Source organism: Lampetra planeri, chromosome 1 (assembly GCF_965212315.1).
Source record: "Lampetra planeri chromosome 1, kcLamPlan1.2.h2, whole genome shotgun sequence".
In the NCBI taxonomy this organism is placed as follows: domain Eukaryota; kingdom Metazoa; phylum Chordata; class Hyperoartia; order Petromyzontiformes; family Petromyzontidae; genus Lampetra; species Lampetra planeri.
Window position 1 is genome coordinate 18915336 of NC_136107.1, and position 241474 is coordinate 19156809.

At 46.1% G+C, this 241474-nt stretch overlaps 4 protein-coding genes across 24 annotated transcripts in view; 1 reads left to right on the forward strand and 3 right to left on the reverse strand.

Annotated features, from left to right (window-relative positions):
• The window catches only part of LOC144719525 (poly(rC)-binding protein 3-like), a 22131-nt gene extending 7294 nt beyond the window's left edge, over positions 1-14837 (reverse strand). For 2 of the 7 annotated variants that reach the window (XM_078595565.1, XM_078595546.1), the window contains exons 1-12: positions 14749-14831; positions 6872-6971; positions 6281-6304; positions 5945-5977; positions 5485-5604; positions 4942-5073; positions 4346-4474; positions 3306-3386; positions 2856-2897; positions 1925-2009; positions 1145-1197; positions 33-202 (exon numbers count right to left, since the gene is read on the reverse strand). In XM_078595565.1, the coding sequence (XP_078451691.1) occupies positions 33-202; positions 1145-1197; positions 1925-2009; positions 2856-2897; positions 3306-3386; positions 4346-4474; positions 4942-5073; positions 5485-5604; positions 5945-5977; positions 6281-6304; positions 6872-6946 (944 nt within the window). In that variant the 5' untranslated portion in view covers positions 6947-6971; positions 14749-14831. Of the gene's footprint in view, positions 1-32; positions 203-1144; positions 1198-1924; positions 2010-2855; positions 2898-3281; positions 3387-4345; positions 4475-4941; positions 5074-5484; positions 5605-5944; positions 5978-6280; positions 6305-6871; positions 6972-14620 lie in introns of all 7 variants that reach the window. The other 5 variants (XM_078595537.1, XM_078595581.1, XM_078595556.1 and 2 more) reach the window with 5 other exon arrangements.
• Positions 14838-29720: 14883 nt separating this feature from the next.
• RABAC1 (Rab acceptor 1) lies at positions 29721-40468 on the reverse strand. The gene is made up of 5 exons (XM_078595620.1): positions 40328-40468; positions 34729-34917; positions 33882-33979; positions 33053-33154; positions 29721-31921 (listed from the first exon to the last, which is right to left on the reverse strand). The coding sequence occupies exons 1-5, from the start codon at positions 40399-40401 to the stop codon at positions 31833-31835; spliced, it is 552 nt and encodes a 183-aa protein (XP_078451746.1). The 5' UTR covers positions 40402-40468; the 3' UTR covers positions 29721-31832.
• A 23297-nt stretch (positions 40469-63765) lies between these two features.
• Positions 63766-87039, forward strand: TBCEL (tubulin folding cofactor E like). Of its 5 annotated transcripts, XM_078595636.1 has the most exons (11): positions 64168-64344; positions 69167-69292; positions 70117-70307; positions 73706-73855; positions 77597-77736; positions 78749-78924; positions 79455-79558; positions 79867-80019; positions 80355-80481; positions 82378-82494; positions 83632-87039. In XM_078595636.1, exons 4-11 carry the CDS (start codon positions 73708-73710, stop codon positions 83951-83953), a joined length of 1287 nt encoding a protein of 428 aa, XP_078451762.1. In that variant the 5' UTR covers positions 64168-64344; positions 69167-69292; positions 70117-70307; positions 73706-73707; the 3' UTR covers positions 83954-87039. The 5 variants fall into 5 exon arrangements, with proteins under 5 accessions (XP_078451778.1, XP_078451762.1, XP_078451771.1 ...); XM_078595652.1 differs by lacking the exons at positions 64168-64344; positions 69167-69292 and adding an exon at positions 63766-63868; XM_078595645.1 differs by lacking the exon at positions 69167-69292.
• Positions 87040-88875: 1836 nt separating this feature from the next.
• Positions 88876-205814, reverse strand: LOC144719616 (POU domain, class 2, transcription factor 1-like). 11 transcript variants are annotated; one of them, XM_078595748.1, is made up of 16 exons: positions 205759-205774; positions 173082-173138; positions 144452-144565; positions 132872-132963; positions 116649-116774; positions 115783-116013; positions 113209-113326; positions 113045-113112; positions 112265-112450; positions 112011-112152; positions 106018-106154; positions 105637-105771; positions 105294-105354; positions 105011-105146; positions 100198-100268; positions 88876-98713 (listed from the first exon to the last, which is right to left on the reverse strand). In XM_078595748.1, exons 4-16 carry the CDS (start codon positions 132899-132901, stop codon positions 98538-98540), a joined length of 1617 nt encoding a protein of 538 aa, XP_078451874.1. In that variant the 5' UTR covers positions 132902-132963; positions 144452-144565; positions 173082-173138; positions 205759-205774; the 3' UTR covers positions 88876-98537. The 11 variants fall into 11 exon arrangements, with proteins under 11 accessions (XP_078451874.1, XP_078451850.1, XP_078451839.1 ...); XM_078595724.1 differs by lacking the exon at positions 144452-144565 and having other exon boundaries at positions 132890-132963; positions 205759-205814; XM_078595713.1 differs by lacking the exon at positions 144452-144565 and having other exon boundaries at positions 105637-105768; positions 205759-205814.
• Between the last annotated feature and the right edge of the window lie 35660 nt (positions 205815-241474).

Below are 241474 nucleotides of genomic sequence, written 5' to 3' on the forward strand. Positions count from 1 at the left end.
CCAGGTGCAAGGGGAAATGAACAGCCGCTCACCTGGCATTGATGAGATACTGAGCCAGGCTGATGTTGGCCGGGGAGCCAGTGATGATGACCTGTCGGTCAGTGGCACCGTCAATGGCGCTGGCGATCTTGATTTGTGCACCTGACATTTGCCGGATCTCATTAATCTTGGTGCCCTGCTTGCCGATGATGCAGCCGATGAGCTGTACGCACACACACACACGTATATGTGCATCAGGACCTATCCATGTGTATGGAGCATAGTCTGGCTGTTGCAACGTTGAACAAATGAAAGGTAGAGGTGATAGAAAACTGCTCCTACAAATCAGAATTCCCTTTAGTGTAACCCTGTAGCACTTAAGAAATGCACTAGACACTCAAGTAGCACCATACAATCCCCAGATCCCGATAACTCATTCAGGAACTCTTTTTTTTATGGTGGAAACAATATTAAGAACCATCTAATATCTAAAGCAACACAAAAAGGACGATAAAACTGCTGTAAGTTATTCCATCCAATTGTGTATGGTAAATTTAAAGCTTTCGTGACTGCAGGAATTAATTTTCTTGGTTCTTTCGGTAAAGTCACGTAGAAGGGAAATAATAAAATAAAAAGATAATAAAATAAAATTCTCACGTTTCGGCCACAACGCAAGCAGCCGTCCTCAGGTGAAGAACAGGGCTGTCGGAAAGACAGCATCCCATTCGGACGCTGTCTTTCCGACAGCCCCATTCGGACGCTGTCTTTCCAACAGCCCTATTCTTCACCTGAAGACGGCTGCTTGCATTGTGGCCAAAAGGTCGTGAGAATTTTATTTTGTAAATTTTTATTATTTTATTATTTCCCTTCTACGTGACTTTACCGAAAGAACCAAGATGTGTATGGACGGTTTATGAAACAAGCCACACATTCCACTTCGGTGGTTCTCCAATGGTCCTCAATCGTCAGCCTTCACTTTCCAACTCGAATTTGATGAGCTTTATTGGAAAAAGAAAAGGCTTTAATGAGGAAGGGTGAAAAAGGGCATTGACGATATGAGGAACAGTTATAAATCGGCAACAAAAATCCTAGACTGCCAGTGCAGTTACTTCGCTGGGGGTTCAGTGCTGTGTGTCAGCCAGGCCCATCCAGCATGCCTACTCACATTGTTGGGGATGCTGATCTCGTGGGTGCTCATCTGGGCACTGGCGTCAACACCTTTGTAAAAAAAAGAACAAAGGTGATGATACAGCACACACACACGGGCACGGTCACACAGCCGCATCAAGCTGGCATCCTCACCGCTCATGAACAAGCTTTTTGCTCGACTCTCTCAACAATTAATGATAAAGGCAATAAAGAAGAACCGACACACAAAGTTTCCCCATGTGAAGAAGGTCAATTTTTAAGGAATGTGAAACCGATGCTCGGTTAATGTAGAATAATTATATTCCAAAAGTTTATAATTAAGATAGTTAAAAGTCAAGGTTGATTAATAATTTATCGGTGGTTAATACCTAATTTCCAGTCTGAATCATACTTAGACGAAAAGTACTTTTCCCATCCCTATGCACCATGTATCTCGTCACCTGCCAGTGTCAACTCCACTGGCTTTTGTTTATCGGTTGCTACTTAACGCTTTGCGTAAATGCAAACCATCTGTATAATGCGCCAACTTATGACTGGTCTCCTGCTATGAAGGAAACAAATCTAATCTTAATTATTCAACTTAATCCCAGTTACTGCACGTCATTGCCCGTCTGCAAAATGTCTTCCCATAATCTCTGGCCCAAACAGATGTGTGTATATTGAACTTCTTTCGCACCGGATGTAGCCAACCATGCTAAACACACAGTCATAGCGAAAGAATCATAGAAATCCATGGGCTCCTCTCTAAAATTGCTGCATGAGCAGCAGCCATCTGGCCAGTTTTTGTAAAACTCACCCGGTGTTGTCTGGTAGCCAGAGGATGCCTGGTTGATGGGTGTAAAGGGAGTGTGCTGCATGGCCAGCTGATGCAGCTTCGTCAGCTGTGTACACAAAGCACCACCAACATCATCATCATTTATGTATAGGGCCATGACCGACTAATAAGAGTCTTTTCATGGAATGTGCTTTTTTAAATCCTTTATATTAAGTTCGCGTGCTTGCTTGCTTGCTTAGGACCGTGCAAATCTTTCGGTCGTTTTTTAACCCACTTCCCGTGATCCAATCGAGCTGACATTTTCCACACAGACTCGTTGTGCCAGACAATTATTGTTCTTGAAAAAAAATTCCCAAAATTTTACACTTTTTAGGCAAAAAAAATTGATTTTACATATATTCAAATATAACGCATTCATGGCTTTGGCTGAACGTCAAGAGTGTAAGAGCCCAGAGCGTAACCCCTCCACAGGCCGTGGCGGAGTAGCGCAGTTGGTAGAGCCCTCGCTTCCCATGCCAAAGGTCGCGGGATCGATCCCTGCGTCCTCCACAGGCGAATATATTTTTAAATCCTTTATATTAAGTTCGCTGCCACGCATATAAAGGATTTATAGTGAAAAACTTTGTTTTTACGGGTTATACTTATTTCCTTCATATATTTGTTCGCAGTCCCTTTCAAAAATATATTGTTGTAAGTTAACTAGTGACGAATTGGCATGTTCTGTTTACGTGACAACCCTTACTAGTTGGCTGTGTCGGGTAGCGGGTTTTAACGACACATTTATATATTTACGCGATCTAACCCAAAAACCTCTAATATGGAAGTTAACATTTGTTTTGGTGCAAATTTTCAACTAATCGGCAACAGAAGGACATAATGGACAGTTCAACAAACGTTACAAGTAGCACCATTCAATGCTGATACCAGCAGGAGGTACACGCATGCAACTTACATCAGGGTTGGGGATGGCGTACTGCCCTTGAATGGTGTATGCCTGTTGAAAAAATGCAATGTTTTAGTAAAAGTACATATTTTTTATTTCAACGTTTTAATTGCTTAAGCATTGCATTACGCTTGAATGGGTGAACACATCGTGCATGCCAGGGCATGATATCACTGGCGTCTGCGGGGGCAGCACTCTCTGCATCTCAGTCGACGGCAGTGCACCAAAATCCATTGTTTTATGATATATAGTCCCATATCTATATTCTCCATCTTTACCAACACACACTGGCCATTGTGAGCAAATAATCTCCATGATCTACGTGGCATGGGGAGGCCTTCTTCCATTAGTGAATTGACAAAAGAGCTGCTGCCCCCCCCCCCCCCGTACATTTGGCAAACAATGCATTTGTGAACGAGAAGAGGAATGGCGCACATTGTAGGTGGAGTGGTCCCTGACCTGGCCTCCAGCAAAGATGACAGGGGCGCTGGAAGACACTGGCTTGGGGCGATAAGGGATGGTGGCTCCCTTTGGGGGAGACTGAAGACAAATGCGTCACATCAAACGACATCACCACATATGCAAAGCCAAAGCATCAAGTCCTCAGAACAAACACCACTCTACCCCAAACACTTGCTGTACACAAGCCCCAGTTTTACTTTTCAACAATACAGTGAAACCTTGGATTGCGAGTAACTTGGTCTGCAAGTGTTTTGCAAGACGAGCAAAAAAATTAAATATTCATTTGATAAACGAGCGAGGTCTTGCAATAAGAGTAGTACGTGTCTACGCTTTGTCTGCCGAGCGTCACGTGATCACAACTGATAAACGAGTGGTTTGATATATGAGTGCTATGGATTATAAACACGTTTCCGGAACGAATTATGCTCGCAATCCAAGGTTTTACTGTACTCCAGATTTTATTTTAATGTTTTATTATTTGGTACGTGCAGTGTATTGTTCAAGTCACTTCTTTATGTTGCATGCAGAGCCTATAGGTTTATTATTTCTTAAATGTGTTACCAGTTCAACTCAAGGTTCCACAGGCCTCCTAAAACCTCGAAAATCAATCTTGCTCTTTATAGCAATCTTTAGTTATTTAGATAATTTAACGGATTGCTATGTGCGTATATGCCACGTACATTTAAACCCGACTAATGAAAAATGGTAACAGGGCTTATTCTTTTACGGTCACTGTGTATAAAGAAAAATCAATGCACTGGCCAAACCAGCATGATGATAAAACAGTTTCTATGAAAGTTCAGTACAATGAAGCAAAAGTATAAATATCTGAAACCATCAACTCACTACATAAAGATTTTATTCGAGGAAGCTGACCAAAAGTTAATACATCTTAATAGCCAAGGCACGAAATTGGGAATTAACCTTCTGAGCTATCTAACCGTCATCAATATTTAACATAAACATGGGGTCACACCTCTCCTTATGCAATGGAAAAACAAAGGTAAAACACACATGAACAAAAATCATCAACTCACCTCCATCATGAGCACACAGATCTGTCGCACACATTGGACGATGGCATCTGGCGTGCCGGAAATAGTGACGGCACGCTCAGTGGAGTTAGGCAACAGGTCTCCTGCCACCTGCACCTGTGCCCCAGTCGACTGCACTCAAGTGTGCCAAACACGTGCACAGAGACCAAATGGGCCTTTTGTTAATACAATTATAATCATGTAAAAATTTGAACCTTCTCCAGTAGATTTTTTTAAAGTTTCATGGTCACTATTCAATACAAGAATCGATTAAATATAATTTGGGTCTTTCGGTAAAGCCACGTAGATAGAAAAATACTAAAAATATCACGTCGTTTCGATCGCAACACAAGCAATCGTCATCCGGTGAAACAATATATAGTGAGAGAGCTGCTGAGGCAGGAGACAATACGTATCGTCTCCTGCCTCGTGGCTTTACTGAAAGACCCAAAGAATATGAATACCTGCAGTCACGAAAGCTTTAAGTCAAGATTTACTCGAACGTATTTTAACATTATGCCTAGTGGCTGCAGGGATCACATGAACCAATTACACGATTTACTACTATAACATTTATAATCGACAAACTCGGCACTCACCTCTCGGAGCTCCTGGATCTTGTTTCCGCTTTTGCCGATGAGCGAGCCACACTGGCTGGCCGGCACCACAAGGCGCAGAGTTACAGGTGGGCGGCTCATCATCACACTACCGGACAGGGTGCTGCCCATGTCCTGCATGCATCGCACATTTTAACAGGCCATGACTCTCCAACCAAAACAACCATATTGACAACAAAGAACCCTGCATTTTAAACACTTGTGGAAAACAGAGAAATTGTCAAGTTACAGTCGGCAGACAGCACGAGATCTGCTCATGCCAAACGGCAATTGTAAACAAGGCTGGGTTGTACAGGTACCTCAGATGGCTGGATGGTTAAATGGTAATTTTGTAACTGAAATATAAAGGATTTAATTGAACAATGGTATAAGGACAATTAAAAGTTGGTTCATAAAACTGACAAAACATACTTCGAAAGAATAGGCTCTATTTTAGACAAAAGCTCAAACAGGCTATTCCAGACAAATCTCATACAATGGTTGCACCCTTTGCCCAAGCCCCACAGTTTGGATGCGAGACAGTGCTACCTCTTCAAGCTTGTTAGTGATCAGTGCAAAGGCCAGGAAAATGGACTCCATGGGCCCAGTCACTGTCACAATGCGCTCAGGGCAATTTGCATCCGAGATGTTGATGCGAGCTCCGCTCTGTCAATGGGAGACAAAGGGCGTAAGCTTAATCATTTGTGAAATGTAACAGAAAATTGTGCAATGAGGAAAATGTGGTATTCAAGAGAGTACACACACATTTTATTATTTTATTATGTTTTATTTTTTATTATTTTATTATTTCCCTTCCACATGACTTTACCGAAATAACCAAAAAGATACACACACACTTTCATTCTGGACAGAAGAAAAGTAGAAATTTTCCACCACCCAAATCCCACATTCATAGAGTCCAACTTCAGAATTAAATTCCCCCAGTATGTTAGGCGGGGCGATAATGTTTATGATGACCAAGATGAGTGAGGGGACGAGTGCTTACCTCCTCTCGGACTCGCTTCACAAACTCTCCTTTCTGCACATTCCAAAGAGATGGGGAAGAACTTAATGACAGCAGCACCACTCAATATAAGCCACTCAATTAGACGCTGGTGTTGTAGGCAAGCTTTTATGCAGCCCATTTTTTTTTAAATACGAAAAAATTATGTTTGAACATTCAGTTCAGAAACACTTTAAACACATTCACTTTACTTATTGAAATCTGTATTCACGTTGTGCAGGCGTGGAATATTACATCAAATATTTGCAAAAATTGTTTTTTTTTACATCAGTGCAGTACAAGGCTTTGATTACAATAATAATGATGCGAATGATTCACCTTTCCGATGATGCTTCCAACTTCCTGTGGGCCAGAGATAGATAGCATCATATTACCAACAATTGATTGCATTTCTCAACTGCAAATCACGCGTGACTTCTAATGCACTAAAACTCTTCAAAACAAAGGACGTAATATACAGAGAACTGTACAATATTCACAATTGTTTGTGTGAATAGAGTATCCAATCCAACATGACACTACGGTTGTTATAAATTTAATATGATTTTGTTAAGTTTACAGAATTGCTTATCAAAGTCATGGAATCGAAAACCAAATCCAGTTCAATGTCAGGAACAATTGAGTCGATTGGCACACAGGAAGGTTCAAACGGCATGGCGCTTTCCAATGAGACGTGACAGTCCAAAACATACAAAATAAAAAAAGTACAGCACCGTCAGTCCACTGCTGAATAAAGCCCTCAATGCCATGTGAGGGCTTGTTTGACCATTCTTCATCATGTTGGTCAGTGTGAGATTGTGAAGGTTAATAAAGTGACAATATTTGTTATAGTTTATATTCGAATCATCCATAACAAAAAAAACTACATTACAGCATGAGGCTGCAGAGTGCAAGTGTGTTCATCCTCGCCTTGCTGTGCATCAGTAGACGGATGCTCAGAGTGAAGCTGGGGCCGCCTTCGGCCTGAGTACCTCCGAGACTCATTGTGACAGCAAAGCTTGACCTAACACTAGACACGCGCACACACCGCCATGTCAGTCAAAAGCATTGCAGGCTGTGACACAATACATCTCCTGTAAATAATATCAATGGGGCTGCTCATGTGGGTGTTACTAATTTTGCAGAAATACATTCCCTTGTACAAATAAATCCACATCCTAAGTATTTTTCCTTGTTGTGTTTACTTAGAATAATTATTGCAGCCTCCTGAGTGGAATTCCAGATGAGAGCATCTCATATCCCCTGCAGGCTTCACAGCCCGCCATTTTAGTAATCCTTGATTTAGTGGCAAAACATACACAGTTTAACTCAAAGCACAGTATGGGATTATAACATATGGAATTTATTGGGCATTAGGCCAAAGATGGTGGGAGGCCAGAATGTGAATACACAATGTGCCATTGTAAGGTACGCAGACACAATATGGCACACTGGTAAATGATTTAAAGCCAACAGACAATGTATAGTGCATGTATCAATGCACACATTTCTAGAATTATAATTTGGCAGTTTAACATACAGATAACCACTGCTCATTGGATATATTTTCAACTATCAAATGTTTCGAATCCACAAAATTGCATGAATATTTTTAAAACCTGTTCTAATATAAACTCGGAGGGTAAAGTATATTGTGCCATGTCAACCCTTTCCTCCGGTGTTTTTGTAAATGCACCACTCACTTTCGCGAGTGCCTATCCCCATCCTTCATCCATATTGAGTAATTAACACATTACCACCCTTGTCTAGCCATGCCAGAGGGAGGACGCTTTTAATATCTGTACACGAATGAGATTAAAGGAACGATGGGACTCAATGTCTTTACAACAGTATCAACTGATATAAATACACCCAGTTTACTATGTGATCCCTGTGCAGATTAAAGTAAAACACGTTAATTGAAGGAAAAGCGAAATGACGAATGTGGACAAATTACATTAAATTCACTAAAATTATAGTGGCAATGTATTTCAACAAACAATAACTCATGTGCATAGTACTGTATAGTGCTTACGATAAAGTGTTTCAGTTCACCATTAACCCCTAAAAAGTTAGTTATATCAGCACGCCAGGGGGCCATGTCTTGACAAGTGCAATTGTAGTGACAGCAGTGTCACTTTGAGCCCTGGATAAAAAAAAAGACTACAACATCAAGTCATGGGCTAGATACACGAATAAGTTAAAGATGTCAAATAGGACAAAACATTTATTCAATGCTGACAAAAAAATACATGGTTAAGTCGAACACCTGATTAGCGCTCCCTGTCCAACCAGGTTAAATCAATTAAGTTACATTAATGACAAATTGTATCTACATATAATCACGATAGTGTTCATTGTAGGTACTCACAAAACTCATTCCACTTTGTTGTTAATTTGAATGTTAACTCCACCTCGCAATATCATGCAGATAACCTTGTTTAAAATCCTACACGTGCCAGCTGCACTCCGATCTACAGTAATGTTCGTTTTGAGCCAGCACCATTGTATTTTGGGAACATCACATGAGCAAGACCATTACAAGAAGTGTGACTGAAATTAAAACAGGTGTTATTTAGATGTCATTCCAGAATGTTATGGGAAAACGTGACGTGTTTTAGCGCAAAAGCGATGGCTTCATAAACTCCTGCGTGTCAAAACGCCAAGCTGAGTTTTGATTAATATCAGCACCTTAGCAGTCAAGACAAAACACAACCTTCAGATATAAGGCACTTTTCTCAAGATATTCTTCTCAGGTCTAAAAACCGGAAAAATATGCATTCCAAGCAGCGAAACTCAGTAGACAACCATCCATCATAATTAAATTTAAATTAGGAGTAAACAATGCATTCTGGCGCACATGGAACATGTAATTACTGCCTCAAAGTGTGGGTTTTGATGACAAATCCTGAAATAAAAAACCGGGCATCCAATATTAAAGTGCAATTGGAAGGACAAGGTCACAAATACCAACCCTAAATTATATATATACAAGGATAGGCAACATAAGTATTTATTTCAAAATCTTACCAATTGGTGAGCATTGTTGGAGTAAATAGCACTGCCCTGTGCAATGATGAATCAAGCACACTGCATACACCATGACTAAATTAGCACACAGCAGCTGTGATAAATTATGCAAGACAAAAGCATCCATTTTATAAAAAAAATTGTATGTGGTAAAAATTCAGATGAAATTAAAGGGTTTTTTTCAAACGGTTTGTGTATCTCACATGATTAAAGTGGTAATGCAGAAAGATCGGGATGAAATATCAATCAGACCACAGCCTGGAAACAGTTCCACATTCACATGTTCACTGGACGTGGTACAACTGAAATTGTTATTTTATATTATCTAAAATGTAGATTTTGGAAATATAATTGAAAATGATGGGATCTGCTTTAAAACCATCACTGTGATGTGTGCTCAGTTTTTATTCAAAAGGAATCAAGAACAATCACTGTGACAAAAGTTATTCAGCCCCTTTCACTTAAAAAAAGGCACCGATACAATTGGCAGAGTTAAAATAAATGTTAAAAACACTCTTAATATCCTGCTCAGGCAATACAAGGCTTTGTCCACCCACTACTGCATTACAGAAATAAGAGACTGAATTGACTATCAATACATGACTAGACAATCTGCTTCAGGCTTTATTGTATTTGAGTCCGTGAAGGTTAAGTTAAACCGATGTGTTTACATTGCGCTAAGGTGCACAAACGTATCATTATGAATACCTTTTAATCGGCATTTTAGCCCTATACCAAAACCGTCACTTTCCCATGTCATTAATTTCAACATCAATTTGCCGATAGATATATTTTTTTACTCCATTAAGAAACAGATTCAAATTCTGTAATGTCCATCCCTCCCAGTTAGCAAAACTTGTATTCTTATACTGTACTAGCAGGAAATTAAGTTTAGTCCTAGTCTATATAGATAGAAGACGTGTCCGTCCAGCCATCCAGCAAAACGTGAGTCTAAAATAACAGTTGGCGCGCATTGGTGCGGGATACACGGCCTACGCGGAGGGTGGGGGGGGGGATGCGTGAGGTCCGCAGGCACACTGAGTAACGCTGCCGCATGCGAGTGACATCACAGATGTGACGTCACCGCTCACTTGCCGTGCAATATATTATACCCATTATTTCCCCCCCAAAAAATACAAGTCTATTTTTATACTTTTTACATTGTGTTCAGTATGGAAGCTACACACATGTCAAATTTCAAGTTTGTAGCATGTTGGAAAGTATGCTATTCACAAATTTCCCTTTTATATATAGAGCAATGTCTCTCCACCTTTCTCTCACCTTCTCTGCACATCGCAAATTATTTCGATTTCTCGCCGTCTCTATCTTTTTTTTTATTCCTGCCCCCTCTCTCCCTCTCCTGTATACCATCCGCTTCCCCTATCCGTTTATCTCTCACCTTTCACACGCTCTCCTTATTGTCACCTCTAACCTCCTCTCCCACTGCTCGTCACATTCCCTCGCTGTCCTCTTTCCGTTTTGCTTTCTTTCCTCTCCGTGTGCGGGATACACGTCTATAGTGGAGTGTGGGTGGGGAGAAGTGACGTCTGCACGCAGGAACCCGGTTCAACGGTATGGGATGCAGGTGACGTCATCACGCAGACAAGCGCACAAGCACTTGGGGAGTGTGGCACACGGCCAGACAAAAATCCATCCACATCATCCAGCCAGATAACTATTTCCGAATATAGTATTGAACAAAGCACTTCACAGAAACATGACCGAATACTCTTTAGTTCTGTCAGTAAAGTCACGTAGTTAGAAATAAAATAAAACAAACCACGACGTTTTGATCGCAACACAAGCAATCGTCATCAGGTGGGACAACTACAGCAATAAACAACTGCTGAAGAAGGCGAGAGAGCTGCCGTGGCACGAGGTTATGCTGCTGCATTGGCATTGTTGCAGCATTGGCAACCCCCCACTTCTCTCTCTCCCCCTAGTTCTCAAGTCGCCGCCGCAGATGTTACTCTGCCCCCCCCCCATCTCTAGCCCCGACCTATATAGTCTATATAACCTCGTGCCACGGCAGCTCTCTCGCCTTCTTCAGCAGTTGTTTCTTGCTGTAGTCCCACATGATCATGACCGAATAAAGTTTCATCCCAGCAAAGTTAAAAAGTAACCAGTGTGGTATTAATAATCTCTGCATGAAACCAAGAGGTAATTACTGGAAACGCTAAAAATCTCTTGATGAGCATGTTTAGTAACAGGACAAGAGGCATGGCTATGATCTGGCTCTGGCCTCCGGTATCCAATATCAATCCTAATTTCCTAAGTGCTAGTTTTCACAGAATCAATATAGAGACTCAATGGTGTGGTAGGAAACAATTCAAGTGGAAAAGAAATCTACAACTGTGTGGGGAGAATTGTATTGGTGCATTAGTGCCACTCCTCACATTTTATTCTGCGCCAACATACACTAGCAGGAGAGCCTGTGGTGAGAGGCGGGATGATAATTATCATCCCTATTTATAATTCAACCTCCACATCAAAAGCAACAATTAGCGCAGAACACGTTGGGACATTCGGCAACCTTCTGCTAGAAAATTGATAAGATTTACCGCATTTAGATAAACGATTCACGTCTTCACTTCATGCTTAGATTTACGCAGAAACATACACCTTTGGGTGGCAACAAAACTAATGTCACAATTCTATTCAAAATATATTCTGATTTAAATCTTTCGTGACTGCAGGGATTCATATTATTGTTTTTTTCGGTAAAGCCACGTATAAGGGAAATAATAAGATACAACTATAAAATTCTCACGTTTCGACTGCAGTCGAAACGTCGTGAGAATTTATATTTTTATTATTTCCCTTCTATGTGACTTTACCGAAAGAACCAAGAATACAAAATATATTCGTTTTGTTGCCCGTTTTGCAGTTTCTCTCGTTTATAGTGCCGTCTGTACCACCTACTTTGTACAATCTCACGCAGTGCAACCATTAATTCAAGGGAAAAATGCGTTAAATATGCATGCATGTCAAATTAATCAGTTCGATACACATTAATCAACGAATCAACCTTTAAAAGCCTGCAGATTAGCGCATCAGCTGAAATCCCTCCAGATCGAGTCCAGTTGCACAAAGCGATATCACGCTCTATTTAATTAGCATGGCAAGCATAGCTGGACACAAAGACACGGTGACACTCGGCTAATCCCACTGTACTTTTGCACGCTACAGAAGAAATTGACTTATGTAACGATATTATCCCCTGCACAATTGGAATTTTTTCACAACCGGGTGACAATTGCACCGACAAATGTATTGATATACCAACCCTTGTGGTGTATGTATTTTAATTATCTCGGCTGCGACAGCCAAAATGGGAGGCAATACTTAGTCGCACTCAGCTTCCTCCTCCAGCGACCGTGACGTCCCAGGTACCCATAATTCCACGTGACACGAAGGAATTAAAATGTCATACTCTGTACAGAAAAATGTTCGTACTGTATTGGATTTTTTTTTATAGTTGGTGTAACGATAAAAAACCAGGACTCCGTGGAATTAAAGCGTACCCTTTGCGTGAAACAGAAAATACGTTTAAAAGCTCAAAAGTGGCCAAAGCACAGGTACATGCTTGAAATTAAATAGAGACAGATATATCACGTGAATTAGAGCATTACACAGGTTTGAGACTTTTTTTGCCGGTGTGTTGGCCGGGGGTCAAGAATAACAACAGGGTACACGGTGGAGATGGAACGATGGCATCAACTCGTGTGCAGGTGCTAAGGTGGATTGTTGCACATTCCGGGACCGCGAGCGATGTGACTGCTTGGGGAGACCTTGATTCAGAAATGGATGTATCATGGCTGATGAGGGTAGACTACTTCAGCGTTCGAGATGACGTTGAACAATTTATACGCTTAGAAACATAAGAATCGGGCATAAGAAATAAGATATTACATAACGTTTAGCATTAATGGTTAAAACGGAACAAGCAATATACTAAACGAAGGCCATACCAATGAGTACAAACAATTCTTGAATCTAGATATACAGTACATGAATCGGTATACACATATTCATGACGCATTTATGTACATTGCATCGTTTCAAGAGCGTGTAAATCATTAATTGCCCCATGGACCGACCCCGTCGGTAGTAAACAGGACGCTCATCCAGTCGGCTTATTGACGCGATTGGTGTTGGCAAAAAAAGACAATTCTGTCGACACCTTTCTTACAATTGTTTCTGTAGATTTACTCGAACATTTGCACGCGGTTAAGTACGGCAGATTGGACAATCGCACGTAAAATACTTTCCGGATCAATCATACCAATAAGACATTTGGGGGGTTAGATTTCGTAAATATATACAAATGTGTCTTTAAACCCGCCACCACCCAACACTGCCAATTAGTAAGGTTTGTCACAAACAGAACGTGGCCATTCGTTACTAGTACAGCACACCGGTGTGCTGGAGACCCAAGCCACATTTAAAATCCGAGTACGTTTCGCCAGTAATTACAACTAGCATCATCAAGCGACAGCCAGATTTGTGGAGAAATCCACCTGTTTCGTTCCTTTAAGAGGCGTAGATGTGATGACAACACTTGCGCGAAGTGGGGGGGATTAATGAATAATATCAGTCCCAATGATCAAAAACCACGTTTGTTAAATACAATAAACATGCAATGAAAACATTACAAAAAAACAAACACATCCATGCAATATCTAGTGATATTATGTATGCACACAATTGTGCACAATACATGCATAACATATAATCTGTTGTATGTAAAAGTACGCAGATTTGGCCGTCTGTGAATCAGGACCAGACTGTACCAAGCGACGTCGTTTTAAGAATGTGCAGGAAACCTCAAAAAGCCATCAAAGGAAACACTCCTTTGTGTAAATTTAATCCCGGCCCAGAGTACGTGCTGTACTCTCGAGGTATCCGCACACAGGACCGGCTTCAGTCCGACCAAATTCATCTTCCCCGATGCTGATCTCCCCATATATCCGCCGGCCTTTCCCCTGCTCCATTCTTTCTCTAATCCCGGTCGCTCCCCTTACGCCCAACTTGCTGTCCCTGCAAATCCCGAGTCCACTCGACACTCCACCCCCGCCTTTAATTTTAGCAAATCACCCACTCCGGTGTCCCCCACATCAAACATTTCATCGTCTCACCAGTGTTCTCACGGGGAGAAGATCCCTTCTACCGATTTCCCTCCTTACTCCAGGGCTCATCTGCTCATTGTCCTATCTAACCCCCCTCACCCCCAACGTCGAGTTTGTTCATCCAAGCGGTCAGGTGCATAAAAAGCACCTTCGGTAACTTAATCATTCCTCTCACTTTAAACTACAAACTCGGAAACAAATTGAAATGGGGCCGCCACGGGGACCCCCCCCCCCACCACCTCCACGCGACGCTTTTCGGGCCTCATGTCTCCTCGCCTGACCTAGGCCCAGGCTTCTCACGCAGCTCCGCCGACAACAAAGACCGCGCTCGAGGTCGCACCGCCGCCTCTTTCCCTTGTCAAACGAACGCCTAAACGTCTCCTTGATGCGCTCAGAGGTGTTCGGGAAGCCACCGAGCGTCTCACGGCGTCGGGGTTCTCGCTCCTTAACCGCGCGGCGACGCGGGGGTGGGGCGACGAGGTAGGCCCTAGGCCCAGGCTTCGCAGTCGCGTCCGCTCACCCGCCGCCGCCACCGTCGTCTCTCGTCGCCGCAATCGCCGAGCGGCCGTCAGCGTTTCGCGAGGGACTTCGCGCGCGACGGGGAAGGCGAAATCGGCCACCGGTGCCCGCCAATAACAGCGTCCTCACCGCTTGGGGAAGAGCGAGGAGCGAGGAGGTGCGACCCGGGGATGGACGGGGAAGAGGGAGGGAGGGAAGAAACGAGGGGCGGGGCTGGGAGGGGGTTATGTGGGATCGAGGGGCGGGGTTAAAGGGGGGCGGGGGGGGGGAAGCATCTTCACCCTTGCTTTTTGTAATTCCCAACCCTGATAGGCGCGCCGTTCCGTAACGTCGCACTCCATTGGCTAATATACGCGTGACGTCACTGCAAAACCCAATAGAAAACGACGATACGGACGGCGACGCGCACGCGCTCTGCGAAATCAAACGGTCGGCTCGGGCGTGACGTCGGCGGAGCGTGCGAGTCATCCGCCGCCGCTGCCGCGTTGCCGCCGCCGTGAACGGTGTAAATCGGCTTTTGGCAGTCGACGTCTTCTCGACTTCCGCGCGTCGCAAGTAGTCCGCGCTGAAGGGCGTCGGGGGGTGGGTGGGGGCCGGCGTCGCATATCTCTGGACCACAATGCGCACAGGTAACACGGCAATGCTGTGGTGCTATTTAATTAATTAACAACACCTTAATATAATAATATTTTTATATATAGATAAAAGGGAAATTTGTGAATATGTTTCAGTTTTATTTATTTGGTATAGCCCTTTGAGCCATTCGTCTCTTGAATCGGGTGCAACCGCAACAAACAAAAAACATGAACAAGAAAACATCTTAAAAACTGCAAAGTCTTCCAGAATAAAAGCACCGTACACCAACAATGTGCAAAAATCCCAGTGGGATACAAGTCAAACAACAACTACCACAAGGCAATTTAGATTAAAGCCATCATTCTAACTACGTAACGTAATACAACAAACAAACATGGCCAAACTAAAAAAGTTTTAGAAATCACCAAAAACACATTCCTGCGGAGGGAGCTGGTAGGAACGTTGGGTTGCTCGGTCAATGGCCGAGCAACCCAAGGTAAAAGTTTAAAGGTAAAAACAACGAGCCTACCTTACCACAATACAATCACTCTACCCTACCTTTTACCCTTTAGCAGGTAAGGTAAAAGGTAAAAAGCAACGCGCTTACCTTAACCCTACCTTTTACCCTTACCCCATACAAATTACCCGATTACAGGGTAATTACTGGGGTACTACGACATGAAAAAGGTTTATAACGGTAAATGCTAGGTAGAGCGCTTTATCCATATAGAATACTCTCGATTCCAATTTTACACGCTTTCTTTGAACTCACTCTGTTCTTGTCGTTATTGTTGTTGTTGTCGTCATCACTGTCGTATCAAATCTTGTAACTCAATTTTAACCCACTTCCTATCGACTGCAAACTTGGTATACGTATGTCATAATGGTGACAATACTATATTATATCACTAAAAAAATACATTTTTAAACGATCTTTTTTATATGTTATGTTTTGGCTTGACCCTAATTGTCCACGCTCAACTAACGTCTATAAATCACCACAGCCCTTTACGTTATGGCAAGCTTCGGGGCCACTTCCTGGAGTCGTGGAGTTCTGCCATTACGAGTACATTTCATAAAAGCGTGTTTAAATTTTTTTTTTTAAATATTACTTATTAAATGGAGGCCACGGACTGCGCCACGGAGCTTCTAGCGGTAAACAAGGTACCGTATTTGCCGGGTAATACTTTGCGCTATCTTTACCCTACCAGGTAATTCTTCCGAGCTACCGTTACCCTACCTTTTACCTTACCCCTTGGCATGTCGACACGTTTACCTTTACCCTTTTACCCGGTAAAAAGGGTAATTTACCTTACCTTGCCGAGGCCTAGGCCAGGGTCAACGGCGGCGTGGTGTATTCCGCAAATATGCCCGACTGTGAGGGCGGGCACAAGCCGGCGTGAGTAGGTTAAACGTTGAGTTTTATAAGGGCACCACGGGGTGACCAGCCCCTCCCCACCCAGCCCCTCCCCACCCAGCCCCTCCCCACCCAGCCTCGCCCCACCCTCCCTACCCAGCCCCACCCTCCCCACCCAGCCCCTCCCCTACCTCCCCACCCAGCCCCTCCCTGCACGACGGACGGACACAATAATCCCCTGTGGGCTGGTGTAACCAGGAGGTTCCTACCAGTATAAAGCCATAAGCAATGTAACAGTGATCATAGAAACTGTGACCGAGATTTCACAATAAACAACATAAACAACATGTACCACCAAACCCTGTAGCCATAGCTGGCTGCATAAGTCACTCCACAACAGCAGGAGCATCAGTAGGAGTATTAAAATGTTTCAAATGCACCTTTAAAGATCAGCACACTAAATCAAATCACAAGATCATACGTTGCAGCTAGGCCTCGGCAAGGTAAGGTAAAAGTTAAAAGGTAAAAACAACGAGCCTACATTTACCCTACCTTTTACCTTACCACAACACAATCACTCTACCCTACCTTTTACCCTTTAGCAGGTAAGGCAAACGGTTAAAGGTAAAAAAGCAACGTGCCTACCTTTACCCTACCTTTTACCTTTACCCCATACAAATTACCCGATTACAGGGTAATTACTGGGGTACTACACATGAAAAGGCTTATAACGGTAAACGCTATAGGTAGAGCGCTTTATTCATATAGAATACTCTCGATTATTCCAATTTTACACGCTTTCTTTTAACTCACTCTGTTGTCGTTATTGTTGTTGTTGTATCCTCAAATCTTGTAACTAAATTTTAACCCACTTCCTAATGTGGAGGCAAGACGCCGCCATCTTGGGCGGGGCCGCGGGCGAAGCACGGGAAGCCGCCATCTTGTCACCGCGGGAGGCCGCCATCTTGGCTATGCGGGAGGACTCGGGGTCCCGCAGCCATCGGCTGACGACGCTCAAGGAATTCTCCATTGGCGGCAACTGGAGTGCGCTTACCGGGGTGCCGTCTTGGAATTGGCTATGGCCGCATACCTGGACACGGAGCCTGACTTGCTAGAGCCTTTGATTTTAGGAAAAATGTTGGAACTGTCCAGGGATTTGGGCATACCCATGCCTGTGTGCGGCCACGAACAACTGACCTCCCGGATAGCGGCTAAGTGCCTGGACGCGCAATTCAACCTGCGCCGTTGGAAGCAGGTAACAGCCTAGACAGGGAGCCCCAAGATCGAGGGAGGTGCTGCGGAATGGGACCCGTCCAAGGCCGTGTACGTGCCGGACGAGAGGGGGCCTGCGGAGTTGACGGCAGCCGCGACCCAGCCGCCTAATCGCTGGGGTGCGGAGTTGGGGCTGGGGCCACCGTTACGAGATCGCCAGGACAGGGGGGGCGCCGGACAGCGGCCCGACCTGTTGTGCTTCCGCTGTGGCCGTCTGGGCCATTTCGCCAGGGAATGTTGGGCTCGTCCTCGCTCGCCGCTCCAGCAGGAGGCCCCTGCCAAGGAGGCAACGCGTCAAGAACAACCACGACAGGCAAGTCGGTACGCATCAGACACCCGGCAAGGCCTGTCACCTCATGCATCACTTTCTGAAGGGCCGCGTCGCTCGCTGACGCAGTGGCGTAAATTGGCACGGAGGGTGGTTGCGGCCGCTACCGGGTCGTCCACTGTGCCGGGTTCCATCCAAGGGGTGGACGTGCGTATTTTTGTGGACTCGGGTGCGTCCGCGACCATTATCTCGGATGTTATATTTCACCTCCTGTCCATTCCTCCAGAGCGGGTGCGACCGGTTTACGACTCGTGCATAGCGGCGAATGGGGGAAGTATGGGCATTGTGGGTCAGGTGGACGCCAGCATTGCGGTTGGGGGGGTTTCGGTTTCTGGGACGGTGTTGATCTCTTGGTCCCTCACTGTGCCCTGCTTGTTGGGAACGGATTTCCTGGCGAAAATGCCCATTCAGATTAGGGTGGATCAGAATTGTATCCAATTACCGGGGGGCCGCCAAATTACCTTCTTGCCATCACCCTGGGGCCAGTCCGTTCCTGACCGCCAGGTGCAGGCGCTCTCTGACGTATCGGTTGATGTTCCACCTGGGTCGCAAATGCTTATTCCGCTGCGTTATCGGAAACCGGTGCCGGGAATCGAGGGGGGGGAAGGTGTGCTGTTGTTGTCGTCCAATGCTATAGCGGGGGGTTCGACGCTGGTCGGGGCGCAGACGATTGTTCGGCCGGGTCAACCCCCGTTTTTACAAGTGTTGAATGGGACCACGGATAATGTTAGTGTGTCGGCCGGAACGGTTTTAGCTCATGCTACGACTGCTTTCACGGCCCATGGCGATGGGGGCCCCCGGGGCCTCGTAGGGGGGGTCTCGACCTCCACGGCACAGGACGATCGCTGGATTGCAGAATTGTGCCGGGAGATTGTGTCCTTAACTGGCGACCAACGGGTCCACGCTTCGCACGCTGTTGGGAAAGTATTCCGACGTTTTTAGTTCCGACGATTTTGATCTGGGACGCACTTCTCTGCTCTCCCACCATATTGATACGGGGGATGCCGCTCCGATTCGGATGAACCCTCATCGGTTGAGTCCGTCGGAGCGGGATCATATACAGGGAGCGGTGGAGGATATGCTGGCCGCCGACATTATTTCCCCGTCCAACAGTCCGTGGGGCGCGCCAGTGGTACTTGTGAAGAAAAAGGATGGGAAATTGCGGTTTTGTGTCGATTTTCACAGGTTAAATAACGTGTCGGTTGCGGACGCGTACCCCCTGCCGCGTATGGATTACTCCCTTGATGCCTTGTCTGAGGCAAACATTTTTTCTACTCTCGATCTTTCATCGGGATTTTGGCAACTTCCCCTGGACGAGTCCTCGAGGGAAAAGACGGCTTTCCGTACGCCGCAGGGCTTGTTTCAATTTAATTGTCTCCCCATGGGCTTGAACGCCGCCCCGGCGACGTTCCAGCGATTGATGAAATTTGTGTTGACCGGTCTGCAGTGGGACACGTGTCTGATATATTTGGACGATGTTATCGTCTTCAGCCGCACGTTTGAGGAACATCTGCGGAGATTGGACGCGGTGTTTGCGAGGATGCGCTCCGCTAAATTGAAGTTTAAGCCTAAAAAGTGTCACCTGTTGCAGCGATCCATGCGCTATTTGGGCCACATAGTCAGCTCGGACGGGGTGGCCACTGACCCGGAGAAGACGGCGTGCGTCCGGAACTGGCCGACCCCGGCCACGGTGGGGGACGTGCGTCGGTTCGTCGGGTTCGCTTCTTATTACCGCAGGTTCGTGCCTGACTTTGCCACGATCGCGAGGCCTTTACACCTGACGGCGAAGGGCCGGAGGTTCAGTTGGGGACCGGCGGAGGAGGAGGCATTTCAGAGCCTACGCGATCGGTTGGCATCGGCACCAATGCTGGACTATCCGGAATTTACTCGGCCATTTATCCTGGATACCGACGCGAGTGACACGGGGATTGGGGCCATCCTGTCCCAATCTAGGGACGGCATCGAACGCGTAGTAGCTTATGGAAGCCGCGTACTGTCTCCGGCGGAGACCCGCTACTGCGTTACTCGTCGGGAACTCTTGGCCATAGTACATTTTCTTCGCCAATACCAGCCGTATCTATACGGCCGTACGTTTATTGTGCGTACGGATCATGCTGCTCTGCAATATGCCCTGAGGGTTGATCAACCGTCTGGCCAATTGGCACGATGGTTGGAAACCCTGCAGGAGTTTTCATTTGAAATTCAGTACCGGAAGGGATCGCATCATGCGAACGCGGACGCACTTTCTAGATTGCCGCAGGGGTCCCCGTGCGCTTGTACTTCAGGCACAAATAGGTGCATGCGAGTTCCGCTGCCACCTCGGACGGTTATGTCCGCTGTGGAGGTGCCTGAGGCTCTCACGTGTCCAGAGCCGGTTGATGGGGTTTTGAATTTGCCACGTTCGGTATGGGTTCGTGAACATTTGCTTGATGACTCGCTGGGGGCCTTGCGGGGTCGGGCTGCGAAGGTAAGGGGTGGCCCGCTGTCCAATGGGACGCCGGGAGCTGCTCTCCGGGATGGCTTGCTGATGTGGAGGGAAGGCTTGCACGATCGCTGGCGGCTTGTTGTGCCGGTGTCGCTGCGATATGAATTGATTCAAATTCTGCATTCCGAGAAGTTGTTACATCTCGGAGTGCAGAAAACCTTGTTGACGTTACAGCGGGATTATTTTTGGCACGGCATGATGACTGATGTCGTCGGGCACATTCGGGCGTGCTCCGACTGTGCCCGACGAAAACCACCTAAACACCCATATGTTCCGCCAGTGCAGTCCATACAGGTGTCACGGATTAATGAATTAGTGGCGTTGGATATTTTGGGGCCCTTTCCGCCATCCGCTCAGGGTAACAAATTTTTGTTGGTTGGAGTGGAATATCTTTCCCGCTGGCCGATGGCCTGGCCCTTAGCCGATCAGTCAGCGGCGTCTATCACGGAGGCATTCCTGTTCGGGTATGTAATGGACAAAGGGGCACCGGAAAGGTTGCTTACGGACCAGGGGCCAAATTTTTCTTCTAAATTATTGGCTGAGGTGTGCGCTGCACTGGGGACCAAGAAGTTACGGACGTCTCCCTACCATCCGCAGATGGATGGGATGGTTGAACGTCTTAATAGGACCCTATCGGCGATGCTCTGTCATACGGTTAGCGAAAAGCAGGCTGATTGGGATTTGCATATCCCTGGGGTACTCTCCGCGTACCGGATGACGCCACATGCGTCGACGGGGTACTCGCCTTTCTTTTTGATGTACGGCCGCGAGAACGTGCCGCCGGTGGACGTTGGTACGTGCATACGTCCCGATTGAAACCCTATGTGGCCCCGCGGACGGATGTGTCATCTCCTAATGTTGCCTTGCCGGTGTCTGTCGCGACCGACGCGCCACTGACCTTGCCTGTTCAACCTGCAAGTGCGCCTGTCGTGCCTCCTGTAGACGGACCGGCGGTGATCCTGCCGGACATGCTGATTCCTGCTCCGGGTGGGCCTACCACGGCGACTGGGACACTTGACCCCGCTGCCCCTACAACCCCACCTCGGGCGCAGTTGCGGGAGGGCTCGATGACGGACCTCTTTGGGGAACGGGACGCTGGGAGTGACGGGCCTCCAACAGCGGCGGGCGGTTCCAGTCCCGCCGCTCCTAAAACCCCGTCACGGCCACGGTCCGCACGGGGGGGCACCCCCGTGCAGGACGGCCCGGCGACTCGCACACGTTTGAAATCCCTTCCCTTTCGTTAATTGTTATTGTTCTTCTCTCCGTTGTCTTCTTATGCCGGGGTGTCATGTGTTGCTCGTTGTTCTGTTGCAGCCGAGGTCGGCTGGCTTTTTCATCGGGGGGGGGGGGGGGTAGTGTAATGCGAGCAAGGACAGGGTGGGCGCTGCCTCCGCACCACTCACACGGGCCGGTGTATTGGAGAGGCGGAGCCTGGTCGTCGGGGTGAGTGGGGGCGGAGACAGGGGCAGGATGAGAAGGTGGAGTTTGGGTCACGTGAGAGAGGGGATATTAGGGAGAGACGGAGGAGGAGCTGGGGGGGGGGGAGAAGAGAGTGAACGACAGAGGGGAGCCATGCTGACGGTGAGAGGAGAAGTGGCGCCATTGCCACGTGGTTGGGCCCGATAGGCGGACTGGGGTGAAGTGTGCGCGGGCAGTGGAGCGAGCGGGTGCGCACGGGAGAGAGAGAGCCAGAGCGGGTGTGGGGGACCCGAAGGGCGGTGTGGCCCGAGCGGGTGAGGAAGAGCACGCGGAGGGGCCGGAGGTGACGGCGTGGCGAGAGCTACACGGAGCGTGCGCGAGGCGTACGGCGACGGAGAGAGAGAGAGAGCCACACGGAGCGTGTGCGGGGCGCACGGCGAGGGTCGGTGGAGGAAGAGCGGGTAAAAGGAAAAGAACCCAATAAAGGACCAACGGAGAGCGACAACGTGTGAAGGAGTCCTTTATTACAATTGTTTGGGCCTCCCCCGTAGCAGGCGCCCTAATATCGGCATACCTGGCCACGTGACCATCTCAATCGATATGCATGGTGTTGTATATGCTGGATTATGAAATTTTTATTTAAAAAAATTATAAAAATGTATTAAAATTGAAAAAATGCGTAAATCGCATAAATTATGATAATGTATGTAATTATATTCATAAATTATGATAACCACTGATAGAATTGTATTGATGTATGCAAATGCTTGCGATTATGTTCATGTGTGCAGTTATGATAATTAGGCTTAGCTTCGTTATCCAGAGTTGTATCAATCAGGATAACCGATTATCTTTGATTAAACATTTATTGATAATCTTAGTGTGTTTATGTTATGTTAGGTCTCCAAATTCATATCTCATTGCAGGTTACAGTTCTTATGAATAAGACAGTTTTCCATGGACTGGGAAAGAAGCACTCGAACACTTGGTGTTAAGCAATTTTAATTCTAAATAAACATATGACACTCTAATATGCAAAGGCAAAAGTATACGTCAATAGATTCATTGGTAAGATTGTGCAATTAACGAAAATAAATGACTAAAACATTCCTTATTCATGTAACTCGACGGCAGCAACTGTTTTGCACGATCAGTTGATATTGAACGCACCACCTTGAAATGGCAACCCTTTTGAAACATTAATATTTTAAGCAGAGGCAGGGCGCTGTGTCGGAGCTTGTGGGGTGGGGGAGGATACAACCAGCAGCCAGAGAGGTTCCTCTCGCTTGGGCGTGGCCGCAGCGAGCCCGTGCTGCTCCCTCTCTCCACTGCTGGATTGAGCGGCGTTGGCGCGAGGTTCCTTGAAGAAACTTGCTTGCTTGGCGCTTGATGGTTCCGGGGGCTTGGTGCTGCTCGTGCACTCTCTCTCTCCCCTGCTAGATTGAGCGGCGTTGGCACGACGCTCGCCGACGTGGTGCGCGATGATTCCGTCGTCGCTGCTGGACGTCTTGTCTGTTCTCACTGGGTGTTGGTCGGTGTGTGTGTGTATCAAACACACGGCGCATTCGATGGCGCTCTCTCTCTCTTGGTGGCAGCTCCAGGCTTCTCCACTGCTGGATGATTGTTGAGTCGGCACGATGCTCGCCTTCGGCGGTGCGCGATGATATCGTCGTCGGATAGCGCACAGCTCATCCGCTGCTGGATGACGAGTCGGCACGACACTCGGTGACGTCCGGGTGGTGCTGCTGCTGTCCCTCTCTCCTTGATCGCTGCCAACTTCACACGGACACCCGCCCTTACTTCAGGCTGTGTTGGCTCAGGCTCTGGACGACGCGGCTGTGCGCGCTCACCGGCTTGGAGCGCTCTGGCGATGAACGATGGCTCTTGTTGCTCATCCGCTGCTGCTCGTCCTTTTCGATGCTCGCTTGGTCGACGCTTGGCGATTTCCGCCCTTTCTACAGGTTGATTGCTTGTTGTCACTCGTCACTCTCTCTTCTCCGTGCTTTCCTTTGTTCGTGCAGCTGCCAGCTTCACTCGCACTTAACCACACCTCGCCACTTCGTTCTGCGAGAAGCGACACCTGCCATCGGTATCGGTGTTTGCTCCCTCACGACGCTCCGCCAGCCTGAGCACGGCTGAAACCACCCTCGACCCAGGTTGAACTCAGATTTCTGCGACTCGAACGACCCCTCCTCGTTCCATCTCTCTTCGAGGCACGATGCGCCCCAGCTCCCTTGCGAGCCCCGTCGCAACGCTGCATCGCAAGCCGAGTTGCGAGACTGAGCACGACTCGAACCAGACTGCTCATTCGTGATGTGCGCTTGTGCTTAAACTCAAAAACGTGAACACCCTCTCCTCTCTGCACGTCTCTTGCGAGAGGAAAACAAACAACAAACCGAAAGAGAAAAACCAGACAGCCTCCCGACTCCTCCTCGCGACCCTTTCTAACCCCCTAAAGTATTTATGGTGCCATCTGTTTGTGCCGGACCGTTGAAGACAAAGGTGGCTGAGGAGATTTTTGCAATACATTTATGTGGTCCTGTGTGTTACATTTATTCTTGATATTTCTTATGAGTTCCCTCGGTCTTAGTATATCGTGGTTATTATTCGGTCTATGTTTAATGAATATTCGTAATGATCCTCGTTACATCATTATTTTGAGGGCTTTGCCAAGTTTGGTTATGCGTTTGTTTCCAGGGATTGGTGTTTTATTCTGAGTTATATTTTAATGTCCTGAGGTTAAGTGTAACTAAGTTTCCACTTAAGCTTTCTGGAATTCGTATTCTTTAGTTTTTGGTAAGGTCATGTAGATAGAAACATACAATACAAAATAATATATATGCGGTGAATACGAGTAATATAACGGAATATCTAATAAAAAGCCCCTATTGTAGGCTGGTTGATTCTTTTGTTAAGTTTCTCCTTTTCGTTAAGGAAAACGTTAAAGAAAACGCGAGTTGCAACAGTTGTTTTTCTCTGCTGTGCACGATATCCGTGCATCTCCAGACGTCTTGGGAAGGTTAGGCCATCGACCTTTTGTCCATCTGGATGTCTCTGACCTCTCTGTGCTCTGAAATCTTGCCGTTTAATGGCCCTCCCCGTTTCACAGATTCCTGGTGTGCTTGTGAGGAGTAGGGGCTGTTATTATTATTTAATAAAAAAAATATATATATAGATTTTTAAAAAAACACACTTTTTTTTACCGAATTATTCTTAATATTAATTTTTGGAAAACAGGGCATAGATACAACAATGGTACACATCCATAACCCTAACGCACCGCAAACTGTATCTGATTACAAACGTGAATTCAAATCCTGTCGTGCATTATTGCAAATACTGTATATCTTGGCAGGAACACGTTCATTGTTAGACAGTGCACATATTCCAATAATTAATCGTGTGTATTGTGAGCTGTATCGTCTGTCGACTGCACTCCATGCTGATTACATCACCCATGGTGTTACACAGACATGGTAAATGACGATAAAAGCCCTTACAGGAGCTACATTATGAATGGAAAAGTTGCAAGAGGCAAACTGTCCTTTCTTTGTAACGTAATATACAGATTTACAAAGTTCAACACGTAGGTTTTCGCGACCAATATAATCCATAACATGTTTTTGGGTTAACCGTTCGGATAGCTACCGTCTTAGTGCTGCATGGAAGTGAATCATCAAATAATACATTTGTAATGGTTCGATAGAGGCGCACACACTCGTGTGGAGGCAACACTTTATTTAACACACAATTGTTACACACACTATACATAGGGTGGTGACCACCGTCCTAGTCTCACTAACACTCGGGTACTACTGGGCGTGGCCAAGCCAGGTGGGCTTCTGCTTGGCCATGACGACTTGGGGCTTCAGTCTTCATGAGGCGTCTTCATCCCAGGCACGAACAGCCCCACTCCCTCAGCGGCGCCCGCTTATGAGTTCCCCGGCGTGGCCGGCCACACCCCGGCCACGCCCCCCTTCTCGAACCCTCGAGAAGGCTCCGGACCCCAACCATGTGACCCCAAGGTCCCCCCTGGGCCCCTGGCCCCCACCTTGATCCGGTCATGTGTCCAGCCGGGGTTACTCAGAGTGCCACGGCCTTCCACGACCCCCGTGGCACTCGTCAACGGCCTCCGCACTGCCAGACCCGGCAGTGACGTCATCCGAACCGACCCGGCATGGTAGTGACGCCATGTGTGTACAGACCCGACATGGTAGTGAAGGCATGTGTGTACAGACCCGACATGATAGTGATGTCATATGTCACTACATAACCCCCCCCCCCCCCCCCCGTGTAACATACAGCCATACAGCCGTCCCGGCTGTGACCATACGAAACCAAAACGCGTGTGCCTCCCAACCTCCCAACAAACAGAACGTCAATAAATAACCAGCGACCGACAAATTACGCGAGCAACATATTTACACTGTGGACGAGAGAGAAGAAAAACATCAATAAACATCTCAATTAATGACACAACAACGTGTAAGAACCGGTCAACTCGTCAAAAACCCTCTGTAAAACCACACACGCACAGAACAATAAACTACCAGAGTAACAACCTGAACGCGTAAAGAGTCATTTGAAGCGTGTAGTTTTCGAACGGGTCCGTGTGGCTGGACCCCCAGGTGAGGTGGGCCTAAGCTCCCTGGGAGGTCCTGGGGGAGAGTCAATGCTGTTGGGCGAGTGCGGTCGCTCCGTCAAGCGTGGCGGCGTCGAAGGGGGGCAGTCGGATGCCGGCTGCTCCGCACACAGCGGGCCTTCCAGAAGTGCAGCGGCTGGTGGCGTCCGGGGAATCACGATCTCTGATCCTGCAGGCGGGACCACAGACCCACCCTGAGGGACTACCTCCACAGGTGCACCCCCCAGCTCGCCCGGCACACCCGACACTCCGGGGGTCTGTAGCACGTAGCCGTGCAAGAATGCCTCAGTGATTATAGCAGCCGATTGATTCGGGAGCGGCCAAGCCACGGGCCATCGGGAAAAATAATCAATGCCCACAAGCAAGTACTTATTTCCTCGGGCCGTAGTGTGGAAGGGTCCCAAAATTTCAAGGGCCACAAGCTCGTTGATGCGGGACACCTTAATCGACTGCAAGGGCGAGCAGCTCTTAACAGATGGTGGCTTCCGGCGAGCACATTGCACACAACCCTTCAAAATGTTCTTGACGTCCGCCGCCATGCCGGGCCAAAAATAGTCGAGCCTAAGGGTGGCCAGGGTCTTATGAATCCCTAAATACATTAGCCGCTCAATGGATGGCGACAATCAACCTGCCCCTGAGGCTCATAGGCATCAACAGGCCCCCCTTCAGAATGACCCTGTGTTGGCCCGAGTTGTCACTCAACTCTGGGCTCCGCGGGGGAAGATGTCGATGCCGACACAATGATGGGGGGGGGGGGGGACACGACCACGCCCGGCAATTTGCAGCGGGCCGAACCTGAGAGACACGTGCAATCGCCATCCAGAGGGAGACGAGACAGCGCGTCCACGTTAGCGTGCCGCGTCCCCTTCCGATAAGACACCCGGAACGAGTAATCCTGCAGGATTTCTAATCAGCGTGAGAGCTGGCCCGATGATTGCTCAACGCGCAAGGCGTACTGGAGGGCGGCATGATCGGAATGCACCTCGAACCGCCTGCCATACATATGTAATGTGAGGGTATATCCGGGTGGTTGATTGATCACACCTCGTTATGATGATTGGCTCTACCGGTCCAGGCCCATAACCAATGGAGAGAGGTCTAGGGGCGTGGCCCTGACGTAATGGAAAGGTGACACCTGGAAGGAGATGATTGGATCTGCTGGCTTTAGCCACAGCCAATGGGGGGACGAGTTAAGGGCGTGGTCCTGGGATCGTAGGATGCAATCTGGAAGATTCCATGGAGGTTACCCAGGACTGGTGAAAAGGTACCACGTGACCCAGGTATTAAAAGGGGTGGAGATGGGCAACACGTGGTCAGATCTGGAACGAATGAAGGAGGAGGCCACGCTGGAGCGGGGGTCCAGGCCTGCCACGTGGCAGCAAGAGTCTCTCTCTCTCCCTCTCACGCTGTCTGTCAACAGCGTAAAGGAGTAAGACAGTGATAGAGTTATATGAAGAGAGCTGTGAACGAAAGAGAAATAAAGAACCTGATTCCAGAAGTTGCTTCCACGACTTTTATTACACATATAAGGCTGGTACTGCTGTACAAAGAAACTATAGCGAGTAGTTCTCTGCGCGTTACACAATAACGTTGCTCTGCCGATGAAAGAACTCTACTGCCGTACACCACAACCCTCTCCACCCCGTTCACCAACTGGGATAATACAGCGCGGATACCTGTGTTACGAAGGGCAACAAAATGTCGTCATCCGAACCAACCCGACATGGAAGTGACATCATGTGTGTACAGACCCGACATGGTAGTGACGTGATTTGTCATGACATCCCCCCCCCCCCCCCCCCCGTGTAACATACAGCCGTCCCGGCTGCACGACATATTATTTAAATGCATGCCTACAAAGGGCAGCGTACTTCAATAGGGACAAGTTAAAAGGGCTCGCATAATGCACATGCATAATGTACGTTGCCTCAATAATCCTCCTCCCCCCCCACATTGTGCAAAAGCGCAGAAGGGTGGTCAACACATCTACGCCTCTATATAAGGAACGAAACAGGTGGACTTCTCCACAAATCTGGCTGTCGCCTCATGAAGCTAGTTGTAATTTCTGGCAAAACGTCGTACTCAGTTTATAAATGTTGTGGCTTGGCTCTCCAACACACCGGTGTGCTGTACTAGTAACGAGTTGGCATGTTCTGTTTACGTGACAACCCTTACTTAGTTGGCTGTGTCGGGTGGTGGCGGGTTTTAACGACACATTTATATATTTACGCGATTTAACCCAAAAACCTCTATTATGGAAGATTTACAAAGGTTCATGCTTTTTTGGAATGTAAAAAAAATATATTGTAGAGGCAGTGAAACAAAACCTTCAACTGGCACATTCGTCCGAGCCAGTGGCACACCGAATTAGTAATGCACTTGTAGTGAGTCCAACTGAGTCGCAGACGTTATCTTGGGAGCAACACAATTTATTCCGCATTAACACGTAACACAACACAATCTACACTCGAATGCTCATCTAACCACGCTACGGCTGAACTAGACACGGCTCGCTATCCCGGTCCGAACCACAAGCTGGGTCCCGGACCGCGTGGCTAGAGACTTCTTCTCCCCGATGTGGATCTTCCAACACCAACACTTGAAGAACCCCGAGCTTCTCACGGAGCTCTCATGAAACGCTCCCGGGCTGGCTCCGCCCTTAGCCCCGCCCACCTTCCAGGCTTCTCGAGCTCCTTCTCGAATGTTCCCGAGAGCCCCTCGGGACCACGTGACCGCACCTCGGCCCCCGTCCAGTATCGTCCGGTCACGTGACAACAGGTCAGCCAGTGTCATGCCCCATAGTAACCCTGGCTGGCTGATGCTCCCTCTCGCTCCCTCACTGGGAGCCGGTATCGCACACTGCTCGCGGTGCCTCCTCGCTAACCAGCGCTCACCCAACCACTGCTAGGGTTGGCACTGCAGCCCATAACCTGGCTGCCCGTAATAACATTACCGGCCGGGACTTCAAGCCCCGGCACCATATAGTGACGAGAAACAGTCACTACACACGGAACCACGGGTCTCGTGTTACACAACCTGTTTTATTTTTGAAGCCAACTCGGTTACAGCGATTGTACATTTTCATTTTGTATTGTTTAGCACACAACAGAACCAAAATATAACCAAGCAATTTCATAAACATGCTGCGTTGGGCCAAAATTGGCATGTGATTGGAACCGTTGGACCCACGTTGGCCCAATGTTTCATGTTCAATGGGTTAGAGATAAGCATTGGAATCTGAAGAACCTCACGAGTGAGGTCCTGCATACACGTCACCTTTGGTCGGCAACACCAATTCCCCGCGCCCACCAATTTATTTGCGTTTTATAATTTATCCTCGACACTACATCGCCAGACCCCACTTAAAGGTTCAGTCATCCAGATGAAAACATTGTACCGACATCACTTTAAACAAGGGACACTTGGGAAATAATAGAGGGTGAGGTTATTCTGTAATTGTTGCGAGACATTTTCAATTGTGCTACGAGATACTAGTCCAACATGCGATCTATTTTTGCAAACGAGGTAAGAGGATCTTAAACGTTTGCTCTGCTGCAGTGCACTTTGGTCATATCCCTCATTAATTATGCAGAGTAACTCAGCCATCAACTCATTAACTGGGAGTAACTGAGCCATCAGCTCTGTGCAAACAGGCTGTGGTGACCACACCTGTTTTAAGCCGACCCAGACACGATGCTACCATTTCCCATAACCATCATCGTAGAGATAAATATATCGCAGACATTAGTGTGCTCTGCAATCTTAAAAAGGCAAAAGCTTAAAAATGAACACGTGCATACTCTCATAGTTTTTATTACATTTTGTAAAACTTTTCATTACAGCCGGTGCCCTAAAACTTGTTCTCCACAACTCCATACAATTGCAAGGTGTTACCAACATTTTTAGATCCTCCCACCCCCCCCATCAAAAAGAGCAATATTGATTTGCAGGTATGTATATGCTAAGCCAGACAAGCTGTGGCTAATGACAAATCTATGTGGTGTTAACTCCATGTCACTTGTCTTTTTTATAGACATGCCAGCACAGACCACGACGGCATCAAAGAAACCCAGGGATATGCAGTGGCTACAGGTCCGGTAGGAAGTTCAGATCCACCTCAGGTTTCCAGGAAAAACAACCAAGCTTGGACGTCAGGCTATAGCCCTTCACCCACAGGCATATTATTGTATTCACATTCATATTAATCTGACGTATGTCATCAGCAGCTACAAAACACGAGTTCCCCTATGGCCATCAAAACTGGAGCCAACTCATGTCCCCATTGGACCCCCAGCTAAGAAACCATAACTTTCAGTACCTCAGCAATGGTCAGGTTTCTAAAGAGCAATCTTGAGCCACCTCACCCACGTCAGACAATGAGGGCTACGAGTGACAATCAGAAATTGCGAGTAGTCCATTTCACCTCACAAATGGTTTGTGTACATATCCATTCACTTATGAGGCGGACAAGTAACATTTGTACACTTTGGGAGGTTGTTGAATGTAATCCTATTTCCCAAAACACGTTATTGTATCCCTCAACATATTTTAAAACTAAAGATTATTAATTACAAGCAATCACCACAACAACCAGGGGTATTGAATATGGAAACAGATCAACTGTATGCATGTTATTAAATTGCAATCACAATGTAAAGTGTATTTTAATCATTCTTCTATTGCAAAGCATTTAAATGTTTTACACAGCAATTCCCAAACTCGTACTCACATACCCTGTTCTTGTTTTCCATTTTTACCATTAAATTTGAAAAAAATAACCCTCACCACATGGCAATATATAAGGAATGTAATATGGTATACTATATGTACATATGTACTTTTATAATAACACCTCCAGAACAATCTAAACATAGAAAATATTTTACTTAATCTGAAAAGTCACGTGAAAGCAATAGCAGGAAAGTGCATCACTGACTCATGTCACACAGGAAAGTGCCAAGGTATGTTAGCTTGCTGGTGTGCATCAATACGGCACCACACACACAACCGGTGCTTGGCAAGGACACCGTGATAACAGATATTGGCGGTTGTGTGGGGGGGCATGGCGGCGCGTTCAGCGGTGACTGTGACAGTGCCCCTGTTGGAGGCAACCTCGCCACCACCACGACCACGGTTACACACTCTCCATCTGCAGCTCCTCAAAGTCGTTTTGTTCCAGCTCATGCAGCGAGGCATGGCCGCCGATGACGAACAGAGTCGCACCTGTTGGTACGTGGACAGGTTAGTCTGCCGCTCTCAAGCCTCGGGCATTATTATGCAACCACATAATCATCATAACATTTTGGAACTCAGCATTTGTTTAACAAGCCTGATTCTGCTAATGTGGTACAAAATAAGGTCAAAACCAGTCCAGAGTTTACTTGCTTAAATAAATTATGCTGGAAAACATTGGTCTGGAAAGCAAACAAGCCAATGGACTAATTCAAATTTATTTATATGTGGAAAGAGTTCTGCTTATTTCACCTATCATGCTCCACAACAATGGCTAATGAGTTTGTAAATAATAAGTGGACTTTACTCTGGTTTTTTGAGCTTCCAGAAAAAAAAGAGTGATTTTTTTTTAAGCATGATATTTTAAAGAATAAAAAAATAAAAAAAATGATTTTTTTTATTTTTTTATTCTTTAAAATATCATGGTGCTAGAGTATTTTAAGGTTCAATTCTCGTGTGTAAATTAAGTGGCTCTCTTCTTACGTATTCAGTTTGCAGTATTTATACAGTGTTGTTAGCAAGCATTAATTAATGCCGATTTTACGTCCAAGCGAGTGAAAAATACCTCGTGCCTGGCTGGCTTTGTCTCCCCACTGCTGATGTTCACACAATAATAATTTTAAGATTAAGTCGACTCAGGGGAGACTGAGGACAGGTTTGGATACCACTTGAGACTAAAGTTATCCATGGTTTGGGTTCATAGATCAGTGCATGATCCGCTGCACTTATTCTTCATATATATGCAAAGACAAAGATCCTCCGTCTAGCCTTAACAGACTTTAGGAGCAAGTCCTGTTAGTGAGCACCTATGAAGGCCGGCATGGCACATAAGGGGGTGGGTGGCCAGCACCATGCACGGCCGCCTTTGTCTCCCCAGTGGCGATGTTTACACACCGCACCAGTAATAATTTCAGGCTGAGTCGACCTTGGGGAAGCCCAGGTGTTGGCTGTGAGCAGGAATCGAACTGGGGTTGCCGGGTTTGTAGTGCAGCGCGCTAACTGTTGCACTACCGCTCCCCATAATAAAAATATACACACACACAACAAATATACACACATTCAGAAGGCACACAAGTGTGTGTGTGTTGTTAGGAGTGTGCACACAGTGACCCTGTGCCTCACCAAGAACCCAGAAGACAGCAGAACCAGCGCCAGCCAGCCAGAAAAGTGGAAAGGAGACACCTGCTGCTGCCCCGTACTGTTGTGTCACACTCAGCTCACGACCTGCACACACAACACAATCGCCATTCAACATTCAGAATCTACTAAAGGGCACTTAAGCTGGCAAAGGATATTGACATATTGTGCCTGGCATGTGTTTTAGGTCAGGTAGTACTATGGAAGGCCCAAGCAAAGTTCAAATAGCCATTATATCACCGAGGTGTTATCGAAAGTAAAATCCCGACTTTCTGTTTGTCCGTTTATCCGTCAACTAAATTAAAAGAGCCTTTCAGAAGGCCTGACTCAAAACGTTATGTGGGTGTAAAAAGTTGATCCAACAAGTTTCCAAAAATTGTCAACCCCCACCAAAAAATGTTTCACTCCCCCACCAAATTTTTTTTCACTCCCCCACCTCCTCCAAAAAAAAATAAATGTCTTTTGTAGGCATATATGCCTACACACCCTACATACAATAGAGTCCAGATTTCTTTTGTAGGCAGGAGCTAGAATAAGGTGGCCATAAGCAGCCGAAATTATATTGATATCAAAATGCACTCCCCACAACTTATATAACCAGTTCCACATTTACATGCACTGCACCCACTCACAAAAAAACACTTCAAATGCTGCCTTCCCCAAACAAATGGAAGACCTGTGTTAATGATTTAATTGCCATTTCCTTTCTGTGAGATTTGGCAAACTACATTTTTTTACTTTGATTTAAAATTTAACGCAATCACAAACGGCGCCTTTCAGATTCCCCTGTGGTGTAGGTGCACGGGCAGCGCACCTATAAGTACGAGCTTTGAGGTCTGTGAGCGCAGGCTGATGATGTAGCACGCGCCCAGGAACACGGCGAGGGCAAGCAGCAGCATAGGCGAGGTCATCCTGCACAGCCAAAGTACCACGCCACACATCCACGTAAAACACCACATGGTCAAATAAAATGAGTGCATATATGTATGGGTATTTTGCCTATCAACTTCTGGAAAGCTTTTCTACACTGTGCGGGCCATGGGATTATTTGATAATACTTCACTATATTTGTCTGTGAAGGTACGTATAGGCAGGGAGCATAGACATTGGAACAGTGGCATATGCTGCGCTGCACTCCCCTCTGCTGACAAAGCAGCTCCACAGCACCCTAAAACACCTGTGACATACATAGTGGTCGCCCATCAAATCCCTATCAAGGCTAAACCCTGATTCGATTCCGAGATCTAACAAGACCAGGCACGTTCCAGTTGATATGGTCATAAACCAAATGGAAGACGCATGTCTAAATGCAAAATTCAAATCCAGTCTGTCTCTAAAGCTTAATATCAATGTTTTGAAAAGAGTCCCTGTAATGACATTGTGGTGAAGTATAACAGACATAGAAGTATCATGGTGTTATGGAGTGTCCAGTGTCAGAGTTGTGGGGTTGCTGAGTGTCACATTGTGCTCTACTGTCATGGTGTGCAGCGTCACAATGTCAGTGTCATGGTGGTAGTGTCACATGATCCCCTATTCCCATGATATTATGCAGTCACATTGTTGTGATGTTAAGGAATGTTAAGGTATCACGGAGTGTCGTAATGTTACTGACTGTCGCGGTATCACAGAACCCTGTGGTGTTGCAGGGTGCGACTTCGTACACACAATACACGGCGAGTCCGAGGAACACCATCATGTAGTTGGCCTGGAAGTGCTCGCCATTGCGGACCATGCGCCGACAGAGCTCGCTCAGGTCGCGTGGCCGCGTGAAACGCTTCTGCTCCACAAAGGAGGACCAGGGGCGCAGCAATGTGCGCCGTTGCTGTACCCATGCGTGCACTCGCCCCAGCCTGCAAACACACACCCACACAATAGCAAGCGTTCCGTTGTTAGTCTTATAGGCCGTAGTGCCACGTGTTGTTTAGCAAGCACCTATTAAGGTCAACAGGGTAGGCCAGGCGATGGTGAGGCCAGCAATTGCCTATGTTGATGTAAATAGCCATGAAAGCCGAGTTGACCTATGAATTGCCTATGTTGATGTAAATAACCATGAAAGCCGAGTTGACCTATGGGGGGGGACTGGTTCAGCAATTCGCTACTAAACTTAATTTGAAGCTTTCGTGACTGCAGGAATTACTCTTTGGTTCTTTTCGGTAAAGTCACGTAGAAAGAAAATAAATTAAATAATATTACACGACATTTCGATTGCAACACAAGCAACCGTCATCAGGTAAGAATGAATGAGAAAACAAACCTAGTAAACTTAGAAATATAATGCAATACAAGCCAGAACAGAGTCGGCTAACACAACAGTCAACACCCTACCTGGTTGATTACGTTCTTTCAAAGATTGCTACATTTGAGAGAGACACACACAGAGACACAGAGAAACAACGCCTCGTATTCTATTTTTTAATTAATTTTCTTTCTACGTGACTTTACCGGAAGAACCAAAGATATTCGCTACTGATGTTAACTATGGCCAGAAATAAAATTCACTTCATAACAAAGTGCACAAACAACTATACCAATACACCGACCCATGCATACCACCATTTGTAAAGTTTTGAATGAATAAATTAGCAAAAAGTTTGCTTTATCCAGGGAAGCCTCAACTGAGTTGCAATACTCCAATTACAAGTGTCCTGCTCGGGATGTTTGGCCGATTTCGTAATGAGTATGTTTGTGAAATGGGGGGACACTGGAAGACCCATGGAAAATGCAGACAACCAAAAGGACAGTGAACACACTTAATTATTGCACACACAAAGTCTGTGTGATCTGACATATCCAGGTATTTTCCACCTTGTCTAGCAAGTCAGTCAAATTTTTCAATTCGGGTTTAATTTATTTTCCAGTTATAGCCCTGTTTAGGTTTATGTTTCACTTGCAGACGCAAGGCTAGTTATTACAAAACAAACTGGTGATTGAATAAATGACAAGCAACAGCCTGACCAAGAAAGTATTATTTGAGTAATATAATGAAAAAGTAATTTTATGTCTTTGTAAATTATGAAAATGTGTTAGTTAAGCAGCTTCGTTTAATATCGATAATAACGTATAACTCGTGGTTATACTGGGTGTTTGTTCAAGCAAGGGGACCAACATTTTTCATGGAATTAAACATTAAGAATTAAAATATAACTAGGCGAATATGCACTGCTATATACAGATAAACACTGCATGTACATAATACGTTTACATTCAGGACTGGAAACCTAAGTTTGCACGGTGATTAGCATTTTAAGCTTAAATGGCATACGAAAATTATTTAAGTTGGAGATGAGTCACGGTCATGTGAGAAATATGAACGTGATCTTAAAATAGGAATGCTCCACAGTACACCCATTGGTCACTGCCAAAATGCCAGGGTAAATACTTGCCACGTAGACGTGGAAGGTGGACGGGGGAGTGTTTGGCCGTGCCTTTCTCAAGCGCACGTCATTACTCAAAACGTCATTGCTCTCAACCAGGCTGCAACCGCCAAACAATATTGCTTCTGTGAGGCTTCAGAGTTTCAAGTAATGGCCATGTTAATCGGCATGCTAAAAGCATGTACAGTACTGTCCCCCTTTGAGGTTAACTAAATGTGGACAAAGATCATGTGTCCTGGAAAATATGCATTTGGAACTGTGTACAAATCATGCAATATAGTTATAAAGAAAATTTGTCAAAATAGTGCTGAGGAACCCCACCTAAAATATGTACTTTCCATCCTAATTATTTTTGGGTGTCAACTCATGTATTTGCTATTCCAAACTGCATATTTTTTGTGGGGGAATTTTGAATATTAAGGTTCTTTAGCATGCACAAGGTTTGGGAAACTATATACATACCATACAGTACACTCTTTAAATAGTTCACAAATTATTTTCAGGAAATTAAAAATTAACAACAAAACACATCCACTTCTCACATGTATTAGATGGATCATCTATTCATTATTTCAATATTTAACAGCCTCAAGAAAGCATAATATACAAATCAGAAGAGGTGTCTGGCAAGGAGATATCTGTCTCTCTACGGCTCTCTACAATGACACTCGGAAGATATTTTCTGAAATTCTGTTGGAGAAATAAAGATAAATAGTAAAATTATTAATTCAAATTCATTGACAACACAGTACAGTGATTATAACTAATGTAAATCACAGACATGTTGACTTAAGAAAGGTCGAAGAGCTTGGACAAGACACATTTTGTAGCCAGGAAGACGGTCGATATTGGTGATTTAATGTCAAAGGGGAATTACACGCTGGAGTGCAAGAGGACCGTGGTAGAATGAGACGGCATCGCAGGACCACCAAAGAAAGCGATGAGGTGGGGAGGCCTTCATCAAGCAGTGGATGGAACATGATTAATTAATAGTGTACGTTTAATACTCAGGCTGATATACCAGTGTATGGGGGAAGGGGGCGGTGGTGTTTTGGCAGCATGAAATACAAATTTTAAATGTTACGCAACTTTGTTGTCAAGTCTGTGCTCCCCATCTTCTCCAAACAGTACTGACCAGCGTGGTGAAATCTGATCAGATAACCCCCACGACCAGCACGACTTTCGGGTAGACTTCATTGAGCAGCGATTCGACAAAAGGGGCAGCACATGCAATGTTTCATAAACACATGGAGGGTCGGAACTTGCGTCGTACAGTATAAAATATTGTAACGAAATGCCAAGAACATTCATGAAGATATGATGAAACCTCAGTGGAGAATGCATCAACATTTGTCCGACCGCTCTTTCTGAAGACGTAGCAGACACGTGCGTGTTGGTCGGACACGTCAAATCCTATTTTCTAATATTGTGTGTGTGGTGTACTTCGGGTATTTAACGCACACCGCCACCACCAGGATGTTTACTGGGCGCTGAGTCAATTGTGAGAAATCCGTGTGTACATGTCCAAGGGCAGTACAATGCATACAATCTACGGATAGATGAGAGCCTCCTCATGCCACGGGGGACGTGGCTGTTGTTTGCCCATACTTCACCACGTTGGTCAGTGCCGGTTGGGAATTGTTCGCCCGTGGCTGGGTCTCTGTGTCAGGTTATTAATGCGCTCACCACTACGTCACCGCTTCTGCCTGTACATTATATTGTTGTCCTTCCCCGCATATCCAATAAGCGCGGTTGGCTACGTACAGTGCGAAAGAAGTTCAACATACATACATACACTGTTACTGTAGTCTTCTTCTTCTTTAGTATGGCTGACGTAGATGCAGAACAGGTGGTCAAGCCCAGACAACCGCGTCAGGAGTAGCGAAGTTGTATCTCTGTGATGTCTCCTTCGTAATTGTGAATTGGAACGAAACAGGAGTATTTCTCCACAAATCTGGCTGTTGCCTGATTAAGCTAGTTGTAATTACTGGCTAAACCTCATACTCAGATTTTAAATGTTGTGGATTTGCTCTCCAACACATCGGTGTGCTGTACTCGTGTAATGACAGTAGAGTCTACATGCGGTGCGAGTGGACTAGTGGCCACGGAAGGTAATGACAGGGGAGTCAGCCTACAGTGCGAATGCACTAGTGGCCACAGGAACTAATGACAGGAGTGTCAGCTGTGAGTGCGAAGGGACTGGTGGCTACGGGAATGATCGAAAAGGGAGCGTGGTCAGGTGACGGAAGTGGACGGTAGAATCTGCTGGTGGAGCGAGCGTCCAGAGTAAGCGAGAAGGTTCGAGAAGGGGGGCGTGGCCGCGGTCCGTATATAAGGGAGATGCACGGGAGACTCGGGGCTGTTGCAGTGGGGTCTCCGCCTGTGTCAAGTGAACATGTCTTCAATAAAGTGCCATGTCAAGAGAAGTGTGTCAAGTCGTTGTTACACTAGTAACGAATATGTTCCGTTTACGTGACAAACCTTACTAATTGGCTGTGTCGGGTGGTGGCGGGTTTAAGGGCACATTTATGTTTACGCGATCAAACCCCAAAACATTATATCATGGATGATATTGCTCACGAAAGCCTTCGTGTTAAACTGAATTGGGCATTGCGTCGTTATACGTTGTACGGTCTCTTCTGGATGACCACATTCGCACACTACTGAAGAGTTTTTAAGTTTCCATTCGTGCATCAAGTATCCGCATCTGCTGCCATGGTTTGTGCGGATGCAGTTTTAGATTGGACCATGAGATGTAGTATATACAGTAGCATATACTGCAGTGAGGCTGTATTAATTCGTACGCTGTGATGTACCGTATTGATTAGCAGGCCATGTCTAACGCCGAACTCGCGGTGGCGAGATGTTAACTACCTCGCCTGGCATGCAGGAGGCCGTGGGTTCGATCCCATCCACTACGCCACCTCTTCTCTCTGTACATTATCATACCTGTCAACCCCTTATCAGCGCCCTACATTATATACAGACCAATTCAGGACCTTATTGGTCACCCCGTGCCCTTAAAAATCTCAACGTCCATCCCACAAAGTCTCATCACAAGGGAGAAACGAACAAATAGACAAAACATTTATTTTGCTCGTATTGAAACGGCTGCCTGCCGTATGGGCATGCAAAATCAATTTCCCTGTACAATAATGCGGGGTAAACCGTAATGCTTGACAGGTATGATACTATACACTACACTATACACTACTATATACCACATACTTATATCAGTGCCTACCTTAGTACAGACCAATTCAGACCTTACTCATCACCCCGTGCCCCTTATGAATCTCAACGTTCATCCAACAAAGTTCCACTACAAAGGGATAAACACAAAAAAATAATTCTGTTGCCCTTATTGAAAACCGCTGTACGCTGTATGAACCTGAAAACTCAATTTCCCTGTACAAGAATACGGGGTAAACCCTATGGGTTGACAGCTACGCATTACATAAACCGGTCCTGTAGTATATACCCTACTATACTCTTAGGTTTTTTCGGTAAAGTCACGTAGGTAAAAAATAATAAAAGTAAATAATAAAAATTAGAGAAATAAAATATCAAATATTATTTTATTTCTATAAGAAATAAAATATTTTATTTCTATTATTTATTTTCTTATAATTTTTTCCCTACGTGACTTTACCGAAAAACCCAAGAGTATGAATCCTTGCAGTCACGAAAGCTTCAAATCTAGAATATATACCCTACTGTATACATTCTACACAGTACAGTTGTGCACTGTAGTGAGGCCGTATTGACCAGTACGCTGTAATGTACCGTATTGATTAGCGAGGCCGCACGCGACGCGTTGAATCGGTTAGCGGTGTGCGCCGTGTCGAGTGTGACCCCCATCGTCGTCGTTGTTGTTGTTACTCGCCTGCCCACGAGCCCCACGCCGTCCGTCTTCATGCCGAACTCCGCTGGATCCGTCTCTCCGACCCTGTCCGCCATGCCGCGCCCAATCGATTCGATTTCTCTGTCGGTTGGGGAAAATCGAATCGATTTGTCACGCGAAGGTAGTATTCGTTTCGGATCGATTTGTAAAAAGAGACGGAATCGAAATCGCGGACGACCACGATAGGACGAGGGTCGCGGCCCGAATCGATTCGCTATTGAGTTGAACGCTACCGGGAGGAATCGAATTGACAACGTCAACAACTCCGGACGGGGCGGGGCGGTGGGGGCCGTCACGTGAGCGCACAGGTGGTGGAGAGGGGCCCAGGAGTGGGAGGGGTGAAGTCACGTGCGCGCGATAAGCCACGCCCCCCCCCCCGTTTAAAATGGCCGCGTTTAAAAGGAGGAAGCTTTCGTGACCAATATCATCCATTATCTATTTGCATTTTTGTAATTTTATATTGTACTAGCAGAAGTACCCGGCGTTGCCCGGGTGAAAAATATATTTCTTAATAACCTTACATATATACACAGCTAATAAGGTATTGTCAAAGCCCGGTGGGCTTTGACAATACCTTTCACCACTCACCAATCTCCCTCACCAATCTCCCTCACCCTCACTACTCACCCTCACCACTCACCAATCACCACTAACCATCACCACTAACTCTCACCATTCACCATGACCATTCAGCCTCACCACTCACCACTCACTCTCACCATTCACCCTGACCATTCAGCCTCACCACTCACCACTCACCCTCATCACTCACCCTCTCCCTCACCACTCACGCTTACCACTCACCCTCACCACCACCACTCACCCTCACCACTCACGCTCATCACTCACTCTCTCCCTCTCCACTCACCCTCACCACTCACCCTCACTACTCACTAATCACCCTCACCACTCACCACTCATCATCACTACTTACTAATCACCTTCACCACTCACCTTCACCACTCACCCTCACTACTCACCATCACCACCTACCCTCACCACTCACCATTCACCACTCACCCTCACCACTCACCCTCACCACTCACCTCACTACTCACCATCACCACTTACCCTCACCACTCACCCCCACCACTAATCCTCACCACTCACCATCACCATAAACCCTAACTACTCACCCTCACCACTCACCCTCACCACTAACCCTCACCACTCATCCCCACCACTCACCCCTAACCACTCACCCTCACCACTCACCCTCACCACTCACCCTCACCACTCATCCTCACCACTCACCATCACCATAAACCCTAACCACTCACCCTCACCACTAACCCTCACCACTCACCCTCACCACTTACTCTCACCCTCACCACTCACCCTTACTACTCACCACTCAACGTCACCACTCTTCGTCACCACTCACCCTCACCACTCACCCCTCACCATCACCACTCACCCTCACCACTCACCATCACCACTCACCGTCACTACTCACCATCACCACTCACGCTCACCACTCACCCTCACCACTCACCCTCACCACTCACCCTCACCACCACCAATCACCCCTCACCACTAACCCTCACCACTCACCCTCACCACTCACCCTCACCACTAACCCTGACCCCTCACCACTGACCACTCACCCTCCCCACTCACCCTTCCTACTCACCACTCAACCTCACCACTAACCCTCACCCCTGACCACTCACCCTCCCCACTCACCACTCACCCTTCCTACTCACCACTCAACCTCACCACTGACCACTCACCACTCACCCTTACCCTCACCACTCACTCTCACCACTCACCCTTACTATTCACCACACACCCTCACCACTCACCCTCAACATCAACACTCACCCTCACCACTCACCATCATCACAAATCCTAACCACTCACCCTCACCACTCACCCTCACCACTCACTCTCACCACACCCTCAGCACTCACCCTCCCCACTCACCCTCACCATACACCCTCACCACTTAACCTCACCACTCAACCTCACCCTCACCACTCACCCTCACCATTCACCCTCAACACTCACCCTAACCCCTCTCCCTCACCACTCTCCCTCACCACTCACCGTCACCACTCACCAGAGGTGGGACAAAGTCATTGTTATGCAAGTCCAAGTCGAGTCGCAAGTCATCAAATTCATGACTCGAGTCTGACTCGAGTCCAAGTCACATGACTCGAGTCCACATCTCATAGGTGGGACAAAGTCATTGTTATGCAAGTCCAAGTCGAGTCGCAAGTCATCAAATTCATGACTCGAGTCTGACTCGAGTCCAAGTCACATGACTCGAGTCCACACCTCTGCCACTCACCACTCACCCTCACCACTCACCCCTCACCATCACCACTCACCCTCACCACTAACCCTGACCCCTCACCACTGACCACTCACCACTCACCCTCACCACTAACCCTCACCATCACCACTCACCCTTACTACTCACCACTCAACCTCACCACTCTTCGTCATCACTCACCCTCACCACTCACCCCTCACTCTCACCTTCACCACTTACCCCTCACCATCACCACTCACCCTCACCACTCTCCCTCACCACTCACCACTCACTCTCGCCATTCACCCTCACCACTCACCCTCACCACTTACCCTCACCACTCAACCTCACCACTCAACCTCACCCTCACTACTCACCATTCATCCTGACCAATCACCACTGACCAATCACCACTCACCCCTAACCCTCACCACTCAACCTCACCACTCACCCTCAAAACTAATGACTCTCTCACCACTCACCCTCACCACTCAGCACTCACCCTCACCACTAACCCTCACTACTCAACATCACCACTGACCCTCAAAACTAACGACTCTCTCACCACTCACCCTCACCACTCAGCACTCACCCTCACCACTCACCCTCACCACTCACGCTCACCACTCACCCATCAGCACTCACAACTGCCACTCACCCTCACAACAACCACTCACCCTCACCGCTCACCACTCACCCTCACCACTCACCCTCACCACTCACCCTGACCACTCACCCTCACCACTAACCCTCACCACTCACCCTCACCACTCACCACTCACTCTCACCATTCACCCTCACCATTCAGCCTCACCACTCGCCCTCACCACTCACCCTCACCACTCACCGTCACAACCACCACTCACCCTCACCACTCACCCTCACCACTCAACCTCACCACTCAACCTCACCCTCACTACTCACCATTCATCCTGACCAATTACCACTGACCAATCACCACTCACCACTCTCCACTAACCCTCACCACTCAACCTCACTACTCACCCTCAAAACTAACGACTCTCTCACCACTCACCCTCACCACTCAGCACTCACCCTCACCACTCACCCTCACCACTCACCCTCACCACTCACCATCACCACTCACCCTCACCACTAACCCTGACCCCTCACCACTGACCACTCACCCTCACCACTAACCCTCACCACTCACCCTTACTACTCACCACTAAACCTCACCACTCTTCGTCATCACTCACCCTCACCACTCACCCCTCACCACTCACCCCTCACCCTCACCACTCACCCCTCACCATCATCACTCACCCTCACCACTCTCCCTCACCACTCACTCTCACCATTCACCCTCACCACTCACCCTCACCACTCACCCTCACCACTCAACCTCACCACTCAACCTCACCCTCACTACTCACCATTCATCCTGACCAATCACCACTGACGAATCACCACTCACCACTCTCCACTAACCCTCACCACTCAACCTCACCACTCACCCTCAAAACTAACGAATCTCTCACCACTCACCGTCACCACTCAGCACTCACCCTCACCACTCACCCTCACTACTCACGCTCACCACTCACAACTCACCCATCACCACTCACAACTGCCACTCACCCTCACAACAACCACTCACCCTCACCGCTTACCACTCACCCTCACCACTCACCCTCACCACTCACCCTCACCACTCACCCTCACCACTAACCCTCACCACTAACCCTTACCACTCACCCTCACCACTAACCCTCACCATCACCACTCACCCTTACTACTCACCACTCAACCTCTCCACCCTTCGTCACCACTCACCCTCACCACTCACCCCTCACCGCTCACCCCTCACCCTCACCACTCACCCTCACCACTCACCCCTCACCATCACCACTCACCCTCACCACTCTCCCTCACCACTCACTCTCACCATTCACCCTCACCATTCAGCCTCACCACTCACCCTCACCACTCACCGTCACAACCACCACTCACCCTCACCACTCATCCTCACCACTCAACCTCACCACTCAACCTCACCCTCACTACTCACCATTCATCCTGACCAATCACCACTGACCAATCACCACTCTCCACTAACCCTCACCACTCACCCTTACCACTCACCCTCACCACTAACCCTCACCATCACCACTCACCCTTACTACTCACCACTCAACCTCATCACTCTTCGTCACCACTCACCCTCACCACTCACCCCTCACCACTCACCCCTCACCCTCACCACTCACCCTCACCACTCTCCCTCACCACTCACTCTCACCATTCACCCTCACCATTCAGCCTCACCACTCACCCTCACCACTCACCGTCACAACCACCACTCACCCTCACCACTCATCCTCACCACTCAACCTCACCACTCAACCTCACCCTCACTACTCACCATTCATCCTGACAAATCACCACTGACCAATCACCACTCTCCACTAACCCTCACCACTCACCCTTACCACTCACCCTCACCACTAACCCTCACCATCACCACTCACCCTTACTACTCACCACTCAACCTCATCACTCTTCGTCACCACTCACCCTCACCACTCACCCCTCACCACTCACCCTCACCACTCACCCTCACCACTCACCCCTCACCATCACCACTCACCCTCACCACTCTCCCTCACCACTCACTCTCACCATTCACCCTCACCATTCAGCCTCACCCTCACCACTCACCCCTCACCATCACCACTCACCCTCACCACTCTCCCTCACCACTCACCACTTACTCTCACCATTCACCCTCACCATTCAGCCTCACCACTCACCCTCACCACTCACCCTCACCACTCACCACTCACCGTCACAACCACCACTCACCCTCACCACTCACCCTCACCACTCAACCTCACCACTCAACCTAACCCTCACTACTCACCATTCATCCTGACCAATCACCACTGACCAATCACCACTCACCACTCTCCACTAACACTCACCACTCAACCTCACCACTCACCCTCAAAACTAACGACTCTCTCACCACTCACCCTCACCACTCAGCACTCACCCTGACCACTCACCCTCACCACTCACGCTCACCACTCACCACTCACCCATCACCACTCACAACTGCCACTCACCCTCACCACAACCACTCACCCTCACCGCTCACCACTCACCCTCACCACTCACCCTCACCACTCACCCTGACCAGTAACCCTCACCACTAACCCTCACCACTCACCCTCACCACTAACCCTCACCATCACCACTCACCCTTACTACTCAACACTCAACCTCACCACTCACCCTCACCACTCACCCTCACCATTCACCCTCAACACTCACCCTAACCCCTCTCCCTCACCACTCTCCCTCACCACTCACCGTCACCACTCACCACTCACCCTAACCACTCACCCCTCACCATCACCACTCACCCTCACCACTAACCCTGACCCCTCACCACTGACCACTCACCACTCACCCTCACCACTCACCCTCACCACTCACCCCTCACCATCACCACTCACCCTCACCACTCTCCCTCACCACTCACCACTCACTCTCACCATTCACCCTCACCACTCACCCTCACCACTCAACCTCACCACTCAACCTCACCCTCACTACTCACCATTCATCCTGACCAATCACCACTGACCAATCACCACTCACCACTCTCCACTAACCCTCACCACTCAACCTCACCACTCAGCACTCACCCTCACCACTCACCCTCACCACTCACGCTCACCACTCACCACTCACCCATCACCACTCACAACTGCCACTCACCCTCACAACAACCACTCACCCTCACTGCTCACCACTCACCCTCACCACTCACCCTCACCACTCACCCTGACCACTCACCCTCACCACTAACCCTCACCATTCACCCTTACCACTCACCCTCACCACTAACCCTCACCATCACCACTCACCCTTACTACTCACCACTCAACCTCATTACTCTTCGTCACCACTCACCCTCACCACTCACCACTCACCCTCACCACTCACCCCTCACCATCACCACTCACCCTCACCACTCTCCCTCACCACTCACCACTCACTCTCACTATTCACCCTCACCATTCAGCCTCATCACTCACCCTCACCACTCACCACTGACCGTCACAACCACCACTCACCCTCACCACTCACCCTCACCACTCAACCTCACCACTCAACCTCACCCTCACTACTCACCATTCATCCTGACCAATCACCACTGACCAATCACCACTCACCACTCTCCACTAACCCTCACCACCCAACCTCACCACTCACCCTCAAAACTAACACCTCTCTCACCACTCACCCTCACGACTCAGCACTCACCCTCACCACTCACCCTCACCACTCACGCTCACCACTCACCCATCACCACTCACAACTGCCACTCACCCTCACAACAACCACTCACCCTCACCGCTCACCACTCACCCTCACCACTCACCCTCACCACTCACCCTGACCACTCACCCTCACCACTAACCCTCACCACTCACCCTTACAACTTACCCTCACCACTAACCCTCACCATCACCACTCACCCTTACAACTCACCACTCAACCTCACCACTCTTCGTCACCACTCACCCTCACCACTCACCACTCACCCTCACCATTCAGCCTCATCACTCACCCTCACCACTCACCACTGACCGTCACAACCACCACTCACCCTCACCACTCACCCTCACCACTCAACCTCACCACTCAACCTCACCCTCACTACTCACCATTCATCCTGACCAATCACCACTGACCAATCACCACTCACCACTCTCCACTAACCCTCACCACTCAACCTCACCACTCACCCTCAAAACTAACACCTCTCTCACCACTCACCCTAACGACTCAGCACTCACCCTCACCACTCACCCTCACCACTCACGCTCACCACTCACCACTCACCCATCACCACTCACAACTGCCACTCACCCTCACAACAACCACTCACCCTCACCGCTCACCACTCATCCTCACCACTCAACCTCACCACTCAACCTCACCCTCACTACTCACCATTCATCCTGACCAATCACCACTGACCAATCACCACTCACCACTCTCCACTAACCCTCACCACTCAACCTCACCACTCAGCACTCACCCTCACCACTCACCCTCACCACTCACGCTCACCACTCACCACTCACCCATCACCACTCACAACTGCCACTCACCCTCACAACAACCACTCACCCTCACTGCTCACCACTCACCCTCACCACTCACCCTCACCACTCACCCTGACCACTCACCCTCACCACTAACCCTCACCATTCACCCTTACCACTCACCCTCACCACTAACCCTCACCATCACCACTCACCCTTACTACTCACCACTCAACCTCATTACTCTTCGTCACCACTCACCCTCACCACTCACCACTCACCCTCACCACTCACCCCTCACCATCACCACTCACCCTCACCACTCTCCCTCACCACTCACCACTCACTCTCACCATTCACCCTCACCATTCAGCCTCATCACTCACCCTCACCACTCACCACTGACCGTCACAACCACCACTCACCCTCACCACACCACTCACCCTCACCACTCAACCTCACCACTCAACCTCACCCTCACTACTCACCATTCATCCTGACCAATCACCACTGACCAATCACCACTCACCACTCTCCACTAACCCTCACCACTCAACCTCACCACTCACCCTCAAAACTAACACCTCTCTCACCACTCACCCTCACGACTCAGCACTCACCCTCACCACTCACCCTCACCACTCAACCTCACCCTCACTACTCACCATTCATCCTGACCAATCACCACTGACCAATCACCACTCTCCACTAACCCTCACCACTCACCCTTACCACTCACCCTCACCACTAACCCTCACCATCACCACTCACCCTTACTACTCACCACTCAACCTCATCACTCTTCGTCACCACTCACCCTCACCACTCACCCCTCACCACTCACCCCTCACCCTCACCACTCACCCTCACCACTCACCCCTCACCATCACCACTCACCCTCACCACTCTCCCTCACCACTCACTCTCACCATTCACCCTCACCATTCAGCCTCACCCTCACCACTCACCCCTCACCATCACCACTCACCCTCACCACTCTCCCTCACCACTCACCACTTACTCTCACCATTCACCCTCACCATTCAGCCTCACCACTCACCCTCACCACTCACCCTCACCACTCACCACTCACCGTCACAACCACCACTCACCCTCACCACTCACCCTCACCACTCAACCTCACCACTCAACCTCACCCTCACTACTCACCATTCATCCTGACCAATCACCACTGACCAATCACCACTCACCACTCTCCACTAACCCTCACCACTCAACCTCACCACTCACCCTCAAAACTAACGACTCTCTCACCACTCACCCTCACCACTCAGCACTCACCCTGACCACTCACCCTCACCACTCACGCTCACCACTCACCACTCACCCATCACCACTCACAACTGCCACTCACCCTCACCACAACCACTCACCCTCACCGCTCACCACTCACCCTCACCACTCACCCTCACCACTCACCCTGACCAGTAACCCTCACCACTAACCCTCACCACTCACCCTCACCACTAACCCTCACCATCACCACTCACCCTTACTACTCAATACTCAACCTCACCACTCACCCTCACCACTCACCCTCACCATTCACCCTCAACACTCACCCTAACCCCTCTCCCTCACCACTCTCCCTCACCACTCACCGTCACCACTCACCACTCACCCTAACCACTCACCCCTCACCATCACCACTCACCCTCACCACTAACCCTGACCCCTCACCACTGACCACTCACCACTCACCCTCACCACTCACCCTCACCACTCACCCCTCACCATCACCACTCACCCTCACCACTCTCCCTCACCACTCACCACTCACTCTCACCATTCACCCTCACCACTCACCCTCACCACTCAACCTCACCACTCAACCTCACCCTCACTACTCACCATTCATCCTGACCAATCACCACTGACCAATCACCACTCACCACTCTCCACTAACCCTCACCACTCAACCTCACCACTCAGCACTCACCCTCACCACTCACCCTCACCACTCACCCTGACCACTCACCCTCACCACTAACCCTCACCATTCACCCTTACCACTCACCCTCACCACTAACCCTCACCATCACCACTCACCCTTACTACTCACCACTCAACCTCATTACTCTTCGTCACCACTCACCCTCACCACTCACCACTCACCCTCACCACTCACCCCTCACCATCACCACTCACCCTCACCACTCTCCCTCACCACTCACCACTCACTCTCACCATTCACCCTCACCATTCAGCCTCATCACTCACCCTCACCACTCACCACTGACCGTCACAACCACCACTCACCCTCACCACTCACCCTCACCACTCAACCTCACCACTCACCCTCACTACTCACCATTCATCCTGACCAATCACCACTGACCAATCACCACTCACCACTCTCCACTAACCCTCACCACTCAACCTCACCACTCACCCTCAAAACTAACACCTCTCTCACCACTCACCCTCACGACTCAGCACTCACCCTCACCACTCACCCTCACCACTCACGCTCACCACTCACCACTCACCCATCACCACTCACAACTGCCACTCACCCTCACAACAACCACTCACCCTCACCGCTCACCACTCACCCTCACCACTCACCCTCACCACTCACCCTGACCACTCACCCTCACCACTAACCCTCACCACTCACCCTTACAACTTACCCTCACCACTAACCCTCACCATCACCACTCACCCTTACAACTCACCACTCAACCTCACCACTCTTCGTCACCACTCACCCTCACCACTCACCACTCACCCTCACCATTCAGCCTCATCACTCACCCTCACCACTCACCACTGACCGTCACAACCACCACTCACCCTCACCACTCACCCTCACCACTCAACCTCACCACTCAACCTCACCCTCACTACTCACCATTCATCCTGACCAATCACCACTGACCAATCACCACTCACCACTCTCCACTAACCCTCACCACTCAACCTCACCACTCACCCTCAAAACTAACACCTCTCTCACCACTCACCCTCACGACTCAGCACTCACCCTCACCACTCACCCTCAACACTCACGCTCACCACTCACCACTCACCCATCACCACTCACAACTGCCACTCACCCTCACAACAACCACTCACCCTCACCGCTCACCACTCACCCTCACCACTCAACCTCACCCTCACTACTCACCATTCATCCTGACCAATCACCACTGACCAATCACCACTCACCACTCTCCACTAACCCTCACCACTCAACCTCACCACTCAGCACTCACCCTCACCACTCACCCTCACCACTCACGCTCACCACTCACCACTCACCCATCACCACTCACAACTGCCACTCACCCTCACAACAACCACTCACCCTCACTGCTCACCACTCACCCTCACCCTCACCACTCACCCTGACCACTCACCACTAACCCTCACCATTCACCCTTACCACTCACCCTCACCACTAACCCTCACCACTCACCACTTACTCTCACCATTCACTCTCACCATTCAGCCTCACCACTCACCCTCACCACTCACCCTCACCACTCACCACTCACCGTCACAACCACCACTCACCCTCACCACTCACCCTCACCACTCAACCTCACCACTCAACCTCACCCTCACTACTCACCATTCATCCTGACCAATCACCACTGACCAATCACCACTCACCACTCTCCACTAACCCTCACCACTCAACCTCACCACTCACCCTCAAAACTAACGACTCTCTCACCACTCACCCTCACCACTCAGCACTCACCCTGACCACTCACCCTCACCACTCACGCTCACCACTCACCACTCACCCATCACCACTCACAACTGCCACTCACCCTCACCACAACCACTCACCCTCACCGCTCACCACTCACCCTCACCACTCACCCTCACCACTCACCCTGACCAGTAACCCTCACCACTAACCCTCACCACTCACCCTCACCACTAACCCTCACCATCACCACTCACCCTTACTACTCAATACTCAACCTCACCACTCACCCTCACCACTCACCCTCACCATTCACCCTCAACACTCACCCTAACCCCTCTCCCTCACCACTCTCCCTCACCACTCACCGTCACCACTCACCACTCACCCTAACCACTCACCCCTCACCATCACCACTCACCCTCACCACTAACCCTGACCCCTCACCACTGACCACTCACCACTCACCCTCACCACTCACCCTCACCACTCACCCCTCACCATCACCACTCACCCTCACCACTCTCCCTCACCACTCACCACTCACTCTCACCATTCACCCTCACCACTCACCCTCACCACTCAACCTCACCACTCAACCTCACCCTCACTACTCACCATTCATCCTGACCAATCACCACTGACCAATCACCACTCACCACTCTCCACTAACCCTCACCACTCAACCTCACCACTCAGCACTCACCCTCACCACTCACCCTCACCACTCACGCTCACCACTCACCACTCACCCATCACCACTCACAACTGCCACTCACCCTCACAACAACCACTCACCCTCACTGCTCACCACTCACCCTCACCACTCACCCTCACCACTCACCCTGACCACTCACCCTCACCACTAACCCTCACCATTCACCCTTACCACTCACCCTCACCACTAACCCTCACCATCACCACTCACCCTTACTACTCACCACTCAACCTCATTACTCTTCGTCACCACTCACCCTCACCACTCACCACTCACCCTCACCACTCACCCCTCACCATCACCACTCACCCTCACCACTCTCCCTCACCACTCACCACTCACTCTCACCATTCACCCTCACCATTCAGCCTCATCACTCACCCTCACCACTCACCACTGACCGTCACAACCACCACTCACCCTCACCACTCACCCTCACCACTCAACCTCACCACTCAACCTCACCCTCACTACTCACCATTCATCCTGACCAATCACCACTGACCAATCACCACTCACCACTCTCCACTAACCCTCACCACTCAACCTCACCACTCACCCTCAAAACTAACACCTCTCTCACCACTCACCCTCACGACTCAGCACTTACCCTCACCACTCACCCTCACCACTCACGCTCACCACTCACCACTCACCCATCACCACTCACAACTGCCACTCACCCTCACAACAACCACTCACCCTCACCGCTCACCACTCACCCTCACCACTCACCCTCACCACTCACCCTGACCACTCACCCTCACCACTAACCCTCACCACTCACCCTTACAACTTACCCTCACCACTAACCCTCACCATCACCACTCACCCTTACAACTCACCACTCAACCTCACCACTCTTCGTCACCACTCACCCTCACCACTCACCACTCACCCTCACCATTCAGCCTCATCACTCACCCTCACCACTCACCACTGACCGTCACAACCACCACTCACCCTCACCACTCACCCTCACCACTCAACCTCACCACTCAACCTCACCCTCACTACTCACCATTCATCCTGACCAATCACCACTGACCAATCACCACTCACCACTCTCCACTAACCCTCACCACTCAACCTCACCACTCACCCTCAAAACTAACACCTCTCTCACCACTCACCCTCACGACTCAGCACTCACCCTCACCACTCACCCTCACCACTCACGCTCACCACTCACCACTCACCCATCACCACTCACAACTGCCACTCACCCTCACAACAACCACTCACCCTCACCGCTCACCACTCACCCTCACCACTCAACCTCACCACTCAACCTCACCCTCACTACTCACCATTCATCCTGACCAATCACCACTGACCAATCACCACTCACCACTCTCCACTAACCCTCACCACTCAACCTCACCACTCAGCACTCACCCTCACCACTCACCCTCACCACTCACGCTCACCACTCACCACTCACCCATCACCACTCACAACTGCCACTCACCCTCACAACAACCACTCACCCTCACTGCTCACCACTCACCCTCACCACTCACCCTCACCACTCACCCTGACCACTCACCCTCACCACTAACCCTCACCATTCACCCTTACCACTCACCCTCACCACTAACCCTCACCATCACCACTCACCCTTACTACTCACCACTCAACCTCATTACTCTTCGTCACCACTCACCCTCACCACTCACCACTCACCCTCACCACTCACCCCTCACCATCACCACTCACCCTCACCACTCTCCCTCACCACTCACCACTCACTCTCACCATTCACCCTCACCATTCAGCCTCATCACTCACCCTCACCACTCACCACTGACCGTCACAACCACCACTCACCCTCACCACTCACCCTCACCACTCAACCTCACCACTCAACCTCACCCTCACTACTCACCATTCATCCTGACCAATCACCACTGACCAATCACCACTCACCACTCTCCACTAACCCTCACCACTCAACCTCACCACTCACCCTCAAAACTAACACCTCTCTCACCACTCACCCTCACGACTCAGCACTCACCCTCACCACTCACCCTCACCACTCACGCTCACCACTCACCACTCACCCATCACCACTCACAACTGCCACTCACCCTCACAACAACCACTCACCCTCACCGCTCACCACTCACCCTCACCACTCACCCTCACCACTCACCCTGACCACTCACCCTCACCACTAACCCTCACCACTCACCCTTACAACTTACCCTCACCACTAACCCTCACCATCACCACTCACCCTTACAACTCACCACTCAACCTCACCACTCTTCGTCACCACTCACCCTCACCACTCACCACTCACTCTCACCATTCATCCTCACCATTCAGCCTCACCACTCACCCTCACGACTCACCCTCACCACTCACCACTCACCATCACAACCACCACTCACCCTCACCACTCACCCTCACCACTCAACCTCACCCTCACTACTCACCATTCATCCTGAGCAATCACCACTGACCAATCACCACTCACCACTAACCCTCACCACTCACCCTCACCACTCAGCACTCACCCTCACCACTCACCCTCACCACTCACCCTCACCACTCACGCTCACCACTCTCCTTCACCACTCACCCTCACGACTCACCCTCACCACTCTCCTTCACCACTCACCCTCATGACTCACCCTCACCACTCCCCACTCTCCCTCACCACTCACTCTCACCATTCAACTCACCATTCAGCCTCACCACTCACCGTCACAACCACCACTCACCCTCACCACTCACCCGCACTACTCACCACTCATCCTCACCAATCACCACTGACCAATCACCACTCACCACTCACCCTCACCACTCACTAATCACCACTCACAATCGCCACTCACAACCGCGACTCACCCTCACCACTCACCCTCACCATTCACCCTCACTACTCATCCTCACCAATCACACCCTCACCATTATATTTTTGCCCCAGTCAACGCCGGATATTTCCCATTCGTAGCAGTTCATATCAACTCTATAACCAACTTATATTAAACGGGAACAGCGCGATCCTAAAGTAATCTACAACCTTCGATTAGTCCTTTGTGCGATTCAAAGAATCGATTCCTGGCATGTTGGGGGTTTACATTTTGAATGACAGAGTTTTATTTTCATTGGTATGTTATGTTTTAATGTTTTCAGGAGTTTTTAATTACATTTTTGCCACGGTCAACGCCGGATATTTCCCGTTCGTAGCAGTTTATATCGACTATAACCAACTTATAGTAAACGGGAATCGTCCGATTCTAAAGGAATCTACAACCTTCGATTCCTTTGCGCGATTCAGAGAATCGATTCTTGGCGCGTCGGGTTTAAAAGTAATTACACAGTTGCATTTTCATTGGTATGTAATGTTTTAAAGTTTTCAGAAGATTTTAAATGTATTTTTCCCCCGGGCAACGCTGGGTATATCGAGTTTACACCACAAATTCGTCGCTTGACACGTGTGGGGTGTCGAGGCCTAGTACCGTGCAGAGCCTCCGGCCTCGCCTAGATTGCCCAACCGTCTGAGGCTGGGTACTGGGGCCGTTACCCACCCCCCCCGCGCTACAATAATACTGCCTAATCGCTATAATTTTATTATCTACCGACCCTATAATAGTAATTGCACACATTAGGGTGGGGGGGGAGTGAAGAGGACGTGAAACTTTGATGAATTTACCTCAGAGTCGCGTGTTAATGCGTGCGCATATTTTTAACGGGAATTAAAAATGGCGTCCACCCCGCAGTGAAGGCGTTGCTACCCGTTGCCAGGGGCAACCGCCGTGGTCCGCGCGGGTCGGCAATCTAACCTATATAATTCATTTTTTGTCTGTCTGTCCGTCCGTCTGTCCGTCTGCGTACGCTTTCTTGCGGGGGATGTAGCTCTCGGACCGTGGGGTTCGCCGAGATTAAATTTTGCAGGTGGGCACACCCCCGGCCCCGCGGTAAACTTCGGCATTTCCGATTTTTCGTCTCTGATTGGTCAGTGGTGATTGGTCAGGATGAATGGTGAGTAGTGAGGGTGAGGTTGAGTGGTGAGGTTGAGTGGTGAGGGTGAGTGGTGAGGGTGAGTGGTGGTTGTGATGGTGAGTGGTGAGTGGTGAGGGTGAGTTGTGAGGGTGAGTGGTGAGGCTGAATGGTGAGGGTGAATGGTGAGAGTGAGTGGTGAGTGGTGAGGGAGAGTGGTGAGGGTGAGTGGTGATGGTGAGGGGTGAGTGGTGAGGGTGAGTGGTGAGGGTGAGGGGTGAGTGGTGAGGGGTGAGTGGTGAGGGTGAGTGGTGTCGAAAAGTGGTGAGGTTGAGTGGTGAGTAGTAAGGGTGAGTGGTGATGGTGAGGGTTAGTGGTGAGGGTGAGTGGTGAGGGTGAGTAGTTAGGGTTTATGGTGATGGTGAGTGGTGAGGATGAGTGGTGAGGGTAAGTGGTGATGGTGAGTAGTGAGGGTGAGTGGTGAGGGTGAGTGGTGAGGGTGAGTGGTGAATGGTGAGTGGTGAGGGTAAGTGGTGATGGTGAGTAGTGAGGGTGAGTGGTTAGGGGTGAGTGGTGAAGATGAGTGGTGAGGGTGAGTGGTGAGGGTCAGTGGTGAAGGTGAGTGGTGAAGGTGAGTAGTAAGTAGTGAGGATGAGTGGTGAGTGGTGAGGGTGATTAGTGAGTAGTGAGGGTGAGTGGTGAGGGTGAGTGGAGAGGGAGAGAGTGAGTGGTGAGCGTGAGTGGTGAGGGTGAGTGGTGAGGGTTAGTGGAGAGTGGTGAGTGGTGATTGGTCAGTGGTGATTGGTCAGGATGAATGGTGAGTAGTGAGGGTGAGGTTGAGTGGTGAGGTTGAGTGGTGAGGGTGAGTGGTGAGGGTGAGTGGTGGTTGTGACGGTGAGTGGTGAGTGGTGAGGGTGAGTTGTGAGGGTGAGTGGTGAGGCTGAATGGTGAGGGTGAATGGTGAGAGTGAGTGGTGAGTGGGGAGGGAGAGTGGTGAGGGTGAGTGGTGATGGTGAGGGGTGAGTGGTGAGGGTGAGTGGTGAGGGTGAGGGGTGAGTGGTGAGGGGTGAGTGGTGAGGGTGAGTGGTGACGAAAAGTGGTGAGGTTGAGTGGTGAGTAGTAAGGGTGAGTGGTGATGGTGAGGGTTAGTGGTGAGGGTGAGTGGTAAGGGTGAGTGGTGAGCGTTAGTGGTGAGGGTGAGTGGTCAGGGTGAGTGGTGAGGGTGAGTGGTGAGGGTGAATGGTGAGCGGTGAGGGTGAGTGGTTGTTGTGAGGGTGAGTGGCAGTTGTGAGTGCTGATGGGTGAGTGGTGAGCGTGAGTGGTGAGGGTTACTGGTGAGGGTGAGTGCTGAGTGGTGAGGGTGAGTGGTGAGAGAGTCGTTAGTTTTGAGGGTGAGTAGTGAGGTTGAGTGGTGAGGGTTAGTGGTGAAGGTGAGTGGTGGTTGGGACGGTGAGTGGTGAGGGTGAGTGGTGAGGCTGAATGGTGAGAGTGAGTGGTGGGTGGTGAGGGAGAGTGGTGAGGGTGAGTGGTGATGGTGAGGGGTGAGTGGTGAGGGTGAGTGGTGAGGGTGAGGGGTGAGTGGTGAGGGGTGAGTGGTGATTGGTCAGTGGTGATTGGTCAGGTTGAATGGTGAGTAGTGAGGGTGAGGTTGAGTCGTGAGGTTGAGTGGTGAGTGGTGGTTGTGATGGTGAGTGGTGAGGGTGAGTGGTGAGGCTGAATGGTGAAGGTGAATGGTGAGAGTGAGTGGTGAGGGAGAGTGGTGAGGGTGAGTGGTGATGGTGAGGGGTGAGTGGTGAGGGTGAGTGGTGAGGGGTGAGTGGTGAGGGGTGAGTGGTGAGGGTGAGTGGTGACGAAGAGTGGTGAGGTTGAATGGTGAGTAGTAAGGGTGAGTGGTGATGGTGAGGGTTAGTGGTGTGGGTGAGTGGTAAGGGTGAGTGGGGAGGGTTAGTGGTGAGGGTGAGTGGTCAAGGTGAGTGGTGAGGGTGAGTGGTGAGGGTGAGTGGTGAGCGGTGAGGATGAGTGGTTGTTGTGAGGGTGAGTGGCAGTTGTGAGTGGTGATGGGTGAGTGGTGAGTGGTGAGCGTGAGTGGTGAGGGTGAGTGGTGAGGGTGAGTGCTGAGTGGTGAGGGTGAGTGCTGAGTGGTGAGGGTGAGTGCTGAGTGGTGAGGGTGAGTGGTGAGAGATTCGTTAGTTTTGAGGGTGAGTGGTGAGGTTGAGTGGTGAGGGTTAGTGGAGAGTGGTGAGTGGTGATTGGTCAGTGGTGATTGGTCAGGATGAATGGTGAGTAGTGAGGGTGAGGTTGAGTGGTGAGGTTGAGTGGTGAGGGTGAGTGGTGAGGGTGAGTGGTGAGGGTGAATGGTGAGAGTGAGTGGTGAGTGGTGAGGGAGAGTGGTGAGGGTGAGTGGTGAGGGGTGAGTGGTGAGGGTGAGTGGTGAGGGTGAGGGGTGAGTGGTGAGGAGTGAGTGGTGAGGGTGAGTGATGACGAAGAGTGGTGAGGTTGAGTGGTGAGTAGTAAGGGTGAGTGGTGATGGTGAGGGTTAGTGGTGAGGGTGAGTGGTCAGTGGTCAGTGGTGAGGGGTCAGGGTTAGTGGTGAGGGTGAGTGGTGATGGTGAGGGGTGAGTGGTGAGTGGTGAAGGTGAGTGGTGACGGTGAGTGGTGAGGGAGAGTGGTGAGGGAGAGGGGTTAGGGTGAGTGTTGAGGGTGAGTGGTGAGGGTGAGTGGTGAGGGTGAGTGGTGAGGTTGAGTGGTGAGGTTAAGTGGTGAGGGTGTGTGGTGTGGGTGAGTGGGGAGGGTGAGTGCTGAGGGTTGGTGAGAGTGAGTGGTGAGGGTGAGTGGTGAGGGTGAGTGGTTAGGATTTGTGATGATGGTGAGTGGTGAGGGTGAGTGTTGATGTTGAGGGTGAGTGGTGAGGGTGTGTGGTGAATAGTTAGGGTGAGTGGTGAGAGTGAGTGGTGAGGGTAAGGGTGAGTGGTGAGTGGTCAGTGGTGAGGTTGAGTGGTCAGTGGTGAGGTTGAGTGGTGAGTAGGAAGGGTGAGTGGTGAGTGGGGAGGGTGAGTGGTCAGGGGTGAGGGTTAGTGGTGAGGTTGAGTGGTGAGTAGGAAGGGTGAGTGGGGAGGGTGAGTGGTCAGTGGTGAGTGGTCAGGGTTAGTGGTGAGGGTGAGTGGTGAGGGTGAGTGGTGAGGGTGAGTGGTGATGGTGAGTAGTGACGGTGAGTGGTGATGGTGAGGGGTGAGTGGTGAGGGTGAGTGGTGACGAAGAGTGGTGACGTTGAGTGGTGAGTAGTAAGGGTGAGTGGTGAGGGTAAGTGGTGAGGGTGAGTGGTGAGGGTGAGTGGTTAGGGGTGAGTGGTGGGGATGAGTGGTGAGGGTTAGTGGTGAGGGTGAGTGGTGAGGGTGAGTAGCTAGGGTTTATGGTGATGGTGAGTGGTGAGGATGAGTGGTGAGTGGTGAGGGTAAGTGGTGATGGTGAGTAGTGAGGGTGAGTGGTGAGGGTGAGTGGTGAGGGTGAGTGGTGAATGGTGAGTGGTGAGGGTAAGTGGTGATGGTGAGTAGTGAGGGTGAGTGGTTAGGGGTGAGTGGTGGGGATGAGTGGTGAGGGTGAGTGGTGAGGGTCAGTGGTGAAGGTGAGTGGTGAAGGTGAGTAGTAAGTAGTGAGGATGAGTGGTGAGGGTGATTAGTGAGTAGTGAGGGTGAGTGGTGAGGGTGAGTGGAGAGGGAGAGAGTGAGTGGTGAGCGTGAGTGGTGAGGGTGAGTGGTGGTGGTCAGGGTGAGTTGTAAGCGTGAGTGGTGAGGGAGAGGGTGAGTGGTGAGGGTGAGTGGTCAGGGTGAATGGTGAGAGTGAGTGGTGAGGCTGAATGGTCATGGTGAATGGTGAGAGTGAGTGGTGAGGGTTAGTGGTGATTGGTGATTGGTGAGTGGTGAGGGTGAGTGGTAAGGGTGAGTGGTGAGGGTGAGGGAGATTGGTGAGGAGTTTGGTGAGTGGTGAGTTGTGATGGTACATGGTGAGGGTGAGTAGTGAGTGGGAGTGGTGAGGATGAGTGGTGAGGGTGAGTTGTGAGTGGTGAAAGGTATTGTCAAAGCCCACCGGGCTTTGACAATACCTTAGTATCTGTGTATATATGTAAGGTTATTAAGAAATATATTTTTCACCCGGGCAACGCCGGGTACTTCTGCTAGTAGTAAATAAATAAATAAATAATTAAATAAATAACTAAAGAGAAATCGCACTAAATCGATAATCGGTCCGATTTAAAGTTTAGAGACGAAAAATCGGAAATGCCTAAGTTTACCGAGGGGCCGGGAGCGTGCCCACCTGCAAAATTTAATCTCGCCGAACCCCGCGGTCCGAGAGCTACATCCCCCGCAAGGGTGCGTACGCAGACGGACGGACAAACAGACAGACAAAAAATGAATTATATAGGTTAGATATATAAGCTATTGTATATTTCAGATTTATTTTATTCCATTTTTACATACTTTAGCTCCTTAGCATTAGTTAGACTTTGTAACTTCAGTATAGTTAGACTTGTACACCACTTATTTAAGATTTAAGATTCCTATATGTTGAATGTATGCACCTTCTTGCCAAAGTAAATTCCTTGTCCGTGCGAACTTTCATGGTGAATAAAACCCTTTCTGATTCTGATTCTAAAGTCGCGTAGGTAAAAAATAAATAATAAAATACATTTCTAATAAATGAAAATAACTAGTGATTTAATTTAGTTATTTTCATTTATTATTCTTATTTTTACCTACGTGACTTTACCGAAAACCCCTAACAGTATGAATGCTTGCAGTCACGGAAGCTTCAAATCTAGAAAGAATATCCAAAATATAGATGTTTTTTTTGGTTAGATTGCGTACATATAAATGTGTCATCTTTCCCTCTATGTAAGGAACCAAACATAATTTCTACACAAATCTGGCTGTCCGCCTGATGCTTGTTGTGATGAATGGTGAAACGTCGTACTAAGATTGTAAATTTTGATTTAAAGCTTTTGTGACTGCAGGTATTCATATTCTTGGTTCTGTCAGTAAAGTCACGTAGAATGGAAACAATAAAATAATACAAATAAAATAATTATTGTTTTATGTACAATAAATTATTGTCACGTAGAAGGGAAACAATAAAATAATACAATTCTCACGACGTTTCGACTGCAACACAAGCAATCATCATCAGGTGTGAAAAACACAGCAATAATTTTTTGCCTTGCGTGAGAATTTTATTGTTTTATATTTTTATTATTTTATTGTTTCCCTTCTACGTGACTTTACCGAAAGAACCAAGAATAAGATTGTAAATGTTGTGGCTTTACTCTCCAAGACACCGGTGTTGCTGTCTAAGTAACCAATTGGTATGTTATATTTACGTGACAAACTTTACTATTTGGTGGTGGCGGGTTTAACGACATTTACGTGATCTAACCCAAAAAAAACCCAATATTATGGAGTTTTTACGGACGCGGAAAGTTCACTGCTAACCGCAGGCAGAATCCCGATGAGCTATTAAGAAAAAAAAATTGACAAGGCTAACAACAAATTAAATTCAGCATTCACAAATGAAATAACTTTTCAGTTCATATTTGAAGGCCATCCAGCTGGCAGAGGCCCCTGGGCTTGCAGCCCCTAAAAGCCCCCGTGCCTTAATCCGGCCCTGTCCATACTGGATGTCTTTTAAAAAGAGTTTCATAGCTCATCGGATTCCTCGAGTCCAAATAAAGAATCTGATGTTTACAAGTACACTTCTTATTCTTGGTTCTTTCGGTAAAGTCACGTAGAAGGGAAATAAAAAAATAAAAATAAAAATTGCTTTATATTTTTTTATTAAAAGTCACGGAGAAGGGAAATAATGAAATAAAAAGATGAAACTATCTTTTTAATCTTGTTATTATTTTATTATTTCCCTTCTACGTGACTTTACCGAAAGAACCAAGAATATGAATCCCTGCAGTCACAAAAGCTTTAAATCAAAAGTACACTTCTGTTGAATATATTAACCAAGTTGCGTCTATACTGTATTCATGTATGTTATATGAAATTGAATTAACCAAATGTTGATTAGCCACATGTTGCACATACAACTTGCCCCCTTGACCCTACGGGGCTGTCTGCATGGAGAACGTTGGGAAAACGTTGCGTGTTTACTGAGATAGCTAATTACTCCAATGGGATTACACACAGTAGCATCGCATCCTACTTAGCAGGACATTATTTGGTGATGCTGCGTTGCCAATTGTACAGAATTAACAAAACAAAAACACTGCCTTACATGCGACGTTTTGGGGAATCACCCTTCACAGCGTATGCCCCTTTAATTGCCCGAAAACGTCGCCTATTATATATTTTGTAAGGCAGTGTCACTGACGAATGCCTTAAGTTTATTCAATACAAATAAAGTCTTATCCATAATAGACGTTTTTGGATAATACTTTATTTATATTTAATTCACTCAAGGGTGGTGGCAGGTTTAACAACACATTTACATGTTTATATTTATAGGGTTCTAACCCTAAAAGCTCCTCTTGTGGATAATATTGGTTGCGAAAGCCTACATGTTTAGACTAAATAAAGTCCTAATTTTGATTTAAAGCTTTCGTGACTGCAGGGATTCATATTCTTGGTTCTTTCGGTAAAGTCACGTAGAAGGGAAAGAATAAAATAATAAAAATATAAAACAATAAAAATTCTCACGACGTTTCGACTGCAACACAAGCAATCAGCATCAGGTGTGAAATCCACTTTTCATCGTTTTATATTTGTATTATTTTATTCTTTCCCTTCTACGTGAATTTACCGAAAGAACCAAGAATATTAATCTCCGCAGTCACGAAAACTTTACATCAAAATCTTAACACCTGTTTTATTGCCAGAAAGAATAAAACCAATTTTTACATTATTTGACGTCGTTTGCTAAACAACTGATTGTTTGGGGGGGGGGTGCTGTGGCATGTAGCCATTCTGAAGGAGTTGACAAATAAAGTTTGGTTTCCGTAAAAAATAACTATTTGGTTAAATCTTCTTGGTTCTTTCGGTAAAGTCACGTAGAAGGGAAATAATAAAATAATAAAAATAAAAGATATCTTCTTGGTTCTTTCGGTAAAGTCACATAGAAGGGAAGTAATAAAATAATACAAATAAAACATAATAAAATAATTCTCACGACGTATCGGCCACAACACAAGCAGCCATCCTCGTTTGTGTTGTGGCCGAAACGTCGTGAGAATTATTTTATTATGTTTCATTTTTTATTATTTTATTACTTCCCTTCTACGTGACTTTACCGAAAGAACCAAGAAGATAAATCCCTGCAGTCACGAAAGCTTTAAATCGAAATAAAAGATATATTTAATTTTTATTTAAAAAATGAAATAGATGTTTTATATTTTTATTATTAAAAGGAAAATATAAGTTTTATATTTTTATTGTTTTATTATTTCCCTTCTACGTGACTTTACCGAAAGAACCAAGAATATAAAGTCCTAATTGCAACAACAACATGACAAGCACTTATTTTTAAACAGCTGTGTTGTGGTCGCGAGGGGGTCATGGCAACAGTGGGGGGGGGGGGGGCGTGTTCACGAGATCTGATTGGCTGGCCGACGGGGGCAGTGGGCGGGGCTTGGTCACGTGGGCGGGTGCGAGGTCAACGAAGCGAGGAGGACGACGGGGGTCATTGTTGTTGTTGTTGGTGGCGGCGGCGGCGGCGGTGGTGGTCAACCGCAGGACCCGGGTTGGGTCTCTCCTTGCTCCGCGCTGCTCGGACTCGCGCAAGGGCCACGACGGGGACGGGTGGGGGGGGGCGACCGACCAATCCTCGCACTGCCACGGTAACTCGCCGCCCTCTGGCGTGACGGCAAAATCTGTCGCGTGACAGTCGATGCACCGAGTGTAGCGTTCATGTAAATTAACTGACACTAAACAACAAAATAAGCGTTAACGTTGCAAGTTAACGCTCATTTAATACGGTCCAATAACGACGGCCGTAAAATCTCCCTTGCTATTGTGGGGATATCGCGTCGTGACGTCACGCGCCGCGCGCGGTGTGTCGGAAGTCGAAGCCGCAGTAAATGACGTCATCACGTCGTTTAACGCCATGGCGTCACCCGCTCCATTTGGCCTCCGGGCCGCTGTGCAAATGACGCAATCGCGTATCGAGGGGTGAGGCGAGGCCCGGCGTCTTAACGCCCCGTCCTTGCGAGGTGACGTCACGATCCTGTGTTTACGAGGTGACGTCACCGCCCATCGTTCTGCAGCGCTCTGCGTCGCGACCTGGACCCAGCGGCGGCTCCCTCCGCGTCTCCAGGTGCGAGTCCCCGGGACCCCACGGGTAGCGGGGACCTGGAGGGGTAGCGGGGACATGGAGGGGTAGCGGGGACCTGGAGGGGCGTCCGGGAAGGGACGGGAAACCCAGGGTCCTCCGGGAGGAGATGGGGGGGGGGGCAGAGTCTCCCCCCAGATGGTGACAGGGACCCAGGGAAATGATGGGCGTCCAGTGGGGTGGGCTCGCTATCTTGGTGGGAATCGAGGAGTTCGGGGACTGTGGTGAGGCGCCCCTCGGCAGACTGATGGGGTGATGGGGACGAGGAGTATCGGGGGTTCGAGGGGGTTGACACTGCGGCCTGTGTGTATGTCAGTGTTTATTTAGGGGATGTCATTGCGTGTAAAGTATATGGGTGCAGCAAAGCGTATGATGTAGGTGCTCTCTATAGAGTGTACGGGGAATATTTGTGTGCGTCAATATTATTGCATTGTGTTTGTATGTCGGTAAGGGTTTGGGTGTGTCAATATGTATGTCAGTGTGTATGTTGGTGTGTCAACACTTTGTTGGTGTGTGCCAATGTGTATATGCCAGTGTGTGTTGGAGTAGCATTGTGTAGCTATTTTGGTGTATGTCAATATCCCTGTGGGGAGAGGTAGTGCAGTGGTTAACGCTACGAATCCAACGACCCGAGTTCAATTCCCAAGGTCGACGAAGCCTTAAACGAGAACCTGGTGTGTGTAAACATCAGCAGTGGGGAGACAAAGGCGGTCGGGCGTGGTGTTGGCCACCCACCCCCTCGTGTGCCGTGCCGGCCGGCCTTCATGGGTATTCGCTAACAGCCCCAACAGTCTTTGAAAGGCTATAAGAGGGATCTTTGTCTTCGTTTGGGCCGTGTCAGTATGTGTGCGTTCGGTTTTCGTGTCCTGCAAAGGCAATTATGTAGTGTGCATGGGTGTATGTCACTCTCGGGTCACATGGATGTTTCTTTTCTGAACGGGTCGGCACCCATCCATTCTGGCATTGTCTGTTATTGTGTGTGTGTATGGCCTCAAAGTGCACCTAGCCTGGGACGGGCAAGCGGTGGTGACGTTACCACCAATTCGTGGCGAACGACGGTTGTTTTTGTATCTCAGCATGTCATTCTGTGGACGTCAATAAATACAGTATATGCCTGGCATGGTTTGGAAACATCCATGCGTTGGGGCATGGAATTGGTCACACCACGCCTCGTGCGTTAGGTCGGTTTGAATGTCCTCGCTAACAGCATTTACCCCCAAACGTCCACTTCACCTACACGGAGGAGCTTTGTCTTTCTCTGTCAGTATGTCTTTGTCGGGAACATGCTATGGCTCCAGGTCAGGCAGACAGCGAGAACCATTCCAGGTATTCCAGCCAATAAATTATTGCAACTTGCAGGACGGTACGTCTGACGATGACCCAACAGCGCCCACTGTGGGGGATTGCACGTTGCGTCTGCTCATTGATATGTCACCTGCAATTCGAAAACCAAATGTGGAGTTCACCGCCACATGTGCCTGGTCTGTGTGTATGTATGTACTTCAGTGCGTGCCTTCGTGTGTCTCTCAGTGTCTCGACTTGTGTGGCTCCAGCTCACTCGCAACCCAGATGGGTCACATGAGTGTTGAATGGTTGGCACCCATGCATTGCGATCATGTTTTTCTTAATTAGTACAACATTTCTTAGCAAAGTGAAGCAGTGACGCTGAAGTTCTATGAACCCCTTCTATCCTGGGTTCAATACTCACCCATGGATAACATCAGAAGCAAGTGGTATCTGAGACTGTCCTGATCCTCCCCTTGGTCAATTTAGCCTTAAATGAGTGTGAACATCAACACTGGGGCAAAGGTGGCTAATGTGTTAGCTATACATAACACAACATCACGTTGTCTTGTCGATCCAGGCAGGTGTTTGCTAACAGCACATATCCTGTAAAAGATGGGTGTATATTTGTTTTAGTATGTATGTGGCCTTGGCCTACTTTGTGGACAGCAGAGGAGCAAAATAGGGTGTTGTACTATACTTCTGTTCTGATATCTATGATCCCTGAATTAACCAGCATGGTGCAGCATGAGCAAATAATGCCTGATTATTATGTACAGAATTGGGAGGCCCTCATCCAGCGGTGAATTTAAGACGGACCGTACATGTACAAAGTAGGTGTATGTGTGCACGGGTGTGTGCTGGCCACCCACCCCCTCGTGTGCCATTCCAGCCTTCATAGGTGCTACTCGCTAATAGCACTTACCATAACAGTCTGTTCAGGCAAGATGGCAGTTCTTTGTATTTGTGCACTACTGCACCCCACTTCATGCACCCTCCTGTGCTGCTGCACGTGTCCAGCAAATGCCAGCCGCCGTCCAAGCCAGGAAATAGATACACCAAGCCCAAGCCCTTGGTGACGTGTGGAGCTGTCGCTGAGCATGAGCTTCTGCCAACTCTAATGAGTCTCATTCCAGGAATATCGCTGTGCCGCTTCCTTGAGCTGCGTCCGTTCCACCCCACTATTATATTAGTGCATTGCTCTTAGGGTATTGCTCTGCTGGCTCATCGCCAGTGTCAAGCCGCTGTGGTTTGTGGTGCAGACGCCCTGCATGTTGTGTTTAGCAGAGTTTTCATTTCTCACTGAATATTTTTATGGATTGCTGGTAGACTGCAGGACAGACGTGCACACACAGAGACAACAACACAATGGATTGTGCGAAAGGTAACAACGGTGGTGCTTGTGCCACTCCTGGCAGAAGGACCTTCACTGCATTGATCTCAAGAGAACTCCAAGACTGTATTTTGGCCTACTTTTTCAAACTGGTGGTGGGAGTACCCACACTTTATCCCTCTGCCCGCCACCTGCACAATTATGCTGCTGGGTGCACAGAGGCAGGGGATGGATATAAGAAACGTGCCCATTGTTTCAATTTCCACAATTGGGAGATGGAACTAGCAGCATCAGCCACTGGAGGTAGTCACAGCCATCGCGAGAGATATACTGGATGTAGTGTGTTGGATGTGGACATTTTTTCTGGATTGCTGACCCAGAGAGACTCTGATTAAATTAAGCCTTGGCGTTTAGACTTGAATATTTAGACAATTTAGACAAGTGCTTTGCGAACCCAAAGTCGTTCCTTGGGTTCGTCTGAGTGCTCTTAGTAGGCTAGGTATCATGCACGTTCACAGAATGTAGATAGGACTGCACTCACAAAAAACCAGTCGCTTTGGTAATCGTTAACACTGTCTTATACAAGAGACAAAGTAGGCTAATGCTTCAGGTATTTTCCCTTCAGATACCATATACTGCTTTGTTGACAATAGCCATGATGCGAGTTGAGTCAGTATTGGGGAGGGTAGGTGTTGTAGAGGGTAGGTAATAATTATAGAAAGTACTTTTTTTTTACATAGGTTAGGTAGGATTGACAATAGATAGGGTAGGTACTAGTTCTGGTAGGTAAGTACTAGATATAATAGGTTGGACAAGCACTAGTAATAGGTGTGTAAGTTATTTAGGTACTAGTTCGGCTAGGTAGTGGGTAAGGTAGGTACTGAATAAGATGTGTAGGATAAGAAATGAGTAGGGTAACTAGTTAATTACTCGTTAGGCGAGGGAGTGGGTATGGTTATGTGCCAGTGTTTCAACGTGACCGTGATCGCTCTGCACACTGAGGAGTCGGTGAACGTGCCAGGACTGTTTAACATCATTACGCAATGCACAGGGGGGGGAACCTGATGATGGCACATAGTATGCTAAAGTGTATGTTCCCACATAAATGTTACATTTCATCATAATATATTCTTCTTATGGATAGATACTTTTTGGTGTTTCCTTGTTTGGATCCTGTATATTATCACAGCTCTCCGCTGCAATGGAGTAGGGATGGTAATTACTAATCTTGGTTGCCGTTTGATGCCATGCCATATCTTAAACACAAATTTTATTTTTTGTCATTGTGGTGCATGTATAATCTCTCTTGGCTTTCGTGTAAAGCAATATAATATCATGCATGAATTTATGCAAGTATCATGGGCGTAGGAATCGATTTTAATAGATAAACCATTACATCCCTTTGTTTTTTTGTCCCAATGGGCTCTCATGTGCTTTTAAATAGAGTTCATTGATTGTTGCTTTCATGAGCACATGGAATCTAAAATATGAATTAAGGAGCTTGGGTTACCGGATAGAAGCCAGCTCCGCAACTCACCATTTATTCCCCGTCCTCGCTGCCATGCTGTATTGTTTAATTTTATTATTAAAAACCATTTAAAAGCCACCGGTGGTGAGATGCATCCCCCGGTGGGGTACTGGCGTCCAGACTTGCCTCCACCAGCCCTTACTGCAATGTCACCACATCAGCATCAATACTTTCACCACAACATTCACCATTACCACCGTCACCACCACATGCAGCATCAGCACTATCACCACAACATTAAACACCATCACATCACCGTCGCCATGATCACGGTCGCAATAATCTTCACCTCCTTCAATGTAATCACTACCTCCATCACGACCACCACGATCACAAGCTATTATTACCAGGCTCGCTAATCACCACCTCTTTATAGCTCATCAGATTCATCCAGTATAAATATTCTGATTGTTGCACCATTACCTTCACCACCTTCATCAACATCATCATCACGTTTGTCACTAGATACCCATCCACATCGCCTATTTCCATCACCACCTTCACGATCACCTTCATCGAAGGTCATGCTTGGCACTGCTGGAGCTGCCCCCGCCGCTGCTGCTCGTATTGAATAATAAATGATGATGGAGCTCCTGCACGGGGATGGAAGCGGCAGTGCCATCACCGCGTGCACTAAGCGGTTCATGCCCTGAGCCACGCAGGCACCTGCTGGCTCCCATGCGGGCGCCTGGAAGATGAACACTCGCGTTCCCGCCTGGATGCGTGCTCCTGCTTCAGCTGCAGATGTGTGGACGTGATGCCCCTTCCTTCATGTTTCAATCAGGCGGGTGTGTTTCTTGTGATAATTAACCCGGGTTCACGAACACTGGAAAAGTAACTTATTTTCTCACTCTAAGCTTTTGCTGAGCGCGCTTCTCATGCCACCGTGGTCGTGGTGCGTAGATAACGCATAATCTGAAGGTTACAAATTCAAGTTCTGGCCAGAGTGGTGGTGGAGTCGTGGGGGGACATTGTGGCCTGTAATTTCCCCAGGGTTTATGAGTATTATACTGCTATGGTCGCTTTATAGAGAGGTCAGCATTTCAAGCAATAGGTCAGTAGTCCATGAGCCCAGGGCAGATATTTTACTTGTTGGAATCACTTGAGGGAGAACGATTTCAGTGGTTCCAATTATATTGTGGCCAATAACAGTGAATCACGTGGTAACCATTTCAAATCAGTGTATCAACAAAAAGTGCACTCTCATCCATATAGGTAAATCAGTACTATTAAGATTTTACTACCTTAGGTGGTTCCAGTTTCTGCTCTGACCTATTGACTAAGATGGCTGTCAATAGAAATGGGTGATGCCTCCACCACAGTGCATACAATACAAATTTACGTGAAATATTTGTTTTATTTATATAAATATTTGTGGTTAAACTATCGCCCTGCTATATACACCGGGGTCTTCTTGCAAGCCCTGTCTGCAGTAAGCCCCAACTTCACAGCTAAGGAAACCTAACACTGCATCATGTGATGCTCTTCTCGATGGTCCAAAAGGGATTACACATCGGCCTCATGTTAAGTATGCACTCCAGTGCCTGTGTTGTATTTGGCATGCAAAGACGATAACAAGCCACTGTTTTTCATGTGCCCCCCTCCTCGTCAGTCTGTTGACCGAGTGGCGCATGACGGGACCTTTTTAACGGACAGCACACGCGAGGAGTCGATAAGATCGTGTCACAGTTGGACCTTGCTCCTCACACATCGCGGGCAGCTCGACAGGTGCTACGGCAGCGCAGCTCGGGGGCACAGCAGCAGCAGCAGTGGTGGCACAACTCTGAAGCAGGACCGACGCAGGTGAGCCGACTCCCTGCGATATACACCTAGGCTTTTCTGCGTCTTCCAATGTGAGCTGCGTTTAGACGCTACGTAAAATATAGTGAACAGCAGAGGGCAGCAGTGCAGCAAAATCCAATGTTTTACAGTATGCCTATGTTCCTACTTCTATGCTCCCAGTCGTTGCCAACCCCTCACTGAAATGTGTTTGACTAACCCCCCACCCATGACCCGCACGGCGTGGAAAGGCCCTCATCCCGCAGGTGATTGATGCATGGCCTGTGGATGTACATAAATCCACGTGTTATTGCGTTGTGCTTTTCTACCCTTGAAGAGTTTTGTGATATTGCGGTCAGCACGTGTCTTGGTGCTCCTCCGCACCACAGTGGGATCGAACCAATGTGGGATGTTCAATTCCTTTGTGCTCAAGCGGCTGATAGGGTTGTAGAGGCGCGCCCGATGGCTGCTCTGCCATGCCGCTGTCGTCCACACAAGCCCTCGTGATGTGTCAGGGGACTCGGGTGGCAATGGCGTAGAGGCACAGTCCGAAAATACTTCACCACTGTCATCATTCACGGGCACTGCCTTACAACTCGTAAACACAACAAGCCAACGTTTCAAGATGCTGACATTTTGCAGATGGTGATGAAGCATCCTCTTAGCCTCTAGCACATTTTACATGACCGGTTCAGCAAGACATTATCTCTCAAAACAGTTAAAAATAACAAACCACAGTGCTGGCAGTGGATGTTTTGTGTGCAACATTTTAAGAGAGAGAAGTAGTTTTATATAGTCTAGTTGAATACAAATTGTCTGAGCAAATTGTTATTCTAAACTGGTTTATGTTTCAATCTAGATTTGAAGTTTTCGTGACTGCAGGGATCCATATTCTTTGGTTCTTTCCGTAAAGTCACGTAGGTATAAAATAAAATACATTTAATCACGACGTTTCGATCGCAACACAAGCGACCGTCATCAGGCGGAACCGATACAGCGGGACAACTGCTGGTAAGATGGTAAAACCGTTTAGTGGACAAAACTGTAAAAAAAACACTTCATATTTGTGTCTTACCATGTGTTTTTTTGCTTTGCTGAATATTCAACTCACCAGTGCCGTGGCAGGCCGACTTGGTCGCTGAGTATTTGCAGGTTTATTTTAGCATTTTGCTACGCACGTTAACATTTTGTTTCGTAAAAAACACGAGCAGAGTAAAGCTGAACCGTTTCCTGTTTTGTACAGTTCCTGGTTTATGGACAGTAATAGCAAGGCTTCATACTCTTATGTTTTTTCGGTAAAGTCACGTAGGTAAAAATAAAAATAATAATAGAAATAAAATAAAATAAAAAATTTACCTACGTGACTTTACCGAAAAAACCTAAGAGTATGAATCCTTGCAGTCACGAAAGCTTCAAATCTAGAAATAGCAAGGCTGTTTGTTTTTGTCACTGTCTGAAAACAATGAGAAAGTAATATATATGCTTCTCCCAAGGATACATCGGCCATGATTTTGTAGCGTGTGTATGTTGAACTACTTTCGCACCATACATAGCCAACCATGTTAATCAGAGGTGTGGAGGCAGGACAACAAACTAAACACAAAAAGCAGCTATAAAAGAAATTAGTTTTCAATCTCCTTGTAAAAAAAGGTGTCAGTTTTGTTGCCAGATAAAAGGGTAAAAAAAACAATAATATTTTGCTACTGGCAAAGGAGGTTCCAATGGTGTAAATGCTTACCCCGATTTCTCATACTCTGATGGTGCATTGTCTTTGAGTTGTGCGCCTTTTGGCGTCATCTGGTTCAACACCATGTGAGACTAGGCTCTAAGGAAAGCTTTTCTTGGGTGTGGACCAATCAATTTCAAGGACAGTGCATACATTATCAGAGTTGTGTTTTTTGTTTGCATTCCGACCGCAGGTATTGTGGTCAATGCAAACATGACTCCTTGTAAAAAAGGTGTCAGTTTTGTTGCCAGATAAAAGGGTAAAAAAAATTATCATATTTTGCTAATGGCAAAGGAGGTTCCAATGGTGAGTTTTCAATCTAGTTGATTTAAAAATTATCTTCCTAATATCGGAAGGAAGAGCATTTCAGACGACTGCAGAAGCACATCTGAACGCGCGCAAAGCAGTGACCTCAAGTTCTCTAAGGATGATGTCTTTAGCCTGAATATATAGCTTCAAGGGCTTTGCTTAAGGTTTTATGCCACGTATTGCGGTGTCGCATTGTCCCCTCCCATGTGTCCTTGCCCCCGACACTTCCCCCTCCCCTGCTGTTGTCCCTCATTTCCGTAAACCATCTTGAGATGCAGTTGCATGTAGTCGCTATACCAATAATAATTGTTACAGGGCGTTGACAAAATTTGGCACTCTTTTTTTTCCCTTACACTTCCCGATTCAAACATTAAAACCGCTGCTTTTGTATTTAATTGCAGCAAATGTTATTTAACGAGGCTTGTGACAAGATAAAATAAACATCCTTTTTTTGTTAGTCAGGGCTTGGCTGTTCTGTCACACCTGGTTGACAAAAGCGTGGGAGATGGGGGTTCAGAATAGGCAGATTTGAATTTAAATTGGTATTCTGCTCAGACGACTAAAGACCGTTTAACAAAGACATGTGTTATAATTGGTCCGTTGGATTAGAGCCTGAACGCTATATAGGACCGCAGTACGGTGAAATATAGCGGAGGCCACTGAAACCAATTAAGCACATAGCAACTCCCCCTTCGTCCATTTCACAAATACGGAGCTGCCCACTACCCCCGCCCACTAACCCCCCTCCCCCCAACTGCGTTAAACTTGGCTTGTGCAAGCGAATGATATCACCTCCATGGCCAACAATGTTTAAACATCTCCCACGTATGGAGACGTTACATCATCCTCCATATTCACGTAAACCAAAAGACATCCCCTGTCCAGCTCTCGTCTTACACAAATAACCAAGTGCAGTGCAGCATAGTAAGTGCAGCACATCTATTGCGTCATGGTACAGCCAAGGTCATTCCTCAAACCAATTGACACGTTATTTAAATGATCAGAAAATTGCCTGCAGGCTGAAAACAAATAGGAGTCGCGATAACTGCACGCAAAATTGACATCCATTGGGCATTGTGTGCATGTGTAATGTAAACAGCCTAGTTCTAGGCTACCAATTCACAAGGTTCAAAGTTGTGACACGCAAGGCGTGTTGGTATGACTGATACTACGGTTATACAATCATGCCTTTTACGTGTATTATTACTCTTGGATCACACCTCTTATCGCACACTATGGCACTTTCCAGCCCAAAGCGAATGGGGCAAATCAAATTTTTCAATATACTTTCAACATCCCAATCAAACCAACCGCTTGTGGAATGTCGATGGCTTGCGGGACACGCATGGTCGTGCACGCTCAATAGCAAAGGTTTTCCTCTGTGCAGCAATGTTACAGGCCTGCTGGTGCACGGGCGTCAACATGAGCTGCGAGCATGGGCGCAGCCTGGTGGACATCATACGGGAGAAGTACAACCCCGACAACTATCCAGTGCGGCGCATCATCCTCAACACCCCGCCGCAGATAACGCCACGTGGTGTGTGTATGGTTGTTTTAAAACGGGACGTTAAAATTGGTGTGTGTGTGCACATAGCCTGGGACAAGCGCCGTGGTGATGTCACTGCCACTTCGTGGCGAATGGCGGTTGTTGTTTAGAAAAGAAGAATCACTCCATTGTGGCTTTTGCAGGCCAAAAGACTGTAGTTGAGGTTACACTACGGAGGCTGAAGAGCACGATCGCTACTCTTTAAAATCCGTTTTGGTAATTTTTGCCGACTCGGATAGCACAGTTTGACAGAGCGCGACACCGCAGTACGTGGCATAAAACCTTCAGCAGAGCCCTGTAAGCTATGTAATCAGGCTAAAGACAATCTTTCGATAACTTGGGGTCACTGCATTGTGCGCATTTGGATGCGCTTCTGCGGCTGTCTGGAACGCTCTTCCGATATTAGGAAGCTGCTGGAACTGTGCACTTTTAAATCCAGATTGAAAACTAATTTCTTTAGAACTGTTTTTTGTGTTTAGCTTGTTGTCCTTCCCCCACACATCCAGTTAGCACCGTTGGCTACGTCGGCGGCTCTGAGACAGATTCTCCACTCGAATCAAAACTGGATACAACTAACCAGGCTAGTCCACACCAACAGAAATTCCTATCAATTTTGTCAGCAATGACAACCTTGGTGTCGCAGTATGCCCCTATAGTCAATGGCCCCAAGACGTTGTTTGTGAGATTTCCGGTGAGACGCGTCGTGTTTCGGTGGCTGGGGTGGCTCAGAGGTTAGAGCGCTGAGCTTGGCGCTGCTTCGATCCTGTATTTGTATCCAGGCAGCCAACCTAAAATTAAACCGGATTCTCAAGTGAAATGAGTTAATGGTCTGACTGCACACCAATGGTGTTACCAATGATTGCACAAAAAACATCACTGTAGTTCTGGTTCAGAACTAATTTTGTTTAAATTCCAGCTCAGAGTACTTAAAGTATTGGTGTTTCCACCCAACCGTGAATATCACTGTCGGAAGCTGGACATATGGGAAAGTGCTGCCCCCTGCTTTGCAAACCAGACATCCCTTGAATGAATACACTACGTAACACAATTATGTTCCTGGGTAGTAAGTGTTATTTCGTAAATGCTTATGCCTAAAAGGTATAGAAAATGGTTATTATTCCCCACAAACTTTGCGTTTGTGACCAGGACAGTGATATTTTGAAATTTACATATTTTCAATGAGAAAACAGACGAATTTGTGTCTTTTCGTTAACATGAAGTCAGAAGAAAAAAAACATTAATAAAAATGTACATGTATTTATACTAAAGTAATACAATAATGACTACAAAAGATTTAGAAGTGAGTAGTTTTTCCAGATTTACGATTATACTTTAAATCACTTTCACGAATCAGCCCCCAAATGCAGTCTCCCATCATGTTCTCGTTATACTGTCCTTGGTAGCGGCGTTCAAAGTCCAGTATATCCTGGTGGAAGTGCTCGCCTTGCTCTTCCGAGTACGCTCCCATGTTCTTGAATTTATCAAGATGAGCATCAAGGAAATGGACTTTGAGGGACATCCTACAGCCCATTGTGCCGTAGTTCTTCAACAGAGTCTCAACCAGATCCACATAGTTTTTGACCTTGTGATTGTCCAGGAAGCCACGAACCACTGCGACAAAGCTGTTCCAAGCCGCTTTCTCCTTACTAGTGAGCTTCTTGGGGAATTAATTACACTCCAGGATCTTCTTTATCTGTGGTCCGACGAAGACACTGGCTTTGACCTTTGCCTCAGACAGCTTGGGGAAGAAGTCTTGAAAGTACTTGAAGGCTGCCGACTCCTTATCTACAACTATGACAAATTGTTTCATAAAGCCCAATTTGATGTGCAGTGGTGGCATCAGCACCTTCCGGGGGTCCACCAGTGGCTCCCACTTGACATTGTTCCACCCCATAGAGAACTCAGTCCGCTGTGGCCAGTTCCACCTGTGGTAGTACACCTTGGTGTCCCTGCTGTCCCAAAGGCAAAGATAGTAGGGAAACTTGGTAAAACTGCCTTGGAGACCCATCAGGAATGCCACCATTTTGACATCTCCGATGACCTCCCAGCCTTACTCGTCATACTTCAAGGCGTCCAGCAAGGTCTTGATGCTGTTGTAATCCTATTTGAGGTGCACCGAGGGAGGCAGGGGAAAAGACGGTTACTTGTTACCATTAAGGAGCAGCACGGCTTTGAGGCTCCTGGATGAGCTGTCAATGAAGAGGCGCCACCCATTCTGGTTACAGGCGATTTTGATTGCCTCGAACAGACTTGTCACATTGTGACAGAAGCAGAGCCCATCTTGACAGGTGAAGAAGCTGCAAAAAGGTTGGTGACGCCTCCTCTGATCTGCGACTTTTGCACACTTTTATCCACCAAGTTCCACTGCTTGAGCCCAGACGTCAAAAGCTTGGCATTGGACTTGGTGAGACCAAGATCTCTGATCAAGTCGTTGAGGTCTCTTTGGTTGGGGTAGTATGGGTTTCTCTCCTCAGCTCCACCTCTAAAATTGTCACCTGGATCTACAATGTCTTCCTCGCTCTCTGATTTGCTGCTCTCTTCTAAAGGCAGCTGCTCTCTCCGGAGGAGTGGGTACGGGAAGCTCATGGCAGTGTGGCACTGGCGCTATGGTTGAAGGAAGGTCCGGATACGTGATAGTAGGTGCATTCTTGCCAGTCCAACGTTTGAAAGGGTCCACCATGCAGTAGTAGCAGTTGCTTGAGTGGTCAGTGGGTTCCCACAAAATTATTGGGATGGCGAACTTCATGGCTCTCTTTTCCCCTCTGTTATCTTGGGAGCAACACTATTTATTCACATTAACACGCAATACAACACGATCTACACTCGGGTCTCGAATGCCCATCTAGCCACGCTACGGCAGAACTAGACACGGTTCGCTATCCCGGTCCGGACCACAAACGGGCTGGGGCTGGCTCCGCCCTCAGCCCCGCCCACCTTCCAGGTCTCTAGAGCTCCTTCTCGAAGGTTCTCGAGAGCTCCTTTGGACCACGTGACCGCTCCACGGCCCCCGTCCACCGGTAGCCCCCCTTCAATATCATCCGGTCACGTGACAGCGGGTCAACCAGCGTATCATGCCCCAAGGTAACTTTGGCTGGCTGAAGCTCCCTCTCGCTCCCTCACCGGGAGCCCGCACCGCACACTGCTCACGGTGCCTCCGCGCTAACCAGCGCTCACCCAAGCCCTGCTAGGGCTGGTACAAACCCCGTAACCCGGGCTGCCCATAATGACAACACATTACCGGCCGTGGCTTCGCAAGCCCTGGCACCATAAAGTGACAAGCACAGTCACTACATCTGTATCCACTTAGGCAGCTGGAACTAAGTGAACTGGTGGGCTTAAGGCCACTGGAAAGTTCTATAATGTTCTAGAAGTTACTCCAAGTTTACTCAGCACTGGAATTTTATAAAAATATCACTGTCCTGGTCACAAAAGCAAAATATGTGGGGAATAATAGCCATTTTCTGTACTTTTGAGGCATAAGCAATTAGGAATTAACACTTACTACCCAGGAACAAAAAAAATTGTTACACAGTGATATCAGAGGTAGCTCTGTGACATCCACTTCTGCAGGTAGTTCTCTTCACAGAGAGGCCTGCACTGCTCTGTGAGAGATCATAATGGTAGCTTTGTCTCGTGACATGATGTTGATAGCACAATTATGGGAAAAAAATATATATTTTTTAAAAGTAAAGGCCGGTTGTACATGCGGTGGCTGTGTGCATTCGCGAGTAGATTATCTCAACGTGCCTCCCATCCTGGTGCTCAACATGTGCGACATCGCAGCTGCCGGCGACGAGTCACAAATCTTGGAGCTGTGCAGTCACGTGACCGAGCTCGACCTATCACACAACAGCTTCAAGGACTGGGAAGAGGTGAGGCGGCTGGCAGCCAGGACTGCGTGCCGTGCTACAGAAAGTAATTATGAGCGTATTATTCACTCTCATACACAACAGTCTTGACAGTACAGTGGTATGTCAACGATCAGACGTGTGTTTTTACCACCATAGCAGAGGTCGCAAACGGGTTTTGATTCCTTACCCGTACCCGTACCCGGCCGCACCAGGGTCGCAAACGGGTACCCGTACCCGGCCGGATACGGGTAGCCGGGTATCGGGTAGGGTACGGGTATCGGGTACCCGTTTGCGACCTCTGCGCCATAGCTATGCAGCAGGTTTTCGGACTTTTTTATGTAGTGTAAGTCATTTATAGACTTATCAATGAAACATACTAATGCCATCATAACTGATTTCATCATAAGCCATCATCATTAGCAGCCCTGATGTGTCCACTGCTGTACGAAGGCCTCTAATACAGTAATTCTTAACCTGGGGTTCACGCACCTCCTGGGGGTGCGAGATGCCCTTTCTGGTGGTGCGAGACAGAAGGTAAATCATTAAAACAAATTAAGCACGGGCACATGAGTAGAACGACTTTGTTTCATCAAACCATTTTTTTACGATTGAGAACCAAAGGGGTGCAAGGCTGCAATAAAGCTGAAGAAGCACCGCTCTAATACATTTCTGTCTCTCACAAATCTAGCAATACACAAAAATAAACCCCAGATTTTTTGTAACATTCGGTCAATATCCATTGTTTCTGATCCATATTTCACAGCAGCTAACAACTAGAGGCATATTTTTACGTCGATTTCCATTATTAGGCCATACGTCTAATATTGTCTCATGAAATGTATTGATGTCAAAACCTCAATATTCAGGATTTGCAGCTGAACAAGGTGAAACTCACAAGGCTTTACCGTGAGCATTGGACTCTCTTGTCCGAGGTGATGTGCAGAGATTTGGCCCTCGCTTTAAAGCTGTGGCTGGTTTGGTCGTAAGCAAGATGTGGGGATTGAGGGAGTCACTGCCGAGTGCGTCTCTGCAGATCGGCAAGATTGTTGGGCAGATGCCGAGGATGCAGTTTCTCAACCTGAGCGCCAACCCTTTGGGGGCGTGCCCCTCGCCACCCAGCCTGCGCCTGCCGTCCCTGCGCAAGCTGGTACTCAACAACACCAAGACGTCCTGGGAAACGGTTCACACCCTCTTGAGAAATATGCCACAGTAAGCAGAGGCAGCCTGGAGTGCGCCAATACACGATCGCTTTCGTACACGCTTTTTTTGAGTGCAGACCCACGCCTTCATGCACGCTTTATGTGTGGCTCCAGGCCTGACTGCTTTTTGTTTTAAATTCCCCTAATTTTATATCCTTCTTGTGCTATCGATGTCGTGTCATGAGACAAAGTATCCATTTTATTCTCTTGCAGAGCAGTGCAATTTATCATGTTAGAGAATGGCCCATGGAAGCGGATAACATCGAGCTACATCTGAGATCCCTTCTGAAGTGCACACAATATAGGAGGGGGGGGCAACACTTGCTCCGCCACTAAGTTATGTTCATCAGATGACAGTCAAACTGATCTTTTTGTAATTCTCAGAGCTAGAATTTAGACAAATTAAGTATGGGACCAAATTTTATGCGGTGGGTTTTTTTGGGCTGCCCATTGGTGAGGCCATGAACTCGCACTGCACTTGAGTGATCACAGGCGGTCGATGGATTTTTTCTTGACGTGTGGCGCTTGTATCTCCCACAGGCTGGAGGAGTTGTTCCTGTGCCTCAACGACTATACAACGGTGGTGGTGTCGCCCGACGTCTACCACAACATGAAGCTGCTGCACATCACCGACAACCAGCTACGTGAGGCTCTAACCTTTAAACATGGTGCACCATGCGTGCAGAGTTCCCACGAGTGGTGGAGATGCCTCTGGAAGTGCAGCAAGTACAGTGCTCGCCTTTAAAACCCAGTGTCTGTGTCGAGAAAGCGACGTGTGGTATTTGCAAATGCAAGTGGTGTCCATAATGCATGCAGAGCCCTTTCGTGCGGTGCTGATCATGGAGACCATACTTCACCGCGCGTTGCTGAAAGCAGGAAGCGTAGACGTAGTTTAGCATCGTGGTACGGCGTAGAATTGCAGAGTGTGCGTGGTGGCATTGTGTGCGCACAGGCGAGTGGCAGGATGTGCTCATGCTGGGCCTCATCTTCCCATCTCTGGAAACCATGGTTCTGTCCAACAACCGTGTGGGCAGCCTGAGCTCTGAGCCGGCAGAGCTCACTCAAGCCTTCACCAACCTGAAACACCTCAACCTGCACAACTGGGGTAAGCCTGCTCTTCCCACCTGTTGTGCAGCAGGCATTCATTCGGCAACTCGTGTATCATTATGAGTCGCTTTGCCTAAAAACTCTGCCGTTTTCCTCTTTCCTTGCCACACTTGTAAATGCAACCACGCGGTCTGCAGCATTCAGTTTCAGCCGACTGTTTGCATCTGTAATTTCCAGAAGTAATCTGCAGGATTAAAGTTACCAATTCACCAGCACTAGAATGCACTGCATCAATCAATAACTGTCCCTATATAATTGTAGTTTGCAGAAATTATGGACCCAAATTAGATGTTATTGTTGCGGTCGCCTCACGTGCACGTGTGCATCGTTCAGGCCTGTCAGACTGGTCCGATGTGGAGAAGTTGAATCACTTTCCGTCGCTGGAAGAGCTGCGTCTCCTGGGCATCCCCCTGCTGGCCGAGTACAACGATGAGCAGAGGCGCAAACTCACCGTCGCCAGGTGAGAGTCCATGGGGGCATGTAGGCACCACGCACGCAGGCAAAGGCACGCACTCACACAGACCACAGCAGCAACATCACAGCCGCCATTCGCCACTCAGTGGTGGCAATGTCACCGCAGCACTTGTGCCAAGCTACAAGCGAAATTTGAGGCCACGCAAACTGTGGAATGTGACCAATATCCATAACAAAGTTTTTTTGTGTCAAGAAGTCACGTGAAGACTTCTTCACAATTCTGGCTAAGCACCTGATGAAGCTGGTTGTAATCAGCAGCGAAACGTTGTACTCGAATTGTAAATGTTGTGGGTTTACTCTCCAACACACTGGTGCGCTGAAGTAGTAACTAACTGGCACAGTTTGTTTGTGACAAACCTTACTAATTAGCTGTCAGATGGTGGCCGGTTTAACGACACATTTATATTTACGCGATCTAACCCAAAAAACCTTTATTATGGAAAACTGTGGAATGCTCACTGTCAGGAGGTCACGCGACAGACTCGGGTGTTATGGGTGAACAGAGATGACTGGCAGACACATATACATACTTACCAATGCGACCGATATATGCGGTAGGCTGCCAATTTTTTAAGGCCGTTTACCGTATACCAATTTTAAAAGTCAATCATGCTGCTTCATAAAGATTTTTTATCCTTTGATTTCAATTCTTGGTTTTATAATTGGTGTGCGTTAAAATGAGTTTAGAATTGTCGGCGTAAATTTAACAGAGGCTTTTGCGACCAATATTATTCATGTTATGAATTGTCAGCGTGTTCCTTAATCTTTTTAAATCCTTTATATTAAGTTAGCTTGCTTGCTTGCGTGCTTGCTTGCTTGCTTACGTCCGTGCAAATCTTTCGGTCGTTTTTTAACCCACTTCCCGTGATCCAATCGAGCTGACATTTTCCACACAGACTCGTTGTGCGAGACAATTAATGTTCGTGAAAAAATTTTCAAAAATTTTACACTTTTTAGGCAAAAAAAAATTATTTTACATTTATTCAAATAGAACTCATTTATGGCTTTGGCTGAACGTCACAGTGTAGGAGCCCAGAGCATAACCCATCCACAGGCCGTGGCGGAGTAGCGCAGTTGGTAGCGCCCTCACTTCCCATGCCAAAGGTCGCGGGATCGATCCCCGCGTCCTCCACAGGCGAATATATTTTTAAATCCTTTATATTAAGTTCACTTGCTTGCTTAGGACCGTGCAAATCTTTCGCTCGTTTTTTAACCCACTTCCCGTGATTCAATCGAGCTGACATTTTCCACACAGACTCGTTGTGTGTGACAATTAATTTTCGTGAAAAAAATTTAAAATTTTTTACACTATTTAGGGAAAACAAATTAAATATTTAATTACCAATTGCTTAATACTGGCAGACAATCATCTGACCCATAGGTGGCAGCCATCTCAAGCCAGAGGACGAGAAGACTCTAGCTGCCACGCATATAAAGGATTTATAGTGAAAAACTTTGTTTTTACGGGTTTACTTGTTACTTGTATAAAGACATGCACCCTAGCACATTTACAAGGACCCACTTCAAAACATGTGCACATGTTCACAGACTTGCGCAGTCGCACATACCCACACACACCCAAGACGTACGCTGCAGATTGCTGTTCAAGGTCCACCTATTTGAGCCGGGTTTGAGATTTGGGGCAAGCGTTGCTCGCGCACAAATACTGCGTATGTGTGCACACGTTTCCAGTCCCGCTTGCGGCAAACCCGCCGCCCCAGCACCGAGTTGGCCTGACGCCGCATGTTTGGCGCAACGTGGCATGTCACCGTCGTCACGCAATCGCGGGGTCAACCCGCTAGGCCGCGCAGCATTAGGCGGCGCAGCGTCACGTTCTCCCTGCGCGCCAAGCGTGCCGAGCACTGTCGGGCCTCTCCTGCAGGCTCCCCTCGGTGCAGGTGCTCAACGGAAGCTGGGTGAGCGATAGCGAGCGGGAAGACGCCGAGAGGTTCTTCATCCGGTACTACATGGACTTCCCCACCAATCAGCAGCCTTCCCGGTGAGGGCTCCTCTGTGAGCTATGATAGTAGTTGTAATAACAATGTAGGTTTTTCTTATCAAGGAAAGCCTCACTCAACATCGAGACTCTTTTTCAGGAGCGTTTTGCATTCGGATGTTTGCCCGATTCTTTTTCCAAAAGTAGTCTTTTTCACGTGGAGGGAAGAGGAATAACCGAAGAAAACTTGCGTGTGCACAGCAGGTGACTCTCAAAGGTCCACAGAGATGGGTTGTGAACGTATTTGCTCAACTGAGGTATCCTGACCGTCTTGCATCCCAGCGGGTTTGAATGTTTCACAAATACGTAATCCACCAATTCCTGTGTCCACTGCATTGGCTTACCCAAAGTTTACTGTATGTAACCAACAGGCAACTGCTTGAGGGGGAAGAGAGAGAGAGGGAGGCTTTGAGGATTTGAGGCGCCACACTCTTGCACATTGGCCAAGCAGCCATTGTGCTCACAGGCTATACATCCACTTTCCTGATGGCAGATTCGCCCACTACCTTCACAAGTGGAAGTTAAAAAAAATCCCGGCTGCGTTTGTGGAAACACTGACCAGACCACCGATCCTACAGTAGAGAATGCCTGTTAACTCCTAAACTTCAGTGGGGTCATTGAAGCAATCCACAGCACATCAAATGAAGACATTTCCTGGCTAATTAATCAAATCCAAATCATGCGTGCATTTGGTATTCGCAACATTCTCATAGTGCAAGGCTATGGCGAATGCACTTCTTTTACAGATGAATATCGTCTGCAGTAGTTTCACAGTAGGGAGTGATGTTCTGTGGTTTTAAACAAATAGGTACCTTGCGAGTAATTTAATCATTTTGGGAATTTGGACCATGACACTTGCACTCATTTCCTACTATTTTTTTCATTAAATTCCCATGTGAAGCAGTCCGCATGTATTCTATGTAAATACACCTGCAGTATTAACCAGGGCAGCCGCAGGGCGCGAAGCTCGAACCTCTGGAAGAAGCGCCATGTGGGCTACTACCCGGCCTTATCATCCGTAGACTGACTGAATGACTTTTCTCTGGCATGCTTCCACTATTCCTGCAATATTCTCCCTCCTACCCACCCCCTCGCCTTGCACCCCCTCACCCCTCACCCCCCATCACCACCACAAACCAGGCTGGCGGAGCTCCAGGAGCGGCACGGGCAGCTGGAGCCGCTGGCCGAAGTGGACCTGACGCCGCAGGATGTCGCGCAAGTGCAGGTACATTTCGACGGCTGCTGCAGGGCGCTGGCGATCCGTCTGGACCAGACGGTGGCGCAGCTGAAGCGGGAGCTGCGCGAGGCGCTGGAGTCACGGGAGGGCACGTGCCGCATCCGCATCTTCCACGTGGCCGAGAACATGGGCGCCCATATTGTCGAGGAGATGCGCTTTCCGCGACGCAACGTGCACACGTACGGCGTGCGGGACGGCGACGAGATCCACGTCATGCGCAAGTGACGCGCCGCCCTCGCTCCCTTGCCCTCCCTCGCGCCAGCCTTTTACGACTGGCACGCCAGTTTGGCATGAGTGCCACAGCCCAGTGGGAAATAATTTAAAATTAAAAGGTGAAAAATGCGTGTATTTGCATTTTAATTGGAAGAACCAAAGTGGAAGTGAAGGCAGTCTTACAGCTTAAAAGTGGCATTTAATTTCAATCTGAATACACCATATGTATAGTATATACATAACTATACAGGTAAAATACGTGCCATAACCTGTCGACAATTATTGACGTTAAATGCACGTGACAGTTTTGAAATGTTTGGTTGTAAATTTGAATGCTTTAAAAACACTTAATATTGAATCAGCTGTTGCCCAGAATAAATGTATTTCACTCTGGTGCCCGATTGTTTTAGACAAATGGAATGTTCAAACTAAATGTATAAAAAGAACGTATCCAAACATTTGGTTGTAGTGTCACGAATACTGTAAATTAAAAAATTCAATCATCGAGATCATTACTTTCAGTACAGGTCTGTAAAACCAACAGCACCTGTCCCCAAATTATTTTTACAAAAGGCCGTAGAAATAGCCTCCAGGTTGGGTATTAGGATACACATTTGTACCAAACTCTTAAGCTGTAACTAAACAGGAAACGTTTTGCACAAAGTCCCAGCGTTCAGCACTTGTGCCTACCCTGGGTCTGTCTGATGATACGGGGGGCCCTGCAGGAACGGTGGTGCCTGGCAACCAGGTGCACGCGCGCACAGATGGTGCCAGGCAACCAGGTGCACACGCGCACAGATGGTGCCTGGCAACTAGGTCCATGCACACACAGATAGTGCCGCATGTCCACGGTACACGTACCGGCACTTGCTATCAGGCTGTGTGCTCCGTGAGCTGGGGGAGCTTGGTGGGTACACGAAAGAAGCAGTCAACATGATGTCATGCCCAGGGTCAATCAATGTGGGACTCTGAATGAATATCAGGGGTGCGTGCAAGTGGAAAAAAAAAAGTCTTTGCGGATGGAGGTATTTGTACATAGGCAATGATATCATGGTTATCGTTAGGTAACAAACTAGGGTTTACTGCATTGCAAATCAACAGGTTAGTAGTAAAGTCATTAGGAAGAACAATTAGTGGGTTGTAATGACTGGTAAGTTAGGATGAGTTCTTTAACGATTCTCCTCCCCTCGATTCGATGAACCATCACAATTTGCATTGTGGCGATTGTAGCACCTCTAATTTTTGCAGAGGTAATGTAAACCAATTATACACAATGCGTAGCAATACAACGTAATGCATGTATCATGAGAATAATCTTTAATTGACGAATAATGACATGCCTTAGTAGGGTAGTGTAAAAGTAGGTTAGAACATCAGGCGTTAGGAATAATCTCAACTTCATATCACGATATTTGCGGGTGTTAATGTTGGTTCGGGGTAAATGAAATAGGGGTGGAGGGTAGAATTGAACGAGTTAAAGTTTGATCAGAGGCCATGCCACTTTGCGAGCATTCACAACCAGCCGGCCAGGTGCCCCGCGGCCTGCATCTTTCCAATTGGTGCAAGCCAATTGGAAAGATGCATACGAATGTAAAAAAAGTTATGTATAGTGTTGCACTTAATCTTTTGCCCATGTATTATTGTGTAATGTAATAATGCAGTGAATGATGTAGTTTTCCAAGCTTTTATTTGATTATTTAATTTTAGTTTATCTGGGCTCTGTTCATTTCATTGCCATGTCAGCTAATGCAGGTGTCTTGGTATATCTGAAACAGACGATAGTCTGTTTTTTTTATAACTTTTCGCATTTCCACCAATCTCCACCAGGCATGCATGTATATATGCAGGTGTATGTAAGAGCTTTCAGCTGTGGTGTCTGCATTGTGGAACTGTGTTTCAGAGCAGACACCAACCCCAGAATGGCAATCTTACAAAAACCCTGACCGGTAAACTTTTTATTTTCCCCAATTGTTTAAACAGATGAGTTAAAATAGATGAGTTAAAACAGCGATAACCGACAGTGGCTCGCCAAATCACCATATGACTTAGTGTTACTCAATTTTATATATCAGTTTTAAAATAAAGATTTTTCTTGAGTCTTGTGGTACCATCCACCACACATTTTCTATTTTACACCAGACGTGTATTACGCAGCTATATGCAAAAGATTTTAAAAAATCGTGTCAATTCTCTCTCTTGCATGGCCACAAGAGGCCTCGGATATGTAAAGAGCGTGGCGGACCGTTCATCCCAGACCTCGCGCCATCGCCCGTGAGTCCACACGGGATTGTATTGGGGCAGTTGCTCCTCTAAACCCCGTGTGTTGGGGGCACTGCCAGTGTTTGTCTGTTTTTATACAGAAAACGTCATCGGATCATGACACCGTCTCATTTGTCCAAGTTGGTTGGTTTGGGGTTTGACAGCCACGCTCGAACAAATGGCATCATCTCCAAGCCTTCTTCCTCACACATAGCATGTGCACTTTTGTCAACAAAATGAAGTGCAGTTTTACATGATAGATGCCAAAGTGGTATTACTCAATTAAGAAAAAGTAATTTTCTCCCGTTGCTGCCCCGAAATGAATCTTTTAGAAATGCACAGATCATTAACATCCATCTGTAAATACCGATAGGTGCCGTCCCTGCCAATAATGCACCTACATTAGATTTATACCGCCAATGGTAAAACGTGTGTTGTTTACTACTTGTGTATTCATTGTAAGTTTGGTATATTCTTTGTTTGCCAAGTGACTTATGTGAAAAAGTGGCATAACAGCATGATCAATATCTTGTGTGGACAGATGAACCGTTTGCTTCAAAAACTCACCACTTTGGTGGGGATTGAGGCTGGAGTGGCAGATGTACAATTTCTAAACCGTGTTCCTGCTCTCCAGCAATACATCCCGTGTAGAATTGTCAAATAAAATCACCATCAGTCAAGTGACGAGGGATTGGATAATGGCCGTGCTCATTTAATAGAAACAAGCATTTCCATGTTCTGAATTACTTTTATTGGTTATTGGAATGTTAATAATTTTGTACTGTATACGTCTGTCGACCATATTTTGTGTTTTCTTTGCAAATAAACGGCGAAATATTTGTTGGCGCTTGTTTGGCCTTGATGGCAGAAGAGCTTGCAGCAAACGTCTTCACCCACATCGCCTGGATATAATAAACACATTCCTGCGGAGGGAGCTGGTAGGAACGTTGGGTTGCTCGGTCAATGGCCAGGGTCAACGGCGGCGTGGTGTATTCCACAAATATGGCCGACGGTGAGGGCGGGCACAAGCCGGCGTGAGTAGGTTAAACGTTGAGTTTTTTAAGGGCACCACGGGGTGAGCAGCCCCTCCCCACCCAGCCCCACCCCACCCACCCCACCCTCCCCTCTCCACCCAGCCCAATCCCTCCCATTTTTTGGATGCACGACGGGCGGACACAATAATCCCATGTGGGCTGGTGTAATCAGGTTCCTACCAGTATGAATCACAGTTCTCATTTACATCAAGGTAATGCATATGCTTCAGTATGGTCAAGACTCGCTGTCAACCAGAACATCATACTTTCATATTCATAAACAAAGTATGGGTGTAATGAAAGACCGTACTTTCACTTTTGAATGATCTTTCATTACACCCGTACTTTGTTTTGGCGCTTGTCGACTCTTGAGCCTTCTGGTTGCCCAGTGGTTGAGATTCCACCATTGTCAATTCTAATGGGTGTACTGTTGAGATGTTAGACACAAAACAGGCCTCTGCCAAGTATTAGTCGTGTACTCAGTGCAGTTTACTCAATGCACTGCATAACATGGGTTAGGTGACTATACAGTAAGACACGGGGGGGGGGGGGGGAGTTATGTCGTTTTTCTATCACGTAATAACCCGTTTACCACACGTGTCAATGCCACCATTGCCAATGTAATGCTATAACTATACCGCTTGGGAAGTGCCACCAACCAGCTTTTGCCAACCAAAAATACCCTTCTAAATACGTGCACACCCTACCCGAGGTACCTGCGCTGGAGTTAACGAAATTGTACAATCCCCCAAAATATCAAACCCCTCCGACTCCGTGGGACTTGGTACAGACTGAGACAACAACAAATCCCTTCCATAACTGGAACGGAGTCAGTCACCAACAGCCAAGCACCACCTGGGGAGATCCACCCACGAAGGGCCCCCTGCAGTTCCCACCTTCCACACGGGACTCCTTGGGGCACGGGTCCAGACGCGGGCAGAAGAATCTTCCCGTGGAGGTGGGCGGGATGCAACCGTGGCAGTGAAACGAGTTTTGACGATGTATGCGAATGAAAATTACTTTTCCAACGGTGCCGCCACCACCATCGCTTGCGATGAGAGCGAAAATCCATGCGAACTGCAAGGCATCCAGCAGGCCTCCCTCCCTAAAGCCCCCCCCCCCTCTACAGATGCCAGAGGATTCGGGCCATAACCACTTGTGAATGGGGCTGTCCAGTCACTGCCACTTAATCCCAGTTGACACGCAAGCATAGTTATCACAGACTGAGTTTGAGTGGGCCATGATCCTCCGAAGAGGAGCTTGCAGGTGGAGATGTATCTTTTCAACCATAGCTCTAACCTTTTCTCAGAGGCAAGTAAAACCACGACAGGTTCTGTAACTGGGACAAATAACTCGGCGAGGTAGGTCTAACAAGGCATGGGAGCATAGATGTGTATATTTAGCAGGAAACAAAAAATAGTTGCAACACTGAAGGTAGAAATGTTAATTGAATTGTAGGTGGTTCACGTTTTGACTGAACAAAATTGTCCACAGCTGGAAGAACCATCGTCCTGACAAATCTTAAATAGTGAAGTCAACTTGGATCTAGATAAATTCCCCCGAGGTAATCGATGTGTGGAAAGGGTACCAACAGAAGCACCTGGCAATACGCACTCATGGAAGGCAGTCAGAACGCAAGGCCACTCTTACTAGATACCTTTAATACTTAAAATACAGGAGTACCAAAATCTCAAACATACATTATTTAAGAAAACCCAATATATTAAGGTTGTATTAGAACATAACAGTGATAGTCAAAGGGTGAAGGGAGCTGCTGCACGATGGACCAGATGAACAGGGCCAGCTTTGCCTCGTGCGATCGCTTGACCCCATGTGCATTTGCAGGGTCAGATGTAACTTCACACTAGCCAAGATCTCCTTAAACTTCATGTCGTATGCCATGCATGCTCCCCTCCCCCCTCCGTGGTCCAACTTTTGTGTTCGTTAGCCAAAAGGTGCGCTCGGTGGACCCTAATAACCAATCTGCGGATGAATGTGCAGGAAACTGATCGTACAATAAAACCGGACCACGGATCAGGCATGTATGAGTAAGTTTAGAGAAATTATCCTCGATACTTTTTAAGCAAACCCCAAAAAAACTACATAACTTAAAATTCAATGGACATTCTACATTAGAGAAATTCCCAAACCACTGGCACTGCGCCAGCGATTGAGCATGTATAATATAATTAATAACTGTATTCCATTTTCTCTGTGAACGTTCCTTTACACGGATATATTCAAAGCCATGCCTAAGTGAAGGGCAAGGCTTTAAAAGTTCATCATGGCAGATCGAGGGCCCTCCATTCACCCCCTGGAAAGCAATGCAGCGCTCGCCAGGCGGGACAATTACGTGAAGTAGTCATTGATTTAAGTGTTCAGTATTCTTCGACTGCTTCCGCACACCACACGTTATAAGAGCACAAAAACCAGGGATGGGGGGGGGCAAATCCCACCAATGCAGGAGTTACCACGAGCATCGACGTACGGGGCCGGATCCGCTGAAGCGTTTTAATGGCACTGTACGATAAAGCAAGGCGACACAGGGTCAGTTTGTACAAGTCGTATGTGCACACATTCACACGGACAGCACAGTACAGCATTCAGTTTTGGTTTTAGTTAAAATTTTCAGTGAAAAAAAACCACAATTATTATTCAGGCACCCAGGCGGACACCCCCCCCCCCCCCCGAGCTGGGGATCCCTTCCGGGCAAAGAATGCTTCTCTTTGGTTTCAAAACGAATCAAACAAAGCACACATTTCGCTCGTCTCGTTACAGTTCACAATCGGAGTTGCACGTAGCACTTGAGATGAACGTCACATTCTGCTCGAGACGCTACAACCACCGGGCATCGTAGGAACTCGCGCAGCTCACGCGGACGGCGAACGCGTAACGCCACTTGTTTGCGGAAAGCACGCATACAAACAACGCTTTGCGTACAGACGCGGGTCGTCGCATCATCCAGGTCAAGAGGCTCGAACCCGCCAGCTGCAGTAGGACTTAAGGTGGCACCTTGCCGGCAGCAGCAGCAGCAGACACCGCCCGTCGCTGCATTTGCAGGTTGAGCCTCGAGTCCTCGGGCTACGCAGGCAAGCGGGTGTTGGGGTGAACGAGGCCTCCCTCGTGAAACGTAACAGTGATGGGCAGCTCTCCAGACCAACGCTGGGCACGGCCGGAGGAGCTAACACTGACCCACAGTGAAAACTCAAGCATTTTAATGGCAGACACCAGACGTTGCCTCAGGCGTTGTCTCATGTCCCAGTCCTTAAGACTCCCCCCCCCCCACCCCCGTCCATTACCACTCCTCCAGATGCAATGTAAATTAGTCAGATATGAAAATGGCAGGTGTGTCTCGGACAGAATGTAAACCACAAGTGTCGATGCAGCGCGTGTGCTCAACAATTGTCCTGCTAAATGTATTCAATCCACCTGGGAAATGGACGTGAACCGTGGATTATTTATTTCAGCCGATTCAGACACTAAACAATTAACCCACAGAATGCAACAATGAGATAAAAACGAATGACATTTCATACGAAACCAATGGTTATGGAACGACAACCCTCGCGTAACTCACACAGCCCACCTGCCAGTCCAGCTTCTTCACCAACCAATGGACAACGCGTGCCACTGATTATCCAATTTCCAATTCAGTTGGTGAACATGACAAAACATGGGGAAAGCTGAACTGAAGATGCACCGCGGGGAGGGGTCGAGCGGACTGGAGTGTCACAACTGCTACGCTTATTATTCGTACAATGCAGGCGTGCACCTCACCTATGCATCACATTCAAGAGGCACCCACAGAGGAAATTATGTGACGGGGGTGTGGGGGGGGAACAATCGTCAAAGCAGCAGGGCAGATCCTGCACATCGGAACTGGACATCCGGTGGCAGGAACGTCACGTCACCCCGACGCGAAATGGAACGGTCCGAAGCGAGGGAGCACAACGCACATCCAAGTGCCGTGCAGCAACTTTAACCTGAACCCCATGCACGTTCATCATCGCGGTCCCGTCTCTAGGTTCGCCCATCACACATCCTAATCAGCAAACTGAGCTCGTCATCGATCACGATTTGAAGCAGTGCTGCGCGTGAACGCACAAAGCCACTAAACAATGCAACTCCCAACTGTGCAACTAGGGCAAGCTCGACATTTGGTTTCTAGACAGATGAGGTATTTAAGTAAATGGTGCACTCCTCCAACATCCACAGCCACTCTTCTCTGTACCCGTTCATCCCAGGGGAGGTGCGAGCACGAGGGTCATGGGTCCGAGTGTTCGAGGGGTCAAGATCGTAGGCGCACGCGCCACGCGTACCTACGGCACTCGGGCGCGCACGCACACGAGCACAAACCCGAACCGTACGAGCTACTGTTACAGTAAGCGAAAGTCTGTCTTGCCGACGGTACAAAAATAGTTTTCTTATTTGCATCGTCATGGCCTATGTGTATTCACGTGAGGTTAACTTTCGTGACGTATGTGGCACTGGGTTAACCGTATGCATTAGCCCTTTTTACATGAAAGAAATTGGTTTCAGCGAAACAGAAAGCTACTCGTAAAACACTTTTAATGAACTCAGTTTTGAATAAATCTTTTTTTATTATTAAAATTTTTTTTCCCAATGCTTCAATGTGTACTATATTCTTTATTGTCTCATTGTAAAATAATGGTTTGGTCAAAATGGTTGCACTGAACTGGTTTTTAATTTGTCTAACTGCTCATGCTAAATACAAAATCGCACTGTGCAACGTAAAGTGGACATTAAACACCCTGTGACACAATTCGCAAGAGTAGATGCCCCGTATCTGCGTCATTGCCAATATCATGTGAAAATTACCTCCAAAAAAAAATCGGAGCATTTTTAACTACTCGATTCCTTTACAACAACAGTTATGTCATGCAGACAGCCTCTGCATAAGAGATGATTAATCTCATCACGTCACAGCTTAGTTAATCGGTGGCTATAAATTCATAATTTTAGACCGGGTTAAGATAAAACTAGATTTTAGTACTCGGGCTAAATCTGGTTTTCATAGGTGGTCAACGACACGCTCCTAGTCGCAGCGTGTCGGTAACCGCCATATGAGCAACTCACATTACCACGTGAAACCAATCATTTATTATTTCCTACTCGAGCAGGGGGGGCGTGTGGCTTAATTTCAGTGGGAGGCGCTTACCCAGTCCGACCCCGTAATGAGTTAGTGAGGGGCGCCAGATACACAGAAAGTCGTGAACTCAATACTGCAAACTTGTTAGGGAGCCCTTGCACAAAAAACCGACGCCGTAATAACAGCAGCGCCTAAGCCTATTTTTTGTCAACAAAATGCGCATTTAACCAATAAAGGACGATATTCTGTCACACGTTTTTTGCTGTTTGTTAAATGGGACACTGCCGTTGGGAATTTGTACCATTATATTGGCCACCTCGAACATCAAAAGTCTTCGTCGGCTGAACGCACTGTTCATTCGCGTGCACTGCTGGTATGGACAGCGCTCGCAGAATTAAGCAAAATACCGCTGGAACCAATCCGCAATCGGTGAGGACTTAGAATGACTCGGTGATAAACAAGTAGGGTCGGCGATGGACACTGGCTTCCAACGCGATTTTTTAGGGCATCGGTATCTGCCACACAATAAGCACCGACAATTCTTTCTGTTTTATGTATAAGTTCGGATGTACAGTGACTTCTGTGACGCCAGTCCGAAAGCTCACCGTGGGGGTTTCTAATCACCGTCGAAGTGTGCCCTTTAACAGGGAGGCTTTCGCGACCAACTGCATCGCCTTAGGAAGAAAGTGTCGACCCAGATAAATGGAAATGAAGCATTGTAACTAGATAGAAGTCAGCGCTTAAGACTTTAAGGGGACGCACATACAGGTTTACGTACATCTGCACATGCGCACAAATCTATTCACAGGCTGTCATTGAACCTTAAAAAAAGAATTATATCTCTATATGTACAGGACATAACACAAATATAAAAAAAAGAATGTACATGTTAAAATCATGTTTTAGAATCCACTGGCTCCCAACACCACTTTACCTGCAAATAAAATTAAATATTTCGAATGAAAAATGAACGTTTGAGGGGCCCACCCTGAAGATGCCCAACGCGGATATCCAGGGCCCCGAATCGTGGATCTTGGCACCCAGGTTGCGAGCCAATGGTGTTTATCAATCAATATACTCTTGTTAAAAACATCACAATGTAATAATTCATTGGAATACTACCACTGCTATATAGTATATACAAAAAAGACCATAAAAACGTGTTAAATCAAACTAAACAATATTTTAAGCATTATTTCACCTGGAACAACCCGTAACCTCTGAAAACTACAAAACCCCAAGATACGATTAAATTAAATTACAATGTCGCCGTGTTTGTTTCCCCCTGCTTCATCATCCGACTGCGTGCGCAATGCGTGGCGCACAGCACACGCCGCCGCACTCAAAATTTAAACACAGAAGCTATCTTAATGGGGACGGGGGAAGGGACATCTGTGCGCCGAGTCGCGCTGAAACGAAGGCAGCGAGGATAACGGATGAGAGCCACGTCGAGCGCCGGACGGGGCAAATATATTGGTGGTCAGAACTAACTCAGAAGGGGTTCACACACTTGCTGAACATCTATTTATCCAGGAAAGTCCCCGTTGAGTCACAGGACACTTTTTTTCACGATGCGGTTGTTGGGGGGGGGGGGGTCCTGCCAACATTCCCAGGAGGGGGATATGATGCTAAGTATTTTGAGGTCCGGAGAAACGCCGATCTCGCACACAGCATCTCTACAGAGCTACGTGCAAACTGTTTAAAGACTCAGAGCTACAAGGAAGGCAAATGAAGAGCATTTAAGCTGCGGCCGACTCGAGGCCGAAAGCGTAAATCTCGAGACATTTCGAACGCTGTGCAGCAATGTGCGCACATGGTGCCACGAACTGTAACATCACTCCAACAGGAGCTCCAGCTGACGCTGCAATGAATAGGAAAAAGCGCTTCCAGGGGTCCCAGGTTCCCTCTAAGAGTATCGTTCCAACCACAGGTCGCCCTCGGAACGGGGTGGTAACTTGTGTAAGACCAAGCACAGAAAAAACGGGTTTTTGCAACGCGTACTGGATCTGCATCGAATGCATTCCCACTCACCGTTCTGCCATTCATTTGGACTGCATTGCTATAAAAAAAAAGATCTCTTAAGAGTCCGTAAGTGCTGTGACTGCAGTGCCCAATGTAATCAGAGCCCAAAAAGACAAAGTCCCCCATATAGCCTTAAGAGACTGTTGGGGCAGGCGCTGTTAGCGAGCACCTATTAAGGCCGGCACGGCACGAGGGATTGCCAGTACCACGCTAGGCCGCCTTTGTCTCCGTAGTGGCAATGTTTACACACCGCACCAGGTATTGATTTGAGGAGTTGATCTAGGGGCAGGGGTGGGGAACCTTGCTTCTGCCAAGGGCCATTGGGATATTTATAACATCATTCGCGGATCAAACAAAAATGATCAACTTAAAAATTTGCCTGTTATAATTGGTCAAACATTTAATGAACTCACCCCTGTGATGGCCGGAACTGCTTCTCATTGGCGAGGCGTGTGATGTTAGCTGCTATTGATGATGTTGCTACTCGCAACTGCTTTTACAGGTTTGCTCCTAGATTTATTGAATTTCGAGTCTCGCCTGCGGTTGCCTTGGCAGGGCCACATCAAATGATTTCGTGGGCCTCACACGGCCCGCGGGCCGGACGTTCCCCACCCCTGATCTAGGGGATACCCAGGACCGGATCAAATAATTGTCAGTGGTGTTGGCCGTGAACGGGAATCGAACTCGGGACGCCGGGTTCGTAGTGCAGCTCGCCAACCGCTCCACTACCAGTCCCCACAATTCAATAGAGCCCCAACACATGCAGGCACAAGTACACATTACGTCCTCGACCTCTAGGTTTCGATCTCATTTACATGACCAGCTGCACACCAAAAGGGGCTCCTGGTGTGGCTTCAAGAGATAAATGAATGCCCTCAACGAAGGGAGTAAAAACTCAATCTCCAATAGAAGTTACCACTCGACGCTGCTGAATGTGCCACGTGAATCGATGTTGAAACACAAACGACCGTCGTTATTTCGATCCAGTTCTCTATTTTTACCCAACTTATTCAGCTGCGAGAAGCGCAGCCAATTTCTAATCGGCTGTTACTCCCGTGCGATGCAGAAATTAATCCTGAGCAGAGGAAGCTAAGTCGCCAAAATTCAGCACTTCCACATGAAAGCCGGCAGGCGGCAGACGAGTGACAAGGTAAGGACGTGTGTTCAGCTTCTTTCATATTTTGTCGAAGTCGCAAGACGACGAATCAGAAATCTGCGCGAGTAGCATCAACAACACGTGACAAAGAGCTTCATGGCTCGTCGGATTCCTCCAGGATAAATATTCTCATTCTTACAATGAACACCTCCTGTAATGCTGCCTCATTTGACGAGGAGGACTTGCCCCGAGCGACATAACTTACTCAATTCAGAACCTTACCGAACCCTCATCAAAACATTATTCTTGGCATGCAGTCACATCTCACGTTAAAATATGTTCAACTCGATGAATTGACCCTGGCTATCAAGTTCATAGATTCTATTTTTTTTGCATGAACACAGAGCACCGTATCCCCGTGCCAGCTGAAAGCAGTTAAAGCTCACCAAACGTGCATTTATATGTTTTGTTTAAAGCTGCGCACATGGAAGATTTCCTGTTTACAAACGGCATGCAGTGGTGGGGGGGGGGGTGACGGACAGCTCTCTTCGATTTGCACTTTGTCTCACTCCAAGCACTCTCAACAACCGGGCTCAAGTGATGAGCAGGAATACATTGACCCACAAGCACATTGCTTAATGTAACCAGACCAACATGCCCGAATGTTAGACTCATGTGCAAATGTGAAAAAAGAAAACAAATCCGACATCGGAGCAATGAGAACTGTGATGAGAAAGCAGCAGTGTATGCACGAAAGAAAATGGGACTATTGTAGCCTGCACTAATCTTAATTTACCTAACAATGTCTTATTATTATTCACAAAATAACATGAGCACGCACCACTAATTTACTCTTAGAAGTATGAAGTAACATCACAAAGATGACAATGGATTTGTTGGACACGAGAAGAGAGTGATTGATAGTCTTCAACTCAATGTGGCTGGAACTGTCCGGCTGCATTTCCCTTGGCAAATTAAACACACCCTTCACACTGACCACCCGCCTACAATGCCCAACCGATTGAGGACCAGGCTTACTCGATTACATTAAACGGTGCTGGCGATTCCCCACGCACCTCTCCCAACTGCCCCTGCCTGTTCCAAGTGGCAGCTCGACGAATACTGGGTGAGAAAGCACATCGAGCCATCCAGCGGGCGGACTCTATTGCTCGGGCGGCAGGAGACAGAAGGCAGTGATGGTGCACACATTTGCAATCTTGTGACCTAAAGGCAGAAAGTTAAACCTGAAGGTTTAAAAGCAGGCTGCTCTCTGAACTGACTTAGTTTGTTATCCTTCCCTCGCACCTCCGATTAGCACAATTAGCTACGTAGGGTGCGAAAGAAGTTCAACATCAATAAGAGGTTTTTTTAGTTAGATCGTGTAAATGTGTCGTTAAAACCCGCCACCACCCGACACAGCCAACTAGTAAGGGTTGTCACGTAAACAGAACATGCCAATTCTGGCTGTTGCCTGATGAAGCTAGTTGTAATTACTGGCGAAACGTCGTACTCGGATTGTAAATGCTGTGGCTTGGCACTCCAACACACCGGTGTGCTGTACTAGTGACGAATTGGCACTTTCCGTTAACATGACAACCCTTACTAGTTGGCTGTGTCGGGTGGTGCCGGGTTTTAATGACACATTTATATATTTACGTGATCTAACCCAAAAACCTCTATTATGGATGATATTGGTCACGAAAGCCTACGTGTTAAAAAGTTCAACATACAATACGTACAAAGGGGCGTGACTACACATATTTGGCAATGGAAAACAGCCTCATAATGCAGCATGTACCATTTACAATGTAAAATCCAACTTCAGCTTCTCATCCTCCTTGTGCAAATGAAAACCATGTCTCCCTCACTGTGGAACAAGCATTTAAAAACAAGAGCTGTGTGCGAAACGGACAGCATCGGCAAAAACTAGTTGTGCACTTCAATAGTTGCTTGCGTCTCGCTCGTCACCACGTCTGCAACAACCAGACGCATCACGACGGGTGGAGAAAGAAAACAGAAATTACTCAATTCAATCTCAGCTGGACGCACAAGTCTCCTGACCGCACATGTATCACAAACACACACACAGAGCACACAGAGATAATCTTTGGATAATCTGCAAAGTTTTCATACGGATACTTGCCAAAAAGCTCCGTGACCTCCAAGGGTGTGCGTTCAGATGCATCACAAGAGTGTTCAGGGTAGGCTATAAAATGTTGTACCATAGGGCTTCATCCGAATACACTCTGATACAGTTGATCTCTTTATCACTTCAGTAGAAGTACACACTGGCAGATTAACAACTTGAGGGCACCGGTGGGTTGAAGAGAATCCACACTCAGGTCCAGAGCAACGGCTCATCTTGTCGGGGTGGAGAAAAATGGCCTCTCCACTTCACGATGCTCTGCCCAAAACCTAAATAGCGCACCATGGCAATGCCACAAATATTTCTGAAAACGCATGTAAGTAGCGGCGGCGTTAACACGAGAAGCATGGTTATGCTGGGGTCAGCACTGCCCTGCGGTTCCCATGGGCGGAGGGTGTGACTGCCATGTGGGTGTGCGACACTGTTGAGGAACGTTGGCTGGCTGGCGTGCTTGCCGCTCGCACTCTGGCGGTGCGTTTTGAACGACAGCCTGATCCACCACCTGGTAATAACTGGCCAACGGCTGCCGTGTTTACAGTCTCGGGGTCCCGAGATTGGTGCGGCAGCAGCTGAAGTCCCTCTGCCCCTCACATCAAGTCTCATGGTGGGCTGCACTCACCCGGCTCCTGTGGTGGCAGTAGTTAGGCAGTCGGTTTTTGCAGAGGCTGTGGCAATGATGGGGCAGACTAAGCAAATGCCGTGGTGATGAAGTAAGGGAAACAAACACAAGTTTCTACTGTCAGCAACGACGACCGCTGTTTCTCCTCGAGTCTCCCACCAATGTTGTTTTTTTGACATTGTTCTCATTACACAGACGTCGCACCCTCAACATCCATCGCCACGGCCCGGTCGGCAGCCAGCGTGGTGCTGGCAAGGCCTGGCTGCGGCTGTTGAGGGCGAGGCAGAGGCCACGCGCGTCACCGCGGCGGCTACTGCACGCGCGCCGTGGCGTCGGAGGTCGCGCTGGTGCCGGCGGGCGTGGTGACCACGGTGCTGACGAGTGGGATCCCCGCCGCGCTGATGAACAGCGGGGTGGAGCCCGCGGCACCCGCAGAGCTGCCGATCAGGAGGCTCCCGTCAATCAGGGTCCCCCCACTCTGCAGCGCTGTACGGGGCGGAGAGGCAGTGGAAGGGGGGGGTCGGCATCACTGTCGTCGTCGTGATGTAATATTTCGATTGTGTGCGTCACTCATCCTGCCTAAAATAATGGACGCATGTCAAATCGTAAGAACTGAAGAGGTAGTGGTTTAATTTGAAATGTTCGTTTGTTGAGCGATTTTTCAAAAGCCCATGACAACGGCACACGGTTGGCCTGCTCTTATGAAAGGTGTCACAGGAGTGATATCCATGTTAAGGCAGACGCTGTAAATACGGTGCGAGCACCACATTACCATGTTGTTAGGTTTTTTCGGTAAAGTCACGTGAAATCGCTGCCAGGAAATGAGTCTTTGTTGTGTAGAATGGTTGACTGAGCCTATTGTTATGTAGAGGTGGTGCGGCTGAAATCGCTGCCAGGAATGCTCCAAATATGTGTAGTTAAATCTTTTTTGCATGGTTAATAAAATCTTTCCAATGATTACTAACTTAGTAAGTTAGTAATTACTAACTTAGTAATCATTGGAAAGATGTTATTAACCATGCAAAATTACTAACTTAGTAATCATTGGAAAGATGTTATTAACCATGCAAAAAAGATTTAACTACACATATTTGGAGCATTCCTGGCAGCAATTTCAGCCGCACCATCTCTACATAACAATAGACTAAGTCAACCATTCTACACAACAAAAACTCATTTCCTGGCAGCGATTTCAGTCGCATCACCTCGACATAACTAAAGGCGCAGTCCCATTTACACGCACCTTTACATCATCCGCACCTAGTTTTCACAACAAAGGCTCATTCCTAACAGCGTGCTTCAGCCGCACCGAACCTCACAAAAATAATATTCAGGGCCTACCTTGGCTCCTCCCACCCTCAACCAGTATATATACAAGGACTGTTTTCTTGGAATCTCTCTCACTTGATACAGCTATCGTGCTGTGACGGTTCCACCTGAAGACGGAAGCTTGTGTTGCCTCCGAAACGTCGTGATTTTTATTTTATTTTTATTAATTTTAATTTTTTACCTAATGACTTTACCGAAAAAACCTAAGAATATGAATCCTTGCAGTCACGAAAGCTTCAAATCTAGAATCACCACATTACCGTCGGTCAATGTAAAAAAATACTAACAGACCTGTGCCGGGATCAGGTGGTGGAATCAATAGCACGCACTGGTGTGCATTACATTTTTGACACATTCATTGACAATCTCTATTGGTAGCAGCTTAATTAAGAGACAACCCCAAAAGCTTAAAGAGATATTTGAATTACTTTTGATAACAGACATTCAAACATTTTGCATTGTAATATGCTAATTTTGGAATATGTATATATTTTTAAAATCTCGACGAACAAAACCTCACGGGGCAAAACGGTCTCAGGACACAATGGTCAGAAGGTTCTCAACTTAGATTTGGTGCATAAGTTGGGTTCAGCATCGGCCGAACGTGTGCGGGGCGAGTGCGCGGGGTGCTGCCGCCATACTCTGGATGGTGGCAAAGGTGGGGGCCGAGGACGATGCCAGTGGCGCCGGCGTGAAGCTGACGACAGTGCCCCTGAACGACGAAAACAACACAGACAATTACAAAGATCCCCCGTGTAGCCTTAACAACTCTTAGGGAAAGTGCTGTTAGAGAGCACCTATGAAGGCCGGCACGGCACATGACGGGGTGGGGGGGTGCCAGCACCACGCCCAGGACCAGATCAGATAAATCGTCGCTGGTTTTGGCCGTGAGCAGGAATCAAACTCGTGTCACCGGGTTAGTAGCGCAGTGCACTAATCGCTGCGCTACCGCTTGCCACAAACAACACCACCACGGCCACCACGGCGCGGAGCAGGCAGAGTTACCCACACAACCGCCACGCAGATGATCACGCGGAACCAGTAGTCGCACATGTAGAGGTATGAATTTCACGCGGGGAGCAAGTTGAGTGGGCACGGTGGGGTTAGGGGGTATAGGGTGAACAACAAGAACTGACAGGGGAAAAAGAGATTAGAATACAAACACATGACTCAACAAGACAAGGTCAGGATTGGTTCAAAATGCTGCAGCCACTGTGCTTACTTAAATCAACACACAAGCTTTCTGTTAAATTCAGGATGGATTGTAGATTTTCAAATACTACTTATGAGGTCCTTCAGTCTCGGGCCTTCATATTTATTGGAACATCCAACACCTTTTACCTAGAAGTCAGTTCCTAGAAGTTATCGAACATGTATTGATTGGACACTGGGTTTGAGTTATATTTCCAGAAGCATCTTGGGATAGCAATCCACTAATAGTTCATTTGATATATATTTTTATATATCACAGTTGCCGACTACAGATTCAAAGGCCAAAGTGCCAAGCAGCGAGCAACAAAACAGCACTATTTATGAGGGGGAATAGAAAATAATTAAGAGACTTATTTAACTGAGAAAATTTAAAATAACTTGGGGGAAAAGGACATTGGGGATGGACAAAAAACAACCTGTGCTGTATTCATATTCTTAGGTTTTTTCGGTAAAGTCACGTAGGTAAAACATCAAAATGAATAAAAATTAAATAAAATAAAGATCACGACGTTTCGGAGGCAACACAAGTCTCCGTCATCAGGTGGGACCGTCACAGCCAGATTAGCTGCATCAAGTGAGGCAATGATTCAAGATGTAATCCCTTAAAAGCAAGTTGAGGGGGGAGGAGAGGGGGGGGCTCATCAGAATGTGGTAGCCAATGAATGGAACGTATCGGGAGGGAGGGGGGCGGGGCTCAAAGACGGCACGGAGTGCCACGTACAACGCATCGGGAGGGGGAGGGGGGGCGGGGCTAAAAGGATGGACGACGGCGTGGACGCGGTTGTGCGCAAGCAACTACTGCTGCACAAGCCAACGCATTGGACAGAGAGGGGGGAGGGGAGGCCTGATACACATGATAGAAAAGAACGAAAATGCCCATGTTTATACCAATGCTGGCTGAACAATGAAGAGAGTACTGTTAAACACTGGGGATGTTAACACTCGGTAAAGCAAAGTAAAATAGTGCCTGTCAGATAAGATGGTCCAAAAAGGTGTAATTAAGTCTTTTTTGCGTGGTTGATAACATCTTTCCAATGATTACTAAGTTTGTACCCATCATCACGGTTGAAATTATGTCTGTATTTGTATATTTGTATGGCTTCGTGTACAAACCTTTGATGGTAGCCAGGAGGTTTGCAGAGAACCTTGGTCTCGGAAAAAAACAATTTCATGAGAGCCCACCGAGTTGTAGCAATGATCGGCAACGGCCGAAGAATCAGTTCTGCCGTGTTTCAGATCTGACTTGTGCTCGCGGACACGATCAGAAACATGACGTTTCGTTTCTCCAATGTAGCAATCACCACAAATGCAACTCAATTTGTAGACTCCAGGATACTGTAAGTCAGGAACGACATCCTTCACAGATGGAATCAGATCACGGATTTTATGCACTGTACTGAATCGGACTTGGAACTTATGTTTGTTTAGAATTTTGGAGATCTTTTTGGTCACGCCTGCTATGTATGGTAACGTGATAGTTTTGGTCGGAGTTTCATGTGGCTGTTTCTGTGTGGTGGGAGAGACAGCTTGGCGGATAGTACGGTCAGAGTATCCGTTCATCCTGAGGGCCCGATGTACATGTCTTAATTCACCGGTCAGGTGGTGTTGGTCAGAAATGCCATGGGCTCTGTGGTATAGCGTTTTGATGAGAGAATTCTTTTGAGATGGGTGGTGGTGGGAATCCGGTTTCAAGTAGGAATCTGTGTGGGTGGCTTTCCTGTAGACAGAATGTCCCAAGGATCCGTCAGGCCTCCTCTCAAACAGAATATCCAAGAATGGTAGTTTACCGTCTTTCTCCACTTCCATGGTGAATCTGATGGATGGGTGTCTAGAATTGATGTGGTCCAAGAAGTGGTTCAATGCTGGGAGGCCATGTGGCCAGATGACGAAAGTGTCATCCACATACCTCTTCCACAAGGAAGGACGCAGGGTGGATGTCTGGATGGCGTCTGATTCAAACTTTTCCATGAACATGTTGGCTATAACTGGTGACAAGGGGGAGCCCATAGGGGTACCCTCATTCTGTTTGTAGAAGGTGCCATTCCAGGTAAAATAGGTGTTGGTGAGGCAATGCCTAACCAGCGCAGGTACATCAGAATTCAATCCATGTTGGACTAAGTCCTCAATTATTGTTAGGGTGTCCGGTACTGGGACTTTGGTAAACAAAGATACTACATCAAAGCTGACAAGGATGTTTGAGAGGAGGCCTGACGGATCCTTGGGACATTCTGTCTACAGGAAAGCCACCCACACAGATTCCTACTTGAAACCGGATTCCCACCACCACCCATCTCAAAATAATTCTCTCATCAAAACGCTATACCACAGAGCCCATGGCATTTCTGACCAACACCACCTGACCGGTGAATTAAGACATGTACATCGGGCTCTCAGGATGAACGGATACTCTGACCGTACTATCCGCCAAGCTGTCTCTCCCACCACACAGAAACAGCCACATGAAACTCCGACCAAAGCTATAACGTTACCATACATAGCAGGCGTGACCAAAAAGATCTCCAAAATTCTAAACAAACATAAGATCCAAGTCCGATTCAGTACAGTGCATAAAATCCGTGATCTGATTCCATCTGTGAAGGATGTCGTTCCTGACTTACAGTATCCTGGACTCTACAAATTGAGTTGCATTTGTGGTGATTGCTACATTGGAGAAACGAAACGTCGTGTTTCTGATCGTGTCCGCGAGCACAAGTCAGATCTGAAACACGGCAGAACTGATTCTTCGGCCGTTGCCGATCATTGCTACAACTCGGTGGGCTCTCATGAAATTGTCTTTTCCGAGACCAAGGTTCTCTGCAAACCTCCTGGCTACCATCAAAGGTTTGTACACGAAGCCATACAAATATACAAACACAGACATAATTTCAACCGTGATGATGGGTACAAACTTAGTAATCATTGGAAAGATGTTATCAACCACGCAAAAAAGACTTAATTACACTTTTTTGGACCATCTTATCTGACAGGCACTATTTTACTTTACTTTACCGAGTGTTAACATCCCCAGTGTTTAACAGTACTCTCTTCATTGTTCAGCCAGCATTGGTATAAACATGGGCATTTTCGTTCTTTTCTATCATGTGTATCAGGCCTCCCCTCCCCCTCTCTGTCCAATGCGTTGGCGTGTGCAGCAGTAGTTGCTTGCGCACAACCGCGTCCACGCCGTCGTCCATCCTTTTAGCCCCGCCCCCCCTCCCCCTCCCGATGCGTTGTACGTGGCACTCCGTGCCATCTTTGAGCCCCGCCCCCCTCCCTCCCGATATGTTCCATTCATTGGCTACCACATTCTGATGAGCTCCCCCCCCCCTCTCCTCCCCCCTCAACTTGCTTTTAAGGGATTACATCTTGAATCATTGCCTCACTTGATGCAGCTAATCTGGCTGTGACGGTCCCACCTGATGACGGAGACTTGTGTTGCCTCCGAAACGTCGTGATCTTTATTTTATTTTATTTTTATTAATTTTGATGTTTTACCTACGTGACTTTACCGAAAAAACCTAAGAATATGAATCCTTGCAGTCACGAAAGCTTCAAATCTAGAACTGTGCTGTATTATCGTGATAGTCTAAGTGTGTGGGTGTTCATGGTGCAGCGTGCTAGTCGAGATTGTGTGGACCACACCATGAACACAATCGGATAAGCTAAATGTGTGTTTTATAATTTGTCTCAAATTTGTAACCGTGTACGCTTTTTATTGTTTTGTGTAACTCATATTGTTCATAATAAAGGATTTTGGGTTTGATCGCGTAAGTATGTGTCGTAGCCCTCCACCACCCGACACAGCCAGTAAGGTTTGTCACAAACAACGCGCCAATTAGTTACTACTTCAGCCCACCGGTGTGTTGGAGAGTAAATCCACAACGTTTACAATTTGAGTAGTACGACGCTTCTCTGGTAATTACATCCAGCAACATCGGGCGATATTCTGGCAACGTAGTAACTAATTGGCACGGTTTCTTTACGTGACAAACCTTACTGGCTGTGGCGGGTGGTGGAGGGTTACGACACATTTCTACTTACGCAATTGAACCCAAAAACCTTTATTATTAACTCATATGTATTGACGTAATATTAACGTTCACTTGCGAAGCGCTCCATGATAATTTCATTGCGAAGGGCACATAGCAATAAAAAAAAATCTAGTTGAATGAATCGATTGATAAATTGACAGGGCAAGAAGTTAAGGGCTGAGCAAGGCTGCTCTCGCAGCAGTGGACCCACCCCGCCAGCTGCGCCATCTGCCCGCTGGAGAGCGAGTGCTGCCGTGGAGACGTCAGCATCTCGCAGCCGGTGGCAGGGATGGGTGTGGAGGGCAGTGCCGCCGTGGTGACCACTGTGCTGTTGCCCAGCGACGTGCCTGCACGGCCACGCAAAACCGAGGGGTTCTCAGAAAGGAGGTGCCATTGTGCGGGCACACGATGGCGCTCATAAGCGGGGGAACAACGGAAAGGACCGCCCCTGACTTGACAAAAACCCGACGGAGGATTACGTGATGGAGCTGTACCTGAGTGGGGCATCATTGCGGTGTTGAAGCTCACGACCGCATTAGAGTTGGTGCTTTCTACCTGTCATGCACACATACATATGCGTCCGGCATGTTATCAGTGGCCAACGCCTCTCTAAAGGCCAAGGATAATCTGCATTTAAAAAAGCCTCAACGTCCGTTATTTGCACTCAGCGTTACATATATACCAAACACGACACAAGCACACAGGTTCAAGTCTTTGTACGCGTATGTAGCCCCAACATCAATCCAAAAAACCTTTTCCAAAGTTAGCCCCACACCCACAGCACTCCCTCTGTATTACTACAGCCTGTGCCGAAGCCCTTAACCAGTCGGCACGCACCAGGGTGTTGGCAGGTGGGTTAATGCGTTTCTCCTTCTGTCGGCGGTTACAGAACCACACCCGCACCACCTCCTTCTCCATGTGCAGCTGCTCCGCTATCATGCTCAACTCCTCCGATGTCGGTTTGCAGTTCTGCTACGACACGCACACACGCACGGACAGAGACACGCGCGCGCACGCACACACAGCCACGCGTATACCACAAGCGCGCGCACACACACACACAGCTCCTTGAGTTTCATACACAAAAACACATTCTCTACACTCGGAGATGTTTATTAGTTAAAGTAATTGTCGTTGTTGTTGTTTAAACATTCCATGCTGCAAGCTCTGGGGTTATTCACTTATGTGAGCAGGATACCATTGTTCATTGGGCCTCACCTCCAGGAAGCTCTTCTCCAGAGCCACGCGCACGTGCGTGTCAATGCTCGTACGCTTCTTTCGCCGCCGCCCCAAGCCCTCCAAACCCGAGGGGGAGGCGTTTTGATTTCCGGGTGAGGTGTCAGCCGGAATGTGCTCTGGATGCACCCGGTGGGGACAGGGGGATGGAGGGGAAGCCAGGTGAGAACAGCCAGGGAAAAAACGCACACGGAATTACGATTGCGAATGGTGATGACGACACTCAAATCCTACAGAAGGCGCCCGGCTGGTGGGGTCCCTCGTGAACCCCTGACATGTGCTCGCGAGACCACTAACAATGCAACTACGATTATTCTTTGGTTCTTTCGGTAAAGTCACGTAGATAGAAAAATAATAACAAAGTGAATAAAAATGATTAAAAAATTATAAAAATAATAAACAGAAAACCACTAATGTAGATTGTAGCCTGGTTATTAAGTTTGGTGAGTGTACTGGCAGGCTATAATGTAGACTGTAGACTTGTTTTAAAGCTGATGAGCATATTGGCAGTCTATAATGTATACTTTTCTTGGTTCTTTCAGTAATTAAAATATAATAAAACTACATTTTTAAAAAATAGATATAAATAAAAACCATGATGTTTCGATTGCAACACAAGCGGTCGTCATCAGGAAAAGGGGGGTTAGCCTCTAAAGGCAAACTGTTTTTAAAGGTTTAGAGATGGGCGTAGCCCAAGTGTGCCAGCACCATGGGCGGGGCAGCTAATGTTAATGTAGGAGAAAGCAACGCCAACGCAGTGGGTCTACACCAATCAAAAGGGCCACCGGGCAATCATTTGCACCTCGCTCCACATACCCACACTGCTGATGGTGGAGGTTGACAAGAATACACAAATCAAGTCATGACCCAAAGTGGTTGATGACATCTTTCCAATGATTGCTGAGTTTATAACCATCTTATACTCATTGGTTCTTTCGGTAAAGTCACATATGTAGAAATAAAATTAAATAGAGCACGACGTTTCAAAAGCAAAACAAACAAGCGCTAGTCCTCAGGTGAAAATGGCGTAAACCACACGGCGAGGGAACACACAGAGGGACATCACACACAGAGCACACAGAGAACGGCAAACTGCACGGAGGCAAATACAGCAAGAAGATGGGAGAAGTGAACTCAGCAAACCTTATTGTGTTGTCTTCTCTGTGTATGTATCTCTACTTGTTGTAATTTGGCTTCGTTTTGGTTTACCGTGGTTGGTGTCTTCGTTTTCCCATGTGTTTCCCCCGATTTGTTTCCTGCATTGGTATTTGCATGTCCATGCAGGGTTACCCTTCCCTTCCCCCACCTCTACAGCCTATATAAGTTCCTGTACGTTATCCCTCCGGGCGTCTTTCTGCGTGTGCCTCTCCATGTGTGTATGTCTCTTGGTGTGGTGTTGCTCGCTGTGTCCCTCTGTACTGCCCAAAACACCTTTCCCTCTGTGTGTCTTCTCTGTGTATGTATCTCTGCGACCTTGTACCGCGTGTCTGTTCATGAGTCCTTATCCTCTGTTAGCGTTGGTGTGTTCAACCTAGAAAATTGACACATGATTTAGCAGTCTTTTGAAATACGTGGTCAACCGGGTTTAGTGTCTAACTGTGTTGTTGGCCGACTGGGTTGCATCGCATTATATTTCTAAGGTTTGCTAAGTTCGCATCTCCCATCTTCTTGCTGTATTTGCCTCCGTGCAGTTTGCCGTTCTCGGTGTGCTCTGTGTGTTCCCTCGCTGTGTGGTTTACGCCATTTTCACCTGAGGACGAGCGCTTGTGTTGCGTTCGAAACGTCGTGATCGATTTTTATTAAATTTTTATTTTATTTCTACATACGTGACTTTATTGAAAGAACCAATGTGTATAGTACTTCCTGCAGTCACGAAAGCTTCAATCCTAGATTATAACTATCATCTCGGTTGAAATCGTGTCTGTATATATGGATGGCTTCATGAACAAATCTTTCTTGATAGCCAGTAGGCTTCCAAAGTACCATCGTCTTAAAGAAATCTATTTCGTGTGGACCAGCTGCGTTAAAATAATGATCAGCCACAGCAAAAGTATTGGTCCTACTGTGTTTCAAATCTGCCTTATGCTCATAAATACGGTCCGATACATGTCGCTTAGTTTCCCCAATGTAACTGCTGCCGCAGATACAGCTGAGTTGGGATACGCCCATCTCTAAACCTTTATAAACAGTTTGCCTTTAGAGGCTAACCTCTCATTTCCTGATGACGAACGCTTATCTTGCCATCGAATTGTCGTGGTTTTATTTTTTTTAATCATATTTAAATTACTGAAAGAACCAAGAAAAAGTCTACATCATAGACTGCCAATACGCTCACCAGCTTAAAAACCAGGCTACAGTCTACATTATAGACTGCCAGTACACTCACCGAGGTTAAGAACAAGGCAACAGTCTACATCAGGGGTCCTCAAACTTTTTAAACAGGGGGCCAGTTCACTGTCCCTCAGATCGTTGGAGGGCCAGACTATAGTTAAAAAAAACTATGAACAAATTCCTATGCACACTGCATATATCTTATTTTGAAGTGAAGAAACAAAACGGAAACAAATACAATATTTAAATGAAGAACAAGTAAAGTTAAATCAACAAACTTGCCATTATTTCAATGGGAACTATGGGCCTGCTTTTGGCTAATGAGATGGTCAATGTCCGGTTCCATATTTGTCACTGCTAGTCGTAACAAGTGATGCAAGTGTGCATCCGTTAGTCTAGATCTGGTTGGAGATTTCAAATGTTTAATTCTGGAAAAAGTCTGTTCACAGACATAAGTGCTGCCAAAGATGGTTGCCATTTTGAGTGCATGGTTCCTGAGATGAGGATATGTCTCAGAGGGGAGAGATGCATAGAAATTATGAAGGCTGCTTGACTTCAATGCGTCTTTCAGAGTCACAATTCTGCAGTTCAGCCAGTTCCATTTGGTAAATTGTATCCACATTTTCAATGTCAATAGAAAATGGGTTACGGAAAAGCTGTATGTCCTGTTCATGGAGATGAAGCTCTTTAAATCTAAATTGGAACTCCTTTTGCAATTTTTCCAGTGAATCCACACGTTTTGTTTGGGAATGCAACCAATGGTTTTTCCGCTAACAGATTTTGAGTTGTGGGGAGATGGCAGAAGTTTTCCTCCTTCACTTGTTTGATGAGGAGGCCTAATTTTACTTCAAATGCTTTGACATGTGATTGCATATCACAGATGAGCTTCCCCTTTCCTTGAAGTTGCACATTGAAACTGTTGAGTAGCTCTGTTACATCTGTCAGAAAGGCAAGGTGCCATTTCCATTCTGCATCATTGAGCTCTGGTACTTTTGTTTTTTGAAAGCAGAAAAGCTGTAATCTGTGGAAGTAAGTCATAGAAACGTTTCAAAACTCTCCCTCGACTCAGCCAACGGACTTCTGTGTGGTACAGAACATCTTCATAGTCAACATTTAGCTCAGACAGAAATACCTGAAATTGTCTGTGGTTTAGTGCATGAGCTCTAATGAAGTTAACACAAGATACCACAATTTTCATAACAGAGTCCCACTTCAGTGATTTACTACACAGCGCTTGTTGGTGGATGAGGCAGTGTATGGCTATTGGATGAGAATGGTTATGTTTGTCCATCTCTTGGTTAATGCGAGCAATTACTCCTTTCTTAGACCCCACCATGCTAGGAGCACCATCAGTTGTCACACTGGATAGTTTAGCCCAGTTCAGCTCCAAACCATTCAGTTTGGCAAACCTTTTCATAGATATCCTCTCCTGTAGTTGTTCCTTTGATGCTTTACAGTGCAGCAAGTTCTTCTGTGACTTCGAAATAGTCATTCGTCCCACGAATAAAAATTAGAAGTTGTGCAGAATCACGAACATCATTGCTTTAGTCGAGTGCCAAGGAAAAATAGGAAAGTTTTTTGTGGAGTTTTGCAAATGCTGATGCAAATTGTCTCCCATTTCTTCAATCCTCCGTGTAATTGTAGGTCCTGAAAGACTCACTGTACTAAATAAATCTCTTTGGCAACAGAAAGAAGGCATTCTTTAACAAATTCTCCCTCCACGAATGGTCTGCCAGTGCACGCTATTAGCTTGGCAACTTGAAAACTTGCTCGCAGTGATGAAATATTTAGCTGCTTCTGCTTCACAAAAGTATTTTGCTGAGTTGTTAATGTATTTTTCAGTTTTAATATTTTATCTTTTCTCACTTCTCCGACCAAACAATCATATTTATCTTTATGTTGAGTTTCATAGTGTCGACATAAATTGTATTCTTTGAACACAGACACTATATTCTGGCATATCAGACACACAGCTCTTTCCTTGTACTGCATGAAAAAGTAATCATAAGTCCACTGTTCTTTGAATATCCTACACTCCGAGTCAATTTTTCTCTTTCTTGACATCATTGTTTCCTAGGGAGTCAAAATTGCTATTAGTAAAATACCAATATATATACAGCGCTACAAAAACAATATACCAGCAATAACTTTGCCCACACAGAGACCTACAGGCTGCACTGCCCATCAATGCAGTCTGATTGGGGGAACTCCGCTTTTACCCCAGGCTCACACTGGTGCGGGTGCCATTAAAAAGTGAATTACACCTGCAGTTTTGTTCACAGATCGCAGTGCGATCTGCGAACTCGCATAGGAATCTGATCGCATGGGGGAGAAGACCCATGCGATCCGATTCCACTGCAGGAAAAAAGAAGGCACATGTGCCTGTTTTCTTCCGAATCTAATGCAAGTTCAGCCATACAAGCATATGGCTGAACTCGCACTGCTCAGAGATCGCAACAGTATGAACCGGGGCTTACACAACATACAACATATAACCTCATACAACTGAATAGCAATCAGAATATGAATGCACTTACTGTCATTTAAATTGGGTTTCCTACTCCTCGGCTGTCTGTCACTGACCAGCACGGGAAAACAGCAGGCAGCCCCTCCAGAGATCAGAGATCACTCTGTTATTACCCCTCTATCATTTACCCAGCGGTGCGTGTACTGGGGATCTACATCCCCAGCACACAGGAATATCACTGGGAGTGGAGCCGAGGGGCAAGTGAGGGAGCTGAGGGAGGGAGAGCCAGTCAAGCGCAGCCAGGGGAGGGCTGGCAGCCTTAGGCCTGGGGGGCAAGTCCAGTCAATTGGCCCATTGAACCATTCACCAGCGCAGCCCAATCAGTGCCCACCGCCGCAGCTCAATCAGTGCTCACCAGCGCAGCCAAATCAGTGCTCGCCACCGCAGCCCAATCAGTGCCCAACACCGCAGCCCAATGAGTGCTCACCAGCGCAGCCCAATGAGTGCTCACCAGCGCAGCCCAATTAGTGCTCACAAGCGCAGCCCAATTAGTGCTCACAAGCGCAGCCCAATTAGTGCTCACAAGCGCAGCCCAATTAGTGACCATGGGCCGGATAAATGTCCTCGGCGGGCCGCATGTGGCCCGCGGGCCGTAGTTTGAGGACCCCTGGTCTACATTATAGACTGCCAGTATACTAACCCAGTTTAATAACCATTGCTACAGTGTACATTATAGACTGCCAGTACACTCACTCAGATTAAAAACCAGGCTACAGTCTACATTCGTGGTTTTTTGTTGTTTATTATTTTTATTCACTTTATTTTAGTTATTATTCTTTTTCTTCTATCCATGTGACTTTACCGAAAGAACCAAAGAATATGAATTCCTGCAGTTAAGTCAAAATTTAACTACAATTTTTTTTATCTCATCAAATGGATAAGGGACTCCGCTCACCGTGAGGGTAGCGGGGGATTATGGACCGTACTTCACCCCGCTGGCTAGCAACAGGTTGGCCGAAGAAGGGGAGCATAGACGTGGGGGACAGGGAAGCACAGAATAATAATGGATGTTGCCGCACTACCCTCTGCTGCCCACCACGTAGCCCCGTAGTCGACAACCACTGGCTGTGCGCAGTGGTTGCCTGTCCACCCGCTATCCACTCACGCACGTGCACACCTGTGTCATTGAGCCACTTCTCCAGCAGGGGCTTGAGCTTGCACATGTTCTTGAAGCTAAGGTTGAGTGCCTCGAAACGGGAGATGGTCGTCTGACTGAAGTCATTGCCATACAGCTTGCCCATCGCCAGGCCTACATCTCCCTGCGAAGAATTACAAAAAACTAAACAGACGGACGAACTGGCGCGTACAATACGTGAAACAAAACGCGATGCGTGTCGACGTGGGAGCCCCCTCCAGCTCACGCTCTACTACCTGTGTGAAGCCCAGCTTGATGCGCCGCTGCTTGAACATTTTTGCAAACAGCTCCAGCTCCTCCAGGTCTCTGGGGTCCTCGGGTTGGATGCCTGGGCTGGCGGCGCCGCCAGACCCACCCGTGCCGACGCCCATGCCCGCGGCCACGTCGCCCACGGGCACCGTCGCTCTACTGGGCAGGGTAAACTACACAAAGACAACGCACGCACGCGCGGGTAAGCCGCTCAGCGGGCTGCGAAAGCAGGCCGTCACTGGGCCGAGTTGACCATCTGGGCCTTTTTATCAGGATCGCCTAATGAGCATTGGGAAGTCCTTAACGACACTGACACATGCGACTTCGGTGAAACACAAGACCATGGGGCATCTATCGGTCTGTCGGCTCCTAGTGGAACCGTTGATTTTGGAGGACTTCGCCAGGGCTAAAGACCGGGCCATGTCGTCATCATCATGTGCCCAATACTGGATACACATAATTGGTGGCAGGAGACGAGAAGATGAGACAATCAAACCAGCAGTTGATTGATAAAAGCTGATGATGCCGATGAACCATTTAACATCATCAATGACACGGCATCATTAAAACCAAGGGCACACGGCACCTATACACAAGGTTTGAGATAAATGTCTTGGAAAGTTTATTCCCATACAAGTGATGGCCAGTGCACGAAGTATAAATTGCCTCGTTCGTAAGCATATGATGAGTAACCACCCGAACAGCTCTCGCCCCAACAGTGCAATGTCGGCTACATGGGGGAAATCATTGTCTCTGCGTGCACTCACCGGAGCTGCGACGCTGCGCTGCGTCACTTGAGGCAACTGCTGCAGGACGTTCTGTGCTTGCGCGAGTCCTGCGAGGACATCGAGGGAGCGTGAGCCATGGCGGCAACGTCGAAGACGGCGGTGCATGACCCGAGCCACCTTCCCACCCCCGGTCCTCCCCTCACCTGGCCTGGTGTGGCCTGCTTGAGGCAGGATGACTTGAGCCTGCTGCAGCCCGGTGGCTAGCCCAGTGGCGGGCTGCAGGAGGAAGAGCTGGTGAAGAGGCAGCCCAGTCTGGAGGTCCTGACCACCGGCACGCGACGCGGCAGAGGGGTTCCGTCAGCGAGCAATACGCACTGGGGCTTTGTGTCATAATCACTTTGCGAGCCTCTGCATGAGCTGCCGAGGATTCCAATTAGTATGCAAACGTGCACGTGTGGCCATGCGTAACAGGAATTTAACAAATTCACCACCTTGCCCCCATTGTAATTGATAAATTGTCACGATTATGGGTCATGATTCGATTCAAGAATCTATACATTCTTGCCATTGTGGTGAAAGTAAAGCTTGCAGGGTTAATAGAAAGCCAATTACGTAAAACATCTGATTAAAAAAAGATATCAATTTTTACGCACATAAATGCGTGCGCTGCGAGCATAATAAACTTTTTTAATAGATGAGCCAATGCATCGTTACATAAGGTTGTTTTTTATTTGTTATGCAATCTGGATTTTGATTGTTGTTGTTGGCAGCGTCCACAGGACACCCACTTGATGGGCGCCGAGAGCAATTGCGACTGGAAATAATACGTCTGTGGACGCCAGAAACGATGACCGACATAAGCCTAAAGCTTACAGAAGGAAAGTGTTACATGCATTTATAAGACAGTCAAGCATCGAATTACACAAACCATGCAGCGATATCCAATGAATGCAAAGCGGGATGCATGTATATGCCTGATGTTTACAAGTATCGACATAATTGTACATCAACAGATGAAGCTCAATAGGTTTTAATTAACACCCAAAAAATGTATTTTATATATATACTGCCCAAGTTGTATTACGGATGCATACATTTCCACGACTGGAATGTACCGCACAACATGCAAACAACGGGTGTAATCGGAGGACCCAATCACCCTTCATCCATGTTTATTTTAATGCATATTACAGCTGCAACTGTCGATTGGTCTGTTCATTTTTTACTCCGACAACAAAAAAATGGTCAATTTAGTTTTCTGTATTCAAGAAACCAGTTTCCATCCTAACTCTCATCCAAAACCACCATCCACATTGAATACCCGCTCAATGTACATGTTTTAATCTACCAAATACAAAAAACCATGGCCTCATCAGTGTTCCTGTTTTAGCCCAATGTGCACAAATTCAATTTAATTATATATATTTTTCAAACTACAACCGTTCAAATGAATATACCCATCCAAATCATAAAATAATATAAAATGCGTATTCACGATATATAAAACAGTATATGATTGTTGTCCTGAGCTTTCACCCGGTTCACCTAAATAGGCATACAATAAATTTTGCATCGTAACTAATCAACTGTTGATTACACATTTAGTCAGTTGTTGCAGCAAATATATATCATCATTTTTTTGTGTTTACTTTGTTGTCCTTCCGCCGCACCTCTGATTAAGCACGGTTGGCTACGTACGGTGCGAAAGAAGTTCAACATACATATGTACATTAATTCAAAGTATACTTACATATTTAAATCCATTTTTATACATAAAAACGGTCGTAAAAATCACTACACATCCACTTATTTGCACACACTTGACAGCAGGTAATGGTGGAAGTTAAGGGATTCACGACGAACATTAGGGCTGGTCATGCAATGGTCTTCGAGCAGGGGATCATGCAATGGTTTGAGACGTGGTAGAATGTCACAGGACTATTAACACTCACACCACAGCGGTACAGAGATTCCCAACAAGGTCCATTTCGGCACACATGGTACTCAAGAAGGCCAACTGCACGGCACCTTTCCTGGACAACCAGTGTTGTCGAACGAGGCTGTCCGTATTGCAATCAAATGACCACTTTTCCCAGGCTCACATTAAAAGCTGCATCACACTCCATTCCACCCCTAAAAAAAAGAGGAACTCGATGGTGTTACCAGAAACACCGTCAATGGACAGTGCTCGCCGCTAACTCACGAGAAGGAGTGCGGCTTCGTTCATGAGCTGGTGAAACGGAGTTTCCAATGTCGCAGCTACGGTGAGAGGAGAAGCTCGTGCAAGCTTCGTGATAGAGCCCAGGGGAGAGGGGTCAAGGGCGAGGAAAATGGCCAATTAGAGAGCCCTGTGGAGACGACACGAGGTCACTAAAACTGCATTGCACAAAAGAGTCTCACTAGCGTTTAAGTTGAATTTCTCAATGTCATATTTGTTTACATGAACGAGAGTACGCTTTCAACGTAGTGAAACTAAACAAACTCTCATCCAACAATTTAAAAGAAATGTTATATTTTATCATTAAATGTAACATCACAATTTTTATTAACAAAAGATGTCTCATTTATCAACTGCACAGGGCTCTGTGTATGGAATGACGATGATGAAGCCAGGGTTGGGGGTCTGTAGCCGGTTGTTTAAAACATATAAAGTGGACCTTGCTCTTACGACTGTCTTAAAGCAGTGCCAGTGAAGGAATAACAAGGTCACTTGAAGTGTTTTATGCAAATGGCCACAGGAGTCATGCTGACAGAGGTGGGTGATCATGGGGTCACACCTGCGTTGCAATTTGTATAGGCTGAGCCAGGGATATCTGTCCCTGTAGTTGACTTAGTGAAATCTGTCCTGTGGACTGGTTTATGGTGAAGTGGGCAGTTGTCTGCCCAGCTGTTGCAGCCTGTTGCTGCTGCTGCTGTTGCTGTTGTTGATGTTGCTGTGTGGCTGAAGTGATGAGCTGAGCCTGCGCCTGCTGTATCAGCAGGTGCTGCTGTACACCAGCCAGCGTCAACTTGCAGGAAAAAGAAACACAGACCTAAGTGCCGTGCAACCGGTGGTAACCACACAACTCGGTGGCCGAGTGGTTTGGTAGTTTTCGGTGAGCTGAACCAATTGTGCCACAGCAACCATAACACAACACAAATTAAAGGATGCATCTCGACCGCAGTTGCGTGTCGTGGAACACACCATACATAAGTGTCAATATTTACCATTTAAAGTTTTCCTCTCGGCAACAGAGCACAAAAAGAAAATCAAGCTTCACTTTCCTAGCACCTTGTCTTACCAAATGGAAAGTTACATCAAAGTACAATCTTCAGTATTTTATACTGCAAATAAAAACAATTTACTGCATTGACAGTCTTCCCACGAATGCCGACATAACTAGACTCTCTCTGTTTTTGCAGCTGTGTGTAGCTGAGAGACCACATCGTTAAATTATCAAAACGTTCATCCCGCAATGGGATGAGATGAGCCAATAACACAAAAATGCAAAAAAACACTTTTTACCCCATCTTACGTGTGTGCTCTCCGGATAAAACAAAAGGAACGCACACCACAGCCTTTAGTCAGTTGTGGCTGAGCTCGCACAGTAACCTTCGCTTTTGTAATGTAGATGAGCTGTTTAAAATGTTAAGAGGTCATTACCCCAGCGATCTGGCCACCTGCAAACAGCAGCTGTGCCTGTGGAAGAGCTGCCATGGTGATGGAGGGCTGGCTGGTAACCTGAGACATTTGTGCAGGTGCCTGGGCCAGACTAGCTTCGGCCTTAACCTGTGAAACACACGTCGATACGAGAGTGCACAAACCCACACACAAGACACAACTACGTTAACGTGCAGTCTGCACCACAGGCGGGAGGGCGATTACATTCACGGCAAAGCACAACAGCGCAGCCTTACAGTAACATAAGGCAAAACTATTTCTTGGCTAATGTGAAGTTCTGACAAGGCCATTAGGACGAACCGAGGGGATATAGTCAACACTGCCCTTTCCCCCTTGAGATTACCGTGAAGGAATGGTTAACCACCAAGGTGTGCAAGATCACTAATCCTCCCTGCCAAATTTGTAGCGATCAGGAACTAAGTTTTCAAGTCAACAGACACTCCAAACAGGTAGCTAAAAGCTTAAAAGAAATCCCAAACAACAAGTTCAGCACCAGATGTAGGTTTCAGGGTGCCATATGGGACCTGAGTTGTGGCCTTTACTGTTTCATCGCCTAAAAGAGCCTGGTTAATGTTTTAAATGAGCCCATGGGCAACCCATTTTCACCTCCTTGTGAAAGGCCGAGATGGTCGAGAACTTGACCTTCTTTAAGGCCACTAAAGACAGGCCCACAACAGAATCCCATTGAAAAGTATTTGCTACGCAAGAAGAGACCAACCACACGAGACTGGGTGCATGCTCTCTCTTGACCACACCATGTACAGTCTCCGGGTGGAGGGGTCTTCTGGACTTTTACAGAAATTCCTGAACGTCGGGGTCTCGGCCCCAATTTTTAAACCTGGCTCTTTCAATGTCCAGGCCATTACGAGTAGGGCTACGAGGCCCTGGTATTAGTGTATATCAAGCTTGTCCTTCCATTGCACCTTTCTTTAGCACGGCTGGCTATGTACGGTTGGCTACGTACGGTGCGAAAGAAGTTCAACACAAATATCAATTAAAAGTATAAGTATAGGTTTTACCCTTTCTGGCAATAAAACAGGTGTTAAGATATTATTGGTTATTTCGGTAAAGTCACGTAGAAGGGGAATAATAAAATACCTAAAGAACCAAGAATATGAATCCCTGCAGTCACGAAAGCTTTAAATCAAAATGTAGGTGTTAAGATGTTAAAACACCAAACTGAAACCTTGCAAGGAATCATGTGTGCATTAACCATATATACGTGTGGTGAACATGCAAACAAAAAACATGCTCTGGTAGTAATTCATCAATTAAAAGTGTCTGCCATGGGGCTGGAATTTAACACTGACCAAACAATTTTTTGTTCAGTACTAAAACTGAGGACTATTGGAAATTAATAACTTCACATTTTCCGATGGTAAATAAGCAAAAGCTTCAGTTACGTGCCACACAGCGACACTTACAACAGTGCAAAGAGGGGGGGGGGGGGGATGCCATCATCATATTGTTTTGTGGGCAAAACCACAGATGATGCACACAATGAAAAATAACATCAGGGCAGATGCCAAGGAGAGGACCGGTAAAGTGGCAGTGCCGTGGAGCCACTTGAGGGAGCCATCGCCTCTAACGTACCACCAACCGGTACAGTGCAAGGAAATTAGGTCAACTTATGCACCGCTCATAACAAAACAGTTGCTCACGTAGCTAACACCGGTGCATGTAGCGTTAATGCCACAGGAAATATAAATAATGAAGGCGGCAGTGAATAAGGTAACAGCAAGGAGTGAAATTGGTCCTCTTGCCTGTGTAGAGCCGTTGTAGCCGTTGTAGACGGCCTGATTTAGACTTGCCGCGGGTGGCAAACAAACACAATGGGCGTGGCTACGTCGGTACGCGGAGCAGGTGCTCGCAGCGACGTCCTCGCCGTACGCTGGGATCCCCCACAGTCCCTCCCCTCGGGGGGAGATGGCTATTTAAGGCGGTGAGCCGAAGGGCTCTGGGTCTAGTATTAAGCTGTAACCAGTGAAGAAAGAAGACCAGCTAGACCGGCCCTGGAACTCTCTGGGATCGCTGTCCTTTAAAGGACCGACCAGGCAAGCCAGCGGCGTGGCCCCCAGAGCCCAGAACCGACGCTCTTCTAAGAGCGGGGTCTGGGTATTCGGGGTGCCGTAACCTAGGTGTAAGCTAGCTGTGAGCTAGGCTGTTGTGTTCCGTAGCTAGACGGGTGAAGGGGCCGATACCCCTTCAGTTACTGTAAGCTTCCGAGTTACGTGCTGGTGTTAATAAATAAGCGTGTGCCTCCAACTATGTGTCAAGTCTCCCTGGAACCATACTACACCTGCAACTCTGGGGTAGGAGATTAAAGTGGGATTAACTGTGGTTAAACCTCCCCTTACCAGCAAGTACGAAAATGAGACGGAGCAAATTTTTCGGGCAGTGCACAATGAGACGTAGGTGGCATCAGATCTAGGTATGTCCGTTAATTGAACTTCTTTCGTGTCGTACGTAGCCAACCGTGCTAATCGGAGGCGCAAATCAGAGATGACGCTAACCGCGGAAAGGGCGTCAACGACCAATCATCTCGTTAAACGTTTGCGGGACCTGCAAGGATGACGCAGAACTGCTGGAACTATGCGGTGCAGCATCATCATTATTCACCGCTATGGGGGGGAGGGGGGGAGGAGCGGGGTAATTTTTCAGTGCCGAATTTTCGGTGCCAATTAAATCTTTCTAATCTGGGTCCACGTAGAATTGAAGTAATTGAAATGCCGTTTTTTGCGGTTTTCACAATAGGGTGGGGGGGGGGGGGTACGCCGGTATCTGAGAGGTGGTGCACAAGCTTCAAGAAATAAAGCGTGGCATCACAAAGTATGTAAGTCAATCAATAAACATTTTTTCGTAAAAATTCGCCCCCACTAAAGAGAGCATCGCAATACTTTACAGTCTAAATTAAACTAAGGTAGTCCGACCTATAAACTCAAAACGCATATGAAAATAAAAATAAATGAGCAGACACACTCAGGGCAAAGCAAAAAAGAAGGAAATGCAAGTGTACACGTTTTGCTAAAACGAGCACATTTTATGTTTTATTTTTCTAAGTACACGGTTAAAGTTTCCAAATGATTGGCAATCACAATGCACGACTGTACCATACTGACGTGCGTCATTCAAAAACCAAATCCAGATTGCCAATGATGAACAAAAGAATGAAACTGAACTTTTATGTTACTAAGTGACAAAGCATTAAAATGCAAGTGACCTTGACATGATTTGAGAAAATGGGCCGTTTCTATGCGACACAGGCAAGATGCCTAAACAAAAAGCAAACGTACGCGTACAGGACGTCAGAAAGTTTGGCTGCTGCAGCTCCTTACTATTAAAATTCCATCCCTTTATTACTGCTAATCCTACTTCCTCCCTTTATTACTGCTAATCCTACATAATACACGAGCATAATATGACTTTGAGACCCCCCCCCACCACCTACACATTCCACAAGTAGTGACTAATCCCATATCTGCATTTTCCATAAATATGTTAAATTGATCTGTTGATATGCAAATTCATTTGTCAAGGCGCCCTCCTCCTCTAACCCAGCTTAAATATACGCTGGTGGGTAATTCTAGATTTGAAGCTTACGTGACTGCAAGTGTAATGTAGTAACTCGGCGGGAGACGACTTCACGGGTAGCACACTCTTTTATTCACCAACTTCGTTACACAGGTGACTAACACCCACTGTAGTTACTCGGGTGACTAACACCCACTTGGTTACTCGGGTGACTAACACCCACTTGGTTACTCGGGTGACTAACACCCACTTGGTTACTCGGGTGACTAACACCCACTTGGTTACTCGGGTGACTAACACCCACTTGGTTACTCGGGTGACTAACACCCACTTGGTTACTCGGGTGACTAACCCCCACTTAGTTACTCGGGTGACTAACACCCACTTAGCTACTCGGGCGACTAACACCCACTTAGCTACTCGGGTGACTAACACCCACTTAGCTACACGGGTGGCTAACACCAGCCTACCCCACACGGTTCTCCTGGCTACACCAACACGGGCTCTTACGCCCCGTAGCCTCTCGGAACACACCCAGCTGGGGTGTCCCTCTCGACTCTGAGTCCCACAGTCCCGACCCACATGGGCGTCGGACCACGGGTCCCACAGTCTCGCCTCCGAGCCACACAGGGCCCCGGTCCCAACAAGGACAGCGGGACTAGGGGTCTCAGGGCACTACCTCTTCACTCCGTCTTCGATCTTCAACTGGTTAACAACAACCCCGAGTGCTCTCGCGCGTCCCCCTTTATACACCTCCTGTGGACGTCGTTGAGAGCACCCATCCCATTTGACCAATCACTGGGCGCTGGCTACGATCCTCTTTTCCCACAGTGTCAGCGCGCCTCACCACTCACGCCGCGCCGCCCCGTGATCTCTCACTCCCGGCGCGCGCGTCCACACCACGCCCACAACGCGTGCCCAACCCCGCACCCCGTGCCGCCCCGTGATCCGTCACTGTCGGCGCACGTCAACACCACCACTACATCACCCCCTACCACATAGCTCGCAGCCGACCCGGCTGCTATAAAAATATACAACATCCCCTACCCCCCCCATGTGTGCCCCGTAACACAACAACAACATAACAACATAACACAACACGAACACCGCCATTCGCAAAAATCAGCAAATGCCACCACAACAACAGAACAATATGTACAATCCGGCGAGTGACAACAATAAATGTGTATACCAAAAAAAATATTTTTTTTTCTTTCTTCTGACTCGTGCAGCGTCCCATTCTTCCCGAGCGTCCCTTGAACGGGACATTACCCCGGCAGAGGGGGAACACGGCGGTGAGCCCGGGTTTAAAAATGTTATTATATTTTTTTTCTTCTCATGAAAAGTGTTGTGTCCTAGCCCGAGTCCGCCTTGCCGGTCCGTCGTACGGCACCCGACGCGGTTGACCGTCCGGAGGTGCCGGCAGTTCAGGAAGGCACGGGCCAGGCATCGGGGATCCGCGCGTGCCGCGGGGTTCCGGTTCCCGACGGTCAACCGCCGTCAGGCCCGAGACACCTGGGGGTGGGTCAGGTGGAGACACGTGAGGATCAGCCTGCGACACATCCCTCCCCGAGTCGACGGTCACATCACACGCTCGGTCGTTACGGCACAAAACGGGGTCACGCGGTGCCGCGTAGGGTTTCAGTCGGGAGGGGTGCACGTACCAACGGCGTTTTTCCCATTTAATCTGTATACTCTGGGGTCGTGCAACTCGCACAATTTCCACCGGTCCCCTCCATGGTCTCAACAACTTGGGGGACGTAGCCAACGGTGCATGTGGACAATGCAGCCAGGCCTTATCGCCTGGTTTCCAATCGTGCGTATGCACCCTCCGTCCATGCAATCTCTCGTTCGCGATCTGCCGAGACTGCGAATTCAATCTCGCAGCCTCTAGCGCTTCAGCCAATTTGGCGATATTAAACTTGATGTGGTCTGCCAATTTAGATTTTGCACGTGGCTGGGAAATCCCCAGTTGGACGTCCATGGCCGGATCGGCCTCCCGCCCATACATAAGAAAAAATGGGGAAAACCCCGTCGCCGCATGAGGGGCCATTCGATAGGCCGCGAGCACCTGTTGTATCCTAAGCCTTCTTCCAAACTTGATATTTTTATATATTATCTTTTTACTTGATATATAATGAATGAAAACACCCCAAAAAGCAGCAGGCTGCAAAAACCAGGTGTTGTTAAGTAATGAACTGGAGGAGGGCTAGGATGACAGAATTTGCAACCTTGCTTCAAGGAAGGAGGGTGCCTGATGAACGGGCATATGTCACCCGTGCAGGCGGCAGAGACAGTGGGAGAGTCAGCCAGACATAATTAAGGCAAAAAGCCAACCATCCTGCATGGTTTTAAGGAATTAAATTATTAAATCCAGGGTGAGTGGTCAAATGAAGTGGGTCAGCAACGCTGTGTGCACAGGGGAGGGAGCTGATTAACAACCCTGCGCGTCTGAACGTGAGGGGGCCTTTGACCTGAAATTAAGAATAACACTCCCAGAGCAGAAGGTTGGATGACCACAGTGAGACGAATAAGAGCGTTGTATATCAAGGATGCAGACTCAGCTGAATAACAAGGCTGCGGAGGTCACCAAAAGTTCGCGTTCGCCTAGTTAAGTCGAAAAGCTCAATTATTCTGTATTGCTATTAAAGTAACGTTAAAGTCAGAATTTAACAACAGGGTAGGCTAAAGTTATTGATATTCACACCCACTCCAATTAAACCAGGCCACAAGTTACGCCTACTGAACCATCACCATCATTAAGTCAATATGAAATGTTATTTCCATACTTTAAAATACAACTCGACCCAAAGCATATGACAATCAGAACCTTCCTAAGTCAAAATTGAATCGCACCCAGACAGGAGCGAATAGTCGATATAAGGTTGAAGAGGGAAGGAAATTAAGAGCACGGCGAACTGCAAACGTAAGCAAAAAGCCGGGAACAACACACCAGTCGGGCTTCGACAGGCCATAAAAGTAGGAATGATAACTCCCGGGGTCAGGGGACATCAGAAAAAGCAAGCAGACAAAAACCAGAACTGACTCCAAGGTTCAACCGCCCTCACCTACAAGGAGTGACGGAAATTAATGAGGCCTTGAGTTAACGGCGTCAGCTGGACAGCAACAACAACGGCGAGCAGAGACAGAGTGAGGCAAAAACCTGCGAGGCTATGAAATGCAACTTCATGTCAGTGAAGCCTGACCAACAAGTTAAGTTAATGACATCACAATACATAATATCGTACATAACATCAATGTTAACGCTATTCACCGTCAACTATATTCCGCTTATATAACCATGCAGACACCAAGGAATACGAATTCCTAGGATCAAGAAACTTACCCCTTAACCTAAGATATCGGAAATAAATTAATAATAATAAGCCTATGCATGAAAGACAAAAGTAAAACTTATGAAAAGCCAGGATAGCGGGATAAATCACCACCAGGTCGAAATAAAATACATAATAAAAGAGCGATGTTAAACCCAGGGTCGGAGAGAAAGGGAGATCCCGGCCGTCTTTGTATCCCCGCAGCGCGGGATGGGAGTGTGTATGTGCTCGGGGAGGCACCTCCACTTGGGTCAAGCACCACGATGGGAAACGACACACCTTAGGCTACATACAGAATCATAACTGGGAAATGGTAAGGGACAAATGTTAATTTAAAACTTTTTAACCATGTCTGTGTGCGTCTGTGAGGGTCGGAGGGAGTGTGCCCCTCCCTCCAGGTCGTGCACCCAGACAGAGAGACGACTTCGAGGCAATTTGTAACATCTGATTGTTTGCTCATGGATTTTATGGAGGGAGTATGACAACGGAAAATACCATGGGTGATGCACACAAGGACACACGGACGTACGGACACACACATGAACACACCTACACACGGACAAATCCTGACACAGTAAATCAAAAGAAAACCCCGCCTTGTGGGCAGGACCCAAAGGGATTTTTCGGCATAAAAGAAAGGACCCTGAGCATTGGAAACCAGTTCGACCAGGGGAGTCAACTCATCACGAGTTCGACCAGCGGGTCGGCTCCGGAGCGAGCTCAACCGAGCGGGTCGGCTCGACTCATCTTCAGCTCGACCGAGCGGGTCGGCTCAAGGGCGAGCTGCGACTAACGGGTCGGCTCGACTCTTCAGCTTCTGGGACTCAGCCGAGTTCAGACGGCTCTCGGGGCTCAAGCGGCTCCCCGTCTCCTCTGCAGGCGGGCAAGACCCGCTTGACAGCTCAACTCGGCCGCGACAGGCCAACCTCTGCCGAGTCGGTTTCCCTGCTGCCGCGAGAATCGCGGTTTGGCGACGACGCTGCGAGCGAGCTGTGGGCGCCACCTACCGACCGGGTTCCGAACTACGACAGCGTATCAACAGGCATCCAACCAATTCACCACGGTGACAGAGGAGCGACTAATACGTATGACGCGCACCGCCCCCTCACCACACGAACCCCAGGCGTCTGTTTGACATAAAGAACCGACTCCGAACATTGACTATTCAAGACCACTCTTACCACTCAAACACACTCGAACCCATAAGCCGTCCGTGGCTGTGAAGGCATCCCAACGACCGAGTGATGGCCATCCGTCATTTATAAGAGTATTCGTAATTTTTATCTTTAATATTTAGTGGGCTGTACTCTTAATCGCATAAATTCCCAACAGATCCATCAATACGAATTGATTCTTGGCACCTCCTTCCGCCGAGCAACGCTCACGTGGGGAGTGGTGGCCCACCAGATCCTTATCAGGTGATCTGGTCCCCAATTAGTAAACTCTGTATAAGATAACGATCTTCGGAAAAGGAGCGCCGTCGCAGGTCCTTACTCCGAGCCATTCTGTTGTCAGATAACCTGCCGATGTATCTGTTGAGATTGGTGCCTTTAAGAATAATAACTGTTTTTGATTGTGTTTTTATCGCCGTATAATCTTTCAAGTATAATCATTCATTAACGTTAAGGTTTTCTTAGCATAGTATTTGCATGTTTTAACGACTCTCTCTCACTAACAACCATCGCGTTACGCGGGATCCATGTGCCGTTGTCAAGTGAAATCAGACAATCATTGATGATACTGTATTGATGCCGTGTTGACGTTCCGGGATTGAGAGTTCGCATACTATATCATAGTTAAGGTTGAATTAGTAATAAATTGATTAATACAGAAGTGGTTGTGTGATTCTTTCCTGAAGTCTATGCATAAGATCTGCTTCTGCGTTGAGATCTGAACTTGGTGACCTTAATAAACACACTAACACATACTCAATAAATGTTAAAGCGATAACGGGGTGAACCGGGGACCTAAAGATAAGCGAGAATAAGACGAACCTAGACAACGATGCCGAGTTAATCTAAGTTAATCTTGTATACTTACACCACACCTGCATAACTGCATACGATTAATTGCCTTATTCCGATCGATAACCCACCCTCGTCACCGAGGCGGGGTCTGGTTATCATAACGACTTGCATTATCATAATTACACCCACTCGCATAATTACTACGATTACCTCTCGAATTGGCATAATTAAATGTGCATAATTACATAAATTAATATATTTCCGGATAATTACACATTTGGCCAAATTTCATTTGATTATTATTATTTTCACTGAATATTCATAACCCACATATACAACATAATAATTTCACCCACGCACGCATACAACATATCAAAATTTTCACACCCAACATATACAACACACCCCCGGTACCTGTAAGTCCCAATCAACCTGATCGTCGCAGACCTGTTGGCACAGCATAGACGTAATCGTCCTGTTCAGACGTTCAACCATTCCGTCAGTCTGCGGGTGGTACGGGGAGGTACGCACTTTCTTTGTACCCAACAGGTCGCACACCTCGCGCAACAAAACGCTCGAAAAATTCTTCCCTTGGTCCGTCAGCAAGCGTTCAGGGGCGCCCTTGTCCAAAACATAACCTTGGACAAAGGCGTCCGCCACTGCCGCAGCCGACTGGTTGGCGAGTGGCCACGCCATGGGCCAGCGGGTGAAGTACTCTACGCCAACCAGCAGGAACTTATTTCCCCTAGGTGTAGCGGGAAAGGGCCCCAAGATGTCTAACGCAACCAATTCGTTTGTGCGCGAAACCTGAATGAATTGCAGCGGTGGATTAGCCGCTACTGGTGGCGGCTTCCTTTGGGCGCACCTCACACATCCCTTAAGAATGTTCGCCACGTCGTTGCCCATCCCCGGCCAATAATAGTCTCGCTGGATTAGGGCGAGCGTTTTGTGAAAACCCAGATGCATGAGTCGTTCATGAGCAGCCAGAACGACCCTACCCCTCATAGCAAATGGCACAACGAGCGCGTGACGTCGGGACATGTTGTCCCACTTCATCAAGAGGCCCTGTCTGCACACCCAGGAACCGACCCGCGCTTCCCCACCCTCGGGAGCGTCAACCTTCCGACGTAGCGTGAGTAGGGAGTTGTCGGCCATTTGGAGACGGCCCCACTCGATGAGAGGCAACGCTAACAGCGAGTCCCTCCCCGTGGGAGCGTCGACCCCCGTAGTATCAGTGGCGGTGAGCACAACTTCCGCGGGGACGGCGACAGGGGGTTTACACCGCGCCGATCCCAGCAGACATGCGCATTCCGTGCGCGGCGGCAACCGCGACAAGGCATCCGCGTTCGAGTGGCGCAATCCCTTGCGGTAAATCGTCATGAATTGGTAGTCCTGAAGGACCTCCAACCATCGGGACAATTGGCCGGATGGCTACGCCACCCGCATAGCGTACTGGAGAGCCGCATGGTCCGTACGAACCGTAAAATGACGGCCGTAAAGATACGGCCTGAATTGCTGTATAAAAAACACAATCGCCAGCAATTCACGACGTGTCACACAGTAGCGTTGTTCCGCAGGGGACAGAACCCTGCTACCGTAGGCGACCACCCGTTCGACCCCCCCGACCACCTGTGAGAGCACTCCCCCGATACCCGTGTTACTGGCATCCGTGTCGAGCAAAAACGGTTGCGTGAAATCGGGGTAACACAAGGGGGGAGCCTGCACCAAGGCGTCACGAAGGGAGCAGAACGCAGCCTCCTCTTCCGGCCCCCAGTGAAACCGCACACCTTTAGCCGTCAAAGCGTGCAGGGGCCTGGCTATGGTGGCAAACTGCTTGACAAAACGACGGTAATAGGAGGCGAATCCTATGAAGCTGCGGACTTCAGTGACCGAGGTTGGCGTTGGCCATGAGCTGACGCAGTGCGTCTTAGCAGGGTCTGTCGAGATCCCTGAACGACTAACGATATGGCCCAAGTACCTGACCGATTCCCGAAGCAGAAAACATTTAGCCGGTTTAAATTTAAGCTTAGCGGAACGCATCCCGAGGAACACCGCTCTCAGACGCTGGAGGTGCTCCTCAAAAGTCCGGCTGAAAACGATGATATCATCGAGGTAAATCAAACAGGTGTCCCATTGGAGGCCCGACAAAACCAATTCCATGAGCCTCTGGAACGTGGCGGGAGCGGAATGTAAGCCCATGGGCAATCGGTTGAATTCAAATAGGCCTCCCGGCGTCCGGAAAGCGGTTTTAGGTTTTGATTCGTTATCGAGGGGCAATTGCCAAAATCCCGACAGCAGATCGAGCGTCGAAAAAAACTGTGCTCCCGCCAAGGCATCCAGCGACTCATCCATCCTGGGGAGCGGATACGCATCGGCCATAGAGATTTTGTTTAGGCGGCGGAAATCGACACAGAACCGCAAGGACCCGTCCTGTATTTTAACTAGGACGATAGGAGCACCCCACGGACTGGAAGAGGGCGAAATGATGTCGGCCGCCAACATGTCATTAACCGCCGACTGCACATGCTCCTTCTCGGCTGGGCTGAGCCGGAAGGGATTCTGTCGAATAGGAGCCGCGTCCCCCGTAGCTATGTGGTGGCGCAACAGGTCTGTGCAGCCAATATCGTACTTGTGACTGCTAAACACGTCAGCAAACTCGAGTAGCAAGCCCCTCAATGCTCCCAACTGCACACTGGACAGGTTACTAGACCCGGCACACAACGAGTCCACCCACTCTGTCCCCTCCTTACTTTGAGGATGCGTATCGGCACTCAATCCCGCGTGAGCAACGAGCTGTTCCTCGACGGGTAGCGGCACGGCGTGATCCAGCACCGTTCCCTGTGTAATTACGGCCGGCCGCGACCCCGTATTCAGGACCATAACGAACGGCTCACTGTCTCCACTCACCATGGTCTGAGCTACCGCTAAGTCGAGGCCCCCTTTGGCTCTGTTAGACGGCCCCAACAGAACTCCCTGTGCCCCCGCATCCACCCCGAGGGGTTTTCTCAACCGAAGGGGTACCAACATTTGCGATCCCGGGGGCACCCGTACAGTCTGAGTTGCCAGCGCCTGCACCGTCGCACAAACCGTGCGTATTTTAGTAGGGCTCGTCAAAAACGCAACCCGCCGTCCCGATGGAAGCTCAATGCAGGCTTGATCTATGAGAATTTTGATGGGCATTTTGGACAGAAAGTCCGTACCTAGTAAACAAGGAACGGCCAGCGATGATGATACAAAAATAGGACCCACCAATTTGATATCGCCAATACAAATAGTCGCCCGAATCTGGCCGATGATTCCCAGGGATCCCCCGTTCGCCGCGTAAAATGGTACGTCCACCGGCAGAAGGGGTCGACATTGGACGGGAAGAATGTTATAAATAAGGTCCGAAATGATAGTGGCCGACGCACCCGTGTCCACAAGCACCCGGACCTCAACCCCGTCAATAAACCCCGTTACCACGGACGACCCGGCCGACGCAGCCACCATCCTGTGGGCCAATTCGGACCATTCGACTGCTTTCGGGCCGTGTACGAACCCCCCTCGCCGAACCGAACCCCCGGTACCCTTATGCGGTCCCCGCACCGCCAAGCGGCGACCCGAACGTGCCGTGTATGGGGACCGAGCGTGTGAGGTGCCGCGACTTGCCGGGTTTAGTTGCGATGACTTGTGGCCCCGGTTGTCGTCCGGACGTGGTCCCGTGGCGCGCTGACGCGGAGCCCGGCACCCGGCTGCGACGTGACCCCGAAGGCCGCAGTTGTAGCAGACGACGAGGGACGTCGTAGGTTTCGGTTGCTCCAGCTTGCGGGATGAACGTGTGGGCGAACGACCTCCCGTTCTCCACTCCCCCGGTCTCGATACAGTGAAGGCCTCCTCCCGAGCCGCAGCAGGCTGAGGCTCGGCGACCGTGGCAGCCACTGCCGCGTTCCCCGCCGATGCGCAGATGACCGTCGGCTTGCGCTTGAGGACCTCGTATGCATGAATACTCGTGGCAATCCCCAGGGAGCAGATGTCCATTTCGTCCGCCGTATTGATAGGGACTCCCAAGCCGTGAGCCAACGCCAACAGCTGCTCCGTCACCATGGCGTCCTTCCCCTCCTTGTCCATGCGGGGAAAAGCTGCGTCCGCCAGGGCGAGCAGCGCCGTGCGATAGGCGAGCGTTGTTTCTCCAACCACCTTTCGCCGATCGTAGAACTGGTGGCGACAGGTCGAGGGCGGCCCGAACACTTTAGCCATTAGGTGTAGCGCGGCCTGGAGCGTTGAGCGGGACGACCTAGGGGCCGATGTGAAGGCTGCAAGCGCGTCGTCGTCGAGCATCGCTGGCAGCGCGCGCAGGGCAGTGGTGTCGGACCACCCCGACATTTCTTGATGTGCGAGGAACCTTCGTTGGAAGGCTCCCCAGTCGCCCCCGTCTGCCTTGAACGCCGACAGCGCGGGCAATCGTTGCTGGAGGACCCGGTCGTCGTCGTCGTCGAAACGATTTTCCCGCGCGCCGCTGTGGTTGTAGAAAATGTCGGCTCCGTCTGCAGGCGCATAATGGAGAGCTCCGGCGCGCGCCGATGACGCGGGCCGCTCTGAGTGGAGCTCTCCGCCCACGTGGTGTCCGCGCTTCCCGCCAATTAATGGCGGACCCTCAAAAACGGGGCCAACTTCAAAACTTTTGGCGCGAAGCGCCTTCTGGCGGGATCCCTCCAGCCGCGCCGCCTCCTCCAACCCCGCAGCCGTCCCTCCGCCCGCTGGAACGGAGATCTCCGCCAAAACTGCAGCGGCGGCGAGCAGCAACTCCGCCAGGCGGGAGTGTGCGTCCTGTAGGCTGGTGTCGGAGGCGAGCGGAGCGTCGGCCATCGCCGCGAAGTGCTGCATCGGCGGCAACTCTTCGTCCTCTCCTCCCGAGGTTGGTGTCTCCGGTACGCCGTCGTCTTCCCGATCTCGCTCGTGGGTACGGGTAGTCTTCCTAGTATCCATTCTTCTTGAAGACAGGTTTACTTCTGACGCCAGTTGTAATGTAGTAACTCGGCGGGAGACGACTTCACGGGTAGCACACTCTTTTATTCACCAACTTCGTTACACAGGTGACTAACACCCACTTGGTTACTCGGGTGACTAACACCCACTTGGTTACTCGGGTGACTAACACCCACTTGGTTACTCGGGTGACTAACACCCACTTGGTTACTCGGGTGACTAACACCCACTTAGCTACTCGGGTGACTAACACCCACTTAGCTACACGGGTGGCTAACACCAGCCTACCCCACACGGTTCTCCTGGCTACACCAACACGGGCTCTTACGCCCCGTAGCCTCTCGGAACACACCCAGCCGGGGTGTCCCTCTCGACTCTGTGTCCCACAGTCCCGACCCACATGGGCGTCGGACCACGGGTCCCACAGTCTCGCCTCCGAGCCACACAGGGCCCCGGTCCCAACAAGGACAGCGGGACTAGGGGTCTCAGGGCACTACCTCTTCACTCCGTCTTCGATCTTCAGCTGGTTAACAACAACCCCGAGTGCTCTCGCGCGTCCCCCTTTATACACCTCCTGCGGACGTCGTTGAGAGCACCCATCCCATTTGACCAATCACTGGGCGCTGGCTACGATCCTCTTTTCCCACAGTGTCAGCGCGCCTCACCACTCACGCCGCGCCGCCCCGTGATCTCTCACTCCCGGCGCGCGCGTCCACACCACGCCCACAACGCGTGCCCAACCCCGCACCCCGTGCCGCCCCGTGATCCGTCACTGTCGGCGCACGTCAACACCACCACTACACAAGGATTAATACTCTTAGGTTTTTTCGGTAAAGTCACGTAGGTAAAAAATAAAATTAATCAAAGTAAAATAAAAATTCACGATGTTTCGGAGGCAACACAAGCTTCCGTCTTCAGGTGGAACCGTCACAGCACGATTGCTGTATTTTTTTTTTTACTTGATACAGCACTTGACTTGACACTTTACTTGATACTGCAATCGTGCTGTGAGGGTTCCACCGGAAGACGGAAGCATGTGTTGCCTCCGAAACGTCGTGATTTTTTATTTTACTTTTATTAATTTTAATTTTATTTTTTACCTACGTGACTTTACCGAAAAAAACCTAAGAGTATACGCTGGTGGTGTTCATTCAGACGCTGTCTTTCGACAGCCCTGTTCTTCACCTGAGGACGGGTGCTTGCGTTGTGGCCGAAACGTCGTGAGAATTGTATTTTATTATGTTTTATTTTTATTCTTTTATTATTTCCCTTCTACGTGACTTTACCGAAAGAACCAAGAAGACGTCAGAACGGCTAAGGCTGTTCCAAGTGCTGCAAGATTAGCCCCACTGAGCCACAGCGTGCAATATGCAGCTCATCATTCCACTCCCTACAAATGCCGTAACGCCATTACAAAAAATCTACAACTCTTTTTACCGAAAGATACAAAGAATATGAATTCCTGCAGTCACGAAAGCTTTAAGTCAAGATTTTTTTGTCGCACTTTTGCATGGTCTCCGAGTCTTGCACGATCCTGCCTTACGTGTTCCATAAACCCAAAGGTACAAATTTAACATTTGATTTGAATGCTATTTGCATTAACTATAAATAATTCGATCTTAAAAGCATGATTTAATTAATGTATTGTGACCACAATTATGAATTTCAATACAAAAAGTTGATGAATGATTATAATCCCTGTATATTCCAAGAACAAAAAACCTTACTCATGTAAATAATTAAGAGACAAAGCAAAAACAAACATATATAAACAATTTAGCTAAAATGATCAGTTGAAGCCTAAACCTGTTAAGGCATGGCTCGTTCCTGCGGACAGTTACCAAACATCTGCAGATGTAAATTTAAATAACGGAGTGGTGCTCTTCCCCCAGCTGATCACCAACACGGATGTGACGTCCAGTGGTCACTCGTTGGCAGCACTACATGGCCCGAGTTTCTTCTATCGTCTAGCAAGGGGGCACAACTGGCCCACACGTGGTTACGTCACAGCATCAGCCAGCCGCAGGGAGCTCTGGCCTATTTATAGTCGGATGCCCAATATTTTTTAAGCTGACGTTTTGATGTTTTTTTTTTACGTACGATTGAGTTTTTTTGCTATTCAAGCGCAGTATAATACCATAGCATCCCATTCCCAAAGACGAGGCAAGCACCTATTTCTGGCATCGACATTCACAGATAAAGATCTGTGAATATGGCAAGGGAGTCCCCTCACTTGCCTTTTTAAAGTCTGAACGCACCGATAATTAATTATATATACATATCTCTGTTGAGTGGGGATTTTACTAAAATTTAGGGGGTTTCCCTTCAATCGTATCATGTTTTTTTTTCCTGATGTGGAAACACTGGTGACTGAACGTGTGGAGGGAGCTGAATCGTGCAGCCTTACCCAGAGTTCCTTGCTCACCTGTCCCAGCATGCTTAGCGGGAGACCATCGTGGGCGGAGATGATGTGATAGTCCACTCCATTCACCTTCGGTCCTGCAGGCATCAAATGACAATGCTGGGATTCAAGGTGCCAGGACGACCCCAGCTAAAGGCTTCAAAAATTGTACAATTCAGATTTCATAAGCTCTTTGTACATATGTTGAACTCGACTTACAAAAATGTAATCCCTGTTGTAATGTGAGAGGTAAAGTGCAAAGAGTGAAAGAAATCTCCTTTGGACGCCGCAAAAACGAGTACAGCAATGCGTCATGTTGGGAAACAATCCAGGGAAGCGATAACAATTAAATACTCTAAGTTCATTTAAAAATGTGTCATGACCAGAAATCAGAACAGGGTACTCCTCTCAAGCGATGTGGTGACTATTCATCAATATACAGTATAATAAGCCCTGAGAATGGACATTAATTGAATTGCAAAACCAAATTATGAATGTGATGTTTACAGTGACTGGCAACAATGACGAGAAATCAGTCTAATTACAAGTGAGAATCTGTTTCACTCCGAGTGGTTGAACGGGGGGGGGGGGGGGGGGGGTGAGCCTATGATTGAAACACTTTTGATGCTGTGGCTCTGACAGTCCGCCGGTGGATCCAGGTGCATTTGATCTTCTACCTTGCAGGCATTCGCAGAGCTATTATAGGCTGTAAGCGCTGGAGCACACCTAACTCTGCTGAGAATTATGTGTACTCCGGTAATATACATGCTCCAGCCTCCTGCTCAAAAGGCATGGCATTGTGATGCTTTGTTTTATGATCTTTATATTTGAAGTAATTGGGATGGCAAGGGTATAGGAAATATGGGAACTTGTTAAAAGCGTGCGTATGTATCCATAACACAAGTGTTTTGGGTTAGATCGCTTAAATATAAATGCGTCGTTAAATATGCTACCACCCAACACAGCCAATTAGTAAGGTTTGTCACGTAAACAGAACGTGGCAATTCGTTACTAATACTGCACACCGGTGTGTTGGACGGCATATCCACAACATTTACAATCTGAGTACGACATTTCGCCAGCAATTACAACTAGCATCAAGTGAAGGCCATATTTGTAGAGAAATCCTGTTTTGTTCCATAAAGAGGGATAGATGTGATGAAAAAAATATCTGACTAGTTTATCGGTTACTCCCGCAATGTACCGTATTTTTATACTTCAATTACTTGGTCAGTTTCAACGCTCGTGTTATTTGATTTGGTTTTGGCATTCAGTTGATTTGTGCATCATTGTAACTGTTAAATTGCAGCGCTTCTTCAACTATCACCATCTGACAATGTATGAATATCTTAATAACTAGCTTGTTAGCCCGTCCAAGGACGGAAGTTGTAATATTAAAGATGTAAATTCAAGTTTTATTACGTGATTGTTTATTTTATTAGAAAATGTAGCACAAAGAAAATTGTATTAACTTATTAAATTAAATTAAGGACTTGGAAGATTTCTCAGTACATGATATTTTGTGTGAATCTCTTATCACTGTTCAAAAGGTTTCCCTGCAGTTGGCTATCCTTGATGAACACATTGATCCGCTCAGGATATTTAGATCTAGACAGGGCATTTTAGACACTGTATAGGGGCATTGTGATCTGCAGAGGGGCCAAATCCAGCTAGCATAGCGGCAAAAGAAGCATTAAAATTGTTAAATTTTTTGACCAGGCTCTCTTCGGTATCTTACACAATAGGCAAAGGCGAACAATCTCTGTGGCTGTATAATTTGTAAAAACTCGTAACTTCACTTTAGCACTGTTTTCAAATCACCTGAAGCTGTTAACTGACAAATTAATCTTGACAGATGGACGCTTCATAGCGCAGAGTGAAGAAAGTAGAGTGCTGACACTGTCTGAAGTAACTTAACAAATAACGAACACCAAAGAAGAAGCATGAAAGTTATGAATAAATTGATCAAAGTATAATTTTATCTTGTCTAAATGTAATGAAGGGAATATTTAAAGAAAGAATGTCATAAAACACTTCACTGCATTTCACTGTAGCACTGTAATAACGGCAGTGAATGTTACACAAAAGGAATTGATAAAACACCTCACAGTATTTGACCGCATCACTGCATTAATGGCAGTGGTTGTTGCACGCAACAATGTCAAAAACACCTGACGTAATGTCACAGTAGCGCTGTATTTAACGGATGTTCAATTACTTGCAACTCACTGCTCTGATACTGACTTATCTTCCGCTTTCGCTCGCTGGGGTTAAAAACAATTGGAATTCGATACAATGTCTGCAAAGTAGCAGATGTTTATTGTAGCATAATTTGGAAGCGTAAAGTAGAGACTTACCTTTTGTTGGACGTGCCGAAGAAATAAATAAAGCCACAAAATGCACTGTGATGCGGCGTATAATTATTTATTGCCTTCACTTTCTATGAAGATACTAAAATAAAGCGAATTTGCATTAAAAATTATCATAGCCGCTCGACCTTCTTCTGCGTTAGTCAATGTGGAGTGACGTCACGCGCGTTACACACAGACATTCTTGGCTCATTATATTAGTGATAAAGGTTTTTAGGTTAGATCGTGTAAGTACAAATGTGTCGTAACTCTCCACCACCCGACACAGCCAATTAGTAAGGGATTTGTTACGTAAACAAAATGCCAATTAGTTACAACTTCAGCCCACCGGTGTGTTGGCGAGTAAATCCAAAACATAAAAAATTTGAGAATGACGTTTCGCTGGAAATTACATCCAGCATCATCGGGCGATTTGCCAGAATAGTGAAGCAATCCACCTGCTTCCGGACGACGTCATCACTGAACCCATAATGTGCAAAGATCAGAGGAGGTTATTGTAAGTATATAATAGATTAGTAATCTAATATTGATTTGAAGGTTTTGTGACTGCAGGAAAAGTCACGTCGGTAGAAAAAGAATAGATCACGACGTTTCGATCGCAACACAAGCAATCGTCATCAGGTGGGACAACTACAGCAAGAAAAAACTGCTGAAGTAGGCGAGAGATATGCCGTGGCACGAGGTTATAAAGGCCTCAGCAGTAGGGGGGGAGAGAGAAGGGGGGGGAAGGAGGCAGGGCAGAAAGTGGACCCCGCGGCAGCACCCGGGTCACTGGAGTAGAGAGACGCATGGAGTCGTAAATAACAGCTGACATAGGCAGGCAGGATGGAAACATCACAGTCAGCTAATACTTTACCTGGTTGATAACGTCCTTCTAATGATTGCTCAAGTTTGTACCCATCTTCTCGGTTGAAGTTGTGTCTGTGTTTATATATCTGGATGGCTTTATGAACAAATTTTTGTTGATAGCCAGTGGGTTTGCAAAGTACCTTCATCTTAGAGAAATCAATTTCGAGTGAGCCAACCGCATTAAAACAATGATCAGCAATGGCAGAGGTATTGGTCCTACAAGTGTTTCGAATCTGCCTTGTGTTCGCGAACGCGGTCCGAGACATGTTGTTTCGTTTCCCCAATGTAACTGCTGCCGCAGCCACAACTCAGTTTGTAGACACCCGGTATTGCATATCAGGAATCACATCCTTTACAGATGTGATCAAATCACGGATTTTGTGTACTGTGTTGAAACGAACCTGGATCTTGTGTTTGTTTAAAAATTTTGGAAATATTTTTGGTAACTCCTGTTATATTTCGATTTAAAGCTTTCGTGACTGCAGGGATTCATCTTCTTGGTTCTTTCGGTAAAGTCACGTAGAAGGGAAGTAATAAAATAATAAAAATAAAACATAATAAAACAATTCTCACGACGTTTCGGCCACAACGCAAGCAGCCGTCCTCAGGCGAAGAATGAGACATTATCAAGCTAGGAGCTTATATAGGTGTAGCGAGGAGGAGCGCCTTAACAAAAGAATGTGCATATGAAGAGGAATTTAGCATACCAATGGGCAATGCGTAGGAGGTGGGCGGAGGGGTTTCAAAGTCCCATTATGCCCATGCATTATGCAGGATCAACAGCACCACGGGGGGGCGCAAGGAACAGCGTTAATAAAGGAAAGGAATGTTAATGATATGTAGCTGCATTTACCAAACAACCATGTAGAAAACCAAGTAAAAAACTACATAAAAAACTAAAATATAAACTGATACTTACTATACTCTACAATAAGCTGAGTTACTAACAACAAATAATAAATTACAATTCTACGTCGTAAGAAGTATATAATATACTTCCATCTAAACTTTATTCTCTTAGCATATACAGTACTATATACTGCCATAGATACCCCCAACATTAAATTATATACTGTATTGCTGTAAACCACCCTATACTTTATACATTTTAATATAACACTATGTATTATTCAACTCACCCTAATGTGTATCGAAATGGTTTATAACGTCCTTCCAATGATTGCTAAGCCTGAATCCATCTTCTCGGTTAAAATTGTCTCTGTGTTTGTATATGTGGATCGCCTCATGAACGAATCTCTCATGATAGCCAGATGGCTTGCAGAGAACCTCCGTCTTGGAGAAGTCAATGTCATGTGAGCCCACTGAGTTGTAACAGTGGTCTGCCACGGCTGAGGTGTTTGTCCTACCGTGTTTTTGATCAGCTTTATGTTCACGAATGCGGTCTGAGACGTGTCGTTTGGTTTCCCCAATGTAACTGCTACCACAGAGGCAACTTAGTTTGTAGACGCCAGGGTACTGTATGTCTGGAATCACATCTTTTACAGACGGTACCAGATCACGGATTTTATGTACTGTGTTGAATCGGACCTGGATCTTGTGTTTAATCAGGATTTTGGAGATCTTTTTTGTGACCCCAGCAATGTAGGGTAAGGTGATGGTCTTGAAAGGCTCCTCAACAGGATCCTTCTTGATGGTTGGAGTGATGGCTTTGCGGATTGTGTAGTCGGAGTAACCATTAGCCTTAAGAGCTTGGCGTACGTGTTTGAGTTCACTGGAAATGTGTTCATGGTCGGAGATGCATTGGGCTCTATGATATAGAGTCTTGATGAGGGAATTCTTCTGGGATGGATGGTGGTGGGAATCCGGTTTTAGATAAGCATCCGTGTGGGTGGCTTTCCTGTAGACAGAGTGGCTCATTGAACCATCAGGTCTCCTTTTGATTAGGACATCCAAAAAGGGTAGCTTGCCATCATTTTCGACTTCCATGGTGAATCTGATGGCTGGGTGTATGGAATTGATGTGGTCGAGAAATTGGTCTAGAGCAGGCCGGCCATGTGGCCAGATGACAAAAGTGTCGTCTACGTACCTCTTCCATAAGGTCGGGCGTAGAGTGGCAGTCTGGATGGCGTCCGTCTCAAATTTCTCCATGAAGATGTTGGCTACAACCGGAGATAGGGGGGAGCCCATTGGGGTGCCCTCAATTTGCTTGTAGAAGGTTCCATTCCAGGTGAAGTATGTATTGGTTAAGCAGTGTCTCACCAGGGGGGGTACCCCAGCATTTAGTCCTTGATGAACCAAGTCTTCAATGATTGCGATGGTGTCAGGCACAGGCACCTTGGTGAACAAGGAAACCACATCAAAACTGACAAGCAGGTCGTCTGGGGACAGGGCAATCCCCTTGATTGTCGATACCAGGTCAGTAGAGTTTAGTACTGCAGAGGTGGTTTTTCCAGTGAAAGGCCATAGGATTTCGGACAAAAAACGAGCCAGTTTGTAAGTGGGGGAGTTGATAGTAGAGACAATGGGACGAAGAGGTGTATCTTCTTTATGTATCTTTGGCAAGCCGTACAATCTTGGTGGCCTGGCTGCAGAAGGTTTCAACGAGAACTGTTTGGTCTGATCAATTAATGCGGTTGAAGCAGAAATGTTGTTGGTTTTGGAGACGAGGCTGTTGGTGGGGTCTCTTTTTATTTTTGTATAGCTGCCATCGTTGAGTAGTTCTTGAATTTTGTTGTTGTATACTATTTTGTCCATGATGACAGTGGCATTGCCTTTGTCGGCTGAGAGGATGACAATGTCATCCCTCTTTTTTAATTGAGCTAATTCAAAACGCTCATCTTTGCTGATGTTGCTAGCTGGCATCTTAGCGTTTTTGAGGGTTACAGAGATTTCAGATCAACAATGTCCACATCGGATTGGGAACACGTGGAAAAAATGACTGCCTCTTCAGCTGCCGCTATGTCGACTAAATGTAAGGACAACTTGATTTCCAAATTCAACCGCCTCTCAAACAAGAAACCGGACCCACACATTGAAAAGCTAGATGTTAACAAAGTCGTAATTAATCGCAGTAACAGTCCTATTTCTGAAGGTTTGAAATCCGTTTTAGCTAAAGGACTAAACTTTGCAGTCACACCTAGACACATACCAGTTAATGATATAATTGCTCGAGTAGATGTAGCTCTCAAGGGCTTGAGTCACATCGCTGCAGACGTAGCAAGATCTGAAATCTCTGTAACCCTCAAAAACGCTAAGATGCCAGCTAGCAACATCAGCAAAGATGAGCGTTTTGAATTAGCTCAATTAAAAAAGAGGGATGACATTGTCATCCTCTCAGCCGACAAAGGCAATGCCACTGTCATCATGGACAAAATAGAATACAACAACAAAATTCAAGAACTACTCAACGATGGCAGCTATACAAAAATAAAAAGAGACCCCACCAACAGCCTCGTCTCCAAAACCAACAACATCATTTCTGCTTCAACCGCATTAATTGATCAGACCAAACAGTTCTCGTTGAAACCTTCTGCAGCCAGGCCACCAAGATTGAACGGCTTGCCAAAGATACATAAAGAAGATACACCTCTTCGTCCCATTGTCTCTACTATCAACTCCCCCACTTACAAACTGGCTCGTTTTTTGTCCGAAATCCTATGGCCTTTCACTGGAAAAACCACCTCTGCAGTACTAAACTCTACTGACCTGGTATCGACAATCAAGGGGATTGCCCTGTCCCCAGACGACCTGCTTGTCAGTTTTGATGTGGTTTCCTTGTTCACCAAGGTGCCTGTGCCTGACACCATCGCAATCATTGAAGACTTGGTTCATCAAGGACTAAATGCTGGGGTACCCCCCCTGGTGAGACACTGCTTAACCAATACATACTTCACCTGGAATGGAACCTTCTACAAGCAAATTGAGGGCACCCCAATGGGCTCCCCCCTATCTCCGGTTGTAGCCAACATCTTCATGGAGAAATTTGAGACGGACGCCATCCAGACTGCCACTCTACGCCCAACCTTATGGAAGAGGTACGTAGACGACACTTTTGTCATCTGGCCACATGGCCGGCCTGCTCTAGACCAATTTCTCGACCACATCAATTCCATACACCCAGCCATCAGATTCACCATGCAAGTCGAAAATGATGGCAAGCTACCCTTTTTGGATGTCCTAATCAAAAGGAGACCTGATGGTTCAATGAGCCACTCTGTCTACAGGATAGCCACCCACACGGATGCTTATCTAAAACCGGATTCCCACCACCATCCATCCCAGAAGAATTCCCTCATCAAGACTCTATATCATAGAGCCCAATGCATCTCCGACCATGAACACATTTCCAGTGAACTCAAACACGTACGCCAAGCTCTTAAGGCTAATGGTTACTCCGACTACACAATCCGCAAAGCCATCACTCCAACCATCAAGAAGGATCCCGTTGAGGAGCCTTTCAAGACCATCACCTTACCCTACATTGCTGGGGTCACAAAAAAGATCTCCAAAATCCTGATTAAACACAAGATCCAGGTCCGATTCAACACAGTACATAAAATCCGTGATCTGGTACCGTCTGTAAAAGATGTGATTCCAGACATACAGTACCCTGGCGTCTACAAACTAAGTTGCCTCTGTGGTAGCAGTTACATTGGGGAAACCAAACGACACGTCTCAGACCGCATTCGTGAACATAAAGCTGATCTAAAACACGGTAGGACAAACACCTCAGCCGTGGCAGACCACTGTTACAACTCAGTGGGCTCACATGACATTGACTTCTCCAAGACGGAGGTTCTCTGCAAGCCATCTGGCTATCATGAGAGATTCGTTCATGAGGCGATCCACATATACAAACACAGAGACAATTTTAACCGAGAAGATGGATTCAGGCTTAGCAATCATTGGAAGGACGTTATAAACCATTTCGATACACATTAGGGTGAGTTGAATAATACATAGTGTTATATTAAAATGTATAAAGTATAGGGTGGTTTACAGCAATATAGTATATAATTTAATGTTGGGTTTATCTATGGCAGTATATAGTACTGTATATGCTAAGAGAATAAAGTTTAGATGGAAGTATATTATATACTTCTTACGACGTAGAATTGTAATTTATTATTTGTTGTTAGTAACTCAGCTTATTGTAGAGTATAGTAAGTATCAGTTTATATTTTAGTTTTTTATGTAGTTTTTTACTTTGGTTTTCTACATGGTTGTTTGGTAAATGCAGCTACATATCATTAACATTCCTTTCCTTTATTAACGCTGTTCCTTGCGCCCCCCCGTGGTGCTGTTGATCCTGCATAATGCATGGGCATAATGGGACTTTGAAACCCCTCGGCCCACCTCCTACGCATTGCCCATTGGTATGCTAAATTCCTCTTCATATGCACATTCTTTTGTTAAGGCGCTCCTCCTCGCTACACCTATATAAGCTCCTAGCTTGATAATGTCTCATTCTTCGCCTGAGGACGGCTGCTTGCGTTGTGGCCGAAACGTCGTGAGAATTGTTTTATTATGTTTTATTTTTATTATTTTATTACTTCCCTTCTACGTGACTTTACCGAAAGAACCAAGAAGATGAACTCCTGTTATGTATGGTAAAGTCATGGTATTGGTTGGATTCTCGGATGGTTGTCTCCCCATGGATGGGGAGGCAGCTTTGCGGATTGTACGGTCAGAATATCCGTTCATCCTGAGGGCTTGGTGTACGTGCTCCAGCTCACTGGGTAGGTGGTGCTGGTCGGAGATGCAACGGGCCCTGGATGGTGGTGGGAGTCAGGCTTTAGATAGGCATCCGTGTGGGTGGCTTTCCTGTAGACAGTGTCCCAACGAGCCATTATGTCTCCTCTCGATCAAAACATCCAGGAATGGTAGCTTGCCATCCTTTTCCACCTCCATGATGAACTTGATAGATGGGTGTATGAAATTGAGGTGGTTGAGAAATTGGTTCAGTGCTGGCAGGCCATGTGGCCAGATGATGAACGTGTAATCTACGTATCTCTTCCACAAGTACGTAGGGTGGATGTCTGGATGGCATCTGTCTCAAATTCCTCCATGAAAACATTCGCTACCACTGGTGATAAGGGAGAACTCATTGGGGTACCCTCATTTTGTTTGTAGAATGTACCATTCCAGCTGAAGTAAGTGTTGGTAAGGCAGTGCCTTACCAAAGTCGGTACATCTGGATTCAGTCCCTGTTGGAGCAAGTCTTCAATGATTGCAATGGTATCAGGTACAGGTACCTTGGTGAACAGGGAGACTACATCGAAACTGGCAAGTAAATCATCTGGAGACAGTGAGTAGTCCTTGATTAGACAAACCAAGTGAGCTGAGTTAAGTACAGCTTCAGTTTCATTTATTTGGTATAGCCCTGTGAGCCATTCGGCTCTTGAATCGGGTGCAACCGCAACAAACAAAAACAAAAAACATGAACAAGAAAACACCTTCAAGTGACTATGCGCAAACAGAAAAATCCAGGAAAAAACTGCAAAAAAATCTTCCAGAAAAAAGCACCATACACCCCCACCCCTTACACCCAGCTGCTTTGCCACATTAAAGCAACTAGAGGGAGGAGGTTATAAAGAGCCATTGAATAATAAACTCCGGGGCAAAGGGAAGTTACTGACAATCTGGGAAATCTCCAGATTGTCAAAGGACCATATGACACGACCTCCACGGACGTTTTGGACAGTTTCACAAACAAATCTCCAGACTCACTGGTACGGACGCAGAGCACAGGGCGTTTTTTTAACGGCAAAAGTTCGAAACTTAGCGACAAGAATAAATCGACATTATAGACTGCCAGTACACTCTCAGATTAAGAACCAGACTGCAGTCTACATTAGTGGCTTTTATTATTACTTACCTTATTTTACTCTTATTCACCGCATATATTGGTTGTTATTGTATCTTTCTATCTACGTAACTTTACCAAAAGAACCAAAAAATATGAGTTCCGGTAGTCACGAAAGTCTAAGTCAAAACTTAGCCATATCTTGAAACCTCAGGATATCAAAATACAACTCGAGAATAAAAAACACGAATCACTGGATAGACAGGGAACAAAGGTTAATAAAACCCTCGGAATACATGTGGTAACAACTATGGTAGATCACGAATCTTGGTTAAACATAAACCAAATAATAATCATGAAGTATTAGACATTGGGTAAGTCAAAAGAGATACAAGGTGAAATAGATAAATCACACACAACCAAGATAATATGTATTCCATAGGACCAGAGCCCCAAACTGCCTTTGTCTTCTCACAATTTGACACAACACATGGTAGCAATAAAATACGTATGAAGGGAGGGTGCCTCCCCTTGAGATAGCAAACACCACCAATGAGGACATCTCCAGGAGTAATGTGTTGATATTCCTAGCATAAGAGTTGGCATATTAGAGTGTTGTGTTTTTTTTATTTATATTAAAGTTGCTTAACACAGAAGAGTCTGAGTGGTGCAGTGAGATCTGAATTTTGAGACCTGACAAACACACTAAGACATAATCAGTAAAAGCTCAAGCGAGAATCATTGTATTATCCCGATTGATAATACAACCCTCTACAACGAAGCCAAGCCTAACTAGCATAAATAAATAAATTAGCATCCTTACATACACTTAAGCAATATTCAATTACTCCTTCGCAAATTAGCATAACTATTTAACACGTAGGCTTTCGCGACCAATATTGTTCCTAATCAACGATTTTTGGGTTTAGATCGCGTTATTTATAAATGTGTCGTAACCCTCCACCACCCGACACGGCCAATCAGTAAAAAAAGTGTCACGTTGACAAAAGACAAATAGTTCACTGCTTTAGCCCACCGGTGTGTTGAAGCATGAAACCACAACATTTACAATTTGAGTACGACGTTTCGCTGGTAATTGCATCCAGCATCATCGGGCAATTCGCCAGAATGGGCAATTCGCCAGAATTCACCATTCTGGCGAATTGCCCGATGATGCTGGATGCAATTACCAGCGAAACGTCGTACTCAAATTGTAAATGTTGTGGTTTCATGCTTCAACACACCGGTGGGCTAAAGCAGTGAACTATTTGTCTTTTGTCAACGTGACACTTTTTTTACTGATTGGCCGTGTCGGGTGGTGGAGGGTTACGACACATTTATAAATAACGCGATCTAAACCCAAAACTCGTTGATTAGCATAACTATATTCGCATAATTACATAAATTAGCATACATTTGTTTTATTTTAATTAAATTTCAAGACCCAATATATACAACAGAATGGGGTTGCTCATCCAGGATCTCTCGCAGACAGTTTATGCATGAATTAAGGAATGATTCACTGTTGTGTTAACCAGAGTATTGTGAACTAACATTGCCTTGTGATTGTAAACGGGCGTAAAACAAACCAAAAAAACTCACTTTTTCCGCCTGAGGACGATCGCTTGTTTTGCGATCGAAACGTCGTGATATATTGTTTTTGTTTTCTTTTTCTACCGACGTGACTTTACCGAAAGAACCAAAGAGTATGGATTCCTGCAGTCACGAAAGTTATAAGTCAAGATTTATTACATCTTTTATTCTAACAAGGTTACAGGTAAAACATTGAGTTAGTTGTAGCAAATATTCAGTTTACATGCACACGTGTGGTAATATTTAAAACTAGCCTATAGCCCATCCAGGACGGGTGTATTGTAGTAAATCTGACATATTCAAGCGAAAAGCAGACAGTAAAACCATATTCAGTGCATCCATTGGTGTGCCATTTGTAAGGCTGGTAACAGAGACGTCTCAATCGGGTTACAGAGTTCGCGTGGTATGAGGGTTCTGGCTTTTTAATGAGGGTTCAGTTTTTGGTGAGAAGGCCCCCCCCCCTCCCATGTGGAGTGACGTCAACCGCTCATGATTATTAATGACAGCGTTACGGAGTGAGCGTGACATCAAGGCTCTGGCTTTTTATATATTAATGATTTCTTTATTCCCTTAACTTTCCATAAAGGTCAAAATGAAAGCTAATTTGCGTAAACAAATTTTTGTTTCCGCTCCACCTTTTTCATGCGGAGTGACGTCACCCGTTCATGATTATTAATGACGGGGGGGGGGGGTCCATGTGGAGGACTCCACCTGTTCATGATTATTAATGAGGGGGGTGGGTCAACGTGCAGTGACGTCACGAGCCCTTTTTTACTTCTATGTCTCAACAGCGTTACGGAGATCGCGTGACGTGAGGGTTCTGCCTTTGCAGTGAGGGTTGTGAGTTGACGCTGAGGAGGGGGGAGGAGGCGCCTCGCCCCCCATGTGGAGTGACGTCACCCGCTCATGATTATTAATGATGGACGAGTCCATGTGGAGGACGTAACCTGTTCATGATTATTAATGAGGGGGGCTGGTCGACGTGGAGTGACGTCACGCGCCTTACACACTGACATTCTTGGGTAAATACAGTAGTAAATACGTTACTTACTAAGGGTGGAACAAATGAGGTGTGGGGCCGTGCCGAATATATGGAGGGGGGGGACTGCATTTCAAACACAGTTACCATGGTGGTGGTGCTGTGCTAGGTCATGCGGATTTTTCTAAACAAAACAATATTAATTTGTTTTTGAAAACCTTGGTGACAAAAACGTATTTAATTATTACCCAGGAGATATATTTACGTGGGCATTATTTGTCCTATTTAATATTAATTTGCAGGGCTTTTATTTTTTTTTTGCTTTATGGCTGGCACACTTTTATCCCTGGTTAATTACTATCACTCTTTTTCAGTGGACAAGATAGCAGCTTTTAATTGGGTATGCATACCCCGTGCAGTATGCACAAACTCTAAAATGTGACGTGATTTGCTGCGGTGTGTGCAACGACTGATTAAATCCCCCATTACGCAGCCGATCTCATCAGACCTCGGACGCGAAAGCACAGTTGGGGGTCTCTGGACGATGCTTGGATGGGTGACCACCCTCCAAAACAAGTCGGGGTCGTGGGCAGTAGGGGACTGTGCCGCAAAATCCAGTTTTTTGCACTCAACCCTAGCTTCACCTTCAATAGTGCTTCACCAAACCCCCAGTGAACCTGCGTGGTGAGGTATGGTCAAATAAGCCTGCCTACAGGGTGCAGTGAGGCTCTTAATCCTGCAGTATACCAACAAACAGGCCATACATCTACGTGAAGAAAGCCCATTCATCCAAGCGGTCACTCATATACAGGTGCACTGTATTTGGTTAAAACAAACTGGTTGCGAAAGCAACAATTAGAGGTGCAATTGTCAACCCAATAAGCTAACTTATTTGAGAGGTGCGGTCATTTTTACGGTGCTACACTGATTAGTGTAGATGGTTTTGATGCCAAAATAATAATGGCAATAATTGACTTATTTCAACATTGTTTCTTATTGTAGCACCGATGAAATGTGGTAGACTACCTTGTATTTCTGGATGAAAAATATTATTCAGTTCTATTAAGTGAAGAGAAAGTGTGTTTATAATATGTTCTTAACACGAGTACTCATTATGTTTTGATGTATACAACTTCAGACTTAGGATGCCTTCCCCGTGACATTGCTAAGTAAAGCTGCCATAATGTGCACAGCTTGCCAGCTGCCTGTGAACATCACTTGCCACTTGGCAAGTGATGTTCACATGGCCACCTCCAGCCATGTTTTGCCCGGCGTCGCAATGCTATGTTGGTGCAAACAGCAGCACGATCCCAAGATCCATTCACACCACCATCTTCATTATCGTCACCATGTTATCCTTCATCCCCAAAGGTTTACCTTTCAGTACCTACTCTAATATTAATACTTTATTCCACGAAGTGCAACACATCACATTATACACCGTGAACGTGACCCCCCCTTCCCCCCCCCCCCCAAAAGAACACCAATTATATTAGGCACTCACCTAGTTCCCAGATTGGGCTATCGCTGAGAGAACGGAGAACACGAAGTGGGCAGCCACCAGACATGGCTGTAAGCAGGTGACCAAAATCACATGGAAAGCAGCCGATCATAGAAGCAGGGTTTTGATTTGGCAAGAAGCACAATTTTCATACGCGACATGCTTAATTTCGATTTTGGTTTTCGAATAGCCCACTGAAGCAGGTACGCTTCAGACATCCGCCCAAAGAGACATTACCAACAACCAAAACAGGGCTCAGAGAACTACCGTTAAGAGGTGTCAATGCTTACAAAATGTGCTCATATAGTGCTGCCATTGCAGGATGACAACCGGTTACAATGTAAGCATTGCGTAATGATAATTTCATCAATTAACGTTCATGGCTAGGGACTCCAGACACATGTAACCTTTCTAGTAATGGATTTACGAGTCACGAAAACAAAAGAAAACGTGTGGTGAGGATGGCCCCCGAGATTGGCCAATGACAGCCTCCTCTTGTCCACGTGTGATCATTGACCGTTTGGTGCACCGAGCAATTACACTTGCACATGGGAGGTGTCGTAGCCAGAGTTGCAAAGCATACCACACTTTATTTGTATGCACGCGGCACTTCCTTCGCACCTTCGCACCGTACGTAGCCAACCATGCTAATTAGTGATACGGGTTAAGGGCAAACAAACTAGGTCAGTTCGGAGAGCAGCCGGCTTTTAAACCTTCAGGTTTAACTTGCTACCTTTAGGTCATAAGTTTACAAATGTGTGCACCATCACTGCCTTCTGCATCCTGCGGCCCGAGCAATAGCTTCCACCCGATGGCTCGATGTGATTTCTCACCCAGTATTGTCGAGCTGCCACTTGGAACAGGCAGGGGCAGTTGGGACAGGTGCGTGGGAAATCGCCAGCACCGTTTAATGTAATAGAATAGGCCTGGTCCTCAATCGGTAGGCGCATGGTCAGTGTGAAGGGTGTGTAGTAGGGAGATGCAGCCGGGCAGTTCCAGCCACATTGAGTTGAAGACTATTAATCACTCTCTTCTCGTGTCCAACAAATCCATTGTCATCTGTGTGATGTTACTTCATACTTCCAAGAGTAAATTAGTGCAGGCTGCAAGTCTGATTTTCTCCAGAAGAGTTTTTTTTTGGGTTAGATCCCGTAAATTAATAAAATTTGTCCTTAAAACCAGCCACCATTTTCAACAATGTCTCATTTGTAACCGCTAATTGGTGTATGTACACAAATTCAGAAGTCCCATTTCCTACAATGGGGCCTACTTCTGAAACGAAAAAATGTAATTTACATTGTAAGAAAGAGTATTTGTAAGGCATGACAGATACGTTGGATCGACTGCCAGTTACATATGCAGACACAACTGAACCGTAACTAATGGGACCTAAAGCCTTTGTGGAGGCTACTTAACAACAACAACGATGAGGGTCACACTTGGAAAGGTCCATTGCAAATTACAACCCAGTTATACAAATGGTACTCTGTGTGAATGAGTACAAATTTCAGGTTGGATGTCATCCTGCAATGGCAGCACTATATGAGCACATTTTGAAAGCACTGACACCTCTTAACGGAGTTCTCTGAGCCCTGTTTTGGTTGTTGGTAATGTCTCCTTGGACGGATGTCTGAAGCGTACCTGCTTCAGTGGGCTATTCGAAAACCAAAATCGAAATTAAGCATGTCGTGTGTGAAAATTGTGCTTCTTGCCAAATCAAAACCCTGCTTCTATGATCGGCTGCTTTCCATGTGATTTTGGTCACCTGCTTACAGCCATGTCTGGTGGCTGCCCACTTCGTGTTCTCCGTTCTCTCAGCGATAGCCCAATCTGGGAACTAGGTGAGTGCCTAATATAATTGGTGTTCTTTTGGGGGGGGGGGGGAAGGGGGGGTCACGTTCACGGTGTATAATGTGATGTGTTGCACTTCGTGGAATAAAGTATTAATATTAGAGTAGGTACTGAAAGGTAAACCTTTGGAGATGAAGGATAAAATGGTGACGATAATGAAGACGGTGGTGTGAATGGATCTTGGGATCGTGCTGCTCTTTGCACCAACATAGCATTGCGACGCCGGGCAAAACATGGCTGGAGGTGGCCATGTGAACATCCCTTGCCAAGTGGCAAGTGATGTTCACAGGCAGCTGGCAAGCTGTGCACATTATGGCAGCTTTACTTAGCAATGTCACGGGGAAGGCATCCTAAGTCTGAAGTTGTATACATCAAAACATAATGAGTACTCGTGTTAAGAACATATTATAAACACAATTTCTCTTCACTTAATAGAACTGAATAATATTTTTTCATCCAGAAATACAAGGTAGTCGACCACATTTCATCAGTGCTACAATAAGAAACAAGAACAACACTCAGACATTAATAAACAAAGGAGTGTCTGGACGACACCATACACCTTGATCTCATTAATCGACACAAACCCCCATTTGGGAACGAATACTTCCCCAAACACAACGATCATATTTTGCAAAGACATCCTACAATGTTTCGGTGGCAAATCTTTACACACGCGTATACAAACAACAACAATACTTACTTAACAAGTGATAATCAAATAATAGCATTGTTTTTTTCTTCCAAAAAGACACCCGTACCGCAAGTGTCAGAGTTTATGGCGATGAATGTTAGCATCGCAATTTTCACATCATCACAACACAACTTCTGTTTCATGCTCCCAGAAGAGGAGATGAGGAAAAAAAACTGTCATATACAACCTCCCACCCCCCCCCCCCACTCGATTTGCATAGTTACAAAAGGCGGATTTCGATACCTTGCCACCATCAACCATGATGAACACCGCTTAGGAGTTAGCATACTGAAAATAATTCAGCAGAAGGCATTTCTCGATCCACGTCACCCTTACCACTATCCTATAGCAAATGGTACACACTCCACATGTGGCAACATCAGCGTAACCAAATACACATATATAATAGCCCAGATCTGTCCTTCTGTCATTCTGTGACTGTGATTAACGCCCCCAGATTGGTTGAAGTGCATCACGTGACCGCGAGCAAGCAGCCAACCAGAGGTGCGCCCCTCCCAAACATGTACGCCCCCGGATTGGTTGAAGTGCGTCACGTGACCGCGAGCTGCCCACTTCGTGTTGTGGTGCGTCCCGCACCTCGGAGGCTCGAGAAGCAGCAACATCACGGCCACAGCGCCGGAGACGCAGCCACAGAAAGCTGACGGTCGATCCACTCACACACGGCTCACTCATACACACAGCTCACTCACACTTACTCACACACAATTGCATGCAGCTCAGAGGAGACGGGTGAGTGAGAGTGAGGAGACGGGGGAGTGAAAGTGAGGAGACGGGTGAGTGAGAGTGAGGCAGAGCCGTGCTCCGTCGACTGCTGCCCTGAGGGACCCCCGTGCTCTCCACTGCTGGCTTGAGGGAGAGCCGTGCTCTGTCCACTGCTGCCCTGAGGGAGAGCCATGCTCTGTACATTACATTAGTACTCGAGTTTTTTTGGTGCTTAAATCCACTGCTGGATGAAGGCCCACCGCACGCTGTGCGAGTGGATCGTAAGGATTTACTTGACCAGTCTATTGGGGGCCGCCGCACGCTGTGATTGTTGGGGGGTGCCGCAGGCTGTGGTTGTGCGGGGGCGCCTATGGGGCCCCCCAACAACCTAGTTAAAGAATACAAGTAGTAAAACACGCTTGTTTGGAGCTGGGTGCAAGGCACTTTTTTTGTTGTTGCCAGGAACATGTGATTGAATTGAGAGGGTAGGCATGTGTAAGGAGGGGGGGGGGGCTGGGCTTCGGTGTTTTAGTAAGAAGGGGACCTTTTTTTGTTAAAGACCTCACACAATGCTTCATTCAATAATTCTTAGGGGGCTGCGAAGGACTGAATAATAATGTCGGCTTAAATGGAAAAAAGCGCCGATGCCCCACTTGATGACAGGTCTGCTGCATGCTACACTTGGAGCCCTCACACCGAACAGGAACAGACAAAGATCATGACGACTGCATTGCAATGCTACGTTTACAAAGTGTAAGCGTCTCCGTGTTCAAATGAACATTGTGCAGCGCTCGTCGATGCTGGATTTTGGTCTCGAGAGCGTAATGGATAATTCCGAGTCTCACGGTGGCAATTTGTCTCTCTCGACTCACAAACCATTCCAGACTTCCCACAAGAGCCATATTAATTTCATCAAACTGAAAAGAATGATGGGTTGACTTGACCCCCTGTTTGGAATTTAAACTTGTGCACTTGCAATCGTTAGACACTGCTACAGTGCCAGCTGGCAGGATAAAAAATTATAATGACCAGATAATCTAGATAACTGTTATAAAACCTAAATTAATTTGTGGACTGGTGTTAAAGTGAAGATTCATACCAGGTTGTAATACTCAATGGCAGATCTTACCATTTCAAACATTATGATGAACAAAGGATCTTCAAATTACGAAGTTAAACAACCAACATCATCAAATGTTGTCATAAAACTAATGGCCTGTCATGACTTGCAGTGTCTCCCAATGCAAACTAATGAAGCTCAATGCTATGACTATTTTGTTGTGAACAAAGGCCAACAATCTACATTGGAAAGCCTAAGGACGCAGCAACACTCGATGTATCCTCGGCAGCATCCATTTGAATTTACTTGCAATGCGTTTATGCAACCATTTCACAGTAAAACGAACATTAATTTTGAAAAGAAGCCGTTTCTTTGAACCAGTGGAAGCAACGTCACTCTCTCAGGGGACCCCACACAAGCCGTATAATGAAGGCCATAATGATGACCATAATGGAGGAAGAATACAAATAAAAAGCATGCGTGTGGGTGGGTGTGAATGCCAGGGCCGGCGTACAATGAAAGTGAGCAATGAGCGATTCCATCAATTGTGGGTTAAACACACAGAGTTTTGTTTGTAACCGCAACTAGGCAAAAAATAAGTTGACTACACATGTCAACACACTTCCAATTAGCACAGTTGGTTGCCTACGGTGCAAAAGAATTTAAACATACATACACATGTTATCATACATTGCTTGCAAGTTTTGTAATCCTATAAATTCGGTAGTAAGTGTTGTTTCCTAATTGCTGATGCCTAAAAAGTATAAAAAATGGCTATTATTCCCCACAAACTTTGCTTTTGTGACCAGGACCGTGATATTTTAAATTGACCTATTTTCGATGAGAAAACGGGCGAATTTGTGTCTTTTCATTCACATGAAGTCAGAAAAAAAACATATGAATCAAAATTAACATAGATTTATGCTAAAGTAATGCAAAAATTACTACAAAGGATTTAGAAGCGAGTCGTTTTTTGAGATTTACGATTAAACTGTAAATCACTTTCACAAATCAGCCCCCAAATGTAGTCGCTCCCATCATGTTCTCGTTATACTGTCCTTGGTAGTGGCGTTCAAAGTCCAGTATATATCCTTGCTGCTCCGAGTATGCTCCCATGTTCTCCTTGAATTTATAAAGATGAGCATCAAGGATATGGACTTTGAGGGACATCCTACAGCCCATTGTGCCGTAGTTCTTCACCAGTCTCAACCAGCTCCACATATTTTTCGATCTTGTGATTGCCCAGGAAGCCACGAACCACTAACAAAGCTGTTCCAAGCCGTTTTCTCCTTACTAGTGAGCTTCTTGGGGAAGTCAATGCACTCCAGGATCTTCTTTATCTGTGGTCCGACGATGACCTTTGCCTCAAACAGCTCTGACAAATTGTTTCATAAGGCCTAATTTGATGTGCAGTGGTGGCATCAGCACCTTCCGGGGGTCCACCAGTGGCTCCCACTTGACGTTGTTCCTCCCCACAGAGAACTCGGTCCACTGTGGCCAGTCCCGCCTGTGATAGTGCACCTTGGTATCCCTGCTGTCCCAAAGGCAAAGATAGCAGGGATACTTGGTATATCCGCCTTGGAGACCCATCAGGAATGCTACCATTTAAGTCTCCAATGACCTCCCAGCCATACTCATCATACTTCAAGGCGTCCAGCAAGGTCTTAATGCTGTTGTAATCCTCTTTGAGGTGCACCGAGTCAGCCAGGGGAAGAGACGGGTACTTGTTACCATGATGGAGCAGCACGGCTTTGAGGCTCCTGGATGAGCTGTCAATGAAGAGGCGCCACTCATTCTGGTTACAGGCGATTCCGGTTGCCTCAAACAGACTGGTCACATTATGGCAGAAGCAGAGCCCATCTTGACGGGTGAAGAAGCTGCAAAAAGGTTGGTGATGCTTCCTCTGATCTGCGACTTGCACACCTTCATACAACAAGTTCCACTTCTTGAGCCTTGATGTCAAAAGCTCGGCATTGGACTTGTTGAAACCAAGATCTCTTATCAAGTCGTTGAGGTCTTTTTGGTTGGGGTAGTATGGGTTTCTCTCCTCAGCTCCACCTCTGAAATTGTTATCTGGATCTACAACGTCTTCCTTGCTCTCCGACTTGCTGCTCTATTCTAAAGATGGCTGCTCTTTCTTCGGAGGAATGGGTACGGGAGCTCATGGCCGTGTGGCACCGGGGCGATGGATGAAGGAAGGTCTGGATACGTGATAGCAGGTGCATTCTTGCCAGTCCGATGTCACCCATGACTAATGTGTAAGAGATTAAATCTTGACTTGAAGCTTTCGTGACTGCAGGAATTCATATTATTTGGGTCTTTCGATAAAGTTACGTAGATAGTTTAAAATAAATAAACAAAACCAAATAAACAATAAACTACGACGTTGATCACAACACAAGCGATCATCATCAGGTGGGAAAAAGGGGAGGTAACCCACTGAAGGCAAGCTGTTTTAAAGGTTTAAAATGGGCGTAGCCCAAGCATCCTGGTATCAGAACAAAGTGGAAGGGATACAAGTGCCCTGGAACCAGCACAAGAGGAGATGGTTATGTAAATGTGAGATCGGAGAGCAAGAAAAGGGTAGACGCATGAGCCGTGGAGAAATTAACAACTTGTGGTACGCTGAACAGAGGGGCAACACCGCAGGGACTGCAATTGCTTGTCCCATTTTTAGTAAAATAAAACGAACATCGGAAGGTGACAAGATGGAAACATCCCAGCCAGTTATCACTTAAACTGGTTGATGACGTCCTTCCAATGATTGCTGAGTTTGTACCCATCCTCTTGGTTGAAATTGTGTCTGTATATATGGATGGCTTCATGAACAAATCTTTGTTGATAGCCAGTGGGCTTGCAAAGTCTTAGAGAAATCAATTTCGCGTGGAGCCAACTGCATTAAAACAATGATCAGCCACGACTGAAGTGTTTGTCCTCCCGTGTTTAAAATCTGCCTTATGCTCACGAACACGGTAATCATTCGAACGACGTCATCAACCAGTTCAAGTCATAACTGGCTGTGATGTTTCCACCTTTGTAGTCATTGTATTGCTTTAGTATAAATACATGTTAATTTTTATTCATAGGTTGTTGTTTTTCTGACTTTCTGTGAACGCAAAGACACAAATACGCCCGTTTTCTCATTGAAAATAGGTGAATTTCTAAAAATCACTGTCCTGGTCTCAAAAGCAAAGTTTGTGGGGAATAATAGCAATTAGGAAATAACACTTAATACCCAGGAACAAAAAAGAATTGTCACTGTTATAGGCCCTTAAAACTTAGAAAATTCAATCAAACTTATTACAAATTCAAGCCATCTCCTTACAACACCACTTCTGAGGACCAGCAGGTAGGTATGGTGACAGCGATCCTTTACATGAAAGATTTGGCAGCCCATGAGGAAGCCATACATGCAGCGCGAACCACCATCCCACCTCCTAAGTCAATCAAATTTACCTCACACTGGGCTAGGCTGTTACAAAGTGTAAATTTTGACCTTTGCCTGCTTCAGAGAACATTTCGAGCCACGGCTGAATTCTCAAACAGTGATTGGCGGGCAAGACAGCAGCAGCCAAATAATGTCACGAACCCACGAGCAATGCTTATAGAAACTCCTAACTCGTAGACCATGGGCTCAGTTCGAGGTGGAATACTTGGTTGTGTTTTATGAACATTTTGATTAGAGATATAAAACGTAACTCTAAACACAACAGCCTTACTGGTAAGTATTCCCAGTGCCTGTTGCACTCATGACTCAATGTGGGAGGACAAGGTGAAAGAAGACCAGCTGAACCTAAATATTTAAAGGAGATATTGCTGATAAAAGCACATCTTATTAAAACTGTTAAACAACTCAAGCCCGTGTTTTAAATATAGAACAATGCAGCTGTTATCACCCTGAAAAGACGCAGGTCGTGCTTCCCTAACCAGCACAAAATCTTACATGACGCGCAAATGAAATGTTTCAAATTCAAAATGCGAAATTTATTCTGACATATCTGCACGAATAATTATGTTTGCGGCTACATGTTTGACAACACAAACATCCCACTACACACATTGTACATGGTACCTTTCAAGCAATGATTTCACAAGCGTGTTGTATTCCAATGCCGATTGCCACTTGTGTATGCAAAGCTTATTACTTAGCATGAAATACAAATGTACCGACAAAAAATATTTTGCAAAGTTCTTCGTCAGCTTGCTTGGTGAACCCTGAGATATGCATACTTAGATGAATGTGCTGATTTTGGCTAATAATCAGTTCAAATGTAACTAATTGACATACAAAGAAAACATTTGCCAAGTTGGAAAAAGCAAAAACAGGTCAATTAATCTGTTAAAAGTGTTTTTGGAAGTGACTTCTTGGTAGAAAATCTAAAACTTTTAAAGTTAGTTTCCACTTGGAACTAACACATTGCCAACACCTCGGCGCTGTGTGCTTCGTCCGTCGCACGATGGAGGGTTCCGCATTAGAAACGCGGGTTCATATTTCAAGCACTTTAATACAGAAACGGACAGACCTGATCATTTTGGAGTGTCAGCAGAGCAGCATTATCTTATTTAACTCCGATTGATTGTTCCAGTGAGGTCATGGCATGTACTTAAGAAGTCAAGCCAGGTGCTACTGTTATTCTGAATTCCTGGATTTTATTCTCACCGTCCTGTAGATGCTAATGTCGAGGAAACAGATTGTATTTTAGCCTAAAAAACTAAGTGTGCATCCTTTCAGTCCCATATGTCAGACAAGGGGCTAGTTTGGCTAGCACTACAAGTAGTCACATTTGTCTTTACTGGTGTTGATCTTGATCCACCATATTTGATTCTTAATTTAGAATCAGTGAATCCAGGGGGAGTTACAGATGTTATTGTCAGTGTGTATAGTCAATAATCGTACCCAAGTGGCCAGACAAGAAACCCTTTGCTAACCCTCTAAACACCACCACGTCCTTCATTTCTATTAAGCCTGGAATGATTGATCAATTTAAACCTATTCTTATACTAATGACATCTGCATTGAAGAATGGGCAAAAATCAATTATGTATTCTATTGATATGCAAATTACACCTTTAATGCTACCTATGTGACTTTCCCGTAAGAACCAAAGAGTATAAAATAAATGATGCGGACCCAAAACAGATAAAACCGACAGTAAAAAATTCGACAAGAATAACACATTCTTGAATTTAATACTGACACTAATCATGGGGGGGGGGGGAAGGGCTAATGGAACCGTGTTCGCCACTTATGGCAAATGTTTGTGATTCAAATCCAGCGGCCTCCCTGAAACTGTGGGTATATTAATCGGAACAGTCATCACTTTTGCCATGTCACAGATTCTATGCCGGAATTCCCAAGAGGAGGGTACAAAAATCCAAGCAGTGTCATGAACAGATTTCTAACATTTTTGAAATGATGGAAAAAAATCTGATTTCTTGAATGCTGTACAAACCTCTTTATAGAGCGAATATGCAATACAATGTGAATGCATTACATGCATGATGTACCCCACTTGAGGTTCCATGGATTAAATAAAATAAGCGTCAATAAATTATGGTTACCGAATATTATGTCAGCCTTTTACAAACACCACCTAGAGAGTTTCATGCAGATATGTTTAAATGCATAACAATAATAAAATAGAGGTTAAAAATATTCATCATAACATATCACATTTGAAATAATGACTTGAACATTTTTTTTATCAAACACCCATCACTTCCAATCACACTGCAATGGATTCTAAAGTGGATACCAGAAATAATGGATGTTGACATGCACACGTATATTTTTCATAAAAGCAATTTTCATTTCATGCCACTGCCCTCGGTGGCTCAACACCAAAATGCAATAAAGTTAATCCAAGATTACTTAATGTTATTCTTACATTAAATATTTCAATAATTAGTTAGTCATTCCTGCGAGAACCTTTTAATGTAGTACTGTATAATAACACTATTTATCCTGATAAAAATCTGATGATCTATGAAGCTCTTTTTCACAGGTGTCTAGTAGGGGTGGGGTCAGAAAGTTACAGTATATGTATCGAATCATGCATATGAGAATCGATTATTTACAATTTAAAAACGAAAAAGAACACGTGCATTCCCCCTTGGTCAATCCACTGATGGAAAAGGGAGGCCCTCTACACGCCATGTGGGCCACGGTGGTTATTTGACCATACTTCACCGGACTAATTAATGCGGTTTGTGAATGTGGCGGAACATACGTGTTGGCGCGTGTGAAGTAGAACAATAGATTTGCTGCATTGCCCTTTGCCGACACCATATGCAAATGAACACGTGCGCAAAAAACCTATATAATAAACAGGATGATAAAATATGCGTTGAGTTTGAGACTCAACAGGGGCATTGTGCACACATCAACACACTTCAGGAAACATCACAGAAACGCACGCTCGTGCTTCAACGGCATCCAAAAAAATGTATCAACAGAACAAGACTAAATTAAGCAGCTAATTAACTTACCTTTCCAATTAGCAACTGTCTTATACTGACAAAATAGATTGCAGCATGTGACAAACACGCTCAATGATGCGCACCTGGGTCTAAGCTGCGAATATAACGGCAAAAGCTTGTGCAATCACTAATTGAATTAAAGCTTTCGTGACTGCAGGAATTTGTATTCTTTGGGTTTTTCGGTAAAGCCACGTAGATAGAAAAAAATAATAAAAAAAATAACAATATCACGACGTTTCGATTGCAACACAAGCAATCGTCATCAGGTGAAAAATAAAGCGGGAGCGCTGCTAAGGCAGGGAGTTATAAAGATTTGAGATGGGTGTAGCCCAAGGGTCAGTGGGCGGGGCTAGAGATGAAATTTGCATGTAAATGTAAGATCGGGTAAATCTTGACAAACGAAGCTGTGGGGGTGGCCATTGTATTGTGAGAGATTAGCATGTCAATGTAAGAAATTTGCTTGTAAATGTAAGCTAGAGAGAGCTCGGAAAGGAACATCGCTCACATAGGTAGGTAGGAAGGGAATAACACAGCCAGTTATGACCTAAACTGGTTAATAACGCCCTTCCAATGATTGCTCAGTTTGTACCATCTCGGTTGAAATTGTGTCCGTGTTTATATATCTGGATGGCTTCAGAATAACAATCACTAATTTATTTTAAATTAGATGGCATTTGCATGTCCTTCACAGGTGCCACCTGTATGAAAACCTACACTGCGGTCACATGAGTAACAAGTCCTCTTTTTACATATCATCTCTATCGGACACAATTTCACTTCAGAGGAAAGCAATTTAACATGTAGGCTTTCACGACCAACATCATCCATAAAAACGCAATATAACCCAAAAGAACCAGTATTATGGATGTCTCCCATTATTTAGTAATTTAATAAGTACAAGGTCATGCGTTGTTTTTCATAAATGTAAAAAAATACGATTTATTAATTAACTTACACTTTCATATTTTATACCCATGGTGCTCTCAGCTGGTTCTAATTGAGACTTCTTACCAAACCTGTCACTTTTTAAAGAACCAAACACTGAAAGGTTTACGAAGGTGTTGGTAGCTGTTCACGATGCTATTGCCGCCTGTTATAAGTTGATTTATGAAGAGAAGAGAACAACTGTGCAGACATCTCTTGGTAAGCTTTTCAAGAGAATGGAGAGGAAACACGAGCGCCAAAGGGAATTAGAATCTACATCTGGAGAACATCAGAACCAGTGGCATCTACATCTGCAGGATACTTTACAACTTTTAAAGCTATTCCCCGGGTTTAGTATAAATACCATAGAACATGTTGGAATGGATAGGAGCAAAGCGACGTCCAAACAGACCTCTGGAACCTAACTCGTTCGTAAGTAGAGGAGTCCCAGTAGATGCAACGTTACGTGCCAAATAAATAATGAAGCTAAAATGCAGTTGCAGTTTTCACAGAATAAAAATAAGTTAATTCCATTCACTGAACACCATGACTATTCAGAGCAGTAATTAAGTGACTATGTCAGAATACATTTTCCACTTTCAAACAGGAAAAAATTGCATTTGACTAAAAGGAAATGTGTGCAGTTGTAAGCTCTCACGAACCTAAATTAAAACATATTTAGAAACAAAAATCGTTCACAAATACAAAACAGTGACATTGAGATTGCATAGAGAAAGTACCAACATGCAAATAAAGAGTCAAACAAGAAGGGCTATCGCCAACATTATTGACAGCAACATGAGAAGTAGTTTTCATTAAATTGGATTCAAGAAACAAAGGTATAATATTCATAAGGAAAACATTACCGTACTATGATTGTCATAATAATGAATAGGAATGCACTATAAATAAATTATATACAAACTTAATATAGAAGGATGCAAAGTGGGGCTCAATATAAATATAAGCAAAACAAAAGTCGTGTATAACAAGTTTGCTATATAAATTAAGATATGTCAGGAGATTCAACGGGAAAACACATACGATTATGTAATACCCAGAAGGTGTTTATCGGATTAATTTCTCTTGCAGAACACGCGTGCCAACAAGGACACTCAATTGACTTTGATAATGTTGAAGTTATGTGCAAAACTAGTTACTACTGGCCAAGAATTATTAGAGAATCTGTCGAAATTGAGAAATAAAATTTTTATTTTAACCATTCAGATAGCTACAGGCTTAGTGCTGCTTGCAAGCGAATTATCAAATAATACATCGCTTAAATGCATGTCTATACAGGTCACCATACATTAATTGGGATTACCTGTACGCAAACAGTAACAGGTACTGCTATTTTAGTGCACGCAAACGACAGAAGGTACTAGAACAATGTGCATGAATAATGTGCATGCATAATGTGGATGCATAATGTGCGCTGATTACCATATGAATAACCCAACTGGCAATGGATATTCATCGTCATCTGTATGCATTCATTAATCCCCCCCCCCACCCCTTCGGACGTAAAGGGCTCACAAATGACGCCATCACATCTATTCTTCTATTTAAGGAACGAAACAGGAGGATTTCTCCAGAAATCTGGCTGTCCAACTGATTATGCTAGTTGTAATTACTGGCGAAACGTCGCACTCAAATTGTGACTGTTGTGGATTTGCTCTCCAACACACCTGTGTGCTGTGCGCTGCGCCACTGTCCGAGTAGTGCTAAACTTTCAAAGCCCGGGTGAACATCTGACTCCAATGCATTTAATGAATGAGCATGAATGAACATCAATGCGTTTCAACGAGTTTCAATGTCTTTCAACGAGGTAAACTGATGGAAAACACAAAATACAGCATCCATTGATACTTGCAATATCAATACAATAAATTTAACACTGCAGCATCATAACATTGTCTTAGATAACACGAATCTCAACGATAGGTCCTGGATGGACCAGGCACCTACATTAGCACTGAATAGCTATACAAGACAATAAGCTACTGTGTTAAATAAGGTCACTCTATGTAATCACAATACTGAAGCCGAAATGTACAGTGCTGCATATAAAACTGAACTGTGGATGAGATACTTCTTCATCCTTGCTCTCAACAGCATATAAAAGTTACATGGGCACAAGTCTGGCTTGACTTATACAACTACAAATAACATTCACAATCATGAAAGTTGAAGGCGTCGTTGTTAACTCGGCCCCATGTTCATCATAACACTATAACAGCATTCCCAGTATTATAAAAAAAACACAAACGAACTTACAGACAATGCTTCTTAAAGTCCTGCAATGAATAGATGCACCCGTCTTCATTGAGACACGATTTGTGCCTCCATATTGTACTCTGTAATGGCCGACACCCCCACCTGGCCTCGTGGCTTAAATACCTTTTAACATGGAACTTCCTGGTCACGTGACCAAACTCAGCACCCTCATATCAGGAAGTTCCTGTATCAACACACCCCCACATCTGCCGTGGGACAGAACAAGCTGTGTAGGGTGTTGACGGGTTTAACGACACATTTATATATTTACGCGATCTAACCCAAAAACCCTGTATTTTATATGGGTATCCATTACCAGTTGAGTTATTCATATGGTAATCAACGTAGGTTATGCATGCACATTGTTATTGTACCTCCTGTCGCTTGTGAGTACTAAAATAGCAGTACCTGATGTCTGTTTACAAGTAATTCCCATTGACCTGTACAGGCATGCATTTAAACAATGTATTACTTGATGATTTGCTTCCAAGCAGCACTAAGCCTGGTTACAATTATTTTCATTTCTCTCAATTTCAATAGATTCTCTAATTAATCTTGGCCAGTAGTAACTGGTTTTGCACAGAAATTTCAGCCGCACCACCTCTACATAACAATAGGCTCAGTCAGCCATTCTACACAAATCGCTGCCAGGAATGCTCCAAATATGTGGAGCATTCCTGGCAGCGATTTCAGCCGCACTACCTCTACATAACAATAGGCTCAGTCAACCATTCTACACAACAAAGACTAATTTCCTGGCAGCGATTTTAGCCGCATCATCTCTACATAACAAAAAGGCTCAGTCCCTTTTACACGCACCTTTACATCAGCCGCACCTAGTTTACACAACAAAGGCTCATTTCTAACAGCGTGCTTCAGCCGCACCGAACCTCACAAAAATAATATTCAGGGCCTACCTTGGCTCCTCCCACCCTCAACCAGTATATATACAAGGACTGTTTCCTTAAAATTTCTCTCACTTGATACAGCTATCGTGCTGTGACGGTTCCACCTGAAGACGGAAGCTTGTGTTGCCTCCGAAACGTCGTGATTTTTATTTTATTTTACTTTTATTAATTTTAATATTTTACCTACGTGACTTTACCGAAAAAACCTAAGAATACTGAATCCGTAATTGCGGTGCAGGGTGCATTTCAACGGCGCTTTGGCATTGATCCGCCAATGTCAAAGAGCATTTGTCGTTGGTACTGACAATTTGAGGAAGCAGACTGCTGTTTATGTAAGGGGAAGAGCACAGGGCGACCACGCACCTCAAGAGGAAAATGTGAGAAGAGAGGCATTGGGGACGAATTCAACCATTATCTCGATGTTGTCTGTAAAGCAGGTGGAGGGCACAGAGCATTTATAAAATGGTTAGCAAAACTTGATAACTCATTGAACCGTTTGTAACTTTCTGTGTAATGTTGCCATCGTGAAATATACTGCTTTGAAATTGGGTCCATCCTTTTGAGACACCCTGTATATACGTGTTCTTTGGGTCTTTCGGTCAAGCCACGTAGATAGAAAAATAATAAAAATATCACGACGTTTCGATCGCAAAACAAGCAATCGTCATCAGGTGAAAAAATATAGCGGGAGAGCTACTGAGGCAGGAAAATATATACTGGGAGAGCTGCTGAGGCAGGATGTTATAAAGGTTTGATGGGTGTAGCCCAAGGGTCATAAGCTTAGTGGGCGGGGCTAGAGATTAAATTTGCATGTAAATGTAAGATTGGAGAGCTGAGCCACCTCCACGACGACGAAGCAGTAGAGGTGGCCATTGTATTGAGAGAGATTAGCATGTCAATAGAATAAACACGAAAACCACCGCCACATCGAGGAAAACAAGCAACGGTGGCTGTGTTAGTGAGACATTTAGCCTGTTAATGTAAAGACATTTTACCTGGTAATGTAACTCAGTCAAAAATAATTGTGAACATCGGCAGGTAGGATGGAAACAACACAGCCAGTTATGACTTAAACTGTTTAATAACGTCCTTCCAATGATTGCTCAGTTTGTACCCATTTTCTCGGTTGAAATTGTGTCCGTGTTTATATATCTGGATGGCTTCATGAACGAATGCTGGCTGATAGCCAGTGGGTTTGCAGTATATACGTGCACACACAAATACATATATCCCCCATTTAATCATGTAATAACACCATCAAGGAATGTGCTGATACAAGTACTTGTTTAGGCCATGACAGCACAGGATCGGGGTGGTATCACAAAGGGATTGTATCACAACCTCACCACCTCTGTCGTTCCAAAACCAATGTTGACAGCCCACACCAGCTATAGAAGACGCAATCAGCAGATTCAGATACCAATTATTACTATAGTTGTGAACGACTGGGCATTGAACCATCTGTGGTGGTCAGGATTGAAATGCAGTCAGCAAACAACTGCAACTGGCTCATCATTAATTTACATTCAATCCACAATTAGCATTTCTATAATATAAAAATATTAATTTCTTAAAAAATCTTCATGTTTTTTAGAAGCAATTACAGTACATAACAGCAAGCCCAGAGAATATTCTAATTAGCATATTAATGAAAATTACCATAGACATTCAATTATTATAAAATGCAAAATAGACACACACCCACTGTATGTTTCATACAGTATTCTGTAAGCATCAGCACTTGAAGCCAAAGTCTTGGACATTGCACTAAACTTGCATTCGCATAGCCTCAAAACCAACAGAAAGTAACATTTAAGTGACCGAAAAATAACACAGATTGTTGCCTTTGCTATGCAAATCACTTGGGCTAATATTGACTATTATTTACCATTCAGCCAATATCAGCCGACATAAAAAAAAACGCTGGAGAAAATTTATGGATACAAATGTATCTTACAAATTCAGTTGCGGGTTTTGCGCCATTAGAGAAACAGACCCCCGTGTAGCATGTGACACACTGTTGAGGCAAGTGCTGTTAGCAAGCACCTATGAAGGCCGGGATGGCACACGAGGAGGTGGGTGGGTGGCCAGCACCACGCCTGGGCGTCTTTGTCTCCCCAGTGGCGATGATTTTACACCCCGCACTAGGTACTAGGGGAGGCCCAGGACCGGTTCAGGTAATCGTCACTGGTGTTGGCCATGAGCGGGAATCTAACTCAATGACAGAGTCATGAACCAAAGTTAACATATGCAAATCGTGACCACACAAGCAGCACACAGCAAACAACACCGCACACAACTGAATGGTCCTGATCCATCACATTTACTTGTGAATAAAAAAAAAATCACCTCTCACAATGACATGCATTAAACAATAACATCCAATAGGCACATTGATTCATCTGCTGTCGATTTGATGGAAGGATATTCTTGTTTCTTTCGGTAAAGTCGAGTAGATAGAAAATAAATACAAATAATAAAATTAAATTAAAAGGAGTCACACATTTGAAGATGCATCTCCTTTTGTTCTGCTCTTCGTTGGAATTCAAGTTACATTTGCCAACATTGTACTTCGTATATAATTTTGCAAACATTGTACATTCTTACATGCCTTAGTCAATGCATGTGTAGTGACAGGGTGCCATCTGTTGACCATGAAGGATAACTACGGGTATGGGTGCGCCATATAACAGCCAACCATAAGAGGGGCGTAACTGGGCCAAGGGTCAGAGGCGGGGATCTGTCGGGAAGCTCCTGGAACCTGCATGAGAGTTATAGAAGGGGGGGCGTGGCCAGAGGCGGGGCTTGGCCACGCCGAGGAGTATATAAGAGGGAGGTAACCGGAGGTTCGGGGCTGCCGTCGCTGTATTCGCCGTCATCTCTTGTTCATCGTCCGGCCGTGTGGCCGATCCACTGTACGGTCCCCATCGTCGTCGTCGCTGTATTAGTCAGCCAGCTATATAGTTAGATGCCGGCGATGTGGCTGTATGAGTGGGTCAGCTATATGTAGCCCAGTGTATATGTCGCTCAGTGATTCTGCCTGTGAAGTGTGAGAAATAAACAAGGAGCCCTCTACACGTCGTGTCTTGGAAGTTGCTCACTACACATGAACCTTATGGCGGGACCTCGGGGTCCCATAAGCCCCCAGCTCTCTTATAAACTGCGTTGCGACGTCATTTTATGTCCGTTGAAGGCGAACGATACGGCAATATATTCCTCTCGACGAGCTCTACACCATGCGCTAGTCAAAGTTTAAAAGTTTTGTTTCTTCTGTGCATTCGTCCTCGCTGCGCTTGGACGACAACAGAATAATACGCGCTAGGTGGGTCGCGGCGTTCATGTGCACGGTGGGACGGAGTTGCCAAAAATAAATAAATGACGATTTTGACTTCCGTTTATTTGGGGACCCGGGGTCCCGCCATAAGGTTCACATGGACAAGAATGCATTTTTTACATTCACAAATGAATGCAATATCATAATGCCCAAGTGTAGTCCATTGGCCTTGGACACATTTTCACCGTTTTTTTTAAGCAGGACAATTTTAAAACCTATTAAACTTTGAGCCTCATCGGGAAGGTCAGAGCTGTTAAATAAATGCTGTTGGGTGGGTTTGCCCGATGTTATAGACAAGAGCCATTCACCAACACTAAGGGAAACTTCTCCGGGGGGGGGGGGTGGGGGGAAGAATAATATCGTCATCTACACGGTAGCTGACACTGACAAATAGAAAATACTCCTGCTCATATACATGCTATTACCCACAATCTTCCATAATATGATTCTTCAAATTTTCTGCTGAAGGGTTGGATGCTCTTAAGTAAATTGACTTGCAAAGTGTTTGCCAGAATAGGATATTGAGCAGGCGGCATCCCATGTGGCAGCGCTGATGGCATGACACAGGGAGCATTGCTCAGTGAACGCTGCTCCGCCTTCCGACTGGCCAGGCAATATCACGTGGTATCATCCCTTAAAGTACCGTCACATGAATACATTTCCGTTGAGAGTGATCCTAGTCAATTGTTTTTTACGTACATTGTAAAACGCTTGATCCAAATTCAGATTTTTTTTTGTAAACAACAAATGGAAAGAGCAGAAAAGAAAAGAAAAATATCCTTCAAATAAAGTTAAAAACAAATTTTGTTCTATTCTATTCCTACGTATGACAATATGTTCAGGAGCTAAATGCAAATGGGAAAGTGTTCTATGAGTGCAGACAGTGGATTAGTCTAAAGTCCGTTTGGGTTGAATTGCAACAAATGTTGAACAGCACTGGTTCACACTTCACTTGGTTTGAGGCAAAGGGAGCCATCCAAATTGCACGCACAGCATTACACCACATGACGTTCTGCTTGGCAGATAAGGTATACATCATTACTATTGTTATAATAAAATTACTTGGATGCAATGTATCTTAAAAACGTGATAAACTCATAGATATGTTTTTTTTTTGCCGAAATAAATAAAAAGGAAAATATATACGTTCTAAACTTTTTACTTTTCGGTTTGGCAGGCAGTAAAATGTTTGTATTGTAGAATGTAACCACAATTATGTAATATCCTACAAGATCATATAGTTTATCAGCAGTACATCGAGCAACTCTGAATGATGAGGGTTAAAATCCTGACTCAGCCCATCATCCCTCCGGGATATCAATTAAAAAAAAGGGAAATTTGTGAATGTGTATCTGTTCGAAATGTTTAGCATACTTCCCGACATGCAACAAACTTGAAATTTGGCATGTGGGTAGCTTCCAGACTGTAAACAATGCAAAAAGTATAAAAATACACTTTTGTATTTTGAGGGGCGGGGGGGGGGCAATAATGGATATATTTTGCACAGCTAGTGAGCGGTGACGTCACATCTGTGATTTCATCCGCATGCGGCAGCGTCACGCAGTGTGCCTGCTGACGTCACACATCCCCCCCCTCCCACTCTCCGCATAGGTCGTGTATTAATCCAAGACAAGAATCCAAGTCTCTGGCATTGACTATATATCTTTTGTATTCTCCTCAAGGAATGGAGTCTTTGCTCTGCTGCAAGTCTCCTTTCACCACTCTCCCATTGACATATTTCGTTGCTTCCTCTTAGTTCCTTTCATGCGACGGTCAATGGTATAGTGTACAGCAGATTGTATAATGATAAATAGTATAAAAATGTAATGTTTAATAAACCAAATCACCCAGAAGACATTGTATACAGTGCAAAAATGAAAACCCATGTTTGAACAAGCACTGCAGCAATGTAATACTGGCTCATGTTAGATCACTAAAACACACACACAACTACTCACACATAACCCGGATAAAAAAAAAAACGGAGCAATCAGTTCAAGCACAGTGGATTCACAGTCCAGAGCACCTGATCGACAGCTGGAAGGGGAGTGTGGCGAGACTTATGATACCATCGCAGTGAGTGAGGCTGCAGCTCCACTCACACACACCCCCACCAATAAAACTTCTCAAAAGTATTTAACATTCATTTCAAATAAGATGTTTGTTCTTTTCTAAGTCCGCTTGTCCTGGCGAGGGTCGTGGCAACAACATGTTGAGTTTGGCGGTCCAGACCTCCCTTTCCCTGGCGACAGACTCTAGCTCTTCCTAGGGAATTCCCAGGTGTTCTCAGGCCAGCTGAGCATGTCCTGGACCAGCCCCAGTCTTCACCCAGTGGGACATGCCCGGTAGCGTTCCAGGGGGAGTCTACCGGGGGGGCATCCTTACCAGGTGCCCGAACCACCTTAGCTGGCTCCTCTCAATCCAGAGGAGCAGTGGCTTGACTCGGAGGCTCTCCCGGATTACCGGGAGACTGAGCCCGGCAACCCTGTGGAGAAACCTCATTCTGGCCCCTTGTACCCATGATCTCATCCTTTCGGTCATTACCCAAAAACTCATAACCATAGGTGAGGGTGGGAACGTAGATCGACCTGTAAACTGAGAGCTTTGTTCAAGAACTCAGCTCCCGCTTCACTACCACGAAATGGCCCAGTGCCCATAACATTGCGGACACCGCACCGATCCCGAGCTACCTCTTACCATCACTCGCAAAAGAGACCGAGGTACTTAAACTCCTCCACAAAGGGCAACTGCTCCCCCCTCACCTGGAGAGAAAAATCCACCATCTCCCAGGAGTAAACCATGACTTCAGATTTGGAGGTGCTGATCCTCATCCCAGCCGTTTCACACTTGGCATCAAATCGTTCAAGTGTATGCTGGAGATCACAAACTGATAAAGCAAAGAGGACAACGTCATCTGCAAAAGCAGCGACGTCACCTCCATGCCCCGTACTGGATACTCTCCATACCTCAGCTGCGCCTTGATATCCCGTCCATGAAAATCACAAACAGGAGTGGAGACAAGACACACCCTTGGCCGAGTTCAACACCCACAGTGAACGACTTTTATTTATACTCTCTGGTTCTTTCGGTAAAGTCACGTAGATAAAAAAAAACGTTTCGGTCGCAACACAAGCGTCCGTCATCAGGTGAGAAAGAATGATCTGCTGTTGTGGCTTTATATAGGCACGCGAGGGGGGGGAAGGGGGGGTTTGTAGAGTCGTGGCTGCAGGAGTTCACGAGGGGGAAGAGGGGAAAGGGTTTGTAGTGTGCAGGGACGGGTGGGGGCTGGATAAATGAGCATGTCAATGAGCTTGAATTAGTAAACGAAAGCAGCACGGGTGGGTGAGTGAAAATCACAGCATTTAAAACTTGATGTGGTTCATTGTTCCACGACCATGACCGAATCCACATTTTCCTCCTGAATCTGAGGCTCTACCACCGGGCAGGGCCTCCTCTCCAGCAGTCTGGCATAGGCTTTACCTGGGACGCTGAGGAGTGCGATTCCTATGTAGTTGGAGCACACCCTCTGGTCCCCTATTTAAAAAATGGTAATAACGACCTCAGTTTGCCAATCCCGAGGTACTGTACCCACCTTCCATGCAACATTGAAGAGGCGTTTAAACCACGACACTCCTACACTATTCAGCGCATTCAACTCTGGGCGAATCTCGTCCACTCCAGCAGCTTTGCCGCTACGAAGGCCCTCAATCGCCACAGCAGCTTCGGTAGTCGTGATGGATCAAACCCCCCCCCCCCCCCCCAGCTGTTTCCAGGGCTGCCTCCTGAGAGGAGGGCATGTCTACCGGGTTGAAGAGCTCCTTAGAGACTATCCCTTTTAGTCGAGGTCAATGTTACGCCACCATTAATGAAAACAGCCTGGGCCATGTCCCATCGACCTCTCCTAAGGCGTCGGATGGTTTGCCAGAACATCTTTGAGGTAGCCCGGTAGTCCCTCTCCATGGCCTCTCCAAACTGCTCCCACGCCAAGGCTTTTGCTTCTACGACTGCTGCAGCTGCAGCAGTCGGAATACTTTTTTTCCCGAGCATAGCTCGGAGGAAAGCCATCTGCAACTTGACAGCTTCCCTCACCACTCGTGTCCACCAGTGGGTCCTAGGGTTGTCACCATGACAGGCACCAACTGCTTTCAAGCCACAGCTTTTCGCAGCTGGATCCACAATCGAGGTCCTGAACATCGTCCACTCTGACTCCATGTCCACAACCTCCCCTGGAGTGCAGGAGAAGTATTCCCGTAGGTGAAAGTTGAAATATTTCTGCAACTGGGTTTTCTGCCAGACGTTCCCAGAAAACCCGTACTATTCGTTTGGGCCTTCCACATCTATCTGGTCGGTGTCTCAAGAGTCGGATCCAACTACTACCAGGTGGTGATCTGTTGACAGCTCTGCCCCTCTCTTCACCCGAGTGTCCAGAACATATGGCCTTAGGTCCGATGATACAACTAAAATGGGAATCATTGACCTTCAGCTCAAGGTGCTCTGGCTACCAAGTACACTTATGAGCATCCTTGTGTTCAAACATGGTGTTAGTTCTTGACATTCTGTGACTAGCGCAGAATTCCAATAACATCTCACCATTCGGGTTCAGATCCTCCCAATCACGCCTCTCCAGGTAACTCCATCGTTTCCCACGTGAGTAGGCGGCACTCTGCCGAGCACTGCACCCACGGTCTCCAAGAAGGCCAAATACTCTGAACTGCTGTTTGGCGCATAAGCACAGGCAACAGTCAGAGTTTTCCATTCCGCGACCTGAAGTCTCATTGAGGCGACCCTCTCATCCACTGGGACAAACTTCCACTGAACAGCACCCAGCTGGGGACTTGTGACATCCCCACACCCGCCCCAGGGCTACTCACCATGGGTTACTCCGGAATAGGGAATAGAAGAGAGACCACCCCCGATCGAGAAGTTTGATTTCAGTGCCAATGCTGTGTGTGGAGACGAGACCGACTATATCTAGTTGGTACCTTTCCACCTCCTCCACCAGCTCTGGCTTCATCAGGTCCAGTCAGTGTGAGACCATCCCTCTCCCTGCCATACTGGCATCGCATCTGCCCTTCGTCTTGCGCATGGTGGGCCCACACGACGGCGCCACGTAGCCATTTTGGGGCTGGGCCCGACCAGGTTACGTGGGTCACCAGGCCACCAGGCGCTTGCCGGCGAACACCACCCCGAGGCCTGGCTCCAGGGGTGTGTCCCGGTATCAATGAAGATGTATATTACATTATTATTCCCTTCTTGAGATCTAGCTAGCACTGTGGATTGGATCCGTGGAGCCTATAGTCATATATTTTAGAATGGGAATGAAGGCTGTGGTGAGGCAGGAAATACTCAGCCAACTTAATCCACACTCTTTGGTTTTTTCGGTAAAGTCACGTAGGTAAAAAATAAAAGAAAACAAATTAATAAAATCACGACGTTTCGGGCACAACACAAGCGTCCTTCTTCAGGTGGGGACAACGTAGCGAAAGCACAAACGCTTAAGTGTGTCTCAGAGATGGCTGTGACGAGGGATTATATAGTCGCGGGGCCTGGAGGGAGGGGGGGGGCATGGTAAGTGTGGGGGCGGGGTGTGGGCTGGGAGGTGCTTGTGTTGCGCCCGAAACGTCGTGATTTACTTGATTTTTTTCTTTTATTTTTTACCTACGTGACTTTACCGAAAAAAACTAAAAGTATGGATCCTTGCAGTCACGAAAACTTCAAATCTAGAACTTAATCCACCTGCTGCAGCTATGCATGCCGACTCGGCAAAGGATTCTCAAGGATGTAGTATGACCCACACTTCCATAGCACACATTGCCATAAGACACAATGTTCGATTCCCATATTTTATGCAAGACCCCTTGTATGATGTATGAAAAGCAACAATTCAACTTCCCTGAACAACGTGCAGATTTGTACTTTTACAGTCAAGAGGGACTAAAATTAGGAAATGAAAATATGGAATGCTGGCCATAGCAGAACTTGTTAAGCCCACCACTTTTCCAAGTGTCTAATGCCACAAAACCCCTGCATTGAAAAAAACTGCATTTTCACGTGACAAACATGTATTGCATGTAATCTGGACCTTGTTTAACCTATTTTTACTTAGAAGGCATCAACATTCACACAACACATTATTGCACAAAATAGGAGTTGTACATTACTCCAAAAAACCTTGCTAATAATTAAATGGGGCAAATCATGAACATATTTTATTATCCAAAACCATGTGTTTTTCATCAATGTTGGCAGCCGCACATTCTGTAATCCTCTAGCATTTTAAACACAGTCCAGGTGATTAACCAGCCAGGACAGAAAGATTCATGTAGAAAGGGTTTTAAATTGTGCACCAACACATGAAAGTTGACACTTGTGAAACTGTGGCTGACCTTTATTGTCAACAGTTTTTATTGGTCTACATTGGCGGTCAAGCATGGATGTTAAGTCTGTGCAAGTCGACATAGAGCACTACGAATCTAGTGCTCTCACATCAAGATCTAAGACAATTTAGATGTGTTGAGAGATTGTCAGTGGTTAGACAATAAGCTAAACAAATAGTTATTTTATTAAAATTTCCTGGAGAAATTAAAGATTTATGAATGCATGTATTCTCTTTGGTTCTTTTGGTAAAGTCACGTAGGTAGAAAAATAATAAATCACGACGATTCGATCGCAACACAAGCAATCGTCATCAGGTGGGACAACCACAACACCCCTTGTATGATGGATTCCTGCAGTCACGAAAGCTTCAAATCAATGCATGTATTATTACGTTTGACATATTTTGGCTATTTTTCCCCAACGGCATCCCAACTATGCTAAAAGCATCGTGTCATGAGGCGAGGTATCCATCCGGATCGCTCGGTAGAGCTGGAGTTTATTTAACATGAAAATGTTTCTGTGGAGTCATTAATGACCGGCCTGAGACCATCAACAATCTATAGTTGAGGACCCAGAATCAAAGACGGCCACTGATTCGAACCCAGAATTTCAGTGGTGGCAACTTGGTGCTCTCACCTCTGAGTCAACCAGCCACCTCTTTCTTTTTTTACAGCGCCATGGGGTGGCATGTTAACCTGTACATGTTCGCAGGGGCACTGATGTAACCCCAGAGACACCCAAGAGCCACAAATTCACCACTTTGAACAAGAATGAGACGGAAAATAAATTAAATTAAGGATTGCACAATGCTCAGTAAAACATAATCCGCACCTTTGAGAGAAGTCACTCAATTTCCCCATTAACGTCCACCTCTAGACGATATTGACATGAAAACTCGACACCAATGCACTAATTGATTTGCATTCAACACTTTCAAAATACTTTCTTACCATCCAACAATACACCACACAATGCGCGATTAATGCTGTTCTGAGTATAATGCATGTGGTGTGTGGACAGAATCGATAATGCCTTTGCATCGGCGTGGTTCCATTGAATCCATGGCTTCAGGAACTGGTACATACAGGCCTGTCAAGCACTTGTGTGCTCGTGGCATTCCCACTCATGTGTTTTGCTTCGAAAGCAAACTGTCTACAAAGCTTTATACGAATACAATCCATGGTGGCACCAGGGTGCACTTTGCCAATGCACACTCTAGCAAAGGCCAACGTGCCAATTTTATTGTAAAAAAGATCAACTTTTGCCGACACTAAAGCATGCAGATTGTCATTGAGGGAGACATTTAAATGGTGTTATTTACAATGCAATTTTTATTGTTTATTTTGGAAAAAACACCTTTTAAGCTTGCTTCACATTTACTTTTTGTAAGCCAACAAGGTGGAGAAGACATTGGAGGTCCCACAACATTTCTGTAATCTGATCAGGATGAGATCGCAAATCAGTAATGAGTGGAATAAAATAATCAATGAAAAAAGACAAACCGTGTGAATGATCACACAATCGACTCACCTGAAGGATCACCCTGCCCATTCTCACTCATCCCTTCTCTTCCAGCCATGCCGTTTTCTGCAAAATGACAACATTACCGTGAGATTTCAAATGAAACCGACTTAATACCTCAGGAACCTCAACAAAAACAAGTTCATTTTAACAAGGAGAAAAGGAAAAGACTCATTTTAAAAACCTAAATTCTCTGCTAACCTGCTTCCATGTCCAAAGGGACTGGGGAAGGGACGCAACGGTGAGAAATATTTTAGCCCGCAAGCAAGTCGAAAGTGAGAGAGCACACAACAGAGCCACGGCGTAGCAGCGCGCGCCTTGGCTGCAGACGCCGCTGCTGCGAGCGGCAGCGCACGTCTCCCGGCTCTGTCTCAAGGGTCAGCATGACCGCGCAAGCATGCAAATCACGGCGAATTAAATTAACCACTCTTTTAGACGTGTTTAATGTATGCAAAAGCAACGCCCACCCCCGGCGCCACCGCCACCATCATCAGCGAGGCACGGCAGATGCCCGACCAGAAAGCGGGCCCGCGAGCTGCCCACCAACAAAAACTCGCTTAACCCTTCCAAGGCGAATTGTGAAGCTGGGTTATGCACGATTGATAATCATGGAAGGAAAAACAAATAATGTTTTAAATTAAATCGGCAAAATAAAAACTCATATCAATAGCTCCATATCTGAGAGCCAATTCATGTGATGGTGAAAAACAGGGCTTTGGCTATTTTTTTAAAGAAAAATATACAAATTGTGAAGAGATAAATCAGTAATAATGTTGTATTTCTACCAATTATTGTTATAAACTGCCTTTAAATCTTGACTATAAGCATTCGTGATTGCAGGAATTTATATTCTTTGGGTCTTTCGGTAAAGCCACGTAGATAGAAAAATAATAATATCATTGATCCGCCAATGTCAAAGAGCATTCGTCATTGGTCCCGACAATTTGAGGAAACAGGCTGTTTATGTAAGGGGAAGAGCACAGGGCGACCACGCACCTCAGAGGAAAACGTGAGAAGAGAGGTGTTTGGAACGAATTCAACTATCATCTCGATGTTGTCCGTACAACAGGTGGAGGGCACAGAGCATTTATAAAATGGTTAGTAAAACTTGATAACTCATTGAACCGTTTGTAACTTTTTGTGCAATTGTAACATGTTGCCATCGTAAAATATACTGCTTTGAAATTGGGTCCATCCTTTTGAAACACCCTGTATATACGTGTTCTTTGGGTCTTTCGGTAAAGCCACGTGAATATAAAATAATAAAAATAATCACGACGTTTCGATCGCAACACAAGCAATCCTCATCAGGTGAAAAATATAGCGGAAGAGCTGCTGAGGCAGGGAGTTATAAATATTTGAGATGGGTGTAGCCCAAGGGTCAGTGGGCGGGGCTCGAGATGAAATTTGAATGTAAATGTAAGATCGGGTAAATCTTGACAAACGAAGCTGTGGGGGTGGCCATTGTATTGTGAGAGATTAGCATGTCAATGTAAGAAATTTGCTTGTAAATGTAAGCTCGGAGAGAGCTCGGAAAGAGCCATCGCCACATGGAGGTGGAAAAGGATGGCAAGCCGCCATTTACTAACACAGCTAACGGTGGCTGTGTTAGTGAATGTGACTCAGAGAGTCGAAAATAACTGCTCACATAGTTATGACCTAAGCTGGTTAATAAAGTCCTTCCAATGATTGCTCAGTTTGTACCCATCTTCTCAGTTGAAATTGTGTCTGTGTTTATATATCTGGATGGCTTCATGAACGAATGTTGGCTGATAGCCAGTGGGTTTGCAGAGTATCTTCGTCTTGGCAAAATAAATTTCGTGTTTGCCCACTGCGTTAAAATAATGATCAGCCATGGCTGAGGTATTAATCCTACCGTATTTCAGATCTGCCTTATGTTCACGAACCCGGTCCGAGACATGTCGCTGAGTTTACCCAATGTAACTGCTGCCCCAGACACAGCAGAGTTTGTAGACACTGGGGTATTGCACGTCAGGGATCACAGATGGGATAAAATCACGAATTGTATGTACTGTGTTGAATCGTACCTGGATCTTGTGTTTGCTCATGATTTTGGAAATCTTTTTAGTGACCCCTGCTATGTATGGCAAGGTGATGGTTTTGATTGGGTTCTCAGATGGTTCTTTCCCAACGGTTGGGGTGATAGCTTTACGGATTGTGTAGTCTGAATAGCCATTCTTCTTCAGGGCTTGGTGTACGCGCTCCAGCTCACGGGCTAGGTGGTGATGGTCGGAAATGCAACGAGCTCTATGGTATAAAGTTTTGATGAGGGAATTCTTCTGGGATGGATGGTGGTGGAAGTCAAGTTTTAGGTAGGCATCCGTATGGGCGGCTTTCCTGGAGACAGTGTCCCATTGAGCCATCAGGTCTCTTTTCGATTAAAACATCTAAGAATTGTAACTTGCCATCCCTTTTCCACCTCCATGATGAATTCGATGGCTGGGTGTATGGAATTGATGTGGTTGAAGAAATGATCCAGAGCTGGTAGACCATGTGGCCAGATGGCGAACGTATCATCTACGTATCTCTTCCACAAGGAAGGATGTAGGGTGGATGCCTGGATGGCATCTGTCTCAAATTTCTTCATGAAAACATTGGCTACAACTGCAGATAAGGGGGAGAACCCATTGGGGCACCTTCAACTTGTTTGTAGAATGTTCCATTCCAGGTGAAATAAGTGTTGGTGAGGCAGTGTCTAACCAGGGCCGGTACATCAGCATTCATTCCTTGTTGGACCAAATCTTCAATGATTGCAATGGTGTCAGGCACATGAACTTTGGTAAACAATGATACATCGAAACTAACGAGCAAATCACCTGGAGATAGTGAGATGTCCCTAATTGAAGATATCAAGTGAGCTGAGTTAAGTACAGCTGAGGTGGTCTTACCAGTGAATGGTTGCAAGGTCTCAGACAGAAATAGGGTCAGTTTATAGGTGGGCGAGCTAATGGTGGAGACGATATAATGGAGTGGTCTACCTTCTTGATTGATTTTTGGTAAGCCATAAAATCAGGGTGGTCTAGCAGCAGAGGGTTTTAAGGAAAGCCGCTTGGTTGGTTCGATCAAAGATGTCGAATCAGTGATGTTGGTTTTCGTAACCAGGCGGTTGGTTTGGATCTTTCTTGATTTTGGTATAGCTGCCATCATTAAGTAGGTCCTGAATTTTGTGTTTGTATGTGGTTTTGTCCATGATGACAGTGGCATTGCCCTTGTCGGCTGAGAGGATGACTACGTCATCTCTCTTTTTTAGTTGCGAAAGCTCAAGGCGCTCATCCTTGCTGATGTTGCAGTAGGTATCTTAGCGTTTTTGAGGATTGCAACGATTTCTGATCTTGCCACGTCTGCAGGAATGTGTCCCAAACCCTGAAGGGCTACGTCGACCTAGGCAATGATATCATCAACTGGGATGTGTTTAAGGGTGACTGCGAAATTCAACCATTTAGCTAGAACCGATTTTAGGCTGTCGGAAATTGGGCTGTAGCTCTGATTGATAACAAGCTTGTCGCCATCTAACTTTTTAATGTATGGATCTGACTTCTTTTTGGAAATGAGGTTGAACAGGTACATTCAAACAACACGCCAACATGTGTGAAAAGAACACTTCCTTTATGGATATGCAATTACCATTAGCATTCCCTACATTACTGGAATGAGGTCCCTTTTCTTGTCACCACCAAAATAAATGTGGGCAAATATGGCTGACAGCAATAATGCACTTTTCAGGATGTGATGATGGTTAGAGCATATGCACAAAGGTTTAGTTGCTTTTTACATATTTGTGCACAAAAGCCATTTCAACAACCTCCACTTCAACATCCGACCCATTTGCCTGGCTCCTAATGCGGGTTCAAACACTCGGCATATGTTTCATTCGCTCTGTTCATTCCACTCTGAATCTATGGAACTCTTGCCTTGTATATGCTTAACGTTAAACTTCTAACCTGCTATAACTTCACAAGTTATGTATTAACCACCTGAAATGTGTATAAGTTTAAATGCTATATCTGGAAACCATTGGATAACAAGACAGGCAAGCCTCAGATTTGGTGATTCGACAAATAGATTCACAGAAGACAGACTTGACTCTGGAGGAATGTTCAGACGAGAGACTCAGAGTGGTGTTGATTACATTCTTTAAAACAATATAATACTTTGAGACCTTTGCAACATTTTTTACAACCCATTCTATATGAAACTGGCTCATTGATAAGTTGAATGTAATAGCAAAATAAAATAAAAACAACATTGATTGATGTACTTGAAACTGCAGTAGCAAGTGAAAGCAACTGCCAAAGAAACCCTCCCTATTCCTTAACAAAACACTTGTGAAGAGAGGACGATTCAGTTTGGGTCACAGAATGCTCAATGTTACTGAAACAGCGGGAAATAGCATTCATATATACGATCATTGACAGTAATCACTTATCAATTTATTATAGAATACAACTGAGCTTTAAGTGGATTACAAGATTACACTTTTGGTTGCTGGTAATGTGGGGTAATGTGAGTATGGCTGCCTGTTGCCTAAGGAGACTATACTTTAATTCGCAAAATCGGATAGGTTGAATTTGTTCTCTGAAAATCTAAAAGTAAAATGCAACAAACACAGTAGAACCCCTCTTAACGACCACCCCTGTTAACGACTAATCGCTTAACGACGGGCCACCATAGAGCCCAATGTGTTCGCTTACCATCCATTCCCCTGTTAACGATGGGCTGTTGTAGGTCCAGTAAATATAAATTAATGCATTGATTAACCATATTTATTTTAATACTATGCGTTTATAATGTTGTTAGTATCTTTCGACAGTACTAACCAAAACCAAAGCCTGCAAATCATGAGTTGCTAACCTGTGAAAGGGTTAAGTTAATTTCCATATCCTGGACGCAAGTCAAGCTTTCTGCTGGATGATGTGATAAATACTTGCCAACAGTGCCACAACAGAGCAACAGCACAGCCTTTTCCCAATACTCTAATCTTCGTTGACGGTCTCCTCTTATGTGCACTCGAAAAGTGCCCTAGCAATATGAAACAGCAATATGTGCATTCCATGTTCCCTTTGCCTTACCTGGAGTCTGTATTTCATGTAATGAAATGGGTAGACTTGTTAATAAAATATTGTTTAATTAATATAGCGTCGTCGTAGTAATTTCCATCTCATAACCACCAAGGAACGGCAACCAGGCAGTGAGCCGGTGCCAACAATTACCCAAGATCTGCAGTCCTCTATATATGTGTTTATACATGCGGGAGGAATCCAGAGCACCCAGCAAAAACCCATGCATATGAAGGGGAAACATTATCCTAAAGAGAAGGGACATTATGCTGGTTCGCACAACGCTGTACTCCCTTCTTCTCGAAAGCCAGGGCGTGTGGCACCTCGATGCCCACGGGAAGGGAGTTTCGCAACATTTGTGCAGTGATCCACCAACTCGCTGCCTCCACAGTGCTGGATTCGAGGAGGGCGCGAATGCCGATCCATATTTATTGTAGGGTTCAGCAACGTGGTAGTTTTACGCCAAAATTCTTGTCATTAATTTACTGATCAAACTCTTAAACACAAGATCCAGGTTCGTTTCAACACAGTACACAAAATCTGTGATTTGATCCCATCTGCAAAGGATGTGATTCCTGATATGCAATACCCGGGTGTCTACAAACTGAGTTGTGGCTGCGGCAGCAGTGACATTGGGGAAACGAAACGACATGTCTCGGACCGCGTTCGCGAACACAAGGCAAATCTGAAACACAAAACCTCTGCCGTTGCTGATCATTGTTTTAACGCAGTGGGCTCACACGAAATTGACTTTTCTAAGACGAAGGTACTCTGCAAACCCACTGGCTATTATCAGAGATGTGTTCATGAAGCCATCCAGATATTTAAACACAGACACAAACTGAGCAATTATTGGAAGGACGTTATTAACCAGGTAAAGTCTTAACTGACTGCGATGTTTCCATCCTACCTGCCAATGTCAGCTGTTATTTCTGACTCTCTGTGTCTTTCTCCCTCTCTCTGTGCATCTCTCTCCGATCTCAACTCCAGTGATCCGGGTGCTGCCGCGGGGTCCACTTTCTGCCTCGCCTCCTCCCCCCTTCTCTCTCCCCCCCTACTGCTGAGGCCCACTATACACTACACTATACACTACACTATACACTACACTATACACTACACTATACACTACCATACACTACCATACACTACCATACACTACCATACACTACACTATACACTACATAACCTCGTGCCACGGCAGATCTCTCGCCTACCTCAGCAGTTTTTTCTTGCTGTGGTGGTTATCCCACCTGATGACGATTGCTTGTGTTGCGATCAAAACGTCGTGATCTATTATTTTTCTACCTACGTGACTTTACCGAGAGAACCAAAGAGTATGGATTCATGCACTCACGAAAGCTTCCAATCAAGATTGAGAAACTATAACTTTAAAAAATCTAGTGACGTCTACGTAGTGTCACTCATGATGTGAAATACAAGGACACTGCAGTGATATCAATGTAGCAATCGTTTTAATGAAAGCAATATATCACTAATAAAACCACAAACTTTAAAATCATGTTAGTTAGCATTGGACAGTCTTGGTATAAACCTACAAGAGATATCCGTTTTATGTAATGCATTTTAATTTAAACTATTGGCTTTGCAATACTGATGGGGCGATACACCAAGATCAAATGTCCTGACAAAAGAACTGCTGGTTGCATCTCACTAAAGCAAATAAGTAAAGCTGTGGCCCTGACTTGGAAAAAAAGTGTTCAGTTTTTCCTACACTTGAGCCAAATAAGGTTAATGAAAAAAACAGTCAAAAGAATCAGCCACACTCTAACGTACCAATGAGAATGCACCTCGCCTCGGTTTTTACTGCAGAAGGAAATGGAATGTGGTGCCGAGTCTGTCAGAAGCCGGCAACATCTTTTGCAGCAAGCTGATATTTGCAACGTAAAACAAAAACACTCACCATGTGTACTGCTCACTCACTGTCAATGGACAGTCATGGTGAACTTAATGGGTATGGTATATCAATCGTTTCAAGAGATAAAAAAAACTATTTGCAGTAAAGTAAATTAAATCTCCATTGTGAACGGTTTTTTAAATGTTATCTTTTTCCCAATTTCACACAATTATGCTATTGGTGCCATATCATGTTCCTAAATATACATTTGGATTTATTGGCAGAAACACTTTGTTCTAAATAACAGCCCATGGAAACCGTATCACAAAGTTACCACTCAGTCTTCGATCTCGACAAGTAACCAATGGGTCCACACAGAGTATGAGGCAGCACTTTCCCACTCACCCTGCCACCGAGTAATGCTTGTCACATGACAGTCAAACCAATATATTTCAACATCTCAAAGCTATAAATTCGAAACATCACGTGCAGAACCAAATTCAATGTGACGTTTCTTTGGTTAGCCCCTGGTGATCCAGCTGCGACCATCAGCTCGCTACACTTGAGAACTTCATTTAATCAGTTGGCTTGCCTGGATTCAACCTCAGGATCACGGTAGTGATTTACCCTCGGAGTCACGCAGCCGCCTCCAATCTCAATATTAAGCATACAATTCCTCGTCAGAATACGAGTCGGTTTTAGCAAAAAATTACGAAATTAATATGATGAGACGAGATGTTACGAACCTTTCAGAGAAAAAAAAGTCATCAAAAATTCCACTGTCATTTCATGTTGCAATGTTCACGTAAAAAAAAGAAACCCGTGAAAAGCTAGGGGACGTAGCAAAAGGTGGTGGGGGGCCTTGTGCGTTAGGGCAGGTACTAACGTGAAGCTTTGACTGGAAGCACACACGTGTGGGTTGAGACTGGGCTCCAAAGCAACTCCACGGGATGACGAAGGGGTTAACCTCTGGCACTGGCTGGGTACTTTTACATAATTGCATAAGCGCCTCCCTAACGACCTGAATATTAACCAGGTCATTTGCATAATCCAACCACCGAATTCACTCCCTGAAGGTCGTTAGTCAAAGTGAACATTTGCATATATGCAAATTCGCCCATCTGCTGCTTTGTGGCGTAAAAAACTAACTTTCAACATAACTTGTTATTTTATTTCAAGGTGAAGTTTTCAGCAACGTTTATTGCTCATGCATGTATAGCAATGCATATTTTAGCAACGAAAAAAATGATTTTGCGATACAAATGTATAAATGAAGTCTCGTGTGCTGTGCCATTATCAGCATTTCATAACATTAAAAAAATAACCAAGTGAAGCAGCAAATCACAAGGAAAATATGAAAGCCACAGCCAGTGTTTGACCAATGCGTTTCATCAATACTCGGCTTTAATCTGAATACATTTGGATCAGCATTGCTTTTAGTGTCTGTTCTAAATTTTCTTGCCAAATGTTTCCGTCAACCATTTTTCTCATGCTCAACACAAAGAACGGCAATGTCGTAATTGCACTAAAAAAAAATACGCGAAAATGTTTTATTTTGAATCACTTCCGATTCCCCATTTCCTCCATGTCCACTCCCTCATGGAGTATTCTCAGCTCGCTTCATTAGCGGATATGCAAATGACAGTACATCTGCTACTGATTAGACAGGGCCTTCTGCAAGTAATTACCATACATCGACTCATTCATATGCAAATTGTGATGCATATTAAGCAGGGACAAAATTAGGAACCTATTTGAATATGTAAATCAAACATAACTCATGAATATTAATTAGGCAAGGGAGGAATGAGGGTGATTTATCTTCGGAGCACTTAATTACTTGCACCGATACGAAAACAAACTCCCTTAATTACATGCTTTGAATATGTAAATTATGTTTATGCTAATCAAACCCTAGGAGAGAGGCTGACTTCATGAAGGTCCTTGCAACGGAACAAAGTGGCGAGTTTAAAAACGTACACGTGCAGTTTTGTATCGCTAATTTATGTACATATAGATGCAGTGCAGTAATTACAATAAAACCACCGGCTCGCTTGTGTGCAAATGTATGCTTACGGCATGGGCCCACAATGATGAGGCACAAGCGCTCAGGGGTGTTTTGGTTGACTAACAAGAGCGGCTACGGCAGTGGCCGTGAGGCACAGAGAGTGAAAAAAACATATTTTATTCCCCACCCTTGACTGTGTGTGAAGCTACATGTCATGGAGTATTTAAACAGAAAAGCTTTTAGTTACATTTACTAATCCATGCACGTTAGCAAGACACGAGCACGCCACCACTCACTGTAAACACCGTAACCTGGCACTTCGTGTCGAAATCACCAAAGGATTCACAAAATGTACAATGCCCAGTTTTACATGGATAATATATCACCACCCCCCGATTGACCGGCATGGTTAAGCACAAGTTTCAATCCCAACCATTACGGATTCAGCCCATCGTTCTATTGGGGTGAGCTAGATAAGTACAGCTTCACAAGGCTGTAAAAATATGTCTAGTTCAATCGTTCGGTATAACCTTGCTATGGACATGTAGAATTTCTCAGGACAAACAACAGAGCTGTACATCATGCTTGCTGGAGCACAGCAATATAAATGTATTTTTTTCCTGACGGAAGATTCATGAATACATAGTGGTTGCATTCTGGCAAAGGATACAGACTGCAGTGTTCGAAAACTGGGGCCACCTTCGCATACGATTGCAATCTGGGTGCGTGGTGTTACCGTGAAGACATGCTTTGTTTGCGCGCATTTGTCTAAAATTAAGTCAAACCAGAGTTGTTAAACGCACAATTACATGGTCACAGCATTCTCAGCACACGGTACTAAGCAATGGCGAAAAAAGTTAAATTTTGTTTTTAATGCATTTACATAGGTGTGTATGCTTCATTTCTTTCGCACCGTATATAGCTAATCATGTTACACTCAAATACGCCACACTTTTAATTTAAAAAAATGGCCTAGGTTCCTTCATCTTAATTTTTAATGCATTTAAGGAATTGTACGACATGCACAGTCGGTCACACGGAAAGCACAGCACCTCCAGTCACTGGCGGAACGATAGCTCTGACGTTTGAAATATTCGTCTGTACGATATAAAATCATCCGTCCTGGATGATTTTATATCATCAAAATGACCTCATTTCTAAACATAAACTAAAGCAAACGATGGCAATTAATTACACATTTCACGTGTGCATGTTAAAGTCTGGTAAATGTCACATGACTACCGGATGGCACATTCGCAAAGACACTCAAACAACTTTCACATTCGAATCGTGACAAATTTCTGTTATCACGGCAAATCAATGGTAAGGATAATGTTCACCAAAGCTAGCGGAGGTGTCTTAAAATAGTGATGGTGCATAATGACCCATTTACCTTAAGAAAATAACACCATCCAATGCCAAATTGCACCACTGACAAACAATGAGAATGAAACTAAAACGGTGGAATACAAAACACAACTGGAACACTTTTGGCTAAACCTGTGGTTTCTGTCATAATTTGCTCCGAGGCCACCCTGTCTTATTAAAAGAGCCAAATCTGGCAGTTCAAAGTAGACCTCTACACTGCTTAACCAGCACATTGCATAATTAGCATGATAGCAGAACAAATAAAGAAAGACGAGGCAAAATCTCTGGTCACAAATGCACTATGTTATGATGCGAGATTTTGAAATAAAGTTGTCAAATAAATGTCAGTATTATAAATATGTAAGGAATGCAGTTTAATATGTGAATGCTTAAAAGTAGAAAAAAAATATTAAATGTGCTCGCTCCGTCAGGTAAATGTTGAAAGAAAAGCTGCAGTACGCCAAATGTAAAAAGGGTGATTTTCCCAACAATGTAACAAAATGATAGACGAAATGTAATGAGCCGTAGCAAAAAAAGTCCAACGTATTTAGCAATATAACATAAAAATCAGCATCGCAGTACTACATATCAGTAAATAGCGTGACGTGAGCAAACGAAACAATAGAAATGCATTGAATAAATAATCTAGAATAAGTCTACATTATACAGCAGCAGTACGCACACTTAAGTTAAGCAGGCTACAGTCTAGATTATAGACTGCCAGTACGCTGACTCAATTACATAAGCATTGCTGCAGTCGACATGACAAGCTGGCATAAGGGTCAGCAGCTTAAAAAGCAGGCTCCAGTCTACATGAAAGACTGGCAGGACACTGACCGAGGTAAAGAGGCAGGCAACAGTCCACATAATAGACTGACATACACTCAGCGTGCCTAATCTATATATATAAAATCGCAAATCTGTCTGTCTGTGTGTGTGTCTGTGTGTCGCCGGACCATACGCAGTTTCATTGGACGGCGGTTGCCCCTGGCAACGGGTAGCGACGCCTTCGCCGCTTTCATTGGACGGCGGTTGCCTCTGGCAACGGGTAGCGACGCCTTCGCCGCGGGGTGGACGCCATTTTTAATTCCCGTTAAAAATAGGCGCACGCATTAACACGCGACTCTGAGGTAAATTCATCAAAGTTTCACGTCCTCTTCACTCCCCCCCCACCACAATGTGTGCAATTACTATTATAGGGTCGGTAGATTATAAAATTATAGCGATTAGACAGTATTATTGTAGCGCGGGGGGGGGGAACGGCACCCGTACCCAGCCTCAGCCGGGTGGGAAAATCAGGCGAGGCCGGAGGCTCTGCACGGTGCGAGGCCTCGACACCCACCACGCGACTCTGAGGTAAATTCATCAAAGTTTCACGTCCTCTACAGAGTGGTGAGGGAGGGAGAGTCGTGAGGGAGGGAGAGTGGTGAGGGAGGGAGACTGGTGAGGGAGGGACAGTGGTGAGGGAGGGAGACTGGTGAGGGAGGGACAGTGGTGAGGGAGGGAGAGTGGTGAGGGAGGGAGAGTGGTGAGGGAGGGACTCAGCCTCAAAACGAGTAACTGGTGTGGCGTATTAACATTGCCACTGGGGAGACAAAGGCGGCCGGGCGTGGTGGATACAAGTCCCGGGCGAAGTCGGGTAGTACAGCTAGTATCAAAATATTTAGCGTGTAGATAATAGATTGGCAGTGCACTGACTTGTTATTAATAAGCAGGCAACAGTGTAGATAAGTGGAAGTGTTGCACTTTAAAAGTGTAATAGTATTTGTATTAATTTATTTTGTAGTAACATTAAATTTGTAATGGCAATTGGTCTGTGTATGACAGTAACAAAAGAAGCAATGTGTGTGACGTTAGGGAAAGTTGGAAATAAGTTAAATGAATTTCGATTTAAAGCTTTCATGACTGCTTTCTTTTTTATTAGGACATCTAAAAAGGGTAGCTTGCCATATTTTTCGACTTCCATGCTATTCCTACATAATACACTAGCATAATATGACTGAGACCCCACACCGCCTACACATTCCACAAGGAGTGACTAACCCCATATCTGCATTTGTCATCAATATGCTAAATTCCTCTGTTGATATGTAAATTCCTTTGTCAAGGTGCTCTCCTCCTCTCACCCAGCTTAAAAATACGCTGCCAAGCTTGGTGGTGTTCATTAGGACGCTGTCTTTCCGACAGCTCTGTTCTTCACCTGAGGACGGCTGCTTGCGTTGTGGCCGAAACGTCGTGAGAATTTTGTTTTATTATGTTTTATTTTTATTATTTTATTATTTCCCTTCTACGTGACTTTACCAAAAGATGTTCTTAAGAATCAGGATACACTGTGTTTTCATTATTTTAATGCACCTCTTGTCTAAATTTGCAATACAGAATGAACGTTTGGCTGATGGCCCAAAATCTTACTATTTTTTGGTGGCTTATTGCATGTCCATTATTTAATACATTTTCCACAATCCACCAAGAGCGTAATAATGGTGTTGGCATTGTCTGAAACTTCATAATACTCAATGAAAGTCTTTGCGTTTGCGAGATTAACTCTACAAGAATACACCGTTTGTTTCAACATTCTCCCCATACAACACCGGATAAAACGCATCAATGACTAACGAACACACACATAAAAAAACACAAAAAAACAAGAGCCAATAGATTAATCTTATTAAAACAATAATTTATGTAAGCCACATTAATACAAATTGCTCATTTCAACATTTGTATGACATCAATAGAAAACACAGGAAAAAAGACCTCATTAGGATACCAATTAAATTAAAAAAAATTACAGGATATAGGAAGAATTTTCCATGACAAATACATTAAAGTACCTAATCTACATTACATATATAAATACAGGCAATGTTAGTTTAAGAGAATAGCTGAATTTAGCGATCATGGTTATCCAAAACTCACAGCAGCAATGATAACGACCTTCATGACGGGCAGGAAAACTGCTTTTAAGCAGCACAGGAATAGCTAATGTCAAAATTCGGATACACCAAAACACCATCACCCCAGGCAAGTAAGAGTAAAACCGGCTGTTATCATTAGCCTCTCACCTGATCCTGCTTGACTGATACTGGAAAAGCATAGGTCCTTACTATACCACTCGGGTTGTTCGGGGGCGCCTGCGGCGCTCCTCAACCATTTATGGCCTTTGGCCAGGAAATTCACAAAAATGATGCATTCACGCAAGCACCCGATGCTCCGTTTTGAAGTTTTAAAATGAAACATCTTTGAATTGTATTATGTTTTGAATTAGATAATTTTATTTCTTCATTAAAAGCTTATATAATTTTACATCTGGAAGACTTAATTGAAAACGACATTGTGCGAATTTTCTCTCGTTAAGTAAAATGGCCTTCACCATTGGAACCTCCTTTGCCAGTAGCAAAATATGATAATTGTTTTTTTACCCTTTTATCTGGCAACAAAATTGTGAGACTAGGCTCTAAGAAAAGCTGTCTCGGGTGTGGTCCAATCAATTTCAAGGACAGTGCATACATTATCAGAGTGTGTTTTTTTTGTTTGCATTCCGACCACAAGTATTGTGGTCAATGCAAACATGACTCCTTGTAAAAAAGGTGTCATTTTGTTTCCAGATAAAAGGGTACAAAAAACGGGGGGCGCGTGTGGGGCGAGCGGTACTGTAGTGGTTAGTGCGCTGCGCTATGAACTCGGCGACCCGAGTTCGATTCCCACTTACTACCACCACCTGTGACGATCATTTGAACCGGTCCTGGGCCTCCCCTAGGTCGACTCAGCCTCAAACGAGTAACCGTGGTGTGAACATCGCCACTGGGGAGACAAAGACGGCCGGCCGTCGAGAATCCAAGTCCCGGGCGAAGCCGGGTAGTAAAGCTAGTAAACTCTATAGTAGTAGCTACTGACTCGATAGTAGTAACTCTAGAGTAGTACCTAATGACTATAGTATCTACTGATTCTATTTAACTCTATAGTAGTGTAGTGGCATAGCGCTGACAAGCATTGTGGTTAATGCAGACATGATTCCTTGTAAAAGGTTTCAGTTTGGTGTTTTAACATCTTAACACCTGTTTTGTTGCCAGAAAAAAGGGGCAAAATCCATTATCATATTTTGGTACTGGCAAAGGAGACCCCATGATGAAGGTGAGAAAGCTTGAAACGTCAATTGGGAATTATTGCATTTAACATACGTACCATAAAATAAGCCTTGATTTGGCAGTATCTGAGTTTTCACTCACATTGAACGTGCAAAGTGGCTCATACTCCCTGGCTATGAAAGGAATTATATACATTGTATATTATTCAGTGAATCCAAGAAGCCCATAAATGTGCAGCAAAATATTTTTATAATTATTTAAGTTATCCTAATTATTTATTATATAACGCTATGTACATTTTTATCGATAGATTGTATTGCGTCTACGTTGCCAGGAGGGGGCACTGCTCCAACACTGTATATCTGCCATCCTTCAACTTGCACAGACCAGCAATATTTAAGTATGGTCAAAAATCCATCTTCATCCACAGTGTGGAGAAGCCCTCATACAGCAGTGGATTGATACACTGGTTGTCCATGTACACCTACACAGTAGTAGTATCATACTTGACTCATATATAATTATATATTTTTTAAGTTTTCCCCAAGCAGACAATGGCGCAGTGGTGACGTCACAATGCACATGTGCGTTAGCATGGTACAGGGTTGAGCTGTGTTCATACATGTTGACGTCACACCTCCCCACCACCCACCTTCCACCCCAGCCATGTATCCCGTACAAATGCGCAGGCAGTGCTAACTATTGTATATTAAGGAAAAGTTTATATCTAGAGTTCTCGTTAATATTCATCCGATTTGTGCGGATACAACTTGAATATTGATGGTACGCGTGCACACTAACGGTCTTCCTCCACACCCCTTCGCCTCGCGAGTGACGTCTGTCTCTTGCTGGTCTGGTCACCACCGCCCACCAGGCGAGAAAGGCAGGCGTGCATTCATGAATAATTCACAAGCGTGCGACTTAATTCATCATTTACACGTCCCGCTGAGCCATTCCATATTGATTGCCCGGCACATTAATAGAGATCACTTAAAATAAATAATAATAAAAAATACTAAGTCAGAATGTTAAGTTAGGAATTGCCATAAAAAAAGTCTGGACTGTACCCAATTATCTGCACTTTCTTGGTTCTTTCGGTAAAGTCACGTAGAAGGGAAGTAATAAATAATAAAAATAAAACAATAAAATTATTCTCACGACGTTTCGGCCACAACGCAAGCAGCCGTCCTCAGGTGAAAACCAGGTCCGTCGAGGCGACAGAGTCTGAATGAAACAGCACACGAGCTTGGCGCATATATATAAGCTGGGCGCCTTGACAAAGGAATTTGCATATCAAGAGGAATTTAGCATATTTATGGGAAATGCAGGAATGTGATTAGTACTACATATGCATGTGCATTATGCAGGATTAACAGCATCAAAGGGAGCTGCAGTTGCTGCTGCTGCTGCAGTTGCTGCTGCTGCTGCAGTTTCTGCTGCTGCTGCAGTTTCTGCTGCTGCTGCAGTTACTGCCTTATCCATTTTAATATAACACTATGTATTATTCTACCCACCCTAATGTGTATCACACTGCTATATATTTACTATACAATTACGACACCATACATTACTCTGCACACTGCACCATGCCAGTGAGTGGAACGCGGTCTGAAAGTCACCGTAAACGTGAACACAATCAGTTAAGATCCGAAATGGTTTATCACGTCCTTCCAATGATTGCTAAGCCAGAATCCATCTTCTCGGTTGAAATTGTCTCTGTGTTTGTATATGTGGATCGCCTCATGAACGAATCTCTCATGATAGCCAGATGGCTTGCAGAGAACCTCTGTCTTGGAAAAGTCTATGTCATGTGAGCCCACTGAATTGTAACAGTGATCTGCCACGGCTGAGGTGTTTGTCCTACCGTGTTTCAGGTCTGCTTTATGTTCACGGATGCGGTCCGAGACATGTCGTTTGATTTCTCCAATGTAACTGCTACCACAGAGGCAACTTAGTTTGTAGACGCCAGGGTACTGTATGTCTGGATCCACATCTTTTACAGACGGGACCAGATCACGGATTTTATGTACTGTGTTGAATCGGACCTGGATCTTGTGTTTAATCAGGATTTTGGAGATCTTTTTTGTGACCCCAGCAATGTAGGGTAAGGTGATGGTCTTGAAAGGCTCCTCAACAGGATCCTTCTTGATGGTTGGAGTGATGGCCTTGCGGATTGTGTAGTCGGAGTAACCATTAGCCTTAAGAGCTTGGCGTACATGTTTGAGTTCACTGCCAATGTGTTCCTGGTCGGAAATGCATTGGGCTCTATGGTATAGAGTCTTGATGAGGGAATTCTTCTGGGATGGATGGTGGTGGGAATCCGGTTTTAGGTAAGCATCCGTATGGGTGGCTTTCCTGTAGACAGAGTGGCTCATTGAACCATCAGGTCTCCTTTTAATTAGGACATCCAAAAAGGGTAGCTTGCCATCTTTTTCGACTTCCATGGTGAATCTGATGGCTGGGTGTATGGAATTGATGTGGTCGAGAAATTGGTCTAGAGCAGGCCGGCCATGTGGCCAGATGACAAAAGTGTCATCTACGTACCTCTTCCATAAGGTCGGGCGTAGAGTGGCAGTCTTGATGGCGTCAGTCTCAAATTTCTCCATGAAGATGTTGGCTACAACCGGAGATAGGGGGGAGCCCATTGGGGTGCCCTCAGTGTGCTTGTAGAAAGTTCCATTCCAGGTGAAGTATGTATTGGTTAAGCAGTGTCTCACCAGGGGGGGTACCCCAGCATTCAGTCCTTGATGAACCAAGTCTTCAATGATTGCGATGGTGTCAGGTACAGGAACTTTGGTGAATAAGGAAACCACATCAAAACTGACAAGCAGGTCGTCTGGGGACAGGGCAATCCCCTTGATTGTCGATACCAGGTCAGTAGAGTTTAGTACCGCAGAGGTGGTTTTTCCAGTGAAGGGCCGTAGGATTTCAGACAAAAAACAAGCCAGTTTATAGGTGGGGGAATTGATAGTAGAGACAATGGGACGCAGAGGTGTATCTTCTTTATGTATCTTTGGCAAGCCGTATAATCTTGGTGGCCTGGCTGCAGAAGGTTTCAACGAGAACTGTTTGGTCTGATCGACCACATCAATTCCATACACCCAGCCATCAGATTCACCATGGAAGTCGAAAAAGATGGCAAGCTACCCTTTTTGGATGTCCTAATGAAAAGGAGACCTGATGGTTCAATGAGCCACTCTGTCTACAGGAAAGCCACCCATACGGATGCTTACCTAAAACCGGATTCCCACCACCATCCATCCCAGAAGAATTCCCTCATCAAGACTCTATACCATAGAGCCCAATGCATTTCCGACCAGGAACACATTGGCAGTGAACTCAAACACGTACGCCAAGCTCTTAAGGCTAATGGTTACTCCGACTACACAATCCGCAAGGCCATCACTCCAACCATCAAGAAGGATCCTGTTGAGGAGCCTTTCAAGACCATCACCTTACCCTACATTGCTGGGGTCACAAAAAAGATCTCCAAAATCCTGATTAAACACAAGATCCAGGTCCGATTCAACACAGTACATAAAATCCGTGATCTGGTCCCGTCTGTAAAAGATATGGTTCCAGACATACAGTACCCTGGCGTCTACAAACTAAGTTGCCTCTATGGTAGCAGTTACATTGGAGAAACCAACGACATGTCTCGGACCGCATCCGTGAACATAAAGCAGACCTGAAACACGGTAGGACAAACACCTCAGCCGTGGCAGATCACTGTTACAATTCAGTGGGCTCACATGACATTGACTTCTCCAAGACAGAGGTTCTCTGCAAGCCATCTGGCTATTATGAGAGATTCGTTCATGAGGCGATCCACATATACAAACACAGACAATTTCAACCGAGAAGATGGATTCTGGCTTAGCAATCATTGGAAGGACGTAATAAACCATTTCGGATCTTAACTGATTGTGTTCAGGTTTACGGTGACTTTCAGACCGTGTTCCACTCACTGGCATGGTGCAGTGTGCAGAGTAATGTATGGTGTCGTAATTGTATAGTAAATATATAGCAGTGTGATACACATTAGGGTGGGTAGAATAATACATAGTGTTATATTAAAATGGATAAGGCAGCAACTGCAGCAGCAGCAGCAGCAACTGCAGCAGCAGCAGCAACTGCAGCAGCAGCAGCAACTGCAGCAGCAGCAGCAACTGCAGCAGCAGCAGCAACTGCAGCAGCAGCAGCAACTGCAGCAGCAGCAGCAGAAACTGCAGCAGCAGCAGCAGAAACTGCAGCAGCAGCAGCAGAAACTGCAGCAGCAGCAGCAGAAACTGCAGCAGCAGCAGCAGAAACTGCAGCAGCAGCAGCAGAAACTGCAGCAGCAGCAGCAGAAACTGCAGCAGCAGCAGAAACTGCAGCAGCAGCAGAAACTGCAGCAGCAGCAGAAACTGCAGCAGCAGCAGAAACTGCAGCAGCAGCAGAAACTGCAGCAGCAGCAGAAACTGCAGCAGCAGCAGAAACTGCAGCAGCAGCAGAAACTGCAGCAGCAGCAGAAACTGCAGCAGCAGCAGAAACTGCAGCAGCAGCAGAAACTGCAGCAGCAGCAGAAACTGCAGCAGCAGCAGAAACTGCAGCAGCAGCAGAAACTGCAGCAGCAGCAGAAACTGCAGCAGCAGCAGCAACTGCAGCAGCAGCAGCAACTGCAGCAGCAGCAGCAACTGCAGCAGCAGCAGCAACTGCAGCAGCAGCAGCAACTGCAGCAGCAGCAGCAACTGCAGCAGCTGCAGCAACTGCAGCAGCTGCAGCAACTGCAGCAACTGCAGCAACTGCAGCAACTGCAGCAGCAGCAACTGCAGCAACTGCAGCAGCAGCAACTGCAGCAGCAGCAACTGCAGCAGCAGCAACTGCAGCAGCAGCAACTGCAGCAGCAGCAACTGCAGCAGCAGCAACTGCAGCAGCAGCAACTGCAGCAGCAGCAACTGCAGCAGCAGCAACTGCAGCAGCAGCAACTGCAGCAGCAGCAACTGCAGCAGCAGCAACTGCAGCAGCAGCAACTGCAGCAGCAGCAACTGCAGCAGCAGCAACTGCAGCAGCAGCAACTGCAGCAGCAGCAACTGCAGCAGCAGCAACTGCAGCAGCAGCAACTGCAGCAGCAGCAACTGCAGCTCCCTTTGATGCTGTTAATCCTGCATAATGCACATGCATATGTAGTACTAATCACATTCCTGCATTTCCCATAAATATGCTAAATTCCTCTTGATATGCAAATTACTTTGTCAAGGTGCCCAGCTTATATATATGCTCCAAGCTCGTGTGCTGTTTCATTCAGACTCTGTCGCCTCGACGGACCTGGTTTTCACCTGAGGACGGCTGCTTGCGTTGTGGCCGAAACGTCGTGAGAATTATTTTATTATGTTTTATTTTTATTATTTTATTACTTCCCTTCTACGTGACTTTACCGAAAGAACCAAGAATATGAATCCCTGCAGTCACGAAAGCTTTAAATCAAAATTTATCTGCACTTTCATTCCACTCATCATAATTAACTTGTCTGAAGTACAATGTAGTCTTAAATTAGTTCGATAACTTCTCTGTTTGGTCATTAGTTTAACTATTATATATTATTAGTCTTTTGTCCGTCCAAAGACGGGTGTATTGCAGTAAATCTGAAACTTGCAAGCGAAAAGCAGACCGCAACGTGATAATCATTGCATTAATTCGTGTGCAATTTGTAAGGACGGGGTGACAGAGACCTATTTCATTTTAAGGATATAATCCCTTGTTCATCATGACGTCCTTTTTACTTTGATGTCTCAACAGCGTTCCGGAGATCGCGTGACGTGAGGGTTCTGCCTTTGCAGTGAGCGTTGTAAGTTGACGCTGCGGAGGGGGAAGGAGGTGCCTCGGCCCCCCATATGGAGTGATGTCAACCACTAATTATTATGAATGGGGGGGGGGGTGTCCATTTGGAGGATGTCACCTGCTCATGATTATTAACGAGAAGGGGGGTCCATGTGGAGGACATAACCTGTTCATGATTATTAATGAGGGGGGCTGGTCGATGTGGAGTGACGTCACGAGCATTAAGGACAGACATTCCTGGGTGATTATAGTATGTATAGGAGCCCACATCTTTTACTTGCAGCCATCAGGTGTCCCTCCATGCTAAAAAGGTTGAGAACATGTGGCGCACAATACACAAGTCTTAGGATTTCACCACTTTACATTGCCGTGTTGTTAACTAACTTTGGAAGCTTGTGTCATAGAATATCCAAGGAAACTGGTACCTATTTGAAATTACAAAAACTGCACCTCGTCATTTAAGTTCTACTTAATACAAGACAAGTGAATGTACATTCAAAAGTAAAAAAAAATATGTAAATACGCTTGAAAATATTATGCTCGAAGCCCAATCATATTTTATGCAGTGATAACAACTGTGCCAACAATGAACTGGCTAGATTTAACAACACACAAAGACGTGCATCTATTTGTTTTCCAGCCTGCACGAATGTTTGCTGATATGTTTACGCGTCACTTACAGATTTAAATGAGTTAACTGGCCGAACTTGGGTGTACAAAAGGCATATTTCATCTTCCTGGGCATTCATCTGATTTTTTAAAATAACTGCTTTGCACTCGAAATGTATTACTACAGAAGAAGGATACTTTATCTAAACTGGACCCAAGGAATGACCAACGTAGAAGTAAGAAAAATGTTGCACATAGAAGACATGATGATGCAGGCACTGATAAGAAGGAAACTGGCACCATTTGGACACATATGAAGGATGGACAACAGGAAAATTAAAAGTGTGTCGTTCTGAAAGAGAGGAAGACCTAACAGAGAATGGCTTGACGATGACATAAGAGATTGTGGCCAGAAAGATGCGGCACTACTTGAACATATTGGCACAAGACAGAGGAAAGCGGGAAACAAATAACGCAATGTGCAATGGACACTTACAGGCCATCTGCCCATGGATCGTGATGATGCTTTGCACTTTATGCATCGCAGGTGATAGGCATTGACTAGAGATTGCCTACTTGAGTAAAGTGCCGTAATGAACGTGTTCTAAATTGCCAGATGTTAAATATCGCACAGTACATTATTCAGAAAAGCGTCCCAATAGCCTCAAATTGAGTAGTTTTGTTCCTGCTCTTTGAACTGATATTTATCAAGCACACATTTCAAGAGTATTTAAACTAAACCCCACACAAATCAAGATTATCCAGAAGTACAATTAACATCTAGACACATTGATACAACTTTTTAGTGTTTCTCTCACATTCTTAAGTCTGATACATTACACTAACCTTTTTTTTCTCCTGGGTAGTAAAGTGATATTTCCTAATTGCTAATGCCTCAAAAGTAGAGAAAATGGCTATTATTCTCCACAAACTTTGCTTTTGTGACCAAGACAGTGATATTTAGAAATTTACCTATTTTCAATGAGAAAAACAGGCAAATGTGTATTTTCGTTCACAAAGTCAGAAAATAACAACATATGAATCAAAATAAACATGTATTTATACTACATACAAAAATTACTACGAAATATTTAGACACCAAGGTGCACTACCACAGGCGGGACTGGCCACAGCGGACCGAGTTCTCTGTGGGGAAGAACAACGTCAAGTGGGAGCCACTGGTGGACCCCGGAAGGTGCCGATGCCACCACTCCACATCAAATTGGGACTTAAGAAACAATTTGTCAGAGCTGTAGATAAAGTCGGCAGCCTTCAAGTCTTCTTCCCTAAGCTGTCTGAGGCAAAGGTCAAAGCCGGTGTCATCGTCAGACCAAAGATAAAGAAGATCCTGGAGTGCAATGAATTCCCCAAGAAGCTCACTAGTAATAGCTGTCGCAGTGGTTCGTGGCTTCCTGGGCAATCACAAGGTCGAAAACTATGTGAAGCTGGTTGAGACTGGTGAAAAACTAAGGCACAATGGGCTGTAGGATGTCCCTCAAAGTCCATATCCTTGATGCTCATCTTGATAAATTCAAGGAGAACATGGGAGCGTACTCGGAGGAGCAAGGAGAGTACTTCCACCAGGATATACTGGACTTTGAACGCCGTTACCAAGGACAGTATAACGAGAACATGATGAGAGACTACATTTGGGGGCGGATTCGTGAAAGAGATTTACAGTATAATTGTAAATCTCGAAAAACTACTCACGTCTAAATCTTTTGTAGTCATTGTATTACTTTAGTATAAATACGTGTTAATTTTGATTCATGTTGTTTTTTTCTGACTTTATGTGAACGAAAAGACACAAATTTGCTCGTTTTCTCATTGAAAATAGGTAAATTTCAAAATATCACTGTGCTGGTCACAAAAGCAAAGTTTGTGGGGAATAGCCATTTTCTATACTTTTTAGGCATAAGCAATTAGGAAATAACACTTACCCAGGAACAAAAATGGTGTTACATAGTGTTATCACTGTCCACATTGTATAATCGAGTTTACTATTCACTGTGATCAAAATTAACCATTCATGTTTAGATGTCAGCTGAGTATGAATTAATATTCACAAAATGAATTTCCATTTAAAGCTTTTGTTACTGCAGGGATTCATCTTATTGGTTCTTTCGGTAAAGTCACGTAGAAGGGATATAACAAAATAATAAAAATAAAACATAATCAAATACAATTTTCACGACGTTTCGGCCACAACGCAAGCAGCCGTCCTCAGGTGAAGAACAGGTCTGTCGGAAAGACAGCGTCTGAATGAACACCGCCAAGCTTGGCAGCGTATATTTAAGCTGGGTTAGGGGGGGAAGAGCACCTTGACAAAGCAATTTGCATATCAACAAAGGAATTTTGCATATTATGGAAAATTGTGTATAGCAGATAGTATAATAATAAATAGTATAAGTGTAATGTTTAATATAATGTATAAGGTAATATATAGTATTGTAATTGTATAGTGAATATACAGCAGTGTGGTATACAGTAGGGTGGGTAGAATAATACATAGTGTAATACATAGTGTAATATTACAATGTATAGTCTAAGGTGGTGTATAGTAATGCAATATATAATTTGATGTTGGATTTGTCTATGGCAGTATATAGTACGGGGTAGATCCGTGTGATGTAAGGAAAAAGTTTAGCTGGAGGCATATATTTTTTGCGACATAGAATTGTAATGTATGACTTTCTGTTAATAGCTCAGCTTATTGGAGAGTATATTTAGTATATTGATGATATTTGATGTAGTTTATATTTTAGTTTTTTACGTGGTGGTTTGGCTGCTACAGCTCCTTACTATTAAAATTCCTTCCCTTTATTACCTACCTCCTCCCTTTGTTGTTGCTAATCCTACATAATGCACGGGCATAATATGACTTTGAGACCCCCCCCTCCTACGCATTCCACAAGTAGTGACTAATCCCATATCTGCATTTCCCATAAATATGCTAAATTCCTCTGTTGATATGCAAATTCCTTTGTCAAGGCGCTCTTCCCCCCCTAACCCAGCTTAAATATACGCTGCCAAGCTTGGCGGTGTTCATTCAGACGCTGTCTTTCCGACAGACCCGTTCTTCACCTGAGGACGGCTGCTTGCGTTGTGGCCGAAACGTCGTGAGAATTGTATTATTTTATTATGTTTTATTTTTATTATTTTATTATCTCCCTTCTACGTGACTTTACCGAAAGAACCAAGAAGATTCACAAAATGGTCCTATGCTCTTTGGCAGACTGGTCATGGTCATAAAAAAAAACTTTTAACAAGTCTCTTGTCTTACAAACTCATGAAAACACACTACAGTAAGGTCGACTACACATTCGTAATTCTTCAGCTAATAATCATAAGCAGTTTCTAATGCCACCTTTACATTTATGTATACATCCAATCGACCATGACAAGTGCAATGTAGCTGGCACACGCTTATTCAATTAGACGAGATATTCAAATGTTCCATCACTACTATCACTACTTTTATAAAATATTTCAACAATGCATTTACCAAAAAAAATTGTAGAAAATATGCTAATTCGGGCCCTCGATAAACCAAATCAGCGTGTTGCGGTACACCGATAACAGTAGGAAAGGCCAGATTATAATGCGAGACAGTGGTGGCAGCAACGAAAAACACTTGCACTGCGGTAAAAAGGAAAAACCAAATTCGTGCTCGCAGGCTCCGTTACCACCGCCACAGCTGGAATGACTTACTTGTGCGGCGTGGGCCGCGTTTTGCCAACTGGAACAGCACGTGCAGTCGACAATGCCTGCTATGTACTGCACGCTAAATGGAAATTCCACGATGACCTCACTTGTGATACAATCAGTACCTCCTGCTCAATGTATACTTTGTTTTTTTGTAGGATTTGCAGTGTTGAGAGAGATGCATATAGAGCTCTCTAAATTATAAATGTAAATGCATATACCACTGCAATGGTCCGAGTAATTCTTTGAAAGTAAATGTAATGCTATTTGAGCAATATAGCTTTTTCAGAAGCGACCTGGCCACAAATATGATAGCTCAACGAAGTGGCTTATCACGTGCAAATTTATAGCAGCCAGATACTCTAAACGCATGTTTCTAAATGTGGAGGGGAAACTGGGGAGAACATACAAACTCTAAATATAAAGGCTTCAAGGTCGAGATGGAACGCACTATCTTCTGTCTACCAGGTGAGGTAGCTAACATTTTGCCACCGCGGCACCCCTATAAGTGTGCTTTGTAAATGTGGGAAGATTGGCAGACACGACAGTACTCTCACTCAGGCATTAAAGCACATGTAATGTTACATTTACAGGCTTCAAGTAAATGGACTGTGGTTTTCTGTTACGGTACTTTTAAAGACCACATTACAGTAAAAATGACAATTCTAAAAACACAGTTTGAGAAGAAAAAATTAGCTTTAAAAGAATTATGCTTTGTATTACCCAAAAGTCTAATTACCAAAAGTATGCTTATCAAAGCCATAAGAAAAACAGTTACAGTGAACACTAAAGTACATTGGGTTTAAAAAAAAGTTAAAAACCCTACTCTTTGGTTCGTCATGTACGTGACTTTACCGAAAGAACCATTTCAATATTATTTAAACTACTGTATTACGATGCGAATCTGCACTTTATCTGAAACCAACAAGTTATATATTGCTCTTAATGCTGCTAAAACAAATAGAATTGCAAATTTCACACCGCCCGCCACACTGACCCACTGCAGAATGTCATGTTTTAGGTTGGTGAACAAAACACGCTTGGCTATGCCACTGTTTGAAGCACGTTAAAAAAACAACGGAACAGCCTCCTTCATAAAAACTGTGACATTGCCAAGTGAACCCAGATGCGCCTGTAACAATACCGAGCAGACTTCTGCGTACCAGTGTCAACCAATGAGTCCAAACGTCGCCCGAGGTCTGCGGAGCATGGTGAACCTGCCTATTCCTCTGGATAAAATTATGCTTGGGTCACCACACCTTTGCCTGGAGCAGTGTGCCACTTCATGTTTGAGCGGCGCGTACACGTAGCGGCTCCTCTCTCTCCCATCAGATCGGTGTTTTTATGTTTTTTGTGTTATCCATCTACGTGCATTTGTTCGTCATCATCACGTCGATTAAACGTAAGGCGCACATACTCTCGCGAATTTCTGCTCGCCATCGGCAGAACCACACTCATGGATATGAACCCAGCAGACGCGGAAGAGCTACGCGACTGCGGTCTGCTCCAGAGGCCTGCTCTACCACCGACCCCCACTACTGCAACCAGCCTACAGTGGAAGCGCCACAGGCGGTGTATGAGGAAGCAGAAGAGGGGAAAGCGCGGAGGTATCGAGGCTAGACGAGCGGCTAGCCCTCACCGGCCGGCTATCCCTACCATCACACTGGCCAACGTACGCTCGCTGGAAAACAAACTGGACTATATCCGCCTTCTTCGTACAACTTCCAGGACTGTGAGTGAGTGCTGTGTCCTTGTGTTTGTGGAAACATGGCTTAACGATAACGTCCCGGACCATGCCATTCAGCTAGCCGGGCTAACATGTTACCGGGCGGACAGAGCGCTCGTCGAGGGGGGGAAGACTCGCGACGGGGGACTGTGTTTACATCACCAATGCCTGGTGCCGCGACGCTGTTGTGGTCTGCCAACACTGCTCATCATTGGTGGAGTTTATGGTAATTAAATGCCGGCCATTCTACCTGCCGAGGGAATTTAGTGCCATATTGCTGGTGGCACTATACATCCCCCCTGGCTCCGAAAACAACAGGAACGAGGCACTGTATGAACTCCATCAGCACATCGGTGACCAGCAGACAGCCCACCCAGATGCCTTCCTCATTCTGGCTGGGGATTTCAACCATGCCAACCCCAAGAGTGTGTTTCCACAACTCCAGGGACACATCAACTTTCCCACACGAGGAAACAATATCCTGGACATTGTCTACACTACACACAAAGGTGCCTACAAAGCCCGTCCCCTCCCCCACCTTGGGGCCTCAGATCACACCACTGTTCTGCTAACGTCAGCATACAGGCCGCTGGTTAAAGTCACCAAACCAGTTATAAAGCGGATCTGCGTGTGGCCTGAGGGGTCTTCAGAGGCACTCCAGGACTGCTTCTCCACCACCGACTGGAACATGTTCAGAAAGGCAGCCACCTACAACAACACCGTAGACCTCCAGGAGTACACGGAGACCGTCACTTCCTACATGAGGAAGTGCATGGAGGATGTCACGGTCACCAGAACCATCTCCATTCGGGCCAACCAGAAGCCATGGCTGACAGGGGAAGTCCATAGGCTCCTGAGGGCTCGGAACGCCGCCTTCAAAGCTGGCGAGGAGATGGGCCTGAAGACAGCCAGGGCCAACCTGTCGCGAGGCATCAGATTGGCCAAGAGGCAGTACTCCAGGAGGATCGCCGACCGCTTCAATGACAGCAGAGACACCCGGAACCTGTGGCGAGGGATGCAGACCATCACGGACTATAAACCCTCTCCGCAGACCTGTGACAGCTCCACCTCTCTGCTGAACCAGCTGAAGGATTTCTTCGCTCGCTTTGAGGCAGACAACAGCACCCCAGCACAGAAGACTCCACCACCTCCCGGCGACCAGGTGCTGACGCTATCCCCAGATAGCGTGAGGGGATCCCTCAGAAGGACGAACCCAAGGAAAGCCCAGGGCCCTGACAACATTCCGGGTCGTGTCCTGAGAGACTGTGCGGAGGAGCTCACAGATGTCTTCACCGACATCTTTAACACCTCGCTGAGACAGGCTGTTGTACCTACGTGCCTCAAAACTACCACCATCATCCCGGTCCCGAAGAAGTCATCACCCTCCTGCAACAATGACTACCGCCCGGTCGCACTCACTCCAATCCTTATGAAGTGCTTCGAGCGGCTAGTCCTACAACACATCAAGTCTGTCCTTCCCCCTGCCCTAGACCCTTTCCAGTTTGCGTATCGGTCTAACCGCTCGACCGATGACGCCATCTCCGCTACCCTCCACTCAGCTCTCACCCATCTGGAGACTAAAGACTCCTACGTCAGAATGCTGTTCATCGACTTTAGCTCAGCATTCAACACAATCATCCCCCAGCAGCTCATCCACAAACTAGACCACCTGGGGCTCAACACCTCCCTGTGCAACTGGCTGTTGGACTTCCTGACAGGGAGACCACAGGCAGTTCGAGTTGGCAGCAACACCTCCGGCACCATCACACTGAACACAGGGGTCCCCCAAGGATGTGTGCTGAGCCCCCTCCTCTTCACTTTGCTGACCCACGACTGCACACCATCATTCAGCTCCAACCTCTTCATTAAGTTTGCGGATGACACAACTGTGGTGGGTGCCATCAAAAACGGGGATGAGACAAACTACAGGAGGTGAGCAGGCTGGCCACGTGGTGCAAGGACAACAATCTCCACTTGAATGTTGAGAAGACGAAGGAGATTGTTGTGGACTTCAGGAGAGTGCACACCCAGCATACTCCGCTAACCATCAACGGTGCTGCAGTGGAGAGGGTGAGATGCACCAAGTTCCTGGGTGTGCACATCTCTGAAGACCTGTCGTGGAGTCACACAACTGCATCACTGGCCAAAAAAGCCCAACAGCGCCTGTACTTTCCCCGCAAACTGAGAAGAGCAGGAGCCCCGCCCCCCATCATGCACACCTTCTACAGAGGCACCGTTGAGAGCATCTTGACGAGCTGCATCACCGTGTGGTACGGCACCTGCACCGTGTCCTGCCGCAAGACTCTGCAGCGCATAGTGAGAGCAGCTGAGAGGTTCATTGGTGTCTCTCTCCCCCCTCTTCTGGACATTTATAACACCCGCATCACCAGCAAAGCAATCAAGATTGCAGGTGATCCCACCCACCCATCTCACAGCCTCTTCAGCCTGCTGCCGTCAGGGAGGAGATTGCGGAGTCTTCGGGCCAAGACCAGCAGGCTCAAAGACAGTTTCTTTCCCCAGGCTGTCAGGAGACTCTACTCCCTCCCTGCTCTACCATCACTCCCCCCCCCCTCTGCCCACCCTCCCCCCTTTGCCCCCTGACCCCAACCCCCACACACACATTCACTCGTACATCCTGATCTCTGGACTGCACATTGCACTACATCGCACTACCACACCGGTTTAAATATCTTATTTCTTTAAATATTTTATTTAAATAATATTTTACATTTTATAATTCTTGACTGTTGTTTATTTTAAGTCTATTACATTTTTGATTATTTATCTTGTGTTGATCGCCGATTGTTTATTGTTTATTTATGTCTGTTAATTGTGATTCATTTTTTAATTGCTTGGTTGCACCGTGGGACCAAGAGAGAGGACTGTAATTTCATCTGTGTTGTATGTCATGCATGTAACACACTTGACAATAAAGTGATTTTTGACTTTGACTTTGATTCAAAACAACCTACCTGCTAAAGAGCCACAGCTGACACGACATGTTTAATGTTTTTTTTTCAGTTGTTCGGTGCTCTTGTAATGACTTGGAATTCTACGGCGATTTATAAATTGTTGTTACAGGCATTATCATGAGTAAAGTAAAAAAAAACAATGCCAAACTAATCGGTCTCTAATTTGTTGGTCATAATTATCCAAATAAAATAGTGCTGCATCTATGTAGTACACATTTTAAACGTTTAACGTTGATGAAGACGTCTCACAAATAAGACAGTGGCAACACATGCCACTTAAATAATTAAGTCATGGACTATAAATTCCCTCTATGGGGCATACCATGCACTGTACTGTAACTTCACACCAGAGCACGGCAAAATGCAAAAATTTTCACTGCAAGACCGTGAATCTTTTTTTTCATCCTTTATATTAAGTTCACTTGCTTGCTTACGACCGTGCAAATCTTTCGGTCGTTTTTTAACCCACTTCCCGTGATCCAATCGAGCTGACATTTTCCACACAGACTCGTTGTGCGTGACAATTAATTTTCGTGAACATTTTTTTCCAAAATTTTACACTCTTTAGGGAAAACAATTTTAATATTTAATTACCAATTGCTTAATGCTGGCAGACAATCATCTGACCCATAGGTGGCAGCCATCTCAAGCCAGAGGACGAGAGGATTCTAGCCGCCACGCATATAAAGGATTTAAAGTGAAAAACTTTGTTTTTACGGGTTGATTTTTTCCATTCTGCCTCGCAAAAAACAATGTTACAAACGCACGTGGATCGTACTGTTTACAGATGCTCATGCTATCACACGCAATAGCAAGCTTACCCGGCCTTCAATTGCTGTAGCAATACCAGCATTTAATACGTGTATTTGTATTTTTATTCTGAGATTTCCTTTGGCATTTTTCCAAAAAAATCGATAATCGATACTATCATGATATATGCGGATTTTTTTTTATTTAAATCTGATACGGATCAAACTGCTTTATTTAGCGGGTTGCAGTGCTTTGAAAGGCCACTGCACAGGTTTTTTATTCCGTTACATAATTTAAAGTCAGGCTACATTAGAATCAGTACGGCAGTTCAAAGACGGTGTTTGCCGCCTAAATCAGACGCATGACACAGTAAAGTGGTACTCTGCTTGGCCCCAGAAGGATAATGATTTGACTGCGTAACATCCCCGAGAAGCAATTCAACTTGAAGCCAGATGTCAGTTACTATGCTATAACTACAGCACCTCCAACACGTTGTGATATGCCAATGGGAGTTTACACGAATGGCTCAGGACCAGAAACTTTGGGTGGACAAAGAGCAAAGTGACAAGCAAAGTCAATAACAGCAGTAGCAGCAATGACATCGGAAACAAGAAGTGGCACCATCGTTGCTCCGAACTTCCCGCGTGAGCAGCCAACAACTTCGTGGGGCTCATTCCCCCCCCCCCTTCCAAGTCAAACGCACGAGCACAATTGGCGACGCTATTATAACAACCAAAATTAACAACAAGAGATGTAAAATGTTCGATTTAAAGCTTTCGTGACTGCAGGGATTCATCTTCTTGGTTCTTTCGGTAAAGTCACGTAGAAGGGAAATAATAATATAATAAACATATTAAACAATTAATGTATCACGACGATTCGATTGCAACACATCATCACCAGGTGTGAAAACCACACCGCCACTTTTTTAAAAAATTCTTGCTGTGGTTTTCACACCTGATATGATGATTTGCTTGTGTTGCAATCGAAACGTCGTGAGAATTTTATTGCTTTATTTCTAATTATTTTATTATTTCCCTTCTACGTGACTTTGCCGAAAGAACCAAGAATCACAAGAGATGTATTCAGGACAACTTCTAAAAACAACCCTTCCGAAGCCAGTCGTGCAAGTGAATGCTTGATCGATTCCATTAATAAAGTGTATGGCAAGGTTCTTCCGACACATGCCACTGACATTAATCAGGTTCGGTCACAACATTGCGATCTGCCCATCACACATCGCTTTACAGTACAAGCTCAAGGGGAGACATAAAAGAACACGGCTCTAATGTTCTAGATACAGCAAACACCTTGTCCGTGTGTCCCGGTACGTCACAGGTGAATTTAAAACTTCGTTTGAGAGAGAAAACGTATAACTTTACAATGTTAGTCTTAAGCATTACAGTTAAGTTATTACAAAAAAGTGCAAAAGTTGATGCGACTTCTCTCGCATGATTTTCACTTCACTTTATCAACAAAGCATTTGATAACGCAAAAAATTGTTATTTTATTTCTATTATCATTTTTATTATTCATTTTTATTTTTACCTACGTGATTTTACCGAAAAAAACCTAAGAGTATGAATCCTTGCGGTCACGAAAGCTTCACATCTACAATTAATACCCTCTACGGGGAGTTTTTAACAGACGAGACAATAATTTTTCGATTTAAAGCTTTCGTGACTGCAGGGATTCATCTTCTTGGTTCTTTCGGTAGTCACGTAGAAGGAAAATAATAAAAATAATAAAACATAATAAAATACTATTCTCACGTTTCGGCCACAACGTTAGACGCTGTCTTTCCGACAGACCTGTTCTTCACCTGAGGACGGCTGCTTGCTTTGTGGCCGAAACGTCGTGAGAATTGTATTTTATTATGGTTTATTATTTTTATTATTTTATTATTTCCCTTCTACGTGACTTTACCGAAAGAACCAAGAAGAACGAGACAAGAAGTCACAGCTTCAATTTAGCTGTGACGGTTCCACCTGATGACGTCGTGATTTATTATTTTATTTCTATTATTTTTTATTTTTTATTTTTACCTACGTTACTCATTTCTATTATTTTATTATTATTTTTACCTACGCGACTTTACCGAAACAAACCTAAGAGTATGAAAGCTTCAAAACTCACGCGATGAAACGCCACCGGATCAGCTGACCGACCACCACCACCACCGCATCTCTCAATGATTCGCTCCACTCTTATTCAACCACGGTCGTTTCGGCGACAAACACACAAGAAAACAACTTGCAGCAAACGCCAAATATCCGACACACTCATATGACGGAACCAATGATAACAAATAAACATTTTACTTAAACACCAACCACAGCGCATCACAACATCGGCAGCAACAGCATAACGCAACGCTCAGACACGAGACAAACCCCGCCTCGCCTTACTTTGCTTAACAACTACACAGATAACCTTAGATCGCTGGAAACGTAACACTCGCACGATGGTAATAATACAAAATAAGCATCGAAGACATACAAACAACACGACACACAACACGACACACAACCAACACAATCGCGACGACGACGATGATGCTGCTCATAGCGTGGAGCACATGTTAGTTGGTGTGGACAGCGAGTGGTGGTTGTTGTGGTTGTTGTAGTATTAGTAGTTAATAGTAATTGTAGGCGGGAGAGGCGACGATGAATATGCAGCAGGAGCAGCAGCAAAATGAGCCGCGTACCTGGTGGAGTGGCGCGTGTGGCCGCCCCGTCCGCCATTTTGAATATCAATCGCGCTCCAACAATGCACCGCGCGCGCGCCCCCCCCCCCAAGCAGCGAGGCCGCCATCACCCCCCCCCCCGATCACCCCTCCCCCCCCCCTACAAACTCCCCCACCCCCACTCACTCCCCACCCCCACTAACCCACCATCAACTCCCCACCCCCACTAACCCCCCTACAAACTCCCCCACCCCCACTCACTCCCCACCCCCACTAACCCACCATCAACTCCCCACCCCCACTAACCCCCCCCCCTACAAACTCCCCCACCCCCACTCACTCCCCACCCCCACTAACCCACCATCAACTCCCCACCCCCACTAACCCCCCCCTACAAACTCCCCCACCCCCACTCACTCCCCACCCCCACTAACCCACCATCAACTCCCCACTAACCCCCCCCACTACAAACTCCACCACCCCCACTCACTCCCCACCAACCCCCCACCAACTCCCCCCACACCAACCCCCACCAACCCCCCCACATCACCCCCCCATCAACGCCCCCACCACCCCCCCCCCACCAACTCCCCTCCCACCAACCCCTCACACCAACCCCCCCATCAACGCCCCCACCAACTCCCACTAACCTCCCCTACCCCCCGCCACCAACTCCCCCCACACCAATCCCCCACCAACCCCCCACCAAGCCCCCCCACCAACCCTCCTACCACTAATCCCCCCCAAACTCCCCACCAACTCCCCCCCACTAACCTCCCCTACCCCCCCCCCACCAACTCCCCCCACACCAATCCCCCACCAACCCTCCCCCCACCAAGCCCCCCCAACCCTAATCCCCCCCCCCACCAACCTCCCCCCTCACCAACCCTCCCCCTACCAACCCCCCCCCCACCAACCTCCACCCTACCACCGCCCCCTCCACCAACCCACACGAACACCCCACCTCGAATCGAATCCTCGATCGACCTATTTAACGATTCGATTCCTACGCGACGTGGATATAACAAAAAAACAGAATCGAATCGTCAACGTTGGCGAAGTGCTTCGGAATGTTTTCGATTCCTGCCCGTAGGTGACCGTCTTGTCCATATTAGAAGGTAGTAGAGTTCAAGGGTGCAGCCCCTGCAATTGCCTGATCACGCCACTGCTGGCAGAAGGGTCACCTTTAGAGGGGGCTATAGACACAGCCCCTTCTATAGACAGCCCCCTTGAATGGAGTATAGAGATGCAGCCCCTGCAATTTGCCTGGCTATCGACAGCCCCCTCTGTGGAGTAAAAAAGTAAAGGTGCAGCTCCTAAAATGTGCATCAGGCCACTGCTGGCCAAAGGGTCTCCACTAGAGGGGGCTACAGACATTCCCCTCTGTGGAGTATAAAGGTAAAAGTGCAGCCACTGAAAAGCAATTTAGCCCCGCCAATGATGTTTGTGCAGTTTTCTGGATGTCTTCTGTGAACTCGGTTGTTTTTTTTCTCAAATTTCGCTTTGGTTGTTTTTGGTTTGACTTCTCTAAGTTAACACCTGGTTAAACAAACTAAACTTGAAAACTAAATGAGGCTGGACAATGTAGCAATAAAAGTACGAAACTGGTGCAGAATTTGTCCCTTTTGTTTCTAGTTTTGTATTGTCAACATGTAAAAGGAATTGGTATCATCAGCCATGATCAATCCACTGCTTGATAAAGGCCTCCTCAAGCTGCCGACACCCTCTTCACGATCCTGCGATGCAACAATCCACAACAAACCGATTTCATCGCTCCATCTCCCAGGTGTCCGTCCTCTCGGATGCGTTCCATTCTCGTGGACATATGTGAAAAAGATCTTTAAAGCTCATCGGATTCCTCCAGTATAAACAAAGATTCTGACCTTATTCCTTGGCTGTCACTCTGTGTATTTATTATTCAAGACCATCGTCCATCATCCCGTAACGTTTCATCTGTATACTTTTTCACGAATTTGCGATTTTTCAAAACGCGATTCTTCGATGCGTGAGCGTTTGAAAGGCACGAAGGCTTGTGTCGAAACGTCAAATTGTAACGACATAAGTGCACGGGATCGGTACGCTTCCGTAAGATTATAACTTGACGTACTCGTAGGTTTTTTTTCGGCAAAGTCACGTAGGTTAAAAATAATATTATTTTATCTCTATTATTATTTCTATTATTGTATATTTATTTTATTATTTATTTTTATTTTTTACCTGCGTGACTTTACCGAAAAAAACCTAAGAGTTTGAATCCTTGCAGTCACGACAGCTTCAAATCTATAACTTGACGATTCATGCAAATTGTATGCAAATTAGTTCCTTTGTGCTGTAGCTTTGGGGAAGGGAACTGGAAATACAGTGGCCACGTGCGGGGAAAACGTGCTGGGACGTACTGCGCGTTGATTACCACGTGCGACGCAGTTACACGGGCAGCACACACACGAACATGTGCGGAGGAGACATCACAGGCAGACAGACGACACAGCGAAGCACAACCGTGGCAGTGGACAGCATAAAGCGCAAATACAAACAATACAAACGAGACTAAAATCAAGACAGCGCGTGCAGTGCACATGAGACGGTACGGCGCAGAGTGCAGATGCCACAGTAATTGAGACAAATATGTTATTCAATGGAATCGTGTTCGACTTGTGAAAATGCACAGGTATATAAAGGGAAATTAGTGAATATGTGTGTCTGTTCAAATGTTTAGCATACTTCCCAACATGCGAAAAACTTGAAATTTGCCATGTGGGTAGCTTCTAGACTGTACACAATGCAAACAATATAAAAATAGACTTGTGTATTTTTTTTTGGGGGGGGGCGCAATAATGGATATAATATCGTGCACGGCAACACCACAAGACACCCATCACAATGTACTCTAAATACAAACACGTAGAGTACTGGAGACATCGTAAATATAGTCAATAAAGATGTATTCGGACTTGTGTAGTAGGTTCAAATTAGGTGCACACACACGCAGCCTGGAGGCAACACTATTTATTAAACGGTAAGTAATATAACACTGTACATAAGGTGGTGACCACCTTCCTCAACTCACTAACACTCTGGAACACGACACAGACTGGACCAGGCAGGCAACGGCCTGCCTGGCCCAGGACGACGACTCGGGACTTGACGACCGATGATGTCTTCACTTTGGAGTACAGTACAACAGCAGCCTCGCTCTGCGTTCACACCACGCTTATATTTGGTTTGGCGTGGCTGGCTCCGCCCGGCGTGGCTGGCTCTCTTCAGGCCACGCCTCCCTTCCCAGGACACGCCTCACTTCCCCCACCTCTGGGAGGGTCCGGATCCCTCCACCACGCGACCCCCCAGGCACCCCCTTGGGGCCCCCAGCCTTCGTACGGGCCGACACAGTAGTGACCTTTCTCTGTCACTACATCACCCCCTCCTGTATAAACACACAGCCGTCCCCGGCTGTAACACAACTGTGAAACATCGAAAAGGTGTGCCTCCGAACCAACAACATCAATAAATGACCGGCGACCGATAAGAAATACAATCACGTAATATATACAGAATCGACGAGGGTAAAAGGGAACCGCATAGAAAACGGGGAATTAACAACAATTATACATGAAAACTGGCTAACCCACTTACGCTCCAGCACAGCCCCCCCACCCGTTAGAATCACGCATGCAATGACAGTCACCCATTAGCACCCCCCCGCCTTTCCGACGTGGCGTCACAACCAGTAGCACGCGTCGGCCATATCGGGGGGGAATTTCCATGTTACCACCCCACCGCCTTTCCGGCGCGGCCTCACAACCAGTAGCACGCGTCGGCCATATCGGGGGGGGAATTTCCATGTTACCACCCCACCGCCTTTCCGACGCGGCGTCACAACCAGTAGCACGCGTCGGCCATATCGGGGGGGGAATTTCCATGTTACCACCCCACCGCCTTTCCGACGCGGCGTCACAACTAGTAGCACGCGTCGGCCATATCGGGGGGGGATTTTAACCCAGTCTCTCTCCAAGACTCGCATCGCAGCATATAGCTGTACCGACCAAGCCGAGACGACCCATCGTTCACTCACTGCACAACATGCACCCTAACAACTGAGGGATACAGTCTCAACGTAACAGGACAACTCCACCTGAACCTTACGAATCTCCAGCCCACTGTTTCAACGCACCTCGGAGTGTCTCACTCTCCGGGCCGTCAGGTCAAGCCATCAGACACAGCATGATGGGACCACACTCTCTGAGCCATGTGAGCGCACAGCCCACTTGGCTAGACAAGCCACGGAGTGTCTCGATCTCCGGGCTGTCAGGTCAAGCTGTCAGACAGCATGACGGGACCACAACGTTCATGTTAGACACGCAACACTCACTGGGCCATCCTGGTCAGGACCTGCGCCCCAAGATAGGTGACAGCCAGCAGCACAATTCCAAATCCCTGGCCGCATGTCACCATCACAATTTAACACCATCACAACACATACAATTTGAATTATGATCCCCCACAGAACTGATCCAATGCCGAACAGGTACGCACAATTTGTGACGATCCCGAATATTCAATGGGTCACAACAATACACCTCACATCCCGTATCCGTACACATCATCTCCGAGACTCGCATTGCAGCATGCAGCTGTACCAACCGAGTGGAGAGCAACGCAATTTGACGGCAATTAACGGAAACGGACCCCCGATCCATGTAGAACACAAGGAGCATTCTCGCACAAAAGACATCATCTGTGCAACAACGGACAGGAACCAACCAGTGAGTTTGAAACGAATCGAACCTGTCATTTCAAAATCTCCTTCAACATTAACCATGGGACTCAGGGCATTCGAATTTTGAGAGCAAACAAACTATACACAAACCCCAAGAATCGCCAAATTGATTAATACAGTATATGCAGTATATGAAATTCGTACAGTGAATCATTTGGCGCAATGCTCCATCCAGTCCCCACATGGCAACACACACAATCAATACTCCAGACAATCCGTATATAGTAAATAATCACAAGCAAGTACCCAACATTCCATACACTGTTAACAATTCCAAGCAAAGCTCCATACGGTCTGTACCTTGGCAACAATGACGATCAAAGTTTCTTACAGTTACACGTGGCAATCACGAGCGAAACTCCATACAGTATACACAATAACAACGGCGATTTCGCAACAAAACGATGTAACAACACGAGTCATTAACACGGCAACATACAGGATATCAACGGAGCTCGGGACACCAACACGAATTAATCATTAACTACACCCCGAAGATACCGATCTCGACGCCGTAATTAACAGCAACACTTGTTACAAGCAGAAACCCGCATGGTCGCCGCGTCACTTTATCACGCACACAACCGGACGAACACGCTCCGCAAACCAGCGAGTTAAAAAAAACACACGCGATCGCAACCCGGCGCACGTAAGATGGGTGAAGATTATTATTATTTTTCTTGGGGCCGGGTGCTTGTCATGTCACGACTCGCCTGGCAAACTGTGAATAGCGGAGGGCGGCAAGGTGGAGCACTGGAACGGCCCGAAGAATCTTTCATGGTGAACACGGCCTGCTCTTGCGAACCCATCCACCTCTCGCGCTCGAGCAGAAGGCTGGAACTCCCCCTCTGCAGGCGTTGATGTCGGCGGGAGCGGCATTTCGGCAGCAGGAGCGGCGTTTTGGCGGGAACCGCGCCCCGACCAGCCCTCGAGTTGGCGGGAACCGCGCCCCGACCAGCCCTCGAGTTGGCGGGAGCGGCGTTTTGGCGGGAACCGCGCCCCGACCAGCCCTCGAGTTGGCGGGAGCGGCGTTTTGGCGGGAACCGCGCCCCGACCAGCCCTCGAGTTGGCGGGAGCGGCGTTTTGGCGGGAACCGCGCCACGATCAGCCACCGAGTTGGCGGCCCCACCGCGTGGCCCGCATGCCTGGGCCTCCCCCCGCCAGCCCCCGCAGAGACGACGGTGTCCTCTCCCCGCGGCTCCATCGCTCCGTTCCCGATGGCGGCGAAGCAGCGGTGCGATGACAGTCCCGCCGCTCCGCGTGCAGCGCCATCTCTCTCCCTCTGTCACCGGGGCTGCCATCCCCGGGGCTGTCCGAAGGATGGTCGTCACACCATCCCCGTCGTACGAAGGCGTCCAGATGAGTTTTGTCTTTGTTTTTCGTGTGCCCATTTTACTTCCCTAGGATAACACCTAGCAATATTTATATTTCCACAACTTCTGACGCCAAATGTAGTAGTTTCAAATTAGGTGCACACACACGCAGCCTGGAGGCAACACTATTTATTAAACGGTAAGTAATATAACACTGTACATAAGGTGGTGACCACCTTCCTCAACTCACTAACACTCTGGAACACGACACAGACTGGACCAGGCAGGCAACGGCCTGCCTGGCCCAGGACGACGACTCGGGACTTGACGACCGATGATGTCTTCACTTTGGAGTACAGTACAACAGCAGCCTCGCTCTGCGTTCACACCACGCTTATATTTGGTTTGGCGTGGCTGGCTCCGCCCCGGCGTGGCTGGCTCTCTTCAGGCCACGCCTCCCTTCCCAGGACACGCCTCACTTCCCCCACCTCTGGGAGGGTCCGGATCTTTCCACCACGCGACCCCCCAGGCACCCCCTTGGGGCCCCCAGCCTTCGTACGGGCCGACACAGTAGTGACCTTTCTCTGTCACTACACTTGCACCCGTCATGGGAACGTGGAATTTATTTTCACCACTGGCTGGAGATGAGTACCGCCCTAATGATAACTTGACAGGAAAATTACGTTTGCGACTCATGTATTTTTTTTGGGTTAGGTCACGTAATAGGTCAGGACATTGCCTAATCCAAAATATCTATTGAGTCATAACTGCGAAATGTTTTACTTGATTCTTAAAAGTATCATTCAATATACTGTCCATATCGTGAACGTAATAATCGACTAAAGTCGATCAATCATTGTCAGAATGGAACGTTGGTGCCTTTGACCACATCATTCGCAATGTATCAGATCTCATTCTGGTGTGATCTTCATGAAGGGTGATCTTCATGAAGTCGTTATTAGCTGCGAGGCGACGTTATTTCGACAGCAGAGGGCAGCGCAGTAAAATCCATCCTTGTGCTGTGCTCATATGCCCCGCGTAATTTGCTCTGGTTGACCACCAACCCGCACTGACAAGCGTGGTGAAGTATGGCCAATGTAGCCTGCACGGGGAGGCCCTCATCCAGCAGTTGATTGACATAATAGGCTTGACATGCATACATATGATGGCGTGGTGATGGCCACGGCATAACAATACGTATTTGACGAATTGGATAATGGATAAATGTCGCTGCAGCACTATATTTTTCACCAACGTTTAAATGCAGCACTATCGCAGTGAAATGAGATTAATGTCTTTGTTCAGATGTCAATAACTATATTTCTGTATTTGAGATACATGTGTAGTGAGTTCCAGGGAGGCTGACGACGGAGTCGAGGCACACTCTTTTATTAAACTCAAGGACAGTACAATACTTGAAGGGGTAGCGGCCCCTTCACCCGTACTAGATGGGAAAACACCCCTAGCACTAATTCCCCTGTCCTGTTCCCAGTCCTCCTCTAATAGTGCTACGGGAGGCTGTCTGATCCGGCCCTGGTAAAGCACGGATCCCGGCACCCAGCTAAGCCGGCCTTGCTCTTACAAGAGCAGAGGTCCGGAAGCTCTTGGGGCCACGCCGCTGGCTTGCCCAGCTCGGCCCTGACAAGGGCAGCGAGACAGGGGAGTCCCAGGGCCTATTCTGCCGGTCTTCAGACTTCACTGGTAAGCTTCTTCCACACTGGCCCCGAGCTCTCTGGCTCTCCGCCTTTTATAGGAATTCCCTCCGAGGGGCGGGGTTATGGTTAACGGATGCGGACGTGGATGTAGACACCCGTGTGTGGGTGCAGACACCCTGTGTTTTCTGTCCGCCCTTCTCTCCGTAATAACCCCTACACATGTGATTATTATTACATCACATGATTTTGAAAGGTACTGGTGGCTTGGGGAGGCCTTCATCCAGCAGTGGATTGATCATGGCCGAGGATATACAGTAAATTAATGTATTGAGTGAAGTCAGGCTGGTATTGTAACCCCCTAATCATGCACTGGGGGACTCGTGATGCTACATTTACCGTGAAATAAACATCAATCACCACTGCTGTAAGAAAATGAGAAAAACCATTAAAATACTGCAGTGAATATCTAAATATAATTGTTTAAACACAGTACATGTAAACCTTGTTGAAAGAAAATACCCGTACTGCCAGGAGCACTATTTTTGAGAGATTAAGTGGTCAAATTTTGACTTGAAACTTTCGTGACTGCAGCAATTCATATTCTTGGTTCTTTCGGTAAAGTCACGTAGATAGAAAATACAAATCTAAATAAAAAGCGCTTCAATTTAATGTTTTGTTTTCTAATCTACGTGACTTTACCGAAAGAACCAAGAATATAAGATTAAGTGGTCGTTGAATTTGGTGGTCCTGTGATTGACATAGCAACGGAGAGTTTGCACTCCTGCAGGTCCACAGTAAAATGAGCAGCACTCACCCCATGCACGGTTGAACAGAGACAAACATTTTTTTTTGCTCACGCGAGATGAATGCACGGCCCGTTAAACAATTGATAAACGTATTGCAATCCACTGCTGAACGACGGCTTACCAACGCCATTGGTATGGACACATCCCGGTTGGATTGGCTACTCGCACGAAACACGTTATCGTATCGTGCAGGCGAGAACCCTCATTGAAGTTGTACGCAAATGAGATGCAAATTTTTTATGCAAACGTTACCTTAAAGCTCAAGGAATCAACGAGGCCGAATATATGAGATTGGTCATGCGAGACATAAAAAAAAACAAGACAAAAATAATCGATTTTATTTTTTTCCTGCGAATAGGAATAGTTAATCGAATCGCTGGGGGTGGGCCTATACTAATTATGGCTTATTACATGTGTGTCAAATACAAATAATGTGACATCGAATTCCGTGGCAGGAGAAAAGAGCAAAGAATAACATGAGAATGGATTCGAATAATGATACACTATTAATGTCATGCGCTCTTGAATTTACAGCATTCACGTCTTAAAAGACATGATTCTGCCATAAAAGCAAGTGTGCTGCTTTAGAACTACCGCGTTGTGTCAACTCTAACATGTATACACACGCATGGAAATGCAGCTGTTCAGATATGTATATAGTTTAATTAATGCTATTAAAATACAAGACCTAAATTTACGTCTGTGAGGGTGAATAATGTATTATAAGGGAAGTTTAAGTCACTAATTTAACGTAACATCAATTAATGTACTTTTCATAAATATATTGGTTTATAAATATGGTTAAAAATATAAAAATGTTCACACAGGTTAATTATCAATTACAAGGAACTATTTGAGTCACTAGTGTAACAACAAAGTAATTACTGTATATACAGTATTATATTAATATATGCTTAAAATACAAGGCATATGGAATATTCACAAGGGGAAATTATCTCTTACAGTACAGAGTGGTCCAGATGTCTTGTGACCCCAATTTAATTATTTAAAACGTCATATTTTGCATCGCAATGGGTGTGTAATGTAAGCATTATAAAATAAAACAATGTTACAGGTCAATTAATTTGGGGTCACAAGACATCTGGACCACCCTGTACAATTGATTTTTTTTGTTACAAGTGTAAGAACCACAGGAGGACGCCTTAAATAGATAAACTAAGAGGAGTAGAATGCCACAGATATGGGAAGTGGAACATGGGAATGACCAAATGTTCAAGTCGCGAAAGAAGGCTGGAAAACGGTTAGAGGCGGTTAAGGAAGAAAATACCGTAAGTAGAGAAGGACGAATCGACAGAGGACCTTCTGGAAGGTTTGATAAGAAACGGATGGAGAGATGATAATCATGAGGAGCGTAGTGAGAACACGGGGTCTTTGGCAGTGCGTGTGTGGTCCGGGCAAAAATAAAAAAGAGCCTTACCCAAAAGATGACTCGTGTGCATTTCCCTTTCGCAAGCGTAACAACACAGGAATTACTTTATACTATACATTGAACGTGACTAATATGAACACTAATACGATAAACAGCTGTCACATGACGACGTCCCAGCAAAGGGAGGACCTTTCCAACAAAAGCGATGGAAAGAGGCATTTAAGTGTGCAATCACGCGATAATCTCTTGAGCCGTGTAAAATCTGTAAAATGTATTTACAGCCAATCTCTTCGTGAATCTCTACGGTTGTTTTTCGGTGCTCTGGTCAATGGGTTCGGTAACCACCTATTCGCCTCCAAATACCTGCCTGCCAGATGTGAAAATCCGTGTGCAACTACGTCAGTTGCAACCATCTGCGTGCAGTCTGCATGATCTGAAATCAGGTTGATAATATCCATATATCTAAAAGGCAAAGTTGTGAATATGTGTGTCTGTTAAAAATGTTTAGCGTACTTCCCGACATGCAACAAACTGGAAATTTGCCATGTGGGTACTTTCCAGACTGTACACCATGCAAACATTATAAAAATACACTTTTTTGTGTGGGGGGGGGGGCTCAATAATGCATTTATTTTTTGCACGGCAAGTGAGCTGTGACGTCAAATCTGTCACGTGACCCGCGCACGTGGAAGCGTCACGCATTGTAGTGTAGCAGTTAGCGCGCCGCGCTACGAACCCGGCCACCCGAGTTCGATTCATGCTCACGGCCACCACCGGTAACGATTATTTCAACTGCTCCTGGGTCCTCCCCTAGGTCGACTCAGCCTCAAACGAGTAACTGGTGTGGTGTGTGAACATCGCCACTGGGGAGACAAAGGCGGCCGGGCGTGGTGAATTAAGTCCCGGGCGAAGCCGGGTAGTAAAGCTAGTATGCAACAATACAGGTTTTTTTTGGGTTAAATCGCATAGATATGTGTCGTTAAATCCGCCACCACCCGAGACAGACAATTAGTAAGGGTTTTCACGTAAACAGAACATACTAATTTGTCATTAGTACAGCAATCTGAGTACGACGTTTTGCCAGTAATTACAACTAGCTTCATCAGGCGACAGCCATATTTGTGGAGAAGTCCACCTGTTTCGTTCCTTATATAGAGGCATAGATGTGATAACAACACTTGTGTGCTATCCTTGCGCAAAGTGAGGGGGGGGGGGTCAATGAATCAACGTACATTATGCATGCACATTATGCGAGCCCATTGATCTTGTACCTACTGTCCATTGTGTGTACTAAAATAGCTGTACAAACGGTAATCCCTATAGAAGTATGGTGGCCTGTATAGGCATGCATTTAAACAATGTATTATTTGACGATTCGCTTCCAAGCAGCACTAAGTCGGTAGCTATCCAAACAGTAATTTTTTTTTTCAATTTTGATAGATTCTCTAAATAGTCTTGGCCAGTAGTCGCTTGTTTTTTCACAGAACTTCAACACTATCAAAAATTAATTGAGGGTCCTTGTTGGCACGCGTGTTCTGCTACTGCTGACAGTTGTAATTGGGAGTATTTAATATTTATTTGGTGTTATTTTAGTCTCGTGCTGATCATTCGTCCTGTTTGCCAAATATGGCATTACCTCCCGTGGCCATTAGTGCTCTACTGTCATTACACATGTGTAATGTAGCTCTCAGAGACACCGTCTTGTCTTTCCGTATATTTATTATGAAAAGTCCACTGACAACTCAATGAGTGACCGCGAGTGACTATATACACTTGGGTAGTTAGACAACTCTATTTTGAGACAACATAACTTCTAGTCTCAAGACAACTCGAAGACAATGGAGACGATCCCTTCCAAGGCGACGACGACGATTCCCCACACCAACAGCCCCCAGGTCCGGTTCGCGCTGGCTCTTATGCCTTGCCCGATCCGGCCACGCCCCTATTCTCGAATTCTCCTCGCAGCACGTGGCTCTGTCAATCTCCGCCCTTAATACACTTCCCTGCCATTGGATCCCGTGCTCCCCCTCATGTGACCCTGTCAACGCTCGTCTCATCAATCATCATTAGCACGTCCATTAGTAAACCATGGTCCCGGGGAACCATACCGTCCCTCTATCGCTCTGTACTGTCCTTACATATGTATTACTAAACTAGATTGCTTCTGATATCTCAAGTGACATCTATTATCCACACTAGAGGGCGCTGCTTTTTATGTCACTTTTATACCTCAGGACTGGCATTTTGGCAAGTAGCAGGAAGGGAAACCTCATTTTTTATGATTCTTGTTTTGAGCTGAGACCATCAACTCACAACACTTGACAACCTGATTTAATGACGGATGGCTTCCCAGATTTTAAGCCAGTATCTCGGTGAATGTAGCTACAGTAACTTCTGTGCAACCTGGTTACTTCTCCATAGACACTTGTAAATGGCCAGGAATATTCCTGTGCTGAAGCACGAGGCTGTGGTTTCCACAAATTAGAATAGCACAGCTGGCATGAATCTTTATAAGTGTGCTGGGCCTACACATGGTAAGCTCGGCCTGGTTCTGGCCTAGTTCATCCATAGCAATGATCCAAAGCATTTTCAGCATTTCAGCTTTTAAACAAAGATATGACTGAATATATAAACCCCTTGATACAATTGCAGCTTATTTTGTTAAAATTATTGGCTGACTACCCAAAGGCAGAATCAAGAAAATCGAGGTTAATTTACAATATTCAAATATTCAGTGAGCTTCTATTAGCCAGGAATTAATTCTTTTAGTTCCTTAATAATTCAAGTTAAGATGTAATTATTAGTCATCTCTGATTTAATATTATTTACATTTTGGAATTAATTGTGTATTTTTATCTCAAATTATTCATGAGGAAGGACGTTCGTAATCTCCAGGAATACCATACAAACCTCAAATGTACGAAGTAAACCCCACTTTAGAGACCGTAGGACCACTTAGAGTTACAGTATTTATTTACGTTTCAACATTTACAATTGACTGTGCTTTTTATTTTAAAGTTAATCCCTATATACAGTGTCTATCTCAGCAGGTGGAGGCCCATATAATTAAATCAACAATTAAACCAATGTTCATGCTGGTCAAGGGGGGTTAGAAAAAGTGGTTATTGGAGATCCACATTTTATCTCACCGCAAGAACTGCACCACTTGCTGTCGTGCAACTATTTATATAACTGCGTGGACAAAGGCAATTTCGAAACGTATTAACACCTACAGAACATTGCACACGTCAAGCGAAATGAACCAATTACTTTGGAAACAAATTAAAGAAAGTAAATTGAGAATGTGATGAACCAACTCCCAATTTTCACGAATGTAATTTTCAATTAGTGGTAATTGGGATATGCGGAAGGGAGTCTAATTTGCGTGACACCAATGTAAAGCATGTGTGAAATAAACTCCTTTAAAAACTTTTTTAAAACAACGGTTTTATTTTAAAGTGCACTAAAAAGTAAATAACTCGATTGGATAACGGGAAGTGGACGACATTTTGATGTTGTCCAGAGACACGCGGCGCCTGCTTTTTGTGCGAGCCGATTCCACAGTTGAGGGACCGCGGCGTTTTTGACCTACACAAATATATATAAATAATAAGGCATCCATACAAAATGTAAATTGCTTTAAAGTAGCGAATTAATTGATGAATTGATGCCGATTTTGATAGAGGCATGCATTGTCACCGGATCTGAGTACGTGTACAAAATGTAGAATTGATTGGACAACGGGAAGTGGACGAAAGTTTGATTACAAGATTTGACCACGACAAATAGAGGAATCAAGTTAAGTAAAACCGTTGAAAAATACTTATTTGGCATCGTGCATCTTTTATGATACTTAATAAATTTCAGCCACTATATCTTGTGGTGGAACATTTTAAATGTGTCGTAATATAGAAGCCCATTGTTGATAAACTTAAAGGGAAATTGATGCACAAAAACCCAAAAAAGTATTGGCTTCCGGTTTTGTCATCGTTGCTTATAGTATCAGACATGGGCAAGATACATTTTAACGGGGTTTAACCCACATTGATCATCGTGCTGCAGTATTGCCAAACAACCCCCGTGGTCAGGGATCAGTAACCAAAATAAAAAAATCTAATTCGGTAAAAAAAAAAATCTATATTTCAAGAGCCGTCATACATGGGAATACGAGACGGTCCTAAATAAATAATGTCATGAAGACAAAGTCTTTAAAGAGCGGCATGCTGCTCTGGAGTCGCAGGTTGCTGACTCCTGCCCATGACCAACACGACATGGAGAGACTTTCATCCCGCAATGGATTGACAAAGGGCTCTAAAATAATAACTTTTAATTGGGAACTAACTGGCACTGATACATTTCAAGGTTTATCCCTTCCAATTTGGTCTGTCACGACCCAAAAGGAGCATCGTTGTAAGTGTGGGTTACACATTCTCGACTTAAACATTGCAGGGAAAAACTAAAGTGAACAATACTCTGTAGTCAATCATAAGAAAATACAGAATAACGTGTCTGCAAAATCAAGATACTGTACAGTATATTAAACGATACAACGAAGCATTTCTAAACATAAACGTTACAACTGTTATCTGGGGACACAAAAATGGGGTTGTAAATATAGGCTGTTGCAACGTAGAGACGATATTTTAATGAACGTACAAATAATTACGTACATAAATATAATGGTAATCTGCCAGCGCAAAAGCAGCTGCATTTCCCATATTTGCTGTGGAAAATTGGTTGAGATGGGGTACGTGGCCCTCACCATGGTCAACTCAATGTCTCATTCCACAGTTCTGAGTATCACGAGGTCATTTGACCAGACTTTTCCACGCTGGTCAGTATGGGTCGGTGATGACGGGGACTTCGCTGCACTGTCCTCTGCTGGTCAACACGTAGGAAAACCTAGCAGCCACCAATGACAGCCTGTCTTATGCATTATCATCACCCATACAAGCAATGTCTAGGCTCACACTTGCTTAGCATCTGAGGTCTGATTATGTCGGCCGAATTCCAGATCTTTTGATCATAGTAATGTAAAGTATCAATACATAATTTAAAATATTATGCACAATTAGATGCTACCAACTTCGAGTGTGCTGATCTATGGGCAAATCTTTATAAGGAGGGATTCCACGTGGATGATTTAACTGCACAAGTTTAAATATTATGTATGGGGGGTGGTGAGACATGCATTCTTTTATGGGGGGTTTTGACCAGTTTACACAGATGTTGCTGTCGACTAGATTGAATATATAGGACGTGTATAAATCTCAATACCCCTTAACCTCTAGGAGTGTAGTCGCTATTAAGATAGGGGTATAGGGACTTTATGCATACCCTGCATAATCAATCATTGTTAAACCATTATCTATCCACTGCTGAAAGGCCTCCTAAAGTTGCTGCCATCCCTCACGGTCCTGTGATGGACGTATGTATGTTAAACTTATTTAGCACTGTACATAGCCAACCGTGCTAATCGGAGGTGCGGGGGAAGGACAACAAACTCAACACGAAAATAAGTTCTAAAGAAATTAGTTTTTGATAGAAATGTAAAAGTGCATAACTCCAGTGGCTTCCTAATGTCGGAAGGAAGAGCGTTCCAGACGGCCAAAGAAGCGCATCTGAAAGCACGCGATGCAGTGACCGTCTTTGTTCGATGGTCAGCCAAAAGCCGTTGTAAAGATGACCGGAGTTTGCGTGGTGGTTTATGCTCCTTGATCTTTAAATTCCACAATTCATCTCGTTCCTGCACATGAGTAAAATGCCAGATAGGGCCAGATAGGGCTTCGCAATCATTAAGCAATTTTAAGTTAAATAAAAAAAACTTTTTTCAACTTGCTTTTACTTTAGATTTTTTATAGTGTTATTTTTTTTAATATGCCTTTGCTAGCAATTTATTACAATGCGATTTTGTTTTGTCTGGAAATTGCTTTTATTGTTCTTACGATTTCGTCTTTAACAATGTTTTATTTTACCTGTATAGCACTTTAAATTTCATCTTTGCACGAAATAGTGTAAAATAAACAAATACTTGATTGATTGATTGAAACACTTGATGAGTTGATCTCATCGCTCCATCTCCCGAGTGGTTTCCCTCTTGGGGCTTTTCCTGCCTTTGGCTGCTGATGGACAGTATGTGGTCAAAGGAAGTCAAACATTTGATCAAACCAGCTTGCTCATGTAGCTGCTTGGTCTCTTTCAGTTCTAGATTAAACGTCGTCAACAATGATATAATGGATATATGCTGACGGGTCACTAATTATTCATATAATTTTCCTGTCTCATTTTGCATCTAAGAATCATTCAGGCAAACTATCATCCAACAGCTGGCTCCACTAATTTGATGGTGTCCACAGTTATTCTATCATACCAGCCAAATGTTTTGGGAATAGTCCATTTAGCTAAGAACCGTGTGGCAGTCAGAGCGATAGTTTTGGGGGCAGGGTGTCTCTTGATTGAGGAGGAGCGAGGGACGCGGGGGGGTTGTGCGAAAGTGGTTGCAGGTGTGTGTGGGATTAGATCAGCCCGGGAGCACGAGGGATTGGACTCATGAGCACACCGTGCTAATTTATTTGGAAAAAACCAAGGGTGTGACTCAATAAAAGGCCCCGCCGCGGGGAACGGGTTGGGATTCCATTCTGCTCGGTGCGGCAGCTGTGCTGGTCGGAGTCCTGCCCATGATTGAGATAAGAATTTGTTTAAATAGGCAGCTGTGCTGGTAGGCCTGGGGCTGTGCTGTGCCGTGTCCACGGGGAGACCCCTACTCGTCCACGGCCCGAGAGCCAGCCGTGTTGGTGGGTCAACACTGCAACCATCGCCTTGGAGTCCAGCCTGGGAGTGATCGCCACTTGCTGGCCAGTGGGCGTGATTGACTGAGGTTCTGCAGTGGATGGCTGGTCCCCATGGGTCGTTTCTGGAGCCATGGGTGGGGTCACACGGGGAAACCACACGCAGCTGCCGTGAAGGGGACTCCTCGTGAGGACTGTGGGGCGTTGACAGCTGGGACATGTGAGGGGAGGAAGGGAGGTGATCCTCTGAGGTGGTGCTTGGAACGTTTTTGTTTGGTCCGTTCCAGAGCCGGGTGATATTTCGTGCGTGCCTTTTGGGGGTTGCTCGGCAGCTTTCTCCCACCAGCGTTTGTGGTGAAGGAAATCTGAAGCCGTGGTCGTCGGGTTGTTTGACTGTGCTGTTACAAGGGCCATTTGGGTTGATATAATCGTTTGTGTGCGCTCCTCCGGAGAAGTAGCAGGCCTGTTATCATTTGGCAATTAAAACATCGATAAAATTTAAATTCTAAGTAAACACTAAATCTGCAGTATACCGGCAGTCGTCTTTGTTATATTTCGCACACGGTCGTTTGGGGCGTCGCGTGAAACAGGGGCTCCACCATAATCTAAACCACAGCGATGCTAGCTAGGGTTTTGGGTAGAGACCAAAACCCTCTGAAGCATGTCCTAAATGGGTGCACTGTTGCAAACCGTTTTTCTATGAAAAGCAGTGGTTACTGTTGAAGGTGTGACGCATGGAATACACTTTACCAAAATATTGTTTTCCTCAGATGACTAAATTGAGTCGCTGCCCCAATTATTTTTTTCTAAATTGTCTGCAGTTATGCAACCCACAACCTCCGTTTTAGGCTGCAGGTGGCACTATTCTGAATTCCATATGGGGTACAAGACAATTAAATGTGCTGTCTTTTTGGATGCAACAATACAGTATTCTTAGGTTTTTTCGGTAAAGTCACGTAGGTAAAACATTAAAATTAATAAAAGTAAAATAAAATAAAAATCACGACGTTTCGGAGGCAACACAAGCCTCCGTCTACGTGACTTACAGAAACAACCTAAGAATATGAATCCTTGCAGTCACGAAAGCTTCAAATATAGAAACAATACAGTACTTTACAATCTGAACGTATTGGGTATAGGAAGGAAACATTGTAAAACCTCACTTCTTTCTCAAGTATCCTAGCACTGACTGCGCGTAAAGACTGCGTTCAATGTAACGAGGCTACTGCAAGACGAGAATTTCTCGATCATCGGCTATGATCAACCCACTGCCAGATGAAGGCTTCAAACTGTTGCATTTTCTCACGGTCCCGCGATCCAACAATCCACCTAGCACCTGCACACACGCGAATGTCTCTGCGCCATCTGAGCTTCAAACTCTCGTGCGTGTTTCTGTTAACTACTCCGTTCACTTTCAACAACAAAAAATGTTAAATGCCAGATAGGTCTATCAGCCTATGGACATTGTGGACCAACGATTTTCAGCAGCATTTGTTTAAGTCTCTACTTTCTGATTATCATTAGCAACATGTGGCCTGTCAACTGTGGCTTGTATTATTGAAAAGATCCCTGTAGGCAAGACATTTCTTTTGAATTAATGACGCATAGGAACCCGTGCATGCGGTGAATACATGGCACCACAGCTACCTGCACTGAAAAGTTCTGCTTCACTACCATTAATCTGCAGTGAGCAATTTCAAATTAAAACAAGACCTAACTGGCATTTATTATCCGATGCGTCACCGTCGGCCAGTTCTGCACGTTAACTCGAAACTCCTTTCGTGGTAGAACGATTAAAATATATCTAAATCAGCTCAAGCCTCCTGCAAATCACCTGACTTCCGTGTGGCCACATCCCCTGAATCCCTCCATTTGCCATGCTGCCCCCTGTCAAAACAGACGCTGCTCCGTGCCCCTCGTTTGTTCCTTCACTCTCCCCGTCTTCCCTCCCCTCATCACCCTTTCATCCCCGATATCTTGACCTGGTCATTACTTCTCCCCCACCTTCCCTTCCTGCACCCACCACTCATTCTTTATTCCAGCTGCTCGCCTTGAGCCCGTGCCCTGTATGTGTCTGTCTTGATTCCCCTTCCCTTGGTGTGCCACGTGACCAAGTTGTATTTCAACTAAATATATATTTTTAAATGACTCGTTTGGGAGGTGGCATTTAAAGTAAAACCGTAACATTTCCAACATTGCTGTAAGTGTAAAATGTAACGTCATAGCGTTATAATTTTGAAAAGTCCTGAGCTAGACAGTGCTCTCGTGATTAAAAAAAAGTATATATAATGCTATGTTGCAAATACCGTATCGTTTTGCTTTGCATATCCTTGCTGGCGACAAACTCTCAAACAGTCACTCACCTCTGTCATTCGTCCTTCGAATACAAAACTTTAAGTGATCCTCACGTCTCGGATTTTCCTTTATACTTTCACATTAAATGAACATTATGACGTCATGTGTTTTACTCTCCTTTAATTTCTTAATACATTTAATCAACTTCATAAATCTTGACTTAAAGCTTTCGTGACTGCAGGAATTCATTATCTGGGTCTTTCGGTAAAGTCACGTAGGTTTAAAGAAAATAACAAAAAACTACGACGTTTTGACTGCTTGTGTTGCGATCGAAATGTCGTAGTTTTTTGTTATTTTCTTTGAACCTATCTACGTGACTTTACCGAAAGACCCAAAGAATACAACTTATTCATCTTTGTTGCTTGTTGTTGCAGCATATACTTCACAATTGTTTTACTTGTAGTGCCTTGACAGTTTTGATGTCAGCTGGAAATCTCTATCCAACGTTCTTTTGAAATCTAAATGCTTTTTTGATTCCCGCTCATCTTATTTCACGCACAGTGTACTTGGGGATATCCTGCACGCCAAACTGTGCGTTCGTATTAAATGTATCTGGTTATTAGATTGAATGTGCTTATAATGACCGTTGCCCAAAACGTTGTCTGTTATAGTTTCCTTTAAGGCCTCTTTTATTGACGAATACGTTGCGGCGTTTTGTTAATTGTGCTCGTGCATCACTGCCAAAACGGCAACATAACTGAAGAATTTGGTTCTTAGAATGGGAGTTTTATGGCCATATGAGGCCATTCTAAACTCCTACATTTTAAACAAACCGTTAGATTATTACAGAATACAGTATATCTTTAAGTAATACATCTTAAGATTATTCTTACACAACGCAGCAGCCGCACGACCATCTAGGAGAACATAAATCAGCAACATTGATTCAAGACAAGTTTGCTTGTGCGGCTGATGGGTTGTTTAAGAGAATTTGTTTTTCTTCATGCGAAGATATGGATATTAGAAGGAGACATTGTCTGGCGTTTGTCATCAATATTTACTCACACCTCTATTATTGTGGCGTCTGGTGATATCTTAATTATAATGATGTTGTATCCTAAGCCTTCTTCCAAACTTGATATTTTTATATATTATCTTTTTACTTGATATATAATGAATGAAAACACCCCAAAAAGCAGCAGGCTGCAAAAACCAGGTGTTGTTAAGTAATGGACTGGAGGAGGGCTAGGATGACAGAATTTGCAACCTTGCTTCAAGGAAGGAGGGGGCCTGATGAACGGGCATATGTCACCCGTGCAGGCGGCAGAGACAGTGGGAGAGTCAGCCAGACATAATTAAGGCAAAAAGCCAACCATCCTGCATGGTTTTAAGGAATTAAATTATTAAATCCAGGGTGAGTGGTCAAATGAAGTGGGTCAGCAACGCTGTGTGCACAGGGGAGGGAGCTGATTAACAACCCTGCCCGGCTGAACCGTGAGGGGGCCTTTGACCTGAAATTAAGAATAACACTCCCAGAGCAGAAGGTTGGATGACCACAGTGAGACGAATAAGAGCGTTGTATATCAAGGATGCAGACTCAGCTGAATAACAAGGCTGCGGAGGTCACCAAAAGTTCGTGTTCGCCTAGTTAAGTCGAAAAGCTCAATTATTCTGTATTGCTATTAAAGCAACGTTAAAATCAGAATTTAACAACAGGGTAGGCTAAAGTTATTGATATTCACACCCACTCCAATTAAACCAGGCCACAAGTTACGCCTACTGAACCATCACCATCATTAAGTCAATATGAAATGTTATTTCCATACTTTAATATACAACTCGACCCGAAGCATATGACAATCAGAACCTTCCTAAGTCAAAATTGAATCGCACCCAGATAGGAGCGAATAGTCGATATAAGGTTGAAGAGGGAAGGAAATTAAGAGCACGGCGAACTGCAAACGTAAGCAAAAAGCCGGGAACAACACACCAAGCCAACAACAGCGAGTCGGGCTTCGACAGGCCATAAAGTAGGAATGATAACTCCCGGGGTCAGGGGACATCAGAAAAAGCAAGCAGACAAAAACCAGAACTGACTCCAAGGTTCAACCGCCCTCACCTACAAGGAGTGACGGAAATTAATGAGGCCTTGAGTTAACGGCGTCAGCTGGACAGCAACAACACCGGCGAGCAGAGACAGAGTGAGGCAAAGACTGCCAGGCTATGAAATACAACTTCATGTCAGTGAAGCCTGACCAACAAGTTAAGTTAATGACATCACAATACATAATATCGTACATAACATCAATGTTAACGCTATTCACCGTCAACTATATTCCGCTTATATAACCATGCAGACACCAAGGAATACGAATTCCTAGGATCAAGAAACTTACCCCTTAACCTAAGATATCGGGAATAATTAATAATAATAAGCCTATGCATGAAAGACAAAAGTAAAACTTATGAAAAGCCAGGATAGCGGGATAAATCACCACCAGGTCGAAATAAAATACATAATAAAAGAGCGATGTTAAACCCAGGGTCGGAGAGAAAGGGAGATCCCGGCCGTCTTTGTATCCCCGCAGCACGGGATGGGAGTGTGTATGTGCTCGGGGAGGCACCTCCACTTGAGTCAAGCACCACGATGGGAAACGACACACCTGAGGTTACATACAGAATCATAACTGGGAAATGGTAAGGGACAAATGTTAATTTAAAACTTTTTAACCATGTCTTTGTGTGCTGTGAGGATCGGAGGGAGTGTGCCCCTCCCTCCAGGTCGTGCAACACGAACAGAGGTGCCTATGAGACGATTTGTAACGTCTGTGTTTTGGTTCATGAAGGAGGCCAGACAGAGAGACGACTTCGAGGCAATTTGTAACATCTGATTGTTTGCTCATGGATTTTATGGAGGGAGTATGACAACGGAAGATGCCGTGGGTGATGCACACAAGCACACGGACGTACGGACACACACATGAACACACCTACACACGGACAGATCCTGACACAGTAAATCAAAAGAAAACCCCGCCTTGTGGGCAGGACCCAAAGGGATTTTTCGGCATAAAAGAAAGGACTCTGAGCATTGGAAACCAGTTCGACCAGGAGTCAACTCATCACGAGTTCGACCAGTGGGTCGGCTCCGGAGCGAGCTCGACCGAGCGGGTCGGCTCGACTCATCTTCAGCTCGACCGAGCGGGTCGACTCAAGGGCGAGCTGCGACTAACGGGTCGGCTCGACTCTTCAGCTTCTGGGACTCAGCCGAGTTCAGACGGCTCTCGGGGCTCGACTCAAGCGGCTCCCCATCTCCTCTGCAGGCGGGCAAGACCCGCTTGACAGCTCAACTCGGCCGCGACAGCCAACCTCTGCCGAGTCGGCGGTTTCCCTGCTGCCGCGAGAATCGCGGTTTGGCGACGACGCTGCGAGCGAGCTGTGGGCGCCACCTACCGACCGGGTTCCGAATTACGACAGCGTGTCAACGGACATCCGAACCAAATTCACCACGGCGACAGAGGAGCGACTAATACGTATGACGCGCACCGCCCCCTCACCACACGACCACCTGGCGTCTGTTTGACATAAAGAACCGACTCCGAACACTGACTATTGAAGACAACTCTTACCACTCAAACCCACTCGAACCCATAAGCCATCCGTGGCTGTGAAGAAAAACTCGAGACCGAGTGATGGCCATCCGTCATTTGTAAGAGTATTATCTTTAATATTTAGTGGACTGTACTCTTAATCGCTTAAATTCCCAGCAGATCTTCGGAAAAGGAGCGCCGTTGCAGGCCTTTACTCCGAGCATTCTGTTGTCAGATAACCTGCCGATGTATCTGTTGAGATTGGTGCCTTTAAGAATAATAACTGTTTTTGATTGTGTTTTATCGCCGTATAATCTTTCAAGTATAATCATTCATTAACGTTAAGGTTTTCTTAGCATAGTATTTGCATGTTTTAACGACTCTCTCTCACTAACAACCATCGCGTTACGCGGGATCCATGTGCCGTTGTCAAGTGAAATCAGACAATCATTGATGATACTGTATTGATGCCGTGTTGACGTTCCGGGATTGAGAGTTCGCATACTATATCATAGTTGAGGTTGAATTAGTAATAAATTGATTAATACAGAAGTGGTTGTGTGATTCTTTCCTGAACTATGCATAAGATCTGCTTCTGCGTTGAGATCTGAACTTGGTGACCTTAATAAACACACTAACACATACTCAGTAAATGTTAAAGCGATAACGGGGCGAACCGGGGACCTAAATAAGCGAGAATGAGACGAACCTAGACAACGAGGCCGAGTTAATCTAAGTTAATCTTGTATACTTACACCACACCTGCATAACTGCATACGATTAATTGCCTTATTCCGATCGATAACCCACCCTCGTCACCGAGGCGGAGTCTGGTTATCATAACGACTTGCATTATCATAATTACACCCACTCGCATAATTACTACAATTACCTCTCGAATTGGCATAATTAAATGTGCGTAATTACATGGATTAAAGTATTTCCGGATAATTACACCTTTGGCCAAATTTCGATTGATTATTATTATTTTCACTGAATATTCATAACCCACATATACAACATAATAATTTCACCCACGCACGCATACAACACATCAAAATTTTCACACCCAACATATACAACATAATGGGGGCTCGGGTCCGGGATTTCTCGCAGACAGTTTATGCATGAATTCAGGAACGAATCACTGTTGTGTTAATCAAAGTGTTGTGAACTGACGTTGCCTTGTGATTGTAAACGGGCGTAAAACAAAACAAAACGCGCTCTGAAGGGAAATACCAGAGTAGCAGAGTATAACAAAGACAGCTGGGCTGAAATTATTTGCTCGAGTTGAACTGACGCATCCTGTGATACAATTGTGTATAAGTACTCTGAAAAGGAATGTCAAAGTAACTCCTGCCACTTGAGATGATAGGATTAAGAATAATTTTTGAATGGGTGACGGGGTATGGGGAACTTGTGTTAAAACGTAACGACCAATCTGTTACAAAGCAGTACAGTCAGAGAGACATATGGGGAGGGAGCTGTATCGATAACACGAACACACCTCGGGGGAAACTAATTGACTGGATAAAATGTAACAGAGGCGAACACGATGCAAAAGCTGCAGAGAAGGCAGGACAGGACTCATTCCTCCTCACACAGGCATACAGTCAGGGATGGTGGAATAAAGGAAAATTTGGAAAGGAAACAGGAGAGAAATCGTCTCTGATAAACGAGGGAAAATGTCCTCACACCATCGTAAGGGAGGAGAAATCAGGGCTCGCGACACCAGCGAAACTCACAGACGTGTATCCACAGAATAAATATGGAAGTAACATTAAATCACACTCATTCGAGAGAAGGGAGGGAGAGATACATATGCAAACAAAAACATGTGAGATTGACAACTTCACAGATAGAGGGAAGCAAAATGTTAAAGTAAAGTTGACAGGACGGGCTCCGCTAAGGGCAGAGGCAAAAACTGAAGGGAAATGGCAACACGAGCGACACAGCATTGGGCGTGCACACAGAAAATGCACACCGCTTAATCACGCCCCACGCAGAACATATAAAAGTGACAGATTGCCTGATGATAACTTGTTTGATGATGACGCTGACGGCGATCAACTTTCGGAATACTTTTTCAACAGTAAAACCCTTAAATTGATGGACAAGGCTCTAGTCAGAATTCCCGATTTTGACCCCCACAATAAGACTATGGATATCCACACACATATCGCGACAGTGGAAGAGGAGGCAATGATTAGAGGGTTGATGAGACGGGATGAAAAAGCGAGTTTGTTGAAACGGACCTTAAATAAAGATTCTATCCCATGGGTAAAGTCACTACCACACAAGGTTAGAAATGATTTTAAACAACTGAGCCTGGCAGTGATTCGGAAGTTTGGAGAATATTCGACACTCACTGAGGGGTTTTATGCTGTAAAATCGATGACCCAGGGCATGGACCAAGATCCACGTGACTACCTCGTGCAATTTAAAAGAGCGTATTACGCAGGCGATGTGAATCAATACCACGAAGGAGATAAAATGTTCAAAATTATGTTTTTTGAATCCTTGAGCCCAGAGATTACCGAAAGGGTGAGAATGGTTGTGAATCCAGAAACCGCATCCTTACGCCGCATAGAGAGCAAGGCGTACATGGCATGGTTATACAGAGCTAAGAATCATAATTCGGATCCAGAACACAGGGAGAGGGATAAAGAACCCAGCCTCTCAGAGAGGAATAAAAATCACCGAGCAGTCCCACAATGCAGGGCGGAGCAAACACGCACGCACACATGGCAAAATAACCCAGAGAGAGGTTGGCACGAGAATGAGAGCGGCATAAAGCCGAACATGCAGGAGAATCGTAGGGGGGGGAGGTTCAGAACAGAACCATATCAACACCCCATGCCACGACACACACGAGGCCAAAATTACGCACAGAGATGGCGAGATAACCATCCAGCGGGAAGGGGTTACACAGACCGCGGAGGTATGGATGCGAACATTCAGAGGAATCGCAGGATGGGAGGTCAAACACAATTGATCCAATTCCGACCAATTCCTCCACCGGCTATACCAGGAGGGAATAGAGGAATAACACAGGATGCGGTCCAAAGACATGATAAACGACCCACAGTGAGCGCGAGCGAGCGGTCAACACGCGCCCCACCTGTCGAGGTATTAAACCCGAAGCTCAATGAGGAATACAGGCAGGCAGCAAGTCACAGGGCGGGCAGAAACGTGGACAGTACTCCCGTAAATGACGCGCGGATCGAATACAAGGACAGGGTTGCATTGAAGCGTGATCGGACAGTACAAAAACCGACAGCAGGGACACGCCCTGAGGAGCGCAGGCATGAGCCTTTGAATGGAAAATATCCAAGGGAAACCAAAATTTATGTGGATCGGAGTGCTAAAATGGAGACGAATGTCCATGACGTATCGGGAATGGTGTTGGAATCCAACACACTCGTAAAAACAAAGAGGGCAACATTACGAGGGACAGAATTAAACCGACACACTGACTCGGCAAATGTGCATGTAATCGCAGAGAGAGCGAATGCCAGTGATAACGGAGTACCGAAGTTGGTTGTGTGCGCGAATTCCGATTATGTGCAGCACAATTTTACACCCCACACTCCCACGACGCGAGAGAGTGAGAGGGGAAATTACAAAAACGAACCGGAAAACCGTGATCGAATGATCAAAGTGATAAGTGGTAAACCAGACACTCAGAACTTGGTAAAAAGATTGCCAGGATGTAACAGGAGGGAAATAACGCAAAAATGCGTTCGAAACCGCTACATAGCGTTTCCCAGGATTTAACAAAAACAGGGAAAAATTAATATCCGTCGGAGTTATGAGGGATGAGAACCATGTAACTGGTGATATCGATGTTCAAGTTTTGTGGTATTTTTTTTTTGATATTTCAAATGTAATCTTGTTAAGATTGTGATACATGCGCGCTTTGGAAGGAATGCGTTATGGATTAGTACCGATGTTTAACGTGGTGTTTTATTTATTTTTTTGCTTATTTCAAAGTAACCATGTTACGATGGTGATACATATGCGCGCGTCGTAAGAATAACCGCCGAGAGTGAGGGCGGCTTATAGATTCATAACACAAAAAAGGGGCATTTACTTGGTTTGGAAATTCGCCAGTGGCCAAGTCGACCCCTGATAATTATTCAAACGGCCGGATTGTTGTGTCTATTTTTTTTTTTAATTAAGAACAATTCAAAAAAATATGTAATAATTCTTTTAATTTATATATATACCTTGTTTTAATTAATTAATTAATGAAAACAACTCACTTCTCCTCACAAGAACACCAGGAATCCATGAAACATGGAGGGCGGTTAAAGTGTTGAGAGTTCAGTCACAAAGAGGTCATGGACATCCAAATGGACAAAAGATGTATGGACTAGCCTCCCAAGACATCTAGAGATACAGATAAGGGCAGAATAAATAACGGTTGAAACTTCGCGTTTTCTTAACGTTTTCCGTACCGAAAAGTAGAAACTTAACAAAGATAATTAACCAACAAACAATACTTTTTATTATTATATGTTTCCTACCTACACGACCTTCCAAAAAAAATAAAAACTAAAGAATACGAATTCCAGGAAGCTTAAGTGCATAGTACACTTAACCTTAGGACATAAAAAATTAACTCAGAATAAAACACCAATCTCTGGGGAACTAAACTAATGGGCATATCACACTACGATAATATGTAACATGTTTTCCAGGAAATGGCAGCCCTCCTGCTCACGCTCCTGCTAACGTACCTTGCCAAGCTAGAAGGGAGCCAAGGCCTGATGATGCCACCCAAGAATAACCGTAGAAACTATCTTTTTAACGATATCTCCTATAACACGTAGTCAATAGAATAATTTCTCCCTTCCTTATCGTTTTACCTTCCTTTAGGAAAAAAATTTTCCTCTCTTGTCACATATAACCATGTAAGTTGTGACACGTACGCGCGCGTTGTAAGGAAATAGCAGCAAAACTTGAGGACAATCGATGGTTCATGATGGAAGAAGGGTATACATTTTTTTAAAAATAACCCGTGGCCATTTGACCACTGGCCATTTTTAAAAGGGCGGAATGTTGTATCCTAAGCCTTCTTCCAAACTTGATATTTTTATATATTATCTTTTTACTTGATATATAATGAATGAAAACACCCCAAAAAGCAGCAGGCTGCAAAAACCAGGTGTTGTTAAGTAATGGACTGGAGGAGGGCTAGGATGACAGAATTTGCAACCTTGCTTCAAGGAAGGAGGGGGCCTGATGAACGGGCATATGTCACCCGTGCAGGCGGCAGAGACAGTGGGAGAGTCAGCCAGACATAATTAAGGCAAAAAGCCAACCATCCTGCATGGTTTTAAGGAATTAAATTATTAAATCCAGGGTGAGTGGTCAAATGAAGTGGGTCAGCAACGCTGTGTGCACAGGGGAGGGAGCTGATTAACAACCCTGCCCGGCTGAACCGTGAGGGGGCCTTTGACCTGAAATTAAGAATAACACTCCCAGAGCAGAAGGTTGGATGACCACAGTGAGACGAATAAGAGCGTTGTATATCAAGGATGCAGACTCAGCTGAATAACAAGGCTGCGGAGGTCACCAAAAGTTCGTGTTCGCCTAGTTAAGTCGAAAAGCTCAATTATTCTGTATTGCTATTAAAGCAACGTTAAAATCAGAATTTAACAACAGGGTAGGCTAAAGTTATTGATATTCACACCCACTCCAATTAAACCAGGCCACAAGTTACGCCTACTGAACCATCACCATCATTAAGTCAATATGAAATGTTATTTCCATACTTTAATATACAACTCGACCCGAAGCATATGACAATCAGAACCTTCCTAAGTCAAAATTGAATCGCACCCAGATAGGAGCGAATAGTCGATATAAGGTTGAAGAGGGAAGGAAATTAAGAGCACGGCGAACTGCAAACGTAAGCAAAAAGCCGGGAACAACACACCAAGCCAACAACAGCGAGTCGGGCTTCGACAGGCCATAAAGTAGGAATGATAACTCCCGGGGTCAGGGGACATCAGAAAAAGCAAGCAGACAAAAACCAGAACTGACTCCAAGGTTCAACCGCCCTCACCTACAAGGAGTGACGGAAATTAATGAGGCCTTGAGTTAACGGCGTCAGCTGGACAGCAACAACACCGGCGAGCAGAGACAGAGTGAGGCAAAGACTGCCAGGCTATGAAATACAACTTCATGTCAGTGAAGCCTGACCAACAAGTTAAGTTAATGACATCACAATACATAATATCGTACATAACATCAATGTTAACGCTATTCACCGTCAACTATATTCCGCTTATATAACCATGCAGACACCAAGGAATACGAATTCCTAGGATCAAGAAACTTACCCCTTAACCTAAGATATCGGGAATAATTAATAATAATAAGCCTATGCATGAAAGACAAAAGTAAAACTTATGAAAAGCCAGGATAGCGGGATAAATCACCACCAGGTCGAAATAAAATACATAATAAAAGAGCGATGTTAAACCCAGGGTCGGAGAGAAAGGGAGATCCCGGCCGTCTTTGTATCCCCGCAGCACGGGATGGGAGTGTGTATGTGCTCGGGGAGGCACCTCCACTTGAGTCAAGCACCACGATGGGAAACGACACACCTGAGGTTACATACAGAATCATAACTGGGAAATGGTAAGGGACAAATGTTAATTTAAAACTTTTTAACCATGTCTTTGTGTGCTGTGAGGATCGGAGGGAGTGTGCCCCTCCCTCCAGGTCGTGCAACACGAACAGAGGTGCCTATGAGACGATTTGTAACGTCTGTGTTTTGGTTCATGAAGGAGGCCAGACAGAGAGACGACTTCGAGGCAATTTGTAACATCTGATTGTTTGCTCATGGATTTTATGGAGGGAGTATGACAACGGAAGATGCCGTGGGTGATGCACACAAGCACACGGACGTACGGACACACACATGAACACACCTACACACGGACAGATCCTGACACAGTAAATCAAAAGAAAACCCCGCCTTGTGGGCAGGACCCAAAGGGATTTTTCGGCATAAAAGAAAGGACTCTGAGCATTGGAAACCAGTTCGACCAGGAGTCAACTCATCACGAGTTCGACCAGTGGGTCGGCTCCGGAGCGAGCTCGACCGAGCGGGTCGGCTCGACTCATCTTCAGCTCGACCGAGCGGGTCGACTCAAGGGCGAGCTGCGACTAACGGGTCGGCTCGACTCTTCAGCTTCTGGGACTCAGCCGAGTTCAGACGGCTCTCGGGGCTCGACTCAAGCGGCTCCCCATCTCCTCTGCAGGCGGGCAAGACCCGCTTGACAGCTCAACTCGGCCGCGACAGCCAACCTCTGCCGAGTCGGCGGTTTCCCTGCTGCCGCGAGAATCGCGGTTTGGCGACGACGCTGCGAGCGAGCTGTGGGCGCCACCTACCGACCGGGTTCCGAATTACGACAGCGTGTCAACGGACATCCGAACCAAATTCACCACGGCGACAGAGGAGCGACTAATACGTATGACGCGCACCGCCCCCTCACCACACGACCACCTGGCGTCTGTTTGACATAAAGAACCGACTCCGAACACTGACTATTGAAGACAACTCTTACCACTCAAACCCACTCGAACCCATAAGCCATCCGTGGCTGTGAAGAAAAACTCGAGACCGAGTGATGGCCATCCGTCATTTGTAAGAGTATTATCTTTAATATTTAGTGGACTGTACTCTTAATCGCTTAAATTCCCAGCAGATCTTCGGAAAAGGAGCGCCGTTGCAGGCCTTTACTCCGAGCATTCTGTTGTCAGATAACCTGCCGATGTATCTGTTGAGATTGGTGCCTTTAAGAATAATAACTGTTTTTGATTGTGTTTTATCGCCGTATAATCTTTCAAGTATAATCATTCATTAACGTTAAGGTTTTCTTAGCATAGTATTTGCATGTTTTAACGACTCTCTCTCACTAACAACCATCGCGTTACGCGGGATCCATGTGCCGTTGTCAAGTGAAATCAGACAATCATTGATGATACTGTATTGATGCCGTGTTGACGTTCCGGGATTGAGAGTTCGCATACTATATCATAGTTGAGGTTGAATTAGTAATAAATTGATTAATACAGAAGTGGTTGTGTGATTCTTTCCTGAACTATGCATAAGATCTGCTTCTGCGTTGAGATCTGAACTTGGTGACCTTAATAAACACACTAACACATACTCAGTAAATGTTAAAGCGATAACGGGGCGAACCGGGGACCTAAATAAGCGAGAATGAGACGAACCTAGACAACGAGGCCGAGTTAATCTAAGTTAATCTTGTATACTTACACCACACCTGCATAACTGCATACGATTAATTGCCTTATTCCGATCGATAACCCACCCTCGTCACCGAGGCGGAGTCTGGTTATCATAACGACTTGCATTATCATAATTACACCCACTCGCATAATTACTACAATTACCTCTCGAATTGGCATAATTAAATGTGCGTAATTACATGGATTAAAGTATTTCCGGATAATTACACCTTTGGCCAAATTTCGATTGATTATTATTATTTTCACTGAATATTCATAACCCACATATACAACATAATAATTTCACCCACGCACGCATACAACACATCAAAATTTTCACACCCAACATATACAACAATGATCACAATCCCCTCTGTTCCTCGTTTTGACAGAACGCGTGTTCCAATTGTAAAACAGTCATAAAGTGGTTCATCTTCTTGGTTATTTCGGTAAAGTCACGTAGAATGGAAATAATAAAATAATAAAAATAAAACATAATAAAATAATTATTATGTTATTATGTGAGAATTATTTTATTATGTTTTATTTTTATTACTTTATTATTTCCATTCTACGTGACTTTACCGAAAGAACCAAGAAGATGAATCCCTGCAGTCACGAAAGCTTTAAATCGAAACATAAAGTGGTTGTTAACCACAACAAATTATTTGCGATTGTCACTTGCCTTCCACTGCATGTTTTTAGTTATATTTCTGGAAAAGGCACTAGTACTGCAGAGCGATAATGGCTGCTGGTTGAAAATAAATGCAAGACAACCAAGACTGAGAGCACGGCCGACGCGGAGATGTAGCAATTCAATCGGCGAATAAGTGAGATGCATTGCTGCATCGCGAAACGGTGTGTTGACAACGGCTTGGGAAAGGTCTTCATTCAGCTGTAGATAGACCATGGTTGATGATGAGTACAATTGTATTGTCTGCACAACACTGGCTGAAGTAAACCCTTCCAACAACATCCGTATTAATACTCTGGGTCTTTCAGTAAAGTCACGTAGATAGAAAAAAAATCACCTTTCGATCGCAACACAAGCAATCGTCTTCAGGTGAGAAAATACAGCAGGTGGACTGCTGAGGCAGGAATAAATGTAGCGAGAGAGCTACTGCAGCCAAAGGTTATATAGGTTTTAGATGGGTACAACCCAAGGGTAAGTGGGCGGGGCTAGAGATGGAATTTGCAAGTAAATGTAAGATCGCAGAGCTCGGCAAACCTCGGCTAATCCGAGGGGGGGAGGGTTGTATTGTCTTGGTGTGGTCTGGGACTGATTTTTTTTTGCTGACTTGCCCAACATTGCATTTGTTTAAAAATTAACAATTTATACTTTATTCGTTTGTATTTATTTATAGTGACTTGCTTAGCGTTCTTCTATTTTGCACTCCTATCGGTTTTTTGTATTGTAACTTGCTGACCCCCGCTATACCTCGGCTATTGTATTGCTAGAGATTAGCATGTCAATGTGAGACGGCTCCAGCAGCAGCGGCTGTGTTAATGAGAGACATTCAGCCGATTAAACAATGTTAATGAGAGACATTCAGCCTATTACTGGTAGAAACCTCCTGGTTACACCAGCCCACAGGGGATTATTGTGTCCGTCCGTCGTGCATCCAAAAATGGGAGGGGTGGGGCTGGGTGGGGAAGGGCTGGGTGGGGAGGGGCGGGGTAGGGAGGGGCTGGGTGGTGAGGGAGGGGTGGGGAGGGAGGGAGGGGTGGGGTGGGGAGGGAGGGGTGGGGTGGGGAGGGAGGGGTGGGGTGGGGAGGGAGGGGTGGGGAGGGAGGGGAGGGGCTGGGTGGGGAGGGAGGGGAGGGGCTGAGTGGGAGGGTGGGGCTGGGTGGGGGTGGGAGGGGTGGGGCTGGGTGGGGAGGGGCTGGTCACCCCGTGGTGCCCTTATAAAACCCAACGTTTAACCTACTCACGCCGGCTTGTGCCCGCCCTCAGTCGGGCATATTTGCGGAATACACCACGCCGCTGTTGACCGTGGCCATTGACCGAGCAACCCAACGTTCCTACCAGCTCCCTCCGCAGGAATGTGTGTAACAACAAGCACCACCGCCACATCGAGGAAAAGGGAGCAGCTATGTTCGTGAGACATTTAGCCTGTAAATGTAAAGACATGCATGAAATTGATTTCTCCATGACCTATAACAGGACCCTGCGGGGTGGGCTGGTAGGAACGAATAACCAAAGAATATAAACATAATGTATTATTACACTTGTTTAGCCAGGAAAGCCTCACTGAGTCTAAAGGTTTGTGTAGGGTCCTGCCAAGTGTTTGCAGTAGGGGGCGATGTTGCTACACGCGGGGGTACGATACGAAGGGAGAGTTTGAGGCCTAGGTCTAGGCTTTAGGCCTAGCTGTAGGCCTTAGGCCGCCGTGAGTTAATTGTTAATATAAATATTTTAATTATTTATATAAAAGCTTTAAATGTAAATGTTGCTATTTAAAAACATCAGGGAATGTAACATTGTTAAACATTAACTCCCTTTCACACACGCGGGGGTACGATATGAAGGGAGAGTTTGAGGCCTAAGTCTAGGCTTTAGGCCTAGCTGTGGGCCTTAGGCCGCCGTGAGTTAATTGTTAATATAAATGTTTTAATTATTTATGTAAAAGCTTTAAATGTAAATGTTGCTATTGAAAAACATCAGGGAATGTAACATTGTTAAACATTAACTCCCTTTCACACACGCGGGGGTACGATATGAAGGGAGAGTTTGAGGCCTAGGTCTAGGCTTTAGGCCTAGCTGTAGGCCTTAGGCTGCCGTGAGTTAATTGTTAATATAAATGTTTTAATTATTTATGTAAAAGCATTAAATGTAAATGTTTCTATTTAAAAACATCAGGGAATGTAACATTGTTAAACATTAACTCCCTTTCACACACGCGGGGGTACGATATGAAGGGAGAGTTTCAGGCCTAGGTCTCGGTTTTTGTAGGGTCATGCCAAGTGTTTGCAGTAGGGGGCTACACGGACGGACGGACGGACAAACGGACGGACGATATAATCTATTGGTGGCTGGTCCACTTCGTTCCTACCAGTATAATCTATTGTAGGCTGGTTCACTTCGTTCCTACCAGTATAACCTTTGGCTGCAGTAGCTCTCTCGCTATATTTATTCCTACCCCAGCAGTCCGTTTGCTGTATTTTCGCAACAGAAGAGGTTTGCTTGTGTTGCGATTGAAACGTCGTGATTTTTTGTATTTTTCTATCTACGTGACATTACCGAAAGACCCAAAGAGTATGAATTCATTGCAGTCACGAAAGCTTTAAGTCAAAATCCTTATTAGTGATAAACTATGTAAATATATCTGCAAGTGCCATCTATGTTGTCATCTTAAGTGGCATTACCTCCCGAATAATTTGCTGTCGCGAGCTGGGTTATGAGGCTTGGGGTGGAATTTATCGTTCGACGGGTTGCATTGCGGTGTTGGTGGTGCTGGTGACGGAACGTGTGAGATTGAATTCCTCGTGTCTTCGTATCGCCGCTGTAATTTTTTAATTGGCACCGCTGGCTGCTTCAGACGAGTGCGAATGCCGCATATTTAATTGGCGTGGCGGCGATGGAGCGGGCAGAGGGTTTTGTGCGTGTCTGTGTGTGTTGATAATTCAGGAGGACGTGGAGCTGAGTGGATTTGCCGATGAGTGGTACCAGCGGTGTCAAGATCGGCCTCTGTGGAGGAGGAGGCTCGTGAAGGACGCTACTGGGCAGTTGGAGGCAGTCGCCCTCCAGCAACAACGGAGGGCGGAGGAGCAACGCTCACAACAATGAGCGGAGCACCGGGTGGATAAAGCACAGCAAGTTGGCACTCATCTCAGTCATCTCGGTCATCTCAGTCAGTCGACCCGTGGCACCTGCTGGGTCTGCGCCGTGACCTCCTGCCAGCGGGCGTTCGACACTTCACGTGGCCTCAAGGTGCACTTGGCCTGGCACAAGCGTCGTGCTGACGTCATCCCCACTTTGTGGCGAAAGACGATTGTTTTTGTTGTTGATGATGATTGTGGTCAATTATGGTGATGACACTGCTGGTGGTATTGATAATTATGATGGTAGCATTAATAATGGTGGTAGGTATGATGATGGAAGTTGTGTGCAGGGTGCTGCTACTAATGATGATGCTCCTGCGAATGATTATTATGATGGTGGTTGTTGATTATGGTGGAGGAGGTTATGTTGCTAATGAATATCGTGATGGTGGTGATCGTGATGATGAACGCGATCGTGATGAACGATTTCACTGCAGCTGTTGGTACTGCTGCTGCTGGATATAATGAGGGTGCTGCAAGTGGTGATTGTGATTGTCGGTGGTGGAGGTGATGACAACCAAGATAGGAATGATGCTGCTGACTGATGCTGTTACTGCTGATGTATTTGATGATGATGCTAATGGTGGAGTTGATTATAATTGTGTTGGCAGTGCTGCTGATGGGGAGCTGATGATTATGAGCAGCTGATGATGGGGAGCTAATGATGATGCGCTAATGATGATCTAATGATGACGAGGAGCTAATGATGATGCGCTAATGATGATCTAATGATGACGAGGAGCTAATGATGATGAGATGTTGCTGCTGCTGATGATGAGCTGATGAAGCGCTGATGATTGAGCAGCTGATGATGGGGAGCATGATGATGATGATGAGGAGCTAATGACGAGGAGCTGCTGATGATGTTGATGCTGCTGATGATGATGATGCTGCTGTTGGCTGATGATGCTGCTGATGATGATGAGGAGCTGCTGATGCTGCTGCTGATGGCTGTGCACGGGGCGGAGAGGGCCCCACACCGTGCAAGGATTCGCACTAAAGTAGTACCGGCCTCCCCTGCCCACAGCGCATT

What these genes read in the sequence shown, in the direction of transcription:
- RABAC1 (XM_078595620.1), bottom strand. Translation starts at nt 40,401, where the DNA reads ATGGCGGACAGGGTCGGAGAGACGGATCCAGCGGAGTTCGGCATGAAG. An exon ending in GGCGTGGGGCTCGTGGGCAG is followed by an intron (nt 34,918 to 40,327) that starts GCGAGTAACAAC and finishes GTGTGTTTGCAG; the next exon opens with GCTGGGGCGAGTGCACGCAT. An exon ending in CTCAAAGCTCGTACTTATAG is followed by an intron (nt 33,155 to 33,881) that starts GTGCGCTGCCCG and finishes TTGTGTGTGCAG; the next exon opens with GTCGTGAGCTGAGTGTGACA.
- LOC144719616 (XM_078595704.1), bottom strand. Translation starts at nt 205,795, where the DNA reads ATGGCGGACGGGGCGGCCACACGCGCCACTCCACCAG. An exon ending in CAGGTGGCCAGATCGCTGGG is followed by an intron (nt 116,014 to 116,648) that starts GTAATGACCTCT and finishes TTTTCCTGCAAG; the next exon opens with TTGACGCTGGCTGGTGTACA. An exon ending in TCAAGCTGGGCTTCACACAG is followed by an intron (nt 112,153 to 112,264) that starts GTAGTAGAGCGT and finishes AATTCTTCGCAG; the next exon opens with GGAGATGTAGGCCTGGCGAT.
- TBCEL (XM_078595652.1), top strand. Translation starts at nt 73,708, where the DNA reads ATGTTACAGGCCTGCTGGTGCACGGGCGTCAACATGAGCTGCGAGCAT. An exon ending in GCCGCAGATAACGCCACGTG is followed by an intron (nt 73,856 to 77,596) that starts GTGTGTGTATGG and finishes ATTCGCGAGTAG; the next exon opens with ATTATCTCAACGTGCCTCCC. An exon ending in GCTTCAAGGACTGGGAAGAG is followed by an intron (nt 77,737 to 78,748) that starts GTGAGGCGGCTG and finishes GCGTCTCTGCAG; the next exon opens with ATCGGCAAGATTGTTGGGCA.